This window comes from Corvus moneduloides, chromosome 13 (genome assembly GCF_009650955.1).
Source record: "Corvus moneduloides isolate bCorMon1 chromosome 13, bCorMon1.pri, whole genome shotgun sequence".
NCBI lineage: Eukaryota > Metazoa > Chordata > Aves > Passeriformes > Corvidae > Corvus > Corvus moneduloides.
In genome coordinates this window covers 15,546,289-15,834,646 of record NC_045488.1, presented here as the reverse complement: position 1 = coordinate 15,834,646, position 288,358 = coordinate 15,546,289, and the positions used below count along the sequence as shown (strand labels likewise).

The 288,358-nt window shown below is 39.6% G+C and overlaps 5 protein-coding genes and 5 long non-coding RNA genes across 25 annotated transcripts in view; 7 read left to right on the top strand and 3 right to left on the bottom strand.

Annotated features, from left to right (window-relative positions):
- The window catches only part of LOC116450564, a 96,321-nt gene extending 37,004 nt beyond the window's left edge, over positions 1-59,317 (top strand). The window contains exons 1-5 of one of the 3 annotated variants that reach the window (XR_004242831.1): positions 44,837-45,469; positions 46,539-47,363; positions 50,334-50,428; positions 51,090-55,149; positions 56,522-59,317. This is a non-coding gene — a long non-coding RNA (uncharacterized LOC116450564). Of the gene's footprint in view, positions 1-44,836; positions 45,470-46,538; positions 47,364-50,333; positions 50,429-51,089; positions 55,150-56,521 lie in introns of those variants that run through there. The other 2 variants (XR_004242829.1, XR_004242830.1) reach the window with 2 other exon arrangements.
- The window catches only part of LOC116450565, a 75,023-nt gene extending 6,634 nt beyond the window's left edge, over positions 1-68,389 (bottom strand). For 2 of the 5 annotated variants that reach the window (XR_004242835.1, XR_004242832.1), the window contains exons 1-3: positions 67,552-68,389; positions 7,175-7,213; positions 783-900 (exon numbers count right to left, since the gene is read on the bottom strand). This is a non-coding gene — a long non-coding RNA (uncharacterized LOC116450565). Of the gene's footprint in view, positions 1-782; positions 962-7,174; positions 7,217-67,551 lie in introns of all 5 variants that reach the window. The other 3 variants (XR_004242834.1, XR_004242833.1, XR_004242836.1) reach the window with 3 other exon arrangements.
- Positions 68,390-68,547: 158 nt separating this feature from the next.
- BNIP2 (BCL2 interacting protein 2) lies at positions 68,548-92,380 on the top strand. Of its 7 annotated transcripts, XR_004242798.1 has the most exons (14): positions 68,548-68,667; positions 71,576-71,713; positions 72,205-72,335; positions 73,043-73,110; positions 73,887-74,060; positions 75,888-76,064; positions 76,718-76,820; positions 76,938-77,069; positions 77,700-77,786; positions 77,917-78,015; positions 86,866-87,001; positions 87,493-87,597; positions 88,894-89,020; positions 90,689-92,380. XR_004242798.1 is itself a non-coding variant. In XM_032122981.1 (12 exons), the coding sequence occupies exons 3-12, from the start codon at positions 72,286-72,288 to the stop codon at positions 81,839-81,841; spliced, it is 975 nt and encodes a 324-aa protein (XP_031978872.1). In that variant the 5' UTR covers positions 68,548-68,667; positions 71,576-71,713; positions 72,205-72,285; the 3' UTR covers positions 81,842-84,267. The 7 variants fall into 7 exon arrangements, 6 of the variants coding, with proteins under 6 accessions (XP_031978872.1, XP_031978875.1, XP_031978876.1 ...); XM_032122981.1 differs by lacking the exons at positions 86,866-87,001; positions 87,493-87,597; positions 88,894-89,020; positions 90,689-92,380 and adding exons at positions 79,831-79,866; positions 81,793-84,267; XM_032122983.1 differs by lacking the exons at positions 68,548-68,667; positions 86,866-87,001; positions 87,493-87,597; positions 88,894-89,020; positions 90,689-92,380 and adding exons at positions 68,845-69,000; positions 79,831-79,866; positions 81,793-84,267.
- On the top strand, positions 86,467-92,380 carry GTF2A2 (general transcription factor IIA subunit 2). Its single transcript, XM_032122987.1, has 5 exons — positions 86,467-86,525; positions 86,866-87,001; positions 87,493-87,597; positions 88,894-89,020; positions 90,689-92,380. The coding sequence occupies exons 2-5, from the start codon at positions 86,930-86,932 to the stop codon at positions 90,712-90,714; spliced, it is 330 nt and encodes a 109-aa protein (XP_031978878.1). The 5' UTR covers positions 86,467-86,525; positions 86,866-86,929; the 3' UTR covers positions 90,715-92,380.
- A 4,085-nt stretch (positions 92,381-96,465) lies between these two features.
- Positions 96,466-98,184, bottom strand: GCNT3 (glucosaminyl (N-acetyl) transferase 3, mucin type). Its single transcript, XM_032122979.1, has one exon. The coding sequence runs from the start codon at positions 98,182-98,184 to the stop codon at positions 96,913-96,915; it is 1,272 nt and encodes a 423-aa protein (XP_031978870.1). The 3' UTR covers positions 96,466-96,912.
- An 18,731-nt stretch (positions 98,185-116,915) lies between these two features.
- OTUD7A (OTU deubiquitinase 7A) lies at positions 116,916-236,887 on the top strand. Of its 4 annotated transcripts, XM_032122976.1 has the most exons (18): positions 116,916-116,979; positions 136,338-136,410; positions 174,094-174,169; positions 179,135-179,252; positions 179,811-179,916; positions 194,008-194,140; positions 200,991-201,147; positions 202,326-202,480; positions 212,739-212,921; positions 214,481-214,699; positions 219,867-219,968; positions 221,377-221,504; positions 222,236-222,348; positions 227,815-227,942; positions 229,475-229,624; positions 233,126-233,240; positions 233,499-233,583; positions 235,347-236,887. In XM_032122976.1, exons 8-18 carry the CDS (start codon positions 202,396-202,398, stop codon positions 236,775-236,777), a joined length of 2,739 nt encoding a protein of 912 aa, XP_031978867.1. In that variant the 5' UTR covers positions 116,916-116,979; positions 136,338-136,410; positions 174,094-174,169; positions 179,135-179,252; positions 179,811-179,916; positions 194,008-194,140; positions 200,991-201,147; positions 202,326-202,395; the 3' UTR covers positions 236,778-236,887. The 4 variants fall into 4 exon arrangements, with proteins under 4 accessions (XP_031978867.1, XP_031978869.1, XP_031978866.1 ...); XM_032122978.1 differs by lacking the exons at positions 116,916-116,979; positions 136,338-136,410 and adding an exon at positions 137,919-138,111 and having other exon boundaries at positions 235,350-236,887; XM_032122975.1 differs by lacking the exons at positions 116,916-116,979; positions 136,338-136,410 and adding an exon at positions 137,919-138,111.
- Positions 236,888-251,637: 14,750 nt separating this feature from the next.
- Positions 251,638-257,677, top strand: LOC116450297. Its single transcript, XR_004242745.1, has 3 exons — positions 251,638-251,846; positions 252,553-252,645; positions 257,592-257,677. It is a non-coding gene; the product is annotated as an uncharacterized LOC116450297 (long non-coding RNA).
- On the bottom strand, positions 253,626-287,852 carry KLF13 (Kruppel like factor 13). Its single transcript, XM_032122589.1, has 2 exons — positions 286,874-287,852; positions 253,626-259,157 (listed from the first exon to the last, which is right to left on the bottom strand). Exons 1-2 carry the CDS (start codon positions 287,412-287,414, stop codon positions 258,865-258,867), a joined length of 834 nt encoding a protein of 277 aa, XP_031978480.1. The 5' UTR covers positions 287,415-287,852; the 3' UTR covers positions 253,626-258,864.
- Positions 258,561-259,355, top strand: LOC116450298. Its single transcript, XR_004242746.1, has 2 exons — positions 258,561-258,646; positions 259,127-259,355. It is a non-coding gene; the product is annotated as an uncharacterized LOC116450298 (long non-coding RNA).
- Positions 269,419-280,856, top strand: LOC116450299. Its single transcript, XR_004242747.1, has 3 exons — positions 269,419-270,160; positions 271,763-271,948; positions 280,785-280,856. It is a non-coding gene; the product is annotated as an uncharacterized LOC116450299 (long non-coding RNA).
- Positions 287,853-288,358: the final 506 nt, after the last annotated feature.

The following is a 288,358-nucleotide window of genomic DNA, read 5'->3' as shown; positions in this document are numbered from 1 at the left end:
TGATGTTTTAGATGTTGCTAAGTAATGTCTATACTAAATTAAGGACTTTCCAGGGCCTCGTGCTCTGCCAGGGAGAAGGTACACAAGATGTTGGGTGGGGGGTACAGCTGGGAGAGCTGACCCAAACTGGCCAAAAGGATGCTCCAAGGTGTGGAATGTCACACACAAAATGGGGAGAGTTGACTGGGGAGCACCGATTGCTGCTCAGAGATAGGCTGGCTGTCAGTCAGTGGGTGGTGAGCAATTGTTCTGTACAACAGCTCTTTCTCTTGGGTTTTATTTCTCTCTAGCCCTCCTTTTTGTTATGATTATTATATTGTATTATGTTTTAGTTAGTAAGCCATTCATATCTCAACCCATGAAGTTTGCCTTTTTGATTCTCCCTCCCACGGGGTGGTTATCCTGTTGCAGAAGGATGTTAAATTTGTGAAAGCAAATCATGTCAAATTTTACACACAGCTTCTGTGTGTAAAACTGTAAAACTGCTGGTGATGTTCAGAGAAGCTCAACTGCAATTGTGCTTTTCCAGCTGCTACCATTAAATCCTAGTTCAGAATCCAAGAATTCCATGGAGATGGCTCAGTATGAGCCCTGTATCTTCGGCCCTTAAACTTGGGCTTTGACCTGAGGACACTGCAGATGCCTTTTGTCCTGTGTACCAGATATTGCACTCTTGGGAGCACAGGTAGCAATGCAATGGTGCTGCTTGTAGAGACAGGGAATGGGGAGAAAGTCCCAGTAGGAATTCTCCTCACCTGCTGCATAAAGTGACACCAAGTTACCTGAAAGTTTCTTCAAGTGCTGTTTCCCCTGCAAGCCAAGCTGACCCTCAGATTGCAGCACTCCAGGAGTTTCAGGTGATTGTTGCTCCAATGAGGTGTTTCATGCCTGGAATTATTTCTTTGATGGAAGAAATAGAGAGTAGGATCAGGAACAGATGGTTGATAATGACGTCTTAATTCTAGAGAGAATGAAAGTGCTGTTTCATTATGGAGTGGTATATTTAAATTGCCTTCAGGTGTTAGTTTAAGAGAGTAGAGGAAAAAAGAAAAGTTAAAAAGATTTTTAAGATTTAGTAAAAGGGATAGAGTGGTACAAATCAGAGCTAGTAATAATGCCCTACAAACCTGTCAGATTGTAGTAATGTTACAAGTGCTTGCTAAAGGGAATCATTGCCCCATGTATGGTGATGGACTTGTTTCACTTTGATGAATCAACTGGTTTGAATTATTAGAAAAATGAAATGTTTGCCCTGGTTCAGAATTTCCAAATGCCCCTTCAGGATAAAAGGATATGCTTTATGTCTTTTTAATAATTTGAGAATCAATTTTATGCTATGCAAAATACTCCCTCTTTAAAGCACTAACTTACACTTTAAAACAAATCCATGGTCCAACTGAGTTTGGTGACTAGTAAGTTTCATTTAAGGAATTTCTTTCCTTCTGCTAAACTTTCCTACAAATTGGACTTCTTTTAGTAAACATGTAATCCTAAAGGTTTATTATGACACTTTCAGTAAGCAGAATCCTGGCTGATAGAAATGTTGATGTAAATTGGGATTAATCAGGCTAATTCCTATGTGAATTTATGGCATTTATGTATGACAGATTGGAAAACTATCAATTCAAGACATGTGTGATAGAAAACCCACATACTGACATATTTCTTTCTGTGAAAGATGTCATTGAAGGGCTGTTACTGTGTTACATATGTCATGTAAAATGTGTGAAAGATGAATAGAGATCCATACATAAACACTTTTGATCTGTTTGTATGCATTTGAGGAAAAGCTCTCATAGATTTCTTAAAAATACACAAATTAATATTGCTTACTTTTCAGCAGGGGTAAATTAGGGTCTTTGAGACCTTCTTAGAACAGTCTGGAGTTAAATAATATGCATGTTTTTCATTTTACTATGATGAATGCAAAGCTATTAAACAACCTTTTAAAGAGTTGGTGTAATTATCTGTAAACAGTAATGCTACAAAAAAAGGTCAAGTTGTCCTGCCATTAGAAGTTTATGGATATAAACTGGATTTATGTTGCCATAAAATGGGCACCGACTAACTAGATTAATTCTACACAACTAAACCAACTGTAGTAATATTTAGAAACAATAAAGTGATACCAATTAAAGCAATTTTATTTTTTGTGTCATATTGATTAATGGTGCACTAAAATTAACCAAAGACCTTAAAATCAGAATGGTTGCAGGAGGCATCCACATCTCAGCATTATTACCAACAAGAAGGAGCAGTTAAGGGAGATGGCCCTGCAATAGTATGAATATTTAATTAATAATTAGTCATGTAATTTCTCCTCAGGAATTATTATCCCTCAAACTGGTTTGTGAATTTAATTATTAGCAGCCTTTTTGTTTCCATGTCCCCTCATTACTGTCAGGATTGATGTAACATAAACTTCATTAAAAATTAAAGCAAGAGTCTTAATTACAAGGCTACCCTGACTGAAGTCAGAATTAGCCAAGTCAGTGATGTGCAAATGAGTGCATTATTTAAGAAACATGCTGGAAGTAGTTATGCTAATGTGGAAGGTTCACAGTAGCAGACCTTTTCACTTGCGGTTGCATATTCATTAAATGCACTATGCAAATTTAATGTAGCAGCCTTAGTAATGTGTTGTTAATTTATTCAGATTTATTGAGTAGGACTTAAAAAAAATGTACAAATTTAATTACTCTATCTGCTAGAATGATATTAGGAGAGGTAGTGGAGGTTTAAAATGTGTTGATCTGGATTACTGCAGTTTGATGGAGGATGTAGTATCAAAGGACACAATTTTGATAACTAGGCTTGAAAGAATATTTGATTTACTTATAGAATGATCTAAGAAATCACTAAAATTGCACATGCTACTTCCCAATAGGAAAGTAAAAAAAAAGTCTCAGTTGTATTAACTTAAGAGCTAAAGCAGTGCTGAGTCCACAGTCTAATGGATGTAATGATCCTTCTGAGACCAGTAAAGGTTATGTATGGAGATCTATGGGAAGCAAAGTGTCTTTGTGGAAAGTTCACTGGTTGTTACATGTTCCTTGTTGATGCTGCTGCTCATCAAGTTTAACAACAGGAATCCTGTCACTTTGCAACATTACTGGCAGCACACAGTCATTTGTTAGCAGTGGCTGATATGAAGTTTAAATTTCTGTTTTTTTTACTTTACAGTCTGCTAAAAAACCCAACACAAAGACTGCAAATTTACCATTGTGGAATAATTCTTACCTGGTATATTTTTTCCCCTATGAAAGTGATACAGATGGGAAAAAACCTATGTGATTGCATTGTAGTATTCACTTTGAAACCTATTCAAAATTATCTAGTCTCTCGTGGAAAGACTCATGCCACCAAATGTGACCCTGTTACCACTGAGGAACAGAAAAGCTGAGCTAGAACAATTCGTTTTCAAATGTCTTTGATTCTCCCCCATGTAACAGCTTCCATATTTTTATTTCCCACCTGATGCGTGGTTTCAGAAAAGTAATTGCTGCATGTCTTGTGCTTTTTCAGTAATCAACTTCATAGCTGGGTATCTGTAAAAGTTCAGATAATTTTCACACACTTGTAAGGGCTAACGCCTGGGCTGCTTATCTGGGCAGTAAGAGCATAAAGGACTCCCTCCTTCCAGGTGTGGTAAGTCCTTGCACATTCTCCTCAGTGTGGGGTTGTCTCGCTATTTGCTCACTATTGAATTGTCAGACATCCAGGCTGTGTCAGGCCACAGGCTTGATACTATAAATAAGTGACTTCTGTTCCCTTGAAAATGTCTGATCCTGCCTCCCCTCGAAGGAAACAGTGAACAGTCCACATGTTTGTCTGAGTTAAAACTTAGGTACTTGCAGCCAGGAAAACTCTGAGCCTTCAGGTCAAGATGCTAATGCTGGGCACAGGCAGGTCTGCATTATGAAGCCTTTGGTAAAGCTCACCTGAGAAGTTCTTTTTCTTCTACTTTTGTTTCTTGTTACTGCTATGGTGAGGCTGCTATCTCCTCTGTCCTCTGAACAACACTGTTCAATTAACAATTAACTTGACTGTTCACTTTTAAGTCCCTAAAAATTAGCTGCCATTTGAAATAATGATAACAATACAAATAATCTGATGTAAATTCTTAAATCTGCATTTGTCTTACAAAACTAAGAAACCAACCCTATCCCTAACACCTTCCTCATCTTTTCACTTTCTCTGTGCTTTACTGGTCTGGGCCAGTGACTTTTATTTTCAGCCAAACCTGATCCAGCTAACAAATGCTCTTGTGCTGGGCTATCAGCTGGCACCACAGGTTTGACATTGAAATCACTGGATGACGGAGACAAGGGGCTACTCTTTCTGTCGCACTGCCACCCTCAGTGCATGCCACAGTGCAGCCTGACAGGACAGCAGCCACTGGCACAAGGGGTGGAAACAAGTGGTTGGACACAAAGTCACACGGGTCCTTCTGTGGTGACTCTCCTGTCAAACATGGACTGTACCTACAGCTTCTCTGCCTATGTCTTAGGCTCCTTTCACTGCTAAATATTATAATACAGATTCCCAGTCCATGTTTTTTAATCCCTGCTGGAATCTATCCTGGTTTTGCCAGGTGGCTTGAAGAATCTGGAGAATCTGTCAATCTCTTTCCCTCTGCTCTTCTCATAAACAATTGGATCTGTTCGGTTTGGGTAAAAAGCTGACTGCCCAACCTATCAGTTTTGGTTTTCTCTTCATGCAGCAAACTCCTTTCAGATAAATTCTTTTGCTCCAGAAAGTAACAATCTTATGATGGCTGCACAAAAAGGATCTATGTCCTCTGATGTCAGGCATCTCCCCTGGAACACACAAGGCAGAGTCTGTAGCACTGTAGGTTGGTTCCCCTCGTAGATCATTGAGGCATTGCCTGGATGTGTGCACACACAGCCCGGGCTTTCTGGAAGTGTTCTGAGGAAAATTCATCCTCTTTGCCCAAACAAGGATCTGTGTGGTATCCTACATTGCAACAGTGTTGTTTGAAAGGCATTCATGGTGTTGGAAAGCCTTTCATAGTGTGGCCTCTGTATGTCAGAAAAACCAAGAGGTGTGGGTGTGCTGCAGGGCTATTTCCTGCTCCATAGAGAGATTCTCATTTCACACACACTTTACTGGAAATGGCTCTCTCAGTAAATTCCCATTCACTCTTCTTTTACATGTTTATCCAGTCACTGGAAATTTCTCTTTTCTGTTGAAAGCATAGGCTGGCTTATTTGAAATAGTATGATTGCAGTGAAGTCTTAGAGCTGTGCCTTCATTGTGTGGGTGGGGAGATGAAATGATATGCATTGTATGCTTGGAATAGTTGAATGATTAGGCACTTACATCTGTTTAATTAAACAATGAGCTTCAACCTCTGTTTAATTAAGGACTAGCTCATTTCAGTTGTGGTTGCATGCTGGGAGTTACAACACTTCTGTAATTCAAATCCAAGGATATAATAGAAACAGGCTGGTCTCGTTCCAATCCTTAATAGCCAGTGGTGCACAGCACAAGGCAAAGAGATGATCTGCAGGTGAACAATCTAAGAATTGAGGTGTTATCAGGGAAAAGGTGTGTTTAAGGTAAGAATTGTGTCAATACGAAGAATGTGAAATCCTATCTGTTGGGTGATGGGGGAGGTGAAGGCTACCAAATATCATCCATCAATAGCAGTGTGTTATAGTCTGGCTTTACTCCCTGGAAAGTCTTGTTTCCTTAACATTATTGCCTTAACTTTGTCTCTTAAGAACTTTGCCCACATTGCTGAAGGCTGAGGACCTTGTGTTTTTCAATGTAATCCTCTGAAAACAAACTTCACTATGAAAAAAATGCAAATGTCTTGGTTTTTTAAAAGAAAAAGTAGGATTTGAGACACAGGCTGGAGCTTAGATTTGAGAACCTTGCTGTATCTCATTTAGCAGAATTCACAAAAGAATCTGGGACTGATCTGGTTTGCTGTGCTGTAGGATTGCCTGCCAGGCAACGGACTTTCCTTTCTCTGTCTTAATTATGAATATGAGACACACAAACCTTGTTCTTTAGGGAAACTCAAACCAGTGTTAACTAACAGGGAAAGAAGCAGCAGCTGAAGAGACTGCTGTGTAGTGTTCTTTCAGTACTGAGCTGTGAAAAGGAAAGAAGAAATTTGTAAAGAAATATGAGAAAAATAGGAGGTGTTATAAATCTGTTGAAAGGGACTCAGAAAAGTGACTCTTGTTATCAGACCTACAGGTCTACATATTCAAGTCAGGTTGGTTGGGAATTCCAGCTTCCTTGTGACTTGTTACTTTGACTGTCCCTAAGGAAGAATTGCAAAGAGGTGATGTTGCAGTGAGTAAATGTGACTGTTTCCACTTTAATTAGCATGAGCCTATACTGGAATATTTAGCGAAACTGGATTAGCTTTCAAACAAACATGGAATTTGATCGTCTTGTGTTTATCTTACACATGTCTGAAGTCCTGGTGAACTCAAAACCTGATCGTCCTCCCCAAGCACCATGTGAATAACACCACAATTGCATCATGCTTAATTTGCTCTATTCTATGACTGGTGAGATGGGAGGAGCCCCTAAACAACTAAAAGAACTCCCAACTTGGACACTCAGGGTTTCCAAGGGCTGCAGAGTTTCCAAGCTAAACTACAAGGCAGAGAGATCGTTAAGTGCTTGCATGTCCCTATCTCCCAACAGCGGCAGCACACCTTGTGCAACACCAGTCCATTCCCCATCTGGCAGAGGGGAGTCTTGTGGCAGTGCTTGGTACTTCTGCTCCCAGGAAAGGACAGGATTTTGGTGGATGCCTTTTTACAAATGTGCCAAGGTGTGGGCTTACTGAACTTAAATTTTGAAATAAGCTGTTAGTTTTCAAGTAGCCATTTTGTACTAAGACAAAGTACTTTTTTTCTTAATAAGCATTTTCATAATAATAATAAGCAATTCATAATAAGCAATTTAATATGCATAGGTTTAATTTTGGTAAGTTGGTCTGCGTATGTATGCATAATCAAAAAAGTACCTTTCGTTGGAGAATGCCAATCATTCATCTCAAATGAGAGTTGTAAGGACTAAAAACAGTAAGAATTTTGGCGGAGATGGTGTCATGCTCTGATACATGTGGTTACTGTAACACAGTAGCTGAAGCGTTGCACTCTGAATGGGTTTCGTCTGTATTTACCTGCTGTTTCTTCAGTCTGTCTCTGTTGATGCGTGGTATCTGCTGACAGAGATAAGGTATAAGGTTATGTTGCTTTTTGCAGTGACACTTCGTGCACTTTGTTTGCTGCAGTTGTAGCAGCAGCAATTCAGGAGGTGCACACATGTAACCTGTTGGCCCTCCTGCAGTGACAGTCATTGCCAGACTGTCCCTGTGTCTTTACAAAGATGATACACAGAAAACTGCAGTTACTGCGTTGCGACAGCAGCACATTATTTTACTGAACCTTAAAAAAAAAAAGGATGTGGCTTTCTTGTTAAACAACCCTATGTTTCAGCTTCTTGCTGTAACTTTAAAAGCACTGGGTTAGTCTGGACCCTGGGCAGGCAGAGCAGCTGAAGGCTGTGTCCTCGGTGGGGATACTGTAGCCCAGTAAATAATGGTTCTGCTTCTGTGGGTCTTATTCTTGTTGCAATTACATGGGTTTAATCAAGTTCACGAGTTTGGGCAGCCTCTCATTTTCCTGCCTCTCTCTGCTCTCCATCCTCTACCTAGTACATTAACTGGAGGAAAAAATTTATGATCTCATTAGTTTTGCATATTGGTTCACTTAGGACAAATTGAAGCTTAAAAATGTCACTCAACTTCAACCTGTTATGAAAGCATTTAATCCACCAAAGACTACTCAGGTGTTTCTGAGCCATTTGACAACTCTGACACCCTGTAAAAGTTACATTAAAAATGGATTCTGTACAGGTACTTCTGGTCACCAGTATCACTGCAGGTTCTAAGCTGGGCTTCTGGAGGGGTGTTCTTGGCTGTGCCAAGCCTCACTCCAAGTGTGTTCAGATGTGCTTCCCTGCAGATTCACAAATTCCACAAGAGCAGGCCAGCAAGGGGACGAAGTGAGGCGGCTTCTCCCTCTGTTGGCTTAGGCCCTGCCTGTTCCAGTTCTTGTTGTTCTCTCTGTGTATTTTGCAGCACTTTCTGCAAGGCATTGGCCATCCCTGCTTGACCAAGCTCACCCTCTGAACCTCTGCCCCAGGGAGTTCTGGAAGTTGACTGAAACCTGGCACTCCTGGTGATCGCTTCCTGTGCAGCAGACATTTGCTTTATGTGGTACAGAGGGAGAGCTGTTGCTGCTGCAGCTGTGGTTACCGTGGCCCCCAAGCTATTTTGTACTCTGGCAATCAAAGGCCTAGGATTTCTATCATTTTAGGTGTTGCTGTTCATTAGCAGTTTTCAGGGAATGATAAACATCCCATCTCTTCCCTGAAAACCTCTTCTCAACTTGTATGAGACCTGATTTGAAAAGCTAGGGTCACTCAGGGGCTCTGCACACAACTGGGGACTCCAGCACTCAATTTGGTAGCAAATGGAGTATTAATTTTCTTTAAGCGGACATATCAAATTTCTGTGTTTTTTAAAAAAAATCAAACCTATACTTTGTTTGGAAAAATCTGTGTTTCTGAGAAATTTCAAGAGTTTGGTTAAATCTTCTGAGTCATCTTTTTATTACCTTCTACCAAATGTATCCTGAAGGAGGACTCCAAGAGTTTTGCTACAGGAATCAGGTATATCTTCCATTCCACTGTAAGCGTTTTTCCTCCATGCTGACTTTGCATGTGAATTTTTAACTTGAGAGAAAACCTTGTGTAGATGGAGATTAATCTCCTGACGCAGTTCTTGAAAGCACTAACAGGTTGTGATATTCTGGGATAATGCTGCACCTCACACTTCCTGCTGTTTAAAGCAATTATTTTTCATATAAGATATGTTGGTCCTACACAGGGATTTTTACAGGTGTCCTTGTATCCCATGGCAAAGATTTGAGGCCTGGGGCTACTTTTTCTATGTCATCATCACAATTCCAACATGGATAAGCTATTTTGGGGGGCCCTTTTCTGTCAAGTCTTTGGAATTTACAGGCTGTCTCTCTTGCCCTCTTTGTCAGACACTAAGGCTCTCTTGCCTTAACTGAAGATGATTTGCCATATGGTGAAGTGGGTTTGTTCTCTATTAAATGTTTTTAATTGCAGTATGTTTACAAAGAGCTCTGTAAATACTTACATATCTGATGCAGCTAGAAATTAGTTTTATGCTGGGTTTTCCTGGGACTATTCCAAATGACGCTGTTCAGAGAAGTTAAATTGCATTTTCTGCCATTCAGTGCTTAATGACAGCATGCCCAGCGTGGGGCTGGATGGCATCGTGCTTTCCATGAATCCATAAATAAGACCTCAAAAGGATTACTTCAAATGATATACGTGAGTAAGCTCCCATTGAGGTCTGGCGGGAATGCCTACTCTGGTAGCACTAGTGAAATTACTCGTATGATTTACAGCCAGAAACTCAGCCAATGTAATTAATTTTAAACTCTGTTGTTTGCACTAGGATTTTACATTGATTTTTTAACGTTGTCCCAGTATGACTTCTGCACATAAACACAGTCTGAGTCTGTCAGAGCTTTTTCTAAAGGCTGCTTACTGCCCTCCATGAAAAGTTTGAGGGAGAGATTATTTTCTGTTCCTGGGAAGCCCGAAATCAAGCTTCAGACTTGCAGAAACAACGCTTCTGTAAAGACCTCAGTCACTGTAATACTGATTTTCAGCTAAAACTGGTGTGTAAAAGCCTACTAGGTATCTTAAGTCTCTACAGATATAAATTACAGATGTGAAATGTATGCCAAGTCAGCACAAAGCAACCCCATCTGAGAAACTGTATTATGTGAAGTGCAAAAAATTATTCGCTGGGTAAAATCAGAGAATGGGCTAAATGATTTGTTGGAATTCTCATTGTGTACAGCTGTCAAAACATTTATTAATCATGTTTGAATCCTATGAAAACCTTTTCTAAATGTTCTTGGAGGAAAACCAGAAAATCTCAAGTTATGCAGGGCAACTTAATCGCTGTAACAAGTAGAGAATATTCCACTTAAATTCCTGTTCAACAGACTAAGTTCCATTTTGGCAGCCAAGTTGTTTCCATGTTGTTCAGCACAGGTACAGGTATTTAGTATCGTCTCTTTCAGAAGTATCATCTGTCCACACCAAGGCATGGAAGGAAAACTTATGCAAGTTAAGACCAAGTTCAGGCTCTTGGGCAATGCCATCCTTGGTTTTAGCTGGCCCTCAAGCTGTCCTAAACTTCTCCATGGATATTCTTCAGAGACTGCAGATATGAGAAACACTGTGGGCTTGTTTTGTGTTTCCTGAGGCCTTTGGAGTATCTGTGTCCAGCAGCACCAAGGTGGGAAGGGGTATCAACAGCTGGATAAAAGTTCTGCTGGGAAAGGGTCCAGCCTGCTTTGCTACACAGCTATGAGTGTCCATATGGGAAAGTGTGTGAGGAGCTTCTGCTGTTGATTTTGGAATCCTTTTGTGTTGCTTCTTTTACATAAGTAGAACTAAAGTGCACTGGATCCTCTGCAGACTGACTACAGCTCTTTATTTGCAAATGGAATGCTTTCCTTATCTTCTTATCCTTGGACTTAGAATGTATCACAACAAAACAGGCAGTATTTAATGTAATGAAGTCTTTGTTTTTTGTCTCTGTAGCTTGGAGAAGTCAGAGCAATGATAAATTATTTCAGAAAGTACATTTAGGTTGGAATTTCATAGCTGCCATAGGTACTGGGCATAAACGGCCTGGGTAAGGGAGCCAGGGGATGCAGGAGTACCACGGGTGGGAGCACTGTGACATTAACTGTGACACCACGGCAGCACCTCACTGAAGAAATTCAGGAGGAAGAAGTTTGGAATGAAGAATATTCAGAGCCAAATACTTTTCTGGTGTAAGTTACTTCAGCTGCACTGGCAGCTGTGTGATTTGAGGATATGCATTTGTATCACAAGAGAATTTCTTCTTCCAGGATATTGCACTGTGAAACATTAGAGCTCTAAAGCACCTTGATTCTCCAGCATCCTTTAAGTTTTAAATGTCTGTCTTTTGGGTATGGTCTTAATAGACTGGGGCTTTAGGACCAGTTTCTCTGAGAAGCAGTTCTGTTCAAGAAGGGCCCTTGACACCATTCTGGCTTAACGCTAGACACATCTGCTGCTACTTGGGCAAAATTGACACTGTCTAGAGAGCAAAGCAATCACCTGCTGTAGCATTACAGAGCATTTACACTTGAGCCATATTACCAGGCAGTAAATCTTGACCTTTAGGAGTTCAGAGATTAGATTTCTTCGCTACAAGCGCTCAAGATATTGTTAGGAATTTGTTGCTATTCAAAGCAGATTTCAGGGGTTACCTATGGGTTTAAATCATAGCCTCAATCATTATTGGAAGGTTCTTTTAAAGCTGAGATAGCTTCGAATAAAAACTAGGATTACTTTTACATTTATTTTTAGTAGTTGTCAAGAAGAAAATGTGGGGGTAGGAAGGGGTTGTGGAGGCAAAGACATTGCTCTAAGTTTCAGTGTTTATTTCTATGTGAACAGATATTTTACAGTGTTTGGAGGGAAATGGCTTCTTTTCAATGTGGACAAGAGATGCACTTATTCCACTGGGATAATAAACTAAAAGTTGTTTTCAAAATAGGACTGAAGATAGACATAGTTTAAAAGAAACTATTTTGAAAATAGGAACCCCTCAGATAATCACTGACTTAAATAGACACAGTGTTAATTGTTCATTAATACTGAGGAATGCCTGAAAGCTTGTGCATTATATTGTGTACAAACCAAGCACTGCAGAAGGGGAGTCAGGCAGATGCCGAAAGAGGTCAATGAGCTCCCACTACTAACAGGAATCCTTTGTTCCCATTGCAGAAAAGCACTGATGATCAGGTTTGTGTAGGTGCACACAGCAATTTACTGGGACTCTCATCTCCTTTGGCAGCAAGACAGAAGATCAAAACTCATAAGACATTTTCTCCTCTCTTTCTCCTATTTCCCCAAACCATTGCAGTGGGTCTCAAATCCCTATTTCTGTTTTTTTTATCCTAAGCTTATTTTTCCAAAATAAAAAGAGTTACAGTTATGAAAGAAATCCAGTTTTCATCCAAAGTTTTTTAAAAATAATGCATTTTAAAAAAACTTTTAACTATAAACCCGGATATAAAATGGAAAGCTAATGACTGAAGAGCAGTACAGTAAGAGCCTGTTGTAACTGATAGTAAAAACATGTTCTGCATGGTGCTGGAGTTAAAATGTGGTGGTAATTCTGGAATGAATTCAGAAAAGAATCAGCCAGAAGAGTAAGGGATTTTTGCCCTTTGCTCAGGCCAATGTTCCAGAGCTGGAACACACTCTAACCCTCTGGGCATTGTATTAGAGAAGGATTGGAGATCACTTGGAGAGTACAGGCAGGGAAACTTTTGTTGAGGAAAGGAAGCACGATTAAAGTGATTAACTACCATGAAACAGTTCATTACAGAGTCCTTTAAAGTCCAAGTCTCCCAGCCCCCAGGGTTTCACTTGCTTGCTTTTTTTAATCCTGTAAAGTGACTTTTTTTTCCTGTAGAAAAGAAGGGAAAGCTTAACAAAGGGGAGGAGCTCAGAAGGGGGCAGAACCTTTTGCCTTATTGCTCTTTGAAAGCTGTAATTGATATTGTAAAACTTCCCAATGAAACACACTTTTCCAGGCCTTCAGAGGCCAGAAACTCCAGAGTTATTTTGCTAAGCCTCAAAATTGCGAAGTGTAAGAATGTGTTTGAACTGGCTGGACAACCTTCAGCTGAGCAGTTCCTCTCCTCTGTGCAGATGATAAACACCATCCCCACAAGCCCCAGGTCTTGTTCCCTGTTCTGTGATAACTAGGCATTAAAAACAACAGATGGAACCTTAACTGGTCAGCTAAAATTGTCTAGGTCTCTTTGGACACATTAGATATTTCACAAGGTATTAGAGTTTGGCCTCGCACAGCTGATGTTGTGGTCTTTGAAATCCTGACCAGCGGAAACAGATTTTGGCCTTGGGAGATAATGAAAAAAGCTCTTGGTGAGCCCTGTAGGAGCATAAAGGCTTATCTTGAAGCCTTTTATCATCTGATGATGATGGCTCAGGTAGCTTAAGGCAACTGAGCTGTCCCCAGTGCATTTCTGCTTCTGTTTTTCACACTAAGGAAGATGTCTTGTCTAGATCTGAACTCCCCCAGTCTGTCTTTTGTATGACTCTCTTGGCCCTGGTTCTACATCCGTCTTCATCATCTGTTGTGTGGTTCCACTGCTCTGAGCATCTAAGGATGTCACAGTCTACAGTATGTTTGCAATAAAGCAGTTAGGCACCATTTTTATGGGTGGGAAATTGTGTTCTTTTTTCTGTGATTAGGTCCTCTAAGATACTGGGACTAAATGACCGCTAAATGCCTTTTGAGTGTCTAGGTTTAAATGGGAATGACATCGGCGTTCTGCTACAGAGGGGAAAAGGAAAAAGCCAAACAAACCCAGGTTCCTCACATCTTCAGCTGCAGGTCAGCTTGCCTTGGCATTCTAAGGGAGATCTGAAGGATTGGAACATGTAAAGTGCTCCTGTATGTAAAAGCACCAAAGGGCTTTGGTACAATGCCATGTGAAGTGTTGACACACTATGTTGTATTCCTAAATGCTAAAATGTTTGCTGCTTGTTTGAAGCAGTATCCTTAATATAGGATATGATCTTTTGATGAAAATAAAATACAGGGAAACAATCTAGTTGTGACTGACTATGCCAAACCTGCGTAGAAGTTTTTGTTTTGACTTGTTTCCCTTCTGCTTCCCCCCCCACAGAAGACTCACTGTTGGTGGTGCCAGCAAATGCATGGTGTGCAGTGGTTGCTATGGTAATTATTTCTAGTAATCAGTTAGTGTTATAAATGGCTAGGATTTAATGAAGAGTTCCCTCAGGAATATCCTGATCAGTTTGGTTATGCATCCCTGTGAGACATGCCAGGGTGCTGAGCATTCATCCACTGCAGCAGAACCAGGGGAGCTGTGGTGGTTCATCACTCCTGAAATCTCCCACGCTTTTCGCAAGCTAATTCTGTAGGAAACACAAGTAAACGATGCAGAACTTACTAATGACTGGGGCTTGCAATCTGCACGGATCTGCTTCCCTGTACCGAGGAGGGCACTCAGTGCAGCTTTGTGCACAGTGCTGATTTACTGAAGGGGCAAGAAGATTTTCAGATTTACAAAAGCTGAAAGAATACTGCATTCTGTTTAAAATAGAATGATTCCATCTTTGTGTATACAGATAATTTTACTGTTCTGAAGGGTCCATGCAGTGTGCAAAAGCAAGTGATAGCTTAATATGGCAGTTTGCAAATCTCAAACCAGATGTAAAATGTGTGCTTTTTAAAAAAATTTGTACTTTAGATCTTTATAGAAACTCATCAGATTATGTTTTTATAGCAGGTGTCTTTCCCAATTTGAATCTTAATAAGTCTTAATTTCATTTTGAGACTGTGGAGAACTGGTTAACTTGGTTCAGCAATCAGTAATGTATTCCTTCCTGGAAGTCCAGAGACTTAAATTAAGGCTGTCAAACAGTAATAAGGTCGCTACCAAATATGTTAGGAGCCAGTGTACAGGTGCTTGTAATGCTCCATCACATGGATAGAGGTTAAGGGACCAGTCATTTTATGAGGCCACATATGGGTTCTCCTGCAGTTTTGGAAAACAGAAAATGGCTTAGTCTGTTTAGCAGAGGAGTTTCAGTGTGGTGTTTATTCTTTGAAAATAGTGCATGGGAGAACGGAGTTTAAAAAGGAGGGTTTAAATTGTCAAATACAGATATGGCTTTGCTTAGTTTTCCTTGGGGCAGTCTCTCTAAAGGTACTTCATAAACCAAGATCAGTCCACACCGAAAGAAAAGATCCAAGCAGCTGCTTCCCTCTGAAGGCACACTAATTATTAGGGGTCCGGCCCGGGCTGAATCAAAATCTCACTAACTGCTGGTGTTTGTGGTTGGGTTTTTTCTGATCAGGAGTTGAGACCAAACACACAAGTTGGTAAAAAAGTGGTGTGTTATGAGCTGGCATGAGGCATCGAACCCGTTTGTTGTATGTTAATTTATCTGAAATGAAAGTACGTGGGTCACGTGTAACATATTTTTGGTTCATCTACGTGCCAAACTTAATACTTGGGTTGGGTAATTAGGAAAAGAGCATTTTTTTTCCTAGACTTTAAACGCTATTCAGAAGTTATATATTTTATAGTGAAATTGTTTAGAATCGACTTTGTCTGAACAGATAAATTTTCATCTCAAGTATTTCAAAATGTGAGACTTCGTTAGACCCCCTCAGATTCTTTGGCTGTGTCTCACTCAGATAATCTCTGCTGTTCCCCTTCTACAAGAGTACCAAGGGTTCTTTTGTCAAGGGCCTTATTTGTCAGACTGTGCTAATGCATCTTTAATCATTCTTCTTCCTCTTTCTTATGCATTTGCTGCATAGTTCTAGGTGGAATTGCCTCTTCAGATTTTTTCTGTCTTGCAGTGGTACATTCAGGCTCAAATTGTTGTGCTCAGTAGTGCCATTGTCACATTATAACAAGGAAGATGCTTCATCATGTGTTCTAAAATGAGCCGAAATCTTCTGCTAGGAGCTGAGGGATCATGTTGTAGAAAAACATTCATTTTTAAGCACCAAGTCATTACACTGGAAAAGGACACATTAACGTTGTCAAAGTATTTTCACTCTGTAATGCCAGGGTATCACATTAACAAGTTACAGGGCATGAGGTTTTCAGTATTCCCATTTACTAAGGTGTACAATGCAGATGTTTTTAAACGGGCAGTTTTCCTCAGGATTATGAGTTTGGCAGTTGCTAACAGAAAACTTTGGTTTCAAAATATTAGCAAATTAGATAATACTATTTGGCAAGTCTAATTAATGCAGCCAGTTCAGGCACTGCCTCCTTTATTGTTGCTGCTATGTAATTATGATCTTAGATTTGTCTCCATATTTAATATTTCAATAGAAGGCAGCAAAGTAATGTAGACTGTCTCATTGTTAATCCAGTAGTTCTATATTTTTGCTTATATGCTGGTCAGGAAAAGAAGAAAAGGTTAAGTGAAAGATGGTGAGGGAAAGAGGTCTATCCAGGGACAGAAAGACCATATTGCCATATGAAAAGAAAAAAGGTACCTGAGTTCAGCAAGCTGAAAGTTCGAATTACCAAAATGTGACAGCTCAGGTAAAACAAGCTCCATGAAATTTGTGAAAATATCTGCTTAAGTCATCTTCCTGTAATTATTGGTATAAACAGTTTTGAAATACTAACACCATCACAAGGTATCCGTGTGTCTGTTTAGGAGCTAATGCGAGCAGGAATGTGGGACATCTGTTGTTCAAACCCTTCCTATGAACCATGAGGGTATGGTTATGACTTGGCTGGATGAGCAAAGATGTTGTGGCATTTGCTTGCAAGTGCCTGCGTTCCTGGGCTTTTTTGGCCAGTGTATCTGATTAACCCACTGAGCACACAGGAGTACAGTAATATCCAAACACAGACCAGATTGAAGAACCTTGAGGATACCAACCAAATCTTTGATAGCTGAAGAAAAAAGGGACAATTTCCGAGGTGAGGTATAGAGAAAATACAGGCATTCCACTGGGAGATTGGATCCCAGAAAATCCTTCCAGCTAACTAATAGAAATGGAAGGCAAGGAACAGGGAGGAAGGCATTGGAGCTGGGAGACTGTGATGTCTGTACATGTGAGATCAGAAAAGAGAAAGCAGTTCTCCTGGCAAGGAAGAAACAGGGCTTTCCTTTGTGCATCTCAAGGTTCTTCTTCAGGGGGCAGAGGAGCAGAAAGTGGAGCAGAATAAGGATAACAATTAAAGGACGAGGTTGAGGGTGCCTAGGAATACTCTAGGCACACGTCAGTGGGAGAGAATTCCCATTGAAAGGGTCAGATACGGGTGGCAGTGGCCACAATTCACTCCAGTTTGACCAGCTAACAGATGAAGAACAATTAAAAGACCAGAACCATTACAAGCAGTAGATAATTGCATTCAGCATTATGAAAGAACAGCCAGAGGATCAAATGGCAGTGAATCTATACTGTAGACAGTAAACAGAAAAAAAAAAGGAATTCCTGTGATGTTGTCAGAATGTGTGCTGGAAGTATGGAGGGAGCAGAGTTCATTTTATAGGATCATGTCCTGAAGAGACACATGAGGTGATATAATATTAATTGCCTAAATATAGTATAAAAAAAATCCCACTCTTGTGCATTTATCTTCCAGGCAAAACTAGATGCTGTAGAGAATGTGGCACTGATGCTAATGATGAGGGATTGTGGTGCTGATTGGTGACTCTCAAAGGATGGACTATTTGCTACTTCTCTCTTTCCAATACTGTGTCCCTCCTGTGTCAGACATGTCAGAAGACATCAATCGGTCAGCAAAGAATCCTGCTCGGTAGCAAACCAGACTATAAATAATGCCCTCTGCCAAAGCACAGACCATTCTCCAACTGACGAGAACAAAACAATACAGAAGTATTAATTGCCTCTTTAAGAGTATAAAATCACTCTGCTGCTCGGAGCAGTGCAGCTCTTTAGGATCTTTAGCTGCTAATGACCACTGGAATCTGAGGGGCTACAATTGTCTTCCCAATTATTTAAGAACCTGAAGCAGTCTCCGAGTGGTGAGTACTAGAAAGGAAAATCAAAGCAATGTGCTATATTGTGCATTAAAATGATTGGTTTATATGGTACTGTATTTTTATGTAATTTAACATTTAGAAAACTAAAGGCAACTAAATAAATAAATATAATATTTTTTTCCTATTTCCAATAAAAAAATATTTTGATTATTATTTTGAAGGCATCCTTAAGGAAATTTCTCTCAGAAGTGAGGAATATGCTATTCCTTTATTTCTCTTTATGAGACATAAATTTTAAAAAGCTTGGTCTACTGTGGAGAAAAGCAGTGCTGAAGGACCTGTGCTGCTGTTTGTACAGACACATGAATGGAAATTCAAGCTGAGCAGAACCAGTAGTGCTGGTGCCTTTCCTTTGCTGAATGGTATCTGTGTTCTGATCCAATACCAGCTGCTTGGTGAACGGTTTCCCTGCCTGGGTCCTAGGTACTCCTGCCCACTCCCTCTTGCCCACAGCAGTCACACTCTGGAAAAAAACTTGTGACCTTCAACTGACTGACTTACTTGTATCTGTGTCTTGCAAAAGGGCAGGAGCCCCTCCAGTGATACCAATTCCTCCAATAATCATAAAAAAAAATCACATAATAATTCAAGTTGAGAGGAATCTTTGGAGTAGGGCTAATTTCAGAGCTGGATAGGATTACTCATGACTGTGTCCAGTCCAGTTTTGAATATCTGTAGTGTTGGAGACTCCACAGCCCTCCCTTAAACCACTATGAATTAGAAATTAATAACTGAGAGGAATGAGCAGTCTCCACACCAAAACACAGCTGGATACTTTCACCCTGGCTGAAGGCTGAGAAACATTTGCTTGATTTTGTCTGGGCAGATGGAGTAAAGTACTTACTGAAGGCATAGTAGAGGAGAAGCAATCTGAACTCTTCAGCGGACCACGAAAACAACTTGGGTTGGATTTAGCCCCAAGAAGGGCCTGGAAGGGATTTTTTGTCTGTAATAGTTTTGAAGTTACAAAAAAAGGTACTGCACTGGCATCTTTGTGCTCATAAAACTGAACTTCCCCCATTTTGTGCCTTTGCAGAGTTGCACCAAATCCCTGATTCAGACTGTGTTGCTTTCTGTTTATCATGAGTGTTTGTGATTTGCAACCATCATTGATTTAGGAAAAACAAAGTCAAATTAAAACACACTGGTTAGAGACCTAGTTCCTATTTATAGAGCTAAAGGGTGTTTTGGAATGAAGTACCAGATAAATACACTCCTCTAGAAAGATACCAAACACTGAGCTGCTGCTGTGTGTAATAAGGTTGAATGAAGCCAGTGATGTTTGACTGTAAAATGAATTGCTGAAGATTTGAGTTTAACCAGTTGGCCAGGCTGTTTCACTGCAGTAATTTTAAGTAGCATGGGAGTTCATCTTCCTGTAGGAACAGAGAAGGGGGAACAGCAACTCTCCTGCTTTGTGAAGCATCAGCCAGAATAAAAGTGGCTACTGTTGTACCTGAAGGAGTGCTGGTAATACCCCCATCCAAATGAGTAATTAGCTGAAATAATTACCAGCCTTGAGATGAATCCACACACTTCTTTTGCCTGTGACAGTATCAAGGATAACAGGTGTTGAGAGTGCCTTGAAGGGACAAAGATTAAAGATTATTTCATGATCTGGATTCCTTTAGGCAGAGAAGTCTTGCGTTTTATCCTGTCATGCACAGAGAGGTCTAAGCAGCACCTCATTCTCCTCATGCTTTGGCAATTTTGAAGCTGAGCTTCTGACAGAGAGTGAATGCTGTTTAATCTGGGAGAATTGTCTGTCCTTGAGAATTCAGTGCATTGTCTCTGTGTCTCTGCACAGTCTGCTTCTGACTTAGTGATTCAAGGAAAACTGCAAGTAAGGATGCCAAAGAGGCACTGAGCAACAGTCTTCCTATTCCTGAGATTTAGATTAATTAACAAAGTAAGTATTTGAAGGGTTCCTTTACTTGGAAACTTGCTGATGAGACAGTGTGCATATTTCCAACTCATGGTTTCCCTTCTGCAGCAATGATTTGCAGGAATAATATCTCTCAAAACTGTCACTAGATTATAATATATTCTTGCAGTGTGCACCACCATTACACCCATGACAGATCTGTGCAAGTCAGTATTTGAATCCCAAGATGATGTGGTGGAACATGGCAGAGAGATGGGATGGGTGGAAGTGATGGAAACTGGCTGTTGCAATAGTTTATCTGCATAAACATTTTTCCATTAAAAACTTTACCTTGTCCCCTATTTTCTCATCCAATTTCATTATAATTTGAAGGAGATTTTTGCCTAGCCAGTACGTTTGATTTATGATTTTTTTTTAATCTGCTCTCATTTGATTCTTCACCAGGTCTGTATTAGGTGTTATGCATAACAGGTGTTATGCCTTTTTCTGATTCATTATCCTCTACTTTCGTTTTTCATTAATCTCTTTGTTCCTGCAGGTTTTTTTGTTTGTTTTCTATTCTCTGTTTCTCAGCTACAATCTGTAATTCCCCAGAGTTGAAGCAAGTTAGGAAAAAGGTGTGTCTTCAGTCCCGGCTGGCATCCAATTATTTTTAGTGGCCCTTGCTAACATCCTGTGGTTCCAAGGCCCATAGGAAGTTCTTGCTGGTTTATGACTTTGACTGTTCATGGAGCAAGGTCCATCCCAGTGGTGCTGTGTGCAATTTATCTGCCTTTCAGAAGAACAGACTTAGTGCTGGTGGTACAGCTGGGCAGCACCACAACACTGGGTCTTCCTTACTATAAACTGCCCTCTCTGAAGTTAGTCAGTTTTGGTTTAGGAGTTTTCTGGAAGAAACTATGGAAAGACATTGTTTTCAACAGTGAAGTTACTCCAGCTGGCTGCAGCTGAGGATTTCTGGTTAAGAACTTTGTACAAATTTGTGCTGCACTTGGCTCAGTATATTGGTTCTGTACAGGGTCCATCTTCCTCCTGTACTGCAGTCCAGCATTTCCACAGGAACAAATTCTCCTCCTTTTTGCTGGATTTCAGTTGAGAACTGTCCGTGCTTTTTCTCTGACAAGTCATGCAAAACCCTTGCATGGCTGAGCACACCTTTTTAAGTTAGCAGATAGCTGCTCTCTTCCAATTGACCTTCACCTGCGACTGCCTTTATCTACAAGAAAGGTCATGAATGCGTCCTCTAGAAACAAATAAAGAAAGCTACACAGGCCCAAACCGATACAAAATTGGACTGAAGATTGCATTGAGTTGCTTTCCAGTGACACAAGGATTTCCGCTTTCTGCCAAGGTGGCAGCAGCAGCCAGTGAAGATTAAGCAGATGCTTGTGAGTAGGTTAAGTCTGAAGAAAGTGCAGGCTGGCTCCTCCTTTCCATTGAGAGCAGTTTCCTCACATCTAATTGTGCCTCTCTCTGCATTTCATGTAGTACTGCTGCCATAGTTTTGAACATGCTTTAATTCCCCCCCCCCCCCCCCCCCCGGTTACTTAGGAAAACTTCTGGATGATTAATTCACCTCATAAATATTCATCTTTAATATTACATTTTCAGTATGGATATGTAGTATACTTGCTGAGAAGAGCTACCTACAATAAATGAGTAAGGATGAGGATAAATTGAGCATACAGAACTCCTGGAATTTGCCAAGGACTGACTTAAGTGCAAGTGGATGGTTTTAAATTCTAGTACCCACAGGTCTTCGTAGGTTGAAGTTCTCAGTCTCCATGTTCAAGGAATGAGGCTGTAATGAAAATATTTTGATATTCAAGAAAAAAATTAAAGCTTCACAACACTTCAGCTGAAAAGATCAAAGTCGTCTTTGAATAAATGTGACTGCATTTTGCCTTTCAGGGACTTAACTGATCTGTCTTCCCTGAGATGATTCCTCTACTTCTCATGGGACTCTTCCTTCATTTTTGTGGGCGTGCTTCTAGAACATGATTTTTGTTTACTCTAGTGCTGTAGTCTGATGGCTATTAAATGGCTTGCTGGAGAAAGTACAGATTGTGCAACCCTTTTTTTGCAAATGCTATGAATAATTCCAGTGACTTTCAATTAGTTGGCTTTTCAAGAGTTTGAGAGTTTTAACTGCTGTTAGTAGTCCTGGAATTAAGCTGTCTTGAGCCAGGTCAATGTGACAGAAGAAACCTTAACCTTTATAGCATATCTTTCCTGAATAACTAGGGAAACTCTACAATTGATTAAGAAAAACAAGGAAATACGCAATATTTGAAATAAGTTTTGATAAGATCTCATGCTGCTTATTTACAGAGGCTCCTGTGGGAAAATGGAGATCCTTAATGTGTAGCTGGGATGAACCTGGACAATCCAGAGCATCTCTAACGTAGCTTGCAGGTCAAATGGTTTAATGCTGCTGGAGAAGTTAGAGATGCTTTCCAGAAGATAGAGAAGGAAGATGTTTAACCTGTCTCAGGCTCCCCAGAGGAGCTGGGTACTTCAGGGCAATCAGCACAGTGCAATTTTCATGTCTGTGTGCTCTGGGGGAAGTGAAAATATTTTTCCACTCTATCTATAGAAGATAGTTATGTGTCACTCAGAAAGTTCCCAACCCTCTTAGTGACCCCTCCAAATCCTTTCCTTGAGTATTTATGCTCTAATAAAACAAATGAGGAGTGGGATACTGAGGTCCAGAGGCAGATGATCAGTGGGAAGCAGAGTAATGGCACCTATCTTAAAACCTTCTATTTGTGTTGAGCACTGATGAAGAGTCATCCAAGACAACCGTGCAGGTTCCATCATGGGACCCACTGCTGTGCCTGCCCAGTGTTCCCAGCAGGCAGGATGTTTCCAGGGAGGCTCACTTGGTGCCCTCTGCTTCAGACTGCATTTCCAAGCAAACACCTGCTTGGAAACCCATTTCAAAAGCACACAATGCAGATATCTTTTAAGAAGGAAACTGAGCATGCAAAGAATTAAGGTAGTGCATTGATGAGACTGAAGCTATTTTGAATAAGAACAAACACCCTTAGGCTTTTGGGATTTTAGTACAGAATTTTGAAAAAACATCAAAGGGGGAAAAGTAAATACTGGTTTTGCAGCTATTGACACTTCAAATTCTATTTAACAACAGCCATATCAATTGCATGTTTCACACAGTGTGATTTCCTTAGCAATATGAGCTAGATTTGCTTTTGAATGTAGAATCAGACTTTTTGCATTGAATTGCAGGTTGGTCTTGTTTCAGCAGTAATTATAGTTTCAGCGTTTGCCTCTCCTGTACCTGATCTTAAACCTTCAGTTTCACAAGAGATGTACGACCTGCGAACTCAAGCTACTGTAAGTCAATAGGCGGTAAACTGATTTAGACTTAGAGTGCCAAATGCCTTTGTGACGTGTTTGTACTTCATTTTGTGTTTGTGTAAGTGCAATGTAGCAAATGAAATTTTAGCCGCCTGTGATTCGTGTGTTCATACCTTTAAAAAATATACAGGGTTTTTAAATGGTAAATACTATCAGCTACTTTTCATCCTGATCACTAATGAAAGATTTTATATCTACTAACAGAGTTTGACAAGGTTATTCATTTTGCCTCCCTTTTTTATCACTCCAGTCATTTTCCATACATATGTCACTATTCCTCCATTATCTGGAAACCAGCACCCTGAAAAACCGTGACACTGGTGGATAATTCCATTCATGTCAGAGGCTGTTACTACTCTACTGTTGTCTCTAATGTGGTTTGGAGACGCAAATCACCAATGGTTTCCAAAACTCTCTGGTGTAGTTTAAACAATCAAGGACACCAAAAGAAGTTGTTCTGTGAACCTGCTGCTGGTTGGTTTTGTCCGTTGTGTTAGTCAAGATTCAGCCAGGTCCTCTCTGCTCCCTCAGTTCTGTTCATAAAATCTCTGTCTCTCTCTAGTCCATTCTTGACCCCCACAGCTCTCTGGATGCCTGTGCAAGCCGGTGCTCTGTGGAGCTGGGCTCTGGCCCTGCCCAAAGACGGGGGAGTGGGGTGTGGATGTGTGTGAGCATTTACTCTTGTAACACCCAGAGATAAGGGAGGAACTTCTGAATTTATACGGTCACTTTTTGTAAGGAATGAGTTGTAGGATTATTGTCTGCTGTAACTCTTGGTTCAGACTTAAAGGATGACAGCTTTTTAGTCAGGCTCAGGATCTTGGGAGGCCCATCACAATAATTATCCTGCAGGAGTACCCTGACCTGGTCAGTGCTTGTTTGGTCTGTTTTTTTATATACCATGTAAGTATTGTACTAGAGTACAATATTTATAGTACAATGTACTTGGTATTTTATAATTAAGTACCCTTTTTATTGCTGAAATGGCCTATGGAAAAGCTAAACATAGTTGAGATAAATACTTTTAAATTAAATAAAATCTGGGGAATAGTTAAGTTATGCAAAGCTCGGAAGTTTTAAAGAGAGGTATGAGTCATTTGATGAATAGGAAATGTGTTAGGAAATTCTGATTAATTATTAATCTATTGAAAAAGGAGCTAGAAAAATGAATATTTTATATCACAGATATATTTAAATAAAATAATTCTGTAGTTGGTTAGTTAGCTGGTTAGAGTACAGCTTCAAACAATCTATAGAAACAAGTGAATCTTCCTTTATCTCAATATAATTAGCCATTTAAATGTCTTGGGTCAATTTATTAACACTTTATTCATCGGGGTGTAACTTTTATTAGGCTTTATTGCTATCAGAAATTATATCCTACACAAATACAATAGAGATTTAAATGTTCTGTAGAATGAGCCAATGCTTCCTGACTTTATTGCACTGTATTGTAATGAACCTTGACCAGCTGTAGATTTGATAAGTGTAAAATATTGCTGCTTGCTGCTAATTTTGTTCCTTTTTAATGACTGATAATCCATGTCGATTTAGTGTGATAGTCACAATCCAATACTGTTTTCCTGCTATAAATGTGATTGTAACAGGAGCTATTAAGTGTGTCTGCATAATAAAATTAGTCAGGGAAGCTCTGTATATTGTTTCCAGGTCTTTGGATTTTCATTATAGTAGTGGAACTTGTTAGACTGTAAAGCTTGATGGTTGCCAGCTCAGACAAGCTCTTTTCTACTTCTGTGCCAAGCAAAGGGGTAATGATGCTGCACTAAGAAGTCTGTCCTCACTGCTCTGGAAAATTCATTGTATATAAACATAGGGGATCATTTAGGGGAGAGCAGGAAAGGTGTCACAGGGGAAGAAAGAGAGGAAACTCATCTGGGCAACTACAGCTCCGCAAGAGTTGCTTAAAGAGAAAAACCTGGCAGCTGAATGTCTGTGCTGGGAAAAGGTGGTTGTGACATCTCTTGGCAATCAGGCAACACTGACAAATCAAATGTTCATGTTTGTCAGGATGCCAAACTGTACGAAAGAATCTTAGTGAGGAAGCCTTGGCAGAAGACTCTTTTCCTTGATGAGTCTGTCCAGCAGCATATTCCACTTTTACACAATGAACTGTTGCGTAAGAGTCATTCTGAGAAACACACTCCCTCAGACACTTGCTTTTGGTCTCATTTGATCTTGTCTAACCTGAAGATTTCTACTTCAAGTTCTTGGGCCTCTAGGTTTGAAGTGGAGATATTTTTATAAGAGTGGTTGAAAACCCAACTGTGAGAATCATCAAAAAGCAGTTTCTGTAGCTTAACATAATTATTTGGATTTTTTTTTTTAAGTGAGTAATTATGTGATATCTATCGATATCTTGGCAGAATAGTAACTAAAAGATGTATCCATATCTGGGTGGTATCTCAAAGGAATTTATTCTGTGGTAAAACAGATATCTAACACCTGAGTTTCTCTTACTTATTAAATAGATAATGGGGAATTCGGCCACTGATATCAGTGTAGGCAAGGTTTTGCCCACAATAATTTTGTCTGGAGAAGCCAGACTCTGGCTCTAATGGTGTGAGAGATTTGCTGTGCTCTCTTTATCTGCTCAGGCAGACTGACTGCTGGGGCAAGACAAGAACTACTTGCATACATCCACTGATAATGTTAGCTAAATAAAGGCTTCTGTCAGCAGCTTATAAGGGGCAGTTTGTAACTTTTCACTGACTAAATAATAGTTCATACCTTTCAATACAAGGCAGGAATAAACCTAAACATTCATAACCTTCTACATTATTTATTTGCAGCATTTCCTCCAACACTTGGAAAAGCTCCCCAAGAAAAAAAATGCAGAAAGCTGACAAGTACATGCAGAGAGAACTGTATTAGCCTAAGGTTTACTGGAGCATTTTTGCATTTTGGTGGCTATGTGGTAGAAGCTGTGAGGCCCTTCTGACTTTTGAGTTTATACTTAAAGGGATGTTTAAATGTCATCACCCAGTCTCTGCATTATCCAGACCTGCTGTACTGGGGACCATTCAGATGTTCATTTCGTATGCCTGCACTTTCTATGAAGGCACTCAGTGTAACACAATAAAACAGTGGTGTAAAATACATTTAGTATGAGCCTTTCTGCAGAGATCTCCAGGCTGCCTTTATGGCTGACATATACTCCTTTGCAGAGGAATTCTGCAACTATTTCTAGGATTCAAAGGGATTTCTGCTTTGCTGGCTCAATGTGCTATGCAGCACTACTTGCATCAGGCTCTGTGCAGCAGTTTTGGGGGACACTGGCTGGTCAGGGCTGCTTCCTGCCAGAGGATAAAATGCTGAGAGCCTGGTCAGCACGTAACAGTAGCTGAAATCCTGCCAACATAATTTGGAGGTTAAGGGGGTAGTCAGTGCACCTGCAATTAGTGTATCCATCCATAATTGAGGCCATTTCATCAGTATTCCTAGGGGAATCAGTATTCGCTGTGGGAGAAGTCCAGTAACTGCCTCCTTTATGCCTCTAGAGCAAAATGCATTTTGGGCAGGGAGAAGACATTTCCTCTGCTCAGACGTAAAGAAAAAGGAACTTACCTCACCAATTTATAATTCAAATTATTGGAATAAGTTCCTAGTGTACCATTCATTTTTTGCTAGATGAAGATGTCCCATATAGATTTAACTCTGGGCTTTTGCTCTAGCTCAGCAAGTACACTAACACAAAGGGTATTCCTTGCAAATAAACACTGGACAGATACAAAGAAACACTGAGCAAAACCTAAGCCATGCAATGAGCTTCAGAAAGATCAGATCCACAGATGTGCTGACTGAAGTTTAAGAGACAACTTAACAGATGTACAAAGCTGTAGATCAGAGGGGATATAAAACAGTTAAACTTGCTTAAAGGCACAATGTGTCACAATCTAACGATTCCATGCATCCTCAGCCTGACAGAAGAGGGAACATACGCTCAGCTCGGTGCTCTGGCTGTAGGCATGCCAAGAAGATTATAAAAATGCCATGCTGTGATATGTTGCCCTCCTGCCTGAAAGGCTACCATTAAGCTGCTTATTTACTGCACCTATTCAGGCAGCAGTGCGGTTCAGAGTGGTACCTGTCTTCTTGTTGGATAAATTAGTTGTGGATATCACAGGATTGTTGCTGCCCATTGTTCAGTCTGGTGAAGGTGGGAAGAGATGAAAGGCACAGATCTGACCTTCTAATGTTTTGTGTAAAATAAGAGATGCTTTTTCTTCATAGTGAGTGTCATAGTTGATCTTAGTAGGACTGACTGTGTTAGCAAGTCTGGAGTTAAATTAAAAAGGCTAACATACTAATGAAGGCAGTATTTTTTTCTCAATCATATAAACACATATATATAAAGAAAATATATATATGGGAGAAGATATGGACGTGTGGAGGAAAGTGCATGTCATTAGAGCTTTGTGCTCTCTGTAAATCAGCACTGTTTGAAATGAAATCATCAAGAGAACACACAGGAAAACTTAGACACCCCCTCAATGCAAAATATTTTTTGTTGTTGTTGGCTGAGGTTTTTTTAATATATATAAACTGTTGTGCCCTCATATTTTTATGGTATATGGAGCTGTGAACTTTAAATTAGTGATAACAGAAATTGACAAGTACAGCATTAAAAACTAAACCATGCAGCCCTACAGGCTTAATTATGAAGTGAGAAGGAAGATAGACAGAGAAAATCCTGTTTCAAAATTTTACCTCACATAATATAAATAAAAGATTATGTCTTCCACTGGTAGCCTAAGATCAAAAGGATAATATAAAATGACTAGCCTGTATTTATTTTGCCTTTATTATGTGTATAGATAAACTATACATTTCTCATTTCCTTGTGTCTTTTAGCTATACACAGTTAGAGACACTTAGATATAGATTTAATTGTGGATAAATAGCTATAAATTAATATATGTAATTATTTTTAATTTTTCATTCAGTCATTAGAAAGACGTTTTCATTGTCAAAACTTAAAAATAGAATATTTTTGGAATAGTGTTCTAGCTGATAATATGGCAAATTGAATATAAATTAAGCAAATAAAAAAATATTGATTGGAATTTATAAGGATGGTTTAGATAATAACTAACTGAGACAAGTTATGACAGTATTTATTGTATAGATAATGTAAATTATCATAATGTAAACAGATATATTCACCAGTCGGGTACCGTGTGTGCTGAACTGATAATTTTCACTGCTGTTCTTAAAACACCCTGCTTGTTAAGTTTCAATAAGGCACTGGAGAAGGTTTTCTTCTTCCTGATGAGCCATTACTAACTCAAAACATTTTACATGGCTTTGGTATAGCAGGTTAGAGGCAAAAAGAAAAAAAAAAAAAAAAGGAGGAAAGAATCTCAAAGAAGCAGGTGCAATGTTCTCCTTCCTTCCTTGAGCTACTTATTTGATCATTTTTGGATGCCAGTATAAAAACTGCTGGAATAGCAATTAATGTGCAGCCAGTAAGCTTTTGGCACATTCAGTGTCAATGTATTGTGATGCAAAATCAGGCTCAAAGGAAGAGTGAAGAAATACTAACACCTTGTTCTAAGGGTTTCCTAAAAGGGCACATCAGTATTTTTCTGGTTCTAGAGTGTATGGGCCCTCAGTGATGGGACTATCAGGAGTGTCAGGCTCTGATATGCAGGTTTGTTCTAACAAAGTGACTTCCTGTTTCCATATTTGTTTGCCCATGATTTAGAACCATTTCATACAAAGACTTAGTTTGTGAAAGTAGCCCTGTTAACAGATGCTGGCTGAAGCTGAGCTTTTCTGATGCTGCCTTACAGCACTGGGTCCTCTTAGAGTGGTATTTTAACTGACAATTATTGTATTTGATTATGATCAATCAGGACGAAAATTGACTTGACTCCTAAAAGTCTAAATCTCTTTATATCATTATTAACCTGGCATTTTCTTCCTTGTGTCTCCGCCTCAGTGAGCCTCCACCACACACATTCGTTGAATAAAGATGGCCCTTTGCAGAAATTAAAGGAAAATGTCATACTGTGAACGGTCCTAGATTAATTTTAATGTAGAAGATATGGGATTTAAAAAATACTGTTTTAACTTGTCATTTTTCAGTATGTTTGGAGTTGATAATATTTCAAAAACTTTTATAAAGAAGACGATGACGTATGCAGTTACGGTAACTCTCATGGAAGGACCTAAATCCACTGCAGTTGCAATTAATGGTAATCACTGGCAAATCTGTCTTAAATGTCTAATTAATCCTAAGCATGTAAGTAGTGTGACTGTTGTAAGTGGAACTGCTCAGACATTCATGTACTGACAAGCACAAAATTAGTCAGGCACTTGGCTCCTCCAGCAGGTCTGGATGGAAATGCAAAACTCTTGTGCTAAATCGCCGTGGGCTCAACAGAATGGTGCAGTTTAATTATCTCCAGCCAGGGTTAAAGAGGGATGGAAGCATCCTTTTGTGCCAGAGAAATTCACCCAGATGTCATTTGTAAGGGCAGCAAGGACCAGCTCCAGGGAGCGAGCACAGGTGAGGTTTTGCTGTGTGGCTGTTACTTGTGAAGGGAAACTACTTTAGGATATTAATGCAAGCCCAGTAATCAGCCTGGGATGAGCTTGAGATGGTTCATTCAAATTTAGAGATGTCTTTCTGTTTGAAAGTGTTGAGGGGAAAATTAACTAGGTCATGTAAATGAGAATAGGGATCATTTGGGGAGACTTCAAGTACTGCAGTACTAATAGGCAATATTTAAGCAGACTCTTCATTTTTCATATGTACCAATCACCTGAAATATCAACTGGCTGCACATCCCTAAAACAAAAGGATGTTGGAAGGGGGAAAGGTGGGAAAAATCCTACAGCTGTGTAAACTAGAACAAATTTAGAACTGTGAAAAATTCAGGATAATGGGTGAGTAGAAGGATGAAGAAGTATGGTTGTGAGTTTTGCAGCACTGAGTATCAAAGTGCTTTATCCCACACCTGCTAAAACTGCAAGGTCCCAGACAGATGCCAACACTCTTCAGTCACTGTAACTGACTGACAAAAAGGCTTCCAGGAAGACGAATATAATCATTACGATCTTGGGGGGTGGGAGTAGGGTGGAATGTTCATCAGAATTAAAGACTGATTAAGAAAATTGGAATTTGGTGTGGATTTGGTATGTGACAACCCTACAGAAATTTGTTCCCAGTTCTAACAGCACTTACATGGCTAAGTAAAACATAGATTTATTTTTTGGTCACGGTGTTGGACAGTTAAGCTTTGAGAACACTTTTGTGTTAATTATATACTGTAATAGTCTTTGTTTTCTATATAAATCTATTCCATATAATTTATGATGTAAAAATATAAGTGCATGGTAATCTTCAGTTAAATCAGTGGTTACTGCTTCAAAAAACATCTAATTCTGGTCAAACAGTCAGTAGTTCTGGCCAAGGACTGAACCACCATGATGTGATGTACACTTGCAAAATAAACAAAAATTGCTGTGATACTGAGCTGAAGAATATCTACAAATTTAGTTTTCTTTGAAGGGAAGCTCCATGAAGCTTTGCTGTACAGAACACCCTTCTCCAAAATATAGTGATTCAGTGATAAAATGTATATACCGCATTTTTTTACTTTATGTCTTTCATAAGTGTATTTTCAGACAATGAGTTTGTGTAACCTCCACAAAAGACATTCAGGATATTTAGATTTTATAGAATCCTGAAGTTAAATGCAGATGTTTTAGATAGTTTTATTTTGTCCTACTTTGTGTTAACCATGATTTGGTATTTAGTCCTGGGCCATAAGGATTCTTTGATTGTTTGGAACTTTGAAAAAGGAAATATTTTTCTTCAGAAATTTTGCAAAGCTTGCCAGGTTTTATGGTTCCTCTCAAAATGTCCAACAGATGACAAATAGTTCCTGGGAGTGCTTTGGTAACCAGTATCTTGTGCATAACCAACATCTTGTGCATTTCAGTCCAAATCCAGAAAAGTGTGTACAGTATAAGGAAAACACCTGGCTTTCACAGTCCTTCTGGCACCCGAACAATGACCCAAACCAGTTTTATCTTTAAGTCACTTTTTTCATCCAGTCTGTGCAAATCTGGTGTTCTGAGGTGCCTTGAGAGCTTTGGCTTTCTGACAGAACAGCTCTGGGCTGGCTGTTCCTGAGCTGCAGCACAAGGTTTACGTGCCCAGAAAGAAAAATGGAGACATGAGGTCAGCTTGGCTCCAGCCCGGTGATGCTTTGTCAATATTGGCAATCGTGTTACTATAAGAAACAAGGACATCATGTAGCTGTTAGGAGCTAGAAAATAGATTGTTTACTATGTTCCATGCCATCAATCAGTTTTGTGAGAAAACCTGAGCCCTTGCTGACTGGCATAATTTCTTTTAAAAGCCCCCAGTGTCTCTGTTACTTAATATTTATTGAGATTCAATTAACAGCAAATTAAAACTACATTTTTTATGTAAAAGAATTTAGAATATTAAAACACTTTTGTAAATAAAATTATTTTAATTCTAATCACAGCAATGAAATGGACATGATGTTTTAAAAATGACTGCGTAGTTGGTGCAGGAAAGCCACACCAATCAATGTGTGTAGATTTGCTCATTTACTTCAAACTGGAGATTAGTAACATAATTAGAGATTACCTCTTCAGCAAGGTATTTGTTAGTAAAATAATGCGAAAGGCCAAATTTAAGGGATATAGGTTAGTTTCCTTGAAATATTCCTCTTTGTGTTTGCAGTGTATCCGCAGACTAAATGTATTTTGTATTTTATGTCACTCAGTATCCTCAATATTAGACCAAGTCTTCTACATTCCTAATGTTTGTTTTGCTATGCAAATTCAAACTTTGGAAAGCTGTTGCCTTCCAAGTCCTCTGTATATAATCAGAGGGACATAAGCAGGCCCACTCTGCAATAAGGCTCCCTTCTGGTCAGCTGCGTAACATAAATATTGAAGCCAAAATATTTAAATTTCATCCTAGAAAGAAAACTCCTTAGGACCTACAAAATGCCATTTAAAAGCTCACTGTGTTGAATGAGCTTAGTTAAGTGACATCCTCCATTTCGACAACAGAAGAACTGCGTGCTGTATCAAACGTTTGCATTGAAAACCAGAATATTTTAAGATGGGACAAAGGATCAACTTGACACATCGCAGTAAGAAGGAAAAATGAGATATAGAGTAGAGAGGAATAAGTGAGAAGCTGGTCCTTCCTTCCTGCCAACCTCCTGCAATCACTCATGTTACTGTTTTGAAGCCTAAGAGGTTTGATACTGGCTGTGGTTTAATTCAAACTCTAGTGAAGTTTATCAAGTGCCTCACCTAGAAAATGAAACCAACAAAAAAAAGTGGGAAAAAAAAGGATGAAAACTGGTCAGATTTAGAAGAAAATTTGTAATGGATCACTAAATGAAAACAAGACTAGGAGCTGAATACTGTGCCCTCAATGAAGTCAGGATATTTTATCCCTAAGTTGCTCAGTTCTCTGCACTTTCACACTCCTTCTGAAGAGATACAAGCACAGGTACCCACGGCAGCTTTACAAATGTCTCCAAAAATTAAGTATGACCTTCTCGTGCCAAGGTAAGTACATTGTGTGACTTCATGGTGCCATTTGGTATCCTGTGTGTTGGACTGGTGCCATTACATACACATGTTAGGCAAGTTAGTGTATCAGAAGCAAGCAAAGCTCCCCAAGTTAGAGCTATAGATTGCGGTCTTCCTCTTAATTTTAATTCTCATGTGGCAAATCATGACCTCTTCTTCAAAGTCTGCCCAGCCTAATCCATTACTGGGATCAGATACCATACAGGCATGCAGGTATTTTTTCAGGTGGGTGCATAGGCATAACTGCTTGCTGTTAGTTCGGTGTCTGTTCAGAAGTGTTCTTCAAACCACTTGACCTGGAAGGGGACATGAAAATTGCCTTCTCAGGGGAGAGTCAAATGTTCCCATGGTCTAAAGCTGTCCACACTTCTCTAAACACATCCCTAATTGGTATTCAACCTTAAAAAATGTCTTTCATTAAAAATATAATTTGACAAAGCAATTGACTTGCATTTGATTAAGTCAGAATCTGTTGGATTAACATGATTAATACATAAAATTATAATCAAACAGTGCAGTACAAAAGGTGAATTAAGTCATGGGTCATAATAAAATACTAAATTTAAGAAAGATTGATATAGTAGGAATATTCATTTCACAGTAGGTATTACGCTGTTCCCTTACAGACAGTGATGTAATTCAGAAGGATTTTGGTAGTCAGAATCAGGGCTGCTTCAAAGGCCTTTGAATTTGGTGAGAGTTATGCCAGAGATCTGTTTACAATACTTCACACCCACAGTGTAAATATTCACTGCTCCCATACTGATAGCAAAATGTGCTGTTACTATTAGAAGAATTAGTTCTGAACTGCAGAGGGGCAAAAACAGCTTAATGATCTTAGAACCAAAAAACCACTTATCCAAAGAATTGCTGTCTTGTAAGACTCCCTGTTACACAGCACTGGAATACAATGTAGCATTTCACTGTACATATCTACTAGGACGATAACTTAAAATTTGTTATGAATTTTGACCCACCAATACATAGGACACTGCACTGACTGAAAAAAGCTTATTCAGAATAAAAATTCTAGTATTAAAACTACAGTTTTTCTTTTAAGTGAACAAGTGACAACATAGCAACAGACAACAACCACATCTTAAGGTAATTGTAAAGCTGCAGGTAAACCATTAAAGCTCATGGTCCCCACCTGGACAAACTGCCGGCATTAATGTGTCTATCTGGCTTGTACTTAGAAACAGCTTTCCCTGTGGCTGATAGAGCCAATGCCAGCCAGCTGCAGGATGGATCCGCTGCTGGCCAGGGCTGAGCCCATCATCAACGTGGATGGGATATTCTTTGTTCCAGAAGCAGGGGAAAACCTGCACAACAGCCATTGCAGCTGGGGAGAGGAGTAAGAATATTTGAGAGAAACTCTGCTGACACCAATGAATTAATTAAATTTTGTCCAGCAACTAGAGTACTCCTTTTCTGAAGCTACATATTTTCCTTCTTTGCCCACCATGGCGTGTAATTTTAGTGGTCCCCTTTTAGGTGTGCCAAGCTAACAGAATGGGCTACGTGTGGTGTATAAAAGTAATCATGGCATGAAATGCCCACTGGATGGGGGATATGGGCAGCTAGCTGCCTCCGATATTGGAATCTGACCTAAAGAGAATGTTTTCTGTCAATCTCCTGTATTTCAAAAGGATAGAGCCAGTGGAAAAAACTAAACCTACAGTTACCTAACCTTCCTAGATTGACAGCTTGTCAGTAGTTAGATCAGATTAGCTAGTAATCGGATCAGCACTTGGTCTGCTACTGAAGTTAGTGTGTGCATGGGATCTGCTAAGTTCTTTGAAACAAAAAATTTACCAAATTGAAGATACTGGTAAAACATAAGCAAGAAATTCCCACTATGGGATGACAGACTATTGACTGTTACAAATTTAACTTAACTCATTTTCATTGAGGTATCTGTAAGATAAGGAGCAATAGGTGAATTACAGACTTTATTATAAGCATCTGAGTTCAGGAAGCCATAAAATCTTTAAGGTATCTTCAGCATTCTCTCAAGATTCACTAAAACAGACTCTAAATCTGGTAAATATATTGAGCATCTCAACAAGTTCAAAGTACCCAGGGAGTTATGAGATCTCTTTGCCTATGGAACCCATCCAGAGAGTGACTTTGTTTTAAAATCATGATTGTTTTAGTCTAGTCAAGTGAGGGATGATGATGCCAAAGCAATGTGGAAAAGCTGTCATTGCAAGTAGCTTTCCACTGGTTGGCTCACAGTATCCCAAATACAGAGATAAATTAGAATGTTTGTCACCTAAAGGAGAATTTCTTGTAGTCTAAGTTCACATGCTCTAATAAAAAGGAGTGCAAAAAGATTGCCAGATATTTTCCTGACTGTTCCAGCAGATGCCAAATGATTCAGTAGTGAAACACAGCTGTATTTAATATCCTCTAAATTATTCCACAAGGTAAAAGAGTGCTATTGTACCAGTGACACCACACACCAGAAAACCTGTAGTAGGTTGGAAGTGCTCAGTATACCTCCACAGAGGCTCCCTGCTCAGATGGAACAGCTCCTGCTGCAATTGTGCCTTTTTTTGCCTCTCTTTCTTTTAGTTACAGAGTCAACTCAAGTGCTGTTCTGAGAAGAAATGGGCTTGCTTATTTTCTTAATTGAGGATTATGTAATTGCAGCCATTTAGTGGTTGCTGCCTCTGATAGACTGTATTTCTAAAATCAGGAAATTGAAGTTACAGAATTGGCACAAACAATGCTCCATTCCTCCACAATAGCTTCTGCTGATGCAAGAGCCTACTTGCAGCACACTGAAATTTAGAATTTAAAAGATCCACCAAAAGTAGAATAGTTACTATTGTTTGGTCATTCTTGTTCAGCATTAGACAGCATGGCTCAGCCACATGCGTATTTGCCTATTAAAAGACAAAAAAAATCTCATTTCACTTCCAAATTTACTTGAAATCTCTTGAACAGTTGGTACATGATATTGGTGTTCCAGTCCCAAAGGTAATAAATTTTGTGGTCCTTATGACATGTTTGTGAATAGCTTTAGCATTGGAGATGGAAGGGCTAAGATGGACTCTTGTCTCTATACTAGGATGGTTGGTTAATGAAAATGAAGAAATCAATAAAACTCAGCAGATGTATTTTTCAGTCATTTCACTATTGTTTTCTGGATACCCTGAATTTCAGAATGTGTTACCTCTGTGAGCCAGACCTCACTCATTAAGCATAGTACTGGCCAAGGTAAACTCCAAAGTAAAATAAAAATTAAGTTAAAAAAATAAAATTAAATTAAAAGCTACACTTTTGTATAATGCAAATGGAAGAAAACAAAAGAAAAAAGGAAGACTATGCTGTTTCCAATGTCATTAAACTTAGGCAGGACACTTTACATAACTTTAAACTGTTGATTTGAAACCACTTGATTTGTTTACTGCAGAAACCGTATTTTGTTATGGGTGAACTTAGCAATGACCAACTAGGGATCACTGTATATTGATTTTTTTGTTTTATTCAAGAATAAATTTAGATGGATGGAAGAATTTGGAACACTGTTGTTCCATCTTTATCCCTAATTGAGATACTACCATGGATTGTAAGGCTCTGGAGTATAATGATTTGTCAGCAGAGGACACAGAGTGGACCAATTTAATAGTTGCTAGAGGGGTTAGGATTCCTACAGCCTTTGATGAAATCTTTTTTAGGTCAGTAACATTTAGAGATATAAAAAAAAAAAAAAAAAAGAAGTAATTGGAGAGAAACCAGATGGTTTGTGGCTAATTTGAAAAAGTACAGATTATTGTTGTGCAGCATCTTATTCATTAAATGAAAAGGCCTTAAGATTTTATAAGGGATAGATTAATATTGATATCATGTTATGATTCACAGTTTAGTGTGCAAATATCAGCCCTCCCTTATTTTTTTCTGCCCATGCTCAATGCTATCACTGAAACCCCTGTATGAGGAATTAACATGGTGAGTCAGTAGAATGACAGCCTTACACGTACATTTTTCAGGTATGCTTTCCTACTATGGAAGAAACATTTGCACACTGTAAAACACGAATTCAAATATAACAAAAGCAGCCAAATGTATGCTTATAATGGAGATAACATGGGTGAGCAAAGTGTCACAAGTATAAGCTGGTCTCTGTATTCCCTACCATTTTTTCAGAGCATCTTGCTTTGGCATTTGCACAGGCTCCTATTCATTGCAATTACATATATTAAATATATGTTAATTTTTAAGTTCTTTACCATTCCATTCTGAAACAATATAGACACACCAGCTAAGAATCGAGATGTGTTTATTTTAGGATGATAAAGATAAAAATGTTTATCCATCTCTAAACTGGCTAAATATTATCTTACTCAGATTTACTACAATAGTGCTCAGGGACTCTGAATGAAATTGCTGAGCAGTTCATAGGTACTGCAAGCGGCAATTTTTGCCTCAACACAGTTTGTAGTATAAATAAGCAAGACAGACAAAAGATGAGGAGTGTACACACAGCCTGGGAAGTGACTTTTTTAGAGAGGCTTTAGAAGAGAAAGGTGGAATGCTTAAGAACACAATGTCTGCCTGATTGAGCTGAGAGATGCTGATTGTACACATGACAGGGCCGCATGTCCCAGCAGGTACGCAAATCAAGTATTTTTAATTGAGGAACATGTGTCATATAATATATATTTAATACATTAATATTAATAAATTTTATATTTGTGTGTTGATATATATCTGTGTCTAATTTTTGTTGTATTTTCAAGATGTAATTACAAATTGTTCCCAGTATATTGCATTTTGGTAGAGGGGATTTTTTGGCTCCCATTAGCTTACTTAGTGTTCTTAAGGTCTTAACCTTCTGTTGTGGGATGAAGAGATTTAAACTTCACAGCCTCTTGCTGTCACTTGCTGGCATAATTGAGAATATTGTCTGAGATTTTTGGAGAATCCTTTCCATTTGGCAGAGATGTTTGGACATGCTTGTTAGGAACTGAACATTACAAAATAGATGGTCAGCTCTGGAGGGGATCCTTCAACGAGGGAATAGCTGCAAGAGAACAGTGCCAAACAAGCAACATTTTGCTGAGAGGTTTTCAGAATAACATTCTTGACTCAGAGCCCATTATCTAACAGATGTGTATTGATTTAATAAGCCTCCCTACTGTTTCACTGTAAGCACTTAGTTCTCTCATCTTCAGTGGAGAACGTGGAACAGGAATCTATTAATAAAAAGTCTCTTATTCCAGCAAAACATGTTGGTGCCCATATTTGTCAAGGACAGTTAAGTATTTCAAAGCTAATTAAAACTTCATTTTCATTGGGATGCTGTGGGCAAGTCCCTCAGCTGGATATAGTACCTAATATATATACACTGGTATGCTTTTGCTTGACCGAAGAATAACATTGTAAACAATTTAATCTACTCTACTTTTTTCCTGGTATACCTCAAAATGATCTTACAAAATACAATTTTCTGTGGCTACAGAAGTAAGGACTTGACAACTTGCCACTGTCAAGCTGTTACTTCATTCCTATTTCTTTTTCTCGACAAATTTTAATATTTTTTTCTGGATGATTTTTTATTGAGCAAGAGTAAATAATCAGGAAATACTAAAATAGGTGTGATTTGGTACAAAATCTGTTGAAAGAATGCACAAGCGTGGGAGGAAATAGGGAGGGACAGCTCTACTGCAGCTGCAGAGTTCAGTCAGGTTTAGCAATGATTTTGGTTTGTGTGGCAAGGCTTTGATAGAGGGAGGCTCCAGGAGTGGCTTCTGTGAGAAGCTGCCAGAAGCTTCCCCCGTGGCTGATAGAGCCAATGCCAGCCAGCTGCAGGATGGATCCGCTGCTGGCCAGGGCTGAGCCCATCATCAACAGTGGATGGGATAGTATTTGTTCCAGAAGTGAGAACAGCCATTGCAGCTGGGGAGAGGAGTAAGAATATTTGAGAGAAACTCTGCTGACACCAAGTTCAGTGGAGAAGAAGAGGGAGGAGGTGCTCCAGCCACCAGAGATTTTCCTGCAGCCAATGGAAGCCCATGGAGGGAGACCATGTCAGAGCAGGAGGATGCCTGAAGGAGGCCACGACCCCATGGGAAGTCAGGGCCTACGGAGAGAGGAGCCCACACTGGAGCAGGTTTGGTGGCAGAACTTGGGACCCTGTGGGGACCCACACTGGAGCAGGATGTGAAGAACTGCAGCCTTGGGATTGGACTCATGTTTGAGAAGTTTGTGGTGGACTCTGTCCTAGGGGAGGGGCCCCGTGCTGGAGCAGGGGAGAAGAGTGTGAGAAGTGCCCCCCGCGAGGAGAAGGAGGAGCAGAGACAGTTGTTTCTGTCTCCTCGGCCTCTTGAGGAGTACTCTTAATGCTTGCCCATGCTCATCCCAAAGCAACAAGTCACTTTTGAAATCTTGGCCATCAAACTTTATATTCTTTCTTACAGATTCCTCGGTGAAAGACACTGGATTTGCATATCAGTATTTCATTTTTCTGTAGGGCATATGATGCAAGACCAACACAGGAAGTATTCTATACAACACAGCTTTCTGAAGGTAATAAAAGCTTGTGTGAGTAGTTCAGCAGCTGTTTTGAACACAGGATCTCTTCTTTCATAATCTATTACTACTTTCTGCAAAGTTTCAAGTAATTTGCTTCTCTGAATCAGGCAAAAAGCTTTTAACTGGAAAATTGATCTCCTCATAAAGTACGTATGTTCTAATGCTGTAATTACCTGAGGCCTGATCTTCCAACCCTTGATAGCATAAGTAATCTGTACTCATCTGTCTAATCTTTGTGATTGAATATAGGGAGAGTCAAGTGATTCCAGAATATCTACTAGGTCTCTACACAATTTTCCTAAATCACACTTTGTTTTCACATAGATAAGTGATCTAAGTGAAGGGTTAACAATGTTCTGTCTCTCTTAATTTGAGATTTGGAAGACAATTATAATTCAGAATGTTTCTTCTAGTTGAGACTCCTTAGGAAAGACACATACATAGCCTAGAGCTACAAGTCCAACTTTGCTTTTAAATGCAAATATTTTAACAAGTATAACACACAGAAGCATGAACTATCAATTATTACTACTAGGCATATGTAAAACATCTTGTTTATCACAAAGAGACCAAATTAGGCTAAAAATAAAATAGAAATTTGTAATTGAAATGTTGCCTGTTCTCCTTTAAAACTCCCCATTTTTTTTATCAGAAGCAGCCTTCAGGTTGTCTTGATGCATCTAAATAGATCTTTCAATAAGAAAAGATGGGAACTGCCAGTGTTGGCAGACTGTGGCATTTGTCATGCAATGAGACTTCCTGGGAATGATGTCAGAACAGTGCATTATTTACAGCACCAGCCTGTCAGATAAGAGTAGAGACTTTGTTTCCCCTTACTTTCATTTTCTAAAGGTCTTACTGGTACATACAGAATGACAGGAGGAAGTTTCAAGTCAGGCAGAGGGAATTTCCCAGTTGACCTATCAACACAGGAACGCAGACAAAAGTCCATGGAAATTTTAAAAGTGTTAACTTCAGTAGATATTTTGAATCCAAATTTAACAGCATTCAACTGAAGATGAAACAAGTACAAGTTTCAACAAATGTTGGACTTATTTTTCAGTATAGTATTGTCTTAGCCTAAGTCAAGTCAAACTCTACTGTTTATCTCCATTCCCCAGAATACTTTGTTCTGAGACAGTAATACCTTGGGAGTTTGGTTGGTTTGGTTGATTTGTTTGTTTGTTTTTCTAGGCTACTACTACTTATCTTTTAGAGCTATGGCTGGATTGAGTCCTCAAGGTTGTTTAGTTGCATCATTTTGCAGACATGACAGCTGTTTTACCAATACTTTCCCTTTCTCAGGGGTAGTTGGTACGTTTTGAGCAGAAAATAATCGTCTTAGTCATCCTCAGTGCATCTTCAGGATCTCCACTTGCACAGCCACACTCACAGGAGTCCCACAACAGTTGGATGTGTGCATGGCTCAGTCCTGTGACTCCTGTGCTCAGGGCCTGATGAGTTATCCCTGGAAAGTTCTGTGAAGTCAGTGTTGCATTGCAACAGCCTGCTATTTCCCCTGTCCCCATGTCTGTGGAGCTCCTCTGGAACTGGAACTCCCTAATCCCTGATGGTTTTTGGACTGTTCTGTTTTGTCCTCTTCAGATTTTGGTACAAATTTTTGTATAGAGTGATTTCAGAGCTCCCTGCCGCTACTGGGGTTCTGTATATCACACCAGGCCCCCTGATTTGCTTGAGGTATTTATAGAGGTTATTTCTATTAAATCAGATACAGTTTCACCTTGGAATTTACAGTGGTCATAATTGAATCTATTTAATGTTGACAAGATTGATATTGTTGTTTAATACCTATTTTACAAAACAATATGTCTAAGTACTATTATTTAAAGATGTAATGTCTACATTGTTTCACAGTCTCCTCTCTGTCTTCTTACTGATGGCTTCTATGCTTTTTTAAGTTCTGAGGGTTTAGGTGTCAGTACATGAACTTTTTTTTCCACTCTAGGCTTGTTGGAATGAAAGGAAGCCTACACAAGGCTGTCTCAAAAAGTTAGAATTTTTTTTTAGTGTAGGTCCACCCATCATCAGCTGGTTCTAATTTCTCTAACAGTATGCAATTAAGGAGACTTGACTCAGCTGCAGAGACTTTCACTTCAATTCATTAAGTGGATAACAGCCCCAGTAATATTTACCTCTGTCAAAATAATAGGTCCTCTACTAGGTGGTGTTGTATATTTCTGGTGGTTTTATACATATACACAGGTATTTCTGTATTTATCAGACACGGTGTATATGTATATATGGCATTAGATTTTGCATTTTAGTGAAGTCCAACAGTAGAAGTCAGACCATACCCTTTGTGTCACTCAGACTTCAAAAGGACATAAAATAGCCCTCACATCTCCATATCACTACCCAAAGTCTCTTCCTTTTTGTTTGGTTTCTTGCACCAGAGAGGAAGGAGTGTACCTGAGGTAGTCAGTTGTTTCTTGTCACTGTATTGTTTGATGTGTGATGAGCTTGATTATCAGATCTCAGTGTGCAACCAAGTACGGCTTCACTTGCTACAAAAAGTGCTTATCTACAAGGAGACAAATATGCCCTCTACTGACTTCATCTGTGGCTAGAGTTTAAAAGCTGCTGTCAGAGAGTACACAATGAGCCTGTTTGCAAATAAAGCAAATTAAAATAAACATCTTTTATCATAAGAAAGCAATTAGTGTTGATTCGCAGCTTCACTTGGTTTTTCTTTCCTGACCTTGACTATGTTGTGATGGTTTTGTGCTTCCTCGGACAGTTTCTACTTGCATCTGCATCGATTAAACCTTGATCTCATTTATTATCTCAGGAAATGGTCTCAAGGTCACAGGGCTGGAAATTTAATTATGGTGGCAGTATATTAAGTGGCACATTTAAAGATGCTGAATCGTAGTAATTAATTTTTTGGATGGTGGTCTCTAGGGAACAGGTTTTCTCCACACTGGGTGTTTAGACATCCATCATGGCCATTCAGCTTGGCAGCTGTCTTTTAGCTTTAAACTGCATCATTATTCATCTTTTATGACTGACTTTAAAAACACTAGACAACTATATCCTTTTTTATTGTAATATATGTCAGATGCTTGTATTAAGCTATACTTCACCTTTGCTATAAAACATTAACAGAGGCTGCTAGCAGCTACCTAGGCTGGCCTCTAAATTGAGACAACAATTACCCTTCGCTGACATCTAGTGTCAAGACATGAGATATAGCTGGAGTGCCAAATCCATTGGCCTGGAAATCCTGCACTTCCCCACTGATTCGGGCTCACCCAAGAAGCTGCAGCACTGGACATAATTAGTGGACACGAGGGATTAACTTGGCACACAATGTTGACTTTGTAGCAGCACTAGGTTATTGGATGAAATGCAGCACTGTCAAGGTCTTAAAAAGCTTGTAATGTTTAATGAAGGAATGGTCATTAAACTCGCGGGATCAAATATTAGGCAAGATGGAACTGGGAGGTATTTAATAAAGAGGCCTGAAAATATGAACTAAATCACATATATTCATTTAAACTGCTGGCTAAAGCCCAGCATATTTCAAAATAGTTCACTGCTGGTTTAAGCCAGATGGCATGAACTGGGAAGGAGAAGAATAAGCAGGTTTTAGCTTTCTGCATAACTTTACAGAATTCTTTTCTACTGTAGATTTATTTTTCTTAAATGAAACACTTTAAAGTTCACACATTCTGTTGGGACTGCAAAAAAATGTTCTCTAAGGGAGTGTGAGGGTGTTAGAGTTCTCAAAGTGAACAAAATCCACACATTTTTAAGTGAAGTCTTTCATACCTTTTGTCAAGCTGAATCTTCCAGGATCGATACCAAAATATTAAAACAGTGGATCTTAAAAATATTGTTACAAGAGGTGGTCCTCATACCTGTATATTAATAACACTATTTTTTACAGGCTGAGGTGATGCTGATCTCTAAAACTGGCTGGGACAGTCAGAGAATGGAATTAAATTCTAGTTACAGAATATTGGGTGTAGCATTCCTCCTGCACCTTGTCACATCTTGAATCTCTCTAGACATAGTTCTTCAGCAGTAAAAGCCTTTGTGCTTGCAGTATTTCACCTTCTCTTTAAATTCCTGTCCTGGACCCATCTAGTTCTTTGTGCTATTTGGCCTTTCTGGAACAGTAATGTATCTTCTTCTGTAGAGATCAGCTAGATCTTCCTTTTGTACTGTGTTTGGTGATTGGAATTATGTGATTGTGGTTGAAATGTTTCAATGCAGTGGGGCGGAGGAAGACTCATCTTCCCAGGTGTATGTGTCATTTGAGAGCACCTTTGTTCCCTGGGCTCACTCCAGCAGTTCCATATGCTCAGCCTGGGGCTCTTGTGAATTCAGAGGGTTTGTAGGCAGTGTTTATAAATGCTGAGCATGTCCTTCCTCCACCCGTGGTCTGTGTTCCCACAGTCTGAGAAGGAAACAGCAAGATTATAGGGAGAGAAGGGGATGATGTATCTCTGAAGTGAGATATACAAAGACACACAGTGTTTCTCAGCTTTACTTGGGGTTGACCACAGAGGGACTGCAAAAGGCATCTCCCAGCAGTGTCACACAGTGTAGATGTTCTCAAGGCTGGAGAGTGAGCACAGCAGATAACTTGGATCAGATCGATTGAGTTGCAGACAAGACTGCTTAGAAATGGAAATGAGTGGTACCACAGTGGCTTCTTACAGAGCTGCAGATGGAGCTTTGGAGCTGTCTACATCTCATCTAATTGAAGAGTTCCAGTGAGGTGGGGAGATGGCCTACAACTAGTCAAGAGTCAATTTAAACACGAAATGTTTGCAAGTATAATGTTCAGTCTGGTTTCCATCTACATGTGGTTGAAAACTCCTTGGTAATTTTCTTATAAAAACAGCCTATAAGCTTGTAAATTAGCTCTCTCCTACTTTTAAATATTGCAACAGAACATAAAAATGGGAATAAGGTATCCTGATCGCTCCTGCGGATCATCATGGTTATGTTCCAAGTGCCCTTGTCTGTTCTAAATTATTAAAACTGGATAAATTGCATGTATGTATGGTTGCACATCTAGCCAGGCAAAGCACAGCAAATCAGGGCTAGCTATGGCTGCAAAACCAGGATAGTTAAAACAGCTTTTTTTCCCCCGCATGGGTTTCTGAAGAAGCCCCTTTGTTCAGAATCCACTGGATTTTGTGAAGAAACAAACAAATCACAATATAAGAAATATGGTGGAATTGCAGTATTTGATGAATATTGGTGGATACTGATACCTGGAGCATAGTAAGTACCAAAAAAATTCAAGAGGATATATGGATATTCTTTTTCTCAAGTTTTCTATCTTCTTATAATCCATTTTAACAAAGACCAGATAGACATTTGGGTTGTAACTCTCTACGCTGTTGACCCAATCAAAAATGGTTTGAATATATCCACACGTAAATATTTCCATCCATGTGTACATACGTGAGTATTCACCATGGAGTGAATACCAGCTCTTTAGAAAGTCTGAATCTTGGAGCACGTAGAAAAGATAAAATCAGTATAGTTGAGATACCAATGTTGGAAGAGTGATAGGTGCATAATAAATAATCCATAGGTTAAGATAAATTTATGCAAGTGATTAGATGAGTAGCTTTGCACAACAAATGGAGAAACAGAAGAAAATTATTAATGATAACTTCAGAAGAGGCTCATGATACCAAATCACATATTCATCATGACCTGCTTCTTTTGCTGCAGTCATGATATACATTTTATTCAGATTACCTTACTGTTGGATTAAGTCACCAGCTTTTTTACTGAAATCAGGATAGCCAATGTTCCCATAATTAATTTGGAATTTATGAATAGCAAAAATCAGTCTGTTTTGTGGGTTTTATGTCAACAAGCTCAACAAAATCACTTATTTCTCCTGTCTTGAGACCTTTTTGTCTAAAATGCTACAGCAGAAGAGCAGCAGTGATAGAAAATAGTTGCACTTTACCTTTTTAACAGACTTGTATATGTTTGGTAAATTAGAACTTCTCCTACTGAAAGGCTGGATTTATAACCAGTCACGCGAGGTTTGGATCCAAGCTGTTGTACATCGTCAGAGCTTTCAAATGATGTATCAGGGTTTTTCCTCTCCTTTTAAACCATCTCTTACATTAAAACACCATGTCATTGTTGTAATGACTTCTTGTAAATGTCTTGTTGGAGTAAAAATTTTCTTAAAACATTATTTAAAGCCATTACTCAGTATACTTGCTTTACTTTTATAGTAGCTCTGGATGCCACAGTTTTAGCCCATGTCAGAGAAAGTTCCTTCCAGATGAGGTAGGCAATAATTGGATTTCTATGTATACGAACTATCTTTCAAAACTGTTTCGGTGCATACTCACATGACTGATATCCTCATAACCATCCACCCTGAACTACATTCAACTTTCCTAAATGAGATTTTATTGGAACTGATTATGATTAGATAAATGGGTGACTTCACTAATGTATAATACACTTTTCAATTATAGAGTATGTATGATAATTTACATTTCTTGTTTGATAGTATGATATTTATGTGACATATTCTGGATGAGATCTGCTGCTGTTTACATAATGGCCTTACTTTTCTTTTAAATTAAATCTGCTTTCAACTTCTTTCAATATATTTAATTTTTTAGGATAAACAAAGACATTACAAATCCACCTTAATTTACCCTTCAGTGGAATGAAATCTCTTGGTGGATAAATTCTGGTCCCCAAATTTGTTGCCTAAGGAGACAAATTCTATCATCAGATGAACAGATGAACATAATGTGGCTTGGAATAGCACCTTCCCCAGTGAAGTGTCTGCAGAATCAAGCAGCCATTATCAAACTGACAGCTGAGAGACTGTTAGAGAAAAATGAAATTTGATGAAGAAATAGGGTTTCTCCTTTCTTGCAGTAAATCTGATTTATGCCTCCTGGGTTAACAGTTTTCTTTACATGTAGAGATTTTGCAGGATGCACTGGTAATTTTGAGATAGGCGAGAATTAGAGCATCTTCCCTGGCAAAGAACCTCTGGGCAGAGGAAATAAAAAAAGTATTTAATGTACTTTTCTTTCCCTGCCTTTACAACTTTTTATCTGGTGTCAAAACCTAAAGAAGTCAGAAAAGAAAAACTTTTCAAAACCCAAACTCAGTCAGAAAAGAGAAACTGTCTAAAGATGTACCAATAAATTTATCGCTAAATAGTTTTTAAACTTTATGTTAAAAAAAACAAAAGAAAAAAGTTAAAAGTTGTGGGTCATATCTGTAATAAATAAAGATACTTGAAAACTATCATATCACCAAATTTAAAGTGGTCAACGTACTAGAGGAATACATTTTTCTAATGTAATATAATCTCTCTGAATGCTTCCAGGAGTCTGCTGATGACACAACGCTGGGAGGAGCAGCCGATCCCTCAGAAATCTGTGCAGCCTTGGGAAGGACCTGGGCAGGCTGGAGAGATGGACAGGGAAGAACTGGCTGAGGTTCAACAAAGGCAAGCACAGAGTCCTGCACCTGGGGAGGAATAACCCCAGCACTAGCACAGGCTGCGGTTGACCTGAGGGGAGGCAGCTCTGTGGAGAAGGACCTGGGGGTCCTGGTGGACAATGAACTGTCCCTGAGTCAACAGTGCCCTGGGGGCCAAGGAGGCCAATGGGATCCTGGGGTGCATCAGGAAGAGCAGTGCCAGCAGGTCCTGCCCCTCTCCTCAGACCTGGTGAGGTCCCTCTAGAGTGCTGTGTCCAGTTCTGGGCTCCTCAGGACAGAGAGACAATGGAGCACCTGGAGCAGGTCTGGTGGAGGCTATGAAGGTGATGAAGGGACTGATGTACAGGAATTTCTACCTGAGCATGAGGAAGAATTTCTTTACTGTGCAGGTGACTGAGCACTGAAACAGGCTGCCCAGAGAGGAGTGGAGTCTCTTCTCATGGGAGCTATTCCAGAAACCATCTGGACACAATCCTATGCCATGTGCTGTGGGATGACCCAGCTTGAACAGGGAGGTTGCACCAGATGACCCAGTGTGGTCCCTTCCAACATTTAAACATTCTGTGATTCTATGATCAACAAGATTTCTTGAAATAAAATCACCAGGATGAAATAGAGTGTAAGAAAGTTCAAGATAGAGGCTGATGTGTCAGAAACCCATGAATGCTCCATAGTAGCTTTCCCAAAAGGAGAAAACCCAAAAAACCAGGTAAGTTGTGCAGTTGTAGTGAGGTGTTCCCTTTGTGTTCCATTACTCAGTATTGGTTTCTTTTGGAAATGGTAGTTTTTCCAGTCAGGCACTATTGCCAGGTGCTTACATGGGACAACATACTGATACTGATCATCTCTGTATTTGTGTGTACATGTCTATATATAGTATGTATATATATATGTATAGTGTATATATATTTACACACACATAAAATATCCTAAAAACTGACAGAAATTCTGGTACCCCTGTAACATGTATAATGAATTTATGTTTAGCCAGTACGGAATTGACATATAACACCAATACTTGGCTTTTAATTCTTTAAAGGCTTTAAAAAAACCCCAAACCGGATGCTTTTGCAGAAGCTCTGCAAAGAACTGAGAACTCACAGTCCTGTTTTTAAGAAACTTTGAAGACTATGACAACATTTCTTCTCTTCCCCCCCGCCCCCCACGGCAACCAACAGAGGCAATTGGTAATACACCTACTTCACATTCCAAATTTTCAATTGTTTTGAGTATCCTTCTGCTTTAACCATTACTGGCACAAGTCCACTGGACTTAGAGAAGGAACAAGGCCAGCTCTGGGGTTAGCTCAACAGTACTATTTCGAATATGGACACTGAAATTTCTAAGGTTAAGAGTTCGTTAATAAAACATAATTGTGTGTACTTTCTGCTTCCATAAAATGTTTTATAACTTTATTCCAGTTAATATCCTTGTTGTGAGATTGCTGCCCTGGGTCTGTAACTTGTAAAAATATGTGAGTTAATGAGCAACTTTCATGGCTTTTGCCAAGTTACTGAATTATATTAATAGCTGATTGCAGCCTGCTATTTTATTAGGACAGTATTTTCTTAGCTATTGACAGATATATTAATGACGCTGATGAACAAACTAGCAGTTTTAGATTGAAGTTAGGAATTATTTTTGTAGCGGAAATTAATTTTTTCCCAATTTAAAGTTTACTAAGGGTAATGGTTTTAAAATAAAAGAGGGTAAATTCAGACTCGATTTATGAAAGAAATTCTTTATGATGAGGGTGGTGAAAAACCAGAACACATTCACCAGAGAGGTGGTAGATGCCCCATCCCTGGAAACATTCAAGGTCAAGTTGGGTGGGGCTCTGAGCAACCTGATCTGGTAGATGACTTAGCTTGCTTGGGGGGTGTTGGACTAGATCTATGAATGTCCCTGCCAACCCAAACTCTCCTATGACTAACTCACCGTAAGTAATTTGAATGAAGATATCCATGTCAAGTTTTTTGTGAAAGAGGGAGGAATAAGATAAATACTTTGGGGTTTCTCTTTGTTTAACCGGCACAGCTCTCTGAGGAGGGGCATCCTCTTCATTCTGTTTCTTAAAGTTCCCAGAACTGTGAGGGCAAAACACAGCCGAAGAAGTGTCCTTGTCTTAAAACCGATGAAGCACACCAGCTATGTAGTGGGTAATCCCTGAAATGTTTCATTATGTAGGATTGGGAAGCAGGAGCTACAAAATGTTAAGCTAGAGGGGAAGCTATGCTATAAAATGCTGTTTCGGAGGCAATCTGCATCTGTCTGCAAGTCCCTCACTTTAAGGTCAAAAGATGGTCTTGTAGGAGCCCGTGACTCCAAGCTCCTCTGGTGTGATCTGTGGATGCTGCCCTCCAGAGAAGAAAAAGGACGGTAACAATCTAGATGGTGGTTTGAGAAGCCCTATAGAAAGCTTACAGAGAAGGCTGAATCCCATCTCTGCTCTCTCGCTGTAAGGCAAATCAAATTGCAGAAATGATGTAATTTTGGGCTTCAGTGAGTAAGCACATGTGGGCTGGAAAAGATACAGTTTCATGCATGATGCAATTTGTACAGTTAGAAATGGTAGTTCAGAGGAGGGAAAGTAGACCAGGTTCCTCAGAGTCCCATCCAACCCGGCCTTGAACACTTCCAAAGATGGGGCATCCACAACTTTTCTGGGCAACCTATGCCAGTGCCTCACCACCCTCACAGGGAAGAATTTCCTCCTAATATCTATTCTAACCCTGCCCACCTTCAGTTTGAACCCGTTTCTCTTTGTCCTCTCTCTCCATGTCCTTGTCCAAAGTCCTTCTCCAGTTCTCTGGCAGTCCTTTTGCGACCTGAATCGGATTCCTCTCTCTAAATCAGTTCTCTGCCTTTCAGTAGCAAACTACTGAAAATGCAGGTAATTTGATTAGGAAAAAATCAACCCTTGTGTAAAAGCAGACTATACACTTAAAGCGGTATGAGGCAAAGTAGCTATATGAGTCTTCAAAACATAAACATAATTCTCTTCCTCCTTTAACAGGACACCACCTGCTATTCAAGTCACTAACTATTCTGATTATTCTAGACAAATTTCAGTGTGCATTTTCTCATGTCTCAGTAACAAGGGGTGTGTTTGCCCCAAAATCGCCCTACTACAGCTAAATGTGAAAGCATGTGTATTTGATTAATATTGGGCTTGGAGTTTCTTTACTGAAATGAAACAGGAATGCTCCCAAGAAGTAAATACTTAAATAAGCAATAATGCTGACACAAGTAAGAGGAATGCTGAATCCACAGAATGCGTTATTAACAGCATATTAGTACTCACAGTGGCTGAGACATGTAGGTAGTTGTGCGTGCTGTAAATAATTCTCTGGCTGTCAAAATAGTAGTGCCCAAGATAGTTGAACCCAGTGCAGGCAAAATGGCATGACCCACTTTATTTTCTTTTAAAATCATGACTCACTCATGAACCAGTGGACAGCTCTTTCTAGATTTTAACAATCTGTTAAAGCAGTTGGGCAAAATCCTTTTCACTGGAAGATTACTGATGACCTCTGTTTCTGTCATCCTCATCTGAATTTGGGGGTGTGTATATACATATATGAAGCCTTTATCATACCTTTACATTTCCTTTCAGAGATTTCAAAGCATAGTTGCTTTGCCCCCCTGACTTTAAATTTGTTCTTGTGCTTCTCCACAGAAATAACTTCTTTTCTAGCCTATCTTGGACTTAGAAGAACTTCCCAAGGAGCAACCAAAAAGAAATTTGCTTCAAATTAAAATTCTTGAATTCAGGTATGATCATGCAAACAACAGGCAGAATTTATTTAACCTTCAGCCAGCTGCTTAACCAAGTTGAAATTATTGATAGCCCATCAGCAATGATCGAGATGGAGAAGCTAAATGAAGAGGTGCCTTTTTTTTGTTTTCCAGCCTCCGCCCCCGTACCACCACCCCCCTTGTTTTTTCTAGGTAAGAGAACCATTGAGCTGGTAACAAGACTTGAAATGCAGTGTCAGCTCAGCCAGCGTGGTCAAGGAGCTCAGCTGTAGAAGGGAAATAAAACTGTTAAGTTATGACTGCCCTCCAATCAGTCACAGGGGTAATGATGTTTGGCCTTAGTCAGGTTATATGTGTCAGTAAATATACATCTCTCAGACAGCCTTTAAGACAGCCTTAAGATCATGCTTATTGTTTTATATAGATAGGGGTCGGATGCTGATATATGGCGGTCATAGGCCACTGAAATAAATTTCACAGCATTCAGCAGGTAAAGTTAATCTCAATAGAACAGAATGTGACTGCACTTTTGATAGAATATTCATTTGACAATGATGGGGCATTTTTTCTCTGTTAGGTTTTGTGCAAATCACTCAAATGCAGATGATTTTTTCCCCCTGCTTTGATTATAAATTTGCTGCTACCCGAAGTGACCATTTACATTTGGTCTTTAGAGCTGTGGCAAGATAAAAAATTCCAGTTTATAAACAACACTGTGTTCACCTTGTTCACTTATTCTGTTCACCCTGCTCACACATAAATCACTTTCAAAGGTAAGGGAATCTCAGAGTTCTAAGCTCTGCCGATGAAATTTCAGTCATGTGTGGGTGATAACAGGAACTTTGTCTCAGGAGCAAAGGATTGAGACAAGACCTTGCCAAGAGAGACATTCTAGACTTACAGCTCTGTGAATTAAAATTTTACTATAGGCTTAGACAAATATTTTTTAACATATTCTTTCTGATAATGTTATTTAAGTTTTCACTTAAGCTTACTGCTAAGGACTTAATATCCTTTGCAAATATTGGATCACACCCTTCATTACTGTAGCTTGACATTAGACATTAAATTCACTAAGTCTCTCAATAGCATTTTTATAACATAAATTGGATTGTTATGAAAAGCAGAAGGTTCCTATTCTACCAGATTCTGCTCTTACTGTTATTCAGTATTACCATTAAAATACAGCCTACATGAATTTCATGTAACACCAGTGCAATTAGACTAGAATTTGATAAAGCTATATGTAGTACTTACTCCCTAAGTAAAATGTGCTTTGGGTTTTAGAGTATAATGCAGGGTTCATTTTTAAATTCATCAAAATTATGGCTGTAGGCCTAGGGTTAAACGAAAGCATCAAGCTGCCCTGCCCACTGGTGTAGGAGCCTTTAATCCTGATCTAGAGTAACAAAACTGTTTTAGTTTAATTTTGTTTAGTTTAGTAGGATTTATCAGAGCAATGGCTTAATCCTAAAGTTTTATTTTGTGTTCACATTGTCAAATATCAATTAAATTAATAGAAAATTGGTCTGGGTAAAGACCAAAAGTGGAAAAACAATAGGTAATGTCTAGAATTGAAGGCAGGTATTGTTGATAAATTGATTGTATATCAGGCTTTCAGTGTTAACCTTTGTTGATGTTGTTTTGCCAGGTTTTTTGAAGTTGTTGCAGTCAATGAATAAGTTAGACTCAGAAACTGTAATATTCATACTATAGCTGTTTATATCTGCTAAATGCTGATCCAGGTCCTAAGAGAAAATTATTATAATGTCAATATAAACATACCAGATTTTACCTTTCAAATCTGCTAGGAGAATTTTTATGAGACTGTAAAATATTGAAGAAAATTTTTTTCCTCTTACATGGTATGAACTAGTCTACATTCACAAATTGTTAATTTTTTTTTTCCCAATATCTGATTTTCTTTTAAAGAAGATGCTCTAATATTCTGGGTTTGTACAGCCCTTTTTAGACAGGTCTCCACAGACATTACTGAATGATGCTCCATAAGCTTCTAGATACAAATGTCATCAGCTGAAAAATTCCAACTATTACCAGAAATCCCATAGTTAAATGAAATCCTCTACATGTGAAAACTGAGTAAGAAATGAGAGTTCATGTTGTCTGAACTATAACTAGGCATGAAATTATTCAGAGACTTTCCATGTGATCATCATATGCTGACTTTCACCTAGTAAGGCCCGTTTCAGGGCAGTGCTTAGGCAGGTATTTCAAGCTATCAACTACTGTAAACTGTGATTAAGAGCTTTCCTCGAGAGTGACCCTAATTAGCACTCCCAGGTCTGAAATAAGCTACGCTATGTCTGCAGATAGACTTAATTTGGGGAACACAGGCTCAGCTTTTCAAATTAACATATTAAAGCTTTGTATTTTCCTCATTTAACATATTACGTTCCTTCAGAGAAAGAAAAACATTTAAAACTATTTCTGAACATTTTTGTCAGGGATTGCTGTATTTTAACTCTTCTTCCTCTCCTAGTCAAGTTTAAAAAACATTAAGTTCCAGGTCTCTGAATTTTCTATTATAGATTTTACTGGCCAATTCTGACTGTTCTTCTGGTTAATATTTGATCAGTGTCTGGAAAGGCACTGATCTGAAGGGAACATATGATCAGTAATGACTTTGATACTTCCTGTCTTGCTGAGAGTTGGCTCTCTTATAGCAATGCTTTAAAGGCTATGAAATTGCTTCTGTGTTTTGCAGTAGTGTACCTTATATTGAATTTCAAAAACTGTAAGTCTATATGTGGCATTGTTAATGTCAATGTTTTATGATTTATTTTTATTTACCTTTTTCTAATTACATGTGTTATCACCCAGAATCATAACCAGTTCTCCTAAAAGCTCATTTTTCAATTTTTTTTCCTTGTTTTTCTGTCAAATTTTTAAAAGCACATTAAAATAATTCAGCTATTAAAATCAGGTCTTATTTAGGATGTCTCTAGCTTAAAAAAATTTAAAAGCGCCTGCATCTTTATAATGATTTAACAAAAAGTAAAAAAGGTTTCCTTGATGTGAATAGGGATCAGTAAGAATTTTTTTACACTGATAGAGCAAATTCTCATGAAGGAAATGCAAATCCTTCAAAGTGTTTAAAAGCACCTTTTCAATCACCGTACTTTCATGTACGCCAAAATTTTTGCTGGCATGATATCAGACAGAAAACAAGTCAGCCTTTTCTGTAACTACCTGGGTGTGACTGGTCACTATTGATTATTACTTCTTTTCTTTAACATATTCTTCACTGAAGCCTAGTGATCCGTAGAGAACCATGGAAAGAAATACTTGCTTTGTTTCTCACAAATTATTTTTCAAGAAGAAAACAAAAACTTTTTCAGCTGTTTTTTCAAAGTAGTCTTTTCCAACACAAAGATATCCTCAAGAACTACTAACATAATTCTTTAACTACTAATGTAATTGTCAAAACTTCTAATGTAATTGTTTAACATTTCATAATAGGCTACCCAAGAACTACACCAATGCCCAGAAAATTAAAAGCAAATAGTCAAGTAGTGAATTACTAAGTTTACATAAATGATCTGGTAGTAAAAGTTCAAATCCATGCAAAAATGATTAATGCAGCATTTTAGGTTGATAGATGAGATTTTAGCAATATCTGTGCATGGGTTTCTGGATTGAGCTTTTTCTACTTATATCTTCACTGAACAGATTTTCAACCCTTGTACATAAAGCATATTTTTCTTATTTTTCTTACCAGGGCTTAACAAACTACAGCTTATTCACACATGGCTGGGGGGGTGGCGGGCCAGGGGGAGGTAAGAAAAGTACCTTATTACTGCATACCCAGAGTTCAGAAGACACCCTTTACAATGTTGATGTGATTTTTTTGTGTTCATGCAATTGAGGCAGACTTTGTGCCAAGGTTGGAAGGTACTCTGGGAGGAAGAGAACTTAGGAACTTTTCATAGTCTCTACTTCCAAACACACAGCAGATAGTAATTTGTTAGCTAGTTAACACAAAAATTAATCAAATCACAGCTGGCTAGAGCCAAGACAGAAATGCCAACACTCTTTTGCTAAGCTGTCCATAGCAAATGCAGTGACTGATGTATGGATTTATCTCACGCCTGTGGAGATGGTCAGCTTCAGCATTAAAAGGAGGCATCTCTGTGGGTTACTCCACAAATTCAGTGTGACTGGTTTTAATACATTTACTGCACTGAATGCTTCTGCAGTCACTGCTGAACAATAAATTTTGAAGGCTGGTTGATGATTCTCAGCAACCACTTCCTAGGCTATCTTTGCAACAAGAGTCAACTGTACTACAAGGCACAAATTCTAATTTTTGCTTTTAATGTTTAGTGGTCAATGGCAATTGGTGTAGATTTGGAATTGAAAAAACACTATTAAAACGTTCCAAATGGAGAACTGAAAAATACAACAAGGTGTAAACTGCGGTCTTTAATCACATGGCCATCATTGTGCACACAAATAATCTGTAGGATTTAATGATTTTCTAAAACCTCTATTTTTCTTGTGCTTGGTTGCTGAAACATAGAACTATTTATCTTAATTAAAACAAACTATTCTGATATTTTCCATAGGCACAGTTTCTGAAGGCAATATAGCATTAGTTTCTGAGATATTTGTCTTGTCTTATAGAAGGTGTTTCATCACTCTCAGAGAAGCTCCCTGTTCCCAACGAAGCTTCACAAACATTTAAAACCCCTACTGGAGGGGACGTGGATTTAACTGTGAGTCAACTTAGTTTTTAAACCTCATTACAAAACAAGAACACAAAAAAAACCAAACAAAAACCCCACACCCACTGTTTTTTTTAAAATCAACTCTGCTCCCAAGTATGATTTCTCTTACAGCATTACAAGGAATAATTAAGATGTAAATGTAGTCTCTGTTTGCCAAATGGGAAACAGTATTTTTACCAGAGGCTTCCCCCACCTCAACTTTATCTATCTAGATAAACATAATTAAGTAATGGATGATGGTTTGTTAGCATTTTATTACATGTGTTTGCAAGGGCATTAAGAATAATCATAAAATGCACAACAAATGTTATAGGTATTGAGGTTTTCACCAGTAGAAAACGTGACTTTTTAAAATCTGGGCTGGAAACACGTACTCCTATTCCTTATTAACTATTAACTATTCCTCTATGCAGAACAGCCATTGAGATGCTGCTGTCTTAGTTGATTTACATACACTAATTGCTAGTTCCTATTAAGCACTGAGTGGTCACCTGCTCAATAATATTAATAGATTCATATTTTCAGATAGCAGTTATTCCCAAGTAGTAGGCAATAGGAAACATTAAATTCACTTTAGATTTTAGCAATGAAATTGGATTATCCTTTTGTTTAGGAACCTGTTTGCTGCTTTGCTGTTCAAGCAAAATGACCTAGTGAAGCTGTCAAAATTTACAGTATTCTGCATGTGTATATCATGTAAATGTATGTCTGTGTATATAGTTATATAATGGTGAAGATTTCAAATAGACAGGGATGGAAATATTTTTTTTCTGCACTTTAGCTAAATCTCACGATCAAAATGTCTCTACCTGAGTCATTTATCTGGCTGAACCTTGAAAGTGGATTGAATTTTCCACAGACAGAACCTAAAGGAACAATTCATGTTTATGGCTCCATCAGTTCAAAGCAAAATCTGACCTGGCGTGGGTAAAATTCCTCACAGCGGAACTTCCCCCAGAATCCATTTAACAGCTTAGTTCAGTGGCTCAGCTGTACCTGAATCAGTGCACAGCTGACAAACCAGAAGACAAAAGGCTGGCAAAGGGACCTTGCTGAAAATGCTCATCCATAGAACAAGTGGCATAACCTGTCTGGCCTTCCCAACAGCACCACCTGTACATTCACAGCACTGCCTTGGCCTTCACAGCCACGGAGTTTGGAAGCACAGCTGGGGCCCTTCTGCTCCTGACTGGGTTACTCCAGTAAATATTACACTGAGTTGAGGCCTTTATATGGGTTGACTTTGGGCCCTATTTACCAAAGAGATGCCCCAAATCACTCATAGGCAACAGGTAAAAACCCCTTTTTCCAACACACTGACAGACTTGCTGACTCACTTGACTCTTTTACTCTCTCCTAGGTTTGGTAAGAACACTTCAAGTCCGGGACAGACAACCCTTGGAGATCTGAGTGCAACTTTTTGTACATGCTGGAAACACATACAGCAATTCCCTATGCTGCTTTAATGACAGTGTGGAGTGGCTGTTTTGGAAAAAACAAGTTCCTCAGTTTTGGAGATTCAGTTCTGTACCTGACTTCTGAATATACTTTTTTGGGAGGTTGTTTGTTCTGTTATAGCAACACTTGCCATTCAAGAATTTCCTGATTTTTCAAAACTAAAATACCCCAACCATCACAATGCCCTTCCTTTCTTTTACGGAATTCTTGATTCTCTACATAGGTAGTTTAATTTTCTAGAAAATGAAAAAAACTATCAAGAGAAACAGGTTTCTTACCTCTGTTTAATTCTTTGTGTTTTGAGTAGTGTGTTCAGAGACAAGAGGACCATGACGCTCTCGCTGAAGGTGTGAGCATGCAATATATGACGGAAAGTAGCATTAATACCCTGCCATAAGAAGGTGACAAATACAGACCTTAGAAAATGCTTTTAAAGATAAGTGTTATTTCTGTTATGCCATTGAAGAGGCACAGAACTGCCACTACTGGAATTTCAAATGAAACCTCAGTTTACTCCTGGAAGCTACTGATTTTCAGAGTCTCATGTGCAGTCTAAGGTCCTGAATTCTGCTTGCATTGTGTTTTTACTGACTCCACTGAGGACACACTGGACTCCAAGGGGCCATAATTAAGGAGGAAGGACAAATGCCCTGACAGGACAACTCTGAATATAGGATGTTATTGTGGATGTTATTTCTGCATGGTTTTGATGATAAATATTGTTCTGCATAAAGCAAAATAGTTGATAGCTCAATCTGATGGACATAATTAGTTCTTTTTTTTACTCTGTGTGTGTCTTTGTAACAGTTACTTCTTCATTACTGATACTTCTAATGTTAATTACTAAAAATTATTAGGTTGAACAGCACTTCATCCCAAAAAGGTGTGTAAAAGTGCATCAGTGTTGTCCTTTTGAAATGCTGATGTGGTAGTGTAAAGGCCATAAATCATTCCTGTGAGCCAAAATATCATTTGCTACTGTCAGAAGGCAAGTTAACAGTATTACAACTTTGTTGAAATTTGAATGCATTCCATGTTCAATTTTTTTAATAAGAACTGTAAATAACAGGCCATTTTGAAGTATAATAAATGATCCTTTCCAAAGTCTAATGATAGCTTACTTTAGTTATAGCCATTCTTTTATAGCAATAGACAGCTTTAAAAAATCATTCTTGCCGCATACACATAATTTTAAGGAGCTGGCACAAAGTTTTGGAGCAAGTCCATTCATTTAATTTACACAGACAGGATAAGTACTAGGAGTATCTTTGATGACCTAAATCTCATTTTATACAGAAAGCTGCCTTATCTTCTGGATTTTGCACACAGTATTTTCTTCTCAGGTATTTCATATTCTAGAGAGTTCCTTTCTACTTAGGGTATTGTTTATCCTCATTGATCAAACTCATCAATCAGAGGCTAAAGATTTAGTGTGCCTCTGGTTCAGTATTTAAAAAAAAAAAAAAGATTAAAAAAATTAATGAAGGATCTATTAAAAACTTTCCTCTGAATTTGCAATCTCTGAAGAATCATATTTTCCAGGTATTATTGGATCCTAAAGAGTAATATTTAATATTTTTTTTAATTAAGTAAAGCACCAATTCCAACTTAATCACTCAGACTTGGAAGTTGCAAATTTAAAAAACACAACAAGATTTATTACATCCTTGAGAGGTCAAAATAACGCAGCCATATTATTAGCATTAACGACAGCATTATAGTGTTCTTCACCTACATAATAACAGGTAGCTATTTTCAAGTGAACTAAGCTTCAAGTGTTCTGAAAAAAAAAAAAAAAGAGTAGAAAAACCAAGTCCCCTTCAAAGAAATCCATGTATTTTTCTAGCCCTGATGAGGCTGTGATTTTGTTGTTTGAAAGCAGAAGGATGAAAAATACTACATGCCTTAATGCATCATGAAAAGAAATGATAGGATAAACTTCAGTTTGAAACCACAAATATCTGGTGTGGAAGAAGAAAACAAATGGGTTTTCACTATGATGTTTTGACTGCTTGTTGTTCCCCCTTACTGCAGTTTTAACAGTGCCCCAATCACCACAGGATGGGAGCATGTTATATGGAGACTACAGCTATGAAAAACTCTCAAATTAGAGTTGTGGCTGAGGAAAAAAAGAGAAATTATTTGTTATGGGCGGGTATTTTTTTTCCTTCAAATTTTGCTGGTGGTCTCATTTATTCTTGAAGAGGAAGATGTGACATTCTTGCTTCCCACCTTTGTCCTACAGGTCAACCATCACCTGGCTCAGCCTTTACTGTCCTGTTTGCACTACTTTATTTTTTCACAAAGTGTAACTTTTCATGGTAGTTGGAAAGATGAAAAGCTGTTTCTGGAATAAACAGCAACACAAACCAGCCAATTCTGCGCAGCATAATGGGATTTTAATGTATTCTTCTTGTCGGCATAGTGTATTTCTGTGATAATTTTATGTGACAGCATAATTAAACTGGAAAACAATTCCCATTTCCTATGTATTTTATCTATTTATCATCATTTATTTCTTTACTTTCTTGCTCTGCTATAAATATTATTGTAAGGAGAGTTAAATAAGTTAAACCAATGCAATTACTTTTACAGATTGAAATTAACTTCATATATCAATTTATACTGGTTTGTATACAGCACCTACTATTTGCCCTGTACAAATAAATGCATTTGTTGCGGTATATTTATAGTGTCACTATGGTTTCCATGTTTGCACTCCTTTTGACTAATGTTCTATATGTTAAAACTTGACATTTTAACAGTATTTTCAAACAATTTCATTCATTATCAAATAACCATTTATTACATTGTGGCAATTTCAAACCATTTACTGGACCCTCTAGACATTGCTAAACAATGATTTATCAAGGAGTGTGCAAATTTTACTGCTTATCACAGCAAATACAAAAAGTAACATTAAATACTGACTTGACAACAGCCCTGACTAAATTATTTTCCTTTTTTAATCTTGATGAGTCATATTTAGTAATAGCAGTTTGTAAATGCACTGGAAATTGAGGCCAATATTCTAGATTGCTCTGTTACATGAGGTTCTTTCTGGTTTGCTCGGTTCTTTTGCATGCTTGGGGGATAAATTGAAGATTGTGGGACAAAACAGATGCATCTCTTACTGTCTTTTAATTTTCTTATGGTGCTTATGATGCCCCAACATTGTCCTGTGAGACATGCTTTTCACATTTCACTTGAGCATGAATCTAACAAAATTTACCTCTAGCCAAATCTGTATTGATTTTTGCCTACCTAGAGTGAATAGCAGTGAGGCAAAGGATTTTCAGTTCTGTTTTCAGGAAAAATTTCCTCCTTCCAAATATTCTTGCCAATAAGTAGAACTGATTTAATACTTTATGTGAACACTTGGCTGCCAAATGCTGCACTTTTAACAGCATTCCTTATCTCCCCCATTTCTATAGAATTTGAAATCCATACTATGTCTGTGAGAGAACAGACTGATACCCACAAATGACAATTAGGTCTCTGCAAGCACTTAGGTGTAAACTTTACAAGAAACAGTGTTTGACGGAGACATCCCCATTCTCATTAGAGATCCATTAATTGCAGAGCTCGAACATTCAGCTCAACACAAAGCAAATTGAAAGGCTTAAATATTCCAGAGGATATTCACAGAAGGAGTTTCAAGGACTTCGGAGTCTTCCTCATTTGTGGGGTTCATACACGGACTAAAGCTGAACAAATATCATTAACACTGAATTTAAACAATCCCTAAATCAATAGCTCAGCATTGCTGGTTGATAGTACATTAACATTAAATAGCTCCAGAGAAAGCCAAGGCCTCACTGTGCAAAACTAACAAACAGCTCAACATCATCCTACACAGAATTTATAGTCTACACAGTTTGTTTGTGAATTGAGGTAATAAGGAACCAGAGAGTAGATTGTGATCTTCCTTAGCCAAGGTCATGAAAAGAGCAGAACTGAAAACTATACACAGATTTTCTACATGTCAGTCTGAATTTCAAAGGCATTCAAAAGGTTTTGATTCATTATCTCCAATCCAGGAGTGGTTATGAGGAGCACTTGTTCTGTTACTACTTCCATGCTAGAGCCAGCAAAGACAGCTTTTACTCATTAACCTAATAATGTAGTCATTTAGTTTAAATTGCCACAGCTTTCAGCTGCTTCTGGTAAGCCAGGCTATAAACTGTGGTAGAGAAGTAGTCAACTTTTCTGCTCTGCAGCCTGTACCACAGGAGGGCAGCCTCTGCTAGAAAGCTGCAGTTAGGCTGGGGCACTTTGACAGCCGGTGCTGCAACAGCCAAGGTGCAGCACAAACTGGGCCCCTTACACTTGCAGAAAGGTAAAATCTTGTTTGCTTGCTGAAGGTCTTACAACCCCCAGTGTAAGTACTTCAGTTCTTTAATTTTACCCATGTATATCTGGTATGTTTAACCCTAGGACCTCAAAGCTTGGGTGTTTACCTGTGATGACAGTAAGTCATGTTTGGGGGGATGGAGTGGTTTCTTGAGGTTTATGTCTTGTTGGGTTTTGGTCACCAGCTCTACTAATGTTTTCTGAGAATTCTGCTAGACTAGTAGGGTATTACCAAGCCCAAAGTATGTTTATGGAGTACACAGGGAATGTTCATCCAAAAGCAGAAAAAATGATAATTAATTTTACCCAGCAGAACTGCTTACTTGTCTTCTTAATCTTAACAGATCACTTCTAAAAATTATTCATCTACTCCTGAATCTCAGTAATTTTAAACATGCCACTACTTTAAACAAAACTGCCACTGAATTCAGGGAGGCCATATCGGGCACAAAAAGAAGTTTTGGCTTAAACCGATCATTTAATTTTAAGTGATGCCATATGATGCTAGAATAAATGAACCATTATATCAATGTCCCTGTCTCTTAAAAAAACCCCAAAATTTGTCTTAGAAAATGAAAGTGTCTGAGGACCCTGAGCAGTCAGGAGTAAGCATGTACTCACTGGAGAAACTGAAGCCGGGTTCAATCCCAGGACAGAGCAGAGGGGTTGCTCAGAATCAGGTACTTCAAATTACAGCACTTCGGGCACAGGTGAGTGTAATGTAAGTGCCAGTGTGTTTACTTTCTTTTATTTTGGTCAGTCTAAATGACAAACTCCTAGGATTTTCAGGTTCATTCAGATCCAACTCTTGTTGATCCAGGAATTGATCCTGAGATGACTGGTCTTGTTAATCCATTTCCAGCTTCCTTTTCTCCAGTTTGCCTACTGGAGATTACTGTTCCTTGGTTTCCACTGGTCAGATTAATCATCTGACTTCTTTTTCCCCTATCCCTATGAAATCAAGTTTGAGGGGTATTTTTGAGTGGGTTTTGTTTTGGTTTTTTGTTATATTTTGTGGAAGACTTTGTATGTTACAATCCATGGAGCTTCAGCAACCATCAGCTATCAAGTGTCACTTTTGCCTGATTAAGGCAAAAATGGTTTTTAATATAATCAGGGTTAACAGCACTCCCTCTTAGAATGCAGAAATGGAAAAAGAATTTTATTAATCTCTGTGGCCAGCAGCCTGGGCACCAGGAAGAAAGTCATCAAGGCAAGCTCTTTCCTCACTTAAGGAGATATTACACAAAACATTAAACCCAATGAGGGTATCTGTCAAAATCTAAGAGACTTCATCTCTGCTGTTATCTACCTTCCATTACGGATTAATTTGACACTAATTGCAAAAATGATTTAATTTAGCTAATCTTCAAAAAATACTGTTTGAAAATTAAAATTAATGTCCAGGATAAAATCCAAGTATTCTACCTGAATAAAAGCTTGGACATGAAGGGCCTCATGCAGAAAGCTTAGATAGGATTTACCTCAAAAAACTGCATTTAACACATAAAGCAACAGAGAACTAAAAATTAATTTAAAGAAGAACATGATAGGTATCAGTGGAGGAAATATCAAAGTTGTGTACTAAGAGGGGATGGCAAAAAACCAAATTTGGAGCACTTTTAAAAGAACTTTGGGACTGTTTTTTTGGATCTAAAAAACCTTAAGAAATTACACAACTTTTAATTGCACACTTTTAGTTATCCAAATAGCAGAACCTAGTAAGTCACATACTCATCAACTATGTACTGGACAAACCAGAGAATGTGATTTTTAGAAGCAGCTTTGTAGTTCAAAGGTCAAATTTGTACCAGCAAACTAATCACAGCTTTGTGATGTTCTTCCAAGTTCCTATTTCTGATAAAGGCACTGCATAACATGATAGATTCTCATCTGTACCAGATGGTACAAGTCCCTGAAGAATCATGTGCCAGCTGTTCACAGGCAGAACACAACACACTCCAAGCACAGTTGCTCTTTCCTCTCACTGTGCTCCCAGCACAGCAAGGCTGCACTGACACTGGGGCTGGTGAGCATTCAGAGCAGCAGAACCTGTGTCACAGGCTCTCTGTGTAGCACATGTGTGACAGGTCACAGCTCCACACTTCGTGTTCTTCCTACGAGTCTTTTTCCCTGCATTCCTTTCCCCTGTTAAGTTTGGCCAAGCTAGTCTCCTGGGCCTGCCTTGGGAGGGTAATGTTCTCCAGCATACACAGAGTATGGTTTCCTTTCTCCTGTTTGCATTAAGTGAAAGGGTGCCACATCTTCCCAGTGCCACCAGACTTGCCTTGCTCTGTAGGCCAGTGGGAAACCCAGCTCGCCCACCACTGCACTACTGCCTGCTTCCCTTGTGCTCCTGTGTGCCTACCTAACATAATTAGCAATGTGTACAGCTTGCAAGGGACAATAAGGTTGATTCTAACACATGGCTAATTAAGACATTACAGTTAGCTATTTGCTAGGCTGGCTCAGGGGAGTAGTAATAGGATATGGAGTCTTTCACCTTAAGTTCAGCCACTCTTACTCCCAAAGGTACTGGGGTAGCGATCAGTAATTTCTCATTAACCCTGACACAAACTGAATCTGACTCCACTCAGGCATGCGGATGAGTTCTGAGCACTTGTCTGTCAACAAGGACTGTCAGTATCTCTGATAATTAAATTTCAAAGTGAAGAACCCCACTGCTGTGAGTGAGCAGCAGAAGTTGATGTTTCCCTGTGGCATTATTTTAACTCCTCTTTGTTGTTGTTGTTGTTGTCTCCAAACTCAACAACTATCATAACCTGTCATAATATCAGCAGATACAGATTTCGGTTTTGAAGACTACAAATTGACCATTGTTCTTAGGTTCCCAGCAAGACAAATAAAGAATAGTAATACCACATAAAAGCTGGAAAAACACAGTTTAAAAAATTCCCAATCCAACACCTAAATTGTAATGAATCTCCAGGAGGCCCCTAATTTCATGATCCTACCTGCACTGCCAAGAATGTAAAGAATCATTGGCTCTTGACATCATTCTCTTGCCAAAGGGCAATTACCTATTCTGTATGCATTGCCTTAATCATGTCAAGTTGTGTCCCACAAATTTGCATGTCTCCCAAGGAATCACAGTGCATTGCCAGCAGCCTGATAGGCCAGATGAAAACAATTTCCTGGTGTGGGTTTACACCAGCTTTTGGCTTCTGAGCTGCTTTAGCTGTAGCTGCTCTGCAAAACAGCACAAATTCCCTCTCTGAGCTGTGCTGCATCAGGGATAGAGGGGGGAGTAAGCAGAATCTGGATGGATACATCGTCCTTACCAGAACTAAGCAATGCTTTCTAGATTAATGAACTGCAAATCAGCTACACAAATGAAACCACATGCTAGAGATAAACATAGTCCTTTGAGATGGGCTTGTTGTCAGAGAGGGAGAGAGAGCACACACACATGTGTGACGAGGCCTGTAATGAATGCCAGCTTCCCTTCTGCATCTCTGGGATATGTGAGGATGACAAACTCTCTGAGGAACAATTCCTTTGACTGGTTCGTTGAGGAAAGGAACTTGTCATGCTGCCAAGAATAAAACTGCTTCTGGGCTTAGTTCCGAATTTTATAAAGTGAATAAGTGAAAAATGTATACACATTCACTTCAGACCCAAGTCATGAATAATTAAAAGAATATATAATTGTACCCACTTTTCCCCTCGAGCTCAACCAGCAAAGGTATCTTCTGTCCATGTAACAGGGTACTTCATGTGTTTTGTTTTTTTCCAGGAACTGTTGGAAGTGAGCTGAACTGAATGCATCCTGCTTGCAAGTAAGAATAACAGCCTGACCATCAGAGCACACAGAAACCCAAATTGAGAACTCAACTGTTTCATATCAATGAAGCTTCAGATTTTTTGATTATGCATAAATATTTTCCTGGTGTGATTCATCCATAATTGATACTGGATTTAGATGACAATATGATAAAAATTGTAATATTAACACAGCATTATTGTAGACATTAATCTGATACTGCAAACAGCAAAGATCAGACATTTTAATAAGGCACAGGAAGGTAAGAATGTTTACCATGTCAAAAATAAATATGCAGAAAATAACCCAAGAAAACAAAAGTTATCTGTGCCTATCTATTTCCCTTTCCTGAGACAGGCACACTTCCCAGTACAAATTTAGGAATGTGAGTTAATGTTATACAACCACACATTTGTCTGCAATTATACTGCTGTACTGGAATTATCTAGTGGTACACCTACCTGGAAGAAGCAGATGCAAGAGATCTATTGCTTTTATTTTTATGCATTATTCCCACAATTAATAGGTCCCCCAGTTTTCAGCCAAAATGAAATTCAGGATTAATATTCACTTTTCTTGAGGGCACAGAAGTTAGCAAATGTGGTATGAATAGTTGTGTATTTAGTACCTTTCACTTGCTGTACAGAAATCTTATTTAAAGACTAATAAAAAACATTGATTATTTTGTTTACAGAATTTGTTATACATGCCCTCCCTTCCAAATATAGGAAGTGTCTCATGGGTAGCAAGCTGGCTCTTGCTTCCTCTCATACCAGTATAGCTGTTTGTAGCCAACACACTGTGATACTCTCTGATAGAGAAAAATATATAAAAACCCCTGAAAATCATGCACAGAGAGGATGAATAGATTGTATGTAGATAATAGCTACGTCATTGAAATGGCAAATGTCTGGGACTTGGTTTGACTCTTGGAAGGATACACATTCTCTTTATTTTTGTACTTCTCCAGCTGAATTCCAAACACAAGTTCTTCATTTAGACCTGACTTAGAACTTGGTTTCATTTCAACAACCATGTATTTGTTCAGAGATGGAAACAGACAAAACATCAGGGGGTCTGTGAGGGGATGTGAAGTGAAAGTCTGCTTAAGAACTAATCCACTACAGCATCGTGAGCTGTATCTGAAGCAGCTCAGGGAGCTTTGAGAGTGAGAATACAGGGACATAGACTGAGGGGAGGGTCACTTTTGGACCTATAATTTACCTCGTGATATGCAAAGACTATGAAGCTCAGCTACTATTGCAGTGGGACACCTGATTACAACAGAATGGCTTAAAGAGAAGATGATAGAAATGTCAGAAGTGAAGCAGAATATTATACACTACCTACCTCTTGTCCACATACCTGAAAGCTACTACTCTGTAACACATTGATCTTGTCATTTTTTATCACTGTTGTCTAAGACAGGAGCCAAATCAGTTGTATGGACTATAAAAGCAAGGTAAACTACAACCCAAAAACCTTACAATCAAAAAAGGGCAAAATAAAGTTGCAAAAACACCCACACAAAAGTATTTGGATTTCCTTTATAAGGGAAACGGCAAGGAAGAATTCTGTACAAATGCAGTCTCTACAGCCACCCCCAATGAGGCAGACTTTCAAATTAATGTTTTCATGTTCCAACACTTCTGAGCTGTTGCTTGAACCACTTGAAAGGGAGGCACTTCCCATCTTGTTGATGGGGTTTTTTTAGATTACTAGAAAATATTTTTCTAATATGTAAAATGTGAAAGGACTATTAAAAAGGGGAATTTTTTTGTATTCTGCTACTTCTGATAACTAATTTCTGTTTAAAGGTTATCAGATCCCAAAATTGTGTAACAGTTGATTTCCCCCATGCACAGGACAAAATGCATGCAACAAAGCATTATTTCTTCAAGCCTGCTCTCTTTGGTAAAGCTTTCGTTTCAGAAACTGCTTATATTTGCAATTGTCTGATGTTTAAAAATAGCGTTATTCAACATTCCCTAGTAGTTGGCTCTGACCTCTTGTTTGCTTGTTTTCTCGGTTCCATTTGAACACTTGATGGATTTGCAGCTATCTTGTGCCACCCCGTGTAAGAGATGGGAAATTACACAACTTCGCTGACCACTGTGACCTGAATTTGGCATTGGTATTCTGCAGATGATATTTGTGCATTTTGAATACACTTTTCAGTTTATCGGCAACTGAAGCACATTTTAAAAAATACTGGAAGTATTTAATATGACACTTAGTTTTTCTTAAAACGGTATTTCTTTGTACTTAAGCTACCTCTTCCTTTACATTTGTAACTTTTATATGATAATATATGGCTCAGGCCATCTGCTGTGCATGGCACTAGTTCTTTATGAATATATTTTCAATATCCTAATTAATTTACGTTCATAATCGGGCTTTTTTTCCCTGTTATTTGTAATTTTTTTGCTTTGCTGGCTGGTGGTGCCTGCTTTCTTCTTTAGTGGTATTTTTCTTTCTCGTGTTTTCCTCTATGCATTTTCTGCACCCTTATATTATCCCTTTTTAATTCCTTGCACACTTCTCCATTTCAGTCACATTCATTCCAAGTTCCTTTAGTAGCCTACAATAAAACAAACTTTGTTGCTATTGTGTCCATCAGGCAATAGATCAGCTGTGATCAAGGCAGTACCTGTCTGTATATTGTGTGTGTTAGTGGAAAGTTCTAAACCTTAGCCAAAACCTTAATTCTAGTTCTAAACCTTAGCCAAAACCTAGTAACTACTATTACCATTCTTAGATACGTGAAAGAGATAAAAAAATTTAGATATATCTACCTTCTTGTGATTTTACTGTGGTGAAGGTCTGTTTATTGGATGCTGTATTTATACAGCTGAAGTTGTAGCTGCGAATGATGCGGCGATTCCGAGGTTTTCCTCGTGGACTCTGCTACCGCTGTGTAGTGCTGACATTATCTCTGCTCTTTTCCCTTATGCAGGAAGCTCCACTCGTGCTACTGACACTCATCTCACACGTTCTTGGGCTCCTGAAGCACCAGGCACGCCACTCCAGCCTTCCACACATAACTCAACGAGTGGATTTAACGTTTTCCATCCCGTGTCCCGCGGGTGAGGGCCCAGGACTCGACCTCTCGGTCACAGTCCCCCGACAAGCGGGACGGGCAGTGGGGGAGGGCGGTGCTGTGCGCAGGGACAGCAGCTAATTAGCGTTAATCACCTCCAGCCGAGGGCTGCTCGGTGCACGGCCCGTCCCCGCCGCGGTGGCAGCGCCCTTCGGCCTGGCGCCGTCCCTCAGCCACAACAGGAGCAGCCGAGGGCCCTTGGCCTGTTCAGCCAGGAGGAGGCTGAGGGGCGAACTCACTGCAGCTTCTTCCCGAAGGGCAGCGCAGGGGCAGGCACTGATCCCTGCTCTGTGACCAGGAACAGGGCCCGAGGGAACGGCTGGAGCTGTGTCAGGGCAGGGTACGGCCGGGTATCAGGAAAAGACTTTTCACCCAGAGGGTGGTCGTGCACTGAACAGGCCTCCCCGGGGCAGTGGTCACAACACCAAAGCTGACAGAGTTCCAGGAGCATTTGGACAACGCTCTCGGGCACACGGTGTAACTCTTGCGCTGTCCCGTGCGCGGCCGGGAGCTCGATTGGACGCTCCTTCTGGTCCCGCCCCCACTCCGGCTGTTCTGTGGCGTTGTGCCCCCGCCCGCCCTCACGGCGGCGCGAGCCCCGTCCCTCCCCGCCCTGTCCCTCCCCGCGCGCAGTTCACGCATGCGCGCGAGTGTCCGAGCCCCGTGCGGCTGGGGCTGTCACGTGACTCGGGCGGCGGATGCGGTTCCGGGTGAGCGCGGGCGCGCAGCGCAGCGCGGCCCGGCCCTTCCCGCGGCCCTTCCCGCGGCCCTTCCCGCGGCCCCTGGCGCAGCCTGGTTCCGCTCCCGCCAGGTACGGCCGCCGAGGGGCGGGAGCGCCGGGCCGGGAGCCGCGGCTGGGCCGCGCGCGGGGCGAGGCGGGGCCGCGGCCAGGCCGCAGGTGCGCGGGGGCCGGCGGCGGGCTCAGCGCTGTGGCCTGGCCGGGGCGGCGGTGGCGGCGAGCAGGGACCCCGCGGCCGGGAGGCTCCTCGGCCCCGCTCAGGCGAGCCTGCGGCTCCCCCGCGCCGCTCCCGCCGCAGAGGGAAGAGCTGTGAGTGCGTAACTCTCCGAAGGGAACATCCCGTGCCCTGCCCTGCAAGACTTCGCAGCAGAGCGGCTGTTCCGCTGCAGGCGTAGCGAACGCGCGGTACAGAGCCGTGTCGCGGAAGTCAGAGTTGCTTTCTAGTGCTTTTTGTCTTAGTTCCTCCTGGTTTCCTGTTGCTAATGCAATGCACTAAATAGTGGTTGATTATTTCTGGTTAACTTGTATGCATATTTAAGTCTTATAAAGGAATATCTGAGCAGGGTATAAATTGTTTGGGATTGTTTTGAGAAGTTAGTGTTTACCTTTAAATGAATCTGAGTGGTGCAGAAATACAGATCCCTCTGTTGCTCTGGATGTGGAGTTTAAAGTAGTATCCTCGGGAGGAAAGAAGAGTTTTCAGAAATTTTCTCTTTTAGCTGTCTGATTTCTCTGTGCTTTGATGCTGAGAGAAGGGAGAAGGAGGAGACAATTAATTTGTTATTAACGATAGTTCTTGCATTGCCCCATTTTGCAAACTTGCAAGTGATAAAGCGTGGAGGTCCATCTTCAGGTTTGGGAAACATATTCTGGATTTATGGCTAATCTGGCTACGTTCTAAAAAACATTGGAATTATAGAAACATTTAGAAATTGCAGTGAGCTGTATCGTGTGGGTTTGTGTACCAGAAAATGTGCCTGTTTCTTGCTTTAGGCTTGCTGTAAAATCAAATGTTAATATTACTCTTAAAGGCACCTCTTTAATGCCTGGAACCTGGAATTAACTTGACTGTCAGTTAATGTTCCTGTTGACACAGTGAGGGCGAAATATGGGGGGGAAAAATGTAGGCTGACCTTGTTTTGAAGTTGATTTTGACTTTTTGAGATGGAGACAGCTTTCTGTTCTTTGCCTATCAGGTACATTGTTCAGTAAAAATGCTTGCCGTATTGCAATTGTCTTGCAAAGTTAAACTTCATATTTATTTTAAATAGCAGTGGTAGGAAGACTATTCTAAACTCAGTTTTAGTTTGTATAAGCAGAAGTAGACTTTTTTTTGCCTGCTTGTAAGCATTTATATTAGTTGATGTAAAATAACTCTGAAGTCATCACTTTTTAAACTTTCTTGAGTTAGAGTTTCTCTAACCTTCCTTCTTAATTTCTCATTCCTCTAGTTGACAAATGATGATGCTTTTATAGGTGAGACTTGAAGTCAAAACATCCAAAACAGCTACTTAGTCTGCGTGTTAAGTAGGATGCTGAAAACCTAAATTCAGTCTTATCTGAAGTTGAACTCTGAGCTTGCCTTGTAAGTTGTTTTTTCAGTAGTCCTGTGTGGTATTTAGCAAATGATTGCTTTCTAATCTACCTTAATGAGAAGCTGCTGGTGAGAATTCTGCAAGTAGTGTGAGGAGTGTTCCATAAAGGCACCTTAAGGTTAGATAACAGCATGAATAGCTTTTAAACTCTTGTCTTAGTACAAAAGGTTTATCCCAGTGTAATGAAGTAAGTGCAGGTGGAATTGCTTCTGCACTGAAAGGCCGTCCATTTGAAATTAATAGGTGTTACTTGGTGTTTGGTATTCTTCAAAAGTGTGGGAAGAAAACTGTTTAAGTCTTGGAGCAAACCCGTGCTTTAGACTGTGTGGGAGCTGTATAGGGAATGCAGTGCAGGCGAGCTCAAGAGGAGTGTCTTACAGCCACCAGCACAGTGACAGGCTTGAGGAGGGGGGTGGAGTTTGGGTGTTTTTACTGCCAATCTTCTGTCCCTTAAGAGTGAAGTCATCTATTTAGATTTTTTTTCAGGTTTACAGTCACCTGCATATTTGCATCAGCTGGTTCATTCCATGCTGATGGTAACCACTGCATTCTCCTGACTGCTGAGGGTCCCTGGGGAAACTCCTTGGGCTTTGTCTTAATGTCCCAAAACACATGCATAGAGAGCTACGCACGCATTCACTGTTACTACTGATCCAAATGTGATCTTCTCTCTGAGCAAATACTTAAAACTCACTGTTGCAGTCAGCAGGTTGGTACCCAGGAGTATCCATACCTTGTATGCTGAGAGCATCATCAGCTTGGTGAGAGGCTTGGCGAAACTTTGTGTTTCCAAACAGTGCTTTATCAGGAAGGACGAACAGAAAGAGGGAGAGCTGGGAGGGCACTCACTGGGGCAACTTCTTCACATTGCTGAAGAACAACAGCTGAGAGGTGCTAGTGCTGAATGTCTCAAACAAGGAGAGTCTGGCCCTTAAGTGGAACTAGGTTGCTACCTTTAGAAATTTTATTTAAATTTTCTGTGTGAGGGAAGCAGGAAAATGTCAGTCAAAGAGGCTTAAAATGAGATCATTAGAGTTTAATTTGTAGTACTGCAGTTTTACAGAAAGATCAATTATTTTTTCTTTATTAATCTGCTTGTGTAGTGTAGCTTTAAGCATTAAGCTTGAGTCAGGAGAAGAAAAATTTGGATTTGTCATGAAAGGAAAGCTGATCCTACAGAACAGTAAGTGTAATTTGTTCTTCAGCCATGTAAAAAAAATTATATCTCTGGGTTAATAAGCAGTATTGGTTGCATTTAAACTTTGTACTTACTGGTGTTCTGTGTTGATTGCTTCTTTGCAAAATACCGTGGTTTCTTGTTTTGATTAATGTTGGTTTTCTTAACACCTTCATTGATAAGTTTACCTGCTTCTGCCAATCTTTAGAGCCAACACAGCCAAGAGCTTCAACTGGTTTGGACTTTTATGTCAGCAGAATGGTTTATCATGTTCCATTATTGGGGATTCCTCGTTGCTGGTGATGGGTGAACCTGAAAAAATACAGCTTTACTTGCACATCACAGGGTGAGTTCTCTGAAAACACTTTTTTAAATAGTTATCTTTAAAGTGTTTGCGTTGTTTGGGTGTTTTTCTTTTCAAACGGCTTGTATTTTAGATCTGACCATCTGGATTTTTTTTCTCAAAATACACACTTATTAATTACCTCCTATAGAATCTAGAGACATGTCAGGTTTGTTACATTTTGGAGCTAACTGGTGTAATCATAAATGACGGAACAGGTTGCTTAAGGCCTTAATTTCAGCTGAGAGGTTGATCCTGCTTGACTGCATGAAATCCCTTCCAACCTAAATTATTGTATGATAAACCATTCCATGAGTGGTTTTGTCTGGAAAGAAAAAAGAAGTAAAATGCAAACAAACAAAAAACCTTTCCCTGTGTTGTTTGGTTTTTATTCTGCATAACACCTTAATTTGATGAAAGTTAAAGGATGTGTTGCAAGTATGGGAATTACCACATCATTGAACTAACTAACACCTTCTGTTGTGTTCCTGCAGCTCCTCCTTAGCCCGTTGTGCTGAAGACCAGAGGTTCTTCCTGATCAGGAGTCTCTGTTAGCAATTCAAGTTGGCTGGAGAATGGAAGGGGTTGAGTTTAAGGAAGAGTGGCAAGATGAAGATTTTCCAAGGTTTTGAATTCTTTTTTAAAGTAATTTGGGTCAAACACATAACATCAACAATAAGCTACCTCTCAGTCTTCCTGGTGAACTAATACTCAGTAGTCTCTTGAAGTGCTTTCCATTAATATGGCAGTTTTGGAAAGGTTTTGTGGCATATTTCTTCAGGATTGCCACTGTTGAAGTTTTCAGTGTTCTGAAGTGAAGATTTGTAAGCTTGGCTTTGTTTATTTTCTGTGATAATATTTTACAACTACATTGTTTGCATATTATTACCAGTGTTTCATGGCCCAAATATTTCATTAAGCAAAATTCCTGAGGAAAATCTTTAAAATGCTACTGATGCTTGGGCCTATAGAAAAAACCCAAATCAGCTGATTTTAGAGGCATTCTATGATAACATGACTAAACTACTTGTGTAGTTCATTTCAAGTCAAATTTTGTCAAGCAAGAATATGGCAAGTTTTCTTAAGGATGACACACTGGTAGTAGTCAGTGTTTTGGTATTTGTCACAGGAAGGGATGGTCACTTGAATGCTGTAAAGGAATTTTCTGCTGCTTTGGTGTTTTGTTTACTGAAAGCTTGAACTTAGGCTGTAAGTAAAGTTAGTTCAGTACTATCCCATAGTGGGATTTTTTAGTAGTGTGTAAGTCTAAATATATGGCATTAAAAAATGTAAAAGCAGTTTTGTAAAAATAATTTCTACTTTGTGTCCCAGGCCCCTGCCAGAGGATGATCCTGTTGAGTCTGATACATTGGCTGCAACTGGAACAGAAAGTGAAGCCAGTAAGAACACTCCACTCCAGTCGAGCTGACTGCTTCCTACTTAAATGGCTGCTTTAAAGCTCCTTGGTGGGGAGGAGCCGAATTTTTTGCTTGTTTGGGGGTTTTTTGGTTGGGGTTTTTCACGTTTTAAAATTTTTTAGGTTTTGTCTGTCTGCTTTACTTTTGGGGCACTTCCAGTGCTGGATTGGTAATCTGATTTTATTCCTTGCTTTCAACTGCTGTCTAAATCATGCAAGTATTTGCCTTGTGCCTTGAAGTGTTCTGTATATTCACAGAACAGATTCTTTAATTTTCTGTCCTCACTGTTGTGTGTCAGTTTTTTTTTTTTTTTTAGCTTGTATATTATTTTCTATTTTATCAAAGCTGGTTGTGATGTTACTGAAGCCTAACAAAAGCAAGTGCTAGGGACGTGATTCTGTTGTATTATTTGCAAGCCTTAGTCACTGTAATATCTGGAACAGTTCCTGGGACATTTGGATGCAGCAGGCAGGGGTAGTAGTGGCTGAGGTGGCAGCAGCTCTTCAGGTTTTTCTTCTGCAGGGAGTATGGTTGATGGTGTGGCACCCTGGTCATACTGTGTGTGCAATTGGTGACTTGAGAACTTTTACCTGCTGTTCTGTCCATCCCCTATTAAAGGGGGACTTTAAAGATACCATGTTTAAATTATGGGCATTAATTTATAATACATTATGAGAAAGGACTGTGCTGTTCTGTCTCAGTAATACGCTTACGTAAACTTGCTTTAGCTTTGGAAATAAATAATTTGCTTTCTTTAGATACAGAGGGTAATGGAACCAAATTGAGGAAGAAACTAATGGCTCCAGATATTAGCTTAACTTTGGATCCCAGTGAGGAATCTGTTTTGTCTGATGACTTGGATGAGAGTGGAGAGATCGATTTGGATGATTTAGATACTCCTTCAGAAAATAGCAATGAATTTGAATGGGAAGGTGAGTATTTTGGTCCTTTTGTCTGATGCTCTAAAGTATTTTCTTATGTGCAGGTTGACCATTTCTCTAGTAAGAAATAGCTGTGACTCAACATTAAAAGAGGAGAAATACAAAGGGAGTGATTAGATTTGAAATTAGAAATAGGTGCTGTGACTTTCTAAAGAGCAAATCAGACTTCATCTGATTAGTAAACTGGCAAACAGTTAGTAGCTGTAACTGCAGATAAACTTAGGTGAAGATCACCTATATGTGCATCTATAAGACTTGAATTTATGGAAAATCCTCTCTGTTGCAGTAAGTTTTTAAGAACCACCCAACAGAAAAAAGTACCCAAGGTGTTTTACATGTGTTAGGAATGGGTTTTAAATGGAGAGAGCCAAACAAAGGGATATAGATTAGCTACTCAGAAATTGATGAATTGCAACTTAAGGAGGACTGAATGCTATTTTTAAAAATACTAAGTAACACCTGATCTCAAATCTTCCTGTGGTGAGAAGGGCAAAGCAGCCTTAGAGTTTGCATATTTCCAGATTGACTGGAGGCAGTAGAAGAGCCTCTACTGTGTGTCAAGGAGTTCTGCAGTGACTTCATAGGAAGTTAACTTAGCTACAGCCACACTAGTAATGATCTCAGTTTTAAGACATTAATAGGGGTTTTATCTTACAGGCAAAACCTGGAGATTCTAACAAATTTTATTTGAGATAAATATTTTGTGTAGGAGTTAAAGCACAAATTTTACACTTGGAGCTTAGTGATGTTTTAAGGCCCTTTTATGGAAGCCAGGAACTGTTGTGTTGTGGAAGTTGTTGGAGTCTCTAACGTCTGTAAACTTCATGGTTTAGGAATGTCTCTAATAAGTAAACATGTAAACTCTATTATTTTCTTATCCTGAAAATAAAATAATTTTAATTCCTGAATAAACAGGAAGTTCTCTTTTCACTGTTACGTTTGAAGCACTACCTGTGGAGAAAGAAACACTCTTTAGAATAAGGGGATGGTTTTGGTTTTTAAAATAGCTAAAGGCATATTGCAGGTGAAGTTTTCTTAGCAGAGACTGTGTGTTTACCTTGGTAAAGGATTTTCATTGTTTTAATGAAGAAGAATTTGTATTTAGGATTAGTTTTGCGGTCATGCGAAGGAAATGTTCCGAATGTTTTTGTCTTGTTTTTAAAAGTGGCTGAAAAGGGTTTCTGTCTTTTCTTCCTTTAATGCTGCTGCCTTCATTTTCCTGGAAGGATAGTTTCAATTAACAGCTTTGTCTTGGGAACAGACAACTAACTTGCAGTAGGTTTTTCTCGCTTTGGGTAAGGTCCGTGCAACAAAGTCAAGAATCGTAATTTCACTGGAGCAAATCGTCTTACAGATTGCTGTCAGCATAAATTTCATATATTTTGATTGCACACATTCATGAATTAGATTTGATTTTCAATAGATCTGCCTGCATGTCTGCTTGCAAGGTACCTCAATGTTTTAAATCATGCTTCATGTAAATCTGTGATCAAGCAACCTCTGTAATTCTCACTGGAGTTAACCACTTTGTCTATTTTGGTGAAATTCAATGAGGTCTGTGTTCTGAAAGCCTACAATTAATTAGGCTTCCTCCATGAATGGAAATTTTTCACATACTTGTAGCAGAGAAAATTACAGTCAACAGATAACTGCCAACATGAGTATGTTGATAAAATATCCATTACATCAGCTGATGTGTCTGACTGGCTGAAGAATACCAAAATAGATCAGATAGCAAAGTGGTTAACTTGTGTTATAGCTGATTGTCACTATGCATGGTATTCATTATGCGTCATCAACATGTTCTAATTTTGGTAGATGATCTTCCAAAACCAAAAACTACTGATGTCATTAGGAAAGGATCACTGGCTGAATACACTGTGGCAGAGGAGAAGGATGATGGTCGACGCTGGCGAATGTTTAGGATCGGAGAACAGGACCATAGGGTGGACATGAAGGCAATTGAACCATACAAAAAAGTTATCAGTCATGGTGGTAAGGATTGGTGACGTGCTCAGGGGAACTGCTGAGCAACTACTATTTTAAACTGAGTTGGGGAAGCAGAGGAAGAGCTTTGGGCATAAAGACTTGTGGTGATTCATTTGTTGCAGTGTTAAGATATGGTTGATGTAATAATTTTTTCTCTATTAAACTGAAGTTCCAAAATGCACACGTGGTGACGTACTAAAATGCACCTTTGTAATAAGATGTATTTACTCTGTCCTACAGTGTAACTGCTACCTAACTTTTTGGCTTTAAGACTGTTGAAAACATTAACTATAGATCTACTAAGGCAGAAATCAATTCATGACACTTTCCAACAGCCTGTGAAGTTTAGGTTGGAAGAAAAGTTGACTAAACTTTAATAATTTAAGATGTTATTAAATATACTGAGGTTCTATACTGAAATGTTGGTTATAGGTACGGTGTTTGATTGATACCAGCTTCAGCTGTTGCTTTAGAAGCAGACAAACTTGAAAAAGAAACCTTGAGGTTTTCTGTAAGTGTATGAATGTGTCCATATGGATGTTTGTAAATCTGTTCTGGGTAAATAATGAAAAAGCTTGCTGAATGTACCTGACTTTGCATAAGTGTAGTCAGTGTATTGTCACTGTTGTCACTACTGCCGCTCATTTCTTTATTTTTAGGGTATTATGGCGATGGGTTAAATGCCATTGTTGTGTTTGCTGTTTGCTTCATGCCTGAGAGCAGCCAGCCTAACTACAGATACCTAATGGACAATCTATTTAAGTAAGTCATCATCTGCCTTTCTGGGTTTTTGTTCTTTTTAATATATTTGAGCACTACTAGGAATTGCTTTCAGATGAAGATTGTGGATATTAAAGTTTTCTTTGCTTGTCTCTCCAGGTACGTAATTGGCACTTTAGAGCTGTTAGTAGCAGAGAACTATATGATAGTTTACCTGAATGGTGCAACAACACGGAGAAAAATGCCAAGTTTAGGCTGGCTTAGGAAATGTTACCAGCAAATTGATAGACGGTAAGAAGCTCTGCAGTGTTTTCTTACAATGTTCACATACTCAGAGATAGACATATTTAGGAAAAACTGCTCTTTAATGTGATGTCTGGTCCCTTCTGGTTAAGATTTGATGAAGGAAATTGGCTTAGCTCTTCCTAAGCTAGACAATGTAGGATGATGCTATAAACATGCCTGGGTAGTGGTGTGTGGTGGATTTTTTTGGTTGGTTGGGGGGTTTGTGTATATCTTTTGTTGCTCTTGTACTCAGGGTGGTTTTTTTTAGTGAAAATAGTATTCTTAGAATACTGAGTATTATCTTGTAGAATATCCTTACAACTTATTGTATTAATACCAGGTTAATAAGTGGGGTTCTTTATGAACCACTATATCATCAGTTGTGTAAAAAGATTCAAAGAAGCTTCTCCTTGGAACGTTACTTCCTTGTCAAATTGATACTGAATCTTTAGTTTTTATTTTACAGTTGTGTAGTGTTTTTTTCTTCTGATAGAGGTTGACTTCTAATAATGGGATGTCAGAATACTATGTTTATGTGACAGTTGTGCTTCTAAAAGCATACTTCTTATATATTCAAAAACCCCAGGTCATGCTGCCTTTTTGTTCTAGTAATTATCCATTGCTTAAATCCCTCAGGTTAAGGAAAAATCTGAAATCATTGATCATAGTTCATCCTTCCTGGTTCATCAGAACACTCCTGGCCATCACAAAACCTTTTATTAGGTAATACTCTGGAAGATTTTTCTTAAATAGTTCTGACAACTGTTTGCTTTGAACTTAAAAGACTGTTTTAATATTGACCTAGTGAAAAATGTTTAAGTTGTAACTGTACCCTGCATTTGTTCTTCCACAGCTCAAAATTCAGCCAAAAAATTAGGTATGTCTTTACCCTGGCAGAACTAGCTGAACTCATCCCCATGGAATACGTTGGCATCCCAGAATGCATAAAACAGTACGTTTTATTATTCCAACATCTTCTACACTGATCATGGTTTAGGACTGGTACATGTTGTAATCAGTGTTTGGTTTGAATGTAACACTTAATAGCACTTAATGATTTCAACTGGGATCATTGCTGTCTCTAGGAGGAGTGTCTGTGTTTGACTGCATTGCTAAAGGCAGTTTGGTATGGAGTAGCATGGATAGCCAGAAGGTTAATGTATAGTGATTTTCACAGTGGAGCTTTCTGCAATTGATAAGTTGTGGAGTGTGAATTAAGCCTTCTAGAGAGAAGGTCTCGTTCCAGTTGTTCTGCTTAGTACACACTTAGTGTGTGTACTAAACTGGCTTGTGAGTGAGAAATTCTGGGCATTTTGATACTGCAGTTATTTATAATGTCTTCAGTGTTTGGAACAAATTAAGTGCTGAAATACCACTTGGACTGGGTTTTCATTTAAAAGAAAAGCAGCGACTGGAAAATGCTGGATCTCTACCCATTGCAGTTTTAACCTACTTCGGTAAGGACATGAAGACAGTATCAATGTAATTTTTTTTCTTCCTGTCCAGATACAAATACCCATTTTAACATCACCACAATTCTGCTCTCAAATAAGCTGATGATCCTTTTGTCAAAAGCATTTTGGGATGCAGTAACAGAGTAGAAACCACAAACTTGGGTCTTAAGAAAACCAGATGAAAACACTAACAATTCTGATGACAAATTGATTGGCCTATTAGAGGGTATAACACAAACCCTGTGTTGCCTGCATCATAATAGGTGAGCGCAAACTGGGGGAAGGTGGCCCAGTGTCACTGAGTACATAGAAGGGCGCATCCATGCTGGACAAAGCCTTGTGCCCCCTGAAGATGGCTGGTTATTTCAGTAAACATCCAGCTGCTATCAGTTCCACAATTTAACTGTAAAACAGAAAAACAGTTTTCTTGGGAGGGGGGTGAAAGACATGACAAAGCTGAGGCAGCCTTGTGCTGTCTTTAGAATTTTTTTGACTGGTGTTTTACAGATGTGTTATGAATATTCAGACTGTCATTCCAAGCTTTAAAAGACTCCTCTCTATATTGATGAACCTTTAACTGTTCTGCAAAGGCTGGACTTGGTTAACTTATAGAGTTAATTCTCAGATTTTTGTGGAGGATTATGCCTGGCTTCAAGCTGTTATGGATACAGACTTTAAATTTTAGTGATGAATGCTAGCACTATACAAGAGGTTATTACCACAGGCCTGGGCCCTAGGGTATATCACCGTGTCCCGCAGCCATAGGGAGGAGGAGGAGGAGGAGAGAAGATCCAGCAGGCAGGAATTGTGCAGCAAGATTGATTTATTTAATTATTTTACAAACTCTTTTATAGACTTTTTTCTTCATAGTCTAATTGGACAAGGATCAGCCACCCCTTGGGGGTGATTGGCTAAAATCCTAAAACATCCATTGTCAAAATATTTTTCTACTATACCATAAACAAGACTTTTCAAGGTTGCAGGTGGCTTGGTTGTTTACATTCCCTGCTACCTCTTCTGCGTGAGAGAAAAGTCTCTCACGGACTTAGAAAATAGCAAGAAAATCCTTGGTAGCAGCATTTTTGTATCCACAGAGGTCATACTGAATTCACTTGTTATGTCATAGTAACTTAATGCTTTTTGTTTAATGCTAGTAAATGTTGGAAGTACAATGTATTTTTTTCTTAATTATATCAGTTTCAAAATTTGGTAAGTTTCTGCAAATTGTATTGACACTAATAGTGGTTTGCAGCTTCTGTTGATTTTGGCCTTCATATATTATATTTACTGAAATAAAACTTTTCCTCACCAAGGTATGAAGAAGAAAAGTTTAGAAAGAAACAGAAAAGGTATATGCATATTTTGATTAGGGTTGCATCTAGATAAGACAATTTGCACTGCAACTAACTCCCAGCTGATTGGCTTGCATGAAGGAATAAGCATTTGTAAATATAAACATGCACTAGTGCCCAAGTTTCTATGCATGACAGTAACTATACTGTACTTGCAGGCAGTATGGAATCTATAAGGACTCACCCTGGGTGTACAGAGCATGGTTTCTACTACGCTTTTATGTGAGATGCTCACTTTTAAGGGGATGCGTGGGTTCTCAACTTGAAGTCTTCAAGAGGCAAAAAGTAGTGCTTCTGTATGAACCCATTAAATCAAATTTCACTGTTTCTAACAGGAATTGATATCTGAAGATGAGCTGTATTTAGGTGCTAAGCTGTAGCTATGTATTAGCAGAAATACAACTCTGTAAGAAGTTCTAATATTGAATCTTGTATTTTTGGTATTCACTACCTTTTTAGTTATTAACTTGCATAGATGCAATCTAAATTAGTATTTTAGTGCTGTTTGTATTTGCAGTGCCTATGTTCCTTCCTAATAAATACTGGATTTACGTTTTGTTAATTTCCAGTCTCCTGCTAACGATTCAAGCTATTTCACAGCTGATGAATTTTTTTGAATGGATGTGTTATTTTTTCACTCACTAACAAATGTACTGAAAGATTTTGCTGCTAACTTTGGGAGTTTTTTTAATTATTTTCCCTTGTGTGCGTAACTGTTAAGGAAGGCTTATTGTCTGAATTGGGTAGAGGAACACTGAGATTGAAGTAAAAGGAATTAAAATTGTTTCTGAAAGCTCACATGTAAATTTAGTGATGTGTTGAACATTCTTTAAGAATTATTCCAATTAAGTGATAATTTTTAAAATCTCCTGTAGAACAAGCACTGTTTAGTGTCCTGGTTGATAACTTTACCTATACTACCATCACTTTTGTAAAAAGTAATATGTTCTTCGGTGAAAATTATATATAGAGATCACAGGCAGAATTGGATACTGAGCCTTTAATCTGGTTGAAAGCAGCTCCTTTTTATGGGTTCATGGCTTAAAGGCGCTGTCATTTTGAAAAACTGGCTGGTTATATTTCGAGAGACTAGACAGGTATGTTAGACAGATTGCTAGAGGACAAACTTGGTCTTAGTTTCTCACTTTAGAACTGCTGTTGGTTTTAAAATTAATTTACCTCCATGCACAACCTATTTGCTAGAAGATGTTTTCAAGATTGTATCCTCTTCTTACTGTAAAGAGGAAAAATACATTTTGTGCAGGGCTTTCAGTCATCTGCTGGTTTTTGCAAAGCAGCATTTTGTTTGCTGGTCCCAAGGCAGATACTAAAAACTAAAGCACAAAATCAAACCCACTTTTATTAGCATGATGGTGAATTTTTCCAGGGTAATTGCAAGAATCTTTGAACATAATAGAAAAAGTATTGCAGTTAAGGAGCCTCTTCACTTCTGTTGATTCAACTAGCGCTGTTACCTTCTTGGCGTAATTACTCCAGTAATCCAGTGCTTATTCTGCAGCATATGAACTCGTCAGAGTGAGTGGTAGTGCTTGCCAGTACTGTCATGTTACCTGTAAGCTTGTGTTCCTGCTTGCATTTGTTACTACAAACACAGGCCCTGCGTTTTTCTTCTGTAGTCAAACTTCACTTGCACTTTTTAAATGCTTCCTCTCAAGTGCTATAGTTGTTTAAACAGTTTCCTAACAATTTTAATTAATTTGCAGGGGAAGGTAGGAAAATAGATATTGAAAAGAACCCAAACGTCATGACTACATTAAATAAAAACTTTAATATTTATTTACTAAAACTTTTCCCATGTAAAAGCTTCATGCTTTCCTGTTAAGGTTAATAGTTTTTTCTTAATATATGCGCTATCAAACTATGTTAACGTAGTTTAATTTTACTGCTTTCTTTGCTAAGCAGAGTTGACCAAGAGCTGAATGGAAAACAAGAGCAGAAAAGTGAACAGTAGGTTTGGAGTCCAAACAAGACTGAAGAATATGCAGATGGAATGATGCCATTTGTGCTCCATTACAGTGCATTCTCTGTGTGTATGTATTATATAATCTTTTGCAAAAGGTGCTTGGACTAGCACACAATGAACTGCTTACTGCTGTATTGCCTTGTCTTGACTTTAATTGCTGTTTATGTAATCATTTTATACTGCTAAATGGCAAAGAACTCTATGTTTTCAGAGGATGTTCTTGCAACTGTTTATCTAAGTGATGCATGTTCTTCAGTAAAATATTTATATACCTAAATGTTAAAGGAAAGAGATAATATATATATATTTTTATGACTGAGCAATATATTGTGTGTACCTGCTGAAGGAATTCATTTGCAGGTAGACAAGGCCGTAAGTTACTTGTTGTTATTGTATAAATCTGTTTTGCTGTAAATGGTCAAGTGCATTTCTTCATTGTTGTGAAAACTTGTTTGGATATTAACAATCACATTAACTTAGCTTTCACAAATGTAGAGATCCTTATTTTTGTTCACCGACCTTATACAAGCTCACTCCTTTACCTCACTAGAGTGAGCTTCATCTTTGGTGTCTTTCAGTCCATCATTCAGGATGCAGAACTGCAGTTCTGTGAGTGGCGGTTTGTTGGCCACAAGGTTTAAGCCTAAACCACAAAAGCTGAAATGTCTGCCTGGTAAGATACCGGACCTTTTTCAGTTGAAGTTGTGAATTTAGATTCTGCTTCAGTACGTCAAGGCTGGCTCAGCTAGCAGTAGGAAATGAGTTCATTGCAGTTCTTCATGGATGAATCTTGGTTGTCACTAGTAGGAACTCTGGTCGTGCTCAGTAGAACTTGGGAGTTACACAGGTATTCTAGCCACAATACCTTTTTTTGGGCAGAAATGTGAGAAGTCTTACACTACCTGTGTCATTCTTGCAGATGAAACATCCATTTCTAAAGCTGTTAGGCACATGATACCAGTACTGATTTAACTTTTAGGAAGTGTTTGAAAGGTTGGGGTGTTTCGCTCCCTGCAATGGTGGTAAACCGGTGTCTGTAAGAGGTGTTCTTGGACACATAACTAGTGTTTATAGGTTTACTGGGACAACAGTAATGCACTGGTTGATATGTTGTAAAAGTTTGTAACATCTTTTGATAAACATTGCAACTTCCATGTAAGGGCAGGTGTATGCAAATAAATTCATTCAGAGGTTGAGCAATATAATGTTGTAGAAAGTATATTAAATCTTTACTTTTGACGTTCGTTGTGCTCACAATTTTGTCTTCATGCCAAAAAATATCACTTCTTAACTATAGTTAATGTTACTCAGTTACCTTATTTAAAAAAAAGTTACATTCAGATTACTACCTGACACTGATAAATAGCAGTTGTGAGATATTCCATGGTCAAGACTTACCAAGTAACAATTAATCTACTGTCTCCCGTGATACCTGTATAGACTCTGAGAGCATATGGATGTTAGGTGAGGGAAAATTGCTCATGTCTCTGGAAGTTTAAGTCTGCAGTTCAGATATTTTCATCTCAAGATCTAAGTCCTTTTGTTGCAGTAGTTTCTGTATAAGAGTTTCAAGGAGATTGATGTGCAGGATGTGTTCACACAACAGGCAATACTAATGCCAAGTTGCCTTGCATCCATTCCATCAGGTTTGGATCTTGCTCTGGAAAGCAGAACACAATTGCACTTTCTTTGGGGCTGTCTTATCTCCTGGTTCAATTTTGATGCTGAATCAGATTAATGTAAAGCTCAAGTCAGTACATGGGGCACTTGCAGCCTGTTTATTTTTGATACTTTCACAGTACGGTCTGTATGACCATGCAAACCTGAGTTTTACTGGGTTTGCATGTTTCCTAAGCTAAACAGGAAGCATTCTGATTATCTCATTACCATTTTTTCCTAACTGATAAAAGGATTACTCTCAGTAAAATTATATTCTTAGTGTAGGGATTGTAGTTCTCTGTCCTGTTGCTTCGTATGTGTATAGTGCAGTACAGAGTAGCCATTCCTCAGTATATGCCATATTTACAAAAGGATGGGATTGTTATTGTGTTTCCTGGTGGCCAAGGATTCTACAGTTTCATGCTGCAGTAGTATGATTTCTTTTGGAAATACGTATGTGGGTATAAATGGTTTATTTCTCTAGTATAAGTTGTTGTGAATGAGTACGCGGCACAACAGATACGCAGCTTGAGAAAGAAGTGTGCTAAAGAATTTTTCCCCTCTGACTTCTTGCAGCTCATCATTTAGTGGTGAGGTGGATGTTTACAAAAAGCAAAGTGGTCCCAAAGCTATGGGTAATGTTTTGTCAAACTTATCTTTTTTGAAATCTATAATATAATGTAATATATTTTAATATTTAAAAACATGAAAAGTTGGAATGTCGTACTTTAATAAAAATTATTTCAAAACTTGAATCACTTTGTGATAAGATATAAGGAATTCACCTTTCAATGACACTTCCTTCTAAATTAAGAGTCATTTTGTTAGAATTTGGTGAGCCCTGTCAAGAAAAGATTTCATGAGTCTCTAATTTAACTCTGATTTAGAGGTCTTGTTAGTTTATATATATTTATATGTGTAGTGATAAGTCATTACCTATCTCATTATTCCTGTGCACAACTGAAATAGAGATGTTTGGGCCAGTGGCCTCTCGATGTGGCATTTCGTAAACTGATTTCTGCAACAGGGCAAATTCAGAAGGGGCAAAGAGGTTCTGCAATAAGCATCATTGAAAACTGATGTGAGTAGATTCTGGATTTGCCTGAATGTTCTTGGTCTGTGTTATATGGCAGGGCCATGTTCTGTTGGAAGGTAATGGGAAGGGATGTGTAAGGATTTAGTGCTGAAACAGCTTGAAGTCTTTGAGGTTTTGGGATGTTGAAGAACTTTTATTCCAAGAAGCATAGAACTAGTTAGGATAATATGTAGCCTTGTTCATAACAATGTAGTCTGGCTTATTTTTTCCTTAACTCAGTAAACAAGTGAAGAACAGTCCCAGTTGGTGTGAGGAACGTTGTACTGAGACAGTAGCTACACTCCTAATTGCCCTCAACTAGGATGTGATAGCCTGTATCTGTTAGCATGTGTCAGCAACTTTGTTGCATCATACCTGTAAGCGCTCTAATGACAGTTTAAAACTTTCAGCAGTCAATTGTGTCACAAGACGAAGTTTTTTGGTGAAAAGTGTGTTTCATTGTGTCAGATTTTTGTCAGTGTATCCTACAGATTTATACAGTATTTACTATGTAGAAGGTTGGTTTTAAATTCATGTCTTCTCAAAAGCTATTGTCTTTGGAGATTAATTCTCAAGTCATTCCAGTCTCCCTCAGATAAACCTCATATGAGGAACAGAGAGGAGAGGGATAACCACTTGCATGTTTTTTGTAACCACAGAAGTCTTACAAATATTGCAGTGAAAACTCTTACTTAGTCCTTGTGGATGCAGGTCATTCTCTAGAGGATTTGTTTCACTGACTGCTTGTCAGAGACACTTGAAACAAGTGCTGTAATTATACTTTTCAAGGACACCTGGTTTTAGTCAGAGTAGTACTCTGAAATGTAAGGAATATTTAAATATTCATATTCTGAAAGACATATCTTGCAGCTTTCCTAGCTTCAAAATTCTAAGTTGAACTACACAGTTTCTTGTATCACATCTCATTACCTACATTAAACTAACAGGAAAAAAGGGCATTTGTGAAGAGGGTGCAGTCATGTTAGTTTTTTGTCATTCCCTTCAAGCATGATTGAGATCAGTGAAATTAAAGCCATTCTTTGCTTAACTAGATTTTTTTTCAGTTTTGCAGTTTGAACTGCCCAGATTACTCTGATTTAAATGAACTTTTTTTTTTTTTAGTATTGAAAATTATTTGAAGAGAAGCTATCAGAGTGTTTTCCAAAAGTCCTTATTTCTAACTCTACTTAGAGTTCCTTACTCTAGCTTGTTCAACTGCTAGTTAATATTTATAACATGGAATTCCAGGTTAATAATTACAAATAAATATTCATGAAGGACAGATGTTTAGTCTACCAGTGGCTCTGCAGTTCTGCAATGTTTCTTAGTCATCTACCAAAACCTTTTTATTAACAAGAAAGGCCTGAGCAGTAAGGTGCTCTAATGGTTGAATGGTAGATTGAAGGGTTAAGGTAGAACGATTACATTGTCAATTAGTGTCTGTAAACTTTATTATGTGCTAATGGGAAACGTGCAGTGTTTAACAAAATGAAGCTGCAGTAATCATGCAAAAGCACAGGTTGCGAGTCATGGATAATGACTCAACTGGCTTAATTGGTCTAGTAACACTCTTCACAGGTGTGACTATTTTCCTTTGTCTCTTTAATAGAAAAAATATAAGTAGAAGACTCTTCACCTACCTCTTAACAATATTATGATCCTTTCTTTTTAAACGAGCTTGTTTTCTGTGTTCCAAGGCGTCACGGGGTAATGTGATAAACACGTGTGTGAATGGGGTAGCGGTTATTACTCACGGGGTCTTTCTTAATTAGGAGAGACGCCGCTGTATCCAATAAACAAACGCCTTTGTCCGAGGTGCCGTGTTTGATTGGGGCGAGGCGCGGGCGGGGCGGTGCTGTGGGTGCGGGCCCGGCGCCGCCGCCGTTCCGCTTCCGGGCCACGGCCCGCCGGGAGGGGCCGCGCTTCCGGCCGCGCGCGGTGAGGGGCGATGGCGGCGCTGGGCTGGGGGAGCGGCGGGGCCGCGGCAGGGGCGGCCTCCCCGGGGGCGGCGGTGGGGCCGGGCCCGGGCCGGGTAGGGCTTGGCGGGGCCGCGCAGTGCCCGGCTCCCGGCCGGGATGGCTCCCGCAGCGCTGCCGGGCCGGGCTGTCGCTTGTGCGGCCCGGGGCGGCGCGGCCCCGCCGCCGGGAGCGCGCCCGAGTGTCGGGCAGTGTTTGCTGGGTGGCCTCTTACACTGTGCGTGCCCTGCTGTGCGTGTGCCTGGCCGGCTCGGCTTTGCGCGTAGAGGGCTTTATTGTTATCTTTGTTTGTTTTCAATGAGAGCGAGGACAGCACAGGCGCGCAGCCGTGGATGACCAGGACGTGTCCAGCCCTCGCCGTGAACCATGGCCTATCAGCTGTATAGGAACACCACGCTGGGGAACAGCCTTCAGGAGAGTCTGGATGAGCTCATACAGGTTGGGGGCTTGGGGTCTGGGCGAGTAGCTTAATAAAGACGGAGGTTTTTATCTGAACGGCTTTGTGGTTCCTGGATCGGGGTACTTATTGACAATGTTTGGGAAACTTACTGATTGAAATCATAAGGGTTTGGTACTCTATTCACTTGTGATGTCTTTTTCTTTACATTCTGGGTGAAGGAAAGTGTTTTATATAAAGTGGCATAATCTCATGTGGCCCAGTAAATGAACAGCCAGGTTAAACTGGAACATTGCAGTCAATTTGCTGCTCGTCCAGTTATTTCCAGTAAATATTTATTATAAGAGATCTTTGTGTAGCACAGAATTTAAATACAAAAATGGAAATAAATACAGGAACAATATTTCTGCCGATTGATCTTCTAGAGATTTGCTTCATGTGAACTTTGTTTTGATGTTTTAAACTTTTACTGCATGTTTAAACTTACTTTGAAACAACTCAAAACTTTTTTTTTTTTTTGAAACTATTTTAGTCACAGCAAATCACACCTCAGTTGGCCCTTCAGGTGCTACTTCAGTTTGATAAGGCTATAAATTCAGCACTGGCACAGCGAGTCAGGAACAGAGTCAATTTCAGGGTAAGGAAATTATATCTAATAGTTTTACATGAAATACAGGAGCTCAGTGTTGATGCAGAATGTCATTAAAAGCTGTGTTCTCTAAATAAGAACTTAAGAAGGTCCATTTTGGCTCTAATAATGACTGTTTACATGTATATTCTGCATGCAGTTGTAAGGTTCGTTACCTAGTTCTGCCAGGGATCTTTTGAAAGAATGCAAAAATTAGACGATGGAATCAGGGAAGAGGGAAATGCTTTTTTGATGGATAATATTGCCATCCTCAGTGTCTTGCAGATGAGGAGGGAGATTTTGCTTCTCGCAGCTGTCCCTAGCAAAAGTGAGGTGAGGCTAGATTTTCAGCCACGTGAGTAATGTGAAGAGAGAGTTTTAGATCTACCCTTTCACTGGCTCATTTTGTAGCTATTTTCTGTAGGTATCATAGAAAAATAAGTTTGGGGGAGAAGGGGATTCCCAGTCAGCCACCCTAATTGATGTTAGATAGCCAGCAAGTTGTTAAATGTCAGCTTGAATGTAATGTTAAGAAAAAAAAAAAAAAAAACACAAAACCCAGCTTCCTGTTAACTTTTGTCATAATACTTCCCTACAGTCTGTGTAGAACACATGAATGATATGGGCTCCTAAGATGTTAGATTTTTAAACAATATAGAGATGTTAAAAATAGCATAATTTCTGTAGCGCACTTAACTTGTTTTGTATGTGTAGCATGGTATAGAAAACAGTTTAGCATGTGTTTAGTGGATAAATTTAAAAAATGTTACTTGGAGTTTAAGTTCAAGAATATCCATTTAAAATATGTAGAAGTGAAGGCCACAAGTTTTCCATATTGACATTCTCAGTAATACGTCAAATAGGAGGGATACCCCTTTATGTCACATATGTCAGTTTTGTCATCATTTTTTATTGAAGCTACTACTTTAAGCAATTACAGAATCCACATCTTGTTATGATCATTGCTGTAGCTGATTTTTCTTATGGCCCAATATTTTAAGAAATTTTTTCTGCTACTGATCCTTTGTACCCATTAGAAAAATTGTAAAACTTCTTAGCCTGCCTGAGGAGCCTCCCCTTGGATAACCTGTAACATCACTGGTCTTGAAAATTTCAGCCACTGGAGGGCATTTAAACTCCAGTTTTCCTCAGAATTTCTTGCTTGCCAGTTTGTATGCATTCAGGTCCACTGTTGGCTTTGTAGCAAATCTTGTTCTAGAAGGGACATAGTTCAGTAGATACTCATCATATTTTCTGTTGCTTTCGAGATGCGTCCTATTGAAAATGTCTTTTGTCTTTTTATAGGGGTCTCTGAACACTTACAGGTTCTGTGACAACGTATGGACATTTGTATTGAATGATGTCGAATTTAGGGAGGTCACTGAACTTGTGAAAGTGGATAAAGTGAAAATTGTAGCATGTGATGGAAAAAGTAAGTATGAAATACGATATAAATAGGTTGCGACATGAGACTTGGTTGTTTTTAGAAAGCTTTGACCAAGTGTTTTACTAAAGCCAGATTGATTGTATGACTTAGACAGAAGTAGGGCTCTGCATTCCCTTTTACATCTGATGAGAGATGAAACAAAAGCCAGCTAAATGCTTCCCTGACTCATAAGCACTGAGGTGGAACTGTGTTAGGGACTGCTGTGCACCTGGTGTTGGGAAGTATGTAATACTAGAGCAATTAGAAAGCCAGAAGTAATCTTTATTTTTTGTGTGGTGAGTTTTCTAGTATTAACCTGGTTGTTAGGATAGCACCATGTTTTACTGAATCTGAAGGGTGCTTCAACTGTTTGAGCAAGGAATTGTCTGAGAAAAGTATCTAAGCATCATTCTCTGGATTTGATAGTTGAAGACACAAGCCCATGAAAAGCTTATGCTTGCATTTGCAAGTCATAAGACTTTCTTGTTGCCCAGCAGACCCTCTGTATATACACTGCTTGTGGGAGTTTACAATCCATATCTGCTTGACTGGATTACTTTGTCCATGTTCCTTGAGATTCTTTACTGGAAAAAGTAATTTAGTGACTTTTGTGACAAACTGCTTTATAACTTTCAAAACCATTAATGTGGCAGAGTATTGCTAAAGTTGTGTGAAATGGTGCCACTTGTTTCGTCCTTGGAGAGTGATGCTGAAAGCAGGAACTGACCATGGAAAAGGCTTTATTTAAATGCACCATAGACCTCTGAAACAGGTTCTTCATGGCTTCCTGATCCTGGCACGATTACAATAGTCACTTCAAGTTGTAGTTCTAAAGAGTTGGCAGAATTTATTGTTTGCCCAACTTCTGGTATTAGCCAAGCATTATAATCTTACTGTTTAGTTTTTGTGTGCTTATTATAGCTAGTGGAGGAAACCTTACTTTCCAGTAATCGTTTTCATTCTTGATAAATTGTGCAGATAAGATTTAAACAACTGGCTGACTTGAAGTTGCTATTAACGTTACAACCAGTTTTTATTTCCCACGAGAAGTTGACTTGTTGAAGGAATAGTAGTAAACGCTGGCTTGTCGTTCTCCATATTTGAGTTACATACTTTTTCCACAGCTCTAAAACCAAGAAAGCAGTAATGGTAGTGTATCAAAAGCAGCACTGGTGTTAAGTGGTGATTCTGACAAAGTGGTGATTCAGAACAGAGAATTGTTCTCAGTTGCTTTATGAAGATCACGCTTGTTCTTGTATCTATTTCAAAATGCATAATAAGCTATAGCCCACACTCCATCAGAGCTTATGCTGCTGGATGTGCAAAAGCCTCTCTCTTTAGCAGCTCATAGCCTGATGTGCTTGTGGCTGACTGCAGTGAAGGGTCTGTGTATCACTACGTGTTAGAGCAAAGCTTTTAGTATTTTTAATGCATCTGTGTGCACAGCCCTGGAGTTTTGTGCTGGCTCTTTTCAGTGTTGCTAAGTGAAGGGAAACAGCACAAGCAGTTCATGCATGGCATTGAGAGCAGCAGAGGGAGTTGGGTACGTACAGAACATGTTCTAAAATGGCTTGGGGAACGCTTTAGAACTTGGGGAAGGTATTAGAGAATGCTGTTGGTTCCCTGTTTTCAGTGGGGGTGTGTATTAGTCTCACTTTCTCTTTTCTTTCCTAGACACTGGTTCCAATACTGCAGAATGAATAGACCTGTGGTTTGTCTGCAATATTTTCTGTTAATATGCAGCACTTTCTGGAGAGAAGCATGGAAAGGGACTGATCATACTCAATTCTTGTGATGCAGATGTGAGTTAATCCATACTAGAAAGCGTCACAGAATGACAGCAGAAGAAATACCTGTAGCGTTTCTTCAGTTCACCTTATAGGGCATGAATACAATGTTACCTTTTTTTTAAATTACAAGAGATACTGTTGTCTTTTTTTGTTCAAAATAATTTCTGTAATAAACTTTTATTTAAAAACTTTTGAAAGAGCAATCATTGGAAAACTTTGTTTAGAAACTAGCATTAAATACCATGTTATCCCAAAATTTTCTAAGTGTGTTTAGAGAAACGTTGCAAATGAAAAAGTCTTTCAGTTACAGGGTTCTGAGTGTGGTTGCACTGTTAAGTATTGCAAGAAATGGCTGTTCCAAAATGATGGAGGAGGACATCAGCAAAAGCTTAGCAGTTTGTGCTGGGCAGCTTGTTTGTGTGTTTGTGACTGCATCTTTCTCTCTATAAATAGCTCTGCTACGTGCCCTTTGCTGCAAACTGCAGATTGGTAAGTAACCATTTTTGAAACCAAAAGAACAGACAGTTGCTTTTATTTCAACAGCACAATTAAGTGTCTGTTTTTAATCTTGAAGGATGCAAATGTGTATCTGTACCATGGTTTTCTCTTGTTCCTACGTCAGACTCAATCTTCTAGGTTTAAACTTCTTTTGTTCTCTAATAATCATGTGGTAAACTAAATTTCAACCCATAGAAGTATAAAAATTTGTTCTTTCTACCTCCAACTACTTGTAGTCTCTTCCTGTCTTTAGACAAACTTCTCCATCTTGAGTTCTCTGTAGCATCTTTTATTTTGTTCTAATTAAGTGTGCTTTGGAATCATAGAATGACCAGGATTGTAAAGAACCTTTAGGATGATCTCATTCCAGCCCCCTTCCATGGGCAGGGACACTTTGCATTATCTCAGGTTGCTCCAAGCCTGGTCCAGCCTGGCCTTGAGCACTTCCAGAGGTGGGGCAGCCACAGCTTCTCTGGACAACATGGTCTAATTATCTCATCACCCTCACAGGGAAGAATTTCTTCGTATTATCTAAACCTACTCATTTGAAGTCATTCCCCCTTTTCCTGTCACTCCAGGCTTTAACCATATTTCTGGGTTGGTGTTTGTCCAGGTCCTGGATCTGCTCTTTCTGTGGAGGAGGTTGTTTCAGTTCTCTGAAGGAGCAGGAAGCAAAGGAAAGTTAAGGGGATCTGGTGCCAATGTTGTTCTGCTTTTTGTTGCTTTGCTCTCCATAACTTCCTTGCCACTTGCTATTTTTTGTGTTTGAATTTCAACTGATCCTGCCAAGTTTATGGGACTAATGTACTTTGTGGTCTTGAAAGATTGAACTTAAAACTAAAAGCATCAACTGCACTTTTGTTATATTAATCTATTGTAATATCCAGTGGAAGACATGTCATTTCACTTGCTAGAGTATCAGCACACTTGCTGCTGCCTGTTATGTTCTTCTTTGCCTGTAGCGTTATGGACTTCTTCATTTATTTGGTTATTTCATTGTTGTTTTTCTTCAGAAAGATCACGATTGCTTCCACTTCTCAGCAGTAGAGAGAAAATAAAATATACCTTTGCACCTTGATGGTGTAATGGATGTTTCTATTTAGAAAGTAAATTAACTTAAAGAAAGTGAAGGAAAGAATAAATACAGTACAGAACTGGCTGTGGATGACTGCCTGTTTAAACATGGTTTCCAAGAAAAAGGATTTTGTCAATTCTATAGGTGTGCAAACCAGGATGTTACCTGATGTAAGCTGTTTGCTCAGTCAGGGATGTCAATACCTGACTTCAAATGTTATCTCAGAGGCACAAATTAAATTGCAGAGCAGGAAGAATTTATGATGAATTTCCAGAAGACAAATTTAATAGGGATCATTATGTACCTTTGCACAATGACTAGGCACAGTGAGGCAGAGGAGAGTTACTCAAAGCACACATACTTGTGTTTAAGGTTCTTGGCAGCTTAGGGGTAGGCTCTCAGTCAAGGTCCTACAGATCTGGGTTTGCTTTTCTGTAGTTTAAGACTTTGGGATGGGGAGGAAAGTAGGACCATGTTACAAAGCACTTTAGTAAGACTGTACTGGGAGATGCGAACTTTTTCTTCGCTGTAGCATAAAGGGTGGTCTTTGTTAGGATTAGCCATTATGGCTTAGGATGTAGTAGTTTACAGATCTTTTAATATTTTGGTTTGCATCTTGTGCTAAAAGAACCTGCATCCTTCAAGGAAGTGGAAAATAGTTCACTGAGAGTCTAGTTAACATTTTATGGTCATTGCTGTTGCAGTCAGAAGAAAAAGAACACCCTAACCCTGCTCCCTGAATCAATTTCACTCATGACTGCAAATACTTTACTGGTATTGTGTTTCTATGGTTCGTGTTTACTTTTTGTTTCTTTAGAATTTATTACCTGTTTTCCTTCAAATTCATTTTCATTGACCCATCTCTTTATTGTAGGGCATCTCAGAGGTGATCATATAAAGTATCAAATGTAGAGCAAGAAGGAAATAGACCCTCCTAAAGTTAAAAAGAACTGTTCATGGACCTGTTGTGTAAGTATGTAATAGGCCAGATGTACCTCATATTGTTCTTGTAAAAATAAAATGAAAACCACTTGGAAATAAAACATAATTTAAAGCCAGGTTTAAACCAGAAAAATCTGTTATTAAATTTCAGAATTATAGTTTCATCTTCCTCCCATGCACTTCTTGAAAGGTAAATTTACAGCATATTTCCTCCTTAAACAAGTGGTGGCTTATTTAGAGTTCAGGTTGTTAGTTAACAATTGATTGTAGACAGAAGCATCAGAAATAATTTTTACTACACAAAGTTAATATTTCTCATATGACTTCCAGTTGGACAGCCCATTATTTTACTGATGAATTTCATATGGGGTTTAACCTATTTTTGGAGGTGATCCTGCAATCTGATGTGATCCTGCTACTTTGGGCTAGAGCTGGTCCTACTCTATTCCAAGGTCATTCTTTTTTCAGTTCTGCAACTAACTGTGGCAAGTTACATGATTTCTCTCTGCTCTGTTGCCAGCTTTCTAAGATTATTTGAGATCTCTGGAAGGCAAAGTTCTGTATTAGAGTTGAGTGGTGGTTTTTACTGCCAGGTGGTTTTTGTAATGGTGAGGAGACTATCACTGTTTTGGCATGTGACTGCACTCATGACATTTCTAATGTCTTTGAAAGAGGACATGCTGAGAACATTCCTTTGTAAGAATCTTTTTGTCTTAGTTCACCTTTAGCGTTTGGTAGTAGGCTCATTCTTTCAGAAGAAATTAGGTCACTACTAAAAGGAAGTGAGTTGAAAATCAATATGCACAAGATGGCCTTTGTTTTCGCAACCAAATCATCTGAGAGGAATTCTGAGTAGTAACACCATCAGAAACAAGGAAATTTCCTTTGGATCGAGAAAATTGGATGTCGAGGTTTACAAGTTGTTTACCTCTCCTCTGCAGGTAATAACGCCAGAACAGTAGTTTTCATCCAAAGCAATGATCTCCCTGAACGGGAGGGCTGCCTAGGCTGTGGTGTTAGATAACTGCTGTCCCTCCTAGTGAGTTGCTAAGCTGTATTTTTGGTATGCTGCCTTCCCTTGATGCCTTCATACTCTTTGGGCAAGCTCTCTCAAATCTGGATAAATGCTTAGATTCTCTGTCTTCAGGTCTAACCAGGAAGGGCAAAGATTGCAGTGAGTAACATTAAAAGAAAAAATACTTTGACTTTGCTAAAAGACTTACTGTGAAACAGATTTGAAGTGGGACTTTCCACCCCCAATCTAAATCCTTGTTCCTGTCTCTCCATCTGTGACATTTTTGTGTCTGTCAATAATAGATGAAACACTGTTATTACAATAGTGTGTACAAGCAATACTTCTTGTTTCTGAGAGAAGAAACAGCTGAAGAAGTTAAACATATTTACAAAGTAAAGGGGATAAAAATTACTTTTGACAAGTCTGTAAGCAACTTGCAAGTACGTATCTTTCTCTACAGGTACATTTGCAAAATAATAGGCCCCTCTGTTGAATAATCTTCCACTGGGATTCCTTCCAGCCCCCGAACACCTTAAGAAATAAATTATTTAGTTCTTACAGACATGGGTTTGGTTTTGATGCAATTCCTTAGAACCGATAAGTATGGGGATTTTTTGTCTCCATGAATATGCGCATTTTCCCTCCATTTTTCAAGGGAAAAAGACAATGCTTTGCCACAATTAGAAACACTGCCCCTTCTCTGCCTGTTTCAGTCCAGAAAATTGAACGTATCCCAGTTCCCCAGTGAACCCCTTGGCAGTAGTTCACATTTTGAGCTAATATGTATTAATTTAAAGTATATGAAAGAGTTCTAACAAGCAAAATCAGGTTAGGCAGTAGTGGTTCAATGCAGTCTTCTATGGGGGGAGACCTGAATTCTTAACCTAAGTCATCAGAGAAATTTTGTTTTTCTAAAAGGATGTACTAGACATGGAGATAATTTCTATTTAATGTTGAATTTGCTGCTGAAACCATTTTTAAAAGTTGTATGTTACTATCAGGTTAGTATAAAGCTTTAATCTCTTTAGCAAATGTCTGCTTACGTAAGTTGGAAACAGTTCCCCCCAGGATCAGTAATCCTATTCCTTTATTTGCTCTTTTTGCATAAACAAATGCCCGGTGATACACTGGGTATTTATGTTTGAGAGCTTTTCTTGCCAATACTTGGAGTTGTTGTCTATAATGTGTGCTGTGAAATCACCATGGCATTTTAAAAATCACTATTTTACAACCAAGTTCACTTTAAAATGTCTAACAAAATTGCAATGATGCACCTTTTTGAGTCAGTTACTTCATCTTCTCATCCTATTTAAATCAATGTTTTAAAGATCTGTGTGACTGCAGTCATAACTTCATCTAAACTTAGCCTGGTGTTACGGAATTGCTTCAGATGTTCTTTGTATAATGCCAATTCTCCACTGTAGACCTTAAATTTGTAAGAAGACCTTAAATTTATAAGTTTACTTAGAAGAAAGTTACTTGAATTTTTTTTTTAATATATAAAGACAACAGCATTAATCCCTCAGCATTACAGGTAGTGAAAAGCTCTTGGATCCATGGGAAGTGGCTAGTTTTAATATGAGAAGGTGAGAAAAACACATGTGGGTAAAATACTGAAGTTCACAAATCTTTCTTTCAACTTCAAGAAACTTAAGAAAACAATGTGTTGGATGAGTGGTTTGTTCATTGGTCATTACTGGATATGGTAATTACAGTATTGAAATATCACCAAAATTTTTTTTTTTGGGGGGGGGGAGGTGAGGGAGAAGAGAGATACAGATCTTAGAAAATGTAGGTTTGCACACCATTGTGTGCATCCCTCTGCCTGTGTTTCAGATGGAGCAGTGGGTGCCTAAAGGGTTAACTGGTATAATGGTCTGCCCAAGAGGGCAAACCATTCTCCTCAGAGGACACAGAATACCGAAGCGCTGTCTATTTTAGTATCTTGCATTTTATTGAAGGTTGGGTATTAATGACTAACGGCTTTTGATAGTCAGAGTTTAAAGTGAGGCAAAAGCAGCAGCCAGATGTTCAGCTTGGCAGCGCTGCGGGTGCCAGGAACGGGCGGGCGGGTGCCAGGAATGGGCGGGCGGCTGCTAGGTTCTCCGTGGAGAAGCAAATTGGTCATGGTTTCAGCTCTGCCCCTAGCCGGACCTGGAGGCGGCATGGCCCGTGACCCAGCCCTGCCCGTCTACAACCGGCCGCCCTGGGGTCATCTTTGCGAATAGACTCTCGGAAGGCACTAGCAAAGGCCCCGCCCGTTTCCTCCAGCCGCTCTGAGAGAGCGCGGCCCTCCCGCGCTTTTCGAGGGGATCCCGCGGGCCGGGGGCAGGGCCGGGGCGGGGGGGCTGAGCCTCCCGCCCTTCCACACCGGGCCTCGCCTCCGCCGGGCCGCCCCGTCCGTCCGTCTGGCCCTCGGCGGGGCCGCAGCCCGGCGCCCGCCCATGCTGCTTCTCCTCGGGGCTGCGCCGAGGCGTGCACCCCTCAGGGGACCAGGGGATCCCCTCCTCGAGGCGCCGTCGGCTGGACTTGCCCACGGAAGGCAGTACGTGCTGGCCAGAGTCTCCGCGACTTCCCCTCAGAGCCCTCGGCCGTACAGGGCCTTGTGGCGCAGGTACTCCTCGAGACACTGGACGGCCGCATCGTCCATCTCGGGGTCGAACTTGTTGGCCAAGAGGTGGTGCTGCTGCAACATCCAGGGCACGTCACCCACCCCATAGACGCAGACGGCGCGCTGGTGACGGCCGGTGCAGGGCGGGTAGGGTGCGCCCTTGCTGATGTCCCCTTCCAGGTACTGCCACTTGACCAGGCGGGGAAGGGCGTTCATGTCTGAGAGCTGGAACTTGTCGTTGTGAGGCATGGCCCCCGGGACGCCCGGCATGCGGTTCAGGGTGGCCCAGACGTGCTCGTCAGGGCTGTAGGTGTCCTTGGACCACTCGAGGAACTTTTGTGCCGTGGGGTTCTCGAAGATGTGCTGCACGAAGTCCCGTGTGACCACGATGTACGCGTTGCCCGTGAACATGGGGTAGCTGTGGGGTGGCGGCAGTTTCTTCTGGGCAGTGCGGAAGATGGCCTTCCCCACCTCGTGATGGTACTGCCAGCGCGCCTGCTTGGCGGCTGAGGGCTTCTCCGACTCCAAGCTGTTCTGGCCCTGCAGCACCTGCAGCGCCCGGACTGTCTCGGCGTTGGTCTTGATGGGGAAGTCGGTGCCGCAGGTGTTGATGAGGTAGCGCCATGGTATGGGGCTCTGCAGCAGGTCCTGCATGCAGTTGAGGTCGGCCTGCAGCCGGGACCAGGCGGCATAGACTACGGTTTCCAGGCGGCTGGCCACGAAGACGTTGGGGAAGCAGGCAGCGATGGCCCGCACGGCCTCCTGGAAGGCGGCCGGGGCTTTGCTGTCCACATGGACGCAGTAGACATTCTGCGGAGTGTAGAGAGACCGCAGCAGCCGTTCGAACATGTCGATTTTGTTGTGGATCACCATGGAGTAGGCGATGGGGAACTCCTCCTCCTCCTGGCTGAGCGGGAACTCGATGTAGCGCCGGGTCTCCTTGAAGGCTCTGCAGTCCCTCGTCATGTTCAGGTACTCGCCGGGTGTCGGCGAAGCGTTTCTGTTCGCCACTTCCAGGTTGCTGAGCTGCGCCTCCTGGATGGCTGTCTGGTCCCCGCGGACGACCCCCGAGCAGTTGATGCTGCGGCCGGGGGAGAGCTCCAGCGCCCGGTAGAGGCGGGAGTGGTCGGCGGGGTCGGGGCGAGCGGTGCCGCGCAGCGCCAGGGCGGCGGCGAGCAGCGCCAGCGGCCCGAGCAGCAGCACCCAGCGCCGCCGCGCCGCCCGCTCCCACCACCGCATCCCCTCCGTGGGTCTGCTCTCGCCTCCTGGCTGCGCTGCCTTGAGGGCGCCGGAGCCGCTGCCGCACGGAGCAGCCCGGCAGCTGGGCACCTGCTGCCTCTGGGGCGTGGGGAAGCAGTGCCGGGCGATCCCGGTGTGACCGCAGGTGAACAACAGTCCCCTCCTTCCCTGTGGCGTGGCTCTGTTTGGTTTTATCAACACTGGGGGTGGCTGCATATATTCTTTGTCTGTTTAAAAGATGATATTTCATCTTACCCCTGTCCAGCATGTAACATAAGGAAAATTCCTCTAGAATTCAACCCTATGTAATGCACTTTTTGGAAAGACTTTACTAGATTACTTTGGTGTCTAACCTGCTTTTCCAGTGTTCCGATCACTCCAACTCAAAGGTTAAGGGAGTGGTTGCAATAGGGCTGTATTCTAGAAGGCCAGTTTCAACAAGCTTCCCACTGTCCTGGAGTACTTTGAGGTTTAGTGAAGAATTACTGCAGAAGATAACTGGGAAAAGTTGAATCTCTGCTTCTGCAGGGGAAGCAGAGCGTGAAGGTAGAGGCTATGGTTTATAAATAATTTGCCCCAAAGTGTCTGCTTAAAGGAGAAAGTGAGGGAATATTTGCACCTACACGCTGGCTGAGGGAGTGTCACATAAAAAAAAGAGAGGTTAACTGCAAGTGATGAAACACTCCTTGTGCTGTGATGAACAAAATAATGCTCCCTGAGCTTTGCAATCATCCTGAACTACTTTGTGGTTTGAACTGAACATAGTATGGGGTATCATGTTTGTAAAAAAGGACCAGCTTTAACAGTTTCAATGATGAGTCAAAATTTCTAAGATGGATTTTTTGAGATAGAAGGCATATTTATTTTTTTCTCTCTCCGGATGTATCAAGAAGCCAAACTCACAGAATCTGCAGCTGGAGTGAGGACAGTTGTAAGGGCAGTTCTGCACTTACTGGTTCTAGAAAAAAGCAAGAGTTACTTCTCTAATTTAAAAACTGAGATTATTTGTTAAACTAGTAACTTTAACCAACTCAGTAAATAATTGTCTTAGACATCAGTGGCCCAGAAATTTTAATGGGCATTATAAAAAGCAGTTATGTGATACACATAGTATTTCCTATATGCACAATGCAGTTTGGCTGTGCTGAATATCAAAGTGAATATGCTTGGGAGAAATACGGGGAAAGAAGGCTTGAGGAATGTAATTAAATGTACGTAAATTATTTTGGATTAATTTGTCAACATTCTGTAAATTTAGTTGCAGATTCTCCAACATGGGACTTCTTTGGAAGAAGTTTGTTGCTTAGCATTAACATCTTGAACTTGTTCAGTGCAAGAAACTTGACCTTTTTGAAGGCTTCTAAGTTAGTAGTATGGCCATAGGACCCCACATCATTTGCTCTGTGGTACACAGCTCTTCAAATATAGGCTCTTAGAGTACTTTTATTGCTTTTCTTGCAGTAAAAAAACCTGCAGGAAGCCCAAGCAGCTTGAAGTGCTTATTCCTCTACTTCCAGGGTAAAATTTTAAAACTTTCTCCTGTGCGAAGTCTGAAATGTAAATAACCAGGCAAACAGCTGAAAATCTGAAAAAATTGAATTAAATAAAACATAATTTTTGAAAAGCTGCTTTTTTTTTCTCATGAAAGAAATATTAGCCTACACAAAATAATGTTTTGTTACTAAAGTCCAAGACTTGAGGACTTGTTTCACACTAAATAGAGCTTAAAACCTGTTAATATTTATACTCTTATGTGTAATTTTAACTTCCAACATACTTAATTTTAAACTCTGGGCTCAGATCTCTGACATTCCCTTAAATGATGGTACATGTGACTGAATACAACAGTGACTGCTCGCAAGTGAGTCATGTAAAGCAAATGTCCTACAATCAGTATATAATATACAGTCCAAACACTGCCTACAGGATAACCAGTAGCCTCCTGACTGCTTGCAGAGATAAATAGCCTGGAGGTATGACAGCAAATGACAGTGTAAGAGGAGGATGGTTTAATCATATTGAGATAATAATCTTGCAGAAGACTATCTGTGAGGAGTTACACAATGTGTAAGATTCCTGTGGTTATGCTTTTTGCAGAAATGTGCAACAGGCTGTGAAAAGTTGTTTTGTATTTGAAAGGGCAAAGGAATGACAGAGAGAGGAGTTCAGGTGTTTGGCAGACATGATGGCCGTGGCTGAAATATCACTGTGCTGTCAGAAGACAAACTGGTGTTGCAATTAATTTCCAGAATTCCCCTATTGATCTCAAACTCTGAAGAGTTTTCATCAGTGTGAAAACTTTCATTTAAATAGTTTTGATAAGTCTAGGTGCCATGTCTCTCTAGTGCCTTTTTGTACCTGCTTCCATTTCAATAAGCCATATCAAGTCAGAAGTTCCTGCTCTTTTAGCTTTCCTATTAAGGGATAAAAAGAATCTTGAGAAGTGAACCTGCTATCTACTTGCCCAATCGCACAATTTCTAGGTTGTGGTTTAGATTAGTGCATTGAAGAGTGGAGAGAAACATCTATTTTGCTTGCTTCTCCAAGGGGAAAAAACCCCAAATTCTGATTGTTTGCTGATGTTGTCAGACCCGGTGAAGCACCTGGTAGAAATTTACACTGATGGCAAGGGTCATAATCTCACCAGGTTCACCTGTACACAGTTTGTAAAAGGGTTTTCCCAGTGAAAACAGCGTTAATAAAGAGGGACAAACAGAACTCACGTGGAGGGATCAGTTTGTAGTGGTTGCTAAAATCTGTAAGGAAAGGATTTTTGTATGTATAGATACACTGTCAGCTTTTTTAGCATTATTTTTAAGAAATATATGGAAGCAGTAAGTTTTGTGAACTTAGTCAAAGAGACATCTGAGACCAGACTTGTATACGCTACAAAAAAATCTAGTGTGTTTTATTCCATTGATTAGGGGGGCTAAGAATTTCACTTTTAGCTTCTTGGTCAAAAAAGGTTTGAGTGTTAAGTGGTTTGGTTGGTTTTTTTTTTTTTGTTGTTGTTTTAGTTGGTTTTTTGTGGGGGGTTTCTGACTTCCTTCCTTCCCTCCCTCCCTATTCCAGGCCAGCTTGCAGGGATTTTGAAGGATTCCACCTGGAAGCTACAATACCACTTTTAAGCTATCAGGCCATTGTTGTCTGTATCATTCTGCTGCTTTTCTGTATTTCTCAGTTTTCAGAAGAGAGCCTTATTTCCTGCTCATTCATTCAGAGCCATAGTGTGCATTGTGATGTGTTGGCTTAACTGCTTTGCAGGCATTACTAGCTCCCAGCTAAGTTCTGTGTTGTCCTGAATGTTCGTGTCTACAGGATGAATTTTGTATTAACAGCACAATGACTGTTATTTGACCATTGTGTCTCATAGCTGTTTGGTTTTCATGTGTCCTCTAGATAGTGAAGACTTAACTTGAAAGAAGTATGTGCACGAGGCATAATTCTAATCAGAAAGCAGTGCATTTTCCTTTGTGAACTGTTCCAGTGTGGGTCCTGTCCTAGGCTACAGGATATACAGGATAGCCTTCAGGATATCAGTTCCACAGTGGCTCCTTTTGCCAGTTTCCCTCAGGCACACCAGCTACCCTACCCTTCCACCTTCCTGCACTGGCCTTAGTGTCTGCAAGATTGGCTCAGCTTTTTATGTCTGACATGGGACAGCTTCGGGTCTCTTACCACAGGGACCCCTCTGTCTCCTTACAATATTAATGCCATGTTAGCCCAGTATAAGACTAATGGCAGGGAGAGAGTGTGCAAAGGTGAGTGATAAGGGTGTGACATCAATAAGGAAATGGTTGAATAGGATTTCTTTCTTGCTTTTATCTTCCCATTATTCATGTTGTCCCACCCTCATTTGACTTCATATTTGCGTAGAAAGGCTGATGGCTCTAGTCTTCTCAGTGTCCACTAATGTGTTTTCCAGTTGTAAGATCATGGAGTCATAGAATAGCCCAGGTTAGAAGGGATCTCACAAAATCACCTGGCCCAAAGGTTCAGGGGAAAAGGAGCCCAAATAAAATTATAAACACCTTGTCCAATTGCACCTTGAAAGCCTCCAGTGATTCTTCCCATATTTGAAGTCATGCAGTGGTATTGCAAGCTGTGTAATGTTTATATAGATGCTACATGGAATGATTTACAGACAGAATTTGAAACTTGCATACAGAACCAACTTTTTTTGCCAAGGAAAGTGTAGAATCACAGACTATGCTGGGTTGGAAGGGATCCATCAGGATCATCGAGTCCAGCTCCTGGCTCAGCATAGGACACCGCAAGAGTCACACCATGAGTCTGAGAGCATTATCCAAACGCTTCTGGAACTCTGTCAGGCTGGTGCTGTGACTACTGCCCCAGAGAGCCTGTTCCAGTGCCCAGCCACCCTCTGGGTGAAAAACATGGGGTTTTGCTTTGTTCTGTTTGAATGACTACTGCTGAAAGTGTGGAATCAGGATTGCCACTTGAGTACCCCCCCGTCACTGACTGATTTATGGTATAGGTAATGTGTCAGAGACATGTAAATGAATATCCAGGTTTACAGGTAGCAGGTAACATGAACCCATGGTGCATCCACTTGCTGTCTCTCTAGAGTTATTTGGATTAGTTATGTGAGAAATACCTACTTGCATGAGGCCTGTAAAGTTCTTTTGTAGGCCCACACTTAAAAATACTTAGGGCTGGCTCTGATCGTCCTTTAATATTTTGGTTATGTAATAAAATATCATTAAGCAAAATTAGTGATACTCCCACTGACTGCTACTTAAGCAAATTTTTCCCTAGGTATACTTTGTACATAATTTGCTGTCAAGTACACGTCCTGTAGTAAGATACAGTATCCTGTCGTGAACCACTTTTTTCATTTGGGTTCACATAAGGAATGTTCTTATTTGTGTCAGGTAGTAATGACTATTTTCAAAAGAGCTGTTCTCTTTTTAATCATTACTTCCTTTGAACTATGTGACACTTTATTGTGCCATAAATTGAGTCTCTCCTGATGGGAGAGGATTTACTCAAAGTCCTTGCAAGGCGTTTAAAAGATAAAGCAAGACATCTTCTGTAGTTTCAGTGCTTCCAGATAGTTGTTTATTAAGTCTTATCAGAGGAACTGAGCCACTAGTGTGACCCAGGTACAGCATGGAAGGAGAAAAGTAGGAGTGAGAGCGAGAAAGACCTCATTGTCAAGATTTACACAGCCTTTTAAAGATATTTTAACCAATAGTTACTAAAAACATACATTATTTTTACCTTCTTACCAATTATTCAGTAACATGACTAGGAACTGCGGAATTTTCTATCCAGTCAATCCAAACTACTTTTACTGCAGAATATGGAGTGGTAGAAGAAGGAGAAGAAGGTTTAGAGAACAACAACAATCCTCCATTTTGATATTTTTTACTCTTATCTATTTACTATAAAGAGAAGCCTAAAACCTCTAAATTTTTCACCATATGACAATCTTACATAGTAGTCGATCACCTAATTCACACCACTGTATTTTCTAGTTGTTGTCTAACTGTTGGTAATTTTTTCCAAGGTTTGAAGCTAAAACAGTGTTGTTCAGGGGGGTAAAAACCCTTAAAAACAGGCAGAGAAATATTCTCGGCACTCTGGGTTCCTACACTATGAGAGAAGTTGAGAAGAAATTACATTTCCATCTTCTTGGCTGTTCAGGTTTTTTTTTTTACTTTCTCTGCTGGTACTGTGATACTTATCTAAAAATCATGGGATTGTATTTGGCTTATAGTTTTGAGATTTATAGTTTTAAAATTATTGACAAACATTTGGAAAACTGCATGATAGATTTCTCATTATACATCTTCAGAGACCCTAAGTTCAGTGTTCTTTTTATATGGAGTATTTGGCACATCTTGGCAAAGGTGGGAATTGAACAAGGAAGTATTGAGATTTCAAAATACTTAAACCTTATGCAAATATGTGTGTATTGTATATGTACACTTTATCTGTAAAACTTTAACATGATGAACATGGTCTTGTGTGGGTTTTGCTTTTTGAAATTGAAAACTGTCTGATTCTCTTTGCTTTCATTTAATTTCAACTGAATTCTGTGTCCCAGTCCTGTACTCTCTAACAGTTCAAGCTGTATCTTCACAAGCTGCTAATATTGCATCCCCACTAGCAGAGTCTTGGGTCAGTTTGATGACTTGTTAGAGATCAAGCTCATCTTTGAGGAAACATATTACCGCAGGCCTGGTTCCTACGGTATATCACTGTGTCCAGCAGCCATAGGGAGGAGGAGGAGAGAAGATCCAGCAGGCAGGAATTGTGCAGCAAGATTGATTTATTTAATTATTTTACAAATGCTTTTATAGACTTTTTTCTTCATAGTCTAATTGGACAAGGATCAGCCACCCCTTGGGGGTGATTGGCCAAAATCCTAAAACATCCATTGTCAAAATATTTTTCTACTATACCATAAACAAGACTTTCCAAGGTTGCAGGTGGCTTGGTTGTTTACATCCCCTGCTACCTCTTCTGCGTGAGAGAAAAGTCTCTCACGGACTTAGAAAAATAACAAGAAAATCCTCGCTAACAGCATTTTTGTACCGACAGAAACTGTTGGATGTTAGTTTTCCTTTTAGAGTTCTACTTCGTTGCTGGTTTGTGACAAATGGTTTGAAAGCACTACATGCAGTATCTCTGAACCTAATTCAGAAAGGACATGAAAAGGCAGCAGTAAAAAGCAGTAAGTAAAAAATCAAACCACAGTAATTTTTGTCGCATGCATACCAGTTCCTATTACATAACTGAGCATTACCTGATGCTATTGACCTCACTGTTGCAGGCTTATTGCTCTGCTCTTTCTGGATCTCTGGTACACTTTTACTGAAGTCAAAGGATTTCTGCTTTTATCTAAGGCAAAATTGCTGGACTGAAGAGCATAACAGTGAGTATGACTTAGAAGAAAGATGAAGCAGATAATCATAATTGACATATAGTCTATAGGATAGTATTTTTACTTGAAATTTTACACAACAGCTGAACACTGCTCATAAGGTATAACAAGTTTCCTCAATTACATTTTGTATAATAAAGCAAAATAGGGGGATAAGGCATTACTTTATACAGGTTGCTGAAGAGACAGACAATAAGTAGGATGATGCTGGTAAGGATGTTTAAAAGAATTTCCTTTAAACCACTCTTAATACTGGCACTGTTTCTGACTGTGGTGCCCAACACTGTAAACTGGACTGTGTCCTGTGGGAAGAAAACCCACACAAAAACTCCTTTTTTCTTGAAGGAGGTAACACAAAGAAAACACAGTGATTCTGGGGATCATAAATACATTAGCTCATGCTTTATTGTTTCTAGAAAAGGATTTCTTCATACAGCATGGGAAATATAAACAAAACAGCAAACAAAACTCTTTTAGACAGATGATAGAGGAGTTCAGGGCCACAGGAATAAAGAACCAAAAATCATGAATTTAATTTTGTGCATTTCCCATAATGAAAACTCCAATATAACTGTCCTATTGAAGAGATTGTTTCTTCAGAGATAAGGGTCTTCCTGAAATAAACACAGATGTTACTGAGAAAGGTTTTTATCCTTTATCCTTAAAAGCGTGTTGGTTTTGTTTCTTGTTCTGTGCCGTTCTCAAGTAGAGAGTCTGCCGTGATACACAGATACAAGCACAGAGTGAGGCTGACACACAGATTGTGTCTAAAGCCTCTGTGTAACGGAGTCTGTTGCTTTCATGTCTCTGTGGCTGCCCAGAAATGTCTGAATATAAGACCTACAGCTGGGTAAGAATACTTTGGATGGCACTTAATCCAGTTGCTGAATAGGTGTGTCCTGGGCTTGCTGAGTTCAGTAAATTTTCCTTCAATGCTTGTAAGATTCATGCAGAACACTTCTTACCTTCACACTCAGAGTGCATTGTAAGGGAAGTCACACAAGGAATCAGTCGGGAAAGGTGATTGTCACCCTAAAGCTGTTGTTTGAGGTTTCTGCAATGAACCTTCCTTGCAGCTACCCTTGTTTTGGCTGCAATTCTGTAAAGAAACCCAAGTATTTAATAACAGTTTGGGTGCTCTGCTTTTTCTGCAGTACGTTCACAGCAAAAGTCAATAGAAATTATTTTGGAGGGGAAAATGCAGTTGTGGGGAGTGTAGTACCGTTTTTTCCTTATTTCAGGTGATCTATTTGCTTCCTATTTTTCACCCTTTAAAATTCTCCTATACACTTGACATTTCTTCTTCCTTATACAAAACTAGAAGAAACAATAGCTGCACTTATGTCAGAGAAAATCCTTAAGGTTTTTATTTTTACTGCTTATTGTTTCATTCTTTCCATGCTTATAACATGTCTCCACAGCTTGTCTGTCTGTGGATGTTTTCACACTGCTGTAAACTACCTCCAGGGAAAAAGTTACCAATAGCAAAAGAGAAGCTTTCTGTACAGCAGGTAAGCAACTGAGGTCTAGAACCACTGAGCTATTTGAGCATCCCACCTAAAACTATTAAGTGCCTCAGTATGTGGACCTGTATTCTGGAACAGTTCTGTGCAAGTAGTGCTTATGCAGCAGACAGCAATTGCATCTTTCTTCTGGCACCTATTATGTGCTAGTGTGTCCTGCCCATGCAGAGGGGGCCAAAGAAGGAGCTGGTTTTTGAGGAGCGTTTACTGTCCAAAGACTGAAATGTTGATTCAGCTGACTGAAGGTCAATATATGTAAATGAGCATGACTGAGCTTACCTTTATGAACAAAGCAGTTTATGGTAGTGCTAGATATATTTCCTGACTGGTAAATCAAAGGTTACCATATGTATTTCTACTTACAATTCTTATTTAAAAAAATACAGCACAAAAACCCACAAAAAACCTCCCCAAAAGAAACACAATAGCTTCTAACCTTATGACATGCATTTTTTGCCTATAATATGCCATTCTCCAGTATTTTGGCACTTGTTTTAGGCAAATAGTGCACTTAGCAGGAGTACCAAAATGTAGGCCTATGGTGAAACACCTTAATTACAAATTCAACAGTGGGAAGTGGAGTAGTAGTATATTCTTAATAAGACATGACACTGTCATGTCCCTCTCTTCATGTTATTTTCAGTTCTAGATTTGGATGAAGTCTTTTTTTCTACGTCTGTGTTCAGCAGTGAGGGTGTTAGGAGTCCAGTTTATATAACAGTGACGAGAAATCAGAGTGGGGGTGTGTGAATTGAAGCACTCTTTCTCACTAAAGTCAGATGGAGAGGAAGAAGAGAAGTGAGTTTGTGTTTTGCTTCAAACAGGGATAATTTCATAGTTTTTACCTGACCCTCTAAGCTCAAGTTTGCTCTGACATTAGCTAAAAATGTGCGGTGTCTTAACTTGTCTTGTTGGAATAGTCCATAGACCTGAATTACAGAGTTTCAGTGATTTGTTGGTCTTTAGATTTCTTCAATATTGTCTAATGCAGCAATGAATAGCCATTTCCAGGACATTTTACCCACCTTTTAAAAGTAATTTTGCTGTTGTCGTGAGTAGCTATTAATCACTTCATCTCTGGACTTTGTTGGCTATTGAAAGTCATAGACCCAATGTCTATTATGAAATAAAAATAACTATTTGAACATATATTTGCATTTCTAGTTATTAGGCAGCTTGCAGAAGAGTGACATGGTACTATAAAACATATTTTCAGTTAAAAATTGATTCAGGCTTGTTGCAGTGGGGATCCTGCAACACGCATATATCAAACCAGGAGTCCCGTGGAAAGGAAATATATATGGACAGACAGATTCTTGCTAGCTGTTTCAGAGATGTTTATTTCTCCAGCCGCATGGCCGGAGCTCTGCCGAGGAACTGTTCCAGTCACGGGACCAAGGGTCCTTCTGCCCGCGCAGGGAACACAAACCAACCCATGGGAACGAGGCTGAGCAGGGACAGGGAAGCCCCGTGTCTGTGCCCTCAGGGCCCCTCTCCCAGGGCTACACGGCGGGGGAGGGACCCCAACACAGGCTTTTTTCTTAGTCACAACTGAGATGAAATTTTGCAGGTTGTTTCAGAGAAGAACTGTTGAAATTATCACTGAAACCATACCAGACTCCTGAGGTACATATGTAAAAAAGGTTAGGCTAGAAAGATTTTGCCCCATGCTAGTGCTTAAAAAAAATTAGAATGTTTGCAAAATGTGTATTTGACTAATTGTGGAACAGTTCTTGGACACTAAAGGCTGGGTTCCACCAAGCTGGTAAGTTGGAACTGTTCTTCCCTCCCCTCTTCCCCAGGCAGACTTACAAAAAACAAAGCTAAAAAAAGAATGCCAAAAAAACTACCACCATTTGCAAGGGTATATTTCAGCAAACAATAGATACACACTGAAACAAGGTGTTCTTTAAGAGCACTAATGTTCCTTTATTTCAGGAAGGTTATGGTTCGTGATCTCCTGGAAACTACTTATAAATAATACAGCAAAAAGGGCTACACTGTTCCACATTTAAAATGGTGAGATCCCAGCACTGATGTGTAAATCCTGACTGATACTGTGGCAGGATGCCCTGTGCCATGCCAGTGTGGAACAGAATTCCTAGAATACAGATGGCATTGTCCATTGGTGGTGTTAGCCACCATTGCTAAAGCTAATGAACTAGAGGAAACGCAGGGTATCTGTAAACAATAGATTGGTGCTTTGTTGTTTCCTTTTTTATAATATATATTTATGCTTTTTCTTATAAGAGTGTTAGTGTATCTGGAACCATAAGTCTGACTAGCAATATGGCTGTGTCTTTTTACTGCTGACACTTGACAGGCATACACGCACACACACATATATATATATATATGTATTCACTAGTGTAAACATTTATTTATTTAACTGTGCACAGTTTTACCCCTGAACATGTTACTGGATGTTTTGTTTTCATAGCTTTGAATTTGTCACCTGCTAATGACACTTGACAGCCTCGTGTACTTCCGTAGATCAGATAGTGCTTGATCTCTAGGCAAGCAGGAAAACTTGCAGCAGTGGCTGCAGAAAACCCCCAAAGAGTCTGGGCAATATGCAACAAACAGTTGAGTTTCTGAGAGGGGAATATATCTGAAACTGGAATTGATAACAGAGTTTTCATGAGCAAACAGCTGAAGGAGTGCTGTAAGAGAAAAAGATCAGAAAGCCTCCATGCTCTCTTCTTTAACTTTATTCTATCAATTAATAGCCTGAGGCATGAGGTTTTTCATTGGATATTAGTGACTCTTGTCTTTTGAAGGAACAGGCAAGTATATCAAGAATGCAGCACTGGAATTCAGGGATTAGACCTAAATTAAGATAAGGAGAGGCATTAATTAGAGAAGAGACATGAGAGGAAGGCAATAGTGCTGCATGTGGAGAGCTGGGCAGGTATTAGTTGTCTAGTTCCAGGCCCCCATGGCAGGGGTGTTAGAACTGGGTGATCTTGAAGGTCCCTTTGAACCCAAACCATTCTATGGTTCTATTACCTCCATAACAGGTGTGGTGAGCTGAAAACTGGGTTAGAAAAATTCTTATTTGAAACAAGGTACTAAAAACCCAGAACAAATACTTGGTAGTCTATAGAGTTTTCTAAGTAACGCTGAAAAAATTATTATCTTTTCTAGGCTGATGGTAGAAGTCCATTTTTCTTTCCTTCCTCCATAAGAGGATTGGTGTAAATTGCTTGTCCAGCGTTTTGGTTTCCAGCTATGCTTGGAGCTTCCATTAATGATTAATTTGGGATTATCTGCAGGCCATCAATTTTGTTTGCTACTAATACTTTGTATGTGCTTAAAACTGCCAATGTGGCCAAAAGCCTTCTAGATGGAGTACCAAGTTACAGCTGCAGATGTACCTCCGAAGTGCATATGTCCCACTTTGCAACTCCAGCATTTTCAGTGCAAGGTGAGTAAAGTTGAAGGGAGGATACAAGTCTTCAGGAAAAGAAAAAAACAACTGAAAAACAACCAAACCCAAGCAACTCTTTGTTTTCAAATCACCTCAAAAGGAACACTTGAAGCATGTCATACTTGTAAACAGCAATTTCTCTGTATTTCAGAGTCATCTTAGCATTTTTGCTTTTCTTTTCAACTTCAGGATCCATGAAAAATTGGCAGAGTCCAGTGCTGGGCTCTGCAACCCTCAACACCAACTGAATGGCCTCATCGTGGGACTAAATTAGATGAGCGCTTGAAGTAGATATAGCCTTGCCAAATTACTGGCTGTATCAGCAACAGCTTCTGTCTGCTAGCTGACAGAGAGGATCTGGCAAATCCAGTATATATTGCAGGATCTGCCTCTAATATTGTTCCACTGTCAACTTGTGTTTCTAACTAAACTGAAGTTAATTTACAGCTCAGGGAACTGGCTACATTCCACTGACTAGCCCTGTTCTTCAATTGTGGGTGAAGAGTTCAACCATAGTTCAAATTCTTCTATTGTTTCCAGCAGATGATTCAAATAATGAGTGTGAGACATTCTGCCAGTTACTAATTCTGAAGTTCAAGTAAATTATTTTTATATTGTGTACATATAAAGATAATATGCCTCTTCTGAGCAGTGTCACAAATGATAGTTGATAGAATTACACTCTTACGGTGAAAAAGCTGTATGTGTCTTATTAGTTAAATGTAAACTAGTTACTGCCTGTGTTCCTTTGTAGCTTGGTGGTTTCCAGTGATGAGTTGAGCATTATCAGCACAAAGACATTGTCAGGGAGAACTTTCATCCATAGTTACAAATCCTGTTCTGTCTCCCAGTGAATGTTTGAACTAGACACTGCCTCTGACACTGAAGGTATGTATAGCACATTGCCTGTTACCTTTTACCTTGAAGAGTCACCCTCATCTAGAAATGACTGTTTTCTATGTACACACACTCCAATCTGTCCAAATCTCTGTCCGAGACACACAATGTGAGTTTTAGTGGGAATTTATAGGTTAGGGCTACTGGAAGCAAAAGGAAAAGGAAGTTGTTTTTCTCAAGGGGAAAAATGAATAAAACGTGACTAAAATAATCACCAAGACCAGCACTGCTGGTTAGAAAGGAAGAACAATTTTGTGTCAAAACTCTCCTCAAACATTGCAAGTTCTGTTTGGTTTTATTTGCTTTGTGCAACATTTTGAATTAAATCTCAAAGTAATCTGACTAACTTTGTCTTTTTAAGTTAAAAACTTATTGTTTGCTATATGCGTGTTGTTCAGGCAACACCAGGTGTCTTTTCTCCTGCAGATTTCTAATTAATTTTATTAAATGAGCAAAGTTAATTAGTTTTTGTCACCTTGCAGAATCATAAATTACTACAGAAGGAGTTTTATGTTTTTAAAATATGTGAATACAATGTTCTTGGGCAAGTGCCTGCTTAGTAATGCAAGAATAACTCAAGGTCTCCTTCCTAAAGAGCACCAGTGCTTTTAGCTTAGCACCTCTCTGGATGCAATAAACCCACTCATCTGGTGGTTAAAGGAGGTGTGGATCTGCTTGCTCTGAGTTCCCTTGTCACTGCAGGATGACTGTAATGAGAGCAGCCACACCAGAAAAGAGTCAAGATTTCAACTTGCTCACTTCTATCTATCAGATTATTTCAGTGACCTAGAAGTCAGAGTCACATAAGCTTTTCTTAGGGGGGTGAGACAGGGACCACAGGCTGTCTTTTCTCTGCAGTCCTCATGCTTTCTTTCTCAAATATTTAACTAAACTCCAGAAAGGAATACACTGGAAACTATTTTCATGAGAGCTCATCAGTTTATGCCTATATTTGGAAAATAATTTTTTTAAAGTTACTAGAATAACTAAAAATGAAGTTATTTTCCAGACAGAGCATACATTCTTTCAGTTCTTTCCATATCTTTTTTTATACTTTGTGGTGCTTTTTATTAGAAAATAGAAAACTTTTGGATTAAAAAGCAAAAACTGTGTTTGTGTGAGAGAGAGAGATAAGGGAAGACTTTCAGTTGCTTCTTCTGATGTTTATTTAGATAACAGTTACAAGTCCACATTAGTGACCAGTAAAACACAAGTGTGTGTGTGTGTGTGTGTGTGTGTATGTAGCTGAAATCTGAACTTTTAAACAGTCTAAAAGTTGAATATTTTTCAGTTAAAAGAGAAAATGTTTTTCAGATGATTTTTTTAGCCATGGTGTCTGACCTTCCTTTATCCTAGTTAATGACAAATTTTGGTCATGCCATCTTTCAGTTAGCCTACACATTACACATAATTTAATATTTTGAGAAAAGGTGCAGTTTGGGTAGAATCTGTGCATATATTTCAGTATTCTTCCAGTGTTATGACTCTGTCTAACAATAAAAAGATAAGGTAAGCAAAAAAAGAGACTGTTTCTGCCTCGGCAAAGACAAGGATGTTCAGAGTGCTTGCCTGGTAAAAAGATTAATTTTCATTTTTAGACTTTGCCGTGGTGAAAAGCAATGTAATCTAATTTTTTGATCTTCATTTTTGTACTCCTTTTGTGGAACTGATCTTCCATGTCTCACAGGGCTTTTCTGAAGTTAAATATTTTCTCTGTGTAATCTCTTTTACAGTATGAGGTGCTATGTGGGTACCTAAGCCTTAATTATAATCTTCCTCATTTATATTGGCATTTTGGCTCATGAATATTCTTGGGCGCCCAGAGGGATCAAGTCTGCAAATATATAAGATCTGCTGAAAAATGTGCAGTTAGTATCTTCCCTGACTAGGACCTATGAACCTCATCAGAGCACTGGATATAGATATACAATACATGCTTTGAAATTCTCTGCCTCCCACAGAACCCCATGTCGTCTCTATTGTGGAATCCTAGAATTGTTTAGCTTGGAAAAGACTTTTTAGACTGTCAGGTCCAACTGTCAGCCCAGCACTGCTCAGTCCACCAGTAAACCACGTCCTAAAGTGCCACATCTACACTTTTACTGGACACATTTAGTCTTTTATCTCCAGGGTTGGTGACTCAACCACTTTCCTGGGCAGCCTGTTTCTGAGCTTGACAACACTTTTGGTTGTCTCAGTCTAAACCTCCCCTGATGCAGCCTGAGGCCATTTCCTCTTCTTCTATGGCCTTGTTACTGTTCTTTTCAGTAACGCAAAGCACATACTGGCATGGAAACTGTGTCTTCTCTGCTGTTTCCTTGTTTGCTTTTGTGACAGCATCATTTTAGCCAGCAGATTTCTCAAAAGTGGCTTATCTGACAGATTTCTTTTTCTGCTGTCTTGTGTTTGTTCTCAGGATGGGAGGATCCAGGAAAAGCACAAGTGCCACAGCCTCTGGCCTCTGTTTGCCTCAATGTGCTGTATGTAATTGCTTGTGGGTTGACCTGGGGTGTGAGTCACGGAATGCTTTCTGAAATGGCTTCTCTTAGGTTGCAAGGCTGGGTCACACCTGTATCCCTGCTGATGTCCAGAATGGCCACAAGCATCATCCTGTGGTGGAGAAATGAAGGTAAAATTCTGTCACTTGGAGACCGATAAAGAAATTAATAGCCTGGCCTCAGAAAAGAGCTGCCAGCAGTCATGCTTACAGGGCAACCAAGGTGACTTTCCTACAGCAGATTTTGGACTTAGCTGATGCTGGGATTCAGAGTGGTCTGGAGGCCCCTGTTTCTTGGTTCTCTTCAACCTGTCCCCTACTCTGTGTAGTGGCCCTGTCTGCAGTGGGAATTTATTGCCATGTGTGCAGCAGCATTAAAACAAAGAGGATGGAGGCCGAATTTGCAGCCAAGTGGAAGAGCTTTGTTAGGAGAGAAAAAGGAAGTGAGCAAACACGACTCTCATCCAGTTTCGATGTGAACCTTGGAGAAAGTGAAGTGTGCTGAGCTGGGGAGGTGCCCTAAGCAGTCCTTTGGGATGAAGATATTGAGGGTGGCACTTCAATAACCATAGTGGGTAGTTGCATTTTTGGGGATTTAAGTTTAGGTTTGGCCTGGCAAAATACATGTCTTAGCAAACGTGTAAACATAATTTTGCCAGCATGTAAGTATGTGGTTAGGTCAGGTCTCCCTATGGTACTTAAGGAGGTGACATAATAGTTCATTTTGGGATGAACTGCTCTCAGTACAGGCCAGCAGCTCTTCTGGTGTGGTGATACAGGCCTTTCACAGTGCCACAGACCACACGCTGTGCTGGGAAAGGCCTTGTAGTGCACACGTGCCCTCAATATTGATTTGTGGTTTCTGCTCATCCTCAAGTAAAAAGATTTTGTTCTACTTCCCATGGGAATAGTATCAACCGAAAGAGGCTACATCACTGTTGAAGCTATTTAGTAACTATATAGCTGCCTTACTCCATTGTATAAAGTATTTATATGGTGTATGAGAAAAAATTAACTGTAATTGAATTATTGGTCTTCATTTTCTGTTATGAATAATCAAGCTATTACTGGATTATTGTAGGACTTCCATTCTGTCTCTTAACAGCTGTGTTCATGTTTGTTTTTATATTGTTGACATATTAAGTACACAATTCTGCTCAGTGCAGTGCAAGGGGAAAAGGGCACACTTGGTATCCCTTTTGGGCAGTTTGATTCCTAATAAATCCTGTCATACCTATCTGACACTGTCAGTTCCATTTCTCTCTGCCAGTCTGGCAAAGAGTTACAGACTTGGTGACTGATTATGTGTTTTTTTGGGGTTTTTTTTAAATAGTAAAAGGCTTGAGAGCTAAATGTATAATATATATCCAAGAAATGTTCTTTCCTATAATGAAAGCCGCAAGTCCTGCCATCTCCTGGGGAAATTCTAACCCATGAATGCATCCAGAGTGAGAAGAATCTTCAGTTATCTTCAGTTACCTTGGTTTTCAGGTCTTAGTTATTAACGTATTAGTCACAAGCTCCCTGTAGGTGTGTGTTACTCAGCAGGTTTTTCTTTGTTTGTTTTTGGAGGTTTTTTAAGGTTTGTGTGGTGGGTAGCTGTGGCTGGGTGGAGGTTTCTTTCCTGTGAAATGAAGGCGTGTGCTTCCCAGGTGCTATCTCACATACGTGAATAATTAAATAGTCTCTTTGACGTCTACTGGCTGATAGAAAATTTACTTTTTCTATATGACTTACTCCTAATGCTACCTACCCAACACTTTCCTTATTCTAATAGGCTTCAATGCATATTATGCAAAACTTTGGTTATAATCTCATTACTGATTACCATTAAAAAATGTTTCTTGGAATAACACACATATTAGGCTTCTAGTTCTGCTGGTTGTGAACAAAATAAGCTCAGGTCTTCCATCTAGAACTAGAGAAGATATTTTGCCTTATCAGTTTAATTCATAATGAATGGTTCCTGGTACTCTTGTCAAATGCTTATCCAAAATTAGTTAAAATAAAAATCCAGTCATACTTCATCGCCAGTATGGGCATCATACATGTACTAAAATACTTCACAGTTTTGGAACATGGCATAATTTTTAAACGTATTTTTCCTTTCAGCATCTCTCTGAGGTTGAAAATGCTTACAAACATGCCATGAGCTTTATTTCCAGATGAGAGCTAAGGTGCAATGAGGTTGAGACTTGTTTTTTGGGTTTGCTGAGTTAGTCTGTCCAGCAGAGGAGGGAGCTGAATTTGCCTTTTCTCAAGATCAAGAACAGCATTCTGTCCACCCTGATCTGCAGTGGTTGGTCTCTTCCCTCCTCCTGGAGCTCCCAAGTCCCAGAGCCTTAGGGAGGTCACAGCCATTTCATTGCCAGTTTTCCCTCAGATGACCAAATATTTCCTCCTCTTTGAAAGAAATACCAAAGAAGGGAGCGAGTTATTGCCTCTAGGGCCAACGTCAGCAATTTTGCCACGTACAAATCACAGAAGCTCAGTTTACTTGGCAGCGCCGAGTTGTCTTCTGGTGCTGGGGCGGGGAAGAGGCAGGGGACGGGCTGTGGGTTTATGAATTATTTAAACTCTTGCGCCATCTAGTGGTACCTTTTTAAAAAAGCCTCTCAATCATATAAGATAAAAGCAGATAATCTATTTAACTTCCTATTTCAAATTCCAGCTGCATGTATAATTAAAAGCATGTAGCTGTGTTAAGGCGAATATAAAAGCAACATCTTTCCCCTAAGGAGGACTGATGTTATATTCCTCCTTAACACGTGTTTAAATATTTCTTGCAGATAACATAACTCTTGGTTTTATCTTCTTAAGTAAAATATTCTTAGTTGCAGAAGAGTTAGCTTTCAGAGAAGAGAAAAAAAGAACAGTTTGTGCACAAAATAATATTTATTCTTCGTTTGAAAGGTCAAATGTTCTTTTTAAAAGTATGACTTTTAAGAGAAGCTGTATTGGTATTCTGAAGAGTAAGAATATCCACTGCATAGAAAGAGCAGTGACAGTGGCATTGCTTATTTTTTCCATGTAAAACTGCTGATGTGCCTTGCATCTGCTCTGGAGAGATTCCAAGGAACAGTCAGCCATGAGGAGTCAATGCATTATCTAGCTTCTGCTGCTCAGGGAATTCAGCTTAGATATTGTGAGATTTTTTAAAAACAAAACAAAACCCACCCTGAATTTCTTGTATTTTTTCTAGATTTTTAGCCTGTAGGCTGCACTCGTTTCACACTTCCAAGCTTTTCTCAGGATGCAGGGGAGTGGAAATATTTTCTTTTAAAATTAATGCTGAGTCTCAGACGTGATTCCAGTAGCAGAGACTCTAAGCAAAGCACTAAAAATAGCGAGAGTCATGATAAAATTGCAAGAGCAGGAAGTGTTGCCTCTGAGAGGAGTGGGGAGGAATCTCAATTTGCATGCATTCATTAACTTGGCGTCTGAAGTTAAGCTGCTTTTTCTAGGGTGCTGCTTCTTTCTTTGCTGTAAGAATTATAAAAACTTCACAAACCACCTCCTGGCTGAATGCTCTAAGGTAGTTTATAACCATTACAATAACTTGTTATTTACAATCCATTATCACAGATCTAACATGTAATTCAGATTATTTATAATGGCTTTGTTTTTTGCAGGTAGACTGAAGCTGTATGCATGCTTAATTTTTTGTATAAAATGTCATGGATGCTAATCTCTGGTTAATGGTAATGATCTGGAGCACGTTGGAAAGATATCTGCATGCTGGGCACAATGATCTCACTGAAATTGGTGATTGTGCTGCTTGATCTCCATTGTAATACCTATGGCTTTAAAAGATGCTGTAAGAGTACTTCTGCATAGAGAGTACTGGCTTTGTATCTGGCAAGAAGGTTCTACTTACATGCAGCTAATTATGCCCACGCTCTTTTAATTATCATTTAAATACAAAAGCTTTGTAATTGCTGCCAGGTGTAATGCAAATAAAGTGCATTACATCTCAGTTTGAAGGAAGGAGGCCACAAGGCAGCTCATAAATCTACAAAACAGTGTGAAAGGTGATAGGAAAACAAACTTGATGGGCAACTTGGTTTGGAGATTTGTTCCACCCAGAGTCCTTAGACAGACTAAGGACTGAGCCAGGTCCTTTCTAGCTGTGAATTGGAATAGTTTGTTATGATACCTTCTCTCTCAAGTTAACAGGTAGTGTGAATCTAACAGCTGTACCGTAGAAAGGAAATACCCTTGAAAGTGGAAATGGCTGTTCCCAAGGTTATGATACTTGATAGTGAAAGAAATATGTCTCATCATCTTTACCATTAGAGCTGGATGTTTAGTAAGTGCAGAAAGAAACTTTTCTGGTTTTAATGAATAGAAACTTCTGCTCCTGAACAAACCTAGAATTTAAGTTTTTGAGTAGTGATTTGTGTGGTATCTATAGGGAGAGAGGTAAGTTTTCTCACTTTATACATTTGTTGTTAACAAAGAAAGCATCTTTGCCTCTGTCCAACGTAATACATGGCCTTTCACATTCTGATTTTACTGTATCGCACTTTAAAGGTGGTTCCCATCAATATTTTGATGGTCTTTTTAAAATTCAGTTTAATTTGTTACAGTTTTCTTTTGTGCTCTCATTTTGCTCAGTAATTCCATACTCCTGTTGACTTGTTTGTGGTTGTACATAAAATGCTATAATTCATCTTAAATTTCACTAAGATTCTGACACTGAAATATGAAGAAGACATTGTGTCAGTAATGGAATTTTCCTGTTTGCCATATTTTAGTCTTTCCTAGACAGTAGTGCAGCAGCATTTTGGTGGTAAGGTTTTCAAGGGAGCTTAAGACTTTTCCTGCAGGTTCATCCTTGTGTTAGTACATTGAGAAATTCTGAAGTAAATAATAATCACAGTCCCTTCCACGTATCAGAATTAGTTTGTGGAAATGCTCTTTTATATATTGCTGAACTGCTTGGTTATACCTGTTATTTTATTGTGTTTATTTCAGTGAAATACAAACAAGGTCAAAGTGAAATCTAAGAACCAACCACTTTCTAAATCTCAAAGTAATCCACACGTAGAGTGTCAAAATTATCTTCAGTGTTCTTGAGCAATGATTAACTTACATAAGCAGCTGATAAAATTGTCCATGCTTCCCTTTTCATTCCTCTTGGTACTAATTTGGAATTTGAATGTTTAAATTATTTGGATGTTTAAATTATTTAGTTTAATGTTATTTGAGTGTTTAAACAGATGAAAATCCTGTTGTAGTCTAGAAAAATTTCTAGCTGTTGTAGTTTTGAAGCAGTTCTTGAAAATAAGACAGTGCCTCTCTCCTAACATGATGTCTAGTTTTAGTAAAGTTCAACTCCTTATACAAGTAATGTCTGGTATCACAGATACCTAAACAGTCCTTTTACTTGCATTTTTTTTTGGATGAACTGGAATACTCTGCCCATTTCATTATTTTATTTATTATTTTTAAAATCTTTATTCCAACACTTAAATAACGTTGACTAAATCCATTAGCTGGTTAGTGGCATCCTTGTTCCTGAAATAACATGACAATCTATTTTCAATAGATTCCCAGCTACATAAATGGTTTGAGGAAGTAACCAAAATTGTACATTCTCTTTCCCAGGGACTTCAGGGGAGGGAGCAAGGGAGCTAGGATTGCAAATACTCCTGATATTATTTGAGGATTAATATTTTTAATATTATGAATTCTTGTATAGTTTTTAGGAATCAAGTGATCCTAACAGTAAAACTATGTTATTGAGTACAGGAATTAAGCAAACAAAGATTTACTATAACCATGGTTTTGCTTCCAGAAGTGCGCAGCATTGTATATCATTTTCTTGTCCTTTGTTTCTGCCATTTTCAGAGTTAAATGTGTGCTTCTGCTTGTGATGGCAACCCCATAGCAACACCATCTGTTTATTCAAATTGATGTTTCCTTATAAGTGAAATGTGGTAGTTAAATATAGCTTGACAATTACCTGACATTTTCAGAGTTTAAGTTGTTTTTCACTGCAGCATAGTAAAAAAGCAAAACTGGAATTAATTTGGTTGTCAGACACTAACTGTATTGTAAATAATATTTTACAAAACCAAATACTTCAATTTTCTGTGAAGAAATGCTCTTCTCACATTCACCCATTCACCCATGACTTGCTTACTGTGGGTGGCTGTATGATCTAGATCATTGAGTAAGGACTGAGAGTGGGAAGTATAAATTCATAAATGTCAAAGTGCCTAGACCAGCTTTGGTTTGCTTTGGAAAACACATACCATACTCTAATATGTCACAGACTCAGTTTTACCCTCTCACATTTCTTTGGATGAATGAGAACTGTGTTCATGTTACAGTTGTAGCTTTGCCCATTTGTAGGTGTAAGTTCACAAATGTCAAAGGATATCAATCAGCATGAGAGTAAATTTTTAGATCCCACCACTTCTTAAATTATAGCTGTGAGTAGGAGTTGATTTAGGACTACTAGTCCTGAAAGAAGTACCATAATTTCTAGGTACTTTTTTACTCTAGGGTTTACTTTTTTGGTTGGTTGGGTGGGTTCTCTCTTTAAGAATACAGTGTATTTCGGAGGCCTGCTTGCACACAGGAGTCCATATCGCTGTGCTTAATCTGTCAGAGACAGCCACAGATGCTTAATAGAAATGTGTAATAGAAATACCTGTCCCAGCTGAGTTCCGGTCTCTGCCAAAACACATGGCAAGATAAACTGGTATAACCTTTAAATGATTAATGAAAAAATAATCTGGTATAGTCATCTTGAATAAATGACAGAACAGCCTTAATCATAGCCACAAGTGCAGTTATTCTGTTTGAGCAGGAAAGTAAAAATACCACAAATATCAAGCACATCAGTCTTGGATTTGAATGTGTTTTGCTTCTGTTTAGTGCACGACTCAAAATGTGAATGTGACTATTCTTCTCATTTCTACAGACTTCAGCATTGTAGGGAACAAAGCAAGAGGAAAGAGAAAACAGGATAATTCCTTCTAAACCCTACTACTCTGTGGCAAGCAGAGTGGCATTACTGAGAGTTGTTCCTGTCTCTGTTCCTTTTGTTGAAGCTTTAGAGATACCATAAATTGTTAAAACCTGCTATCACAACAGCACAAACACTGCCAGTGACAGCCAGTGGGGGCTTTTCTACTTGTCCTACTTAGTCTTAGGTATATGGAAGAGCCAGGGGAGAAGGCTGTAATGAAACTGTAAAACTTCAGTTCATCAACATGAAAGGAAAGGAGATTAAAATGAAATAAGAGGCATGAGTCATCAAATTGACATGCACCACTGGATTTAGCAGTCACTATTGGTAGGGTTTCTGCAGGAAAACCTGCGGTATTTTTGGCTATTGCTGTCAATAGCTGTCAGAAGAGTTGGACTGAGCAAAATGAGATAAAAAGGAAGACTGTAATACAGAAGGGAAGTTTTGAAAAGCAACATATCTGCTTAATTAATTGCAGCCTACTTATATATTCATTAACTGCTACTATGAGTCAATCTTTCTTTGCTTCACATTTCCATTCTGAAGGTAGAAGATACAGAGCAAAGCAACTGTTCTCCAGCCACTTCCCAATAGTGTTTTATATTTTGTCACATTTTTATACCTTTCACTTAAGTAATAAAGTATAATTTTGAGAAAAAAGTTCCTAAGTGAGAAACAGGACTGGTGTTTATACAAGAAGACTGTGCTATAGTTGAGATTCATGCAGTCATAATCTGAAAGTACTTTTAAATAAGCAACTATCCATTTATAAGCAACATAATTAGAACTAGAATTCTCTGTGTGTGAAATAAGACTGGCAAACCTGTAAACTTTTTAAGTTGAGGAATGTATTTATTCCTCCTCCCACTCCCCCAATGTTGAAATAATTGACTCTAAAGCTTGTGCTAATTTTTTAGTTTTTTGCAACTTCAAGCTACTTTAAAAAAAGGAAAATTTATTAAAAAATGTAGATATTCTGTCATGGTTTGTGCCAGATTGAGTTAAAGTTCATATAACACTTTAGTCTGACTTAGAAGTTGTAACACAGGCTTTTCACATGAAATAAGGAAAATACCATTTTACTAACTTGGTTTGGATAAAGTTCTCTCTTCCATCTTCTTTTCTTCAAATACAGTGTTTCTTGCCAGTTGTTTGTTATTCTCTTGCAAAACGTGATTAAGCAGCTAGCATAGTATCCCAGAAAGGTCTGTATAATAGTCACGAGCCACTTACCTTTTAAAATACTTTTCTTCAATACCAGTGGCTTGTTTACTTTGTATTTGCTGCTGTTGGGTTCCCTCACAGTGTTTTCAGCTGAGCCATCCTTCGAGATGACACAGGACTTTTCCTGGCTTGTTACAGAGCAGCATGTGCCTGGAGCAATCCAAACTGACAGAACACCGTTGTTCGTTCTTTCTTTCTTCTGCTTCACGGAAGTCTTTAATCCTGGCAGAGAGCTGTAACTCTGATAAATCATTCTCAGAGCTCTAGTAGTTGTCCTTGCTGAACATGAAATGTCCTGGATGGTGTTGCTTTAGGGGGCTGAATCTTAGCCCACATAATATTGAGAGAAAGCACAGGATAAATGGAAGAGTCTGTTCCTTTTTGGTGTTTTCTTATGCAGAAGCAGGTGGAAGTGTTCCCTTTATGGCCCAGTAGTTTCCTCCCATTGCACAGCCCTACAAAATGGCCTCTGTTCCCTTCAGAAGTGCCTATTTGTTATGGTTATGGTCCTGGTCAAGGCAGTTCTTACAGTGAGACCCTCCCCAGTTAGAGCTTTACTTCAGGTCACTTCAGTGAAGTCCTTCTGAATGACTTTCCTCTTCACTGAGCACAGACAGGGGTGGTGGCAGTCAGCACAAACCCAGCACTGCAGCCCATGGGAGAGGAAGCACCTTGCATTTGCCTGTGGGAATTGCCGCTGGGAAATATCTTTGATACTCTGTGGGCTGAAATACTCTGTTTCTGTGAGGTGCCTCACAGTACACCCTAGAAAATTATAGGAAAAAGGAGTTTGAAGATTGCTGCTTCAAAAGTATTGACTAGAGACCTTAAAGAAGGCCTGCAAAGGCAGGATTACTTAATCACAGAATTGAAGATTTAACAATTTTGTATTTATTCAGTAGGTGACAGTAAATCTCTGACCTACTAGATTGAGACTGATCAGACTGCATGTCTGGTAAGGTTGGGTTGGAGTCGTAATGGTGAAGAGCAAGGAAAAGAACCTGGCAGTGCTAAATTCAGGTCATTGCAAAGACCCAGCCAACAAAGGGTTCTCAGGTCAAGAGACCTGCGTGGTCCCCACTCCAAGGGCAAAAAGAGCAACATAAACAGCAGAAAACGCTTGTCTTCTAGGAAGAGTAGAGAGCTCTGCTCTTGCTGATGAGGTAAGTGGAAATAAAAGCAATTTACTGTCTGGAAATTTGCTATTTGTTTGTATTAATATCTCAGTAAAGAGGCTGAAGTGACCATGAAGTGCTACTTGTCCAAAGCAGAGCTGCCCATACACATCTGAAGGCTGTATTTTCTTTTTATTTTCATTTTAATTTGCAGTTAAGAAATAAAATAGAAAAGGGATGGGGGGAAGTCTGATGCGTTTAAAATTAATTCCAGGCAGTTCAATTCCTTGGGCTTCAAGTGAATACGTATTTTTTTCTAGAATGTTTACAAGGGGTTTTGTGCTATTGTATATCTTTCCTCTTGTTGATACTTACAACAAAATTTACCTTGAAGCAGTTGCTTTGAAATCTGATCTGAATTGCCTGGTATTGGCAGAGTTCTGTCTCTCTAATGGTTATATATATGGGTCTAATTATCCGCTTTAAAACTCAAACCTCATTTTGATGAGGTAGCTTTATGATTTCTCCTATTTTTCTTTAGTTTAAACACCAAGACATGGCCACCCTTGCTGATAACAAGGATTAGGATAAATGTGTTATATTGACTTTTTAAGATCACTGAGTCACGTGGATATATATATTGAAATTGTTCTTTTTGCACCTGGACTTTGGCTTCTGTACAGTTCTTGCAAAATGAGTGCCCTTGGTTTAATGGTAGGTTTACTGTGTGCTGTGTATACATATGTAGATGGATGAGGTTTCTTTTCTATTCCTACCTTCACCACAGCAAAAAAGAAGGAAATTTCAGGTTGTTAAAGCCTAATGCTCACCTCAGTGTGATATGTAGGGGCTTTTTGCACACAGTGCAAAGGTAGGTCTGCTGAAGTAACTGTTTGTCTTTCCACAATTTGAATATCTCACTAGAAAGTTGTGTCTAAAAATATAAAAACACCATAAATTGCTGGAATTAATTCATTATTAGGATCTATTTCAGATTGGAATAGTGATGAAAGGAACTATTATCTAAATTTTACTCCTTCGTGATTTACTGCAGAGAACAAACTCCCTGTAGGGATATCACACTGCTTCTGGTTTATGGGCATGAGATACACAGCAAATGGAAGTGGCCCATAGGAAGCTCACAGGGGATCTGCTAGAGATAATTAGTGCATCTGTTTTCTCTTCCCAAATTCATCTGTGGTACTAAACTAGCTGATGATTCTGTTTTGCTTGATAATTGTGAGGAAGGTTGTTTGACTCATGAAAAGTTCATTCCTCATTAAGACAAGTAAATTCATGTTGTACTGAGAAATGTGATGCAGATAGTAGGAAACAGATTGCTATGAAATACTGTTGCTTCCTAATGCTTTGCCCTGAATGAAGGCTTATAAAATGTGTGAGCTGGAGTGAGTGCAGAGGGAGGTTTTTGAGAAACTGCGCAGCTGCCTTACCTGGGAGGCTGAATTTTTTTGAGATGATGAGCTGTAATAGGGGAATACTGTTTCACTGACTCTTAAAAAGTTTCATTTAATGAGTCAGAATTAATTCCATGCAAATCTGATTTCTCCCTTGCTCTTTTTCTAGCTGTCAGAGAGGAGGAGGAAGAACATTTTATAAAACATTTTTTGCTTTAAGAGTAGAATTTCAGATGAGTTACATAATATCCATGAAAAGTGAGAGTGACATGTACTATTGACCTTCACAGTCATCTGATGATTGTTTTACAGCCATTTCAATTTTGTCTTCTTAGTATCATTAAATTCTAGAGAACTAAGTCTAGTCAAGATTTAACCACTGCTTTAACTAAATTTAAAATGTGGTTTTGAAAAAGCTTTTGATGTTTTAATCCTGAATGTATTTTCAGAATAGAGAAAGCTCATAGCTCTATTTCCCATCCCAAAGAATATATTCTTTAAGCCTCTCTTTCTTGAGAATACATTCCCTTGGATGCCTGTCTTAAACCACTCCTCTTGTAAATAATATCTGGGTTTGATTCTATCTTGATCACAGCATTCCTGAAAGTGAGTGTCAGTTTATATAATCACAGAATATCCTGAGTTGGAAGGGACTCGCAAGGATCACTGAAGTTCAGCTCCCGGCCCTGCACAGGGCACCCCAACAATCCCACCCTGTGCCTGAGAGCGTTGGACTCAGTCAGGCTGGTGCTGTAACCACTGCCCTGGGGAGCCTGTTCCAGCGCCCAAGCACCCTCTGGGGGAAGAACCTTTCCCTAATATCCAACCTAAACCTCCCCTGACACAACTTCAGGCCCTTCCCTCAGGCCCTGTCCTGGTCACCACAGAGCAGAGATCAGGGCCTGCCCCTCCGCTTCCCCTCACAAGGAAGTTGTACCTGTAGTGAGGGCTCCCCTCCGTCTCCTCCAGGCCAAACAGGCCAAGGGCCCTCAGCCACTCCTCACACGGCCTCTTCAGACCTTTCACCATCTTCACAGCCTCCTTTGGACAGGCTCGAATAGCTTAATGTCTTTCTTATACTGTGGCATCCAAAACTGCTCACAGGACTCGAGGTGAGGCCACCCAAGTCAGAACACACAGCTATCATTGGGGAATATTTTGGATCGGGAAGGAAGGGAGTAGTATATAAGCCCTTTCCCCACGCCTGAAGTTACCTTATAAACTTCATAGGAATTACTACCAATGAAAATTTCTAATTTCATGATTTTGTGCAAGAAATAAAAAGCCTGGGTGTAAGCACATGCTTTAGTTGCCTGGTAATTTTACTGTAAAATGATGATGTGTTATGGTAATTTTAACATTAGTCTTTGATCAGCAAGCTGGACTACCTTCCTTCAAACCTAAATTTTTCTATGACTTCTAGAACATTATCTGTGAGCTGACATGAGTAAAAGGGACTAAGGATGATTGAAGCAGTTATTTATATTTATGTCCAGTTAGGTTTTTAATTGTGTGATTTTTTTGAATGTTTTTTAGAGGCGGGAGAATGGAGAATCAATATGAATCAACTCTAGGGAGTGTTTGAGTAGGAAGGGTTAAGGACTATCATTGTAACAGAGATGGCTCACCCAAGCCAAATAACTTTCTCTTATTTAGGGGAATAGCTATTCCAAGTCTGTTAAATGTATATTAATGGTATTTTCATTGCTACTTCTATAAACATCAAAATATAGACAAAATGGATCAAAGTAATTTTTTTCTTTGGATGTTCTGGTGTTCTTAACCTCAGTAATCTTAAGAGATTTCAGTTACAATTTTAAGTAGTTTGCACTTAACTGTCAGCACCAAAGCAATGAAATATAGAAGGTTCCTGTCCAGTGTGTGGAACAGAGTGCTTGCATGCCTTTTGTAGAAGACGATGTTCATGCTTTCTTTATTCCTCTGAGGTGCAACAGAGCAAGAGACAGCCCTTATGACACTTACTGGATAGGTTTAATTAGGGCATTTGAGGCACTTTGGATCAAAGTAAAAAAAACAACCTGTAACTGTAGGTCAAATTTCTCAGTCCCAAAGGCCACTGGAACACTTTCTGCAGACATCTGTGAGAATTAGAGAATATTATAATTTTAAAGGCTATTTTTTTTTCCTTACAAAAAAGGCTTAATGTTTTTGCTGAGTGCAGGAAAAGAAAGAATGCTGGTTCAGAAATAAAAGCCTTGTTGAAGGTAGTGGCGTGTCTAATGGGCGGATTTCAGTCTTCCTGCAGGGTTCCCACTTGGTAGGTAAGATACATTGTGGTTAAAAACTAGCTATAAGCCCCACTGGTTTATGTTTCTTTGTTAAAAGCAAGGTGAGAGTGCCTCTGATCCATCTACTAGAATAATGTGTGAAGTGTGTTTAGTTGTTCATCCTGTGCCATGTGCTTTCTGCTCTCCGGGCTGTGAGCACTGTGCTGTTAAATCTCAGAGGAGTAACAGTAGCAGTCTCAGAAACAGAAAAGCCAAAATCAGGAAAGGCAAACTCAACAGCAAGCTGATTTCATTCTATTCTGTTGTACGTTAACTGTAGCAGAATAATGATCTGTGGAAAATAATTGTGTCCCTGTGGACAGCTACAGCCTACACCTCTGGAGCTGTGTACACTACAGTGATACACTTGCACCACATGCAGGGGCAAACCAACATATGTGTAATGTGACATGTTTAATGTTTGTTGATAGTAATTCCTCTCTATTTAAAATGGGTGAAAATGAGTCTCATCATATTTTATTGTGGACTACAGAAAATAATGGAGTGAGCAACAAAAATTACTTTTGGCTTATTTCCAGGATAGTCTGGAGGTGATACAAACAATCACACTGTGTGAAATAGAGCATGGTGGACTGTGTCCACCACAGATGTTGACAGAGCAAACTGGTTGTCTTGTTTTATTTTGGCTTATAGAATTTAGTATGGGGGAAAAAAAAAAAAAAAAGACTTTTGCTACCCACGATCATTTTGAGCATATTCAGCTGTAGAATCCAGGCTCATGGAGAACAGCTGTGCATTGCTGTGTATGTGTGTCAGAAAGTAACATCCCTGCATGGCAATGGAGGGGAAAAAAACCCAAACAAAAACACAAAACAAACTCTGCTGTCATTCTGCTATCTTTGTTCTACCTGTGTGTATACATATTTTGGTTTAATTATAAAATGTTCAGGCTTGTCAGTGCAAGTTCTGGCTGCAGTTATGTGAAAAAATTCTAGTTGATGGCGAAAATGTATTTGCCCAAATAAAGCTTTATTTTAAATGAAGTCAGTCTTAACAGATGTTGACAGATTTAAATCACCAAAAATAATGCCTGTCCAGTTACCTTCCATGGAAGTGTCATCTATTAGAGCAGTGTAAATCAGGAGGTCTCTGAGAAAACCCTCTTGAATTCTGCAAGAAGCATTTTCATGAAAATCTGTAGAGGGGCAAAGTATGCTTTTCTGTAATAACTAAAGATCCCTGAATTTTATATGTACAAGGATCCTATTCATTTGAGAACTTAACCTTGTATTGTATGAGGCTTTTGCTGTTGACTTCCCCACAGTCAGTATCAGCCCTATCCATGTGCCTCTTGTACTTAGTCACACATACAATTGCCACTCATGTTTCTAAGGTCCTACCTTGCGTCTGAGGGCAATCCATCTTGAATGACATCTTTTATAAAATTAATTTTTCATTATATCTCTTTTTATTTGTTTTTTCTCGTGTGTTACTTGGTTTTCTTATGTCCCATCAGCGGAGAGATGAGTTTTGGTTTTGGCACAGGACTGTTCCTAGTGGCTGCTGTGGGAAGATCAGATGTAGTCTTTCAGCTTAAGCTGAACTGCAGCAGGAGAGAAACTTGGATACGTAACAGTCCTTCTGCCTTTTCCTTTCCTTCTGATTCTCGAACACCCTGAATACATCCTGAGTTTCTCACAGAAATTAGAACAGTGAAATGTGAAGACTTTTTTCTCTTGTCCAGATTTTCATTCTGCTTGAGCATCCTGATTGGAGCTGGAGCCTGGGCTGTGGCACGTTTGGGAGTATCTCACATATCAAATGTGCACGTGCAAGTAAAGCCTCTGGCTCTGAGAGCAGTGTCTCTAGGAAGCATCCAGCCTCCTGAACGTGTGCTTGGCAAAGTTCTGCACATTGCAAACCCTGAAACTGCTGCATGTGTGCTTCTCCTCCTGTCATTAAACCCTGGACTGACGTAAGGTGTCCACCCATCTGCCCAGGGATTCCTCCTGTCATTAAATCCTGGACTGACGTGTGGCATCCACCCATCTGCCCAGGGAGTGCTTGTTCACTCAGTAGTGTCACAAAATTACTGTGATGAGTCATAGCTAAGTGTCCTGAGGTAAACTCCAGCCGTACAGTGTGCTCTGTGCTCCCTTCAAATTGAAAAACCCACAACTCAAAATCAGCACAAACTGTTGAAAACTCATTTCATCAGAGGCTTCAGAGGATAAAATCTTATCTCAGATTCACAGACCCTCTCTTAGTTAAGAATGTCTGCATTATGTGTAAGAGCAAACTAGATGAGTTCTATGGTGTTATCATTAAACATCCTATCAGCAAACCTCTGATGGGACCTAACTCAGCTCTTTTCCTGGAGAGAAGGGGAAAAAAAAGCAGCTATTTAATTAGGTCTTTTGTACTCTCAGCCAAAGCTGGAATTTTTTTCCTGAGATTTTTTTTGTAGGTAACACTTCCAGTAAATTTTGTTGGTAGAAGCTTCCCACTTTTCGTAGTCTATGTATGTGGGCTGAGTTCTGCTGGATTTGGTAGCATTGGACAGTGTGGGAAACTGGCCTGACATAGGGGATGGGGCCAATGTTGTAGAATCTTTAGCTCAAATGTATTCTGGGGTTGCTTTTAGTCAGCATATGACCTGTTCTTGCTTGAGGAGAAGGGAATAAGAACTGAGAAATGTAAGAGCAGCAGTAAAGACTGAGGATTTTCCCTCTTACTGACCAGTTTCTGAACTTCACCGGAGAAGTGGATAGGTGAGTCATTTTCAGCCTAGAGTAAACCCCACAGTAATGATTGGCCTTAGAAAGCATCCTGCCCTTCTGTGTTTTGAGATGCACATCAGGGTTTTTTAAGAAACAGGTTTGTCTCCTTTGATATAAAGAACTTCCTGCTTGCTGTGTCTGTCCATAAAACCTTCCTTTCCTCTCCAGGGATGAGTAATAGCCCTGTGCTGAGCGAAAGGGTAAACACAGACTTGTAATCAAGGAGCTGTTAGCAACTAAGTACTGGTCTATTAACTGCCTGTTAGTACTGTCATTTGTTTGTAATTTTTTTTTTGTAAATTTTTTTTTTTTTTTTATGTCTGGGAGGAGCAGGGGAGTGATGATTTTTATTTTCTGTTCTATATTGGGGAAAGAACTGAGCAGGAACATAAATGCTGATTTGGGGACTGGTTACCATTGAAGAGTGGTTTTACAACATCTTTTACCTGAGTAATACTCTCTTCTGTGGTTTTGAGTCGCTACTTTTGATTGCCTTTTGTGGGGTAAAGCACGAAACATTCCTTTACAAGCTGGTCTTGAAATGTGTAGTACTCTGCCCTGGTTCTGGATTTCGAGCTAATAGTTGCAAAACTAGCTCTATGTACACCTAATTTTGCACTTCTTAGGTTACCAACACTTGTTTAACTGTGATGGGAAGAAGAGCAAACCTGCTATTGCAGTAGATGAATTTCTGAGCGGGATGGTTGGTAATTAACTCGTTTATTTCTCTGTAGGTATGGAAAATTTTCCACTGTATTTATAATATTGGTTTTTTCTATCCTCTTGTTTTTATCGTTCCTGTAAAAATCACTACTGTTCATGTGATATGAGACTGAGATATTTCATTGCTATTGAGTGCACATACATTAGGAATTATCAGTCTCTAATGTTGTCACAAACCTGCAGTGGGACAGGTTTCTATGCTGTTCCTCAGCTGTTCCTTAGAAGGCTCTTTCAGAAATCCCATCCTCTTCCATGCTCCACTGACCTACATGCATCATACAGAGCATACTCGGGTTCTTCTGCTCTGCCATGGCGCTGCAGTGCTTCCCAACAGTCACATTCTCCTCCTCCATGTGCACGTGGATGTGGATATGTGGCAGATGCTCCAGGAAGGAATAGGCACTTCCATGTCTTCTGGCTTTCTGTCCTTCACACTTCTTAATCTCATGACCTTGTTTTAAGTCTTTGCTGCAGAATATGGTGATGAGACATCCCTGCAGGTAATGTTCTTTGATTTTCAGTTGTATTCATCAGGAAGGGTGAGCCTGGGTAGCCTTGACACAGGTGCGTAGTGTGCCATTGTGCCATTACTCAAATGAGAGGTGTTCTGTGGTTTTTAATTTGATACTTCCTCAGTCAGTCCTTTTTTCCTACTGCAGAGTTTAAAAAGCACTCTGTATTTTGCTGCTAGTGGAAATGTAATCACTTAAATATAAGTGTTTGCAGCAGCAGACTGGCCTTCTTTAATACTCAATGGAGAGTGGTAGGGCTAGGTTTGGGAATCCTCTAAAGGCTCTGTGACTATATAATGAGTGCAGGCTTCTAATTTGGGCTCCTGTATTAGATGGCACTAATGGTCTCTGAAGAGATTAAGTTGTGCATGCGGTTAGCCATGTATCCATCCATGGCAGAAACCTGAATGATGTCCACATAGCTTTATTCCCAGACCTGTCCATACTCTGAAGCAGAGGATTCCTAGGGAATGGTATTGCTCCCTGTAGCCCCTTGTTTCCAATGGCAGGCTTTCAGTCCTCTTCTGTGCCATGCCTTCATTTAATAGCAGTGTGTTCTCTCATGTTCTTCAGTGAATCAGTGTTGAAAACTTCTATTCCATCCATCTAGCATAATAAATCAGATAATCTTTTCACAACATTGTCCACATAATGGGCCAGCTTTCCTCTCAGTGTGTTTGGTAACCCCATTAATGTTAGTAGGAGCTACATGTGAATACAGGGACTAATGGTCTCCAGCATCCCTATGACAACTGCTAATTCAGTGTGACCAATGTATAATTTCTGCTTCAAGCCTGAAGAAGTCTTTGGACCATTAAGTTAGTCTTACAGCCATGTTTAGAATGGCTTTTTTGCAAATTCAAATAATGATGATTATATTTAGTTGGTTAAGAATTTAAAAAAAACCTAAGGCAGTAATAAACTGTTCAGATTCATGTTCCATTTAATACAATTGAATATGTAAACTGAGTACATCAACCTTAACTAAAGCAACTTAATGTTGATCAAAATTTCTAGCTTTTGTGACTAGATGCTGATGGAGACCTCTGAAGATTTCTTAGTAGTGAAAACCTGTCTGTTCAAAGTTGTATCACAGAGAAGGCAACATGTTTTATTAGGCACTTAACTTTGGTGTGCTGGTGCAATGGGAGTAGCAAACTTTTTCCTAGCAGGAATAGCCATAAGTAGTGTTTTAACAGTTCATAGTGTTTTTCTTTCATGGGGCAGTAAAATGATTTCTCTTACGAGCCAAGAGATGAAAATATTCCTTAGTAATGTTCTTCCTATGTACATTTTGGTGAGAATTGGGTACCTAATGTCATTAGGCAATATTAAGAATTCCAGGGTTGTTTGCATGTCCAGGCTTTGTTTTAATCTCTTGGTCTCAGATGTGTTGAGAATTTGAGTTCCAGGGGCAGTTAATGTGTTGAAAGGGAAGTATTGTAATTTCAGTCACTAGGGTTCATTTTAATAATATGTTCCCTTGGATTTCCCCCCTGAGGATAATAACAGAAGCCCACCACCGTTGTCTTATTAACTATACAACTTGTAGTGTCTCTTCACCTAGAAGTCTTTTCTTTCTTTACATCTTTCTGAGGCTTTTCAGCTTCTGTTCATAGAAAGCATTCTCAGGCTGAACACAATAATCCAGAAGAAAATTTACCTTTCAGTAGTAAAATATTTGACATTGCCACTACCTTTAAAAGACAGTATTTTCTTTGCTCTTTCCAAGGCTCCTGCAAACTGAGCAGAATGTATCTCCCACTTTTAGTTCTTAGGACTTTGTTAAAGCTTTTAGTTATTAAAAGCTGTAGTTTCTTTCTTTTCAAAACAATTCTCACAAGTCTGCTAATTTGTTCTATGATTTTTGGAACAGTATTGCTGTGCCTTTGCACAGATGTGAAAAATATACTAGGAGCTTGCAATTCAGCAGGAGTCAGGAATGCACAGGGATGTTCTTTCACTACTGTTGGTTTATCTGGTAAATGAACCGGTCCTGTGTTTCCCAGTAATATGGTAATGCAAGGGTAATGCTCTATTAAAGAAAGCTGAGATGATCCTCATGACTGGGTTATTGTCCATATGCAGAACTGACTGTTCCAAGTGCTCTGTCATAGCACATAGGCAGCTATCTTCTTCCACAAGTCCTAAATTTGAACTGAAAGTTGTACTGAAAGACAACTCTGTTCATGGAGATGCAGTGGATTAGGAAGTTTACTCTTCACTCCTGAAATATCAGCCAAAAATGTGGTCATTCTCACAAAGCAAAATGTTCCCTGATTGTTTGTAAGTAAGGAATGCTTAATGTGTTCCTTATGCATGTAGTGCTGACCTTTTAGCCACTCAACTTGATTTAAATATAAGAAATAAAATTAAATTGGAATGTCATGTCACCTTTGTCTGCGACAAACACCTTCAAGATCCACTTTTTTCTTCAGTCAAATGCAAAGGCACTGCAGATTTGCTGCAAGTTTCAGTGCAGAAGTGTCATGCCATGGTGATTCTGTTCTGTACCAGGTTTCACTGCAGAATTAACTCTAAAACATCTGTAGAACAAATCTTCTTGCATGCTGCATTAAAAATATGTTACTAATTGTTTGGGTGGCATTTGTCAGTCTGCTTGTGAGTGTCAGGAACCATATTGTATTATTTTTAAAGTCTCTGAAGGCTGATAACAATCTGTCTGTAGCTGTAAAATAGTAATCTGATGTAATGACGGGAGAAATAAACTTCCCAGCTGACCTGACAGAAAAATGTGTTCCTGTTGAGTAGATATTTACAGAGTCAACAAGTCATAAAAGCAATTGGCTGGCAAGAAATGCTGCTGATTTCCGTGACACTTCATAATAATAAGAGCTTTAAAAATCAAATTAATTAGGAAACAACCTCATCTCAGTACCAGTCTCACAGGTCAGGAGGAAGAAGAGGTAGCCAGTCTGATTTCTTGCACTGCCCCTATTCTGTCCTGGTCTGGAGTGTATGCGCTTTAAACAGTGTAGGACTGAGTAGCAAAAATTCTGATGATTTGATTTCTATAAACATAAGGAGGGGAAGCAGCAACTCATAGTAACCCTAATTTTAAGTACTGCTAGCTACAACTGCTCAAAATCAGTTAAAAATAGTTATAGCCCTCCTTTCTAGTTCAAGTTAAATATTTGGAGGTATTCATAACTTATATCCTTCTTGCCTTTTCTACTGGCCTCCTTGTGTCCGTGGTTTTATTTATCTATTTTAAGCTTTAATTTACATCTACGGTTAAAGAAGATTGTTCCTAAGCCTTCAAGGAAATAGTTTTCTGTGGATATTGTATGTTAAAGTAGAATAATACTTCTTATTAAGAGGTATTTTATTAGAAACTCTTCCAGGTGCTACAGTATTACAGCTGGTGATGGGGTCAGTGGCTCTGACCCAGGAAGAGGTGACCGGTCCGGAGAGATGGTCCCAAAAGGAATCGCCTTCCCGAGGCCCGGTGTTTTCCCTCAGCTGCTGGCCAGGAGGGCCTGTGCAGCGACTGTCAGCTCTTTAGTGATTATCAGCTCGTGGTTCCAGCTCAGCTCTGCAGGGCAGCCTCCAGGCCAGACCAGGGAGAGAGACGAGAGGCTCGTATAGCTGTTCCACACGGGGCAGGGCGAAGGGGAGCTAGGGCCGACCTCTCTCTGCCCTCGCAGGGGCAGGGGCTAGCTTTATAGGGATACAGAGGGTGGGTGTCAGAGGGTAAAGGTCAATGGGTTACAAAGGATCTGCATAGGGTCTCCCAGAGGAGTAGCTGCCTTCCCAGGGGCGGTCCTGCTGGGAGATTGCTCAACCACCTTATCTCAGCAGACAGTCCCTCCAGGGCAGTGGCTGGGCATACCCCACACTACAGAGCTACCGTCAAAGTATCACTAAGTGCTATTTCTCATGTAGCAATCCTAAAAGATGACTAGAGGAGATTTTCTTCTTGGGGATAGTTGACTGTGCCTTCAATTTATTAGACAAAGATAGAATTTCTGAAAAACTTTCTGTTGGACTCTAAGCATAAATATCTCTTTATCGTAGTATGCAAGATACAACTGTTGTCTGTCCATTTGTATCTATTCTCTAATGATCTTGCAGATGGGTATTAGCAGAAATAAGAGCACTGTATGTTGTGCTTACCATTTATATTCAGTTATCATTTATATATAGTATCAGTTGTAATGGAAAGGGATCCAATTTGCATTTCTGTTGTATATAGTTGAAATTGTGGTATGTAACTTGTCTTTAACAGCTTTGCCCCGGTTTCCATGTTTTCTGAAGTGAGAGATTAAAGTGGATGCTTCATTATATTAAAAACAAAAGATACAGAATAGAAATAAAGTTGTTTTATAAAGGTGAAATAGCTAACAGACCAATGAAGCCTGATTAGATACCTTATTCCGCAATTTTTTTGTCTTATAAATATGTATTTACATCTTTTTTGTTAGATTCAGCATATCTGTGGTCCTCTAAAGAACTTCCTGCATTCGGTGAGGTGTGGATAGAGAAATGTGGATAGGCTAAAGGAAAAAGTATGATGGATGAAGAAAACATCAAAGTATGTCAAGGAGATATACAGCAAATGCTGTGGACAAAACCTCATTTCCCAAGCTGAGGAATCAGCAGATTTTCATTTAAGCTCATTTCATCCACTAAATGTTCTGAATTCTGTGTTTTTACAATTTTCCACAAAATAGCTCTTTCCCATGAAAATTTTGGAAGTATGCTCTTTGGACTGGATTTATGTCATCAGACATGAGGGTGGTGAGGCCCTGGCACAAGTTACCCAGGGGATCCGTGGCTGCCTCATCCCTGGAAGTGTCCAAGGCCAGGTTGGATGGGCCTTAGAGCAACCTGGGATAATGGAAGGTGTCCCTGCCCATTGGCAGGGGATTGGAACTAGTTGACCTTTAAAGTCCCTCCCAACCCAAACTGTTTTGTGATTCTGTTATACCAGATAATTTTCCCCATGAGAAAGAACCTCTCTACTTCTAAAGTCATATTATGCTGACAGTCACCCAACCCCCAGGTCTAATAAACAGTGTCAAACAGCAATCACGACAATACTTCTTTCATTTCATCCCTCTGTGTCTGTGTATGGTCACAGCAAAGATACAATAGATTTTGCAGGGAGTGTCAGTCATATGCATATTTCCCTTCTCTTGCAGCCTGGAAATTTAAGATCTCTGAATGACTCAGTGATCTCTGGGTTCCTGATCTTTGTGGACTACAGCACCCCTGCTTTCTAATTTAAAGAGGGGGAAGATGTTCAGATGAGATATTGCAGTATTTGTTGACTAGAGAATTTTGTTTCTTGAATCTGTTCACACTGCTGTTTTCGGAGATACTACCACTTCCATGGAGGCAGAACATAATGGCCCCAAAGTATGCAAATACTTCACCTAAATCCAGCATCTCTGCATTTTCACACTTCATCTGGGACTTTGTTAGAAACATGTTTGTTTTCCTATAATGGTGGTATGAAAGAAAGTTTTGCCAGTAGGAAGAAAAGATGAAGAATGAGGAACTTTCAGGCCTAAAGGATAGCCTCTTCCTGCATATACCTGGCCACCCTTGCCTTTGGTAAGCCTTCAGACTTTTGCTGGCGTCTCTGGCTTTGCCTGACAGACAGACAACTGGCCACTTCCTTTGAAGTGACCGTCTGAATCAGTCCCCAGCTCTGTGTCACCACTTGGCTAACTAGAGCCTTCAGATCACCCTGCGTTTGAATCTCTGGCATGATAATAGCTTCTCTAACTGATTTTAGAGTATCTTCAGCCCTGAGAGCTCTAGAGCAGCCACCTGAGGGTCACATATTCACTACTTAATTTCCTTTGCAAGGCGAATGGACTAGAGCTTTCAGCAAAACTCTCCTAAACTGTTCTTTCTTTTACAGACAGAACTCTCACTGGCTGGGAATCACCTGTAGGACAATCTGTACAGACAATCACATCAAGGAAAAGAAAAAGGTATGACTTTCTGTAATTATGGTTCTTTTTTGAGTGTGTTATCCATATATTTCACAATTTATTTTTCTTTGCCACATTTAAAGAATGCTGGACTTTGCACTGGTGAAGAAACCAAGGAACTGTTCTGCTCATGGATTTTTTGGTCTTGGAGGGAAGTAATCTTCAATCATGAGCATAAAGAATTTTTCTAAGGAGAATAGAGAATGTAAGTGGCAAAAAATGGGAGTTCATTTTCTGCAGGCCCAAAACAGTATTGGACAAAACTGTTCTGGTTTTTTGCCTGTCATGGTTTGCCAAAAACTTATAGCTCGTGCATTTACAGCTAAAGATTATACATGCAACTGTTGGGGACTTTTCCAATTTTTTTTTTGTGTCCTCCACATTAGCTCCAAAAGGAAATATTTTTCAAAGGTAAGGTGAGATTTTTTGGGGTGTTCCAACTATATTCTAAATGGATGTTGGGGTTCTGTCAGAGAACTAGATCTGGTTTTCTTTTGTAACCACCAACCCTCACTTGCTTAGGATATGAAAATGCGTATCTGCAAAACTGTGTTGATGTGTTATCAAATGTACTTCTCTGGGTGTGTTGGTGCAAAATGTATTCTATTGTTTACAGCTGGTGTTTCCTTAAGGATTTAGGGTTGCTGTATCTGTCACTGATTGCACGTCACCTGTAGTAGGCTGATTTCAGGTGAGAACCGTTAGTGTTTCTAGATAAGGAGGCCTTTCTTGAACAGGGAGGGGTACACCTGTGATTTTTTTTTTCCCTTCTATGCCATGTATTTTGCCTTGTTTTCAGTCTTGCACGTTTCTGGTTTTGTCATAGTAAGTGGAAAAAGGGGATACTAAGTTCTAGAGGCATATTGCTTAATCCATTTCGTTTGCAGCTCTAATGCTATTGGAAGAGTAGCAGTGAAAGACTGCTTTGCTGTGGGGAAGGTAAATTTAACCGGGTGAGATAGAACACACCTGCGTGCATACTGGAATAGCTGGAACCAGGTTAGTTGAGAAGTTACTGTAAGCTGAAGTAGACTTCCGTGTCGAAATAGAAGGCACATCGAAAGCAGTAACTTACTGTAACATACCCCACTTTGCAGCGGGCAAAACGGGGCATGGTGATTTCCAGAACAAGGATGGAAACGGAAAGGAGGCAACGCTTCCCATCTGCCCCTGCCGCGGGACATCGCGGGGCGGAGGAGCGCTCGTGGTGCAGGGGCGGCTGGGGGCCGTTCCCGGCCGTGCTTTGCCGCCGGTATCGTCCGGGAGCGCCGAGGCCACGCTCGCCCAGGGCCGCCGAGGGAAGGAGGGAGGGAGGAAGGCGGCGGCCCCGCGGGCGGCCCCGGGCCGAGCTGTGCCGGGGGCTCGGCGCGGCTGCCGCGGGGGCGGAGCGGGGCGGAGCGCGGCTCCCCGGGCCGCTGCGGGCAGCCGGGGGAGGGAGGGCCCTGCGGCCGGTGACTTCATGGGAAGGAGGCGGCGGCGGTGGGAGGTGGGTCTCGCTTTCCGTCTCCCGGTGCCGTCTGCAGGGCGGGCGAGAGGCGGCCGCTGCGCCGGGCAGCGCGGGCGGGGGGACAGTGGTGACGGAAAGCGGCAGCTGGGGGGGGACGGCAGCGTTGGGTTGACTCCTTCTCCCCCTTCCCCCTCCCGGCCGGAGGAAGATGGAGCTCGGTTAGTGAGGGCTTGCGGGAGGAGCAGCGGGAGCAGGTAAGAGCTGCTTCTCCTCCTCCTCCTGCTCCCGGGCTGCGAGCGGCGGGCCGGCGCAGGTGTCACCGGCGCAGGTGGCACAGGTGGGCCCGGCCGCTGCCGTGTCCTTGCCTGCGGGCTGCCCGCGCCGCCCCGGCCGCAGAAGTTCCCGCTGTGCGGAGCTGCGGGCGGAGAGCCTGAGGGCAGCGCCTTCGGCCGCAGCCCGTAAGGGCAAAGCCGGGCGTTCAGAAACGCCTCCCGCCCCGTGCTTCGGGCTATCGTGGCGGGGATGCGGGTAGGGCTGCCGGCTCTGCCCCCGCCCCGTCTCCCCCGGCTCATTGATGAGCTCCGGGAAGGGCTTCTGCATTGCAGACTCGCTTCGCTCCTGCATTCGCGGCTTCAGCCTGTACAAGGAGCCTGTTCCCTGGATGGGTGGTTCGGTGCTGCTTGGGCAAGAGGCCGATTTGGGCAGGTGGTATGTCCTTCTGTGTTTCTTGGACCATGTCAGGACATTTGGGGGGATTGACCTCATTCGGTAACTATTAGATGTACATATGATATATGTTCTCCTTCTGAAAGAGCTACAAAAGGGTATCTGCCTGGATTTGTGTGAATAACACTCATTAGGAGTTCACAGGGTGTAATATAGTGCAGTGAGATATAATGTGCATATAAAACATAATGCAGTGAGGCACACGACCTTACATAATCTAAATTTAAAAAGCTCACTACCCCTACGCTTACCCTGGAGGTTGTAGGAATATGTCTGTTCTAAGTGCTTTCTGGAGACTCATTCGATACCTATCTGACATAAAGATGCAGCCTGCCCTGTGAGCCAGTGCTGAAAATAAAAGAATAAATTGTTGACTACTTTTGCTGTAGTTCTGTCACAGTAAGTTCCTCGTTACTGGTCAGTGTCTCACACACACAGTGATATTCATGGCTACATGGGCATACACAGCTGCCACAGCCAGAGGCAATGGTCTCTTCTGTTGTCCCTTGGATGTACCTTTAAATTGACCAGCTAAAACACTGTCATATTTTAATAAACTCTTGAGGCTTCTCTCCCTAGGCCTGAATAGTGCTGCATTTTCTAGCATACAGATATGAATTTAATGTAAACAGAAAGAAACCTTTCACACTTTTCATTTGACCTTCACCATCTCAGACAAATGCTCAAAACTGATGATCAGGGAAAGTATTTTGGAAAGGCCTGGTTTAAAATATGTTGATGGATGCAACGTACGCAACTCAAACCATATCTGGGATGACACACAGTCAGTGTTCTGAGCTCTATAGCAAAGGAAACTAATGTCTGATAAATTTGGCCCACATTTTATTTTAACTCAGTCCTTACAGATGACATTGACTTTAATAAAGGTTGCTATGGCACAGATTTAAAGCAAATGATATTAGGCTTCTGGAATTGAAACTGCTGTTGATAGGAACAGTGTTGTTTTGTTATTTACAATCTGTTATTAAAATATGAGTGTGTTAGCTGTTGAGGCTGAATCTGGCTCTGTTTTCTGCTGTTGGTGTGAATTGACTAAATGGTCTCCTTTCTATGGATGGAAGCCAGATTTTTCCCTGGTATGACTGTGCCGCTCACACAGGAACAAGCTAGACTTTCCCGTTTGAATCTGGAATATAGATGAATATCAGTGCCTACCAGCCTCTGGAACACTTTCTATTACAAAGCTGTATGCTTTGGATAGACCTGTAACATTGGTGTGGAGTACAGAACATCTGTGGGCTGTGCGTGCCCACACAGCAGCAATCATGGTATGACATGGGGTAGCAATGACACCTTTGTGAATCTGGTTCGTTTGAGGTACTATGTTTTCACGTCTGTAGTTTTTACAAGAAACTCAAGTCATCTTCAGGACAGCTTAATTCAGGTATAATATAACTGTTAAGGGTATGAGGCTGGGTAAGGATCAGGTCTAATAGAGTCATATTTTTGTGTATGTATAGTGCAAAAGTAACTGATTGTTTGCTTAATCATAATGTATCTGTTTTTGGAAAAGGTTGGTTTGGGGATTTTTTGCCAATGGATTGTAGAAGATTTTAGTCTTGGTTTAATCAATACAAATTCATGTGGTGGTGATGGTGGCTGGAGGTTACAGACTCCAAGGAAGCGTGTAATGAGCAGGCAGAAAGGTACTTAGTCCTTCCCTAGTAAGCTTAACTCTGCATCTTTCACTGCCCTGGCACATCTCTCTTATTGTCATATTGGCAGACTCAGCAAAAAAGGCCATTGAGTGAATGGAGCTCCAGGTAAGGAATTTTATAGAGCTGCACACATGCAGGCTATGAACAGTGACTCTGATGTTACCAGTGCAACCATTGTGATAATTGTTGCCATAGTTGCCCTTCATATTACTTATTTAAAAATCAGGGAATCTATGTTTTAATCAGTACTGTACATAGAACATTTAATTTAAATTAAAACTGTATGTTTTAAATATAATCCCTGTGGTGTTTTCAGATCATTTAGAATGTTTTATGAGTTCATTGGTATCATATCTGTGCTATTTTGGGGGGAAAGGGATTTTTTTTATTAAATTTGTTATATACTGCATAGACACAAGAATTTAAAAAATGTGTGTATCATTGTGCTGTCATATATTGTTATTTTGTCTATTATTGCTTTTAGACACAGTAGCCCTCTGTAGTCTTCATGGGAGGAGGAGAACAATGGCAAGGCATAGTTATGTATTTATTGTAATAGAGAAAGTTGGACTTGAGAGGAGGAAAGGACTAAGGGAACTAGCAGAATGTTTGTTTCCAGGTAGTCTACACCTCGTATCTTGCAGTTTTTAATGAAGTCTCCTGTTTAATATTTCCTGCATTCCAAAAACATAATGAAATCTGAAGCTCCTTTTGACTCGAATTTCGTAAGATATCTTGGGATTCATATTAAGCAAAAATTAAACATAAACTTTTAATTAAGCAAATGATAAGCTTAAAATACCAAGTGCAACTGTTATTGAATTGAGGACTGAAAATAGAAAAGGCTTTGTTGTTGTTGTTGAAGATTTTGTATTCTACTGGTTCATTTATCATTGATATGACTACACAGGCATTCATAGATATTTAGACTAAAGCATGGAGCTAAATGGTATGTGGACCTTCTTAACAAATGAATCAGCTTGCCCTAATGAAAAACAACTGGGAGATTAACCAGGCTGCTTAGATGGTCTGAAAATTCAGCTGTATAGTCTTATACAAAAGTAGTTTGCCAGTTGAGGTGCAGTACAAATATTGCATAGATGTTGTATTGCATTTTCCTGTATTTCTTTATCATTATTTTCCTAAGGCAAAGCATGGTACAAAACTGAGAAGTTGTGTAAGATGGCAGAACTGTTTCAAATCCTTGGTGGTAATTGATTAGTTTTTGTTTAAGGGCAGATTAATTAGTATATACATGTAGATGTAACAGTACAACACTTTCACTGTCATATATTTTCTAGACTCTTTTTTTAGTTGTCCTTCCCCAGCTACTGACCCAAGGGAGGAAAAACTGTAAATCTGACAAGCATGGAGGTACTGGCTATACGAAAGACTTGACTTGCAGCTCTATTTTCGTATTTATTCTCCTAACATCACTGTTTCTGTGATTATTTCTGAGTTTAAATCGTTTAAAAAGACAATTGTGATGTATTTTAAGTCTCATTCTCAGTTTATTTAAGTTTCTTGCTCTTCTATTTGAGGTCAGTGTTGTCTCTTTTAGGATGCTGTTATACCAGTGATTTTTAGCCATAGTGCTTTGCTGTAGTGTTTTACTGTGGATTATTGACATTATCTGTATTTATTTAATATCTCTTGGATAGACCCTTTGAAAGGCTTTAGGCTTGAAATAGAGAATTTGTTCAGCTTGCTTATTAGCTTTTATTAAAAGGGTTTATAAATTCATTTATTTAGAGTATCTCAGCGTTTTGACGTACACTTTCAGTAAAAAAAAAAAATCAGAAATCTCAGGACAAAAGAATGAATTTGCTCTAAGTTAGCTTGAAAATGTATTTTCTTATGTATTTTATAGAAGACATGAAGGATTGCTATTGCTGGAAGTATTTTTCAGTACTTGCAGGGCATTTTTCAGACTGAGCATCTTTGCAAATGCTTCATGATATATTTAGTAAAATTAGAATGCTTCCCATTATATGTTGAAAATTCCTTTGGTCCGAACACTGAGTTTTTCTGCTCTCTGATCATGATTTCAGTCTTGCATGCAATGCTTCAATTTAGCCTGTACACAGAACAAAGTATGGGGGTTTTGTACAAAGGGTAAAGTAGCTATTTTCATCTGTCAGTGTTTTGCAGATACTCAGTTCTCTACAGTAATTTTTTTTTCACTTGCACATTCTCTTCGGATCTGCTGAGTAATCATTTGCATTGAGTAGTTAATCAAAGAAGGGGCAAAACCCATGTAGAAATTGAGCAAGCTGTGGAAGAATTTTGATTCTCATTTTGGTCACAATGGCTATATTTCCACTATTGTTTTCAGAATTAGAGTAAGGAACACTGAGAACTTGTTCTTTAATTAGATGCTTGAAATATCACGTTTCTAATCCTGATGTCTGCTGACATTAGTTGTCTCTGTCCTATGGAAATGTACAAAGTGGTTACTGCTGCATGTGACCAGAAGATGTAACACTGTGATGTTATCAGAAATGTGTTCGAATGCCTTTGATTAAAATGGCTAGCTGCCATGGTGATAGTGCCATAGAAACTGGTGAAATAATCAGTGCCTATTAGGAAATCTGAATGAAAAATTCTTCTCTAGTTTTCTATCTTTTATGTTTCAGCACCTAAGCAGGAATGAAACTCTGCTGATGTTATATTTCTGATTGAAAAATACTGAACAAATTCCTTTGTATTATACAGCAGATCAGGCTCAGGTTATTGTATTGGTACTGCTGAAACATTAAATGCATGAGTGACTGACAATTCAGTCATCCCACAGATGACTTCTAGTCCCAAGAACAAGGGCATTGGGGTAGAGACCTTTCTTACAGAGCTGATATTTGTTGTTAAGTCACTTTACTCTTTTCCATTGTGATTACTTTCTAAGTACTGCAATAAGTATAATTTCCTCCAAAAGCGCTCTTCAGGCAAAGAAGGGCTGCGACTGTGTCCCACAGCCAGTGTCTGCAGAGACACAGCATAGTAGTGAAAGAACTTTAATTTGGGAGCCTGACTTTGAAAGGGTTTTGTCTGTCTCGAACTACACAAATCTTGAGTACAAGAATACCAAATAACATCATGTAACAGTAATAGCTTTACTGGCTTAGTTTTTCTCATCTCTTTTGAGATCTATTGCAACAAGACGCAAAGTGCAAGAAACAGTCCCTGGCTTACATTGCTCTGTCTCTGGCTGGAATGAGTAATTTCACTATTCCTGATTAGTGACTCTCTAGGGTACTTACACCCCAGTGGAAATTGCTAAGCAAGGACATGGGGGGATGAACCCAGAAGTATCTGTCTAGCTATATACTGATTAAATTTCTGTGCAAACACTTGTATTGCCTGCAAAGTTTCTGAGGTGGTGCAGAGGGGCTTTTATCCTGTATTAAATAGTTTTCCCTCTTAGCACTGAGATCAGTGTAAAGGACAATTGCTTGATGGTGGTGAACTTGAGTTTATTACTTAGGTTCATCCTGTACTAAGCAGCAGACAGTAGAAGTAAACACAGACTATCAAGCTGTACACTTAGATACAGATATGATAACACTCTTTCTCTAATCAGAATAACATACCTGAGAACAGAATCCAGACCAAAGCATTGCAGATGGATATGTCAGGAACAGTCTCATATGTGCCATCCCTTAACGTGCCTATCTCTTACCTGAGAATATTTAATATCCCAGTAGCTTCTATTTTAAGTCTTAGAGCTGTTCTATAGTCAATTCTGAAGAAGAGGAGGACATACAGGTGTACTAAATAACATTATGGTAATGGGACAGGATTTGTTTAGTGTAAATAAAGCATTGATTCAACAAACTATAATGAAGTGTGAAGCAATGAAATCACCTCCATGTCCCTCTAAATAACTCTTTATGTCTCTGTCTCTGGAAGAGTACAAGTAGTTTAAAGGAAAGACAGAGTATAAAGGGAAGGCAGATTTATGTAATTTCATCAGAAAGAATGACAGAATATACAACCTGTAGATAAAGTTCATACGTGAGAAAGATTCAGATAGTACAGTGTGCTCATCTGTTCTGCCAACTACAGCTGAGTTAAGAGCTGGTGACAAACTTCCCTTCAGAACAAATTAACAGAAGTAACATATAATGGAGAAAGCCACAAGGATAAGGTTAAGTAAAACTAGGTTGATACACTGTTTGCAATTTGCTAAATTGAGACTCTTTGCTGGTAAGAAATTGCCATTGAAAAGTAGTGTCCTATTTCATTACCCCTTTTTCATTACTCCTGCCTACTGGTGTGTCCAGGCATTTACAAGAAAGGGATTAAATTCAGGAATTGTGAAGTTCACCTGAAAATTCAGAATTTAAATGAAATTTGCAACAGCTGAGATGCTTTAGATCAGTGTTAGTGTTTCATGTTTGGTTTTTCAATAATCATAAAAGCAAGACTAAAAACTATGGGAAGGCATGTCAATGTCAAGACATTTAGGGTGGAAGTTCCAGGTTTCAGTGACAGTTTTCCACAAAGATTTGAGGCCCTATGAGCTACTCTCGCAGCTTATCATGTATAGTTTTGATATCTGAGGAGGCAGGGGAAAAAAATTCAGATATTCTAATATTGGACTTCATGCGGTGTCTCTTCTGTGTTGAAAGACCTGTGTGAAGGAATGAATTTTTGAGTCATGTAGTTGGGAATGTCTTAGTGGCTGACAAGCGCTGTAGAAGCCAAATGTTTCTTAACAATAGACAGTTTATTCTTTCAGGCTTCTTTATATGAATGCATATGAACCTCAGATATATAGAACTCACATCTATGCTTATAATTGAAGTTTTCATAGATGTTTGTGTTGTGGTTCTGTTCATGGCTCAATACTTCAAGACAGAGTTTCAAATAAAATAGGAAAAGTTGCTTGCACTCATGAATAATCTTCCTTTTCTGAGAGGCACCTGGAAGTGCTTTGCTGGTTTGCTCTTTCTCTCGTGTTTCTCTCAGTGTGTATAGTCACACTTGTGGCTATGGTCTGCTCTGGCGTTCCAACCTGAGGATGCTTAGTAGGTAAGGACTGTGTAACAGTTTTGGGCAGGAAATACAAATATAGATTTTCATTAATGTGTAGTCAGGCTGTAAATGCTCAAAGCAGAATTTAATCAGGATTATTAAAAGGACACGTTTTCTTGGCAAGAATAAGAGGAAACAAAAGGCTGTGAAAAAACATTACATGAAGGTTCTCTTGAAGAAACCCCATGTAGAGATCTGTGATGTCTCCTGGGCAACACAGTTTACAGTTTTATATTTCTGCATTGTTCAAAATTTCTTCTGACATTGACAGATAAAAGCCCGTGTGGAAGAAAGAGCAGTATCGTAAATCCAGAGCTGTGTTGTTTGTAGCAATAAGCACTATGTTGTCTCTCTCTGGGCTACATCATCTTTGTAACAGGAGATACCTGTTTCCTATCACTTAATCCATCCCAAATACTGTTCTCAGTTTCTTTACCTTTCAAAGGAAAAATCCCTGTGATTGGCAGAGGAAGATGTGCCAAACAGTGGCTAGTAGCTGGAAGCTGAATCTCAGTCCTTGTGACTGGGAGAGTTAATAAGAATTTTGCAGTAGGGTCCAAGTCTATTTGAACTGGTTTGTGATTATTAACACATGCTAAAAACTATTAATTACTTATAACACATGAGGGAATCTTTAAAGCAGGCCTGTGGCACTTACTGGCACACGCCCCTCACTGCTGTCATGTATTGCTCTTGTGCAGGCTTGGTAGCACTCTGACTGCAAAAGGATGATATTCTTGTGTCTGCAGATAAGCAATATGTACTCACCCTGGCAAACACGATGCCCGTGCTTCCAGTTGAGGTATTGCTGGCTGCTCCCCCTCAGTGCTAATGCAGATCAGGTGCTTGATTATGAGCACCCAACGCTGCTAAGTGTAGACCTGAATTAGCACGGAAATATAAATCATTACCTTTTGCTACCACCAGAGATGAATACTCACTCAGCCTGAGCAGCTCAGTTGTAAGTGTCTGGAGTTGATGACATGTTTGCATCTAGCTGATAATCTCTTGACTTTCTTTGATACGGAATTTGAGAAACAGAGCTGTTATCATTTTGCTTCCTCCAGTTTTGTCTCCTAAAATATGCTTTACGTGAGAAACAGTCCCTTCAAGAGCTATTCAGTTTTTAGGTTTCATTCCACATGCCTCTCATATTCAAGATAAAATATTTTCCTATCCAGTATAGAGGGATATGTACTCATGAGAGAAGATATCTCTGAAGCCTTTTGGTTGTCATTAAATGTATCTTTACAGAAAGAAAAATGTGAAACATCCTTCTTTGGATTTCAAAATGAAGTTTACTTCCATAAAAAGTTGCTTTATTTTTGTGAGGTAAAGATTGGGAGAGCATACAATTTTATTGTACATTTAGGGTAGAAATAGTCCTATGGCTGGTTTTACCCCAACTATTTTCTTATAGAGGTTATAGTAACATGTGTAAGTATGTTTGCTGTGAACCATTTTTCTTCTATGGATCTGAGACTTATCAATGAAGGAAAAAATGATTCTGTAACAAATTCCTTGAGAGCCAAGCTGCCATGGTCCTTAGGAGCTGGAGAAAAAGAGGCCTGGGGCTTTGAAAATACAAAATCCATCCACCTCCTCCAGGCCACTGAAATGGGCCTTCTCTCCTAGTAGAATTAGGCCAGAAAATAGCCTTTGAGTTGTGGAGTTCTGAGAATCTCTGGCAGAAGATTACTTCAGAGGGAATCGTTGTGGTAGTAAAATACATTTTGAGCTGAAATACTAAAAGAGTGGATGGCCAACAAGTGGGTTTAGTTCACTGCTATTACCATTACTGTGTTCTTACCCATAAAACTGTATTTTACTGTCAGAGAGCTGCAGATTAAGGCCCAGATATTTTAAAACACGTCTCATGACTAATATCTATGAAAAAAAAGTCTATTTTGAGCTGTTTGAAATGATGCCATGTCAGAATATTCACTTTTAAAGTGGGGTGAAATGTAACTGTATAAAATAGTTTGCCACATAGGTGTGATTTCTGGTGATATTTTATCTTCAAGGCATATTTTTCTTAGATATGGCTATGGAAAATACATCATGTTTAGGGAGAGGAAGGAAAAAAAAGAATAGTTTTTCATGAAACCTGTAACTTCACCAGTGTTGTGTATTTCATGTTCTTAAGAGGAGCTAATTTTTAAGCTGATTCAATGCTGTAGCGTAAAATCCTGAGATCTAGATGCAAAAATGTCTAGTAAGTCAAACTCCAATTAGAGTAGCTTGTGGTTATCTTATTTGTCTTTATCGCTATACTGTGATAAATTTAATTGAGTGTTAATTGTAATTTTATAATTTGGGATAATGAGCACTGCAGACAACGGTTCACCAAGTGTTGCAAAGGTGGAAACACCAAAGAGGAACTTTGCTGTCTGCACAGGTGTTTATGCAAAAGGTGACCTTTGTTTGATCTTCAAGCTTAAGTTGCAAAGCAAATGAAATGCAGTAGCTGTAGGTATAAAACTATATATATAGTTATTAGGGGCTATCACTACTTTTGAAAGAAAAGGCTGTGGAAAAGGTAGTTGAAGATTTACAGATGTGTTCTAGAATCATGAATTATTGTCAAATTGCAAAAATATTTACTGAAAACCTGTAGAAATCTTTAAACCTTGTAAAATTATTTTGAAGTAGGGAATTAGCTAATACTCCAGTAATTTGCCAGGAAAGTTGTGTGGGGTTTTTTTGGTTAGTTGGTTGGTTGGTGGTTTTTTTTTTAATTTTTAGAAATTCCTAAGCAGCCAGGTAAGAAGATTATATTGCCTGTTTAATAAAATAGCTGGATGGAGAGAGCTGCTAATAATATGCAGTTCTCCTTCTGTGTTGTTTCTTCATGTTCCCATTGTTTGCTTGGCTGGAATGTAGTGGTGTTACATATTTGTAGATCTAACAACTCTTCTTCAAGCCTTGCATTGTTAAATTGGGTCACTGGATATAATGCATGTTAAATAAGATAAGAGGGTTTGTTGTATTTACAGAAAAAGTTAGCAGTAGGATCTCACAGTATTTATAGGAAACATGTTTCAGTTAAGAATAAGCACATTTCCTTTAAATATGTTACTAGCTATTCATAAAGTGTCGTGTTCTTCTGGAATACATCTTCCTCTGTATGAAAATCACACAGCTTTTGATGAAGTTGACCAAATGTAGCAAAAAGCACACTACATCTCTGAGATCCAGTGGCTTGGTAGATCTTTGGTTAGGGTTTTGCAGTAGCACATTTAAGTTTTGTGTGTGAATAGATGAGATAAATCTATTTTTTTTTCAGGGACAGATAAAAATGAATTATTTTGTACCAGTAGCCATACAGAGAAAATTGTTTTAAAAGTTTCCAGTGCTCCTTGCCTCAGTTGAAAAGCTGACTACAGGTCTTTAAGAGATCACATGACTTCTTTTAATGGGATTTAAGCTTCTAGGTCATATGAAGTACTTTTAAAAAGTTTATTCCAGTCCTGATGATTAAACTTCCAGATAAAGTTGTAACTTCATTAATAGCCAAGCTACAAAATCCTAATTCAAAACATTGATTCTATATCTGAAAAAGTAGAGTGTCGCATAAGTCCCAAACCCTTGTGTGTTGCCTATTCTTCAGTACTTTGAAAAAAGAAACATTGTCCTAGCCATGCCTGTTTAAAACTGAACCTTCAGACATGTAGTCTTTGGGAAGCTATGGCAGATACTCCAGCATTCCCTTCCAATCTTTCCTATTCTGGGATCCTCTAGAACTGCTCTTAATCCATGTTGTCCTATGAATCTCATGCTTGCCAATCATAGGGCTTTTATACTGCTTTGTGAATAATGATCAGTCATGAAACAAAGTTTCTAAAATATTAATTTTGAGTACCTCTTAAAAAAATCCTTCAAATGAAATGCCCAAAGAGTGGGCAAAGGTACTGCTACTAACAGAATTTGCCTTAGTGTTAAGGGGACTAGGGCTTAAAAGTTACCTTTTTTATTTCAGAATGTAGTTTCTATGTATCAGTGGGTAAATTCTTCAGAAATTTTGCATCTGTTGTGGGGATTTAGTATTTTGATGGAGAGCTGTCTAGGATGTGACACATTAGATTTCTGAGGCTGCTGGGACATTTATGAGGTTTTATGGTCTGATCTCCTGAAATCACTCTAGCTATAGAACTCAGTGATGGAATTTCTTCTGTTGAGCTATAGGATCCTTTTCAGAAAAGACTCTCACCGCTGATTTATAGACTCTTAATTCAGTAGATGAATATCATGAATCTATAAAAAGTAGCAGCCTTGAACAGAGGTTGTACCACTGTGGTTCAAAGAAGCCCTTTTGTATTATCTTTCTTGTGACTGAGAGTGAAGTTTGAATGAACAGTCTGGGTTTAAAACATGACTGAAAAAAAAGGATTTGCTTTTGTATGGTAGCTAAGCTGGTGTTTCAGTTAAGCAGTAACTGTATGCAGGTTTTAGAATTGTCATGACTTCAAACATACAAAATAAACATCCTGTATTTGTAAAAGTGATCATAGAGTGTGAAATGTTCTTTGCTAGAACTTGCTTTCTATCTACTTGCATTTTATAAATTTATCCTGTGGTGAAAAGCTCCTGCTGGCTTTACTGAGACTGTGGGTAGCTTCAGAGGCCTGTATGCATAAGTAAGGCTGCAGAACCGAGGCCAGGATGGAGAAGCCGCTGCTACTCCTGCACATACTGACGCTTACAGTATTTTATATGTCCAGAATAGTCCAGTGCCCAGGGTAGCAAGTGTTTGGGGAAAAAAGGTCTTCTTTCTTTGCAGAATAAGCTAAGACAGCTGTTAAATTTCATGCTTAGCTGCAGAGCTCATGTGTGATCACTGAAGATGAGTATCTGCCTTAAATAAAGGAGCAGGTCATTAATCTTTTGAGAGCTATTCATGCAGTCTTTGCAAATTCAGAGGCCTTGGGGATAACATAACTTTGGTAGCAGAGCCTGCTGGCTCTTGTGTGCCAGTGTGGTGGTAATTGGAAGAGAATTAGAGTAAACCTGAATGTTCTAGCTGAATTGTCACCAATCTGTTTAAAATATTTTAGTTGCCTTTCTCAGATCTTTACTGTTAATGAAATTGCTTACTCAGATTTTATGCATCTAAAAAGATGCAATAACAGTGCCAGAAATGAAATTAATATGCCATGGGAGCTTTCCTAATGAAATTAATATGGTACTTATAACCTTTTTAAAGAGACTCTTCACCAGTTACAGCATAAAATGAACTCCCAGGAGAATAAGATGCTCTTTCTTTGTACAAGCTTTTATACTCCTGCCTGCTTCCTTCCATGATACAAGAAATAGAAATCTCAAAATAAAAATTAATTCTTTCATACCTTTCAGTGGATTCCTAACTTTTTTATTATTAATTGTGAACTTCAGTTTTAGATTAGTGTTTATTTTTTTAATCTGTTCGGCTGTGTTTTCCCATGAGGTAGTGGCAGCTATCAGTATAAAATTAATTTTTCTTTGATTTGAAGGAGTTAGATTTTTTTTTTTTTTTTTACTTTTTATGTTTTTGTTTTGTAAATGGTGAATCAAATGTGCCTAAACATCTATAAATAGGTAGTATTATTCCTAAGGTAGGCCACAGCTTCCTGAAGAGAACCAAGAGGAAATTGAGTATTGCTGCTGTCAAAGGTGAGGCAGAGCTAAAACCAGCATGGAATGGGTTTATTCAAGAACCAGCAAGAGTTGGGCTTTTATCACAATGGTCCCATTTGGGATATCACTCACCTGCTCTGCTGCCAGCGCTACATTCAGTGGGTCTTTACTTCCCTTCCCAGCAGGTTGAGCCCTGCTGTGTTGGGAAGGTTGGGTAGAAAATTATATTGATTTGTGCTGTGCCGCCAGGGTTCCTGGGCATCCGCTGGCGTTCACTTGTCTCCGTGCATCTCTCATCTCTAGGATTTTCCCTTGTTGCCACTTGTGATCTTTGCTGCCTTCTTTCCTGGCCTCTTCTTCATTCTGAGACTGCTACTGCTTTCAGGGAACAGGTCTTATTTTCAACACTCCAACTCCTTTTTTTCCCCAGTTGAAATAGTGTGCAGAAACACAACGTGTGAGCAGCCTTTTTAATTGCATGTCCTGCCTCTGTGCTAGTAGAAGGATTCCGAATGTGACCCTTCTGTTTAATCCAGGTGTCTCCAAAGTTTACAAGCAGCCTGTACAGATTGCAGGGAGCAAGTACCAGTCTCTGCCTGAGAGTTCAGAATCCAGCTTCACGCACCCACAGAGCCACACACATCCCCAGTTCTCTGCTGCCTGTTAGCGTTTGCAATTGAAGCTGGTTTTTTCAATGATGTGCTTATGCCAAAAGCTGTGTTTACTGCCATTAGAAAAACCTTCATTCACCTTGTCATAGTGTCTGATCTTCACTAATGTGAATATCTTGCCTTTGCAGCATACTTTCACACAGAATTTTTAAGTTCACGTGGTACAAAAGGAATCCAAATGTGGATTGGTGCTAGAGCAGGAGGGACAGCATATGACTGCCAGTTTGCATCTCACATGACAATTTCAAGGTTTATTCCATGTGAAAGCTTTATCTAATGTGAGAATGTTCACATGCTGCAGTACTTGGCATGATAATTTTCAGGCAGTGTAATAGTTCTTTAATGATGAAAAAGACTCCTCTATTGACTGCGCGTGTAGAAACATACAGGTAAAATTTTTAAAAAATTAAGGTGACTTAACAGTAGAAAGAAAATATCTTTGTTCTTATTGCAAATTTGGATTATTTCTTTGCATCTTTTATTCTTTCTGTTGATGGTCTTTTCTCTGGTGCTTCTTCCTGCATGGTTAATGTGAGGGTATCTCTTTGCTGGACTGGGAAAGGGTCACATTTCCCCTCACTTTTCAGAGTCAGAAGTCCAGCTGGATGCTCTCTCATGTCTGGAGGCAGTTGACCACAGAAACAGAAAGCATTTGGGGGCAGTTAAGGTCCAAAAGCATCACTTGTACATCTCACTTGTTGGTTGTCCAAAATTGTTTTCAGTTATTGAGAAGCTTATATATTTGAAAGACATGTTAATGGACTTTCTTAAATTGCATTGTAAAAGTAGCAGAGCACTTCTTCTGGCTGTTATTTTTATGTTTCAGGGTATTTTGGGGAGAAAGCATTTGGGATATGAAGAACAGCTTCAGAGATGAGGAAACTTCTTATTTTCTCATGCCATAGGCCTTTCAAGGAGCAGATACTCATCTGCTGTTCTTTCCTTGCAGTGTTTCTGTAGCTTTTGGTTCTGCTGATCTGTTTGAATCAGAGGATTATCGGCATGTCCAGTGTTCCCAAGAGAAAACAACACGGAGCCTGATTGTTTCTTCTGTTGGTTTAGCATCCTTTCTGCTGCTGAGTATCAAATTTTACTGGGAATGTTTCATCCAGCTCCAAGAACTGTGGTGCTGACTGAAGCCAAAGGAGTAGTAGCAAAATGTGTGCTTTCCACAGTTCTAATCAAAAGCACTTCTGCTGTTTGACTTGGAAGGAAATGACAAAGTACTTCTTGGGCAGTTTCCTCTACTTCTGTGGCAGAACTAAAAAAGATGTCATAGGATTTTATTTATTTATTTTTAATTTAATCGGTTAGAGAAAAGGGGTCAGGAATACTTGGGGAAGTAAAATATCAACCTTTATGCAAAGATAAAACACATTCTGGACTATAAACCTTCCCTGTATTTGTGGTGGAGAAAGATGTTTGCCACACAGGGGTTTATACACTGTTAGGGTAGAATAAATATTTATACATATGTGTGTATATGCATGTATTTATGTGTGCATGTATATCTAGAACAGCATAGTTTCTGTTCCTGCTGGTCAGTGTAAGCTTTTTCCATACGCCCTTCCTTTCTCTTTCACCTGTCTGTCCTAGGCTTGCAGCAGGGAATGCAGAGGGATGTAGTGGGTAGTGCAGCTCTGGCCATGCTGACTTCCCAAGGGAGATGATTTGGGAGGCAGTGAGATTTTTCAGGAGTGAATGTTGCAGGACTTTTTTTATGCTCTTCAGTATGGGTTTTCTTTGAATTTGGGTTTGTTCTAATGTACTAGAGATGGGTATTTTTGGTTTGGTGGTGGTTTATTTTTTTTCTTCTCTCACAAATGTGGTTTAATATAAAGATCATTATCAGCAAGGATTTGCAATGTAATTGACAGATACCCCACCTCATTATTTCAGTCATATATGACCTGGGATGAAAATAGGTTGCACTCACCGGTGCAAGACGTGATTGAACTGTCACAGTCTCTGTTTCTACAATACAGTGAGTGTTACATACAAACTGTGTGAGGTTTGTTGTTGCAAACCTGGCACAGAAACGGGGGTCGGGTTCCTGCTGAGTGGCTATGTAGTTACTTGTTTTTAAAACGTTTCCTGCCCCATGAAGAGCATTTGCAAAATTATGTTATGATAATCACCATCTTGATGGATACATCAGGTGCTGAAGTGCAGACATGGAATATTAACAGCACATCTCTCCTCAGTCTGAGATAGAGTCAGGTGCTGTAGCCAGGAGATGTAATAGTCCACTCAAAAGTGTATGTGTTTTGTGGTTCTCTTAAAAACTTCTCAAAGATGCAGAAGAAAGGAGGGTAAAAAAAAATGTTTTAAAAAATGACCCTTTAAAATCAAATGCTTTTCCACTCCTATTAATCTGTCATTTTATCTTCTGGCAGCACAATTCTGAAACTTCCAATCATTCTCAACTGTAATTTACTAAATATTTGGAGGGTTAACACTCAGATTCTGAATTGTACCTTCTTCCCTTGATAGATCGCTTAAATGGGGGAGTAAGGGAGTGTATAGAAGACAATTGCCAAATTTATAAAAACTGAAGGGAGCAGCTGCTGCTTAATACATGTGTTGATCAGTTGTATTACTGCCCATGGCAAGTGAAGAGGGTTTTTGATACTGAGAATACTATGAGCAAAGAGACCCCTGTGTTTGAGGCAGAAGTTTTAACTTTAGGGAAAATCAGTGCATAGACAACAGCAAATCATTTTATGTTAAACCTGGGCCCTTGAACTTAGGCCATGAGTTTTGCAATTTGGGTTGGTTTTTTTTCTTCAGACAACTGAGTAACTACACAGTTTCTTAAATAAACTGAAAGATACGGACTGTTGACCCCTTAGGCCATTTTAATTTTAGACACCTAAATTTAGAGTTTGAACTCTCATTTAGAGCATTGGATTTGAGAGATTTGGACTGGAACCCAAGAGCCTTCACCCTGTGCCTACTTACATTACTGTCATCTCTCTTAACTTCTCCCTAATTAATAGCACTTCTTTCTGTCTTGAGACCTTCTCAAATTGCTTTATTCATTTTTTACTGATTTTGCTTCAGAAGGTATGTATGTTGCAGTTCCTCTTACTAAAAGCAAAATATGAATCAGATATGGAAGGCACAGAGTTTTTTCACTTATAATTGGAAATGTACAACTGTCTGCTTTAGGTGAAGCTTACTGTGGAGCTCTTCAAATAGCTGTGCTACATATTCTATCATAAAATGGATTAATAGATTATCCAAAGAAAGGTTGCTTATTATGGTTTTTTTGGTGTTAACTAATGTGTTCTCATCATTGCCTGGATTGTAAAGTAAAAGTTATCTATATATAGTGAATCTTTTAGATTTCATAATCAAGAAAACATCTTGAAATAAAAGAAAGTTACTACCTCTACATGGAGGAGAGCCTGACAGAGATGTTTGTGTTTTGAAAGGGAAAATAGGCTTTGATAAACTCAGTTTTACATGGTAGCTCAGAATAATTGCATATTCAACCTGTTACTGCAGTTCAGCATTGGAAGTCAGATCCAGCACATTCAGTGCTGGGAGGTATTAAAATCAGTTAAGTGCAGCTTTACATGAAACCAGTAGTCTCCAATTATATAGACAAATGCATACTAAAGTCCATCAGCCAGATTTCTGGGTTGGGGTATACTGCAGACACATACTGGAGTTCCATAATACATTAGGGATGCTAATCTAGTATATTTTTCTAGTATACCACAAAAACAGTATTGGAAGTGACACTGTATTCTTTTAATCACTCTCCTTTATTCTCGGCAGCTCAGTGGAATTAAGCTTTGGGCCAGACAGTGACAGCTAGAAGCCATTTATGTGAGCTCTGCAGAAAGCAGCCATCATGAAGGGTTCTTTATTTGATGTGTAATTTGGGAAGAGAGTAGTGTTATTTTCCAGTGCTGTGGCGAAACTAGTATACATTTCACGAACCATTTTTGTTTCATGTTTCAATGCTATCCAAGTGCAAATATCAGCAAAATCTGTCATCCCCTACCTCTCCGAAGCCATAAACAAGCTCAGCACTCCCAGTTCTCTCAGAGATTTGTTACTAATACGACCTTTTTTTTTAAAAAAATTATACTTATCAACAGCTGTACAATAATTCTGCTTAGTCATTAAGATACAGAGATAAAAGTATGTGACTTTCATGAGCCCTCTCCTGGGCAAGGCCCCAGAAGGAAGCAGCAGTCTAGTGTCAGAAGAATGAAAGGGTAAGGAAGCATAGCCAGGGTATTACTTGAGGCCTGTAGGCATGTGCTGATGAACACAGTTACTACACATTTCCCAAATTAAGTAAGACAGTAAAAAATATGCTCACAGTTCATCGGGGTAAAAGCTTGCGTTTTCCCTTAAATCACTGGTATAATTTTCATTTCTTCCAAATTATGAGAAGCAGTGGAGTTGTTAAAAGTTCCAGCATGCTGCCTTTCACACCATTTTTTTAATTGTAGTTCTGATGAATATTTTTTTGGCAGCAATATTTCGCTTTTCTACCTTTTACAAAGTCCGAAGTAGCTTGACTTGGATGATTGGAAACAGCTTTATCTGAGAAATATGTACTTCTGTCTAATGAGAAATGCCATTAATGGTCTACAGCTATTAGCTGGCAGATGTAATACCCAGTTTGGGTTCTGTTCCAGATAACAGAATAAATAGATTATGTAGAAAATGGTTTAGGACAAGATAAAATTAATGGCGTATGTTTAATAGGTATTTCATGTTTTGGGTGGATACATTAAGACTCAGTTTATCTTTTTCAATAGGCCAGGTTATACAATCCAAAAAAATTTCAAATACTGAGAACAAAAGGTTTTCTAATTATGTTGGTGTGTTTTTGCTTTAGAAAGAGCCGTTGAGTTTGATGAGGTGCCTTTCTGAAAGGCAGTCAACTTTAGGAGATTCCATGTACTGGAAAATGAAATGTGATAGTTAACGCTAAGTGAGAATTGAATTCAACAGATATCCAAGGGAAAAATCTGTAAATCAAAGCAGCTACAGAATGCAAGCCCTAGTACTGTAGCTTTCTGAAAGGATGCTGTACAAAAATAGTTGTAAAACGTGTTTGTAACAGTGGGAAACAAATATTTCAAATAAACAAGTGTAAATTTATGACTGAATACTTTACCGTCCCCATTTCTATAGGGTTCAAAACCTTCCATAGGTTTTGAAAATACATTGGTTTGGTATGTCATCCAGTTAATTTAAAATTAATTTTATTATTCAAACAAGATTCATATTGTAATGCAACATCTTAGGCTGGGAGTTTGAGACAGAATTTACTGAATTTTCAATCTAGTGTACTACAGGAATATGTGCAACTGGGTAGTTAAAGATGGTATACAAATTCAATAATTAAATGATAACAGATTAATTTTTCTGAAAAGCTTGCTCATCTGTCAGAAATCATTATTTTATTTTTCTTGGTACACATATACATTTTCCCTACAGTGTGTGGGGGTGGTTTTGCTGTGGGTGTCTGAGAATGTGCCTTTGATTGATGAGCTAAGCTGTTTCTTCAGGTACTGTAGCAAATAACTTTGGACACTGTAGTGGTGTAGAGGGAGGCGGAGAGAGATGCTGCTCCCACAGTGCTCCTGCTCTGACACGGGGTTTGCTTTGCTTTGAGAGCTGTTACTGAAAAAACACATGCAACTTTCCGCTACTGCACTTAAAATTCTCTCTCTTCAAAAGCTGAGCCATGACTGTGGTCAGTGGAAGATGGACGTAATACACAAGTAGTGATTCTGAGCTTTGGGGACTCTAAAGTGGGATCTTTTAGTAGGAGAGGGAATTTAGCAACTTACTAATAAAATACTTCTATTACTGCAGTAGCTTTGGTTTAGTAGCTGTAGTGTTACAGCTGTTGTGGTTTTTTTATTTGTTTTTCTCTCTAGGAATTGGATGGAGGATTTCCTGTAAATAATAATGTCATCTCTGTTAACTTTCATGTAATTTGACATAATCACCCCTTCCCTGTTCTTTTGTTTTCTGTGTCTCAGAAGGATTTTCTGTCTTCTCAATAATGGGGTTGATGAAACAAAGGCCAAAAGGCTTTTGGGACAGTACGTTGGTGTTGTGAATGGATGATGTGGGTTTAAATAGGTTCCTGCCTTTTGCCCAGGCCTCTGGCAGCAGGCACTTGCATTATTGAGGTGGCCAGCACCCCAAGACCCACTCTCATTTATGAGTTCTTTAGTAATGGCTGATTTACTCTATTATAGAATGAATATTATTTAATAGATACGAAGCTGAGGCATAAGACTTAAAACAGACTATTACTACACAGGGATAAGACAAAAGAGGACAACTAATATTATGCACATGGGGTTAAATTATTAATTTTTCAGCTAGCAAAGAAATAATATAACTTAGGATCCAATGGTTTTTATCATCCAATTCCTGATGGAGCACACATCAAAATCCTTTCCCCCAATTCCCAGGCAAGTAACCGCGGAATTGCGTCCAGACTCAGGAGAGAAATCTTGCCATTCTCAAGGTGTGTGTAGGAGACTTCTGCCTCTGTGATAAACTGTAGTACTTTTATAGTGTAAAAACAGGCCTTTTGGTCACCTATGTTTTTTATCTCTTCCCACATCTGTTAAACTGGCAGACCTTTTGGTGGCAGGAGATGATACCTGCTGAGCCTTGCCTGTCTGGGTTATCTCTCCTATCTGCACCAGCCACCTGTGGTGGGTAGAGGGAGTGTATGCCCTGCCACTGTTGGTAACTTGGTTTACCAGCTTATCTTTATATTTACACCTCTGGCAATATATTCTCTGATTCTATACATGTTACTGGTTCACAAAGGCAGCAGCTTTATTTCTCTGGCTATTTTACTGTTAATTTTAGAAGGTGTTTTCTTATCTTCAAGCTTGAAACATATTTTGGCAGCTACTATCACTCTAAATGAAAAAGCAGGAAAAATTGGAACGTGGCAAAGAATATAGCTGTAGCACGCTGTGTTAATTTTTGGAATATCAGAAGTCCAAACAGCTTTTGACACGTTTGCTTCCTGAAGTTGAGGGAAAAGAGGCTTCTGTTAGGGCTTAAAAATGAATGCTGTGTATTTCCAAGATTTTCAGCAAAGGAGCGCATTAAGTATATGAGTAGCCAGAAGACTCCTTGTCCCACCATCCAGTGTCTATGTGCTGGGGAGAGGGACTTTATTTGATGCAAATTTTAGCAGAGCTGGTTTTCCTTGCAGTCATCAATATATTCCTCTTTGAGGAATATTTGTCACATGGTCCTATTACCATTTAAAGGAAAAGAATTTAAATAATCCCTTCTATGAGCTAGGATCATTAAATTAATTTTATACTAAAATATAAGTTTCCCTCCAGGCTTAGAAACAGTTGACTTTGCAGCTTTCCCAGGCAGCCTTGTCCACTGTTAGAGACAACTGAATCTGCCAGATACAGTAGAGTACACTAAATATTTTAATATTTAGACACTGGAAAACTCCTGTTAAACTTTCCTAAATTTACTAAAAGGATGCCTACTGGCAAAAAAATCTCATCATTTCTACAGTGTCTGTGGTGTCACTAAAGTTGCAGTTATTTTGCCCCATCAGTCACTGAGTAAAAAGATCTCCACAAAAGAGGCATAAGCTGTTGTGCCTTTCATTTTGTTGATATCTGTGGGCGTTGGTTGGGGGTTTTTTCCTGTTTGGTCGGGTTTTTGGGGTGGGGTTTTTTTGCCTTTTTTTTTTTTTTTTTTTTTGCAGATAGGCTGATGCTTTAAAGGGTAGCCAGACTGGCTGTGATAGGGACTCCCTGTTATGTGTATGTACAGTGTCAGTGTCTTCAGTGAGTGAAATCCTCCTTCTGTTCTTGTCATTTGTTAATATTTGAAACATTTGGGGAGCACTGGGGTCTCACATCTTCTGGGTGCCAAAACCTTTCTTTGCAAGATCAGTATTGCAGCACTCGTGCAGTTGTCCAAAGAGCTTTGCTTCTGACATTGAAGTATTTCATCTAATGAGTGCTCCAATTCTTCAGAGGAGTGGCCAGGAAATAAATAGGTTTTGTAAAAGGAATCAGTGCTTCTCTTCCTCTTTGCAGTAAATGGTAGACAGAATACGTAGGCTGATTTTGTGAGATGGGAAGATGCATGTCTGCTGAGGTACAACTCTCAACAAATGTCAAAAAATAGAACACAGCAGGGGCTTTTGCTGCCATTCTGACTTCAGAGAGAGAAAACCGTACTAGGATCCATTTCACTGCTTACTGGATGCCATGCCAATGGACATATGAACTCTTTTTGGAATTAAACCCCACTAATTGTACCCCAATGTTGGATTACCTGCTTTTATCAGTAGTTCCTATATATATGTCATTCTAAATAAGACATTTGAGGGGCTTGGTTGAATCCTTTTCGAGATACAGAACTTTCATGCAGTTTTGTTGAGCTTTATTCCAGTAACACAAAGAAATTGCATGTTTTCAGAACATACTTGATAATGACAAATTACCTTATATTTCCATCAATTTGACTGAAAAAGGCATCGCCTGTTATCCACACAGCACAGTAAAAAATGTTCTGTTGTTCTGAAAGTCTGCAGTTTATTTGCTTGTACAATAAGCAAACAATACAAAAATCCATGCTGCAAGAGCTACATTAGCAGAAGACTATGCTTGAAAATCCAGAGATTAAGAAGTTAGGAAGTGATAAAAGAAAATGTATCTGGATTTGTAGCTCAGTGACTTGTGTTTACTTATTACAATGCAGCCTTTTGTAATACAGGCACTTTTTAGGTCTCAATTTCAAGGTTATAACTTGAGCATTTCTGACATATCTGAAAAGAGTGACCCCAGAAGATTTTTCAAAATAGAACAATGTTTTTAAAGATTACCTGGCTTTGTTTATCAGTTCCTCTTCCACATTAGTAGATGTGGTTTTTTTCTATTTTGCAGATACTCTTTGAACGTTTTGCTTGGTACTGGTTTAAATAGGAAGGCCCCTCACAAACTTGAGGTTTGTTTAGTAAAGGTTTCTGTGAGATCAGAGATCTAGGAAGGCTCGCAGCCCACCCACACAAGTGTGAGGGGCAACATTCTGCAGTTTGGTGAGCTCTGTAATTATAATTGGACTGTTTTCTAGTCAGCCCTTTATGAATGAAAAGGAAATTTGTCTACATATGAGATGCATTAACTATTTCCAGACAAAGAAAATGTCTTAAGCTAAAAACCTATTGCTGTGCCTGACAGTCCACAGGCTAAAACAGGCAACATGAACGTGTAACTCCATTTAGTGGTGTCCTCGGCTCTCAGTGCGCAAACTGGCAGTGAACACTTTGGAATGGAAAAGGAATGGCAGTGGCTGTCAAGTGTGACTACCAGGGTCCCTGTCCTGACTGCCCAAACGTCCTGTACTGTCATGTAGAATCCTGCTGGCTGCTTGTAGCACCAACGTGGGACTTTACTGAGCTGTAAAAGTATCTTTAGAAAGCCTAAGGGTAAATCTCTTACTGTTTCTTTTTCGGAAGTGTGTTTCCAGTACTGTTGGAGCAGTGATTTGCCTATATGTGAGATGAGAGCTGAAATTTCTACAGTCTGTTCTTACGAGACAAACTTTGTGAAAATAAAAATTAACTATTTACTTTATGGGGGGAAAAAACGATAGGAGGTGATTTAATTGTTGCCTAAAATTACCAGAACAGAGAAAAAGACTGATGATAGTAGGGATATCTTTTTAAGCATAGACATGGTATAATGAGATCCATGACTTAGAAAATGGAGCTAAATGAAGCAAGTTCACCAAATTTTCAGTGGCAAGTTTAATTAGCCATCTGGAATCTGATGGGTTTTCCACCAGCTGGTCTTTTAATCAGTGCTGGTTGTCTTCCTAAAATCAATTTTGTAGCTTAAATGAATAGAATCATAGAAGTATTAATGTTGGGAAAGACCTCCAAGATTATCAAGTCCAACCTTTGACCAAACACCACTATGCTCCCTCTAATTGTATTGTGAAGTGCCACGTCTACTCATTTTCTGAACTCTTGCAGAGGTGATGACTCCTCCACTTTGCTGGGGAGCCTCTTCCAATGCTTAACCACTCTTTCAGTGAAGAAATTCTTCCTCATATCCAAACTGACCCTCCACTGGCATAACTTGAGGCCATTTCCCCTTGTCCTGTTGATTGTTACGTGAGAGAACAGGCCAACTTGCTCCAGCACCTCAGTGTCCTTCTTTTGATGCTCCCACCCAGCTTGGTGTCATTTGCAGCTGGACTGGTCCCAAAACTGAGCCCTGGAGGACACCTCTTGTGACTGACCAACTGGATTTAACTTCATTCAAATGGAAGTCATGAGCTTCATACAAAGATGACAGAATTAATTTCTTTGGCTTGTCTTATACAGGAGCTAGGCATACCCTGAATTACACTGCTGTCTTCTAATTTGTTGTCTTGCTAATTTATTCTTCCGAATTACTACTTTGACGTTAATTTCTTTCTCAAATGTATGAGGATAAAATATCAATTTTTTAAATTATATGTTCAGAAAAAATTTAATTGGTCAAAACTCTAGTTTTAAAAATGTCTTGTTTAATTTTTTTGCCTTTGTTCATTACAAAAGTCAGATGAACCTTCTACTAATAATTTTCCTTAACTGTGATATCTTTACATCTCCAGTAAATGACAGAATCTGCTAAGTTTTGAGAAAAATGCAGTGAATGGGGAGGAAAAAACCCCCAGTAAACACCTTTCTGTTACATTTTTTTTAGCTGTCCAGGGAGTTGAAGAAACAGTAAATATTTCAGTTAATTTTTGAATGAGTCCAGCTGTAACTTTAACTGTTCTGGTTTATGTTCGGTGAAATTTCAAAATAACAATTCATTGTTAGTTCAGGTTAAAAAAGCAATGTTTGACCAAGTTTTCAGAGTGGGTTGACTGCAGCTCCCTGCTTAAGGTTTTTTGTATTACAGATCTTGACAACTGAAAGAACAGTTTTGTTTTTTCTGGAAACTTAGTATTCCTGTGGTCATTGTACTTAACAGAAAAATTAAGACCAAAGCTTTCTCAGTGTACACATCATTCTGTGTGCCTAATTGGATGAGTAAGGAAATTTGTGGATGTTCTTTTCAGAGGAAATGTCTTATGGCATGAGTTTGTTCATGTTGTAAATCACAAGGTATTGCCCTTCAAGGCAGCCCATGGGCATAAAAGCCTGTGACCACAGTAAGCCTCTTGCAGGACATTGTACAGCCTTCTGGTGTGTGCAGCTCTGTAATTGTTGATCCCATTTCTTCTTCATTTTTGCACAGCATTGTGTGAATATTTCCCCACTTGCATGTTTCACCTTCCTTTTTCAACGTGGCCAGTTATGGCTGCAATTGAAGAAAACCCAAGAATGAAGAAAAATCCCTTCCCCTTCTGTTCATTAAAAAAATTAATTCATGAAAGTATATGGGAATATGGTAATACATGCTCCCTTTATTTATACACGCTTGTAAATACACTTGCTTTTTCTAAGAGCTCGTTCTTGATGTAAACCTGGATACACTGGAAAAACGTACAAGTTCCCTATCACGCAGCTGATCTGTGTTCATTACGTATTTTGTACCTTGCTGCCATCTGTCCACTGGCACATTGCATGGATAGAATAATAGGGGAAAATTCCAGTTAACTGTGAGCAGCATACAGCAGATATTGGTGGTTTTCTGATCCATGGAACAGCATCAGGTGCTCCTTGACTTCCTAAAGACCTTTTGACCTTTTCTTCATATGATATTGTATTAGTTCTAAAATATGTTGAAGTAACTAAACATTGTTTTAAACTGAATTTAAGACATCTAGACTTAAAATTTGAGAAAATAATATAAAAACATAAAGAATGTATTACTTTATATATATGTATAGAAATAGGGTATCTACATTATTTTGATTATCTGGTTTTCTAAACTAGTTCAAGGGTTCAGCAGTGATCATTGCTGAAAACCTCACTCCAGCAGGACTCTTCCATAGGAAACTTCATGTGCTTACAAGCAACCAGCTGAATTGCACATTATCTACAATTTTCAGTAACCTATGCTACGTGACCTGTCCAAGTCAGGTAGCACTGCAGTGTTTTAGGATGGGAGTGCTTACAGCCCTTAGCTGGGTCTGACAAGTGCCTGCAAGGTCAAGAGAAGCATTGCTCAGGTAGATTGTGAGTCTGCAAGCTGTTCCATTTGGCTCCAATTGTCTGTGCATTTGGAATAGTCCATGGGGGACAGGATTACCAATGGAGTAAATCCTGGCCCTCTCCAAGTACAAATTTCCATGTTATTACTCTTTGCTATCTTCATTCATTCAGGGGCAAATGTCTTCACTGAACTCCCAGACAGTTCTTTGCTATTTTGTTTGGGAATAATTTGCAAACATTTACTTGGTAGGAAAGCAAACTGAGACAGGAAATGTAGATAAAACCATGAGGGTGCATGTACTGGAGTGGGTTGTAAAAGCCCTGCTTAGACAGCTGCTCTGGTGGAAGTCCGTAAGAATTTACACAAATTCAGTAAAAATCGTGTCTCAGGTTACATTTTAAAAGCTTTTTTCCTGGTTCTCTGGAGACATTCATATATTTTTGGGAAGAACTGGTTGCTGTTTAGTTCAGTTTCTCCCCAGACATCTCTTCAATGTTTGTTCCTAAGACAACACCTCTCTGTTCTGGTTACAAGAGAGGGAGTCAGTGGTTTGGTGTCTTTGGCTAATATTATTTGTAATGTTTGTTTTGTCCCTATAAGCAGGTCATAGAATTGAAATTATGATTTCTTCTTGATGTTTCAGATGGAACATGCAGTTATAGAAGCAGAATTTTGCTTTTATTGTGGCGTTGACAGTATTAATAAAGTCTGTGATACACAGATATACACCCTTAAGCTGATCTAGACAACAAATCCCTTATGAAAGATGGTAGGGATTTTTTCCTTCTCCAGCCAGAATTGCCCTCCTGCAGTTAGAAAATGTTCTTATAAGGGAGATGGAGATAATCTGAACAGGGAGCTCACTCTGTCTTGAATATTGGTCAATATCTGCTTCAGCAATAAAATAACATTTAGCTAGAGTGAGAATTTCCAAAGGATCTCGAGAATATTGACAGCATTGCATTATTTATTTTTGACGATGAAGCTATAGAGGAAAAATGGTTTTAATTTCTTTTCTTGGTAAACACAGACAAAAGTTTCTAAATTTTAGGGAAATTAAAACCAATAAAAGTAGCATTGTAATATAATGAATTTTGCCATCTGTGTTCTGAGGCTTCTGATATCCCTAGGATGGTAATTCTGCCCTCCTGAAGCCAGCGTCAGATTGACCAGTTCTAAGGAAGTTCAGCATCTACCAAAGAAGGGCTTTCTGTCCTGCTTCAGTGATTCGTTCTCGGGGCTTCTGTGGGTTTCTGTGTCTGGCACTTGTGTGAGACTGGTTCTTGTCTGGGTGCTTTGTGAGGCCTTTGGATGATTGCCTGGGAATTCCTGTAGTGACTCTAATCAAGCCATAGGACATTCAGTTGGAGTCACAGTTCCTCTAGAGATGCAGAGAAATCCTAGACGTGTGGACAGCATGTGTTCAGCTCAGATGTACCACAGATGTGCAGGAGGAGCGATTTGCACACGGCAGAGAAATCCAGCTTGCCTGAGACAGAGAACTTGGTGTCCCATCTGAGCTAAATACTCGGTTTGTTTTCAGACTGGAAAGTCATAAATGGCAATGTAAGACGTAATTAAAGCTTTCTTCCCATATTCAATTTCCAGTGCATCAGCTTCTGGAGAACCTAACTAGAGATAATGGGGGTGGGGAAGGGACCACACTGCAGTAGGCAGCAGATGGGACCAAGCCAGTCTTTACCCTGTTACATGAGTAATTGCAGAGATGTAATTTAGAGGTGGAAAAAAAGTGCATGTTAATCTAGAAACCTCTTTTATCTGGAAAAACCTCCACAGATTCTTGAGAAGCACAGTGCAAATTGTGAGCGCAATTTGGGATCCTTGTTCTTGGTTTCTTGTTCTGAAATACTTGGTCTGCCCTGAGCAGCGCCAGACATCAGGAAAATCTGACTATCCTATACAAAGTGTATCTCAGCTGGCTCTTTGTTGAAGCTATTTATGACTTTTGAAAATGCTGTTGCAATGATGATCTACAGTGTGTCCTCATGTCTGCTCGAGTGTTAATTAGTTTATTGTTTTGCTTAGTGTATTAAAAGCTTTTCTGTTCCATTTAAAGTTTGAGCTGTAACTCAGTCCTTACGATGCCCCACGTGTAGGGCAGAGTTACAGAGCAGGAGGTTAGGACGTGGTATCCCTTTCCTGCTGTGTTGCTGCCTTGGTATATTATCTGTTTGACATCTTTGGTAGATGAGTATCTGAAAAGAGAGTGAAAGACACCAAAGATTTTGTTTTCTCATCTTCTGTCTTAGGCATCTCATCCTCCTCTTATAGTGGGTTTTTCTGTTTCAGTTTGTGTTTCAGCAGGAAATATTCCAATTAACTTACATCACTTACATCACAAGATGTACCTTGTCGGAGATCAGGGCTCATTTTGCCAGGCACTGCTACAGTTTTGTTACATGGAAGTTTCTTTAAAACAGCAGTGCCCTCTCTTTTATGCAATTTACTATAATAATGTTGTAACTCTGTAGTACTTGAAACTCTGTTTATGGTCAGTTGCACTGTTTTGTCTCCAGCCTTTTGCCCAATTCCCTTCCAGCTGTAATCCCCATTGTATTTTCTGACTGCTGAAATTGGTGCTGGTTTTCTCCTGTGCTGCCCAGTGTCCTTCCAGTCAGTGACACGGTTGCTCAGTTGGAGATTTTAGGCAGGCACAGTTCTGTTCTTGACTTTCTATTGAGTGTAGGTATGTGTGCACTCTGGATGCACTTCTGTTTTATTCATATGTAAAGATGCTCTGCCAATATCACTATGGAGCATCTTTGTTTTTTCTAGAAGGATGGCCTATTTTGCTGAGGTTTACAAATTATATTTAAGTTGCTGTTTATGTGATTCTTCATTTGCCAGCTGACAACATAAAGGGTTACTCTTCTACCTAACATACAGGGTTATTTTTCTTTCAATGAAAGGTAGTCTTGATGAAGCTTTGCCAGGTAAACCTTGGAAATGCTTTGTCCTTGAGCAGTATTCAGTCACTTGTAGTCAGCATAAAGATGCTTTATTTTTCTATAGACTGTGGTAATAGCTATATTATGAGGCAATAGTCATTTTATATTGCACTTTCTGTTCTTTGTAAACAGCCCATAACTCATCATTCTCCAACTGTCTTGCTCACAATACGCATTTCAGACAAAATGCAATCTAACACACAAGTGCAAAAAGAGCTTAATTACTTACCTTTAAAGTTAATACTAACCATCAGTTATCTATCAGTTTAATTTCTGATAGATTTCTGCTGTTGGCCAAGATGTTATGTTGAAAAGTTGAGCTTCCTTAAATTACGTTATTTGCATCTTCTCATTGTGTTTGAATCACTTTGATCTGTAGTTCTACCGAGGATTTTGTTCTCTACTTTGACCTTTGTGCAGGCGTTCAGAGCTCTTTACTTTGTCTAAAACTATAGCAAATGAGTGTATTTTGAAATGTTGTCTTTAGTTATTTGACAGACTTCATGGGTGCAGTCTCAGGTGCTTCAAAAGTGCTTCTGTAAATGGCTGGTTCCCCTGATAGTAATTACAAGCGCTTTGGACGCAACTGGCAAAGGAACAAACCCACGTGGGATCGAGTTCAAGACACCTGGCAGTGTTACCTCTCTCACACTGCCAACAGGACATGTGACAGGTGCATCTGACCCGCTGTGAGGAGTGGGGAAAGCTGTGGTTGTTACAGACTCTGCCTCTTGTCATTTCCACCTCTGTTGCAGTGTGCTATGTCCCGTCTGGGAAAAACCCTCTGAAGAGTTTCTCAAGATATTACAGGTTAAATAAAGGCATGAAATAAATCCTTCTGGAAGGCTTGTGAGGTGAAATGGAACATAATCACCTTACAATCATTTTAGGGATCATTGTAATTTTTTCTCATTGCATTTTATTGTATAGTGCTTCATGCGTGCAATATGAAACTAGAAAGAGCTACTTGTCTTCTGTTGTAATTTGCCTTCTTTCTGCTAGAGGATAAGTTTAGGGGATAATATGGAATGTCCTCTAGAAAATGTCTTACTGGTTTCTGCCACACCTGGTGCCTTAACACACACAATAATTAAAAAAAAAGAAAAAAGAGACAAGCAAGCTAATGAACCAAGAATGGAGTACCACTTAGGATTTTTTTTTTTTTAAATTAACGCCTCTTAATTTTTGATAGAAATTATTAAAGCAAGGACCATTTGTTATAAACAAATTTCCCATCCCCCACTGTAAAAATGTGGAATGTCTTTCTCTTTCTTCTGCTAAAACATCTGGGGCTCACTGAAATCAGCCTGTGGAGAAATTAAATGAAATGTTACATTTTTGTGTTGTCAGATATCTGTCAGCTGCTAGTAAGAAGAATATTAAATAAATCCTTTAGGCTCTAACTGCGTGGGTTACCATAGGGTTAGGGATAAATGTATATCAAGTTCTCTGTTTTAAATTGACAGCTTCTCCCAAATGGGGGAAAAAATTGATGGTAGTTGATGTTAGTTAAGAGATTTATATTATCTAGAGATAAAAGTATGTATGTTTATAGCTATATAAATATATCCACAATACACAGACATATAGATAACATAGATGCAGTTTAGATACAATCTACCTATATGTTGCGTATAGATTCTACAAACATGTAATATCTACATACATTTTAATATGTGCATAACATTTTCTTTCTGTCCATAAAAAATCACTTGTACTTTTTATATTTGTAATGCCTTTATTCTAATGCATTTGACTTCTAGTTGTTAAAATATTTGCTCATTTCTTTGCATGTTACTTGGTAAGATGCTCAAAAAATACAGCAGATGGAGAGGGATTGTGCTTCTTTTTATTAATGGGTAGGACAGTTGGCAAATAAAAATCAGTTCTTGGGATTGAAGTGGGCAGTTCAGCTACAGAGAATCATATTTTTCTTATTGTCTACATTTTGTAATGGAAAATATGGAAATTATTTCTCTGACTTCAGCTGAAGAATATATGAAGAGGATAACAGAAGAAATCTGTGATAATCTTATGTACATAGCTATCCAGCATGACATTTAATTTTTTCGGTCTATGGCAAGGTTACATTTATTGCAGGTTGCATTCGGTGCTCCATAGTGTTGTCTTCTTTAAATCTTGCAAAAGATCTAATTCAGTGGAAAAGGTAAAAAAAAAAGTTTTCTCTTTATTAGTTTCTCCTCATAGTTTAAAACATGGAAGAAGAAGTGGAGATTGGGGGATTGTTTGGTTAATAGGTTGGTTGGTTTGATGGTGGATATTTTTTCATCTTTTTAGATGAGTTTTAGTACCAGCTACTGTGCAGATACACGTTTGTGTGCTATACACAGAAGAGCAGATCCAAGAAAATTCTTAGTAGGAAAATTTACAAAATGTATTGTGTGTTTTGGGTAAGCTTCAGTAACAAATCACATTTGTCACTAAGCTTTACAGTACTTTCCATGTGTAAATATATTTCCTTTAATGTATTCTGGCCTAGATGTTGTGTCTCAGATGAGAGAATTAATTAGATGGGGAATTCCAGGGCTGGATTATGTCAATGGCAAGTGAATCAACTTCTCTTCAGTTGCTGTTCTTTTTAAGATTAGTATGATTACTCTCATTTTACAGGCGTAGAAACTGATTGGGAAAAACGGAGTTACTTGCATGGGTTTGTAGGAGCCTTTTGAAGCACATCTGGCCCCATGTAAAGGAGGATGCTGGGAGCACCAAGCTGTTCCTGGAACTGCACCGTGGGTGCCAATTAAACATCTACTGTGCCATGGGGCAGACAAACAGCTTCAGAACCTTTGCAGGTCAGCTCTGTTTGTGGCAGTGTCTGCTGCACTTAACACATGGCTGTTACTTGAAGAGTGTGGGATCCACACTGTAAATTCACGGCCCACTTTACAGTGTTTAGATGTGCTTAGATGTGCCTGAGATTTCTCTTTCCCCTCTTTCCTTTCTCAAGCCAAGTTTTGATGTTGTCTTTGACAGCTGGAAACACTGAGGAAAGGAGTGAGGAGAGGGATTTGAGGCAAGTGTTGTTTTGTGTCCCATTGAAATGCAAGTGGCTCTTAATGTGACAGGATGTACAAGCAAGAGCAAAAGAATAGAGAAATATGTGAGCAGAGGTGAAGAACTGTCATTGCTCTCCACTACTGAATAGGCAGAGTAGGCTGATGTCATTGTGACCATAGGAACAAAAAAACCCCAGAGAGATGCTAGGCTTGATTACATCAGTTCATAAAATGGGCTTTGCTTTCCTCTTTGCACTACCAGCTTTGATGCAAAAGCTGATGTAATGCAAGAACTCTTAGTAAAAGTGCAAAACAACCATGTTGTAATTTTTTTAGCTTCAGAGAGGATTCTTTGTTATTGAAGGAATGGTGATTGTGCCACTCATTTCAGTAAGTACCTTTTATAACAGTTGACTAGATGATGTTCAGCTGGACTGGCAGAGACATTTTCATCTTCTGATGCTGTTTCTACCACAATCCGTAGTTGAAATGGAAAATTTTGCTTCTTCATCTTCTTTTACACATACACAGGAACTTAAATAGAGAAGAATGGAAGTCGTGCATTATTTTAATGCATTGAAATGTGCAAATATACTTCCTTTTTTTGTTATTGAACTTCCTGCTTATTCTGCCGATATATATGAGAATTTGAATGGGTCCTACTAAGAATGCTTATTGAAGCAGGGTTCCCAGCTTGCTGCAGTGGGGGACTGGGGCTCAGTTTGAACACCTAGACTGGCCAATACCGAAACATCTGCTATTTACCTTTTGCAGTTTGTTTCAGGAACGTGCGTAAATAAGGCTCTGCACCCTTACAGGGCTTTTTGCCAAATGAGAACTTGAATGTGTTTTGCTGTAGGTTAATGATATACGAACATATAGATATTGTAATGAAGTTTTCTGGGGATTTAGTAAACATGTAGTTGTGTTGCAGAACTTTTTACTGTCTCTGGTAGATGGTAACTAGCAGTGTAAGATTGGTCATCCTGTACATATCACATCTGAATTTCATACTTTACCAGCATGGTTTGAGAAATACTTAGAATGGGGCTTTCACAAGGACTGAGATGATGTGTACTGGGGAATGCCCTTAATAAAAGTGAACCATTAAGGGTGTTGTGAAAATAATATTGATTTAGCACATGAGAAATAACAATAACTATTCTATTTAGCATAATAAAAAATGTGGAGGAGGAGGGTCATTTTTGGAGAGGAACTTGGCATTGTAAAGAAGTGAGTGCATCCTGGGTCATTTTGCCAATGAAACTGTATAACCATGTAAGCATAAAACTCAGCTTGGAACACTTAATCTAAAATGTTGGGCATTTCTCCTTTAAAACTCTCTCTTGCCTGCTTTTGAAAAAGTAGAGTTAGGCAGTTTAAAATTTTGTTTCTTATGCTGTAAAAATAGTTGTGGACTTTCTGTTAATATCATACTAAAATCATCAGACAGTTCTGTTGTTTACAAGAGAAAATAATTTTTTGATGTATTTCATTCTCAAATTAGGAAAAAACCCATAGCTGCCCACAAAATTCACAGTTTTCCAAAGAGTATAGGAAAATTATATTAAAAAAGAAAAGGGAGGAGGGGTGAGAAGCAAGCATTCAAATTTCCATGGAAGCTCTGTGTTTATGTAAAGTACAGCAGCTGCACTGCAAATTCCCCTCTCTGGATGACCTCAGTACTGAACAAGACAGCCTGTTCTGGGTGCAGGTGTGATTACTGAATTATTTGTTCTGTTTTAGTGTCAGTCAGTTACAGAGAAGTATTATGGGTAAAATTTGTATCCACTGAATAAAGTGAATTGGTAGATTTGGTATTCCACAGTTCACTATGTGCCTTCCTGCTATTGCAGAAATAGTTTATTTTATTCTCTTGAATTGCATTAGTTAAATAGGACGGGCAAGAGGAAGTGACTCCAGCAACAGCCTCTGAATACATCAGGCAGGCAGAAAGGCAGGATTGCACTGAAGATGGTGCTGGACATAAAAGGCAGTTTTGACAGCTGAATTAGGATTTCTTTTTAAGAGGTTTGTATATGTTGTTGGAATTGAGAATTTTAAGTTTCTTCTCCTTGCTTCATGAGAAATAGAGCTGTGAGAATTGCTCGCTCCTAACACATGCGTATCCAGTCAGCCTTGATTTGACTGTGATTATTCTTGTGAACTTGCCAGCAGTTTTCCAACCTACCTTAGATCACACTGGTCTTTGCCAGGTGTCTGTACTTATTTATGTTCTGTGTGCCTTTTATCTCCTACCAGTTTATGCAATTTTATAGGAAAATCCTTTTCTTTCATTAGTGTTTAGTGTAGACTGCCAGAGAGCAGGACTAATGTATTGAAACGTGGCTGCTTTTCTCACACTTGTCTCCAACCAGACAGGTGCAGTCAGACTGGGAAACCCAGGTTCCTGAACACCCAGTGTGCAGGATGTCGTCTTTTCAGGACCTTGGAGGAATCAGCACAGATCTAGAACCCACAAAAGCGAGTCCTTGTAGAAAGATGGGTGTAGTTTTCTCCGAATAATTAGCAAATTAAGTTTCTGCTTTGGCAACAATTTAAGAGAGAACTATACACCATAAGATGCATGACTTCAACACCCAAGGCAAACTTGCACTTCTAGGAGGTCTCCCTTTTATCACTCAAAGGGCAATAAAAGGACATGGCATTTCAGGTGGGTGGTAATCCTGTAAGGCTTAAAGGAGTGATGGCAATAGTGTCTTTATGCATCCACTATTCTGATCCTTCTTTCTTTAAACATGGTCCTGACAGGACTGGCTTCACGTGAGGCACAGAGCATTAGTACAGAAATGTGTCTGAGAATTTAACATTTTTTAAAAGGAAAGGGGATTAATATTAAGAGTCCTATGCAAACAGCAATGTACTCATAAACACTTCTGTGTTTAATGGGTTTGCCATTGCACTGTGTGCTTTAAGTAAAAAATAGATGGAAAATGGAGGGAAGTTTCCTGAGACTGATTTTAAATACTGGTCTTGTTTCTGATCCAGTGCAGTTTCTTTAAATGGTCTGACTCTAACTGAAGACATGTAGGGAACTAGATCAGATATCTCTGAGGATTTAACAAGGGGTTTAGGTGGGTAGTGCATGATAAACAGGTCAAAGGAACACGTAGTCCAGTGTACTCATACTGTAGCATGATTCTCCTGAGCATGAGAATTGCCTATTTTTCTTTTAAACCATCTGAAGCAGATAAATCTTCCTCAGGAAATTGGTAATGCATTCATGGTAGGACTTGGAAACACATCAACATTCTAATGGTGGAAAGCAGTGGAAGAGGGATTTGGCAGGGTCAAGGACAGCTCGAACACCACCCACTGCTGTTGGTGTTGAGAGTAGTGAGACACTGTGGTAAACAGCTGGGATTTCTCTGAGTCATTCATTCTCCGTTCCCACCTCATCGCTCTGTCTACTGTGTGGGTGGCCAGGTACGTTTCTAGGCAATGAAGTCATTAAAATTGATGTCACATCTCACAGTCATGTTAAAGGGGAGAGGGGATATGATTGCATCTTTCTCTTACCCGTTTTGGAGCCTTTTTGCACTCACCTACCTGATGTACATGACCATCAGTAAAAAAGGCAGGGAAGCAACACAGAGATGGCCAGTTATTGTCCCTCATGAGGATACCACGGCTTGTATCATTAGTCTCACTTGTCTGTGGCATGCCAGGCACTAGGCTGCACACCCCTGTTAAGGTGCAGGAATGGTCTTTTTCAGAAACAGAATTGTGAATGTCTTTGTAGCATTGTATTCGTTTGCCCACCTGCTTTCTCGGAGATGTGTGGTGGTTTTGGATTGATAACAGTTGATCTGATCAAGGGTATAAAGGTTGATACAATTAGGGGCATGTTAACTTCAGCAGATAGTATGGTTTGTGCTTGAATCAATTCTGCCTCCTGTTGAGGAAAAACTGGTCCGGTAAAGAGTATCAAGGCTGGGTGTCTTGGAGCTTGCTGAAGGTCACAAGTCAGGGTTCATGGTGTGCTCACTGTCCTGCACTAAAAACCTGTGTGTATGTTAACACCAGGGTTGGACATTCTGCTTCAGAAAAGGTCCTCCATGTAGAAACTTAGGGCAAGGTTGCTATCTCTGCATGAGGTTACAGTAACCTGGAATAGTATTTTGAGTATATGTTCTTTTGTTGGTGTAAGGTAGAGCAGAGAGTCATTCTGCTTCTTTTGCTAACAAAATCTGACACACCTGAGCCCAGGGTGGCCAGCTGGAAGAAGATATTGAAACCCCCTGGTGAGTGAGGTAGTACCATCCAACATTCAAACAAGTTATATATAAACTGAGATAAATAAGAATTGTTTCTTTATGATCTTTGAACTTGTTTGCATGTTTTTCTTTTGTTCTTTCAGGTAAGGCAGTGAAGTCTTTAACTGCTCCAGAAGAAGAGGGTCTGGAAAGAAAATGTCTCTGGCAAATAAGTATCAGGTAACACTGGTAGTGGGGAAGCTTCTTAATTTTTAAAATATTTATCTGAACCAGTCTTGATGAACTGAGTTACACCTGAATTTGAAGTTACAGATTCAGAGGAAGGAAGTCTTGAGCTCTTACTCACTAAAACCAGAAAAGTGCCTGCTTTTCATTTTTATGTAAAGTGCTACTGCTTTTGATATGCAAATGGTGCACTGTACTCTGTAACCTCAGTCTTCTAGATAGTAAACGGAAGGGCAGAGAAAAATGTGTGTGGTGCAGGAATTCAAATGATGTGGAGGCAGGGTTCCTACTCTCTTTCACAATGCAGTCCTAAATTCCAGTAAAGCACAAAGAGATCAAATCAGCTTGGATTCTGAGGGCAAGGATTGCCTGGTGTCGTAAGGGGCATTTGATAATTCCTACATCCCATGAGTATAAAAGGTAACTGAGATGACTGAATGTTAAAGTAGCTGGAGCAAGCAGTAATAGAACTGAGTGGGTTGTAGCCGAGTGACAGCTCATCATATAATCATCATGTTTTCCACTTAGAGCATCTCTGAAAAACAAGAAAGATGGTTTAATTCTTTTTGGTTTTCCTCTAAAAAGAGATTTTGAGTAATTGTTTTTTGGAAAACTTTCATTGACATCTGAGCTATAGGTACCTATTTTGAGTGATAGAAGAGTTATTGCCTGTGGTTCTCTCACACACACCCCTCATTAAATCATAGGGAGAATTTCCCGTAGTCATTTTTCTTTTTCCTTAATTGCTTTCTCTTGTACAGAGGTCAGGCTGGCTCTGCTGGCATTTCATGGTGTAGAAGCAATCACTGAGGAAAGCGCAGACTCATGCAAGTTTTGGTGCCTTTGATGCTCTCCATTCTTTCTCCTGTCCATGTCTCATCCCTGAGAAGCTGCCAGAAGAATCCCAGATGGGCACAGATGGGCCACCTGCGTGGCTCTCTGAGGACAGCCTCCTGCCCTTCCCATGGCTCAGCTGTACCATGGTGGGGAGCCAGGCCATTGTCCCCCCCTTCTCCCTTAGTCCTCAGTTCCAAGAAGCTGATAGAGGAGAAACAATGGTTCTGTGATTATATAAAGCAGTAGCATGTTCCCAGTTTTTACCGGAAGCTCTCACTAACCTCTAAGTTAGTCTTTTTTTATCATTATCAGCCTTTATTAGGTGAAATAGGTTTTAAAGGAAAATAGGTCTCATGAGATGAAGCTAAAATCAGTAGGAGATTACACTTCATGCTGTGAGTCTTTAGGAATCTATATGTACTGTGTGCTCTAGTTTTGGGTTGGGAGCTTGTCAGGTTTTGTATCCAGAGGTATGCTTTGCAGTTAATAAAATATGATTCTTTTAAAAGTGAAATTGCATTTATTATTTCTAAAAGTGAAGCTGTCCCTATGAAATTGATGAAGTGTTGTAAAAATGTCTTGAAGGGTGAAGCTGTGGCTGTGTTTCCCTGTGAAGTCAGCAAACTGGGTGGTTGATGCAGAGTGTAAGAGAGTAACTTCAGTTGCTTGCTTTTGTATTCTTTCAGAAGGGGTAGCTCTGTTTGCAGCAGTGCACTCCACGGAATTGCTAAAGTTTGTGTAGCTCTCTAGCAATAGGCTCTCCTACTGCAGCCCACCACTGAAGTGTCTATATGCCTGTAAATTGCTTTGCTGATGGCTTTCAGTTACTGTTGGGGTGGGGGGGTTCCATGTGTATAAGATTCAGAAATAGCTTTTTCTCATAAACTTAGGGCAGATAAGTTAGCTAGAAATCATCAGAAATTAGGAATATACATGTCAAAAGTCATTCATCTTCTGCCACCTAGGAATGAGTGAATGAAGGACATACATTCTCATTTAATTGAGAATTCTGAGCTTTCACTGGCGAGGGGGAAAAAACCCCTACTTATTTAATAGTGTTTTTAAAAGATGAATAAAGCCTGGGTGTTCACAGTATTGGAGAGGTAAAAATAAGCTTGATGATCTTGTATTTATTTCTCAGTCATGTTTACAGACCACTCAGACAATCACCAGAGCAGGTGTCACCAAGTGGCCCAAACCAGTGGTGCAGAGAAGGAAGAGGAATCCACCTGTTCAGGCCTTGTGGGTTTTAGCTTCACCTTTGAGTCAGTGTAGACTACTTGTGCTGGGAAAGTGCTATAAAGCAGATAGGGGGAGGCTGGGGATAACATCCTTTCTTTGTTCAATTCAGATTGTAGCTATTTTATTTCAGAAGATGAATATAGATAATTGATAAACTTGAGAGTTGAGATTTGGTATATTTCTAGCATGGGCCTGGAGAAGTGCCTTTGCTTTTTGTGATAAAAAATGTGTAGTGTTTAAGGTCTTAATTAAAAGAAGAGAGTTTTCCCTTGTAAAAAGGTGTCTCTAGCTTTCGACCAGTCAAACATTTGCTGTGGTTTTTGTGACTTCATGCTATTACTACAGATGCTAACATATAACCAGATGGCTGCCTCAAAGTGCTCTAGGAGCTAAAGGGAATGTACAGAAAGCTTTCCAATATCTTGGTGATCCTGCTTCTGTCACCAAAAGCTTCATGAGTCATCAGAGATTGTCACATTTTGGTTATGCCATAAACAAGACACAGGTTGAATTTTTGAAAGTATTAATAACCTTTATAGGAACTTACTGTAAATGTTTCATGTTCTTTCCAGAAGAATTTTCTTGTGGTTGTTTCAGTTTGACTCTAGTGCCATTCGTTTTTCTTTCATTATGGATGAATCATCAAATAGCTGAATGTAGAATTGAATACTGAGGTCAAATTCATTGCTTATATTGGCAATTGACAATTTCATTTAAATCTGTAGTTCACAGTTATAACAAACTGTGGCTTTTGCTCTGGCCTCTGCATTGAAAGACACATTTGGTGTCTCCTTGCCCATTGTTTGTGTGGTCATATGAATTAAACCCAATTAGGAAGACACCAGTATACTTCCTTTCATTTTCCTAACCTCTGTTTTATTACCCAGTGGATGCATGCAAACATCCAGCGATGGTGTTAACAGGAGGCAGAGAAACCACGAGAGACTTTCCTCTGCAGTCCCTTCTGTATTTATTCTTTCCCTTCAGATTTTTGCTATCTGGAGAGAGACTTCTCCTGGCTATTCTTTAACTTCTGCAATTGAAACAGCTATTTTTAATGGACCTTCAGAGAGACCAAGGGGCACTTTGATGGACAGTAACACTCTGAGTAGTCCTTCCATGTGTGCTGTTTCTGAGTGTTGTGAGTGTGCAGCAGTTGAGCAGGATGAGAGGGCACCAGGACAGCACAGCAGCATTACTGATGCACCACTTGCTCTCAATGATTTGTGGGTGTGACTGTAATGTGTGTGTGAAGGAAATGCTGCTGTTGCAAAGGAATCAGATGAACTCACAGACCTTGAGCACCATTTCTCAGCTATAAGAATTTTAGTGTGATTATGTGTACTTGTACAATCTGCACGTAACAATAGAAGCACTACAGTGAAACTGAGGCGAAGTTCAGGTAATGTTTCAGTCTAGAAGTTTGAAATAAAGGCAAGAGTGGAAAAAGTATCTGGACAATCTCTTTAAAATGTCTAAACTTAGCATTTTGGATTGCTTCCTATAATGCTGGGAATCAAAGGTGTGTTATCTTTAGCCAAAAACAACAGTAAAATTTTGCATGTGAGATTCAGTAGAAATTTGTTAAAATGTGCATGTAAGATCCCAACAGCATGGAGTTGTATCTTCGTTTTCTAAACCTAAAATACGTTGGTTTTTTGACCACCACCACCACCACCACTTGGAAATACTCCGTGTATGAATACGGAGCCTACTTATTTCTTTCTGGTCAGGTTACCATGGCTGTTTCCCTTTTCAGTGCAGTTCCACAGAATACTGAACTTAATATTCTAGGTGGCTGACATGAGTTCACCAGGTGAGAGCTCAGCTCAGCCTGTGGAGCAGGTAGTGTCTGAGGGCTTTAAAGATGTCCAGCAAAGCTGTGTTATGTTGAAATAAATTTGTGCAACAGCATATACTTGGAAAAAGTGTAGCTGAGAGAGTGGAAAAGGAAAATAGCAAAGAGTTTGTTAGTCTGTCTTATTTTGTAAAAGAAATATATTTAACAAATATGTGGATTTTCTTACATAAATACACAATTGCCTTTTTTTTATAGAGGAGGAGGTGTAACTAGGAGGGATAAAACTTAAAAGAATTGCGAGAATTCACAATTCATATTCTTAATATTTAAAAATAATAAGAATGAAAGCCCTAAAAACTTTACAAAATTATGTTTTAAGACTTTGATTAATGATGCATAGACGAACAGAGAAGCAATATTTAGTTAGCATCAAAGAAAAAATGGTATTTGGTCACAGCATTGCTAAACAGGCTGTAAAAGAAGACTATATGCAGGTCATTTATGCTTTCTTAGCTGGTAGAGGAGATTAAAACTAGATAAACTATAAAATGCTCACATATCCAGTCAGGATACAAAACACTTGAGACAAAGCTCATTAAACCACTCAGGTCTATGCTTCATGGTTAATTTACTTAATATTGAGGATTCTTTTAGATCAGTCTGCAATGCTTGTTGGTTTTGGGGTTATTGTTTTTTTAAATCATATTACTTTTTTTGAACAACATTAGTAGTTCTGAAGGTGAATTTTTCATGAGTAGGAAGGGACTAAATGTATTGGATCTGCTGGAATAATTTAGTCAGTTCTGCCACTGACAGAACTGGTCAAACTGGTGGAAAGCCAGCCCTCTAAACTGGATTTTGAGGTGTATTTCCTTTGTTTATCTGAACCAAACAGGAAGGGGGCTGGATTCCTAAGAAGCTGTCATCTGATGTACATAGCATAGAATTATTTTTTCCATAATAGTGCTACAGGGTCAGAGCGTGTCGTGGGTATGACAAATGGATGCAGAACAGTAAATTACTGTCACTTTTGGAGTAAAACAGTAAAACTTGTTCTGCTTTTCTCTCCATCCTCACAGGCACATGATACTGCAGAGCTTCAAAATCAGAAGTAAATCAGCCGGACAGTTGCCTCCCGCCTTCCTAAATAGGCAAATATATTAGAAACAGAAAAAGGGCCCTACCTACCTCATTCCTGTGAGTAGCTATAAATTTCCCCTCCACCCCTCAAATCAGCATCTGCCAGGTAATTGTTTTGGAATGCTGAGCATAAGGATGTAGCAATGAAAACAAAAAAATTTAATTTGTTTTCTTATTGACAACAATTAAGTGTAGCCAACCAAAGAAACCAACTAAAATTATTAACAGGCTACCAGCATGCCTATCGCCTGTGGCTACACAGAGCTGATGGGTGATGCATTTTTACTCATTAAATGAACCTTTATTTGTGCTTCCTAAAGCTTGGGTGCTACATAAGTTCCTAAAACCATCCATATTGTTGCCATTTTAAACTGCTGCTGCAGTTGATGTATCACTGCAGAAGCTGTTTTGGGCTTAGTTCTTCACTTTTATATTTCTTAGCAGTTCATTCTGTAATAACGTGGTGTAACCCACTGTGAGGCTTAAAGATCCCCAGAGTGACCCCCTTGGTCAGCGCAGTGAACGGGACAATGTTTGCTAAATAGCTGCTGTGTAGCTGATACTCACCTGCTCTGGATTGCCTTTTTCTTGCTGACTTTTCCGTCCTTTCTCCAGGGAGAAGGTGGGTTTGCTGTTGTGGATGCCTGCCTCGTTTGCTTCACCAAAATGAGTTAGGGCATGCAGGAGAGAAAGGAGACTTTTGCAAGTAGAACCTATCATGGTGAGTCAGATTTTGTCCCTGCTTTTGCTGTAGAACTTCTCAGTGTCGCTACATTGCTTAAAGCAAACTGTTCACACAGAAGTCTCTCTTCCCTGCAAGTATGTTACACATAACACTTCCTTGGCAGCAGTGCTGGACTGAGAGGTTCTTCCCTACTGCTTTTGCCTCCCCTGCCACATGAGGTCCACAAAAGTGCTTGGGGGGAGCCTTCAGGAAATTAAAGCAGCAAATTGAATGGAGCTGAAAATAATTACTCTCTACCATGTACGCATGAAAAGCATGAGAAACTGTGGTCTGTAGTTTTGATTTGGAACCACAGCAACTGTTTGGAACGTTATACTAAAAATAAGTACGTGGGAACTGTGTTTTTAATTTTGAGTTGCTAAATACTCTCTAAAATACCTCGTAGAGATTAATTTCCATTACTACAGTTTAAGTTTCCTGTCATCATTCACTGGGATTGTGAAGGAGTCCCAGCGGAACTCCTGACAGTTCATAGCACTGCGGCATGGACATTGTATCTCCCCTGGTATCTTCATTTAATGGATTTGTTTCTAATTTTGAGGCTTAACCTTGGGTTTGAAATTCACTGCAAAGAACTTTCTCAACAGCAATAGGAAGTAATGAAACATAGTTTGCTATAGAAGCATTGCCCTTCTCCCTCCTCCTCCTCATCATGATAGTTCTGTCTGTCTCGTGTCATGCCTTCTTTATTGCCTTCATTTCTCCAGGTTTTCCTAGCCTCCCACTTCTCTGTTATCTCAGTTTTCGCATCATCTCAGTACCTTGTAAGGATGTGTCAGGTCAAGCTTCTGGGCAGAGGCCTCCCACATACTGCACTCAGATCGGCCTAAGCACTTGTGCATCTACAAGTACGACAGTGTTGAATTAATTCAGGATTAATTTAAACAAAAGAAAATGCAGTATCTTCTGCAAAAATGTTTACTTACAAGCAAACCTTCATATCAAATACGTGTAAACAGACTGGATTGTGTGTGGATAAGCAGAGAAGCAAAGTTAGAATTCAAAAATCTTTCTTTCCTACTTTCAAGCATGAATTTCTCCAGTTCCTGTGTTGTTTTGGGGTGTTTTTTATTTTGGTTTTTTTTTTTGTCTCTGACTGCCAAAGGTCTTTGCTTGAACATAGATTCTACGTCTGTTTCTGCTTGAACACAGATTCTTTGTCTCTTCCTTTCAGAAGTGGGACTTGATGTTCCAAAGTGTTTTAAGGCTCTTGAGCTATTGCTGAGCTCATCAGTTCTCTCTATAGCTGATGCACAAATTTTTTCCAAGCCTCACCCTCCTCTGTGCATACTGGATTTTATTTAAGCTGTTGAGGATTAAGTATGGTATTAGTGAAACCTTTGGGATTCTTGCTGAGAATTGTATAAGTAACCATTTTGATCACGGAGAAGAAGCTGTATCCATGTGTTGCATACAGAATTTTTCCTTTGGAACCATTGTCACTTCGGAAGTCCTTGTGAGTTTGGACACTGCACTCAGAATTAGTGAGTCCCAGTCTTTCTACTTGGGTGTCAGACTACTTTTATTTGTCCTTGCCAGATCACCAGCACTGAACAGATTGCATTGCTCTGTTCTGCTGGGACAAAGTCAATCCATGTTAATGGCTTCTTTAATCTTTTAAATGTGATTATTTTATTTGGGGCAGTGGCTCCAGCCAATTCCATTCTCTTGCTAGGGATAGTAGTCAAGTAGAGATAAGCCGTGCCTGCGTAAGACAAGTCAGACTCTAATCTTGCCTCATTTTGTGCCTAATTGAACTGAAAAATAAAAATTTCTAAACTTGGTTCTCGGAAGTCATAACATTGCATGGCTCATGTGGTTTAACTTCTCCAGCCTTGATTTCAGGTGATACTGGTTGGCACTGTATATACTATTAACTCTTATGTATCTAATCTAAACCAAATTTATCCAATGTATATTGTTTGTGCATCTGAATTGTCTAATTCTACTGTATACTTTTGTTAGATTTCAGTTTTTAAGGTCCAGAAGAGTAGAAAATTAGACTAGACCAAGGAGCCTGTGGACATGAAGAAAAAGGAGGAAATTCAATTATCTATTATTCCACCCTGCATCTAGTTATGGTTTTTTTTTTTTAATGGTAAAAGTCTCTTTTAAGCTATTAATTATTTTTTTAAAAATACATCCTTCTTGGATATTCCTTTTACCATTTTTACAGAACTTATTTCTCTGGGTGTCCCCTGATGCCCTGGTTTAGATGGCTAAATCTTCAAGTTACGGGTGCTGTTTTGTTGCTGTCTTGAACTGCGGGAGCCATTCAGGTCCTACTAAGCTCAGTGTCTACTTGAGCAAGATGGTGTTCTGGCTTGTAAATAAGCCCAAGTATCTCTCACCCTTTCTCCCAATGCCTCCCCTGTGCTCCTGCTTTGCAAAGGTATTTCCAGGTTCTAGTTTGTTTTACGCATCTGCATCAGGCATCTGCTGTTTCCAGCAGGGCTGGTGACAGCATCACCCAAAACACAACAAACTCCTGCCTACAAGTTGCTAGCAAACTGCTGCCTTGTAGGCCATGTAGGACATGTAGGCCATGTCCCAGAACTTTCCTGTAGTGAGGAGGTGGTTATCACTTTTAATTTTCTGATGCAGTTACTATAACTTGTAGTCAGAGTGATAAGACACAAATGTTATTCCATTTTATTTAAGTGCCATCTTGGTTGTTGCTGTGGTAGTATTTTTACAGAAGTTGGCTTATTATAGAGCAGTGGCATTTGGTTTTGCAAGTAACTGGGACATATTACCTGCCACTACAGGCAGCTTACTCTTGAATTCATCATTTGGCAGTTACTGTTCATTTTAGCTGATTTAAGATGATGTACCATTTGATTATAGTCTGAATTTCAATACTGAATTTGCCCTAGGAATCCACTTTAAGATACAATTAATAAAGACTAACTGCTGCATTAGGATACTTGGGCAGCTCTGCCTAATGTGGGTGGAAGTAGAACTGTGTTTTAATTATAGGCAATACTCTGTCATTTTGAGATTTAATTTCTAGTTGGATTGGTTATTTTAATAACTGTCTATTATCAGTTACAATTATATTACATAATAGCAACAATATTGTTATAGCAAGAGGTACATACTGTCAGTGAGTGCAAACATGGAGACGTAGAAAACATAAACATTCCAGTCAGTGCTCTTTACCTCTGCTATGTGCCTTTACAGTTTCCATCAGTTATTTTGTCAGTGTGAACTCAGCTAATTTACTCAGTTCCCATGAAATCAAAATACTTTTGCTATATATTAGAAGTAGAGTAAAATACTTCTAAGTCATATTCCATAGTGAGAAATGAGATTCATTCTCTTTTGCAGAAATGGTTTAAATCCTGTTTTTTACCACTGAATCCATGTCTTTAAAGCACAAACTTCACAGAGCTTTTCAGGCCAGTGTATTTCTTCTCTTAGCCAGTACTGTCCAAGGTAATTTCTCATGGAATGTCAGGAAATTTTTGTTTGTCCTGAAGATTTCATTTTCACAGTAAAACTATTTTTCTGAGGTAGGTAGTTCTAGAGTTGGATGAAAATAATTAAATGTATCCTTTAAAAAAACTGTTCTCCCTGGACAGTCTAACCATCAGGATGTAATTTAATGTAAAAATAAAGACTGGTTCAGTTCAGAGCAAGATCTTGACATTCTACAGAAATATATCTTAATCTAAGAAGGCCTTAATATATTATACCATGAAAATTACCAATATAGAGCAGTAGAAGGATACAGTTTAAGTATTCGATGCAGTATACTTTTATAGTGTTTATACATTCCTTTTATAGTTATTTAGCATGAAGCCCATGAGAATTTCTTTTCCATTGGTTTTGCTGTTAATAATATGATGTGTATATTAGTATGGTGTCTGCAGACAAAAATAGAGACAGTGGCTCCATGATGAAAGTACGATCTTTGTCTCTCTTGAGGTATTACTATTTTAGATAAGGTAGTTAGAATATCTTTAATTTCTAATGTGCTAAATCTTTAAAATCAGAACAGTTCAAAATAAATATGTCCATCTGCTCTAGATGCTGCATGGGTTCTGTAACAGAGTTTTAGCATTGCAGAACTAAATTATGGCCCAGCCTTAGTTCATTCAGAGTCATATTTATGAGTAAATTCATCTGGTTTTGAACGACCTCTCTTGCAAAGCCTAAAAGAATTTCAGTAAATTAGACAAAAGCTATCCATACCTGATCTCTTGGTGTTATTAATGTATATGAGGCCAGAGAGCATATGGATGGAGAAGCTGGCACTGTTTCTATTACTAAAAGAAGAAAGAGCCAGTTGATGTGTTCATAAAGAAGATAGGGAATAACTTGTTTCCAAGTAAATCATCTCCTCTCATATTTGAGCTACCTCTGTATGTTTAAAGCATGAAAAACTGACATCATTTTTTTTCACATGGATGTTTAAAATCTTTGGAAACTTTACCCAGAGAGAATAAAGTTTTGAGTAACTAAAGTAAGTTACAGCGCAAATTAGACCAGTAGGATTCTAAAAGCATCTCTTCATGGAGCAGTTAATTCTTTACAGAGGACTAGGGGAAACTTAACACTCTTATAAGCTGAAATGACATTTGCCAAAAAGCAAATTTCAAGACTGAAAAGGGTCAAACAAACACTGTGGTGAAGTTCCAGACACTTATTTCCTGGTCACATTTTGCTAAATTGGGAACTGAGTCTACATCCTTTGCAAAATGTGTACGGCATGCAATTGTGTTCCAAGTATTGTTTCACTGGAGGCTATGAGATTTGGCTGTTTGATTTGTGTTATTTATTGTTGCTGTGTTACAAAAATGAATTGTGCACTGGTGGTATAATAAACTAGTGAATGTCTCATTTCTCTTATTAAACAAGCAGGGATTAAAAGGATGTCTTATTAAAATGTCTTGGTTGAAAAGTTATGTGAGTAATTGGATAAATTTTTATGGTGAGGTATTTTATTTTGTGAGGGAATGATCTTTCCCTTTATGCAGAAATTAAGAGAGACACTCTTTTCAGCAATTGTTGGTTAAAAGAGATTTTACTGCATACAAGAAATCATTTCAATATTTTTTCATTGATTCTGAAAGCATCTGCTGGATTGCTCAATACTGTGATGAGACAATTTGTTAGACACAATTTTGATTCTTGTGACAAAGCATTGCTGAGAGGAGGTACCTCCCAAGAGGAAGCCAATTGTCTCTTCAGTGAAAGTTTGGCCGGTAGAGAAAAAAGTCCCTGAACCTGGCACGGTACTTCTCTTCTACACAGTTTGACAGAAGTTGTCTGGACAGTATAGTGCATACATGTGTCTGGGCTAACTCTGGGATGTTCTGGTGGCTGCTGAAGTTTAGGGTATTAAAGGACAGAAATCCAAAGAAAATGGTGCTTCCTTCTCTCTGCTGCTTGCAGAACAATTTCCTGCAAAGCTGATAGGATTTCCCAAATAAGTTTTCTCCATGTGGAACTGGTTTATGTGAATTTGTAGATATTAAGTGTGCCTTGAAGCATGCTGGTCTTTGTGTGTTGTTATTAACCAGAAGTAGATAGATAGGTCCAGACAAAACTGAAGAGATTGGCACCTTCAGCATTGAGATCTGCCTTCTATTTCTGAAAAATGTTGGAGCTATTTATAAATTTGGAAGATCACAGGACTGTATGTGGCTTATCATGTTTATGCTTGTTAGTTCAGCTTCTGATGTACTATTGTAATTACCTTTATTCCTAGCTTTCACAATCACAAGGCTGTTTTTCTATTTTTAAGGCCTTCTGCAAGAATACTGGATATTTTATCTTCACTGAAGTGCTGTGGCACATTGCAAAGGATGTATAAGGCTTAAGTGTTTCTCTTTATTCCTCTTCAGAGTACATAGTATACATTGTGCTGTTTGACATCATAGCCAGCTTAGTAATGCCCAGGCAAAAGTTTCCACGGCCTAGAAGGGTGAACAAAGTACTATAAAAGCTAAACTCCAAATTTCATCTTTACACCTCTGCCTACAATGAGCAGGGGAGCTGAAAAAGATTTCAGTGTTTTTTCAGGCTGTTTAAAATATAGATGCAGGAGAAGGAAAAAGACTGCAGTTCCTCCCAGCTCTTCCTTAGCACATTAGCAGTCTTTAGAGCTCTGAGTTTTTCCTGCTCAGCCAAAGCATGCCGAGTCTATCAACCTGTCTACAATCTTACCATTATAAACATTACTTCATTATTGCTTTTCCAAGTTAGCAAGGCAAAGTGATATAATTCCAGCAGTTCAGGTATTTGTCTCCACCAGGTTCCTCCAGTAAGAAACCCAATACACTACAGTTTCAGTCCTTACCTTTTTGTCTCCACATGGAAAAGAAAGGCCCTTGCTGAAGCCTTTGCTTCCGTAGATGTGTGTGTTTGTATCTCCTCGGTGTTTAACAGATGGATTACTTAAAGGAAAGAACTGAGAACAATGTGAGCAAATCTGTCCCTTAGTAAATTCTTGTAGTGGTTTGTAGAAGACCTGATAGGACAGGAAGATTTCCAAGGTGAGTTTTCAGTGGTGACACTGGCTGGAGTGACATTCTATGAAGTGTCTGACTTTCCATAGGTAAAGTATTATGGGAACGTTTACTGCTTATCGTAGCAATGGCAATTATAATATAAATTCTCTGAATGCCTTTCTGTTTGAGAGCTTAAATTCTATCATTTGAATTACAGAGAAGGTACAGAGCCAGATTTTCAACCTCCTGCTGGTGATTGTTTATACAACTTTGGGCCTTTTGGCTGTGGCTTTACTTCAGGAGACTGTCTAATTTAATCAAGCACACGTGGATTTGTATATGTGGAGTAGATATTCAGTCACATAAGCTGTGTCAAAATTTGCAGATCAGATTCAGGACTGAAGTTGCCCAAGAAGTTCTTTGCAACTAAATCCCTTTTAGAGGAAATCTATTTATTAAGTGGTTTTTTTTTTTCTTCTTTTTAGTTAAAGTCTCTAATCTTTGGAGATCATCATCATTAATGTTATGCATAAGAAAACATTAGTTTCTGAGTTGCATATATTACATTACACATGAGCAGATCCATTTCTATGTTAATTAAAACGCAAATACGAGTGGCATGAGCTTAGTTCTGATCCAAGTTTAACTATTTGACTGATGGTAGTGACCTTCTTTTCTTGACATACCACTTTTACTTTGAAGCTAGTGCTAAAAAAAAAAAAAATTATTATCAACTGGGTAAAGTTCAGCTTGTACCTTTTTACATTTTCATGTATCATGAACTCCCCCCACAGATAGTTTGCTTTTCAGTGTGTACTGACTGCAGCTCCAAGAAATGAGCTCATTCTGCCTGTCATGAAATAAAGAACACTGCTGGTTAATTGACTGGTTCAGCAAACAGAAAAGCAAGAGGTTTTTCCCAAACATTTGTGCATGAGAGAAAAGCTGACTCAAATGAGTGAATATTGCACATCTGCTGGTTTTGGCTGGGGTAGAGTTAATTTTCTTCACAGTGTCTGGTATGGGGCTGTGCTTTGGATTCATGCTGAGCATGGGGTTGATGATTTAGAGATGTTTTTGTCATTGCTGAGCAGGGCTCACAGGGCCAAGGCCTTTCCTGCTTTTTCTACTTCTAGGCTGGGGAGGCATCTGGGGGTGCCTGGGAGGTTGTGAGGAGATGCAGCCAGGACAGGTGACCCCAACTGACCACAGGGATGTTCCAGACCATATGACATCATGCCCTGATGTATATATAAAGTTGAGGAAGAAGGAAGAAGGGGAGGACTTCTGAAGTGATGGAATTTGTGTTCCCCAGTCACCGTTCTGTGTGATGGGGCCCTGCCCTCCTGGGGATGGCTGAACACCTGCCCAACCATGGGAAGCACTGAATTGATTCCTCGTTTTGCTTGGCTTTTCCTGTTAAACTATCTTCATCTCAACCCAGCAGTTTTCCAGCTTTTACCCTTCCAATTCTCATCCTGGTCCTGCTGGAGGGGGAGTGACTGAGGGGCTGTCTGGGGCTGGGCTGCTGGCTGGGGTTAAGCCACAACAGCACATATTCCCTGTCTGTCCGGCTGACTGACAACCAAAAAAAAAAAACCCATCATTTTTTCAAATAGGTTTCTGCAAAGCTAAATAGAAACGAGAGTTCTGCTTCTTGCACTGTGGTTGGTCATTCCTTAAGCCACCAATTTGAAAAGTTCATATAGTTGGGTTTTTTGCAGGTGATGGAAGCACATGGTTTCAAGCAAACTCTTTTTTGTTGGTTGGTTTTTTCCTTGGTTGTGTTTTTTGTTTGTTTGTTTTTAGTGGGGTTTCTTGGGGTTTTTTTAAATTCCTTTCATGTGGTTTATATTCTTGTCTGTCTGTTGAGCATCTGTCTTATGAAACACTACTGACCTGTTGTTGGGGGACCAACTCTGCATCAAATCAGAATTTTCTCTCTTTCCCTCCCTCCCACCCAGCCATTTGTGTTTCATATGAAACCTAAATGAACTTAAAGATCTTCATTGAAATTGTTCCTGCTCCACATCCACAACTTTTTATTCTGAACCAGCAGTAACAGAATTCTCTCTCCCCTCCTTGCATTTCTGGCTAATAAGCAGCCCTGCTAGTCAGGCAGAGCCATTTTCTGCCATGAGTTTTTGAATAATTCCTAATAAATTGGCAGTGGGTATTGTCCAAAGTGCTGAAACATTTGTTTCTAAAAATAATCAGCAACAACTCCCAATCAGCTCTGCTATGCATCTGGCTTCTGATCAGCAGCAAAGCAGAGGAGTTGATCAATGCTTTTATAATAAAGAAAAAGAAATTAAATGTATGAAAGAAAATAGATTTCCGGATAGCTTAAAGGATTTTTTTTTTTAATGTATCTGTCAACTTTCCAGGGCTTTTATGACAAAAAGCAGAGAAAAATACAGGTATTTCTGAAATCCTTTCAGGATCCAATTTAAGATGTTTAAAAATATGTATTTTTCGATGCGGCAGATTAAATAGAAAGATATTTATATGCTGAAGCTTGCAGTAAGCTTTACAAACCTGTCCTAATTCCTCAGAGTGATGTTGTCATCACATTTGTCAGCTAAGGCTCAAGGAGACTGCAAATTCTTTTGTATTTTCCTCTCTTTTTCCTGTCTGGGAGTTTGTGATGAGCTGTTTGTTTCAGAAGAGATTGTTCCTCATTTAGTTTACAGGTGCTCTTTTCATATGTGAATTTGGTACATAAGTTAAAAAAATGCAGGCATTGTTGTTATTTTTTTTTAGCTGTTGCCTGTATACATTAATATTCAGTGTGGTGACGGGTTTTATTCCCCCACCCCCAGGCTCTATTTTGCAATCAATAGCATTTTCCATATGTTTTTTCCTGGCATTATGAATTTCCTAGTTTGTACAGTGCTATTTAATTCCATGTCCTGCTTTCCCATAGAATGCAATAATAGATGATGACGACAGTGGCAATTAGAACTAATGGTCTACTTCTTAGAGATGCAGAATATCCATTAATCCTGTTGAACTTGGTCAGAAATTGGGCTATTTTAACATCAAACTTGGAATATCTGTTAGTTGCTGTTGCTTTTTTTGTGTATACAATTCTGCCGTGTGTTTCCTTATAACACTTTCCTTGATTCATCATCTTTCAGTTCTCCTTGTTGAGCCTGAGTATTTCCTATTAATTATTATTTTTCACATTGCCTGAATTACAGGAAAAATCACAATGGTAGAGGTAGTTACAGCTTATTTATAGTGAGAAGAAACTTAGTGTGTATTACCAAATTGATTTGACTAAATGAATGAGGGATTTTTCTCACTGTTTAGGGCTTTTAAAAAAAAAAATTGATGATTAGCCATTCTTAATACTAGATAACTTCACATTTACTTCACTACATGACTTTCCTACTGCAGGACTTTCAATTACTTACGTAATTTAAGTGAAACACACAGTTGCTATACTTATATTATGCATCTTCAAAATGTTGTGAAATGAATCATTAATTTCTCAAATCTTTATTTTCTCGTTTGTATGTCTAGCTGTTTTAAAATCTTGAAGATGATATTAAATGATATTTTAATTAAATATTACTAAAACTAATTTATTAATTTATTATATATATTATTAAATCATGGGGGTTTTAGGACAAAAAGGAATTAAATCTTCTATTCTTCTTGGTTTAATTTTCTAAACTAAATGCAATAACTGAGGAACATCATGTTTCACAGAAATAAGGGTGGGAGTCACAGGGTTGGGGGGAAATTACCCAGGTCTGTTTTGCTGCAGTGTGTGTGTGTGTGTTCTTCCCTGATGGAGCTCATTTAGCTCAGCACCCACTGAGCTGATACTCCGGCTTCTGCTTAATTCCAGCATGTTACACGTATGCCTGGCACACTTGCAGCTTCCTGTTCTTTCTATCTTATGTGTACCTAAGGACTTACAAGGACTTGCTTTTTGTACATAATCTGAATTTCAGAAGTTCAATCCTGCTCCTATTTTTAGGGTACTTGTAAGAGAGAGAACTTTCTCATCAGTCTGTCACTGAAGCTGTGGGATGAACCAATTGAGGGGATCAGTATTTTTAAGAGGAACTTGGAAAAATCACCATTATGTGTTTTGCCTTGATGTGAGGAACAATGTAACGTGCAGAGTAACAGACAGTCAAGCCTTGTGTTTAAAATAGCAGCTGAATTGTCTCCATCAAGGCATGGATGTGCTGCAGACTCCATTTTTAAAGACTGTACTGAACCCTTAATCGCTGACTGTGCACTTGACATACAATTAAGCATTTGAGCTTTTCCCTAATCTCTGTGTACAAGAAGATAAAGGATGCTTGGAGACTTGTATCAGTAAGACTATTTATACAGAGCTCATACTGCTAACACTTTTGATGTCCTTTAAGCTTCTATCTTCATATCCCTGTCAGCTCAATCCACTGCACACATTTTCTGAGTCAAATTGGCATAAGCCAGGAAGAGGAGAAATGTGTTCACATGCAAGAACACTGGCCACAGTAAGACTTTTTTCTAGCTAGAGGAGAAATCCTTTCCTTCATCAGTAACTTGTGACAGATTCTAGAGACTTAGGACACAGATAAAGCAATAGGTGTTTCTCATGTAGTGATCATAAAGAAATTTCAAGTGATGAAGGTTCAGAAGAAAAAGAAACTGAGTTTGTGCCAGCACTTCAGACTGTGCTCAAGAACTTGTCTTCGAAAATTTAGATCATTGAGGTGCTGCCTTACTCTGGGCGTGAAAACCCCTTCCTTCAGGGGATCTTATTATTATTTCTTGAATATTACTGCTTCCCTATTATTAGAGATATCTTCTCCCTCATATGTTCCTTGGGCTACAGTAAATAATTGCAAAGAACCAATGAGCAGTGAGCAAGGCCTTGTAGTGAATGTAGGACTTGCACTGAAGAAGCCAAGTCTTGACAGAATCTAAGCACAAAGCTGATGTAACAGAAGGTGATGATTTATGTCTGGACTTACAGCTACTTCAGTGTGCATGTATGTAACAAAAATAATGGAAGCAAGCACACAATTGAGGTGTGCTCACTCTTGGGGAGATGCTGATCCACATTCAACAGAATATTGGCAGAGGTTTTCAGCAGTGTGCAGCTGATCCTAAGCTGCTGAGAAAATTGTAGGAAGTATTTCAGTCCTGTGTCAGAAGCAGAAGTGTAAAATGGAACCTCTTTTGAGTTCAGAACAAGCAGTGCATGAGAGTCTTGGAAGAGAATTGAGGTATTTCTAAAAACTGAGTGGAGGAAGCTTCTTCATCTCCTTGTTAGTGACTATTTTGAAATGTCAAATAAAAGTAGAGGAAAATGAGTTATTGTGGATATTCATTCTTAACAAAGAACATCTCTGCTCTCTGTCCTCAGCTGATTTTGTCTCAGACTCTTACCTTCTAAAGACCTGTTGGAGATTGAGCTCTTTGATTTGCAATACATATGTAGCATCTTCAGTCTGTGTTTCAATTTCTTTTCTAACTTCACATAGAAGCTGTTGCAGGGACCATGCAAAGGTAAAAAGATAAATTCAAAATTTGTGCCCAGAATGATGAAAGAATTGCAACTGAAATTCCATCCTGAACCTTTTCATATCTCATGATAGTTTTATTCTGAGCTTTTATATCTCTGTGTATTTTGTTGTAGACCAAGTTGGGGTCATGTAGGGATCATTCTTAGTTTCTTAGCCCACTATACTGGGGAATACAGCAGAGTAAGCAGTATTTAGGGTTGATCTTAAACTGGTGAAGCTCCAGTGTATGTGTGAGAAAGGCTGAAAAGGGCTGAGCTATGTGCATGTCCTTGTGCCCTGACCATCACAGTATCCATGGTAATCATTTAGATAACTTATTTACAACTGCAAGCTAATTTTTATTTTATTTTAAATGGTATATTGTGATATAATAAAATATCTACTGCAAGCACATTGGCTGAGTCCTCTTTCAACAGAAGAAGTCGGCTGAGTGTTGGGAAGTGTTTATTATTCTTTGCAGCAGATGTGTTGAACAAAACTATAAAAATGTTTCAGTTGTTGTTTGTTAACATGTAGTTGAGAAAAAAGGAATATACTTTGCTTGTTTATTTCCAGGGCAGTGATAAAAGTTACATCTCCTTAGCAGAAGCATCATCATTTGGCTTTGAGGGCTGGATATCAGAGTTTTTAATTATTTCCCTGTAGCTAATGGGAGTTTGATAGAGTAGATATTTTAGTTTGTTAATATTGTATAACTGGAAATGTGGAGGCATATTCACACTCGATGGTTATTTCTATACCCTGCAGTCCAAGCATCCTTGAAAGTGTTAAGAGTTATTAAAGGTTGCTTCTGTGAGTTGACAGTTTTACAGCTGTTTTTTTAGGTTCCCTGAGGGTGATGAAGAGAGGGTCACAGGTGAATGTGGTTTGACTGCATTTCCTTTGCAGTGTATGAAATGATGTTTTTTATGTCGTTATGAACTTTGAAATAATTTGCTTCAGTGTGAGGGTATCTGTGGTGTGCTACATTCATAAGTGAGTTCCAACAAAGAATTGAAGATAATACTTTGGTCAGATTTATGGTTCTTGCATGGAAATATGTCACAGTGAAGAAAAAAAGGTAAGAATCTTATTAAGTCCTATATATTATTTCACATACACCTGAGTTAGAGTTGGGTACATTAACAATTGTTAATTTAGGTACTTAACTCATGTTACAGTTGAGTTGTCACACAGACAACTGGGAGGTTTTGCATAAAAACCATTATCTACTGAGATTTGGTTACTTGTGTATGTATTCTAGGAAATAACGAGAAATAACGTTATGTTCTGCTTTCGTATTCTAATTCTCACAAATTTGTAAAAATGTGGACCTTGTTATAGTTTTGCCTGTTTTAAAAGCATTAGCAGAAGGAATGTTTTCCATGATAAAAAGATTTGGGCAGATATCTGTTAAATCCTGATTTTGGTGGGGTTAGGCCCAGTTACAACGGTATGAGTTTTGTGAATGGATTAAAATACCAGAAACAGTAAAACTGATTGTAAGTGCCTTTTAGAATAAGGTGAAGCTTATAGTAATTGGATTATGTATTTTCAAGCAGCAGGATTTATTCTTAAGATATAGGAGTAGATTATATGTAAACAGAACTGCTGTCTCTTTTAAAAATAAATAAATCCCATGAAATGGTGTTCCTTCTTTCTTCATGTGCTCATCTCTTTTTTTTTCATCAAAAAGAATGGCTATCCTGATTGAGTCTTCTCCTGGATATCTCTATATTAGTTCATTGCCTTAGATTTTGGAAGCTTATGAGAAGAAAACTTTCAAAGCTGTATCTGATGAAACTTAGGACAAAGAACTGTTAGAGGAAATTCCAAGTGCAAGTTGCCATTTTCATGTAGGAGAGCCATAAGGATATTTTTGTACATTCATAATTCTTTTTTTATTAATTGTCTGGGTTGTGCCCAAGTAATATTCCTAATGCAAATTACTGTATGTGGTACTTTATCTGCATTAAGAGTAGTACCCATTAGGCTTCTCAGGTCAAAGGTAAAGTCGATTTTGGCAGTTATTATTATTCAAATAGCAGAAGTGTAATGATTGATATACTACTTCTTTTTCTTTTTTCTTACAGATTTCTCAGGGGACAAAATTTTGCTTATTCATACCTTCTACTGTGGCAAAAATGGATTCTTTTCCTCACCAAAAACCAGCAGCATAACACCCATCCAACACCTGCCTCAAGGAACTCTTATTTAAAGTCTATTGTAAGTCAAAATAATCACTTGCTTAAAGGTAGCTTTAATCAGCTGTGCATCTATTTACAGCTCAGGACCCAGCAGCCTTCCCAGGAGCGCTAATCTGAGCAGCGTGGCTTTGCTGCAGCAGCTGTTCGCTCTTGAGTGGCAGCAGAGGAGGCAGGAGGCGGCTGCGGGGCAGGGCTCGGGCTGAGCTGCTGCCTGCCCGCGGCTCCGGTGTCACCCGGGTGTCCCCTCAGGACCGGGCTGCGGGGCAGGGCTCGGGCTGAGCTGCTGCCTGCCCGCGGCTCCGGTGTCACCCGGGTGTCCCCTCAGGACCGGGCTGCGGCGCAGAGCAGACCCAGTCTGTGGGGTGAGGCCCCGATGACACCGGCTGATCAGGAAGTTGATCTGCATTGCAAATGACGGCTCAGCCTCCTGTTGCTATGACAATTGATTTCAGACGTCGAAGTGTAGAAACGGGAGTGAAGAGCTCAAAATGCCGGGAACTGCAAGGAGTTCAGCTGGTGGTATTGGCTGTGGAGCTGAAAGCTTCTCGTGGTGCCCATAGGCCCAAGTCGGTCACTCCTAATGCAAGGCCGACTTGAAAAAATGTAATGAAACTCCACATTATAGATTTCCAAAAATGGCTGCTCAGAATTCATGCTTTACTTGCACTGAAGTTAGCTTTATGCAGCAGAGTATATGATAGATGTTTTTGGGAGAGAAAACTGTGTTAAGATTAGAGTTTCGGCCAGCATAGCTTCTTTATTTGAAAGAAGGATGGCATTTGGAGAAATACATTCAAAATTTCTATATAATACCTTCTTTCTGTAAAAGGACAAATCAATAAACGAGGAAAATGAGGGGGAAAAATAAGGAGAAAATTCCAAATGAGGAAGAAATCTAGTTTGTTTATGTTGGTTCTTTGGAGATATATTCTAGTAAAGGAGATGCATGTTACTTAATGAAACTGCATTTATAAGAGGCCTCAGATTAACATCTGAAAGCCTAATTGTCATCTTTTCAGTGTGGTATAATACTGCCTACTTCTTTATCACTCTTATAGATAAAAGAATAATTAATACTTGAATTTATTTTAAAATTAAGGTATTTGTTCTAGAGAAATTCCAACTTTATCAGTGGCATTACATTTATCCTTTGCACAGCTGCTTTCTGTTAGAACACAATTAACACGCTATGAGGGCCCTTGTGAATAAAGTAAGGGAAATATTGTAATTGACTTACATTCCTTCTTCATGTCGTATTTTATCTTGTTATCTATATCATGTTTTCTTGTTTGAAAAAAAATACTATAGCAATGGTGGCATTTTATCCTGAAAGAATACTGATGCAGAGATGTAGAAGATCCTTACCTGAAAAGGCTCTGTCTCTTGCTTGGTTTATTCCAGTTCAGGACCCTAGTTTCATCTGTGATATTGTTTTCCTTCTGAGAATGTAATCACTCTTAAGTAAGAAAAACAGTGTTATGAAAACTGTCTGAAGTTCCATGAAAATTGGAACCTCCATGAAAGTTGTGTCCTTTATTATAGTTCTATCTTGAAATAATTCAAATATGTTAGCAAATAGTAGACACTTTAAATAGCCTTTCTGAAAATTGAAATGTAGCTGCATTTTTAAAATATACTCTGGTTGGTCCCTGAACCTTGATGATATTTATCCTAGAACTGGACTTAAAATACTTGAACAGTTTTCTTGGATAGCTCTTCTTTGATGGTTCCCACAGAGCCAAGGATTCTTCAGCATAGCTTGTTTCTTTCTCTACTTTTTCCACTTCTGTGGCTAAAGTATCTGCTCAGAACTTGTCTACACAAGATACCAGGAAAAATTTATGCAAATCAACTAAATGTAGGAATTTGAAGGGGGCAGCTTAAATCCCACCAAGTTCCTGTGTGCACTATCCCATTTATAATTAAAGTGGCCTCCAGTGAATTCAGTTTAATTCACTTCGAAGGCAAGATGAGCCAAACCAAATTAAGGCCAGCATTTTATTCACAGATGAAAGTGTTTGCAAAGGAATTTAATGGACATAGACAAATCCAGTAAATTAATTGGGTTAATTTTCCTGAGTTCCATTGTGTAGATAAAACCTTGGTAGTAATGTCCGATTTGAGCTTTTAGTTTTCTTCTTTCTTGTTCTTCTCCTTTTGTTCCTATTACTCTGATATTTTAGACTTGAGAAGGTAGATGGCCCTCACCAAATGCTGCCTTGTAATTTTACTGTGTTTTGAGAGTCCACATTTTAACATATAAATTCCCCACTTTGCCATCAGGTCTAGTTCACAGTTACCTTTTGTTTAGGCAATTACCATTGATCTGTCTTCTTCAACTAATGCCTTTTAATCCAGTTAACAGAAAAAATACCATGTCCACTTTCTTAAGTGACCTGCATTAACTACCACTTTCCTTATAGCTGCTGTTCTCTTCCTAAACAAATCTTCTCTACTGAACTTGATTATTTAGTTAGAGATTTTTGCTTAATAGTTTAACCTAATGAAGAGTGGTTTAATTTCCTAATATTGTCAGGATCGTAGAATTGTGGCATTTCCCATCAATCATGGCCTCTCAGAAAGAATTCCCTTCAAAGTCTCAAACTGTGCATGAAGAGGGTCTTTCTGCCTTCTCAGCCAGTCCAAGCAGCAGGAACATTGCACCCAGGAGTGACTACCTGTGTCCATTGCCAGACCAGCTGAGAGCCAGCAGTGATAAACAGGCCCTGAGCTCTGTCACACCGCAGGGGTGTAAAAACAGCCTGCGGGGAGCTGGTTAATGCAATCACTGGGTGTCTCTCCATTGGTTTCCCAGAGCACCAAGACTGTGCGTCTTATTGATGGTTCTTATTTCATCCTTCCTTTAAAAATTAGGAAAGTGAAAGATCTTAGGTGCAGCTTAGTCGTTCTGTCTTCCCAAGGATTTGTCCAGTGTGTGCTGTTCTCTCTCTGTTCCTCACTTTGGATTTGTCAGCTGTGTCTGTTCTGGATGCATGGGATTTGTTTTAACATGGTTGCTTTGCTTCATTAGTTAGCCCTATGCATATCTTTAAGCTTCTGTAGCAAAAAAAAGTAGTTCATGTCATTTAACTGGGTGAAGCTATTTGATTTTGAAGAAGTTAAATTTAGATTCAGGTGCAGACTATTTACTTCCAAGTATGGCTCAGCTTTGAGAGAGAGGTACTTTAAGGAGAGGAGAAGATCAAATATAACTGAGATTGTGCTAAACTGATTTCAAGTCCTATTAGCCCATCTTAACATTTCAAACTAATCAGTATCTCCTCTTTAAATATTTTAAAAATGCTTTTTCTTATAATATACAACAAACTATCCAATTTCACTGCCTCTTGTATTTGCACTGTATAAATAAGAAATTATTTAGGGAAGAAATTTGGCCAGAAAGTGATTGAAAACCAAGGTCTTCCTGTATTTTGACTGTCAAGATGTTTCAATTTACATTCAGTTCAAAGTTTGTGTGTCAGATGTGACCCATTTGAAATGAAAACTGCAGGTGTCCGTGGTGTTACCCACAGGAGGAGTGGTGCTCCTGGACAGGTGGTGTGAGGTGAATGGTTGTGTTAGATTGCTCCACGTGTATTTAAAGTGTAAGTTGTGTTAATGCTTTGAGAAGCCATCAAGAGCAAAGGTGGTGCTGATGGTTCCTTAGGTGAGGAAAGATCAAATCCATCTGGGGAGAACAGTGGTTCTGAGAGCCACCTGCCTTCTGAGTCAGTGCCTCCTTTAGAATTGATAATTTATTTTCTTTTTTGCTTACTTTTTACACTTCCATCTGGGTGGGTTTTCACAGACGATAGTAGTTTTGTGGTAAAAATAATATCTTTAAGACTTTTTCCATTGGGTTTTGTTCTTGTTGGTTTGTTTTAATCTAAATTCTAGAGAGCTGAGCAAACAACTTCCATGGGGAAAAAACAGTGTTAATTCAAATGTATGCAGAGAGGATCCTGCAAACTCTTCTCTTTGCTTCCAGAGTGTGGATTCTATGAGGTAATTTTGAGGTGAGGGTGACATCATAAATGCAGAGCTTGGTCTTGTCTTTTGCTCTTAGAAGGATGTCTTTTTTTACTGTTGAAAATACTGAAGTAATGCTGATCCTGAGACAACTCATGAATTGGCTTCTCCAAGCTAATATGCACTTCAGCTCCCCAAACTTATGAGCACTCCAGCCCCCACACAGTGACTGTACTTGAGTGCCCAGCTGGTGCATTTTAGATTAACACTCATTATGCTACTGAGTCACTTCTGGTGGTGATCTGAAATGCACCAATGCTTTGTATCATCTCTGGCAGGTTTCTTTGATCGGTATGCTTCTGTCCTGCTGGCTAAGATTCATTTCATTCTTTCTTGTAGTCACTAAAGAAATTAGTTGTACTCGGTTTCTGGTGATCTTTTTGTACAGATTAGTACTGTTGCATACACTGCATCTATGTATGAGTGTTTGTTAAAAATAAAAGTAGCATTTTTGTCCTGCGTTTGTATTGGAACAAATTCAGTTGAGACACAGCTTAGATGTCAAATTTGGCCATAATCCATTAAGGTAGTTCTCTTCCCAAAATGTCTGCATTCCTTTTTAACTAGTCTCCTCAGTATTTCCAGCTTTCCTTCTGTTGCTGTGTCTTCATTGGGATTACATTTTAGAAGTGTTTCCCTTGCACAGGGGTGATCCAGTGCAGTTTGTGGTCCTTCACTGGACTCACTCCAATATGTCCATGTCTTTCTTGTGTTGCGGATCCAGAAATGGACATAATATTCCAGACAAGTCTCACCAGACCTGAATAGAGAGGAAAAGATCACCTCCCCTGCTATCCTCATGTGGCCCAAACATAATGATCCAGCTGTATAAATAGTATAAAAGCATAAATGTACAAGCAGTATGAAACATGCAGTGGTACAATGTAGAGGCCAGAAGAGTGTGAAGTGGGTAGGATCAGCAGCAGTGTAATTTACCTTTGTCCTGAAAAACATGGAACTGTGTAACCACAGAGCACAGGTCTGATGAGGAGCTGTGAGGGAGCTCGAGTTGTTTAGCCTGGAGAAAAAGGGACTGAGGGGCACCTTATTGCTCTGGCCTGAAAGGTTGTGGTGAGATAGGTGTCAGTCTCTTCTCCCAGGTAGCGGTGACAGGATGAGAGGAAATGGCATTAAGTAGCACCAAGGGGAGATTTAGATTGGATATTAGGAAAATATTCTTTTACAAAAGAGTTGTAAAACACTGGAACAGACTGCTCAGGGAAGTGGTGGAGTCACCACCCCTAAGAAGTGTTCAAAAAATGTGTGGGTATGGCATTTGAGGACATGGTTCAGTGATGAACATAATGTTGGTGCTGGGCTGACCATTGGACTTGATGATCTTGTCAATCTATTTGGAATTTTTGGATGGCTGGGCTGAAGCCAGTTTGTATGAGGTTCAACAAGTCCAGGTGCCGGGTCCTGCCCTTGGCTCACATCAACCCCTGCAGTGCCACAGGCTGGGGCAGAGGGGCTGGAAAGCTGCAGAAGGCCCTGGAGGTGCTGGTCAACAGCAGCTGAACATGAGCCAGGTGTGCCCAGGTGGTCAAGAAGGCCAATGGCACCTGGCCTGTACCAGCAATGCTGTGACAACAGGACCAGGGCAGTGATTGTCCCTCAGTACTGGGCACTGGTGAGGCCACACTGCGAGTACTGTGTCCAGTTCTGGGCCTCTCATAACAGGAAGGACACTGAGGTGCTGGAGCAGGTCCAGAGAAGGGCAATGAAGCTGGGGAAGGGTGTAGACAGTAAGTCCTGCAAGAAATGGCTGGGGGAGCTGGGGGTGGTGAACTGGAGGAGGCTCAGGGGTGACCTTATCACTCTACAGCTCCCTTACAGGAGGGTGTACCCAGCTGGGGGTCAGGCTCTTCTCCCAGGCGACAGTGACTGGATGAGAGCACATGGCTTTAAGGTGCACCAGGAGAGGTTCTGTGCGAAAGGTATCTTTTCAGCTTTATACCGGCTAGCGCTTGTATTTCAATGCCTTAGAAAGCCTCGAGCAGCCTTGAGAGGTAGCACGGGCAATCTAGCACTTCAGTAGCTCTAAAATCGGTACCTGAATCAGCTGCAGAGCAAATACCATCAGCAGAAGCAAAGAGGGAGAAATATAGCTCCCTGCTCGCTCAATTCCCTGCAGTTAGAAGCCTTCAAATGAGACAGACGACCAGAGATGTTTACAGGAAAGTAGCTGAGCTGAGAGAGCCTTTGCTTTCCCTCGACGATCTTTTATTAGGAGAAGGGGAAAGGGGAGGACTGGGGGCGGACCCGGGGCGAGCGGCCAATCAGACACTGCTGAAGAGTCTGAGTTACATTTGGCTTTGCCCGCGCTTGGAACAAAGGAGCTATGAGCACATGTCTTTGGGAGGGGGGAGGGGAAGCTCAAAACAGGCAGCAACAGTTCTGGTTGGACATCAGAGGAATTTCTTCATGAAAATTGAAGTGGTCTGCTCAGGGAGGTGGTTGAGTCACTGTCCCTGAGGCGTTTAAGGAAAGACTAGATGTGGCACTTACTGCCATGGTCTAGTTGACAAGGTAGTGTTTGGTCATAGGTTGGATTTGATCATCTCAGAGATCTTTTCAAGCCCAATTAGTTCTGTGATCTTAAAGGACTGTTCCAACTGTAACAATTCTATGATTCTGTGATTTTATATCCTGCAAACTTGTAGTTTGTTGCACTAAGTTGGGTTTAGTGGCCTCATGGATGAGGCCGAGGAGGACCCTACCCTCCTGGGGCATTCCATTTTTAAGGCTAAGTATAACCAGGTAATTACATATGAAGTAGGAAAGAACTATTTTTCATGTGGGGAACAGTGAAATTAATTGTTTTCCAATTTCTTTCGCAGTTTATTTCCGTGTAGCTGTCGTGCAAGCAAGAGCCAACCAACATCATCTGCTGCCAATAGAAAATCTCCATGCCAGCCCTTACCCTTGGCACGAGGTAAAGTTGCAACTGAGCCTGTGAGGAGGAATCAACAAGAAAAATCCAATTCATGCTCAAAGGTAAACTTTGACCAATGAATAGCAAGCATGAAAGTAAAACATGCTTTTCCTTATGTTGTGTATTGTTCTATTTCATCCTGTTTTCTTTGCTTTACACTATTTCTGCAGTGGTGCAGGCAGGGTTGAAGTATGGGAATACCCTTAGGATAATTGTTTTAAATTCCAGCTGTTGTAATCAACTTCTCTTCTAGTGCCTGCTTTAATTTCTATTTTATGTTTATAAAGAGCATTGCCTAGAAGGAGGAGGTTCCTGTTTTCAGGAACAAAATGTAGACGCAAAATGCAGTAGAGCAGATATATTTTTGTCAGCCATGGATTTGGCAAGACAAATTCCCATGCCAGACATTGTCACATTTCACTTGGGGCAAAACATGATCTGCTTCCTAACAGGTCCCTGGGTGATCGTGCACCCTAGTAAGATTGTCCCCCACAGACGGCTCATAACCACAGTAAAAACTGTTCAGCAGCTACAGTAGTGGTCACCAATAAAAGAAAATAAACCAAATAAACCTCATAAATTACTGTAACATCAGTCCCCTCCCAGCCTCTTGCCCACCCCAGCCTATTTACTGTAGGGGCAGAGTAGGAAACTGAGGCAGCCTGTTTGTTTGGCTCTGTAAGCTCTGCTCACTAATAATAAAATACTGATGTATTATCAACACTGGGTTAGCCACAGTTCTAGAAAGGGAATGAAGAAAATTAACTCCATCCCAGGCAGACCCAGCACAGCAGAGAGTCTATAAATTACAGCAGCTGTATTGACAAGGCAAATAAAAGAACAAATCCTAAGCTCTGCTGTGTGTGTGTTAGTATTAGTAAGGCAAAAGAGTTCTAGACATTCAAATCCTTGCTAAATTTCAGTTTATGAGCAGTGACAATGATATGGTGATTGTGGTTTTAATAAACTGATCTTGGAGTCAAGTTGCAAAGCTATTATGAGCTGCACATAAGAAAAACCAATAAAAATATGAAATATTAAGATAGAGAAAACCTTCCAGTATGAGTGATCAGCAGCTCTAGGCTAAGGTAGAGATGGATGACAAGTGCTGTTTATTTTAATATGCTGTAATTTGTATGGTTTAGCTTTTTTAAAAGTCTTGTTTGGGGAATAGAGGAAAAATGTGGTTTACATCACCTGGGAGTGTATTCTAAACCCTGTTTCTTTTTCTCCTTGACAGATGGAGACCTTTTAGCCAGCCAGTGAATCCAACTGCTGCTGCATGTCTGGCAGCACCTCTGAATGATCACATGACTCTTGATATGGATGCAGTCCTGTCAGACTTTGTTCGGTCCACAGGGGCAGAACCAGGTCTGGCAAGAGACTTACTAGAAGGTAAACTTTTGGGACACAACCGTTTCCTGTGTTCACTGCTTGCTTAAATCAAGAACCAGTCATAACAAGGGAGCTCTGGTCTGTGGAAACAGATATTTCTTAGTATTTTTACCAAGTCCACTCTTGTAATAAGCTGACCATAGATTATAGTAAGGCAGGTGTTTTTAACAAAAGTCTTAAAGACTTCTTAGTATTAGATTGCTATGTTTTAAGTTATTAAGAGTCAAGTCCTAAATGTTTGTATGTTAGGGAGAGAAGGGAGGAGACTTTAGAATTTTCATATTCAGCTGCCTGAAAGTAGTTGTACAAGTTTCTCAGGTCACTGTTTTTAGTCTGAAGTTGAGTCTGAAAGGGACTTACTGTACAGTGATAGACACACCAGAGGTATTTTTGGGTGCCGGTGGTTAATATGCATACCTGAACTCCACAGCATGGGAGTCAAGTGGCTAGGTTGAAAAACAACTGCAAGAAGCTGTGTCAGAAAAATAACTGTCTTGTTTATTTATTTTGTTGTAGTTGTTTTAGGTTTATAGGCTTAAAAGTGGAAAGACACCATTGATATTTGAGGGCATTTTGTAATAGTTGGGTTTGTTTATTTCTTCTCATGTGGGCTGACAATAATTGTGAAGATGGGAGGTTGGAAATAAGTAGATGATATCTGTAAATTGCAAGGTGGTTCTGTGGGCTTGAAACTTCCGTACTGGACTTGCTGCCTGAGAGGTTTGGGGTTTGGTTTATTTTTTTTATCTTAATGTGATCTAAGAAATTGTGTTAAATCGAAGCAACTACTGAACAGCTACAGCAGACCTAAAAGTGTACCTCATGTTATGTATCTCCTTTTTGCAAGAGCTGTTTCACTTTATGTATGCTGAAAGTTTTTCATTTTGTGGTAAGTTCTTCCTTAACTCTGGGCTTTTCAGTAATAAGGTGTAATAGATTATTAACACAGAGATGCACACAGTTCTGCAGCATTTCCCAAGTCGTTTGATATGTGAAATAAAACCTTGGAATACCTAGCAAGGAATATTAGCATAGGCTTGCTATATTTAAGAGCCCTCTGTTTTGTCTGACTGATTTGATCAACCTGTCATTCTCACCTAGTCTGTCTTAGTCTAATGGTCTTTTAGAAAAAGAACATGAGAAGATTTTTCTCAGCTGTATCAGGACAGATTGTCAGTTACTGTGCTGATAGAGCATTGCCAAAATTTTAAAGGGTTCCTACATATCAGCAGTCTTTCAGAAGAGTTACTTACCTTGATTTCCTTTCTATAAAGAACAATGTTTTCAAATAAATATCAAATAGAGTTTCTCTGTGTTGTACTTCTCATTTCTGTAGGTGAATAGTTTCACATCGAACATATTAACAAAGACATAAGCAATAAACAATCTAATTATTCTGACAGGCTAATAGACATATGCATCTGCCCCAAATTATTTCTTCCTACACAGGAATTTCTCGAAGTAAAATGAATTGTTGCTAGTTCTGAACAAGATGTGCTCAGAGAAACACTTCAGCACTTGTAGCTGTAGCTACATTTGATGTAACAGCTTCTAACATTGGTCATATCTTGTGCTGGGAGACAGTAATTGATGGAGTGGTTTCTCATTTGTTTAAAAAAGACACAACAGGGACTGCCACCCTCACAGCATTTTGACTGTCTTTTGTAGTTGTCACAGCATGTCAGTTCTCTGTAAGCAGCACTGAAACCCATGAACTAGCTTCTTAACAATAATTGAAACAATATTCAGAAGAGCAGCCCCCCACCCTGTGGTGAACAGGCTGTAGTCAATCCCTTGCACCTGGCCTTGGAAGGATGATGTCCATAGTTACAATCAAACTTTGAAAACAGGTGTGCACAAATATTTCCCAGAAATTTCAAGGTTTGGTTGTTCGCAACCCTAAAAATGACTGTCATAGTGAATTTGGAGCAAAAATAAGCTTGTGTAGACCCTCATTTCCTTGTAACCGCAAGTTTTGCTCAGATCTTCTGTGACCCCATAGCCCTTTGCACTATCTGACTCGCTCAAAAATTCTGTTTTTATAACTTGCTCAGACTGGATTTTCACATTGTGCTCCTATGGAGTAACACCACCTTTTCAGAGCTAATGCTGTTTCTTTTGTTCATCTTTGGGGGAAATTTCTTCAATTTCACTATCCTGTAGATAATCAAGGATACAAATTTCTGCTTTCTTACCCAATTATTTTAACATATTAATTGTTTTGCTTTGATTATGTCCTGCTACATCCACAGCACAATTATGCACAATACATGTTGTTTGTCCTGGCAACAAATGGGTGAGTTAAACACACACTGACTGTTGCGCAAATAGCTAAAAAATCTATACATTGCATATAGGTTTTCTACATTGCCAGAAGCTGTCCTAAATGTTGGCTCAGTTGATGTTTCTATACTCTGCCTATCCTGCTGGTAAAATCCCTGTAGTTTTCTTTTGCTGAGCTTTTTATTGAGCACAGCTGCTTGTCTCTCTATCTCAGAAAACATTCTTCTGGTTGTGCTTGACATCTGTCTTTCAGAAAGTGCCCATTCTGCTTTTGAAATGAAGAGGCAAAGAGATTGAGAAAAATGATAGTTATGTAACAGCTTCATGGCTGGCATCTGGTATAAAAGTCTAATATTGGACGTCCATATTTATTAAGATGCTTACAGCTATTTAAAATTAATTATAAATTAATATTAATAAATTTCAATTACGTATCATTAGCTGTGCCAATTTTATGTTAGTGGATTATACACACATGCTAAACCATTTGTTCCGTAGAAAAGTTATTTTCCAGCTTTGCTTTCATTTTTGGATGATTACTTACCGAATCTTTCATGTTTAGTTTCCTATCTCTTAGAGATGTTTGCCACTTCCTGAGGTTTTTACCTTGTTTATGTGCTCTCAAGAACTGAAAGCACTGCTGTGTATGTGAGGTGATGGAGAGTAGAAATTACATTTTGTGAACCTTCACTGGGTCTCCCTTTTCAACCTTTCATTCTCAGCCTTTTTGCTGGTTTATAGAAAAACGGGCTAAAATAAAAGCCCTCAGTTGAGTGGTGAATATTGATAGAGCAATTTGACAATAAATGTGACCCAGGTGAAAGAAACAACAGTCTCAACAAAACAGTTTGAAAAGCAGCCCATTCTGGCAGACATGTGTATCACTGCTTTGGGCAGGAGTGAATGCAGAAAAGGATCAGCCTCGTGTCACAGAGAAGCAGGAGATCAGCTGCAAGACTCTCCAGATGTCGCCTCTGTGTGTGCAAGGCACCTTCTAGTCACTGGGAAAACTCCTTTGCCTTGCTAAGCTTTGGGAAAGTTCTTAAGCATAAACTGAGAGCTCTGCATGGTGGAGAATTGATTTCTCTTCAGCTGTGTAAGCTCCAACTTTGCCAATGTCCAGGAATGAGGAGGGCATGTCCCTTTCCGTCCTGGACAGTCTGGGTGGGCACCTGGATTCTCTCACACATAGAATAGCACTAATGCTGGTGGGTTTATGTATAATCTACTTAAAATGTGGCCTAAAGCAGAAAGAAAACCTTGAAAGAAAGTAGTTTAATCTTTAAAACAAGTTGTGCTGTATCTGGTTTACAGTGCCAGGGCTGTAGGTGTGGATGAACTCAGAGATTACTGATAAATCAGGTAGAAAACAGCTCAGTTTTCAGGGAGCAGCAGGTGTGCAGGCAATGACCCCTGGAATAGAGGGGGAAGGCACAGGATGAAATACTTTAAAATGCTAACAGTGTAGGCAGCCATCAGGTACTGGAGGATTTGTGAAATAATAATGCAAACTGATTCAAAAATAATATATTTAAGTGAAAGATTGCCCTTTGACTTGTATAAATGGTTTCATTTATTTATATAAATGATGTAGTATTTCATCATTATATAAAAATAACTGCTGTCTATTTCCAGCTGCAAACAGCACTTAATTTAGGGATACATAGCTGAACATGAACTCAGGAACTGGGAGATTGGCTTTCCAGTCATGAAGTGTGAGCAGTAAAGGTGACTGACCCCATGGAACGAGACAGAATTGCAGTACAGAGACATCTCCTCAAAGAACAATCTATACAAGCAGAATTCAAAGAAAAGCATGTAATTTGTAGAGAGGGAGAGGGACATTTACAGTGCTGTCATGTGATTGAGTGTACAAAACTAACTCCCCAAAAATAGTCTCTTTTTCTCCTCTCCCTCAGATGATTCCTTTTTTAGTTCTCTTGTGGAAGGCTTGGCAATGGGAAGAGGAAGCTGAGCTGCTACCAATGTCTCGTTAAACAGGGAGCAAAACTGTCATTTCCAGCTGCCTGTTCAGTTTAGAGCGTCTTTGCATTCTAGCAGAAAACGAGGCGTGTGTTAACAAAATGGCCTTGCTGTATTATTTTTCTTTGAGAACATGGACCAAAATTAAATCTTGTTTTAAAGCATATTGTCTAATTTTATCCTAGTTTTATATATTAGTTTTTCAGAAGGAAAAAAGCTGGTCTGGAGTTCTTACCTTTTGCTTGTAAGTATTTGTTAATCTACCTCATGCCAAACAGGAAGTGCCTGCATTTAAACTGAACTTGAGGATTGCTTTATTAGCAGTTGATTTGTAAAAACAGACTTCTTTGCATTAGCCTGGGGTGTTCCTGTGTTGCCTTCAAGTTGCACTTGCAGGTACATTTCATAGATACTGTCTTGATACTCAGCGCCTTCCTTAGATGATTATTCTCCAACTGAAGTTAACTTGTTGCCCACTCAGTTGCTGTTGTCCCATAATGGCTGTATTCCATTGGGTCCATTGATCCTATTTCACTCTAGGCAGTGTTTCCTGTCTCTTTTAACGTTTCCTTTGCTGTGCTGAAGTCCTGTCTATACATGTTGTTGCTGCAAGCTGCCTTTCATTGTGGTTCTTACTATTTAGATCTTTCCTAGTTCCCCATCTTGAATTGTATCCTTTCCAGCATTTTATTTGTCATTAAATCAGGAATTTCTGGTGACCTTTCAAATGTTCTTTTTAACGTATTGGAGTAGGTGGATATTTGAAAGCTTGGGGGGGAGGGGGAACTGTGTAATAGTTGTGTATTTGCTCTTCCTACTAATTAATGACAGAATCCTCTTGGTTTTCATTATATCTGATTTAAGAAGCGAAAGATGATAGATTTTTTAACTGTTACAACCCCACTAAGCTATAATGTTTTAGCCAAAACAGTACAAAGCAAAAAACCCAAAGACTAATATCATGTTGCGCTGGGGTTATAGCACTGGAGAATGCTCTTGTGAGACCCTACCTGGAGTGCTGCATCCAGCTTTGCTCCCCCAATGGAGCTCTCAGGACACGTCCAGCGGAGGCCGTGAAGATGCTCAGAGGGCTGGAGCACCTTTGCTATGACACCCTTGGGCTGTTGGGGAAGAGAAAGCTCTGGGAAGACCTTAGAGCACCTTCCAATACCTAAAGGGGCTCCAAGAGAGCTGGAGAGGGGCTTTTGACAAGAGCATGAGAGTGATAGCACAAGGGGGGATGGCTTCAAACTGAAAGAGGACAGGGTTAGATCAGATACTGGGAAGAAACTGTTCCCTGTAAGGGTGGTGACACCCTGGCTGGCACAGGTTGCCCAGAGAAGCTGTGGCTGCCCCATCCCTGGAAGTGTCCAAGGCCAGGTTGGATGGGGCTTGGAGCAACCTGGTCCCATGGAAGGTGTCCCTGCCCCATGGCAGGGGGTTGGAATGAGATGATCTTTGAGGTCCCTTCCAACCTAAACCATTCTTTGAGTCTATGATTTTATGAATGCTGCTAAGGTGAATTCTAGTAGTGCTGTTCCTTAGCATTTTGTTTATTAACCCTCTGCTAATCTAGTTTGAGGTGGTAAGGCAAAAATGGGTAAGTGGCTTCTTAGACCATATATTGTTTTATCTAAATCTCTGGTTTTTCTTCAGGCTCATGATGCCTCCTGTTGTTATTCAAGCAACTATTATTTAGGGCAGAAGCTTCACAGTGTAGCTGTGTTTATTTTTGAATTTCCCTTTTATGTAGGCGTCTGCTATCTCTGACATTAAAACATCAGTACCAGCCTTCAGCCACAGGGTATCTTCTATTCCTTACTCAGCTGCACTTATTTTTTTGGTGTTTTGTTGTTTTTCCTCCAAACAAGAAGGACTTGGTTTCAAAGCAGAGACCTTTGAGTGCTGTTAAATTTCACAGCTGCTGACTCACATAGCACATGTAGCTGTTCAGGAAGCAATTGCTCAGTAAGAGTGTTCTTTCTGTTCAGTCAGTGAATTGATTTGGTTCCAGCACCCTGATCATGTTTTCACTACCTGTGTTTTCTAATCAGCTTTGTGCTGCTCCAGCTTTTTTGGTGACTGATGTTCTCTGGCCATTCTGGAAGCCTTTCCTGCAAACCTACTGTGTTGGTGCTGGTTTGGAGCAATCAGGTTGTTACTGATACAGAGCTGCTAGTGACTTGTCATCTGATGTGATTGTGTGCACTGAAATAATGTTGTTATACCTCTGAAGTGCCTTTTAAAATACAATAATATGTCATGTAAACAAAGAAGCAGTCAGTGACCAAGGTGCATCAGATATCTAAGTAACAGTGAAACAAAAATAGCAGACAGTCTAAAAAATAGTCTTGTGTTGGTTTTGTCTGTCAAATTGCAACAAAAGCTTTTACTTGACTTAATTGATGAAACTATGCAAAATAAAGTAATTGCCTGTTATTTATACTTGAGGCGTAACCTCTGTAGGGGTAGGAAAAATTGGCCCTTTCTCTTGGGTGCCTGTGCAGGAGATGACAAAGAAAATGAGAGATGTGACAGAGAAGGGAGTTGTGTGAGGAGCAGGGTCTGGGAGATGTCAGAGAAGAACATGGGAGACACATACAAACAGAACTTAGGAGAAGACTTCCTCTTTCCCTTCTCTAGTGCCAGAGGGACTCTGTGCAGTCTGCTCCAAACCAGGAGGCCAATGCCACTTGTTTGACAAGGGGCAAGACTGGAAGGAGGGACCTGCCCTGCAGGCTTTGGGTGGGAGGATGTGTTTGTTTTCCATGTTATATGAATTTATTTTTGTCATTTCTAACCCCGCATAACTCAGGGGTTTTTTTGTCTCTCAAAACTTGGTTCTTAATGTAATAAGATACAGTTTTAGAAATTCAAAAGCTTTTAGTATGCAAAGTTTAAAGGAGGAGAGGTAGGCAGTGTTAGTTCTGTTCATCTCCACAACCACAAGCCCCACTAATTTCCTCAGTAACTTCCAGCTGAAACTTTCTCACCTACCCTGTCACACTGATAGAAATCCTTGTTCAGATCATCTGCTCTGGACATCTCTGAATTTAAAAATCTTCCTGATTCGTTCCCAGCTTGCCTCTTGCTTCTGCAGTCTGCTCCTGTGGTCCCAATCACATAATCTTTTTTATTAGATTTGTTAATTTTTTAAAATTTATTTTGCACTGCATTAAATTTTTGTACCTATTTGTATTTCTTCACTCAGTGTCTTTCATAAAATCCTTAGTTTGATTCTCTCTTCCTTTCCTCTAATTGTCTTTGCTGCCTCTCATTTCCTTTACTTTCACTTAGGATTTTTCTTTGCTAATTCTCCCAAACTGATGAATTCTCCTCTTTTTTTAATGGGCAATGGGGAAAACAAAAGATTTGTCCGTTGTATTTACTTGTGAAAGTGTAAACCAAATGGAGAGGGGCAAAGGGGGAAAACCTTCTGTCTTCCCGGTAGAGAGGGCAGCTGGGAACACTTACACTGGTCAGTGAGGGTGGCTAATTTTCAAAAACACTCCTTCGTGGAGATGGAAAGGTCCTTATTATGTTCTTTAATTTGGTTGAATGTTTTTCCTGCATTTCAATGCTTGGAGGCTCCAGCAAATTTAGGGAAAATGAGTCCAATGATAATTTCCTGTGTTGGTTCTCTGAAGTTTAGGGTTTTGGTGCTGAATTGGTGCTTCTATACTGGAGATGGGGACAACTCCAGGGACATGGAGAGATTTGAAAATAAAATATTTCTGTGTTAGATATAGAAATCTTAATTTTTGTAAGGTTTCAAGTCTATATTAGAAGTTCAGTTGTTATAATGTACCATGGAGCATAACTCAAGAGCCGCTGTGCAAACCAGTTTTAAATGCAACACACTGTGAGCCTGCTTTCTGAAGGCTCAATGTAATTTTTATGACAGAGCTTTTATAGAAGATGATTGCATTTAGCTTAAAACTGAGGCTAGTGGGATTTCTGTGAGTCTGCTCATTTTCTGCTTTCCTGTTACAGGCATCAAAGCCCTGTCACACATCAGCCACTTACAGCACATGCCCTGGGATTTTTGTTAGCTTCAGAATTTACACATGAAAAAACCTTGAGCAGGTGACCTGCAGGGAATGCCCTGGGAAATGCTGTGTTCCACTGCTACAGGTCTGGCACTCAGGGATCTGTACTCTCAATGAATCCAGGTTGTTCCTGGGGGTCACATAGACCTGGGTTTGTAGCATTGCCAATACTAGAATAATAATGTTTTGTTTAAAGCTACATTTCCTATGATTATGTTTATTGCCACCTTCACTTTTTTTAAAAATTTACTTTATTGTTTTTACGGTTGAGAAGAAGAATTAAAAAGTATATTTAAAGTGCTTCTTAAAACCAGGATGGAAGAAAAGCAGTTCTTGCTCCAAACACTGATTGGTTTTGGGAACACACTCATGGCTCTGCTTGTTTGGGTTGTGTAACTTGGTTGGGATGTATGAAAAGTTAGAGCAGAGCCCTGACTGGATTACAGCCATTCACTCTATGTGGGACTTTTAGTGAAAAAAATGCTGGCAATAACTGAAGTGCTTGTTCCAGGATCTCTGACAATTTTCACTGAATTTACATTTTGTCCTACAGACTTTCTAATAGGAGATTACATAATGACAGAACAATTCTGTATGGCTCACATGGTGGTTTATATTGTGGTCTGCTCAGGACCTAGATAACATTCTTGCTCAATGATACTAATTCTCCTTTCACAATTTTGTTAGTACTTCAAAACCTGAGGTAGTTTAGCTCAACCCTGTAGGTAACAGCTGTTTGTGCAATTTTTTTCCTTCTTCAGTTAGGTTTTTGTTCTTCGCAGATATGACTGTAACAGTAAAAGGCTTTCTTTTATCTGTTTAAAACTGCTTTGTACTATATTTAGCCTATCTCCTTCATGTAAGCAAGTAAGTTACCTTTAACTGTTACTCAGGTAATGTAGCTTCTCAAAGTATATTAAATGACAACCTTCTATGGTGTAATAAATCATGTATTAGTCAGAATCAGGTTACTTTTGAATTCCCAGGAAAAGTGCTTGTGGAGAGCTCTGAAAGTCTCATATAATTTGTAGGGTCTCTCTTCTTGTTATTAAATATTTTAAATTTTCCAATTAGAAACAAGTACTTGGAGAATGGTGGACATCTGTATCTTAACCTAGCAGGATTGTTTTGAAAATAGCAGGCAGACATTTCAACATGTTTTTCATGATTTTTTGGGAATGACAAGTACCATTTCACCACTTGTACTACACAGACTTGTGCATCTCTGGATATCGGCCTGCATTCTGTGGTTGCTGGCCAGAGCCATATGCTGAAGTGGAAGGTGGAAGCAAATCCTTCAGAGGATTCTGTGCTGACAGATTCCATGAGCAGCTCACACAGACATGGAACCACGCTGGCTGAGTCTCTCACTGCAGGCTTTGTTACAGAACACTGTCCTATATTATCTGCTTTCTAAAAGGTTTCTAAAATCTCAGAGAGAGCAAGTTCTCTCTCGTGTGAGATAAAGGGACCCAAAGTATTTTGTCTTTGCCTTCTAGCTGTTCTGCAAACGAAAGATAAGAAAGTTTCTCACTCTTTTGGGCTATGACACTATCACTCTTGTCTGTCCATCATTGCTCCTAATTATTATTTATTATTAATACAACCACACAAATGTAAATTATTGCTCCCTCTAGGTGGGATTTAGAGTGCATCTTAACTTGCTGATTTCTGGAGCCATTTGATTGGAATCTGAGCAAGAGAAGTCAGAAGTCCTGGCCTTGATCACCTCCTGTGATACAATGTCATAGATTTGGGGTTTGTGGATGAGAGGAGAGTAGTAGATGAAGGCTTTCACTCAATGGTAGCAGGCTTTGACACTTTTTCCCACAGTACTGCTGTGTTGGGATGCTACAGGCTGGATGGGTGTGCCCCCAGCAGGGTGGTGGGGGTTGCTGCTCCCCAGACAGAGGTGAGCACATGGTTCCTTTGCTGTTTTGCAGGCAAGAACTGGGACCTGACAGCAGCTTTGAATGACTATGAGGAGCTGCGGCAGGTGCACACGGCCAACCTGCCCCAGGTGTTCAACGAGGGCAGGTTTTACAAGCAGCAGGAGCCAGAGCAGCCTCCCCAGGTGACCAAGGCTGAGAGGCCCTGCCTGCAAAGACAGGATGACATCGCCCAAGGTAAGAGCTCCTCTGCCAGGTTTCAGGGGATGGGCAGGTCTCTGACCTGTCTGCTTGGAAGCTGTGCTTGGCTGCAGAGAGTGGAAGGCCGTGTGCCAGCAGCCTGTGAGCTGTGTCATTGTCACGGGGCTCAGAGCTGCTGCTAGACCCTATTTTTCATGTTTTCGTGGTTGTGAGCTCTGCCTCACTTCTGCAAGTAGTTTTTTTAATGTGTGATTAAAGTACAAAATATATCGTCCACAAGCAGTCCTGTGGTACTTATGAAAGGAGTTAATTAGAGGGTGTCACAGACCACTATTGTATATAGTTTTCCATGCTTATTGAAACAAACAAACAAAAAGGTTTAAAAATCCGTATTTCACTCTTTGCATTCTTACTCACAGTATGTGAATAGGATCTATGAAGACTATGAATAACTTTCACCTTTAAAATTTCATTTTTTTATGGTTCCACAGAAACTGCCTCATATCCCCTGCTGAATAGAAATTGAAACCTTAAGAAAAATTAGTCAACTACCTCTAACAGTTAATTTCTAGTACAAGCTGATAAGCATTAGAATTTGCTTTTTTTGTTTGCAGACCTCTTATGGGCTTTATTTCAGCTTTCCCTCTGCTGGATTGCAGTTTTTTCCTATGAATTTCTCAAGAAGCTGTAGTTTGCACCAAAATAAATCTGTAGGTCTGACAGCTTGTCATGTAGGCAGGTAATAGCAGTAGCATGGTGATGGCTTTCTGTGCAGTCATTAAAAGCAACAGAAGGGCTTCCCTTCTCCTGCTGGCTCTTCCCTCCTATTAAACAGGAAATAGCATCAGTACTTAGGAGTTTCAGTAAAGCTCCTTAAAAATTGCTGACTTCTGTCATAAGAAAAGGAACTATGCTTCTTATGACTCCTTAAAGCACTGAATACAAATAAAGGGAGGAAGAGCAGCACTGTTGATAAAACCATGTCCCTTCATCCTCTTTAGGATACAGTTTGCACTGAAATGTCCATTTGATGTTTAGTGGGGTACATCTGGTTTTGACCACCTGGACTGACAGGAACCTGGCTGCCAACTTAGCTTGTAGCTGAGGATCTCATGGTCAGAGAGCCACCTCTGATTGACATGTGGAACTAGAGGTGTTCAGGAGGAGCAGAGAAGGGAAAGGAGCACCTTGGTTTGCACCAAGGAGTGGAGGATGCAGCCAGAAGGGGAGGGCTGGGCTGTGCTGGGAGGGGTGATGGAGTGGTATCATCTGTCTGTCAGTAAATTTTTTTCCAATGAATCTTTAAAAACTTAAGATACATCAAGAAAATATTTTATAGGAATACTTGTCTTTCATATCTTGTTACTTTTACTGCTGGTCTGTTTTGCTAGAAGGAGAGTCAAGATCCCCTGACTTGCCAAAGGGATCTGTAATAGGAACAAGCAATCTTTTACAGCAGAGAAATAACCTGAAAAAGGTAGCAAATAAGAAGTGGAATAAATTCCTAGTGAAAGGAATGTGCATTCACCAGCCTTGGCATTGCTGGCCTTTTATGCAGTGGTACAGGTTGTAACTTCTCTTTGGTTTCTCTACAGAAAAGCGTCTTTCCAGAGGGATTTCCCATGCCAGCTCAGCCATAGTCTCCCTTGCTCGCTCACATGTAGCAAATGACTGCAGCAATGAGCAGTTCCCTTTGGAGATGCCCATCTACACATTCCAGCTGCCAGACCTGAGCGTGTACAGTGAGGACTTCAGGAGCTTCATTGAGCGGGACTTAATCGAGCAGGCCACCATGGTTGCATTGGAGCAAGCAGGTGGGTGACACCATGGGTGTCCGGCAGCAGCTGGGTGACACCGTGGGTGTCTGGCAGTAGGTGAGTGAACACCTCGGATGTCAGCAGGTGGCCAATCCAACATTTGGGTTGGCATTTCTAATCCTGCTGTGCTTCCGGAGCTTGCACATCCTGCCTGGGAAATAAAAGCCAGAGAGTAAAAGAATTACTGTGTTCTTTGCCAAATGACACATATCCCAATCCTGTGTTTCCTTTAAAACATTACAGAAAAACTGTCAAATTTCATTAATAAAGTAATTGGGAGAGGAAGGAAAGGACTGAGGGGGAAGTCATGCAATAGAGAAGGACGTGAGTCTGGATGGTCAGAGGGGGTTGGTACTTGCAGTTCTCATGAGGAAATGACTTTGCAGTGACTGTGAAAGGAAGCGTCTTCAAGTTGTGTTGCAGCTTGAGAAAATAGTTTTTAGATATGTATTTTATGTATTTATTATTTTTTGTAATGAGAAACTCCATAATTTTAAAGTAATACTTCAGTATTGCCATGGGGAAAGAAGTGTAGATATTTAAAATTAATGTTAATTCACATCTATTAGTAGTTTAAAGTTTTAAGCCAATTTCGAAGGATATAGAAAAATCTATCTAAAATTAGTATTGGTGCCTTATGAAACAGCAGGAGTGTTAATGAACCATGAAATGAACACATCTGTATAGTGAAATGCCCAATGCTGGTGATATAAAAGAGTTGTAAAATCAGATTTCATGGTTGCTTTTGGGATATGGAATAGACAGTTGCTTTTTTTGTCTGTGGATTGCTCTACTGGCTTGTGTAACACTGGATTGATCTGAGATTTGTTCTCCAGCCCTGGTGTCCTGTGTGAGCCCAAACTCATATAAAGTGCATAAGGTGCACTGAGATAAAGGGCATCTTTGGTTTGAGGCAGGAGCTCTGTTCATCTGGTGTCCCACAGAGTGCTCACAAGGTGTTTGTCATGTGCTCTTTTTTGGCTTTGGTAATTGAAAAGCCAGACATACTTAGATAATAGCCTCAAACAGTAAATACTTAAGGAAAAAGAAACAAAACCTACAAACAACCAGAAGAACCCCAAGCAGTGTTCAGAAGGCCTTTTTCTGGGAGAAAGAGCAGTATAAAATAAGGTAGGAATGCTACCAAGGCAACTATGAAACTTGAAAACTGCAAGTCACCTATCAAGAAAATATATCCAGTTTCTCTAAGAACTAGCTAACCCAAGGAGGACAGGGGAAAAAATAGGATGGTTCTTCCTCTGACAGCTCTGCCAAACCTTCTGAATTCCATAGGGATATCAGAAGATACCTTGGTACAGTACCACTGTTGACCTACCTGCTTCAGTGCAATTACAGCCTTTAGAGTCTAGTATGAACTAGAGGATCACAGAGGCTTTCTGACCTTAAAATCAGAGAATAGGGGAATTTAGGGCTGATATCCTCTAATCCATACAGAGCTGGCTGGCTTTGAACTTGAAATGGCTGCACAGACTACCAAATTTGCTGCCTCTTAGCATTCCTCTCAAATCTCTCTGAAAATTAGAATAAATCATTTATTCTTTTCTTCACATTAATTAGGGCAGTAACTTGACACGCACTGGAAAAGTCCCTTCATCCCCAGAGCCTCTTGCATCCTGGAAAGGAGGGGGTTTGACCATTTGAAGTACTCATGGTTTTGATCACAGTTATCCTTGTAGCCTACATAGACTAAGTTTACTTTGTGAACTTTTCATTCAAATAACCTGGAACTTCCTGGAAAACACTTCTGCATTTCAAGTAAGTTAAACAGATCAAACAGTTTGCTTAAGAAAATCATGTAAGGCTTCATATAAACAAACCTTTTGTCTTTGTTCTAGATGTAAAGATATTCAGTTTCGTGCCTATTTAATTTATTTGTTGTACAAAATGAAGAGTGAATTAATAGGAAAGCCACATAGTATTAGACATTTTATTGTCTCCTACCAACAGTTTGACTATGGTTTGGTCAATGACATAAAGAAACTAAAAGATGAGGTGCATTTCCTGCAAAGAGCCTAAAATCTATTTCAAACCAAACCCCATGAAGGACAGTAGCTTCTGTAGCTGAGGTTGGGGATGTTGTTAAAGGAAGAGAGGAGTATAATGGGTATAATGCCATGAATTTCAAGAGAAAAGAAATAGAAAAGAAGCTGATTAGGCAAAAGGAGGAGGAAACTTGCTAGGAGCTAACAGCTTACTACTCCCAAAGCTTGGATTGGGAGAGCAGAACTGCCACTAACGGTGTCACACATGGGTTCTGAAGTGGCCATATGAGCTGGGTGTCTGTAAAAGCCTGTAAGGCTTTTATGTTCTTTTTTTATGTGCTTAAACTCTTGCTACTGTGATATCTATATGTGACAGAATGTCCTGGTTACATCGTATCTGTATGGAAGCTCAGAACAAAATTCCCGATTTACTGCAAAGTGCTGTGTGAGATGATAAAGGAAAGGCCCAAAGAAAGGCAGTATGATTTACTTACTCCCCACTGCTGCAATGTATTATTTGCTCCTTAATGTGATTGCTTTCCAAATATTCCTCTGAAAGGACACAATGCATCACATTCATAGAAACATTTTGAGGTTTTGTCCATCTTATAAACTCAGCTGTTGATTATTGCCAGAATTGGAATGAAGTCAGCCTGTAAGTAATGGGCAGACTGATCTCTGTGAGCTCTGGCAGTAACCGCTGTGGTTGTTCAACAGAGGATGGCTCGAGGTACTGAGAATATTAAATGAAGTCTGTGTGAAAGCAATTTTATAATTCTAAATATTTTGCTGTGGCAAGTTGATTTTCATTATAGACACGTGCTCCCCTGTGTGTTGGTAATGTGTGGGTTGACACAAAGAGAGATACTATGAAAACTTCTGCTGTACTGAAGTACTGTGTTTTAAAAAACAGTACAGGCAAAGGAATGGCTCGTCTAACACTGTTTTTAACAAAAAGAAAAACCAATTCTATTGCAGTGCTGAAATACAATTCAATACAAAAAGTACAAGTATACTGTATGAAAGTCCAAGGACTGTTTTCCTCCACTTTTCTTTCTGTGCTCATGTTTGTGTTTTCTAAGAAGCATTTTATACAGCTACAGCCAAAGTAAATATGCTGTTAAGCCTGGGCTTCATGTCCACTAAGCCAATCCACCAAAATTCTGGGAATGTTTGATCTCAGTTTTCATTTAAGCTCCATTTTCCTGGTTTTTTCCCTGAAGGGACCCTCTATAGCCACTAGATTTGAAAAATGAAAATGTACTTTTTTGTTAAAATCCAATAATAAACCCATATCTGCTATTTTTTTTCAGCCAGCCATAAGCTTTGTGATGTTAACCAAGCCCACAAATGCTTTTTGCAGAATGCACTTGACAGAAAATCACTTTTATAGAAACCTCCTGTTACTCAAAAGATTCATAAACACCAGACTTTGACATTTATTACCAATAGGTGCTAGTTAATCTGCAAAGCAATGCCACTCATAATTTCCTAAATAATTATTTCCTAAATAATTCCTATTTCCTACCTAAGGTCTGTGTGGTTTTAGGTCTTCTAATGATGATTTACACAGCACCTTGGTGTAACTTTTTGCTGAATATGATTCCACCAAAACATTGTGCTAAAAACAGGTGGCAAGTTGTCATTTCACAGATGCAGGAGTTGCTGAAAATGATCTTGTTATTTCCAAAGGCTGTCTAATAGTGCTTTAAATTAAGCTTCTTTAATGCATATTTAATTTAGAACACAATAAGCCTAGTCTGAGGTGTTGTGCATTTACAAACCAGCTGCTAAAATCACTTGAGGATTACCAGATGTGCTTATTGATCTTCTATGCATCTTTACAGTGTGGTACTCTTAACCCATTCTGACTAATTACAATTTAATTCCATAGCTCTTAGTACCCAGAACAAGTAACTGGGGTACATAATAAATATTGCTACACTATTTTTCCCATAATGTGTATTACCTGTCGTTACAAATAAACTTCAGTATAATTTTGTAATGAAAACTTATTAATGGAAAGACATTTATTTGTTTGAACTTCCTTCTGTTTTGGAGGTTTAACTTTAGGCGCAAGACTGCCTGTACAAATATATAGATGCTATTTCCTCTCAGCTTCCCAGTCAAGAAACTGGGGGAGAAAAAGTCTGCCTGTTGCATTATTCATTCAATTATTCACTTGTGCATTACCCACAGACCTGCCAGGTCTTGGGAAATGTACCAGCTCTACTCACCCCTGTTAATCATCTGCCCTACTTCATCCCCAGACATGTTACACAATTACCCCCATTTGCTTTCTTTCTATTAGAAGTGCCCATATGACCTTTTAACCAAGACTTAGCACTCCAGTTTGCTACCACATGGCAACCTGTGTGCCAGGAATTACCCGCTTTTAGTGTAGCCTTGGGCAGTGATAGTCTTCATGACTTATTTCTTCATCAAATATCTGTCCACTTGTCAGGCTTTTCCATAACCAATCTCTGGTTTGATCTGTAAAACATGCTTCACATAGCAATGATGGATAAGTGGTTCTCTAATTATTCCCAAAAGAGAAAAGCCACATTCTATACTACCCCTCAGGCTATGCTTCAGTGTCATTTTAATTCTCTGGTAGTGTAGCTGTTGGTTTTAGTAGATCTAATAATGATTTACACTATGGGAAATGAGAGGAGAATCAGCTGTTGAAACAATCCATCTGTTTGAAACAATTTACTTAATAAACTTACCTTTATAGTAACATATCTTGATTACTGCATACATATTACTTTCGTCTTTGACAAAAGAAAAATTCCTTTATTACCTTAATGTAATCTGCTGTGTGTGTGGGAGGCCAATGTCGATTTTGTTTGGGAACTGACAGCAAGGTTCATAATGGTATTAAGGCAATAAACTCCTTGGAAATCCATCCCTGGATGCAGTATATGACAATGGAAGATGGAAATGAATTAAAGGTGCTGTCTTCTTCTCCACATCCATGTAGAGAATAGTTTATCTGCTTCTTGTTTCTAATCTTTTCAGTTTTGACTTCTGACATTACATTGAAGCTTATTTGGTAAAGAGGATGTTCATGGTTACCCCTCCTCCTCTGTGTTTGCCTGTGCAGAGCACTGGCCCTGTTCCAGGTTCCTCTCCCCCCATAACCGGTGTTTTCTTTCCAGGACGCCTCAACTGGTGGTCCACGGTGTGCACAAGCTGCAAGCGCCTGCTGCCCCTGGCGACAACGGGCGATGGAAACTGCCTCCTGCATGCTGCCTCTCTGGGTAAGGGACAGTCTGGGCAGGAAACCTACTGCCAGAAATAGTCACTGCTCTTCTCTAGCCCCAACCAAAGCTCAGAAACTCATCAGATGCAAAGATTCGCATTAAAAGTCTGGTTCTGCAGCAGTATGTTCTTCACATTTCACTGTAGTGTTGTTTCCCTCAAGCGTGCCTAAAGCAGGAAAGGAGAAGGTTTATCAGGATATAAAAATATAATTGGAAGAGTATCCAAACCCATGTGTCACAGACACCAGTTGATTTGTATTTTTTCTTAAATTTTTCATGTTCCCAGCCTAACAGTTCTGGAACAGGCAAATTCCAGGTGCTTCTACAGGATTGTCCTCATTATGCACAAGGAATTTCATTCACTTTCTTGATTTTTCTTCAAACAGCTCTGTGCTGTTTTCAAGAATGCAGTGTCAAGCTATTATCTCTGTTAGTTCCTTGTAGGTTTAAGCATATGTGAAACAGCATTTGGGGTGAATTAAAATAATTTCCAACTGATTAATCGTTTATACAAGATTTTTGAAGCCTTTCTGCAAATCAGTAGAAACCTGTGAAGCTGCAGGTCTTTGTGCTTTCTACATCCTAACCTATTATCAGGAAACTTAAATTTTGTTGCAGTTGCTAAAATCTTCCACCAGCAGTACTCCAAAAAGTGACTTTTTAAAAACACTGGGATTTTTTAATATTTTGAAGAGACTCCTCTTGTTGAAAGAAGTAGTAAGAAAAGAGTTTTTGCTGTTTCCAAGGATCGTTTTATCTTTGTCTCCTTCATTTTGTATGTTAATTACTGCAAATGTTTGGAGTATTTTGACCTGAACCCAGCAGCTGACAGTGTGGTAACTGAAACATGGGCACAGGACTGGGGACAGCTCGGCTCTCTTTTGGTGTAGGTTACTATTCCCAACCACATAAAGATGTTTCATTATCTTAAAATGAACTTGAACGCCTGTGGCTGGTTACATTTTTAGACTTACTGTAATCTTGAATGCTCTGAGTGTTGAAGCCAAAGGAAATTTCCTGCTGTGTAAGAGCTGGAGCCTTTGGGTGCCGGTACGTCTGTGATTCTGAGAGGTGCCTGCAGTGCTCATTAACATCCTTGTGCCTGCTGGCAACTGCAGCTAAAACCAACCTGTGCACTGAATATTCCATGGCTTGCAGCAAAGTTGGAGTTACCTGCAAGCAAACACTGAACCAGCTCAAATCCTTGGTCATTCCTTAATCGAAGTTTAAAACGTGTTAGAACTCCCTCATGTTGTTCATTAGCTTTTTTACATTGACTCTCTTCTTTAGAAACCTTAAAAACAGTGAGTGAATTATTTGCCAGGGGGAATCTTCAGCTATGTATTAGCTATTTCTGTTTCACTGCAGCTTCTTTAAAACTGGATGTCATCTTGTGCTGCTTTAGGGATGTGGGGATTTCACGACCGGGACCTTGTTTTACGGAAAGCCCTCTATACTATGATGAGAAGTGGAGCTGAAAGGGAAGCACTGAAAAGAAGATGGAGATGGCAACAGACTCAGCAGAATAAGGAGGTCTGTATGGCCCAAAGACGGCCTTGTTAATATCATTTAGGGTTAAAAGGATTCTTCTGAAGTTTGCTGTGAAAGTTTTGATTCCTATCAAATTCCTTGTGCTGCCATTTTGCACAGGGAAAGAGATACTTATATTTAAAATTTCATATCAGAATGCAAAGGTGTTTGTAGCTTTGTGGGTATAACTATGCAGAGTTTTGGGCCTAAAACATCTAAGATGGGTTTGGAACCTGTGGAAAATTAAATGTATAATTTAGCTATTAAAAGCATTAAAAAATGAGTGGATGAAACCCACAAAAGAGAGAGAACCCCATTTAGGAAAGATCTCCTAGAACCATGAATTAGGATTTTTAGAGCTGTGACCAAATACTGAGTGGATGTTTTCTAACTAAAATCATCTGTAAATTTGGTTTGACTGTTGATCAAAAGCTGTACCTTCAGCATGTTATTATTTCCTGAAGATATCTGTGCCTAAGCAGTGGCTAGAAAAGCCAATTTTCAGGAGTAATCCTGAAGGCAAACAAGTGAATGTGCTAAATCCACAGTTGGTAGTTCAGAACCTTTTAATAAGTTAGTATAATTTCACCTGAGTAGAAATGTTGAAATAGTAACGATCCAAGATACTGAACGGAGTCATGTGTGAAACTCAAGTTAGTTGTAAACACTGCTACAGAACTCTGCTTACACTGTGTGTCAGCAGCGTGGTGACAGCATTTCCTTCTGTCCCATAGTCAGGTTTGGTATACACGGAAGAGGAGTGGGAGCGCGAGTGGAACGAGCTGCTCAAGCTGGCGTCGAGCGAGCCTCGCATGCATTTCAGCAAGAATGGGGGCACTGGTGGGGGGTAAGTTCAGAGCATGACAGAACCTCTGGGGCTTTATTCTCAGTAGGAAAACAACACAGCACAACTGAGTGAAGGTGTTCATAGCCCCACCAGTCTGCCTTTGCAACTGTTTTACTCTTTTGGCATGGTAGAATTATCTAAATAGCCCATTGTAATATTTAGCATTTTCGTGCAGTTTTCTTGTACAGTTACCACACTAACTTGAGGTTACTTTATATCCAAAAGAGTCTGGATTTATTAAATCCTAATTGCTTCACCTGTGGAACAAGCCTGTTGGCAGTATCATTTCGCTTTTCTCAGAAATATATTTGTGAAAAGTTTTGGGATGAAACAGTATCTACAACATTTAAATACCCCTGACCCACATATAGAATCTGCTTTAAATAGTCACTGTGATAAACCATCCCTTACTTTCAGTGCAGTTATTTCAAAAGGACAGGATATTGACCAGCCTTCAGAATGCAGGAGCTTTAGTTTTTGTGTCTGGTGTTTATCACTAAAAATATTTAGTGTTTGCTCAGTGCATAATTTTCTCTAGCTACTGTTTCCCCTGGAGAAAATCCCATGTGGTGATAAGTAAATTGACAAAATAAGGCATACAGCACAATGAGAATAACAAAGTTTGTAGAAAATATTCTTTGAGCTCTGAAAGAATATTCTATTTTCCCTTTAACCCTGTGATATTAAGGATAGGTAATACTAGGAATGCAAGAGGACATTGCTTAAAAAGTTGTCAGCCACAGTGTGTCTCATTTTCTTCTATTCTGAAGTGAAAAAAAAGATTTATTTGCATTTTAATCTCTAGTTTGTTTCTTATGTTTGTAGATATTTTCCTGTTGATACGTTTTCTAATGCAGTTCAGTTCATATTTCTATTAAATCTGGTCATTCTGCCCAAATTTTCTCTCGCCTTGTTCTGTTTAATTCTGTATGTTCCATGAACCACATAGTACCTTCTGGTCAGAGATGCCCTCAAATGTTATCTTTGCCAGGCAGTCAGCCTTCAGTTCCTAGGTACCTCCACAGGGAGTAGTACCGTTACATAAATAATGTTCTCATCATGGTTTGCATTTATCTTCTTTTCAAATCAAAGTAAAATAAATACAAATAGCCAACAGTTAATTTTTCCTTTGAAATAATGAAAGATCAGGCAAGAAACTTACCCTATTAAACATGCAAATGTATAGTTCTCTTAACATGCATACCAAAGACAGAATGAATGTGGAAGAATGAATTATTTTCTCAGTTTAATGATCCCATGTTCAAAGTAGGGCCCTTGACAAGGAAAAGGAATATCAAAATAGTATTTTTGAGATGGAGTATATTATGTCCTCTAGTTAGGTGCTATATTAAGCACCTCAGTCTTTGAACTGTAGATGAGATGTTTTCCTTTGGTGTCAGAATTAGCTAAAGCATCAGAAGTTGTAGCTGCTTCAAAAGAATTCAGTGACAAACCTAAGCCTGGAATTGTGCTACCTCATTCACCTGCAAACTTCTTTTACTTATTTTTTAGAGTGAACTACATGCAAAGGAGATCAGCAATTGTCACTAAATTTCCAAAGATTTCTCCTTTGTGAGCACTCTCATTCTGAGGCTGGGAAGTTGAAAAAAGAGAAAAATACAGAAAAACCTGGTTCTTAAGTTCTTGTTTCCAACATGTACACAGAGCAAACTAATTATGAAGCAGATTCTTGTTTTGAAACAGATTAGCACCTCTTTCTGTAAATGTAAAACATGAATTCTAGATGAACATAATTGCTTCATTTATCTCCATTTACAAGCAAAAGCAGGGGTACTGAATTGAAGGAACTGCATTGAAAAAAGGAAAATGTCTTGTACCCTGTTTTTTGTTAAGAACCTAGCTATTGCCATCCTTCTCAAAAGAAAATTCCAGCCCCTTCCTTCATTGTGCAGTTGTCAGTCAGAGCCTGTTCTCGTGTGAGAGTGAATAGCACTGTTGTTATTCACTGTTGAAAACCCAGGTGCTGTCGTGGTGTGAGCTCATTCAGACTCTGGAAGTGGATGGTATTTGTATTTAGTCACCTCCTAGCTGTGTCTGTGCTGTTGGCATTATCTTATTAATAAATTCCAGGGACTTAAAATAGGGAAGAAGGGAGGGAATGCTGCTGTAATCTTCCTGTGCATTGTTGGAGTTTTATTTGAGGCAGAAACCCAGAACATTTAAACAGGAAGTACCTTTCAAATGCAAGTGTCCTCTGAGGTTTTGGACTTGGTTTGGTATTAAGAGTGCTTTAACAGCTCTTCATACACAACTCCTGCAGCCATGCAAGACCCTCACCTTGTACAGAATTTAGTTTAGACCATTTAACAAGACTTTGCCCTAAAATGATTTTTACTTGATCTGGTGTCTGTTACAGGAGTGCTATTTTTTGTTAACTGCTCAGTCTATGCAGCAATTATAGGGTGCAGATAGAAATGGTTCATTATAACATATTTATTGATTGTTAGCTGTAGTTTCTAAAGGCTAATACTTCTTTTCATCTGGTCTATTTTCAGTTCCAGTGAAGTACCGAAGCCAAGCACAGCCAAATTGCTGTGCTGATTCAAATATGGAACTCAGAGCATTCACATTCTGTGTTTCCTTTCCTTTAGTCAATTCAAGATACCTTTTTTTCTTGAAGAATGAAAGAGAAAGTTCCACTGTGCAATTTCCTGTGTTTGAGTTGAAGCCCACTGCTGACAAACACTGTAAGGAAATCAAAGGAGAAGTTCCTTTCACTGTAAGGAAATCAAAGGAGAGGTTCCTACACCTACAGCGCTGCAGCTGTGGTTTGTGCTGGTTTTCATTTGGGGATTGTTAAGCAGGAAAATAAAGGTGTCAGAAATGGAATGGTAGCAAACTGAGCCATGAACTCAGGTGTCATTCTGATCTCCTGATTCTGGAAAATCACCAGGTTGAAGAACTTTATCCCTGTTGTTGTTTCAGTGCATCTCTGCTGTCTGAGGGCAACAATCTCTTGCTCTATGTGAATACCAAAACGAGCCCTAAACTCAGAATAGCTGTTAGAGTCTGTTGGACTGAGAATCTGGAGCTGTGTGTGGGCAAGGAAAGCAAGGTAACCATAGGGAGCTGTTAGGAGGAAACTCAAGGACATGAGAACAGATCTTGCTCAGAGTTTACAGGCGAGAGAGCAGCAGCCAGCCAGGTGGAACAGCAGGGTAGGTGACTTTCCCTTTCCAGCTTTTTGAAAGAGGTTTTCTTTCATTCCTGGCTGCAGTACAAACTGGATTTTCCATTAAGAGAGGGAGTCTCTTTGGAGTGCTGAGTAGGTGTCTGCTGTGTTTGGACTGGAGTACTAGTGGTCTCATAGGTCAGACTGAGAATTTTATTTCTATTTGTTTTTCTTTTTATTATTAATTTGCTCTTAGAATCGAGGTAATTTATTTAATCAGAGTGTTCTGGTTGAGCAGGGTTCTGCAGTGCAGATTTACATGCTCTTGTATAAGTGGATTTCATTATTTAAAGTTAGCTTTACATGAACAGAGGAATTAATTTCCATTTCTTAAATTTTCTTTGCTTCCATGTTTTATTGACAAAATTATTTTGTCCACAGTTTTCGTGGCCATGTAGCCAGCATACATAAAGATCCCTGAAAACAAGTGGAATGATTAGTGGATCAAAGGATGTGGCAGGTTGCTATGGATACTTACTAACGATGATTTTTCATTCTCATTAATCTTTAGGAAAATTCATACTGAATCCTCAGCAAGTGGCACTGAAAGAATATTAAATGGGCCACATTAATTACTGGAAGTGATGGTACAAAATTGAACATTGAAAAGGTTTCCCAGAGAAGCTGTGAACTCTTTCTCCTTGGAGGTACCCAAAGGCCGTCTGGACACAATCCAGGGCTTTGAGTGGCCCTGCTGGAGCAGGGGCTGAATAAGGTTCTCCAGAGCTCCGTTACCACCTCAGCTACTCTGATTCTGTGGCAGTGAGCAGTGGAATGTGTAATAGGAATGTGTGCCTATGATCAGAGATAGTGAATCAAGCAACATGGTGATGTGGTATTGAAGAGTAAAAAAAGCCCAGTGGAAATCTGGAGTCTGTGCAGTCAGGCATGGTATCAGCTGATCAAAGGGATAGAGATCCCTCTGAATACAGCTGCATCTGGAATATGCCTTTCACTTCTAGAAACCTCATTAGCTAGGAGGTGAGGAATAATTAGAGGATTTGAAGGAAAAAATTAGGACTGATAGGCTGGAAATACCAATGTGAGAAGATAGCTGGAAATCTTTCTGGCATATTGTCTTGCCAATAACATGATTCCCCTGAGTTGCTTTTGGCTGACAGATTACTCTGAGGTGACAGAATGGACTGCAAATGCTGAAAAGCTGTCACAGCCAGCTGTGGAGAAGAGTTCAGTAAGGAATACAGGAAGAAATTGCAAAATGGAGAATTTCGTTTGAACATCAGGAAAAATTTCCTGATGAGTCTGGTTTGCGGGAGGAGGGATCCAGGAAAGGAGAGGTGTCTCACTGCTTGACCAGTGAATGTGTCCTGCACCAGCCTGCTGGTGATCATTTCCATCCTGCTGTGCTCCTAGGCTGGGATGAAAGATTTTAAAGTGAAGTTCCAGGGGTGGGCTGGATGCTGTCAGATCTGTGAGAGGCTGCTGTGTTTGTCCCACACACTCTGGAGCAGTGTCCAGACGCTTTTGCTCTGTTACTGTTGTTCACATACATGGAAGTTAACCCCAGTCAGTTCTGGAGGTTCCCTGCACAGCTGGCAGTAAGAGGACGGGTGCTGCCTCCACTTAAGAGTGTGCCTGTGCCACCTTGCCCATCTTTATTTATCAGCACTCACAAAAGCTGTGCTCTGAGTCTATTATATTCTTAAGTGGCATTTAGCAGTGAATTCCTTTACTTTTGTCTGCTTCCCACAACCCTGCCATTTTTCAGTTTTCTTCCACCTAGTTTGTTTTTGGTTTCCAGGCAGAGGCAAAGGTTTGAAATGTGGTAGTGACATTAATGACATTAAACTGGGAAAACAGAAAGGGGATAATTGAAACCAAAAATTCATTAAAATGTTTATGCAGTCATAGAAGGGCTTCGAAATGTTCAGGTAGAGAAGTGGGGATTTTAACAGATTTATTTTTGCAGTCCATATAAAAAGAATGATCCGTTTGGTAGAAAATTGACTTTATAGGTTGGATTTCTAAAGGTGCTGGGCATTTCCATCTCCTGGAAGATTGTGGGGCTGATCTAAAGTATAGTGATGCTAGTTGGAAAACTTCTTTTTTTAAATGCTGCTGTTATTTTATTTACAAAAATGCATTTTCCTTTCCATTTCTTTTTACCTACTTTAGTTATTGAAATACAGGTTTCAGAAGAGTGGGGATATAAGTGACAGTGAAGAAGCAGCAGCTGCTGGGGTGTGTTGATCCACCAAAGTCTCATGGTTGGTTCAAGCTGGTTCATAAAGTCTCACTGCTGTGTCTTCCAGAGTGGACAATGCAGAAGATCCAGTGTATGAGAGCTTGGAAGAATTCCATGTTTTTGTCTTAGCCCATATATTGAGAAGACCGATTGTTGTAGTAGCAGACACGATGTTACGAGACTCAGGGGGAGAAGGTAAGAGCTTTTATTAGAGACCTCTGCACCGCTGTAAATCGAATCAATTGTAAACTGACACCAGCAAAAGACCCAGCTGTAGCATGCCAGTGTTTATGGCAGAGCTGCTGCCTTCTTCTGAAAGAAAAAAAAAGCACAGAACGATGCTCAATCCATTTCTATTAGATAAAAGTAAAAAATACAGGCTAATTATATAGCCTTGCTGAAAATCTCTTTATCCTAGATATTTGCTATTAACTTAAATAACCACCAAATTACAAACACAATACATTTCTGACTGGTCTAAGTGAACAAAGTTCTAATTTCGCCATGTTATTTTGGTGCCCCTTAAAACTCTGCAGAAATCAATCTAATATGACTTTGAAAAATTGAATTGAAATGTGTGTATCATGGATTTTTGTTTTTAATGACTCCTTTGCAGCTTCTCACTCAAAAGTTTTGAATGTTTTATTCAGTTTGCACATGTGAGTACACAAATGTTAGATCCATATGTGGAGCCAGCTGGACACTGTCTGAGCAGGACTCAGAGGATTAAATTAATCTCACTTTCTACCATGAACTAACAGAATTCTAATTCATGATAGGGTGTTACTTAATTAAGGGGGGATGTTTGGCTGATTAAAGGAGGATGTTAAGCAGGTGACGGAGTTTACAGAAATTTATTTCCACCGGAAAATACTGCGTAATTTTAGTTTCCATTGCAAATTATGAACTACAAATAATGAATGTAGATTATTCTGTCGGTTATTGAAAAACACTCCTCAAAGACAGAGCAGTCATTGGTCACAGCCAGAACAAGGGGTTCATGAGGGGAACTCATCTTGCAAATATTTCAGCAATAAAGACTCACATTTTTGTAACAAAAGGAGAAATAATTGGTTGGAAGCAAAAACATTGAGAGAATTGTCCTGCCCAAACTTGCTGTTTCCCATAGTTATATGTATAAACAAGTGTAGAATCTTTCAAAGGAAAATTCTGCCCCTCCAGATGGAGTATCCCATTCAAATTCTACTTGTCAGATTTTTTAAGTCTTTCTTTATCACTTATACATGTTTATGTACATTCAGATATATACAGTGTGTGTGATGAAATGTGTGGACTATTAACATGTTTGTAATGTTTCTTATAGAAATCTGTTAATGCAAGGCACAAGCAGAGCATGTTACCAAATGACCTGACAGTATTTACTGGTGATTATTAGAAAATAATTCTTCCTAGAAGCATTACAGGAAGGTACAACTCTGCTTACAAGTGTGAGAGTCATCAAGATTTTGTTATAAGATCATAATATCTTTACTAGTAAACAATTAGAGCAAGGAAAATTATGTAAGAGCAGAAGGTTTTCCTTATTGTTCTTCATATATTTCCTGACATTTTTGTAATTAAATTTTATCTGTTGTTGTGACTGTTTTGTGCATTGATCCCCACTTTAAGCTGCTCTCCTGGAGCTCTGAAAAAACTGCAGCACAATTGTTTATACAACTCTTGTCTGTTCTTTCACATAGTTACAAAAATCTCCTTTTTCTCTGCAGCATTTGCACCAATACCATTTGGAGGAATTTATTTGCCACTTGAAGTTCTACCAAACAGATGCCATTGCTCACCTCTTGTGCTGGCCTATGATCAGGCCCATTTCTCTGCTCTTGTCTCTATGGAACAAAAAGACCAACAGAGAGAACAAGGTATGCTTTAAACACAGCAGCACTGGCATATATATTGAATACAGGTCACAAAGTACTTTCTTTTACCTGTAGGTGTATTTATCTGTCAGAAAGGAAACAGTATTCACTAAATTTCATTGCTGCATGTTTAGGAGTCTGAGTGACCTAATCACAAGACAATGGTACAGTCCATTTCTTCCTAACAACTGGAATAATATCAGCAGACTGACAGAAACCTCATTTATCTGGGGCATATCTGTCTGCCTTCATTACTCCAGGTTTTACAAGAGCAATAATGTTACAATAATGTTAAATATCCTTCTTGAGGCTAGCACTGCCTTTCTGTAGGATCTTCCTACACCTGTATTCCCACAGGAGAGGTGCTGGGAGAGAAGCCCCTACCAGATACCAAGCACGGCATCAGAAGCATTAAATACTGACTTTCATGTACAAGTTCATCCAGGTTAATTACAAGGGTCAGTGAATCAAAGTGGTGTTTGTTTTGTGTGACCTGATTGTACCTCTCTTACTGCAGGGCCTCGAATGCACAGGCTTCAGCTGTGTGGAGCAGCAGAGAGCATTTGGCATTTATTCTGGGATGAAGGGAATGCTGTAGCTTTCGCTGTCAGGCTGGTTGCTGTTGGAGACTGCAGCAGTCCAGCAGCAACCACAGCATTGCCATTGTCCTCCACGTGCTGTGACAGGAGGGAGATTGGCACAGGGATGCTCCAGCAGTGCCTGGGGTTTGCACCTTGTCAGCAGAGCAGCTTTGGGACATGGCAAGGGAGAGCCAGTTGTCAAGTGTCAGCAACAACAGCACAGGGGCCACAGCACATGGGCAGCTTTTGAGCTATCAGAATGCAGCTCAGAGCTGCACCTTCTTAAAAGGAGCATCCTGGAGAGCCAGGCCATTTATAACTTGTAGTATTTATGCTCTAACCAAGTGTCAGGAGCAGCCTCTGAAGCTGTCTGCACTACCGCAGGTACATACACCCATGTTAAAGCAGCTGCTGAGCTCTCTAGTGGAGGAGACAGTATGTCTGTATTTGAGAAATATATGTGGTCAGATAAATACTGATGTGCATGCCTGAAATTCTGCTTTGGCATAGAGTCCTGTATCAGATTATTTTAAACACTACTATAAATAGATATAAAGAGAAAACATGCTAATATCCCCTTGTCTGGAGAGGATTTAAAGCAGATTTTGACACTTCTTTTTACCAGCACACAGCCCCTGGCATTCTGATGGGTTACCAGGGGTGGTCTTGTTTTGAAATCCAGTGGCTGATTAAAAACTGGTAAATACTTTTGTATTCATGCAGACTCAACTGATGCAGATGTTTTGTGCCTTTGTTTATGAAAAACACAGACTTAAGTCTCAACTGCCCCTAAGATTGCTTCCTTGGCCTTGCAGCTTCACACACTGCTGTGCTCAGTCCGAGTAACACTGTAAGAGGTGTGGCAGTGGTTTTAAACAGCACTGTGTCAGTCTCGGTGTCAGCAATTTGTTGTACTGGCATGTTCAGAAAGTTAAAGTGTTGTTCTTTTTAGATGAATTGTGGCACTTGAGGCATGAGGATGAGAGCTGGGAAGTGCTGTGACTTCCTTCACAGCACAGAAGGCAGCACACCCAGCTAGGGAATGGCAGCAAAGTTTTCACTGTGTGATTCAAACTGCGATGGACCAACTAGCGGCTGTTGCTTGTCACTTATCCCGTCTGTTGGAATTAGGGCTGGTAGACGCTTCTTGGGGTAGTGTAGTTCCAGCTAGAGAGCCACTGCCAAGTGGGACCAACACTGACCATAGCTGCAGACCCTGCTTGGGTGTCAGGGAGGTGCTGCAGGCTGTGGAGTTTGCTTTAGGAATGAATGGGATGGATCCTGTTGGCAGTCGTGACATAAAAATACTCTTCTGTCAGATACTTGGGGAAATCCTACATTAAACCCCAGTAAAACGAGGGCTTACACCAGAGGGTGTTAAAAGTGTATTCGTCACATCTGCTGTACATTTATGCTGCTCCCGTGCCCCAGGACCTTGCAGTACGCTGTATTCTGAACTGTAGACTCAGACTCCCTGCTTATGCCCCCCGAGTTTCCCTCAGGAGCTCCGATCCCGTGCAGTTTTTGTGTCCATGCCGCTAGCTTTGGGAAGCGGCGCTGGCGGGGCCGGGTTTGCGGTTCAGCCCGGGCAGAGCGCGGCATTTCCTGGCGCGGCCGGCAGGGGGCAGCGCCCGCGGGATTTGGGCCGCTTTGGGCCTTTCTGGGCAGTTCCGCGAGCGGCGACGGCTGAGCCGGGAGCGGCCCCGCCCGCAGCCACGGGGCCAGCGAGCCGCTACGGCTGCTGGGGCGGGGGCAGTGCGTGACCGAAACGCTGTCCCTGCGCTCTGACAGCGGGTGGCTTGCTGGACTGCAGAAAGGGTACGAACAGGTTATAACCTCTAGTGCGGGCAGGTTTCAATAACTGAGTGCCATGATGTTTGGGTGGCTTCTCCAGGTTTCATTGCCCTTGGATTGTCTGGAATGAATACCCAGGGCAAGTCCTGAAGGGTTCTAGTGCAGAAAGGTAAATGCCTTGATTGGCTGTCAGAGGAGCAGCAGTGATCTGCACCACGCCGAGGATCTTACCCAGGCCCTCAATAGCTTTTACTTGTTTTCCTAATCAAATGGAAGCGAGTTGGTGGCTTTAATTAAAGCTGACATTGCTTTTTTTCTTAGTTTCTTGCTGGTGATGAATGATAGGCACTCTGTGACATTTGAGTGTGGTCCCTGCGTGCTGAGTATAAAGCAGAGTCATTAAGAGGCAGAGTGCTGAGGTTTGACACAGAGTCATTAGGGCAGAGCCCGAGCAGAGAGGGGAAAGAGCAGAAGAGCAAAACTCTGCTGGGCAGCAATGCTAGGCTGTAAGAGCAGTAATGGCCTTTGCACTGCACTCACTCAGAGGCCTCAAACTGACCTCCTAACCCATATATATATGGTGATCTCTGCCCTTCAATTATGTTAATTCAGTTTGAATCTAAAATCACTGTAGCTGCCTCTTGCTTTGTTTCTTAATGCCGATATAAATATATTTTTATTTCTTTGACAGTACAAAGGTACTAAACTAAAGAGACAAAATAATTAACAAACACATGAATCTCTGACTCTGAGAGATAGGCAGGAATATTGCAATTTTTTATTGCTTTCTGCTATTCTAATGGCTCTGTCTCCAGGAAATATTGATTGTGTAGTACAAATGGCCATGTGGCTCTCTCCAGAGGTCTCCCCTCCTCCACAGGTGACTATCGTTCACTCCAGGAGCAATCAGTGTATTAACCTCTCCCTCTTCTCTTTCATTGCACAAATACAAAAACAGGCAAATGGAGCCCAGTATAAATCATTTGTGGTGCTCTGGATGAGGCAATTCTGCAGCATACTCAAATTCTGCCCTTCTTGAAGCAGCGATTCTGCTTTTCACAGCTGAGTCTTTTCTTCTTTTTGTCATTTTTGTTCCCCCACCCCAATCCTTGTTTCTTCTCTGCTTCAGCGGTGATCCCCCTGACTGACTCTGAACACAAGTTACTGCCTTTGCACTTTGCGGTCGATCCTGGGAAGGACTGGGAGTGGGGAAAAGATGACAATGATAACACCAGACTGGCCAAGTAAGACCTGTAACTTCAGTGTAACTTCTGTAACTTCAGTGTTAAGCAGTAAAATGTCTTGAAGCATACCTGGTTGGAGTACTGGGAGAACTGCTAACAGTGAGGGCTTGGTTCATGTGCTCTGGTTACATGGCAGAAGACATGGGGAGGTCTTCAGCTGACCATCACAATCAGGCTGCTGTTACATCTCTCCCTGTTATGAAGTACTGCTTTTTCTTTCAGGCTTTTTGACTGTTTGTTTTCTTTTTTCACCTTTAGTTTGATTCTGTCTCTTGAGGCAAAGCTTAATCTTCTACACAGCTACATGAATGTAACCTGGATCCGCATCCCATCTGAGACGCGGGTAAGGTAAACTTCCCCCTTGGTCCCACAGCATGGCAGATATAAGGCACAGTAGGATAGGCTGCCTGCAAACACCTCAGTGTCCTGGCAGCAGGGACAGTCACTCATGGCTCACTGATGCCAATCAGGCTTACAGATTTATCTGGTTGATTTAATAACACTGTTGCTTGTACAATTTTTGCTGAAATGTGTCTTTTATCTTAATTTTTCTGTTACATATTTCAGTAGTCTGTAGTTTAAAGAAACCTTTTCTCATAATTTTCTCAGAACCTTGTCTTGCTCTCCTGATGCCACTGTTAGGTCACCAATTTCTTTCTGAGAATGCATTTGTACCCATGGACAGCTCCCAGTTCAGAGTGGCTGACAAAAGGCCAGACTGGCACTGAACTGGAGCCTGCCTCTTCCAGAGAGCTGTTTTAGAACCATGCCCAGCTGGCACCAAGTCAGCTATAAATTTCTCTGCAAATTGCATTGGATAGGTGGAGGGGTTGGGCTGGAGCAAAAGGTTGCTAGGAGAGGATGGAGGTAACAGCCTACACAGATGGGGTTTGAAGAGAGCAACAGAATGCAAAAGGAGAAAGTATTTTTACAAGCTGCAAAAGGGGAAAAATCCATTTTTCTTCAGTTTCTACAGTAGTAGCTACCACATCAGAAAAAGGAGAGTCAAAATGGTCCTGCAGTTGTAAGTGGTGAGCCCTTGTGAAATCTGGGTTACCTCTCCCTGCTCATATTTGCTCCATGAGCACGGTCAGGTCACGGCAGCACTTTCACCTCTGCTCCATGGGAATAACACCTCTGCTCCCTACTGAGTGTTGGTTCCTGGGAGAGAGGACATGGAAGTACCCAGGGACAGAGGCAGGCAGGTATCTATACGAGAAATATATAAATGTACAGAGCTTAACCCTCCCCGTGTCCTTGTAGTTAGTTGTTTCATATTTATCTCTAGCAGATTTTAGCTTCATGGTGCTTGAAAGCAAGGCTGTTAGCAGGAGTAAATGAACAGAGTCCCATTTTAAATTACCCTAGGATCCATGTTACTGCATTTTCAAGAAAGGTGTTTTATCATGTTACCTAAAATATAAAGTGGAACTCAGACTTGTGACCCATTTTATCTGCATTGCCTTTCCAAGAAATATGAATACACATCATTGTATTCCTCAGCCTACTTGCTTGAGTTTAATGTCTGATATTTCAGATGAGGTGTTTAGCTCTGGTACATCGTACCTTTGATTTTCATGCTCCAGAGACCTGAATAAATAAAGAGTGAATTTAAATAAGCTGAGTTTTGAACATAATCAATTTTGAAATATTGCTGTACACAGGTTTGTGTGCTGTATCCCACTCACAGCTTTCAGCAGCAGCTCCTTCCCCTTCCATCGCATCCTGCCCAGCTCCTTTCCCACTGGCTGAGGGACAGCCTGCACTGCTGATCCTCCCTGTCCTGGCTCACCAGGGCAGGAGGGGACTCGCTTCCCCCCGTGACTCAGACACTGACTTTCACAGAGCCTCTGAGTGACTGATCTTTATTCTACAAATGTGCCTGAAATGAGCCAAAAGCTACTGTAGAACAAGCAAAATACATAGTAAGCACAGCCAGAAAAGCTTTATTTAGTGATGAAACCAGTCAAAAATGTCAGTGCATAAATTAAAACATATATTTAAAATCAACATCAAAATCTGTATTGAATTTGGGGTGGGTATTTTTGCACCAGTTCTTGTATGAAACTGATTTTGCTGTATCTAATTATAATTCCTTTTCCATAGCAGGCCCCTTTGGCTCAACCGGAATCCCCTACAGCTTCAGCTGGAGAAGACGTGCAGTCTCTGGCTGATTCAATGGACTCAGACCGAGATTCCATCTGTAGTAATTCCAATGGCAATAACGGCAAAAACGGTAAAGAAAAAGAAAAGGACAAACAAAGGAAGGATAAAGACAAAACCAGGACGGATTCAGTTGCCAATAAAATAGGAAGCCTCAGTAAAACCCTGGGAATTAAACTGAAAAAGAACATGGGTGGTCTTGGAGGTCTGGTGCATGGGAAGATGAGCAGAGCCAATTCAGGGAATGGAAAAAATGGTGACGCAGTAGAGAAAGTCAAAGAGAAGAAGTCCAAGTCTCGCAAAGGGAGCAAAGAGGAATCTGGACAGTCTGCAAGCACATCTCCGTCTGAAAAGACCACTCCATCTCCGACTGACAGAGCCAGCAGTTCCCCCACTGAAAAGGTGAACACTAAACCCTTCTCTGACAAGCAGTCTGACCCATGGAAGTACAGCACGGATGTGAAACTCAGCCTAAATATTTTGAGAGCTGCCATGCAGGGTGAACGAAAGTTTATTTTTGCTGGCCTTCTTTTGACCAGTCACAGGCATCAGTTCCACGAGGAGATGATCGGCTATTACCTGAGCAGTGCCCAGGAGCGCTTCAATGCAGAACAGGAACAGAAAAGAAAGGAAGCTGAGAAAAAGGCTGCACTGAATGGCTCCTGTAGTAGGAAACTGGAGCCAGAAGCATTTTCAAAAGAAAAATTAGAACCATCTCCTCAGGATAGGGCATCACCCGTCTTGCCTCAAAGCCATACAACTCAACTGGTTTTAAAATTTAAAGACCGCACTAGTCCCACTCCTGGGTCCTTTTCTTCCCCTAGTAACGGTGCCAAGAAAAGCGGCCCCATCCCGGTGTCTGCCCACTATAGCCATACCCCACCTGTTCAAAGGCAAAGTGTCATCCATTTGCATGACGTCAACTCCAAGCCATCGAGCTTCCAGGACGATACCTACAAGCCAGTGGTTGGCACCCTGAAAACCTGTGCCACCTACCCTCAGCAGAACAGATCCCTGTCCTCGCAGAGCTACAGCCCCGCGCGGCTGCCTGGGATGCGCACGGTGAACACGGTGGAGTCGCTGAGCTACGCCAGGCCTGCCGAACACAAGTCCCAGACCTACACAAACGGCTTCAACACCGGGGACATCAGAGACTGCTTAGAGTACGCTGATGAGGACGCTCCTCAGACCTGGCTGAACGATAAAAACCAAGGCAGAAGCACAGTTTGCCCAATATATTCCATCCAGCAGAACCGCTGTAAGAAGGAGAACTGTTCCTTCTATGGTCGTCCTGAGACTGAAAATTACTGTTCCTACTGCTACAAAGAGGAGTTAAAGCGCAGGGAGAGGGACAGCAAAGGACACAGGCATTGAGGATTCTTCTGTGACTACATAGTTTTACCATTTTCTTACTTACAAAGTAAACAGTGTTGGATTGCAGTAAAAGGAATCCTTAAAAAGAGAATAAAGGATTGATGAGTAAATAGTGTCTAGCTCTTCGCTTTTCCGAGGCAATGACGAAATAATAGGATTAATTTATCATAAAAAAATATTCTTTTCCATTTTGTCAGTGTCTTTTTTACATATACTGGTAAGCTGAAGGGTTGTTTACTCCTTTGTCAGTGCTGTGTATATGTTTGGTCAAAAATTTACTAATGGTGCCTGAATTTACACTGACATCACTCAGGTAGTAGAATGATAGGGGAAAGTCATACTAGTGAAGATGTGGTGTTGTAGTAGGGTAGCATCTGCCTTGCAGACATTTGAAATGATATAGCTATTATTGAGAGTATTTTTTCCTCAGTAAAACCTAAATTTTTCATAGCCTTTTTTTTCAGGAGGGTAGTGATTTTGCATACTGAACATTTTTAACATGGCGGCATATTGCATTGTTACTAATGTTTGTACTTATTTCAGTCTGAAATGGAATGTTTCTGGAAAAATGGGAGTGAAAGGTCTGAATTCATGAGGGCTGTAGCTCTCCCTAACTTTAAGTTCTGACCAATTATTTCTAAATTTTTATTTTAAAAAAAATAGATTTGAGTCAGTTTTATTTGCACTGAGTTTTAAAACAGGTTTTGTAAGAAAATTCATAATGACTTCGTGTCCCCAAGCCCCTCACACAGTATAGTTTTGTGCACCTGAATTTCAGAGGTATTTTTGTTGCTGTTAAACTGCAGAGAAATATTAAAATAAAATTAAAGGAAATTTAGGATCATTTTAGAGCTGAGCTGCTTGCCAAAACAAATGTAATGCATTAGTTTATTCCCTTAGCTAGTGCACAAATCTAATAATTATTTACATATTCCTTCTCGACATTATTGAGTGGTAATTATTGCAAATGTAACTACTTGAGCCTTATCTTGAAGACTGTTGGCTCCACCTCTTTCCAAGTCTTCTACTAGAGTGAGTCATCTCCCCACAGGAGGTTCCCAGATGGCTGTAAAATACCTCGAGCAGGAATGGCAGCTCCTAGCACAGATTTGCACAAGTCTGAGATCCAAATATTTACGTAAGTGTTTGCAATACTTTTGAAAATAAAACTTTGCTCACAGAAACATTTCTGCAAAGCAGACACCGCAGATACTGTTGAAGTAGATGGATGACATGAGGAAGTTTTCTGGGACACAGGACTGGGTTTGCACCCCTCCACCATCAGCTGGCAGAATGTAGTAACAGGAGCTCTTTGGTGGTGTTAGGCTTGTGAACACTGGCTCATTTTAAGAGCTAATTTTGCAGAACAGGTAAAGTACTGCCTTCAGGACTGCTGACTGCCACCTCAAGGTGCAGAACAGGAGTTCTGCCTTCCTCATTAAGGAATAACACTTTTCTGGCCCACACAGGAAAGATTCTTTGCCAAAGAGTCTTTGTTTCTGATTATTTTTCTGCTGCAGCCCAATTTTAATTTTTGACATGGGTGGCACCATTTCACTTGCATACAGTTAATCCTAATTAACCCTGAAACCAAGCCTAAAGTCGCCTGTGAAAAAAGATGCACAAGATTCTGCTGCCATGTCCTGGCTTTCAGAAGAAGCACATGAGCTTTTTCCAGTGTTCCAAATTGGTAGAACTGAGCGCATACTTAAAATTGACCATATTTTTAGGTTTTCTCCTGAATGGGAGGTTTCAAAATAAGTCCCTTGGCCACTTCTTATAAAAAGTTAGGATCTTTGCCATGTTAGCTGTTCCATGAATCCAGACCTGTACTTCATATTCCTTGCTGTATACTGAGCATGCACTGAATCTTACTGAACTTGCATTCCTTCATAAAAGGGAAATACTGGTGTGTATTAAAGCTCCATGTGACTTCTGTCCTTAAGGTAAGCATCTTCCAAATCCCGTGTCTCCTGCTGCATACACTGGTAAGCAGTGTCCTGTTTTGCTTTGCTGTTGTGATTATTACATTTGAGTTCTAATTGTCAAAGAAAACTGGGATTGCAAATTGTGCTAAAACAAGCCAGACTATGTTAAAAGACATTAAATATACTTGATTGTATTTGCTGCTGAAACTGCGAAAACAGGCGGGATAAAACTTCCAAGAAAAACAGAAATATTTAAGAATTCTTAGGGCATCAGAGTAGCAGTAGGGTGTGATACTCTGAGAATCATTTCTGTGTAAAGTTGTGCTTAAGAAATACTACATTAACAACAAACCACACCAGCCCATATATTTAAGTAAGTCACATCCTTTCTGAATGAGGAAAAAAGCAGTACATATGTAAAAATAAGCAATTACCATGAGATTTTGTTGTTTCCTATTTTCATAGGATTTGTTTCTCAGCATTGCTCACTTTAAAATACCTGTTGTATGAAATACTGACAGAACACTTTTTAGTTGTGCCTATTTCCTTAAAATCTTTTTGTTGGGATATCTTTGAATAATTTTCTAATTGCTGTTTTCTTTTAGAGTTTTCTTCAAACATCCCATGATTCTGTTGTCCCTTGAAAGGAGTTGCAGGCCTACAATGCAATTTGGCAGTTAAAATCTTCACCTCTTTTCCCAGTAGTTGTCCTTTTTTTCCGGATAAGTAATACTGGGGTTGGGGAGGTTTCACCTTTCTATTTCTGGGCCATTTCTGGCAGTTGTGCCATAGCTGGCATTAAAGAGACCAAACATGCAGAAACTGTGTCCCCTCTTGAAGAAGTGTTGTTCCATTAAAAGAAGACTGTAGCTATAAAAGAAAATTTTCTACCTATTTTTTTAGAGAGAATTCCCAACTGCTCATGAGTTGCATTCACCAGCACTGAAAGAAATTGTGTCGTTCCTTAGCTATATGTTAGAGGTAATTACCTTCATATGTATTCTTCTGTTTACTACATGCTCTTTTGGGTTATTTTTCCTGACAATTGGAAGTGTATGCACTCCACAGGCCAGCTGGCCCTGTGCCTGACCTGCTCTCTCTACACCCTCCAGAGCTGAAGAGTTCCCACGTAGTCCCAGAAGTACAGAAATCAGCTTTGCACTGGGGGGACCCTGCTCATTCCTTCTGTTAGCTCGAGTGGCTGCAATGCACACACCCATTTTTGCATTTGTATGTGCTTTTTTCCCATCTCTCCTAGATAGTGATTCAACATTTATCACTGTAGTCCAGATTTCAGCAGTACAGAGTAAATACTAGGTAGGCTACACCTTCCCAGAATGGATCCAAAATCACCAGGAGATATTTAAGTTGGGGGAAACTGGAATTCTTTTAAAGTGTGAATGTGCAATTTTTCTAATTTAAAAAAGGCTTGAACCTATTATGCTTTTTTTTTCTTTGTTCTAAACTCTGATGCAAAGGTCTGTTTGTAACAGAGAATGCCTGTGATACGTAATGGGTTTCAGTCATGCTTTATATTAAAGTTCCATTTAAAATGCTTTATAAAGAGTTAATAAACCACTGTTAGAGTTTACAAATATATTTTCAGAGGTAGGTATCAATTATAGCATATGGCTAACAAGCAGCTCGTTCAGAAGAAGGTTTTGTAGGTTATCAAAAGTAACTTCAGATTTTGGGTTTTAAAACAGTTGGTGAACTTTTTGTTCTAAAAATGCAACGGCAATATTGTCCCAGCTTTCTTTAGCAATTAGCTGCTTCTTCCTAAGTCAAAGGTAACATTAGGAGCATCAGTAAAAGAAAGATGCTGTACTTGAAAAGTTTTGTGTTGCTTGTGTCTTAAGAAGTCTAAGCAGGCCAAGCGGAGCCTTCAGTTGTCTTTGTGGAGCTGTGAGCTGAGGTGTGAGCAGTGGTGCCTGGCCCGGAAAGCGCTGGGGACACGCTGCACAGGCCCTGTGTGACACCTGGCTGCAGTGTCCACTCCTCGCACAGAGGCACATTCAGGGTCAGCTACTTCTCGGGTGATGAATGTGTAGATAGCAAAAATGCACAGCACAGATCTGACAAAATACTGCCCTCCACCTCCCCGATTCTGAAACAGCTACACTGGTGCTCTCCTTTGCCAATGTGAATGGTCTCCCTGACAGCAAGGAGACTGCTTATCTTCAGAAACGTTCAGCAAGTGTTAAGGAAAAGATTAAATGTTTTTGATCAAGGCCTGAGCCTTTGGCAGTGTCTGTTCTGCACAGGCTGTCTGACGTTACTCTTTCAAGGAGAGAATTGATGAGAATTTTGCTTGAGGAGTAGAGGGAAGCCTTAGGCCTCTTTGGGCTACATTTGCTGTCTTCTGTAATGTGTGGACAGAATCCTATTAGTACTGGGGGCCTTAAATCAGGTGCTTCATTGACATTTAAAATATTGCAAACTGGGCACAAAAGTAAAGTACAAGCTAGTGAAGGGGGTAAGGTCTTCATAACACTGTGAGTGTTTTGCACAGGTGGAAACCCATATGTTAATAGAAACCATGATAATCTCAGATAAACATAGGTACAGAGAAGCAAAATAACTGATGCTGATTGTAGATGGCTTTTCATCTTAGTGTATTTTAAGTCTCTGTCAGTGTATGTGAAGAGTATTTGTTTTAGAGAATGGCAGCTTACGTGGAGGATCACCAAACTATAGCATAGAAATGAAATTATTTCAGTAACAGATATTAATATCTATTTTAATTTGCACATGGATTTCCAGTGTATATGACTAAAATATTATATTGTTAAAAACGAGAGAAAAACAACACAAAGGTGTTTGTAAGTATGTTCTATTTGTAGACTTAAGGCTGTATTATGTTGGAATTTTACAAGCCAAGTTTAAATTGTAATATAGAAATTATTTTTATATTATTTTCAAAATATGCTACAGAGCAATATTTTGCGCCTTTATTATAAACAGGGTCATCATTTTAAGTAGGTTACTTTCAGAAATGCTGGTAGAAATTAACCATGAAAAGAAAGCTTTGTAAATGTACTTGTTGTTTCTAACTGCTCTGTCTGTTGTGCACATCTGTATCTAATGTGAGTTGAATATACAATTTTTTTTTAAATTGAAGAGCTTTAAATTTTTCTTTAGATAATTTGGTACAACACTGTTCCTCTCTATTTAATTCTTCTCTTCCAGTCCTTGCCAATAGCCCCTTTTATAAGCAGCTTCTGAATAAACATTCATCTGGAAAATTTCCTTACTAAATGAAACATTTCTGCAGAGATATTAATTGACTTGGGACATTCTTAATATACACCCTGAACCCATTGGAGTAGGATTAGTTTGCTTTTTTTTTTTTTTTTTAAAAAAAAGAGAATCAGCTATTTATTATTCATTCAGAATGAAAATCGAGAATGAATAACCCATGCAATCATTTAGCATCTCGGGGAAAAAAGTCACTCTAGATCATAGAAATGTCATCCCTAATTGCTAGATACATCCTCTTTAATATGTATCAAATATGCATTAGCTTCTTGCAGATTGAAGTGTTCAGATTTTATTTCTTCATAGTTCTTTGTACTGTACATATCAATTACTGATGAACTGTGCAAAAAAAAGGCATCACAAACTAATGCATATGTTAAATTAGAAGTCTGTGTATTTTTTTAAATTCCCTAACTTTTGTGGTTTAGTTTGTTGGGATTTGTTTGTTTGTTTAAGAATTACTATTAAGGTATGTACTGCAACCAAAATTTTCAAATCTGGATGCCTAATGATGGTGCATCTGGGCTTCTCCTGATCAATAGGCTGGTTTTAAGGTGTACTGAGCATCAATTTCTGTGAGAAGAAAATCTCCCTCTTCAGAAAATCAAGTGAGTGTTATTCTAATGCATATTCAGGTCTTTTCTTTATTAGCACTCTACACTTCAGTTAATGGAATTTATATTTTATCTTTAGTGATTTTCCATGTGTGAACAAATAATTGGGCTTATTCATAAAGTTATTATTTGAGTATGGAGAGACTTGCCTCATACCAAAACACCATATAATTGTTTAACTGTTGCATTCTTAATGGAGCTCTTGTATTCCCCTGTTGGAGTGGAGAAATAAGACCTTATTTTTCCCTTGGGTATCATGATCCTGTTATTTTGTCTGGTTGGGTTTTTCCTCCCAAGTGAATATGCTGTTCTGGTTGCTGGTTTCTCTCCCATTACCTGAATGCCTGTACTGTACCAAGAGAATTGAAATGGCTGATGCACATTTGCACTGTGGAACAGGCCATGTGGGTAAAAGCCACCGTGCTCCAAACAGCCTTAAAATTACGACTCTCTGGGGACTGAGAGTCACTTAACTGGATGCAGCCTCTGTCCCACTTCCTCATTTAACCATGACTGTAGGACACTCAAGCCTGCTGTAGTCTATGTGTCTCTAGACATATTCATCTAAATACCCTGTAATCTTAACAGAAAATTTTCTTTTAAAAATTTTGACTCTGATAAGTGTTAGTGCCACTGCCAGGAAACCTTAGTCAAAAGAGGAGATGGAGTAAAGAGAGATAATCGTAGCTAGTGGAGTAACCAGGGCGCCAAAATACTAAAGGGAGGGAAAATAATTAACATGTATCAAAACCTATTTCCTGTCAAGACTGTAAGTTTGGAAAAATTTCCTGTATTCTGGGAAAACAGAGAAATGTTTTTGCCATTCATCTCTGCATCTAATGTAGCCTCTTACTTTGTTGCAGAGGTTTTCTATTCGGGAGTAAGGGAGAAAAGGAACTTCTCTTCCCTTCTTAAAGCAAATTCTATTGGAAGAATCATCTGAGATTGGAAAAATATGATCCAGTGTTGGAACTAAACAGTGCCTAGCTCCCATGTGCATTGTGTACTTCATTTTGCCCCTTCCAAACACGATTTCTTTAGAAAGAGAAGGAGAGGGAAGTTTAAAGATTAAGCTTGTATGTTAATTATCCAGTTCTTCCTTTTTTCACATGTGGAATCTATATAAACATGAACATGGAATTACACTGGAGTTGCACTTCCCCTGCTGAAAGGTAAAAGCCACCTTTGAAGGTAAATTCCATGTAATTGCTTTGCCACAGAGTAAAATTAGAACCCCTTGGGACAGAAGCCTGACAGCATGTCAGGAGCCTGAGAGCCATAGCCACCATAGCTGAAACAGCAGCTCTTGGTCATTCTTGCTTTTACCACAGATGCAGTTCATTCTGGCCCATGGTGTCTGAACAGTATCTTTGTAGTAAAGATGAAGTGGAATGCTGCCTTGTTGCCATCTGCTTCCAGGTTTGAGTAATGAAAAGCCTCTTGCCCATGCTTTTGGTTAAAATGTGCAGGAGATGCAGCAGCAGAATGTGGCATCTCAGGCTCAGAGAATGCCCATCTCCTTTAAATGGCCTTTGCAATCAGGTATGAATTGAAATACAGCCATGTGGGTGTGACAGAAGCACTCATCTCAACTTTGCAAATTGTGTGCACTTTTAATACTAACAAAAATTAGGCAATGGTTTTATTGTTTATTTTCTTAAGATCCTGAGTACTGTAAATACAGTCTTCGTATAGTGCACAGTGTGTGTACAGTACAGAAATGCTTTTCCCTCGGAGCCGCTCGGAGAGCTTTGCATGCACATGGTGCCCAACTCTGCCCACTCACCATAACCAAGGAGAACAAACAGGATTTAGGCCTAGACTAAATAATGGATGAAATTAGCCACATAGACCTAAACAGCTGTGAGTTCCCAACCCTGGTGTTGTAGGCCAGCTTTGTATAAAACTCCATCCCAATGATTGAGATTAGGTTTGTGCTCCTTCCTGGGGAGGAGTAATTACTTCTGTGTCTTTTCCAAGCCCATTGCTCTTAGTCTCTAACTCCTGTGTTTGTAAAGTTCCAGCTTAGCATGATTCAGCTAGGAAGCAGTTTTTAAAATCTGCATAGAGCTCTTGTTTTCTTTTTGGAATCCATCTCGAGTTTTACTTTGCATTCAATTTTAAGACATAAAATATTGTTATGAACTTTTCACAATGCCTTGAAGTTGTCTCTTGTGGGGCTGAAAGACTTTGTTCTCCTTGGGAGGCCTTGTTCTTCCTTATTGATTCTTGTGACTAACATTTTTGTATGGAAAAAGCTGAATGAACCATTGAAAGTATCACTGCTGTTTACATGAATTCTGCTATTTGGTACACTTTGTGTTGTTAAAACCCAATGCCTCTCAGACATGGGCAAAGCTTGAAGGACAGTCTGAAGTATTGTATACAAAAGGTATATGTAGTTAATTCATCATAACTCTACTGTTGCTATTGTACAATATGCCCCCCCAAATTGTTTGTACATCTTCTTTCCTATTGCTAACTTTTTTTTTGTCTTCTCCTTTCTTAAACAAATTCTACAACTCTTTGTCCTTAAAGACTATGATAGATTTTCCAATAAAGATTTGGCTTTCTCAGTTCAGGTTGCATATAGGAGTGGCTTGTCCCCCAAAACAAGAACTAAAGTAACACAGATATCACACCCTTGGCTTAGAGAAGTTTATTTACTCATTAACTGAGAGTCGCTGTTCAATTATAACCAAAGCTAATTATATAAAGTTTAAAATATCAAGACTGGTAATGTGACTCTATCTAATAACCTGGTAAACTCAGCATTTTTAACCCATAGAAATGTACAATAAATGTATTTGTACTTGAAGTCTGTATTTCAAAGAAAGAAAGTAGTTGGCTCTCACTGGGGCTTAAGAAAATGTTAATAAGGAATAAGTAAGTCTCATTGATTTTGGTTGGCTGAGAATTCAACTTCTTCGTAGTCTTACCACCCTTTTCATTTTTCAGTCTGAGTTTCTTGTTGCCTTCTATAAGTTTATACGCTTTTAGTAAATATTGATTTAGGCTTTCAATAAACTATGTAATAGAAACTACAGAAATTTATTTAAAGCTGAAATTATTTTTCAGGTTTCTTGTTTGACCATTTTCAGGCAAAAAGGAATTAATTTATCTTTTCCCATTTCCCCTCCCTATTCATAATTTCAAAACACAATTGGTTGCAGTCACTTTTGTCTGCAAAAAAAACAATTGATCATTTTTAATCTGACTGCCATATTATTTAAATCCACTGTTCAAAAGAAACAGGAGCATTAATTAACATTAAAGAATAACGAACATTTCTTGTTGTGAAAAGTGTGAGTTCTTGAGAGCCTTTTCTACATGCAGTTTTCATTCAAATTCAATTTACATGTCATTTTTAATCAGATCCATACTTTGACAAAGATGTGTAAGAGCTGTTTTTAGCAGTTGGATTGTTACTTTGTAAAGTATTAAAGCACTAAACCAATTTTTGCAATAGGTAGTAAAACTTGCTTTTGTTTTGAAAAACTTCCAGTTATAATTGTCGCACTTTTTATAGCAGAACTGTATTTAATTTCTTTCTTTTATGAAAGATTACTCAAAGTAACTGATAGCTCTGTAATCTGTGTGAATTGGCTTCTCCATTATTTGAATCTGAGAGAAGCTACAATGCCTATTCAATAAAATTAACTTATTTCTAAAGTACCTGTTTGCTTGAATTCTTGTTTGTGCTTTCTGTGTGCTCTCTCAGGGTGATGCTGGACAGACCCCGAAGCCCAGGGAAGAAGCAGGGACAAAGATAAGGGGCTGCTGCAAACCTGGGGGAGGGGGCAGTTGGCTCAGCACAACCTTATGTGCTGCTGCCATAAAGTGCATTTAAATAAAAAATTTAATCCCTTTCCCAAAACTCCACCTAACTTGGTGGAGTTTTGGGAAACTTGGTGAAATCAAGCTGTTTGTAACTGTTACCTCAGAGGAAACAAAACGAAAGTAGTTCAAGCAGCCTAACATTGCTATAAACCTCAGATCAAGAGCAAGTACAAGTCCTGTGGGAAAGATTTAGTTTCTCTTACCTGTTGTAGAGGCTGATTCTCCCTTGTCTAATTTCAGTGTACATCAGAAATGGTGACAATGGAATTGCACCGCTGAAAAGCATCTGAATCACAGTTACCCAGAGCAGGGACACACTGGAAATGGAGAGGGCATTGCAGGGGCTGCCCCTTGAGGGCAGTAATTGCAGGAAAAAGGCCAGGGAGAGCTTGAGTGAAGAACTTAAGAGGGGCAAAAGAATCCTGAAATGGAAGTAGAAGCTGTGGCTGACATGCCAGCCATGTGCCTCCTAGGAGGGATGATGAAGGCCTCTTCAAGGAGAAGGACTTAGAGGGCTACAGTGGGACCTGATAATAATGGTTTACAGGACTGCTAAAAAGCTAATCAAAACTCAGCACTAAAAAGTGCTGTGAATCTAAGACAAAAAAAAAAGAACAAAAATATTATTATTATTATTCCTGTAACTATAGTATTTGCCCAAATGTTTAGCTATTTGCAGCGTAGGAGAAATCTGTTTGCTGAAGCAAAGGCCAAGGCAGTTACCTGAGCTCCCTGAGCTGGAGAAATTCCTAAAGGATTCCTGCCCTCCCTCTGCTGTGCCCCATTTGATGCTTGCAAAATACTGTCTTTCTGCACTGAAAAATGTTAAGTCAGTGTGTTCGCTCAAGAAGGTCACAGAACCATCGGAACAGAAAAGCCATATGTCTCAGTGCTGTCCAGAACAATGCTGAATTTACTTTCTTCATTCTACAGGACTTCAGGATACCTGCAAAGGCTGAAAACTGTTGGAGTGACTGGAATGAAAGGATGGCAGACCCAAGCATCCACGCCTCTTCCAAAAGATTCAACAGCCTGTAAGTCGTGGTATGGTCAAGTTTCTTTGAAATGTGACATTAGAACCCAGACCTCATCTGCCAATTATGATAAAAAACTTAGATCGTTTGAGGAGGAAGGAGGTGGAGCAAATGGCAATGGCTAGTGAAGGACCCAGCTATTAATACATTTTAATTAGTAAGTAAAAAAACAAACTGACATATAACTTGTTCTGATAATTTTCCTCCTGGATGCTAGCTGGGTTTGAATACAGTACCCAGACACTTTCTAGAAGGCTGGTTAATGTGTTACCAAGTGTGTTATAAATTTGCCATTTGAACTAAAGAGTTTGTGGGGTTGAGAGTGGGACACATCCGAGAAGGAAGATGGCTTTTAGCCAGGGCTGTGCTTATAGGCAACACTGATTCTCCTACAGCATCTAGATCTTTTCTGTGGAGCAGAATGCGGCTAAGGAGGAAAACACCCATGTTCATGTCAGCTCTGTGTCTGTGTCCCTGTGTGGTATCCACAGATGTGGATGGCAGTGGCTGCTGTTTGGTCATTGTCACCTGAGAGCTGGCTGAACTCACCAAGCTCATTTCCCAGGTAGCAATTCAGTCTGTTGCTGTCTGATGGCCTGTGAGGTGTTTGATGTGCCTCTGCCTTAGCTCTGCACAGTCACGACAGGCTGTGGATCTTTATACCTGATACAACCTGTACTGCAGCCAGTCTGCTTTGCCTTTGGCTTCTGTTCTTCACACAGTGACTCTTGTTTTTTGAGGAAATTGTCAGAGCACTCAGGTGCACATTAGCTATAGCGTAAACATCTCATGAATCTGGGCTTCTAAGGTTTGCGGACAATACTGCTGTCATATTTTATTATCAAAAATAATTGAAAGCAAATACAGAATATAAATGCAGCAGCATTGCATTTACTGTACAGTGCTTACTAAAATGCAGGTAGCACCAAGTAGCTGAAATGCTCATTACCCTGTCACGTGTGCAAGCCTTTTTAAAACTAGAAATACTGTTCATTAGTAGAGATACTCTGTAGCATGTCCTCATTCTTTAAATTGTTCTATCTATTCATGGAAGATGACATTTACTCTCCCCGAGCTCAAAAATAAATAGATCCTCATCCAGCATGTTTGCAAAGAGGTTTTGTGTAACCAGAGACATGAGGGCAAGTGTTTATCAGGCAGGAAAGGTATGATTAGGAATAGTACTGAATAAAAATTCCCAGGGATTTTTCCTAGCAATAGCCCTTCCTAGATCACAGTCGTGCTTGCAGGAAAGGCAGTCCTAAGTTAAAGATAATTTTTGTGTCATATGTCCCAAAGCAAGTCTTTTTCGAGGCACCTCAAAGGAAGGTACAGCTTTAGATCCTGACCGCTGCCCCCAACATGTTCCAATTGTGTCAGGTGTCTCACACAAATGTTCCCTGTGCTGTCAGGAATTTACAAGCTGGGCTCAGTCCAGACTGAGGTGACCCCTACAGTATATGTAACACTGAATGTAAATTGCAACTGGATAGTAGAGAGCCAGTGTTTTCCCTTGGAGCAGGGCAAGGATGCCATCCATCCCTGTGTGTGTTGATTGCAAGGTGCTGTGCAGAAGAGGCTGAGCAGGCAAGCAAGGAGGCCCTGCTCTGAAGCAGCTGCTGTTTGGAGTGCAGTGGGATGTGAGCACACCAACAGAAGATGACCTAGGAAAAGCTTTTTTCTTCTATGGTAACATGAACACTGGTAGAAGCCTAAGTTGTAAGGCTGAGGGATATAAAAACCATCGATATCAGTAAAATAACAGAATTTTAAAAGCATTGCACACATTTTCTGTCACATTTCAGCTTCTGTATCCAATAGGGTGGGGGTTTTTTTCAAAGGATCTCCTATCTCAGTTCATAAAGCCACTTTTCTGGCCCTGTACTTTAGGCAGATTATTTGAAGGACCTGGTGAGGGTGCTACATAGCTTGGCTGTGATTTTTGTCTCACTATGTAACTTCATGCACAGGCCTGGGCATGTTCTCAGGTCCCAGCTGGCCTCTCCCAAAGCCTGATCACAGAGAGAGAAATGGGAGCCTGAGCACAGCTCAGACCTAGCTAAAAACACAGCCACAGCACAGCTGCGATTTAAAGCTGGCCATTCAGCTGTGCCTTTACTCCTATTTAATAGTAGTTAAGTGAAGTGCTGTCTCCTTGAAAAGCTTCCCCTCTCTTAGCAAACACCATGAACATGCAATTTTTACAGTGACTTGTAGCATATTTTTATTCCTGAAATACAACTCTTCCATTTTAGATCTTAATCATAGTGATTTTGTGGAGAATAACAAATTTTCCATTCCTAGACTTAAAACTTGACTTTTTTCCTTATTTCCTTCAGCATTAATTATCCCTCCTAAAAATAGACAGGTGGGGTCCAAAAATATCCAGAGCCTTAATGGAAGGTTTCTTGCAGGGAAGCCAACAGCCAGACCTGATTTATTCACCCAGTCTTGTTGTTTGTGCAGACCCACCCTGCACCAGGTTCCTGTTTCCAGGCCTGCCTCTTGTTTGCTCACTCAGTTAATCAGTACAGCTGCCTTCGAGGGCACGTTAAGGGGAAACAATCCCTTACCCAGTCTTTTGGGAAGGTTGCAAAAGCTGGGGAGTGCGTGGCTGCTTTCAAACCCTCAGCTCCTGAGAGCAACTCCTCTCATGCAGGGAGGAAAGTGCACTAGATCATTTCTTTTGAAGGATCTGCCAAGCTTCTGTGCCTGGGAGCATGGGTATCTCTCCCTTGGCTGGCCCTGTGAGCTGGCAGCAGAGGAGGCACTGGCATTCCAGCACAAAACTTTCTTCTTTCTTCTTCCTGTCAAGTCATCGTGTTCCTCCCAGCAGGCTGCAAACACAGCTTGTACAGCAACCCCAGACGGGGAAAGCTTGGGATTTGTTTTACAACTTCCAAAGTCAACAAAAAGCTTGGAAGTTAAACCAAACCTGCAAGGCCTTGCAACTTCATGGATAATTTCGAAGTGTTTGAGTTGGTTCTCAAACTCGGCTCTGAGGAGTGGTGATTCCGTGTTCTGGTGTAGGAAGTCTTGATACAGCCTGGGTTTGGGGCCAGCCACTTGTGTGTGTGCCCATCTCATTACTCCCCTCTGGGCAGATTGTAGCTGTGATGTTGATTCTTAGACGTATGTGAGCTTCCAAGTGTGGCATTTCCAGAGTCCCAAACTGACTTTTTTTTTGCAAAGGGTGGGGCATGAGGCTTGAGGAAAAAAAAATGTAGGGTCTTTGAAGTGCAAGGCTTTGAAGTTTAAAAAAAGCTAGCAAATTCCTGCAGCTCACTGTCTGCGGAAAATCTGGAAGCTAAGACTTTTGACTAAAGAGCCTGGATAACATTTAAAAGTAACAGACTAGGGAAGTGTGGCTTTCATGTTTTAACTGTTCATGCAGTGGTGGAGAAGGTAAGCTTGATTCAAAGAGTGTGTACCGAACACAAGTCTCCGCCTTCCTTCTCTTCCGCTCTGAGGCTTTGAGTGCATTCAGATCACTGACATAAAATGTGTGTGTGGTGGAAGGGGGAGGGAGGAATTTCTCTCTTCCCGTTGCTATTGTGTTTTGTTATGTTTTGTGTCTGTTCAATTTGTCTCCAGGATCAGAGAAGTGACTCAGAAAGTTATTTGCACAACAAGAGAGCATGGGAAAACACAAACATTAGTCTCTTAAAGACACACAGCTCTGTTTATCACACACTGACACGCCTCACCTTCTGTTTGCTGGAATTGCTACCACATGAGGTACCTTACTCCTTCCTCTAGAACCCTGTTTGGATTTTGCACCTTAGGCCTTTCCTTTTGTCTCTAGAAAATTACGTCAAACTTCCCTACCGTATACTCCTTCCTTATTTTTCTATACTTATCTTCCCCCTCTTTAACTTACCTTTCTCATTTATTGCACCTCTCATCTGTTCCTCACATGGTCTCATCTCATCTTCCTTTTCATGCTGCCACATACATGAAAGTCTCTAACCAGCACCATCTCTCTTGTCCTTCAGCTGGGCCTTTTTTCTCAATGGTGTCCTCATATCCCCCAACTTGGCATACCACACATTCCCTCTGGGAGATGTCCCAGTCCTACCTGGTATGCCTTGGGGACGACACTTGGGTTAGCTCTGAACAAGCCAGCCTGGGCACTACGAACCTTTGGGACCCTTTGGATTATTCCATGTAAGTCCTAGTGCTGCAGGCCCAGACCTGCTGTGCTGTGCTCAGCCAGGCACAATCATCCAGTGACGCAGAAGAAATATCAGCTCATTAGAAACCTGGCAGCAAGAGGATCCTGGAGCCTCCCTTAGTCCAGCAGCCCCTGGTGCCAACCCCTCTTTTTTGATTGAATATTTGTTTCAGCCAAGTGGGAACCAAATATTAAATCTAACTCCTGCCAGTGCCAACCAGGTAGGACAGGCTGATCCTTTATTTACAATTATGATGAAGTAGCAATTATACTTGGGCTGTTTTCTCTTAGTGAGGTGGAGCTATTACTAAGCTCCATGGTTTGGTTTTGTTAGCAGACCTTTGGGGCCTGCTCTTGCCTATAACTCCCCTCAGGTTTCCTCGTGTCTCTTTTCTTCTCTTGTTTCCTTGATGACTTGTTTAACATAATCTTGTTCTCCAAGTTGCCCAAAGCACAAATCTGCCCCAAAGCCTATGTTCAGTCATGCTTCTCTCTTCCCCCCTTGCTGCTCACATATCTGGGCATCCAGACTGCATCCCTTTTCTGCTGCATGCATTGAGGTATCTATTATAATTCCTCCCTTTCTCTTTATCCTCTTAGCTGTGCCAGCAATGCACTGTAGCTGGCTAAAAACATGTGCTTGCCTGCTTCAACTATTGCTTGACATAGGTCCCTCCTCTGCTGCTCTTGGAAAACATGCTGCAGTTTCTGCTCATCTTGGGAAGTGCTGCCTTGCTTGCTTGCTCTGAAATTCTGTAGGAAGCCCCATGTGCATTCTGGTGCTGTACAAGCCTTTCTAGTCAGCTGCTACAAACACTTGTCTGATTGTCCTCACCTCATTTCTATTTCAGTCTTCATCTTCTCTCACTTTTCTATTTCTTTCTATTGACTGTGTATTTATATTTATGTTGCTTTAATCTCTTGCAGTCAGCTAGCAAAGCATGCCATGGGTGTGGTTCCTTGAAAAGCCAGCGCAATGAATCTTAAGGTGGATTACTTTGAAGCAGAAATGATACACAGGTAAATGGAAATACGAAAATCCCACCCTAATTCTAGCATTATTCTTCCTTCTCTTCTGAATTACTGGACTACTGCCAAGTCTATGAACGTTTCATGACAAATGCTGAGTCACAGGCAAGACAGAAACCTTTGCATTTAGGAACTGGAGAGGAGAAGCAGGAGAGAATGTGTTAACATACACATTTCAGAGTGTGGGTGCCTGGGTGGGAAGGCATGTTACATTACTGTATCAAGGCAGCAACTCCGTACTTAAACTGAAAAGGGATATTCCTTTGGAAAGAATTGCTTCCCTTTTCATCCTTCTAGCAAGTTTAGAAAACAGTATTTGACTGCTCTTCTGTTAGCAAACACAAGGTGGATGTTTCATTGTAGGAAGACTTCCAGAATGCTACTCTTCAGAGGCTATTATAACAAACAGTGCCTAAAAGTATTGTGTAACCTGTATTTTCAAGAAACTTCAGATTCATTCCTTCACATCTGCCAATGCCTTATGTTTTGAGAAAGTGGCTCAAATTTGTGTTTCAATTTTTTCATCTTTAAAATTAGGACAGAACATTTCAGGATGCTGTGAGATTACATTGCTACTGTTTTGACATGGTATTGCCACCTGCAGAGTTGACACCAGAAATTCGCAAAGAACTGGGCTTTGAAAGAAAGGACAGCTGACTCTCTGAACTTTAAGTCACACGTATTAATCCCATAACCATCTTGTAAAGAAAAATGCAATATATACAACCTTTGAGAAAGGAATTTCACTATGTAACTACAAAATACCAGACAAAGCACGGAAGAATACAAAACGAACATCACAAAAACTCTCTCTCAATGGTTAAAAGAAATACAATTTTAAACAATAGCACTGGGTGAAATTTAAATAAAGACACCAAACAAGATATCAAGTCTCAAATGAACAGCAGAAATATTAACAATTCATGCTTTTTAGGTGATAAATAGAGAAGGAAATTAAGAGAAAACCAATATTTCATAGTTATAAGTTTTATTTTGGAAAATGTAAACCTCACTAACCATGCATACAAGTTAAGACAATATTTTACAGTTCTTAATTTTCTTCCTTTTTCCATTTTTTCCTTTTATAGTTGTTGCATAGGACATTATCACAATATATAATCTATGCAATGCAAAATACATAAAAAGTTACAGCAGAGCAAGAATAGATGAACATATAACTGTACAACTGTAATACTTCAATGTAGTGATTTAAAGAGTTGAAAAGTGAGTCACGGAAGCTTTCATGTGCTGCTGATAAACCTGTACAAGTGAGGATGACGCTGGCAGCTTTACAGTTCACCAAAGCTGGAAGTTTAGCTGTGAACACATGCACACTCCCTGGCACACATGTCCTTTGTCCCCCACTCAGTGCTGGAAAAGCACATGTGCATGCACACACATGTCCCCCAAATGGACAATATACACAAGTAAATGCACCTGTAACCAGAGATGAAACTCAACCACAAATCTCCAACAGGTTCTAAAGTTCCAAATGCAATGGCATTTGGATCTAGGAATTTGGTTCAGGTCCAGCACTAGTTATAATGAAATGGATACCTATTTTTGCTCTGTAGACATCCCTTCATTATTCAGCGTGTAGTACAGACACACTGCTGTGTATTTATGTATACACACATAACACTATACAATATACACATATATATGTATTTTTATATATATATGTGCATATGCTTATATAAATCCATATATATAAATATATATTTTTATAAAAACCTATACCAATGGATGGGCTTTTGCATTTTATATTCTGGCTTATGGGATAAACAGGTATAATTTGGATATTTTCTTCTGCCTAAGGCTATAGCTCATATCCCCGAGAGTTACAAACACAGATGTTCATCATACCATTCACTGACATAGACTAGATGTTAGCACCCAATGCACAAACAGATGGTGTGATAGAGTAAAAGAGCACCTGAAAGTTAGTTTGTAGGCATGACCTGATGAACTAGTAAATCTAATGGCAATGAAAAGGCAAAAACAACACTGCACTTCATAAAGTAAAATTATGTAACTCAAAGCAGTGGAGAAGAGCAGTTGTGAAACTGGTATGCTCCTCACACAGCCTTTAATGCCTGGCTGCATGAGACAAGGAGAGTGCTGAACGTCTGGGCACAGGGTAATGAGGTTTAAAGGTATAGAGAGGCTCTCGTAGCTACAACTTATGGCAAGGGTTAATGCAGTAAAGAGGGTGGGATACATACAGGAATTAGGTGTTACCACCGAACAGAGGCTTCTGATGACTTGTCATAAATATATACCTTTGCAGTTATGTAAACAGATACTATGTATGTATTATAAAAGCAAGGAACAATTAATTTGCAGATACAAAAAATTCTCACAAAATCTAGCTGCCAGGAATTTACGACTGCTTTCTAACAAGCAGGATGAAAACTGAATTCATGTTGCCATTAGGCCTTTGCACAGGATGAGGTTAATGGAAGGGGTGTATAAGTTTCTAAGAGCATTTTTAGTTTCAGCTGAGCAGTGGTAGCAAGGTTATGATTTTCACTTGCACCTATTTCCTATAGCAAGGCAGTTCAGCTCAACACTTAGAGAGGAAGTAGGAATCATGGCTGGAGAAAAACAAACTTTCAGGGCTTTCTTAATAATAATAAAGCTGTTGCTATAGTCTGAAATGAAAAAAAAAAAAATCATGGTTATATTTTCTAAGAACACCTCAACAGATTGCATGGGGATAGAAGGAGGCAGGAGAGATGCACACTCCTCCAGGTGGAGAAACCTGCACCTTGCCAGAGCAGTATTTCCTGAGTGTGACATGTTTGTTGCTGTGCCAGGAGGCTGTTTTAGATTACACTGCTGGGTGAAACAACAGAAGGGTAAAAATCTGAGGTTAGTTTGGATAACCACACAGATTTCAAAACACAATTTGAGCTGTTCTGACTTCTTATATCTGCAAAACTCAGGAGGAACCATCATGAGAATGGAGTCTAATGACCTCGCTGATCATTAGACATTTCTAGCAGATGCCAGAAAACCCCAAACACTCTTTTTTCATATGAAAATATTAAGAGAAGTTCTTGCTCACATTCAGTTTTGGAAAATACTAGTGGTTTGGAGTCTATAATTTTATCCTAAACCTATAATGTATTAAACTTTTAATGGAGATATTTGAAACTCTAGCTGGGATTTTAAAACACAGTAACTTGACTGTCAGCCTAATACATGCTGAGGTATTTACAGCTAAGATGTAGAAACAAAGAAGTTTTAATGACCAATTTCAGAGAATTTCCTGAAAGTGTCATTATGTTGGCTATATACAGTCCCATGGTGTTCTCATTAAATGAACTGACTGAACTGGAAATTTGACTTTGAACCAATTTATTTTTTCCTGCTTAAACTTGGAGAATTACTAGTAATATCTATGAAGAATACAAGTAAAATGTTAGTTCACTGTTTGAACTAAAGATTACATAGTTCTGTGTCCCTCAGAATACGTTGTCCCATAACCTTTATATCCTATAATCACAGTACTAATAAAACTTGGTGCAAATACTCCTTCTCCAGGCTAGTAAAACAACTTGTTTGTAATGTATAAACTGATTCATGCTTAATTGTTAAGTCCTAAGTAAATGGACTGGAGTGGTTCCTCCTTTCCTGAAGATTAAATGATGCTCTTGTTGGAAAAGGTGGTTTTACAACAAAATGAATTTGGAATATGTAGCCTAAAATGTTTGCCAATACTTAGTGTTCCTTTTGATTTTGGTTGTTCCCCCTTTCCTCCATATATGTCTCTTAAGGTATAATGACAATGAGAAAAGCGTTTGACTTGTTTTGAAGTATGTCCACAAGACACAGCTGACCTGTAGAATTCCTTGAGCTAGATATCTGAAATGCCTCTCTACTAACTACAGCACAAGAGCACTTTTAGCAGTCACAGGAATGATTGGAATGTGAATTCCTGTCACCTGAATTCTATCAAGTTGTTAAAATTGTGTATCTCAGTAGATGAGATTTAAAAAAAAAAAAAAGAGAAGAGGATATCTGTTGAGGCCAACAGATCTGGTTTTCCCCTAACTACAGAGTTTGGGCAACTCATCACATTTACTCTATTTGTCATCTTGCAAAAAACCCTTACAATGTTCTTTTATTTTCTGTGAAATGAAACAGTAGAATTGTGCCTCGCACAACTTTCAATTCATAGGGGGAAATTAACAGAGGTGAAATCTGAAGCAAATGAACAGAAAAAAAATACTGAAACATCTGCACTTGTTTAGATTTACAGTTGTATAGTTGTATAAATACTTAGAGTATTTCTCTATACAACTAATATAATGTGTAGTATTAGGAAAATGTATATTATAGAAGTAAGTACCTATGAAACTACTTGGAAATCTATATTAGCTTCTCACAGTTAACATACAGTACAATAAAACCTTGCAAAATTGGATCAATGCAAAGCAGCAAGTAAGATACAGGTTCACTGGGAATCTGGAGGCATTCACTTAATATCAAATGACAGGTCTGGCGCAGAGAGTTTCTTTTCACATGCTACACTTAACTGCATTTATACCCTACAGTAAAAACAGCAAACATCCCAAAATTCCAGAATCAAAAGGACCTGAATTTATAATATGCACCATCAGTCCCATACAAATCAAGGAAAGTGTATTTGCTGCCAGTGAGGTTTTCAGTACATCACAATGCTCCTGGTTTTTTACTATATTTTCTACCATATAAAACATAAAAATCTACCTCTTTGTGCTCTATCTAGTGTTAAATATTTGAAAGTTACTGAAAACTAGCCAATATTCCCTTTCTGTTATTAAGCAGTTATTCAGAAATAAGAGCACCTTGCTTTATGCTGGTATGTGTATTTTTGAGAAACTTGAAGTAGTGCTGAGCTATAATGTAATTTTATTTTGAACTTAAAAATGCATATTTTATTTTTCCAGTCAGAAGATACCTTATGATTTTCACTTCCTTTTATCCACAACCACAATTCTGATGCAACAGAATACAGAAACTATGTCTTAGCCAATTTTTCTTTCTAAGATACAGCTCTTCAGCAGGTAAGTACCTTGATAACAGTTTTGGTGGGCATTGGTTCAGTAATGCTATTTCCATAGTTCATTAAAAAAAACCAAGAAGAAAACAAAGGAGGAAGATATAAAAGAAATTGTTCAAGTCAGTGTGGTTTGATCTGAATATTCTGTTGGTCCCATACTGAACAGGCAGTGCAGACAACTTAACAACTTGGAGAGAGTGACAACATAATGTCTCCAAGATTCCAGGCCACCTTGCAATAAAATGTTACCCAGTGTAAATTTGTTTCTTTGCGATTTAGGTTACTTATTTAAGGCATCTTGTGGAAAATTTTTTCTCAGAATATTATCTAGCGTGAAACAAACCAACAAACAAGTTTATCAACCTCACAGAGATTTTTGCAGTAGGAAGTTGGTTTTGGAGCATCTTCAGCATGAAGTGAGAAGACAGCTTGCTACCGTAAGCACAGGGCAGCTTGAAGAAAGACAAGACTCCTGTTTGGACACTCCCCAACATAGGTGTATAATCAGGAAAATAAACAATGGAAGAGTCCAGTACTACATTCCAGTATTGGGTCGATTTCTGTATTGTTTGCTTGCTTTTTATTTTTTTCCCCAGTGTGTGAAAGAACCTAACAAAAAGCTTCTGAGTGCAATTATATTTACAGACTAAGGCTGTGGTTAGGGTGTGTCTTCATTGTAATTATTGTGTAACATAAATATCCATCCCTGAGAAAGGAGAAGTGGGACACAAATCCAACACAGTTGATTTTTAAGTGTATGTATGCTCATATTGTGCAATCCGGTTTTAGAAACTACTTCGACACCTGAGGTGAATTAAGCGGATTTTTTTCCTTTTTTTTTTAGATTTTTTTCATTTTCTTAAAAAGAATAATGAAGAGGATCCAAAAATGTTTGCAAAATATATGAAATATGGAGACAGCAGGAGTCACTAAGTGTAACATGTAAGTCTGTCTGTCCATGAGGTTAGAATAGCCACTTGTGTGGTTGGGTAAAGAAAATCTGACTAAAAATTGCAGTGGGAGGCACCTATTTACTGATTTTTAAAAAAGAGGGTGGGAACTGAAGGAGGGGAAGCAACAGAGTTTTTAAATGTGTGCAACACAAACAAAACTCCACGTTAGGCATTAGAGGCAAAGTGCTGACATCCAGTGCAGGTAGTCTATGGGGAGCTGGCGGGGCTGATCGTGGGGCTCGAGGCGTCCGAGCGGCTGTAGTCACTGACAGAGCCTGTCCGGGAGCTGCTGCCGCTCCTCCTCTTGAGCATGCTGGGGTGGAAGTTGGCGTGGCGCCGGGCGTGCTTGGTCAGGTGGTCGCTGCGCATGAAGCGTTTCTCACACAGGGGGCAGCTGAACTTCTTCTCTCCGGTGTGAGTACGGTAGTGCCGGGCCAGCTCATCCGAGCGAGCAAACTTCTTATTACAGCCCTGCCAGTTGCATTCGAAAGGCCGCTCACCTGCAGGGAGCAAACACGGCACGGTTAGAAGGGAGAGCAGCGTCTTCCATGGGCTATTCTTTTGTGTGCAGAAGATAGAACTAAAAGGTTGGAAGCCAGGTGGATGCCACTTGGCACTAACTGGATGGAGAAGGTGTGTTACCCTCTGCCAGAGAGGAGGCTGCTGTAGTATTCCATTAAAAAATATTGTCAGTCAAACTAGTCATGTATCTTATTTGATAACTGGGTCTTCAGGGATGCTGGGCTCCTGATCCTTTCATGGATATCACATCTTTTATTTCTTGTGGTCTGTTGAACTTTGTGACTTAATAATATCTGTACTGAGTTTTATAGTGAATACACTATTCCTCCAAGCTCTCCCTATGTGTCTGACTCAGTGCTGAAGTTCAGAAGGTGTGATGAAGTCTTCCTCTTCAGCTATTTAAAAAGTTACGGTAAAAATGCAAACCAGCAATTTTGAGGCACTGGATGTGAGGTTCTCACCTTGTATTCTCCACAGCTGAGCCTGTGTTTACTGCACTTGCTACGAACTACTACAGTTTCTCTTGTTCGCTGCCTTAGGTCTCATTCTGAAGTGAGGCAGGGAGCGCTGTATTCCAGCTGGGGACAGGTGTCACCTTGAAGGTACCAGCCTTTTTTGAATAGCTAACATAAACCCCATGAGCTGTGACACTTAAGCTTGGAGCCATGAGCAGTGAGCTCACAGAAACAGTGATCTGGTGACCTGGTGCAGTTCTGAACAGATCTCAGACATGGGACAGACGTCTGGTGCTGTCCTAGGGCTGTGCTGGAGGTCTGCACTTGGGCACTGTGGTAGATGTGCAGCCTGGGAAGCTGTGCACAGGCTGCAGACAGAAGTAGCCTTGTTGGGTAGATGGGTATCTGGAATATATTCCCAGCTTCATCACTGACGTGCTGCATAGCTTGGGCACCTCATATTATCTGCTCCCATCCTTGGTTTCTCCATTTGATAAAAATGAAAACGTTAAATCATGAAATTTGCTGTCTACTACTTCTGCATATTGGTTTGGTTCTTACTGTCACTGAGTCTGAACATCACATATTCTCTGATTTTTATTAATTGAGAACATCTTACTCTTTTGTGAATACATAGACTTAGCTTTTTTTTTAAAGTTGTAATTTTAATAACTTCCTACTTGCACTAATCCTAATGTTTCTAATTCTGAATAGCCTGTTCAAGAGGCCCAGAGAGCTATATAAATTCAGGGCCAAAATAAGAAATGAAAGTTCTCTCCACAGTACACTAAATAGGAAATGCAGAAAGAAGTTAGCCTCCTGGAGAAATTCGATGCACCTTAATTAAAACTGTCTGAGAGCAAAATTGACCCCAGCAAGTCTTCAATCTAAGCAGCCAACAATCTGCTTTAAATTCACAGATTTGGCAATAACATTTATCTTCAGAATCTGCTTAGGAAGCTCCTGCTCAGAAAAATAGTTGTATAGGTTCCTTTTCTCTCTGTTCATGTGTTTCAATGAACAGACAAGCAAGTCTTTTTTAAATAGGATTTTGTTCAAGAATCTGGAGAAAGCAAGTGTCCCTGATGTTTCCTTGATTATTTAGGAGAAAAGACCAAGGCTCATTAGAATCAATTGTTCGCAAGCACATTTGGTGGATTTCACTACACCTACAACCACAATGGATAGTGCACTGGTTGTATCTGTGCAGCGCACACAGAGGTTGTAGTATGGAGAACCATGATCACCCCCTCCTAGGGACTGGCAAAAGGCAGCAAAGATGAACAGAACTGCTTTCAGGTGGCTTCCCCTGACCTAAAGCCTAAAACATTCAGGGTTCCACAAATGAATTTAAGAATAAAACCACAACCAACTGGATTTAAAGGATACTGTCTGTTGCTTAAAATAACCCATGAAAATCCATTCAATGTCCTCCTTAGTCTTACCCTGCCTGTAAACTGTCAGGGACTGAACTCTCCATCTGCTGCTAGAAATGGGAAACAAATGTGTTTTGGCTGTTTGTCATGTATCCAGGCATGTGCTCTTAGATATGTTCCTGCCTGTGGTGGGACATGCCTGTGGTGTGACACCCCTGTTGGGTGACCACATTCACTGGTCTTCTCCCTATGTTTTGGTCATACTACAGACGTACATCTAAGAGGACTTTGGTACCCTTGGGAAGAAGGGCAGTAAGACATTGTCTGAGGGGTACATCCGGCCTGCAGAATCAGAGCTCCTCATCCCTGAGCTATGGCATCAGTTTTTAGTAAGATAGTGGCCTTTGGATGTTTCTATTGCCTGAGTTAATTTATCTGTGTTTATTTTCACTACAAATGGTATCAGCAAATGTACTCCACCTGAAGAACTGTCCCATGAAACGAGTGCTTTCAGACAAGGAAGGCCAAAGTTTTCATGCAATGTTTTGCTTCTGTTGTTGACACTACCATGAAGCACAGACAAAATGGTACCTTTTGTGCTGATTCGTTTAATGGCACCAGCTGCTCCTGTCCATGGTTCTATCATTTGGCAGCCAGCAGTAGGCACAACATTCCAGTTCCTAACAAGAGAGGTGGTTCTGAAGCAGGATTGTGTAACATCAGTGTTATCCAGCACTAGCAGGTGATGAAGGGATTGCACAACTTATCTGCCCTTCTCCTCACTGCACATCAGATCTGGATGAGAACATTCAGGTTCCCACCCACCTGTCTGATTTGATGTTAATGATGGTGGTGAGGATTTGGGTGCTGAGCCAAAAAATGTGGTACTTCTTCCACTATATTTCTACCATCCCTGTCCTTCTCCTTCCTAGGGACTATTTTCCCCCTCAGTCCTCTCTCGTCTTTTGCATCTTCTTGGTACTTGTCTTTAAGTTTCTTGGCCAAGTGATTTTCCACTGACAGCTGGCATCACTCTCTAGTAGTGGTAATAGCTCTCTAGAGTACTTCCCAGCTTTGTTGAGGTTTAGCAATTCCTCCTCGAAGAGAAACTGTATTGTGAGGAAATGCTGGATGCCTTGTGTGAAGACATAAGAGTCATTATTGTTCATAAAAAATTAGTACACAGTCTGGAACAAAGTTGCTGCAGGGTATTAATTAAGGCAAGACCCAGCTGCTGCTCCAAAACCACACATGGAAATTCACAGTCTGTCATCATTCTCATCTCTCAAACAAAAGGGATGTGGTTTTCTGTGCAGGTAAGTTATATAAATGTCCTTTTACCAGCAGTAAAGCAATCAACAGAATGAGAGATTATATGAATTGATTGCCTAATCTCATTAGGAAACATGCAGCCACAGTACAACAGTCCTGCATAAGCAGTAACCCATGGACATGTTGCTCTCAACAGAGAGCTTTCACTGTTAAAATGGCTGTAAAACAACACAATAAGGATTCTTTTAGCCCGTTTTAGGCAATGCTGAAGTCAGAATTTTACCTTTATACACTGAGTGCAGAATGTGATCTTACAGATAATTGTAGAAGTGTTTTCAAGTATGTTAGATATGGCAGGAAACACATCAAGCATGTGAATGTGTATACTGAGAGTCTTAATGCTGTGCCTTGGTAGCAGCAGTATCTTTGTGCATTATGAGCCTTACTAACATGTCTCAAAGAGTCTTAAGTCTCCAAAAGATAAAGATGCTTGAAAATAAATTCATGAAAAAGCAACTCCATATTCTTTATCTTTGGAGAGGCAGGCAAGAGATGCCTTTAAAAGATAAGGAATACTTTAATTATTTTTTCACAATTTTAAATAGGTTTGGATATCCATGTTCTAAATCCTCCTAAATGGTAACCTTTCTAGCTCCTTTGCCAAGGCACATGACATCACATAACTTGTGTTAGAGTTACACAAACTGATGGAAAAACACTACATTTGAGAATCAGATTCAGCTGATCTCAACTGAAAATCATACAATCAAGAACATTTTTGGCTTTTTCCTGAACTCCACCCTGTCAAAAAGCAGATAGTGTAAAGCCACATTAAGAAACTTGCAGTGCTCACCAAGTGAAAGTACGTGAGCTCTGCAGGTGCACCAAGTTCTGAATTCCTTTCAGGGGCACAGGCCTTGCTGCTCATATTGTCTGGCAGAGCAGCCTGCCGAAGGAAACTCAGAGCTGCCTGGGCCATAGAAACAGCATTTAAAAAATGCACCTCTATCCTCTCTTGCTGGAAAGGGTTCAGAAGCAACTAGAGCCAGCCTGTTCTTATGATATTACATAAGGGTCCTTTGTATTACTCTGTATTTGTCAATCATTATATAGTGAGGCAACTGTATGTAGTTTTGGGAAACAGAAACTACAGAGATGGTGGTACCAGATAGGAGGTCTACTGAGCTTGATTTGCACAATCTTTTTAGTGCACATAGGACTCTTTTCCTATACAGTGAGATTCCTGTACATACCCTGGAATAATCTGCTTCCTGCTTCACCAATTTATCTGTCTGACATCCAGCATCTGAATATCAATTAAAAAAAGATAGCAAGTACTGTGTAGGCCTAAGCATATTTTAAAAATAACCTACTAATGACTGAAATGCCCAGACAGTTTAAGACAACTGTGAACCTAACCATTTTCCAACTTAAAATGCAAAGATTAGGCAATTGTATGTGAACAATTTGAAGTGTCACATCCAGTGACCTACAGATTAGAGTATTATCAAGTCAAACCACATACTGGGGGCTATTTTTTTCAATTTAGCTCATGTAATAGCTCTTCACATTATGTTAGCATCTTCAAGCAAATCTCAAGACCATGCAGTAACAAAGAAATTTGTATCCTGGGAATTCCACAAGTGCCTGCAAAACCAGAAACAGAAAATCAGAAACAATTTTGTGTGATCTTTAATCTGTTTTGCTGCTTCTCAGAACAGGATTGAATGTTGTTATAAAAACAGACAGAAGCCTGAACATGCCACCATGTGCTATTCTTACATTTCTACATTTTCATATACATAATTAAGAGTATACTTGGAAACACACATCAGCAGGCTGGGTGGGGAGGATGAGGGGCAGACAGTTAAATAGAGATGTGACTGAAGAGGCCTTCCTCCAGGAGAGGAAATGCTTGTCCTGGGAAAAACATTCAGCCAAGCAGACTATGTTCTTGAGACTGGGCTGTTACTTAAAAAAAAAAAAAGAGGAGAGGAGAGGTCATCCCTCAATAGTACTGATATGTATTTATGAATATTTTGATTTCTGATATTCTCTTGTTTATAAAAAAGCCCTTTTGCATGGTCAAATAACAAATCCATAATCTCAGTGCAAGAGAGAATAATACCTTGATGTTAGGCAAATGGGATAAAAGGGATAAAAAAATTCCAAAGCCTCACAATTTCAAATTCCTATAAAACAAAATCACTTTATTTTAAATTAATGATTTTGGGGGTGATATTTCATAACCAAATAAGCCAAATGCGATCGGGTTTTTTACATCTGCTTTTGTGTCTGTCCAACAGCTTTGGAGTATCTCGGCCACCTTCACCCACATCTAACAGACGTAGCAAATTCAGCAATATTAAGTTTCACTAGTTCCAGGAAATGAGGATGTTTTAGTAATGTTCTCAGTGAAAAGAAAAGTTACAGGGTGAAATTAGACTGTTGCTAGACACTGGAAACCCAGTGTGGGAGTGTGATATGAATGTCCAAATCCAAGAAAAGCTCCAGTTAGAGCTCCCATGTTACTGGACACTGGCACATAACAGTCCCCCATGCCCCTAGGACACACAGCAACAGCAGCTAGGTTGCACTAGGACCTGCAGACAGAAGCATGCAAATTCCTGCTAATTCCATTATTTGTCATGTGACTTTTTTTTGGAACTGGAGTTCTCAGAATTCCAGCAGGCACAAACCCAGGCATCTAACAAAGTTCATTCACTTTAAAGTGTGCGTATCTTTATTTTGACCTTAACAAATCCAGTCATTATATTCATAAATTACTGGATCTTATGTTTCCTGTGTGCATAGGAAACTACTACTGAGTAGGAGCTGCGACAGCTACCATAGCATCCATTATTGAAATCCTTGGTTTATTTTCTGTACCTTAACATTTTCATTGAGTTATTTAGACATGTATGAATGTTTCTTGCAAGGGGAATTTCCAAGTGGCAAGTTTACATATGAAGTCAGTGTGTGTTACTGTTTGCTGTGGAAGTGTTTGTATTACTCCATCTGGGAGCACAGATTACACTCTGGGATTTATCTGTTACAACCACAGTAACTAGAACAACTCAAATAGCAAATGACGAGCACACACGGTCAGATACTATAATGATAACAGCTACAGTGCCAGAGAAATATAAGTAGTGAAAAATTCCTTCCCTAGCCTTAACCACAGACAGGTCTGTCTGAGAACCAAAATAGTTCATTTGGTATGTTCCATGCAGATATCTGGTCCTCTTAAATATATTAACACTTACTTTCCCCAAAATGGAAGCAATTTTTTTTTTTTAACAGCTTGCATTCGATCAGTTATATTCTGGGCTTTTATTTCAAACCTGTTCAATAATGTCTTAAAACTCCATTTATAATAATTTTAACTACTTAACTGTATTTTTATCAGCCATATTTGCTTCGCTTTTGTCAAAGCAGAATCGTTCAAGCCTATTCCCTCTTTTTTTTTTCCCCCAGGACCCTCCACCACATAATCTTTCTATTGTCTAAAGTACGTGTTCCATATGTTAGATTGTTTTAGGCTTTACTGAATCTCTTTTAAAACAGGGTTGCCCAAGTTGAACTGCTCTGATATCCATAGCTTAGCATTTTTTAAATGTTTTTTATCCTGCATTTTTGCACAGTGAATTAAGAATCTGAAATTTGAACCTGCTAGCTCTACCAAGTCATTTTCTGCCTGCCATTTTAACTCCTGATTGACTCCTGTTTAGTTCCTGCTTCATCTCTGCTGCACACCACTGTGTGTTCAGTAAATTAAGCTCTGTGTTCCACTCCCAGCTGAAACATAGTTCCAGACCATTTCACTCAAACAACCAGTAAGTAGCTAGAAGTTATGTTCCAGGATCTGGAAAATAAATCTTACAGCAAATTGGCTTTAAAATGAAATGGCCATGAATTTAATAAAAAGAAATATTGCTATATCCTTTGCTAAGGTTTTGAATGGAAAAGGGAAAGAAAGGCTAGAACTACGTGGATACCTTTTTTCCTGCTCAACTGAAAACTTAAAAAAACCCATTGAATTGCAGAAGAATTCAGCAAACAAAGAAACCCATAATAATTTTAATTTTAGTTGACAAAAATGTTTTACTTCTTTTGATATGGTTGGTTGTAACACTATTTAAATTTCTTTAGCTTTGGGGACAGTTTTCAAGACAATGAAGATGTTAATCTGAAATGAGTAAATTAAACACACTAACACAATTTTTCTGAAATAAATCAGTCTAAACAATCTTCTGACTACTTGTCAGTGAAAAACTGTTCACCAAAAAATGGAGTTTCTATACTTACTGCTAGCAAAGAAATGCAAAATTTTTAATATTCTTCATTAACATTTATTGGCAGCTTTTTATCCATGACGATTAAATGCCTGACATTTTTATTAAGTGACTAACTGGAGATCTGATCTTCAAAGGGAACGATTTCATTTGTGATTTCAACTTCCACTAAACTCCCTGTGTTTATAAGCACAAGGGAATTCCAAAGACAACCAAGTCTATCCTCCACTTCATAAAGAAATCTTGAAATAGATTTTAGATCTATGCGGAAAATGTGACTGAGAATATGCTTTGTGGCATTGCAGTATGACCAAAGACCCTTGGGTGATTCCCTACAGCACATTAAGTACAAGAAACATTTTCCGGAGTTATGCTAAGCTGCTTTCACTTCCTTGTACTTTTGTCCTCTGGAGTCATTTTGCAAACTGGTGGTAAAGTGATGCAGCCCTTCAAAACATTGTGTCTGTTTTGAGTTGTCCCTTCAAAGAGCACAAAGATGCACTAACATACTATGCACTGCCATGGCAAAGAAACAACCAACCTGAAGCCCATGCTAGAAAGACCACGCATATTTTCTAAACGGGTATTTTTATGATCTTCTCTGCTCTGGTATAGTTAGGTTATAATTCCATAGATACATAGTTAATTTTGTTTGATTTTCTTCTCTCTAGCTATGTTCACACTGCTGCTCCTCTCTGCTAGAGAGTACTCCAAAACACAGGTAATCCTGCTGGGCAACTGAGTAATAAAATTCTTTCCCATCAGTTGAAGATGATAAAAAAGCCATTAAAATCCCTTCAGGATTTCCACATCTGTAGACTTGAGCACTGAGAAGCTACATGTTTTACTGCACCCTTGGTACTAGGATACATAATGCTTGTCAAAGCCAATATTGGGCTTTCCCCTGTGCAGTTTGTCACTTCCCGGTTTCAGAAGAGTTCATGCTTTAACTCCTCCTTACACAGCTCCTCCCTGTCTTGTGTGTTCCTTTCTCCTTTGAAACTACAAAAATCAGCTACACTAGGCAAGAGGTTTGTGAAGCTCTGAAGTCAATTATACAGACTACACCAAAACACAGCTGTGGTCAGTGGGTAGATGTGTGGGTGTGTTAAATATGTTAAAGAGTTTTTCTTCTGAAACACAACCAGAGACAAAATCACTAAGGTGAGTTTAGCATTCAAGATTCCTTCCTTTTATTATGGGGCCTAGATATACAGACACAAATCTTTGAAATCATTCTCTCTAGAAGTAACTGGAGTATTTAAAGCTACTTCAGCAAAGAAGCTGAATTAGCTGAATAACGCATTGGACCAAAGGCACTTCCATAACTTTCTGAGTAATTAATTAACCTGGTCGTCCACTCATCACTTAGGTACGAATGTGTGTATCTGATGACTCGATGCATCAGAAGAATCCAGTGGAACAGAAAAGCCAGCAGAAAGGCAACTCTGAAAGTGAAGGCTGAGAAAGGGGGAATGAGGGAACAGAGACACGTAATGTCTAAAACACTCTTATGGCTTAGGGATTCCTCATCACTCTATTAACCAAGAGTCACAAACTACCTGCAATTACTAGCAAAATGATGGGAGTTCATTTAGTAAAGGGTGATGAGAGCATCTTTGGTTTTGCTCCCCTCCCCAGCTTCCCACCACAAAACTCCTAGGAGCCACAACAAAAAAGGAAAGAATCAATATTCTTGTTGGTATCTAAAGCATTGAAATTTAGCAAAACAGCTTCAAATTCTTAGTAAGGTGCTTCAAGGGGAGTTAGGGTTGATCATATACAAATGCAGTAACAGCAGGTCCTCTCAGACATAAATTTGCTCATTGATACTCTGGGTATTCAGGTTAGACACGTTAGGTAAGGAGGAGATGCACATATGTGTTTTCTCCTCACAGAAGTATAATGAGCATGAAGGATGCTCCCCACACCTCACAAGGCAGGTAGTTTTCTTTTCATGTCTAGAAAAAACTTTGTGGCAGCAACTGCATTACTGCTATATCTTCTAGGAGGCCTTGTCAAAGTCTACGTAAGTAGTATTTCTCTTGACTCTTTTCTGTAATATTTGCTGTAGGTTTGCTATGTGACTGCACTGATAGCATGGACACTTTAAATGCACTATCAGTAGAGCAATACTTCTTAGCCTGTAAAGCTGTGAGCAATCAAAACTCTAGCCATCTCCTACAAAGGTATGAATCCATCATCCAGAAAAATGGTAATATACACAATTGTATGAGATGGTGTTTACAATGCATGCAATTCCAAAAATAAGGTATTAATCTCCTTATAGTTCTATGGATTTATCATTGTTACCTAATGCTGTTTCCGGATTCTGTTTTATTTCTGAAGCCTGAAGTTCACTATTTCACTCTTTTTCTCAAAAATTTTAACACATGACCAAAATGGAGACCTCTCATCTATGAAAAGAGAGACATCTGAGCCATTAGGATACCCGTGAGGCTAGAAACATACCCACCTAGCAGGGACAACTTCCATATCTAGGTGAGTGTGCAGACTGGGATGGACCCTGTCTGCCCCACAGGAATAAATCTTATTGATCATGCTTCCATTAAGTGCAATGCTTTTGTTTATATGGACTTTGGCCACATCCAATTATAAAAGCAGCGGTTTTTTACCTTCTTGCTGGAATATATGAGTAAATAAAGCTCTTTTACTGAATACCAATGACAAGCCTAACTTAAAAAATGAAAGGCAATGCCCTCAGTGACAGAGAGTTTATGTTCTTAAATAATGTAAACTAAATGTTGGGCTTTCTGTCAAAGTTAAGTACCTGCAACTGCTGCATGTAATTTCTGTTCACTAAGCCTAAAACTCTTACTGGGTCTCCTTTTCTCTGAGGCATTAAATCCTAAACCAGTGCTCAGTGAAACAGTTGAAATCCACTAATTTAAAAGACCAGCAACTTCCACTTGATTTTCTCTCTCCTGTGGCTTGTTCCAAGAATGGAGATCAATAGCTGACCCTTTGACTTTGCACTTAAACGCCAGATAATTAAATTGTGTTATACTGAAATGATGAAGTGATGAATTCTGGGGAGAGGAAGCTACCTTATTTGCAAAACACACTGAAGTATGACACTCAACAAAGAAGGGAACTCTGAAGTTTAGTAAAGTAGCCCTTTTATTACTGTATTTCTCTAATTTTTTCTACTCAGCTCTATGAATGTAATAAAGGAAGATGATTATTTAAACATCTATTGTGATTAGAAAATAAAAAACCACTGTAAAAGCCTCTGAACACATCTAGGTATTACTGAATGACAAAACTAAAACGGGGAATTTTTTTTCCTTTTCCATTGGTCAGTTAAAGTTTTAAATAAAAGTTTTAAATAAAGTTTTAAATTGAAAAGAATGCTGGGGTTGAAAATAAAAAAAATCTATGTGCTAATCAGCAAATCTGACCTATTGCACCACCCCAGCACAGGATTTTAAGCCTAGAATTCTTGCCTTGAGCCAAAAATTTGTTGTTTAAGGGACTTTCTTCATTCCTTACATACAGAGATTGTGGCTTCAGCATGAGTCAGAAAAGTCTGGCCTCTTAAAACAGACTAACAGTGATGAAGGTATGTGGGATTTTGTTCTTTTTCTGTCTTGTTGATGAGCCAATTCAAACCTTTTGAAGTGACAAGGGACTAGAGGAGGGCTCTTCAAATGTACTTAATAATAAGCACCGTTTTTATTGAACGAGTCCAGCTAAAACTTGAAAGTAAAAAGGCGGCCCCTGACAAATACATGTGTTGGACTGAGGCCTTGTTCAGTCACCTGCAGGCTCGTGTTACTCCTGTTGCAGCATGCTAGCAGTGCTGATTTGTTGTCTGCTACAAGCTGATTTCGGCTGCACGACTCACCCTCTGTTAGAGCAAACAAGATGATTAATGACAATGTTATGCAGACAGCAACTGAAGCCAGCAAACTCCTCAGACTAGATTCCTCCTCCTCCAGGAGGGAAAAATGTCTTTCCAATAGCGGAAACAACAGATCCAAATGTATCTACAGGGAAGGTGCAGTTAAGGTACCAACAGAAACACAAGGTTTCCATTACAGACTCCTGTCTACATCCTTCCTGTGTGACCTCAGAATTGCTCAGTCTGTTACCCAGCCCACTCTGCAAACCCAGAACAGCTCTAGATCAGACATCTGACTTAGCAGCTCCATGGGAGCTCTAGAGTATGACACTGCTTGGCATCATATCCTTCTTTAGCCCACTCTTTACAGTGGAAAAAACGATTACATTCTCACTATAGGACACTTCTGCCTCTCCTTCCAATCTGGGAATTTCTCTTTGTGAAGCCCAGGATTATGTGCCAAGAGAGCTCACAGGCTCTCAAGCCATTCATTCTCAGTGGTGTGGTCATTGCATAGAGAAATTATGTATGTAGTAGAATTAACCAATAGGTACACACAGGTCAAATGGCAGGAACCAAAAATGGGACACAGTGACTTCTTAATGTCATTACTTTTTTTACGAGATTCTTTTGCAAACATATCTTCACTGATAACTGTGCTCCTTTTTTGATCAGTGTGATGACCTTTCTTTTCTCAGCCCTCAGTGCGGGACACAGGTTACTCCTTGCTTGTCTAAAAATGGAAGGGACTTCTCTATATGAAAATGCTAGCTAGTGCTTATTGAAAAATTCTGCTAGCTGACTTAGATGGTCTGAAATTCTGAAATCTGAAATTATTTATCTGAGTTCTGATCACTCTGGGAGATAAAAATTAGAGCAAACCTAAAAACTTGAACCTGAAGATGCTTGCATTGCAAGAATGCCTGAAATCAAACTGAAACTTCATAAACCATCCCTGTCTGTACAATGACCACAGGAACAACCTTTGCAGTGGTTTAGACTGCTTTCAATGAAAGTCTACCTCACAAATTTTTATTTGTGGTGGCTTTCAAAAAGTTTGCATGGTAATGTTCAAGATCTCTGGTTAGACAATGGAAATGTTTAGAGTGGGAGAGCAATTAAATAGATAATGACCAATTATATTAATCTGGTGTGAACTGTGGGTGAATTCATGCTGAAATTGGGAAACTTTGGCTACACGAGCTCTGCTCAGCAGTTGCATGAATAGCTGCAAAGAAGGAATCATATGACCTCATGAATCAGTCTTTTCTCTGTTGACACATCAATGATTTTTTTATTATTCTTTTCTACTTAAAACAGGAGAATGCTTGTAAAAGCAAAGCTTATCAAATTCATAAAAGGTTGTCCTGCTATGCGAAATAACAGACTAAAGGATTATTCATCTAATCTGAGACCTGCACTTTATTTATCTGAATTCTGGAAGATGTTGAATGTCATCTGCCTCCAACTGAAGTGCACATACTTTGGCATGAATAGACCTTGTGGGTAAGTTATGACATTTCATGTGCACAGCAGCTCCCAGGATTTGGAGACAGGATGAGATTTCATTTTGCTAGAAGCCAAGCAAACAGAAGTTAGTAAAGTTGTCTTTGGCTGTAATTGTGAAATGTCTCCTTGTGAACTTTTGAACTGTTCAATCAACAACATCACAGTAACACAGCATGCATGAAACCTGGGGCTTCAGCATTTATAAGCACAGCTAAAGCTGTAAAGCTGAGTGAAAAATCTGATACTGAGAGTTTATTGCAACTGTATGGAAGAGAGAGGGAGAGGGATTTCCTGTTATTTTATTCTCATTCTGGGTGAATTGTTTGCCAGAGAGCAAGGTGGTGTTGAAGTAGTTTATGAGCAGCATCTGCCAATGGCCATATTGAGCATCCAGCTTCAGGGAACAGGCAGCTCTGGAAAGTAGTTTTTATGGGCTGATAATCAAACACTAAATCTGTTGCTTGACACAAGGCAGCTGCCATTCAAGGTATGCATAAAACTATTGCATACACCTCAAAATCTTATGCCCAGATTGTTAAACCACACTCCCTGTTTAAACCAGGCTTCAGGTTTTTTGTTTTCAATAGAGGAGTTATATTCTATTGTAACAGTTGTAGTTATGTTCTAAAGTGCCCACTTTTAAAACAGGTCAACTTCTTAGAAAAGACAGTATTTGCAATTCCACATTCAACTCTTGCAAGTCTCATTTATATGTCCTATTTTATATGTCCTTCCCTGTTTCTTTTGCATCTCCTGGCAGCCTCCTTCAACCACAGCTGTATGAAAAGGAAAAAAGAGCACCAGTTACTTGCTCCTTTCTAGTTTCAGCTTTTTTCAGTCTTTTCTATGTGTTAATACTTTAAACCACAAATGTTTTTAAGCACATACCCATCCAGGCCTCATTCTCATACTGAATCAGAAAATAAGCAAGAGAAGGTTTTCAACACTTCTCCCATTAACACCCATGGTTTGACACACCCTAAGTGCAGCTCAGCTGCTGTGACGCCCCCATTTGATGTTGGTTTTGAGGACAGCTGGTACAGGGTCGTGACGGAGTCAGCCCCACCAGCCGTGCCTGATGTGTGGGGTCATGGCGTAGGAGAGAGGCCATGGCCAGTGCTGGAACTGAATGCATGGAGCATTTGCTGGATTGTGGAGGATCCGAGTCACAAGCCAATTATCTGAGTATGACTCTGGATGCGAAACATAACTGAAAAGCTGAGATCTTACACAGAAGACAGATGCATTTCAAAGACACCTTTGTCAAGGGCATCTTAAGATATATAACTTACATAACTCAAAAACAGAGAGGTGTTTTCAAAAAACTTATCATGGACTCACATAGAGAAATCAACTGGATTCCCTTTTTAATGAGCAAATACTACTACAAACACTACTTTTCTATCTCAAAGTAGTATTGAAAGGAACATCTCTACTATTTTAAAATTTACTAAAATATACATATATACATCATGCCCCCCTTAGCAACTCTGTCTTCCCTTGCATGCTGCACCCATGTGTTCATTGCTTGCCTTTACAGAGCACTCTGTAAAGTGTTAAAACTCTGTTAAACTCAGTTACTTCTCACTGCAGAACATGGTTTATACATATGAATCATGCCAGAAGGGCTGCCCAGCAGCCACCATTTTCTCTGTAAGTATTTAAAAACCTTATTGGCATGTAAACCATTTCACCTTGTGAGAGATCAATGATTCCTTAGCAGAGATTCTTAATTCTGTGGGTTCATACATGTCAGGTAAAAATTCAGTAGCTGTAACTGTAGACAAGTCATAGTAGAAAGATCCCTATTACTTCCCAAAACATAAATTCCTAGTGCCTCCAGCACATTTATTGCTGCTCTTGTACACTTGTTTGTTCAAGAGCGCAGGTCTATTCTCTAACAGACCTGCTTTTCTGGGTGAGGAGGGGAAACCCACTGGCCTGACTTTTTGAGGTGGAGCATCCGTTCCCTGTGTTTGTAGGAAATTAGTTGATCACACTTGGCATGCCTGAAGCACAGTGGCTAATGAAATACTCTGAAATACAGGATCTTACTATGTACTGTGGCCAAATTTTTTCAGGAGAAGATTCCTGGGATAGGGAAGTGCTATGAAATATAATAGGAATTGCACCATTACTATGAAATTCTAAAAGATATCAGTGTCATGTAAGTCTGCAGGCTAGCTCTAAAACCTGATGTACAGGATATAATTTTTACTTTGAAGAAGATCACAGAAGTTCCCTGCTGTTCTTACTTCCATTTGGACTCTTGCTCAATCCAGTCCTAAATCTGAGAACCACAAAATTATTTGAACCTGATTTCCTTCCATATTCCTAGCTCCTGCTGAGCACAACTCTGGCAACCATGGGTCTTGGGCTGGGATTCAAGAATTGCAATATGCAGAACTGCAAGGTTCATAAACTTGAATAATTGGGAGGTTCTGTTACAACAGACAGACTGTGAATAAACCCAAAGAAAACAGGAATTGCAGCTTCATGAGTTGTGGTATTGTATCCTGACTTAGCTTTGCGGGATTGAGATGATCCAATTATTGCTGTTGCAGCTTGACAGTGCCAAATGGGACTGCTTATTATTCCTATCAAAAGACATGATGCACAAAGTACTTTGAACTTGATTTTCAGCCAATTGGCTGGAACTTGTTTCTACTTTCCTTTGAAAATTAGTTTTTACAGCTCAGTTTTAGGATTTGTGAATAATGGACAAATAACAGAAAAACTTAAGTCTTTGGAAAAACGATACATCATTACACTGCACAAAACCAGGTATGTGTTTAGCATTTTTTGCAGAACATAAATACCTCAGCACTGTAAAGTTGTGTACACCATGCTGTCTGCATGCTCATCGATGCAGATTTGTAAATCACCTTTTCAGGGATTCACCCTTTGTTCTACTACTCAAGGCTGTAAATGCTGTTAGGAGAACAAATTCACCACTCTGTGTGAGGCAGGTAGGGCTTATTCCCATGCCTGAATAAAGGGGGGAAGGAACTGGATACAACGATGTCTACATAGGAAGTAAGAGAGAAGCTGAAGGATCAGTTAATTATTCACTGACTACTGCTGTGTCATTGGAGTTCTGCACAGATGGTAAGGAGCTGTGTTTTATAAACAGAAGAGTCAAGCACAAGCTTGACCTAGGAACTCAGGACTGCTTTTATATTTTTAAAACATTAGATATTAAAAAATCCAAAGGTGGTCTGATTTCCAAGTGAGAAACAGCTGTGCAGTGAAAGTTACTGTTGTTCTTCCTGTGTTTGTCTGTGAAACCACAACAAATGTACTCAAATGAAAAACGTGCCAGCAGAGTCACTTCTTCATAAAGGAATACCACAGACCTTGCCTTGCACAGATGAGAATGGTACAGCCTCCTCAGAATTACTTGGCTGAGGAAACAGTTATGAGATAATTTGGATTTCTTTGCAAATGAGACTAGAACTCAGTTCCTCCATAGCATTCAAAAAAGAAAAAAACTATCAAGTACACCAATCACATCAGTTCCTTGCCTTTCTGTGAGAAATTCATCTAAACATCTAAGAAAGTAATTTGCATGCCAACACCAGAAAGATGTAGCTTATACCAAATGAGTTTGAGTCTCTTGCAAACAACAGTGGTCATATCCAATTGGCAGTGTACATGTATAACACAGAAATGCAACTTGGATTTTTCCAAGGAAACTCTACACACAGAACCAGAGTTGGCTCTTGGAAAGAAGCTTAAGCAAACATTTTGCACATAAGTTCAGTACAGGTATGGAATGTTTCTCCAAACTAATTAGTCTGTAATTCACCTGCAAATGCTAACCTTAGCAGCACAAACTGATGACATAACTTTAGAGAGTATAGCTGCTTTTTCAAGAATTCATTACAAAAGCAAAGCACCAGCCAGATAATATTCTCTCAGAACTTTTTTGGGAACTTATTATATTCTTGATAACAAAAAAAAAATTTTAGTAATTTTTGCCTTAGTGACAAAAATTAATCTAGTGATTTGTACATTCAAGGGGGAGTAGTCTATTGCATGTAGAAATTAAATTATGTTCCTGTAAACAATTTATAAGAACACCAGTCAGGATTCTTTTTTTCACTGAGAAGTTTGGTGTTAGACTGGGAGGAGGGAAGTACTCAAATCCTGATTAATCTATCAAACATAGTGAAAGGGGAGAACTAGGATTTTTTCATGTCAGAGTCCTAAAACCTCAAGGAATTAACACCAGCCTATTAAACAATCTCATTTTAAATGATAGGGAAGAGAAAAAGAAAGTATCAAGCAAAAGATATAGCTTTAAAATAGCGTATTTTCAGAGAGGTGATTTTGTTTTGGTAAGGTCAGTGATATTGTTTACCCCAGAGGCCACACTGCTCAGAAAAATCACATTCAGAATGCAGAGAAACAGACGAGTTCTACATGACTTTTCACCAGTAAGCAATGTAGCAAAAAGTCTAAAAATGTGTAGCCCTTCACCATGTAGGCCCTTTTGGTATGGGTCAGGTGAGATTTTATACTTGGAGAGGAAAGCTGTGTTTGCTTAATCCACACTACTTACTGGAAACATCAGCCAATTCCAAATACTGCAGTTAGGGGTAAGAAACAGAATCACAGAATGTTCTGTTCTTTTTGTTGTCTTTTTTTTTTTTTTTAGAGAACACCCCTTTGGGGACTGACTGAAACTTTTCTTAGAAGATACTGGTGCTGAACATCTGTACTTTGACAAGCAATGTTCAAAAAGCTGTTCTCATTACAGTTTTGTATCTGCAGTATAGAGTGAGAGCTTTGTAAATTATCACTTTAGTATAAGGTATCTAGACAGTCATGTTCCTAAACACATTTCATCTGCACATGTCCCAGTTATAGAAGTCTGGGGACAAGGATCATGGTAAAGCATTTGTGCCGGCTGTTGTACATGTTTGCTTACATCAGTGAGCACAGCAAAGATAACATTTGTAATCTGCCTGACCACCTCAGCCTCTGAAAGCTACCAATGACACTTATTAATTAAAATGGCTCCCCAGACATCAGACTGCTAAATTGTACTCCAAGCTCCAACAGATGCTGGCTTAAATCATGTCTGATTTTGGTCAGTGAGATGGTGCCCTTAATGATATTGTACCTGCAGACTGAAAGGAGATGCCAACACAACAAAAGTCACTCAAGCTGAACAAAATGTGGGAAAATGGTTAAGTCTTTCAGCATGGTAATTACCTCGATCTCGTGGTGATACCTGAACTCGTTTTGCACACGAGATGTTAAGAAAGCTGTGAGGACCGGGATGAATGATGAGTAACATTGTGTTCCACAACTTTCTGGCTATGCTCCTCTTAAAGTTACTGTTTCAGACCCTCCACAAACTCTGGCAGTCATGTGAAAACTTATCTTAACAACAGCTTAAGGGATTCTGCAGAGCAGGTAAGAGCTGGAGGTTGTGGGTAGAGGGAGAATTCTCCCTTCAGGTTCCACTATTTGAGCAATACTGAGGTAATCTATGAAGCTGCAACAGCCTGTTCCCCCTTCAAGGCCTCAGCAGCGCAATGGAGGAGCAGCAGAATCAGTTAGGGGTTCACTAAAATTATATTTAATCATGCAAACCCACTTTACATGTATTATTCAAGGCAATGCTATATATATGCATATTATATTTGCAGGTGTGGGCTAGGAAGATGTTTCTTTCCAAATGAAACACAAGATTCTGCGCTTAAAAAAACCCATGTGTGTTTCCTTATTACGGACACTGAGAGCTGTTTTTTTTTAAGACAAGGGGTATGTGATTAGCTAGTCTTACCTCATATCATACACCTTGAAGTAAAACTGATTCTATTAAATTCACACCTAGTATCTATTAAAATTAGTAATCAGTAATTAGAATTACTTTGTCCCATGACCAAATTCTACATCTTCTCTGTCATTTGGAAAAAAAAAAAAAAAAAAAGAGCTTTTTAATACATTTCTTATAGGTCTGTTCAGGTCTGTTTATGCTAGTAATACTATGTAGGGGCATCTATAAATTCCAACGCAGTTGCTTTTCTGGTTGCTCATACATTTTGCTCATACATTTCTATTTAAGCTAGAATTTGGTTCCAAAATGTTGCCAGTACTGAGACAATTACTAAAATGCAACTGAGAGAGAACTCAGTAAGTTTTTAATGATGAAAGCCTGAGTGAAATAGAAGGTGTAAATATGGTACGTCTTTGCACAAAGGGGAAGATGTATCAATGATAATCCTGTCTGAAAGTAACCCTTTCGGGTATCTAAGAAATTCAGTTTTGTTTTGGCCATGTTAGGAGAATTTAGAAGATATTTTTACAAATACACTCTGGATTTATTACACAGTAAAGGGCTAAACATTTTATTGGCACTGCTTGTATAGATATATATACAGCAAATGGAAGTTTCCATTGACTTTGAGGGGCTTTCAGTGCTCTATGGGGAGTTTCACATGCATAAGAAAGCTGCATACAATTCACATAGGGCTTGGAAAATATATCAATCACCAGAATAATCAAAAACTGCCATGGCCCTCATGTATTAATGCTCATCTCCAAGTCCTTCTGCTGGTATTTAAAAGAGATTGCAAATTAAAAGTCAGTAAGCCCCCTACATATAAATAACAAAATTAGTCTGTGGTTCTGTGAGATTTTAGCAGCATCTCTGTTCTGTTACAGCAGGATAAGGTCCAAACTACTAGATTAATAATGTAGGACAGCCCTATATTCAGCTACGAGATTTTGCAAGAATGTAAAATAGTCTTAAGTCCCGGTCTAGTATGTAAATTTGTACCAATGTAATTTCATTTATTTACCCCGAAACTGCAAAATAAGTATTTCTCTGATCTATTAACAAACAGCCCATCATTTCACCAAAAATTTTGCAGGAAACATCTGAAGTTGTACTAATTCTTTTCAGCTGGCTCCATTCTAAGTTCCTCTAGTGGAAATACTGACAGCTGTTTACTTTAAAAAGCTCAATATATCCCTTCTGGCTGCTGTACCTCACCTGGTCTTACTTTGGAAGAGTTAGCATTTCTGCTGCTCTCCTTTAAACCAGCTTTAAAAGCTACTGTTGAAGGCAGTAAGGACATAACCAGCATGCCCATTCTGCTTGGGTATTTATCGTCCAGGGATATTCTAGCTGGCTGCAGGACCAAAGCAGATGGAAAGATGCAAAACATGCAGCAGCAACGCTGTGTTCTTTCATATGAGTTTTTCAGGTGCCTCTATTCCAAAAACTCATATAACTTATAACCAAATAATAGAGAGTGGTCTGGTAGAAATACAGTGTGCAATAAATCTAAGATAGCTTACTGATCCATTGACTGCAACATCAGCAGCTACCCAGTCACCAATATATTGCCTGTATTTCCCCAGAGCACTACAAAATGACTGTAAGTGATTACAGCAAATCTTTTCCCTGCACTAGAGGTCATTTCAGGATATGCTTACTTTAACACCGTTTGACTTGTGCCAAGTTCCTGGTTAGTAACTGCTTTTTATGTTAGGGCTGCAAAAAAGCTTCTGAGGTCGTTTTTTCTACAAGTAACCACAGCAGTAGCACTCTGAACTTTTAAAAATTTTTCTTTTATATTAAGTGGAGGGCGCTGTAAGATCTGCTGAATCTGCAAGACTTGAAAAAATACAGGATATGTGTGGCTGACTTCAGTGCTTGCACTTAAATAACCCACATTGTCTAGCTATTGTTAAACTGAACACAGCAAGATAATGATCTCACTGCCCATGCAAAAGCCAAGTGGGTAACAAAGGGAAAAAAGTATACCTATAGAAATTCTACAGAAAGGACCCTTCAAAAGTTGTCCTGCATTTGAACAGCAGAGTATTTTTTTGGCTCTGTCAGCACCGACTTCCAGACAGCTGATCCAAGATTGGAAGGGGGTGGGGGGGAAAGTTGGAACATGTTTAACTTATAAAACAGAACTAGAAACCACATGTCCAATATGAAACAAGTTCCAGGTTTCTGCTCTTGGACGTGCTATAAACCATATTCAGCCAGACAATAACACAGATGGAACAGTTGTATTTTAAATGGTTAAATGGTGCCTTCTTTTCAGATGGAATCCAATTGTGAGTTTGTTTCATAAGGAATTCCAGTTTAGCAAAAGGTTTGTTTATGCAAAACTTCTGCCACATACACTTTCCAGTGTCCTGCAGAGAACGCTACTGCCGAAAAGTCTTCTGCAGATCATTCTGAACACTCTTGTCCATAGGGCTGTGATTAATTTCTAATACAAACACAGCTATCAATTGCAACTGTCCATTCATTAAAAAACTTGCCTGCTGGTTGACTCCCAATTATTTTTAAGACCTAGATCTTGCCACTGAGAAGGAAAGTGCTACTACCTGTGTTTAGGATGAGGAAAACAACTGGAGAGTCCATCCATCCTCACTACTTCCAATAGTAATAGGTTTCATTACACTGGACTCAAGTCCCACTTCTGTGCTAAAAGAAAAAATGGGTTGTGGAAAGAGAAATCTGTGATGTTTCTGATTTTCCATTAGACACCTAGTTGTAAACAATGACAAGTACAGTTTTTACTTTAAATGCTTTTTAGCTACAATACCTACATTCTGTTAATTGTTACCAGAAACTTCATTTCTGTATCTTCTGCATGACTAATATCTCCATAAAGACTAGGGAGAAAGAGGGGGGGGAAAAAGAAATAAAGGGAAGCCTTTCACAGAAAAACCTGTATAACCATCAGGAGAGGTTCCTCTTAATAGCTAATATTAATCAAGTGTGTGGTAAAGACAGGTGTCATCCAATTGCATTCTCCATGCAACTAATTCAGCCCTAACTCTTTTGCAGCTGAATTGACTGCATCCTGTTATTCAGTCTTGAAGCAGTCCGGTAAAAAGAGTGAGTAGGAGTAGTTTTACTTTTCTTCCTGACTTCAGCTCCTTTTGAAATATGTAAGTTTTAAAATTTGCTTACTTTTCCAGAAATTTATGCCCTATGTTTATTTCAAGGACTTTAACATTAAGAAACTTATAGCATATATATTTTTTGTTATCTTCAATGAACATAGATTGTTTGATCCAGGCTTAGAATCAATGCTTTTAAAAAAGAACTTTAGTCTTGGGAATTGCATTGTAGGGTGAGGACTTAGGCAGGGCTTTTAAGGAAGTTGTTCTATGTTTTCTACTGACTTTTTTTTTAACGTGTTGAAATGTTCTTAGAGGAAGTAAGAAAGGAGTTGTGAAGTTCTTTCAGAGGAAACACAAACAATGCTTTAAAAATCTGTATTGTTTTTAAAAATATAGGCTTATTAAAAGAGTTAACATTATCAGTTTTCAGAAAAAAAGTAACAGGCTGCTGAAGTTCTTAACACTGAGAAAGAAGGCTTACGCCTTAGGCTGGAGAGACAACTGTTTCGTGAGGCTGGTATTTGAATCTGTCCAGAAGCCACCACTTGGGTCCATCTCAGAAAAAAAAACCTTAGAGAAAATATTTTGATGCACTCAGCAAAGTAAGGAGGTGGAAGGCACTTAAGGGCCACAACAGCCTAAAGTCATCTTGCAGCTTTTGGATAATCTGGGTGTATGCTAATGAGAGTGAGGGAAGCATGCAGAGCCTGTGAGCTGTTTCTAACTTTTAACACAAGAAATCTAACCCAGGAGGCCCAACATGCAGAGGGACAAACTCATTTAGTCTGTCCTTTTGCCTTTGGGAAATCCACATTGGGGAAAGGCCTTTCCAATTTTCTCTGGTATCCTGTTCAGAGGGAGTGCAGCTCCCCATAAGTCCTGGTATGCAGAGCAGCCCAACTGGCAGCTCAGGAGGACGGACTGAAGCACCAGCACCACTCATTTCATCCTGCTGTACACAAGAGCTGTCTGCAGTCCTGCTTTGCACTGCTCTTGAGTGGCACAGAAGGCCCTAGACTGCGTTTTTTTCTCTTGTAATCTTTTCCTGCAAAGCCTCGGGTCTTCACCAACACTGCCCACTTGCTACACACATACACATATACCCCTTTAAGAGTCACTGTGTGCCTAGAGACAAGCTAAAGAAATCTCAGCCAAATCTAGTCCATGCTTTTTTTTTATTTAACTAGTTATGTTTCTAGTAATTGCAATTGCCAGGTGCTAAAATGGAATATAAAGTTTGTTTCAATGATAGAAAAACTTCCTTCTTACATTGTTGATTGGTTTCTACACACATGGATAGCATCTTGATTCAGAACTTAAGGGAAGCTGTGCTTTACTGTTTTGTTTTGAATTAACATAGTGTGAGCAAATCAGACTTACTAGAACTGAAAGTGAAATCAAAACCTCGATTTAAAATGGATTATTTGTACTTTATATAAAGGCCTCTTTACCAGCCTGAACACAAGCGATATACTCCTCCTGTTTGTCCAGCCTAATTGTTATGCTCTTGTCATACTTGTCACAGTGAGGTTTGATTGCTTTATTCTCAGATTGCTTTCAAATTACAAATACATTATTAAATTCTCCATCTTCACATACACTAGCTACAAAGTCATCAGAGAAATTTTGCCCAGGGAAACAAGATATAATAACTGATGGGGAAAAAAGGGTGCATAAGCTAAAAAAGAGCTTTTTGTCATATAGGTTCATTAGTGTCATCCTCAAATATGTGATTATAGAGATTTAATGTAAAGAAATGGAAATAAGTTGGTCTTTTCTACCTATTTCAATTCAGCTAATAAATAAGGGTTAGACTAAAAAGAACAACACATGCCAAATAATATATCCTCCACAATTGCAGGGTTGAGCAGGCAGAACACATAGCTGCCCAAGCTCACTCTGCCAGCTAGAGATCAACATATGTCTTGACCACCTTCTCCTGGATGAGTCCTAACCTGACATCTATGAGCAAGGATAATATAATTAGGCCTTTGCTTCTTCCTGTGCTCCAACAGCCACATAAAGCTGGTTTAGCAATAGTACAGAAGAGCTACTGTTAAGCCGCATGGCCCCTAAGTTGGTTTTGCTGCAAGACTAAGTAAGACTCCAGGCTGAGACTGGTGCCTCCTTCTCCTTAGCTCCTGCTAATTTGTGCAGACTCATTTAATTCTGATGACTGACTGAAAAGCTGTTTCTGTGTTAAGATGTGCTGCTTAGTGCTTATAACTAGTAAGTTTAGAAGGACAGTTCAATGGAGTTAAATGAAGGTTTATTTCGTACTTTCTCTGTATTCATGATGGTGATGGTGTGCTAATGCAGATGGCTAAAAGCTTGAAAAGTCACAATGATTTGATGGGGAGATGCAATACATAGAATTCTTGTGATACTTGCCGAAAATCCCATCAGTTTTTCTCAATGTATAAATACGTCATATAATGCAATAAGCTGGGACTCTCTACAGCCTCTCAGAACACAGCAGTCCTGGACAAGGCTCTATAAGATTGTAGCCTGTAGATTGCTATTAGGCTCTGTACTGTCTCCCTTCTTTCACTGGTGCATCAAGAGACCAACTGGTTTCCAGTAACTCCAGAAAATTTCCAGACCTCTGTGCTGAAAACCTGCTTAGATGAAGGAGAACGCTGTCATGTACATTATTTAGCTGATTTTTTGCAAGTCCTTTGTGTTTAGGAATTTTCTCAGGGGAGAGGATTTTTGAAATCAGTGCATCAGTGAAACTTTTTGTATCAGTGGGGTCAGTACAGCTTGGGACAAACGGGGGTGCTGCCTCTGTGGACCACAACAGAGCTTTTGAGATCCACGGGAGCCTTAGTGGAAAAATAATCAGACTTGACAACTACCCACTGGCACTAAATATAACCTTCTGGTAAATATTAAAACTTCAAGGGCTTTGTGGCTGATGATCATGTTGAACTCCAGGACATTAAGTAAGAGCCTAGAGTAGAAAACATAAACATGAAAAGAAACATAGGGGGATGGGAATTTTGAAAGCTGGTGGAGAGAAAAGAGAAGATTTTGGTGACAAAAGTTTTTTTGCCTGGTTCAAGGGTTTGCAGTGTAATAAAGATGAAGTATTCATAAGGTTGAGACAGATTAACCAGTAGTATAGCAAAAAAGCACACAACAAACTGTGGATTGCTCCAGCACATTTTGTCCTAATAGGAGTACTGAAAAACGCTGTACACTGAGTAAAGGACAAAAAGCAGATGCTCTTGGCATTTCCATCTTGGTTCTTCTGCTTTAAATAGGAGAATTAGCATCCTGTGCACTATGGTTTTTACTTTACATATTTAAGCTCTGATATCTGCCTATAACTATCAGAAGGATTTCACACAGAGCACCAAACAGCTGGAAAATAGTACCAGCTCTCAGTCCCTCTCAATTTGGGCTGGATTTGATGCAATAGTACTTGGAAGGCTCTGTATCTCTTTGACATAAGCTCAAGGATCCAGTCTATCCTTCCTCAAACCATGAAGAGTAAAGCCTTTATTTTCTCAGCACAGCAGCAGACAAGGACAAGCAAGTTTCTAAAGCAACTCATAAACTGTTCTGTTCAAGTACCTCTTGCATGATCAACAGTTATCTTCTAGCCTGCAGTGCTGTTCTCAGCCCTCTGGTCACCCCTAAATAGCAGCTCATCTAGTCATATAGCACATGGAAGAAGTTCTGCTCCATAGCAGAAGTTTTGACTGTTCTTAGCAAGCAGGTTTGGGAGTTATTTGGATAGCTGTTTAAAGCAGCTTCCATGTGTACCTGGAGTACTTTCACCACTGCTCTGTGAGGTAGATAGCCATCACCCTGTCTATCTGACAGCTGGGCAGATGGATGTGTTAGTTAACTAGCTCAGGATGACTAGAGAGCAGAGGAGACCCAAAGCCCTCGTTCTGATGCAGTAAAACACCATGATGTGTTTTGTAAGAACAGACATTTACCAGTCCTGGGAGTGATCATTTGTTTTGTTAGCTTAACTCTTAATGTCTTACAAACCTTTTTCAAGGCTGTCACAATTTCTTTTAAAGATAGAAAAAAATTCAAACACCTTAGAAAACATTCTGCAAGGAGAGTAAGAGGCATTTTAAGCCTGTTTAAAACTCAGTCCAGAGACAGACCTGTTGCCAGTGAGGAGGGAAACTTGGCAGCTTTGCTTAAAGCTTCCCACACAGACACTGGAGACGAAAGAAAACAAAGAAGCTGTAGTCCCCGAGGGTCCTGCCACTCCCTGGGCAAAAACAGTCCCTTCCCTGCTTTTCCTTTAGCTCTCAGACACACACACGTGCTCTCTTAGTGCCATTAGCTACAGCAATAACCAGTTGAGCCCTACAGTCACGGAAAGAAATACAGGAAATGAAGGGTTAAAAAAAAAGGGAAAAGAGAAAAAAAAAAAGAGAACTTGGAGGCGAGCCAGCGTCCCCGAATGACTCCGCTCTGCCGGCAGCCTGGAGCGACACTCCCCGCTGGTCCTGCCCTCCCTCCTCTCCCAGTAGGGCGGGCATGCCAAGCCCTCCTCTCTTTTATCAGGGGTTGGAGTTCCCCTTCTTGGTCTCTGGTTGGTTTAGGAATCCAGAAACGCTGCTAAATTTATCTTTTGCTTTCAGTACAATGGCAAATGCCAGCAATAAGAATGCAAAAGAACTGAAAATTAATGGAGACAATTCCCTGCAAGCCAAGTGGAAACACCTTTTCTGTGTAACTCCCAAGGCGGCAAAAAGCAGTTACACAGTGCAAAGCAGGACAGGCTGCCTGGGGTGCCAGGAACACGCTGTTCCTTTGGCTGTGTGCCACAGGGAATTGTCCATCCATATGCTCAAATTTGATGGGGCTTTCTTCTCTCCCACGGAGAGCAAAGCATATTGTCAAATTAGAAAGGCTCTTGCTTTATCTCAGGAAGGCAACAGAAAAAGCTGAAGGTACACTGAAAGTAGGGCCGGCATGGGTGAGGCTAACACCTCAGAGCTAAAACTGCTCAGGAGTTATGTCATGCTTAGTTCTGACGATCTCATTCTGACTGCTCTTTGTAAGAGAACTGACCACACATCTTAGTAAACTAATTTGCCATCTGAAATTACTCAGTGGAACAGCTTGCACAAGTCTGCTCTAGTCGGTGTGGTGCCTCAACACATGTGCTATGATTGGTGTCTTCAGCAGAGATTGGTCTCCTCAATTTTTGGTGTCCCCTGTCTGACTGGAAGCCATCCCATTTCCTGGCACCAGGCAGAGGCGTGAGGTGTGGCAAGTCATGGGGCCTGTTTCAAGATGGCCCTCCTAATACTTCCAGTGCAACTTTCACAACGCTTGCAAGACTTCCACTTTTTCTGTGGGTGTGTCTCATAAATTACAGTACCAACAAAAAAGTGCTCAGTCTTCACCAAAAAGTAAGCACTGAACACTGATGAGTACATCAAATGTTTTTTTCTTTTGAATTCGGTTTTACCCAGCTGCCAAAAGCTTTTTAGACACTGCCCAAATCCCCCTCTCACCTCACTTATGGTGTCTCCTTGTGACTCATGTTCAGCCTCTCATCTACCTTCTGCTTACTCTAGCTTTCACAAAGTGTCTGCTAAAGAAAGAAACAGACACACAGCCATGTAGGTGCCTCTAGAACATTTAATTTTAAAATATCAAGAGTATCGATACCTGCATGGGAAGTGATAAGCTGCTATAAAGAGAGTGACTGGAGCATGGAGTAGGAAAACCGGGGAGGTAAGAAGTACAGGAAAGGGAAGTAGGAGACACACAGAACAAGAAGGCCAGCAGCTAAAAATTACAGCTTGGTACAATCCACACAGATGACCCACATGCCGCTCCCTGTGACATTAATAAAAAAGGGCAACATTAGCTTTGAATCTATGCCCAGCCCCCAGAGGGGCTTTTTTTGTTGTTGTTTGGTTTTCCCGAGCTTGAGTTCCGAGAGGTGAAACCATAACAGTAGCCAAATAAAAGTTTGTTTGGTTTTGTTTTTCATTTTAATTACCAAGCTGTAACAAATAAATCTCTGGCTGGATTGTAACTAACCTGTGTGGGTCCTTAGATGAGCTTTAAGATGGGAAGATTTGCCATAAACTTTTTCACACCCCACATAGTGGCATTTGTGCTTTTTCTGGGGTGATCCAGGGTCAGTCCAGCTTCTTATGCGTTTGTTCTTTTGTCTGGGGCTTGGCTCAGTTACTGCAGCCAGGCTAGTAGGTGTGGCTGCTCTTTCTCCTCCATGCTTACCAGCTGAAGACAGACTTTCTTCCCCAAACTCCTCAGGAGCAATAGAAATGTGTATTTGTTCTGTTATATCAAGCGTCTCTTTTTTTTCCATCCTTAGAGCAGGTGAGTTTGGGACATGCTGGTTCAGATCTGCTAAAATGCTAGCTACCACGAGTAATGATGATCCATTGTCTTTCCCGGTTTCTCTGACTTCCCGTCCATCTTCTTCATTGGATGAAGGAAGTATTGCTGCATCAAGTTGGGGATCAAGCTCCCCTTTGGGACTATGGATAACAGCACGACTTGACATAGAAACAAGGCACTCTGCTGCAAAATGATCCACGTATGCTGCTGTTGCCATTTTTCATAAGTTTAAAAAAAAATCCAAACAGACGAAGACAAAAAAAAAGAAAAACCAAACACAACAGTGCTCTTTCCCTTTTTAAAAAGATTACACAAGCAGACTTTTCCCTCCCTTATTTCTTAGGATCGGTTTGTAGGAGTAAAGGCTGATTTAGCAGCCATCAAACCCACACTTTGTTCATGACGATCGCACCCAGCTTGTCACTAAATCGAAAAAGCGTTGGCGGTCCAATGGAAGAGAAAAAGAACAGCAGATAGATCCTGGCACTGGCAGCTTGTTGCTCGAAGTATGGATTAATGCCGTTTTCTCAAGAAGGCAATGAGCTGGCGATGCGGTCTCGCAGCCCTCCCATCACGCTGTGACAGCGGACCCGGCGCGCCCCGTTATCGCTGCCCGGAGCCGCCCGGACCCCGCGGGGCGTGGCCTGGGGAACATCTGGGCGTGACGTCAGCGCGGGACCGCAGCCCGCGCCAGCAGGTGGGCGGCGCGCGCGGGGGGCAGCGCCCGCCGACGGGAGGAAGCGCGCGATTGGCTGGCGGCGCGCGCGGCCGGCACCCTCCGCCCCCGCCGCGGCCGCAGTGCGCAGAGCGGCACGCGCGGACCCCTCCGCCGGTCCCGGGCCTTTCGCTCCCTCCCCTGCACCCTCTGACGGACGTAAGCGATTCGGTAACATCCGTGTTAGACCTGCACTGCAAGGGACAGTTTAACAGGCGCTGAACTGTTACCAGATTAAAACGCTGTGAAGTTGGAACTGATACAAATGACAGGAAGGAGCGAGGCTGCACAGTTTGGTCCGCAGCTACACAGATGGAGCTCGGATGTGGATTTTAATGGGTTGTGACAGGTTTAACTAACTGCTGGGGAACACACTTGAAATCACCTTCCTTTCTGTCAAAACTCTAGCACTCTGCAGCCTCTGAATTATTTAAAAGTACAAATGC

Bases quoted from the DNA above. Each gene is read 5' to 3' on its own strand.
- KLF13 (XM_032122589.1), bottom strand. From the start codon at position 287,414: ATGGCAACAGCAGCATACGTGGATCATTTTGCAGCAGAGTGCCTTGTT. The intron at 259,158-286,873 runs GTTAGTTACAAT...TGCTCCCTGCAG, and splicing joins TCATCTAAGGACCCACACAG to GTGAGCGGCCTTTCGAATGC.
- OTUD7A (XM_032122976.1), top strand. From the start codon at position 202,396: ATGACTCTTGATATGGATGCAGTCCTGTCAGACTTTGTTCGGTCCACA. The intron at 214,700-219,866 runs GTGGGTGACACC...TTTTCTTTCCAG, and splicing joins GGTTGCATTGGAGCAAGCAG to GACGCCTCAACTGGTGGTCC. The intron at 227,943-229,474 runs GTAAGAGCTTTT...TTTTCTCTGCAG, and splicing joins ACGAGACTCAGGGGGAGAAG to CATTTGCACCAATACCATTT.
- GCNT3 (XM_032122979.1), bottom strand. From the start codon at position 98,184: ATGCGGTGGTGGGAGCGGGCGGCGCGGCGGCGCTGGGTGCTGCTGCTC.
- BNIP2 (XM_032122981.1), top strand. From the start codon at position 72,286: ATGGAAGGGGTTGAGTTTAAGGAAGAGTGGCAAGATGAAGATTTTCCA. The intron at 73,111-73,886 runs GTAAGAACACTC...TGCTTTCTTTAG, and splicing joins TGGAACAGAAAGTGAAGCCA to ATACAGAGGGTAATGGAACC. The intron at 76,821-76,937 runs GTAAGTCATCAT...TTGTCTCTCCAG, and splicing joins CTAATGGACAATCTATTTAA to GTACGTAATTGGCACTTTAG.
- GTF2A2 (XM_032122987.1), top strand. From the start codon at position 86,930: ATGGCCTATCAGCTGTATAGGAACACCACGCTGGGGAACAGCCTTCAG. The intron at 87,002-87,492 runs GTTGGGGGCTTG...AAACTATTTTAG, and splicing joins GTCTGGATGAGCTCATACAG to TCACAGCAAATCACACCTCA. The intron at 89,021-90,688 runs GTAAGTATGAAA...TTTCTTTCCTAG, and splicing joins TGTAGCATGTGATGGAAAAA to ACACTGGTTCCAATACTGCA.